Source organism: Coturnix japonica, chromosome 29, assembly GCF_054131305.1.
Source record: "Coturnix japonica strain WE chromosome 29, WE-NBRP24, whole genome shotgun sequence".
Classification (NCBI taxonomy): domain Eukaryota; kingdom Metazoa; phylum Chordata; class Aves; order Galliformes; family Phasianidae; genus Coturnix; species Coturnix japonica.
This window is the reverse complement of record NC_140691.1, coordinates 5672267-5960624: the sequence shown is the minus strand read 5'-3', so window position 1 is coordinate 5960624 and position 288358 is coordinate 5672267. Positions and strand designations below refer to the sequence as shown.

At 40.3% G+C, this 288358-nt stretch overlaps 1 protein-coding gene and 1 long non-coding RNA gene across 6 annotated transcripts; one reads left to right on the top strand and one right to left on the bottom strand.

Moving 5' to 3' along the window:
- The first annotated feature begins 78352 nt into the window (after nucleotides 1-78352).
- On the top strand, nucleotides 78353-231293 carry LOC146755892 (uncharacterized). 5 transcript variants are annotated; one of them, XR_014937809.1, is made up of 5 exons: nucleotides 78353-78548; nucleotides 127131-127178; nucleotides 167720-167883; nucleotides 188559-188700; nucleotides 230424-230467. It is a non-coding gene; the product is annotated as an uncharacterized LOC146755892 (long non-coding RNA). The 5 variants fall into 5 exon arrangements; XR_014937810.1 differs by lacking the exon at nucleotides 78353-78548 and adding an exon at nucleotides 78556-78734; XR_014937812.1 differs by lacking the exon at nucleotides 188559-188700 and having other exon boundaries at nucleotides 230424-230474.
- On the bottom strand, nucleotides 84790-85729 carry LOC146755893 (uncharacterized). Its single transcript, XM_085525128.1, has 2 exons — nucleotides 85668-85729; nucleotides 84790-85510 (listed from the first exon to the last, which is right to left on the bottom strand). Exon 2 carries the CDS (start codon nucleotides 85442-85444, stop codon nucleotides 84830-84832), a length of 615 nt encoding a protein of 204 aa, XP_085381254.1. The 5' UTR covers nucleotides 85445-85510; nucleotides 85668-85729; the 3' UTR covers nucleotides 84790-84829.
- Nucleotides 231294-288358: the final 57065 nt, after the last annotated feature.

The window sequence follows — 288358 nt, the reverse complement described above, 5'->3', positions numbered from 1 at the left end:
AACAACAGGGAAAATAAAAATTATGAGCTTCTGATTACCAACTGGAAATAATGAAAAGCCATCTTATAATGAAGTTTTATCTGTGACTTATCTCTTTGTCAGCAGTACACATTAATTTGTTTCCATAGTTTTGCAGATAAGTTGCTTGTCTTGCTAAATAATCTGCTTTCATGCAGAAACCCATGTCAGTTTTCTGCTGAGTAAGCTGCTTTGCAGCCATTGAAAATTCTCTGAAAGTTTTTTAAAAATTAAGTATTTATTTAAAAACAAAACACAAAACCAAAACTGGATAAGTAAAACTGAAAGGAAAAAAAGGCTGCAATATGGAGAAATCCAAGTGATTATAAGGTGCGGTTTGCATGGCTAGAGTAAATGCATACTTCCCTTGATATGAACCTTAGGAGAAGAAAAAGCTTTTGAAGTAACTTGAGGATCTCTTCACTTTATTTCCTCCATCACCAAAGCAAAGTGTATTTTCTAGTCTGGAAGGCTGAAGAGAAAAAGTTACTAGAAACTCACAGAATCCCCCATTTTTATAGCACAACTGTGCTACTGATGTTTCAATTAGGATATTGGCCCTTTTTAATGCAAAATAATTTTTATAGTGTTTTTTATTAAGTTGAAAAACAGCTAGTATTTCAGTCTTCTAGAATAATCATTCTTAATCATTTGCCTAGCAAAACAATTTATTAAGCAATGAAGGATAACGAACCATAAAGTTTAATTTGCCTTTTTTAATTGAGTTGTTAATTAGTACCCCTCCACAGTTGGTAACTCCCAACTTGCTTTTTGCAGCTTCTCTATCCAGGACGCTTCAAAGAACCTAATCTATCTTCGTTATTTCAAAAAGGCAGTTCCATGAATCAAATCTATAGGTGATTATGTTCTAACTGTTCTGGGGCTTCTACGAGTGCATATTAATTATGTCAGTGGTTAATGATCAGGGATGAAATATGTGAATGCCAGCAATGATTGTTTAACAGAAATGGAATAAATATCCTGTGTTCTCTGAAGTTTTAACTCCTGCCATCTCACCGAGTATAGCAACTTGAGGTCACATAATCCTATCACAGCTTTGGCAAGGGCTTTGGTTGACATTTTTGATGTATGAGCATGGCTGAGGTCTTGTTATCCATAAGAATGAGTATTGAAGCCTCCATTTCATTGTGCTGCAGCCTGTTCATAAATGTCATTTTACTGAGATCTTAAGTTGTAATTGCTAGTTATGAATTTAGGAGCTCTTAAATCCTGTTGTCAAAGAGTTAAACTGCCATGTTACCAGATTGCACGAGCTGTTTTGGCTGAATAGAAATGCCAACACAAGAGTTAAATATACCTGCATTACCTGTAAAGTGTCACGTACAGCGTGGAATTGATTGTACTCTTCTTTTCTGGGATGCAGGAGTAAGCCCTCAGCTCATCCTCTGAGTATCAAATCTGGAATTCCAGTTTCTGTATGCATTCCGTGTTTCTTTATGCACTGTAGATGCATTGCCTTCTGTCCTTTTCCTAGAGAAATGGCTGTTCTAACAGAGGACGGGGGATGCTATGCTAGTTTTCTCATTGAAAACAGTGTGAGTAAATTTCGCGAGGCACTCAACACCAGTTTACAGTGTTCTAAATTCCTTTAGGTGCCTTTTGCTTGTCTAAGAATAAGTGTGCTTAAACAACAACAAAAGGAATGAAGGCCTATCTTTAAGTGAAGGCATGATTTTGAATTAGCCAAATGTAAATGGATATGTAGTGAAATGTGGATATGTAGTGAAATGTGGATTTGTAGTGAAGCATTAGTTGTTGGCTGTTGCCCAGTGAGAAAATGAGAGCCAGAATTGTTACGCACTGATCCTTTTTCTTTCTTTTTAACCCAATGCCAGTTTGTAATGGGGCAGGAATGGGACTGGAAAGGTTGTAGAGGACGATTATTTAGCTTCCTGAGAATCTGAAGGCCTTTCACCCCTATCCAAACTTACACTATAAGCAGCAGCAGATGACTAATTTACAACATCAGGTTATTGTGCCTAAGGGAACATATGCCAAGCTTGAGTTGATGAGACAGTCTGGTGAGTTATGAGAGGCAAGAATGATTTATATGCAGTATTTCAGATCTCTAGATTGAAGTGTGCCTTTCTATCACTTAGATACCCGTCAGTTTAGGTGGGGCTATTGAAGAGAATGCAAGGGTTTAAATTTAAAAAGGACTTAGCTCATAACAACTGAGATTCTTTTTTCACCTATGTATGTGCATGTATGCGGAGAAGGCACTTAGATGCTGGAAATGTTGGCTTGTTCCAAGAAAATGTTAGGAAATAAATTTCCTTTCTCTTTTTCAACAAAACCAGAAAGCCACATGTTGACATGTTCATGTTTACAAGGTGTAATAGCTACAATTGATAAAAAATCTACAGTTGCTATAGCAGTAGATGATAACAGTATGAACTGATTTCTTGAAGCGCTCTGTTGAATGATTGCTTTTCTGCTCAGCAAGCTTTCTCTCTTCATTTCAACATTCTGGTTGCTTGCATTTCCTTCAGGGATTTGTTCTCTCCCGGAGTCCCAGCTTGCTTGTAGCTTCCCAACATGGGAATCTCTGTATAGCATTAAGAAGTGATTTTTTTTCCACTCAGGCTGCTGATGCAATGGAACAGACTGCCCAGGGAGGTTATGGATGCCCCATCCTTGGAGGCCAGGCTGGATGTGGCTCTGGGCAGCCTGGTCTGCTGGTTGGTAACCCTGCACATAGCAGGGGGTTGAGACTAGATGATTCTTTATTTTATTTTATTTTGATTTTTTTTCAACCCAGTCTATTCTATGGTGATTCTGTGATAGAGGTTTTAATGCTGCTGTTCCATAGATAAAACTGATCTGATGGCCTTGGTCACACCTGCACATTGACGATCAGCGTAAGAAGGGGTTGATGGTCTGTGACCTGTGATGAACAGGCTGGTGAGGTGCTGGAGGCTCCTTGCTTGCATCCTGGCAGCAGCTGAGCAAGTCTGGTGGCATCTGCAGTGTATACACTGTATGCATATGTACCACAATGCAGGTTCAGCCTATGTGAAGTGAGCTTTAGTCAGGTACCAAGCACCTGAGTCCCCAGGACACAGCCTGCTTCCCGGTGCCCAGAGAAGCTTTCGGGCTGCTGGTTATTTCCAACTTTGTCAGCCATTTGCTTCAGCAGCTCTAGCAGCAATGCTAGAATTCAGCTGGAAAAATAATGAAATTCAAATCTGCAAAACTCAGTGAAGATGCTGGCATATTCTTTCTGTTATACTTCATGTTTTCTTTTTGTACAGATGCTCATGCTGACACCTTGTCTTAGTTCAGTGGGATAATTTAAGTGACTAACATAAGTAGCTTCACATGGTACTTCCCAAGTCTTTAAAGTTTACATTGCTTTAATCCTTAGGTGATTTTAGTGATATGAGCATTATCTGGAGGCAGTCTACTGAAAGACATTTGGAATCAGTACTAACAAAACATGTAACGGGAGCTACTAGGAAGTTTTCCTGATATTCATAAATTGTGTCTTAAAAATATGGGGAATGTGATTGAAATGCTTACAGCTGTGAATAAAGCATTCACAGTATTGGTGTAGTGTAAACCAAACCTCCTTCCTATTGCTGTTACTGTTGTTTTACTCTAGTGAAATGGGATTTGGTGGAGCTTTTTGTTCTAGAGTGGAGTATCTTGGTTGGTACCCATACCAGGCATGAGTATGAAGGCAGGTTATGTAGTTTTCCTGCCGTAATCTTAATAGCAAATAACCCAGTAAGACTATTAAAAGCATAATGAAAACCTCATTCGGTTTCTGTCAGTTTTCAGAGCTGTAAGTGGCTTCTAATTTGCACAAGATTGGAATAGCATTGAAGAATTACAGTAACTAAGTGAAACACTCATTGGTTTTGCAATTTTCTGATAGCATCCCTTGTAATTTCTTGTAATGCATTTGTAGCTAAGTATAATGACAAATGTCAAGGCTCATTGTACTAGTTTTACGCACATCAGCGCTAGGCTGGGAGGTGTAATGTCAGTGTCTGTCTTGGGAAAAGCTGGTGTAACTGCTGGATGCTTTCATGTTATATTGCAGAAAGAATTATTGTTTTAGGTGGGGGAGGAGAGGAGAAAATCATTGCTTTCCTCATCTTTTTATTACTTTCAGGGTTTCTATTCTGTAGAAATCCCAATAATAACAAGTAAGCCTTAGAGGCCTATTAAAAATTTAGTTTGACCTTAGAAAATGAGTTCTGGGTATCCATCAGATGTGTACCATTACAAATTACAGAAAAGCCAAGTTATTACCTAAAGAAAAGACATTAAGTACTTTAGCTATGTATTATAGTTACTTGTGTGTGTGTGTGTATATTTATATATATATATAATTACGCCTTTAAGTTGACATGGTGTACTTGCTTAAAATGTTTAGTTGAAATATCATGTGTGGTGGTAGACTATGATAATATCCTCATAGTAACATGGTTTAAAAAAGAAATGCTGATCCTCATTTGAGATTAATACAACCAGTAAATGCTTGGAAAACAGATTACATAAAATACGGTTTATCTAAAGAAAATAAAATCCTGTCTTACTGTTGATCACTTACTCTTCAGCAGCACGTTTTGTCTATTCAGTAAAGTTGAGGGGAGGTTAATGTGATTGTGAACAAAGATTTATGAACATAGGTAATTGCTTGGAGCTAATTTCTGTCTGCTATGGCAATTGCAACTTGAATGAAAGCAACCATATTGATTTTAGTGTTATTTTTCTTTTTTTAAGATTTTTTTCTTGTAAACCTGTAATAACGTAAGAGTTATATTATTTAAAGGATGGCATCTGATCCAGCTGTAACTCTCTAACCTGAATGGCAAGCAACTGGAAAAACACCTTTTTTGAACACACACTTGTCAGGGTGTCAGTGGCACTGTCAGCATGTCAGCCCCAAGTTCCCAGTGCTGCGCTTGTCCTGCTGCTGCTTTCTGTTCTGTGCTGGGCCTGCTTTGTGCCAACCACACAGCCAGTTTCCTCTGTATTCTTCCATTACTTACTATGCCATTTCAGAAGCCTTTCTGAGAGCATCCTTCCATTATTGCTTTTCATCAGTTGCATTGCCTGCCAGTTTTATCCCTGCTCATCTCCCTCTCAAGTCCTACGTGAAGATGAGTAGGTTTGGTTTTATAACTGCCAAGAGGAAAATATTAATTTAGGTTTTGGTTTCAATGAATGGCTGAGCCACCTGTGTGCGACCTGGCAGTTTGTTGTGCCCTGCACATAGCTTCCATGTCTTATGTTTACTGGGGGGGCAAGGGGGAGGAAAGATCTCTGCCTGTTAAGCAGAAAAGCAAGTAGCATTTCCACTTTCTCAGCTGTGCTCTGGGCACTAAAGGCTATGGGATATTCTACTGTTTTTATGCTTGCAATCAACTAAGTATTAATCATCAGTATGAACCTGAAAGGAGAAACTTCTACCTGGAAAGAAGGAAGGAATTTTTATGTGACCTTTAGAAACGTGTCAAATATCACTTGCCAGCATTCTTTCTGCTCAGGGAAAAGCCATGTGTTGATTAAAAAATATAAGCCCTCTGCAATGCTGTCTGGTCAGAATTTATTCCTGACCTATCCATCTCACAGTCACACTGGCTGGAGAGAATTTGCAGAGTGCAGTGGGTCAGGATGTCTTGTCTCCGATAGATCTATTTCTACAGCAAAGAAGTTAAACTTTGAGTTTTGTGAAGCAAGGGTTTAATTTTTAGCTAGCCTTATAGATCTTTTAAAATAGAGATTTCATCTCTAAGTTTTTGTGTGTCTTGTATCTATTGGGAAAGTTTTTTTCCCCCTGATATTCTATAACGGCTTTATTTTGGAATAATTCTGCCTGTGAATAGAATGGTTTTGTAGCAATGGTATAACTTTTATGTGCAGGCAAGGCTGCGATGTCTAATTGAGACAGGTTGAATGCAATTGCATTTAATGTAATATCTTTAGTCTTAAAGCTAATTACTTTTTAACATTGTTCTGTGCATTGCGGAATACAGAGTTAGAATAAAAACATTGTGATGCATCAGGATCATTTTTGTACTAAAGCATATTACAGAAAATTAGAAGAAGAACATTTAGAAGTCAGTGTGTGTTTTTTCAAGGTATGCTGAAACAAGTCACAATCTGAGAAATGTTCATTTCAAGCACAGTTATTCTCTTTTAACCTCTGAAACACAATGGTGCAGATCTTCATCAGTCAGGATTCATTTTGCAGAGTTGTGCCTATGTTTTCAATGCAAGGACAAAGCTAAAGGTATGTGCTAGGAAGTTATTAGATGTATTTTAAGAGTTCTCAGGAAAAAGTCACTGATTTTCTAGAGAATATTTAGAACAATGAGTAGCTGTCATCAAGTTGCAGAAAGGAAAACAAACAGAAGCGAAGGCATTAATGATGTCATCACACACAGATCTCACTGACCAGTAAGGCCATTAGTTGTTTCTGCTGTTGCTTGGTGAAACAGGGCTCTGCTAATCCAATTTGGTGTCAACAGGCATATGTGTCTTTTGAAGGAGTCTTGCAATGAGTAGATTTTAAGATCTGAGGAGGTACTATATGAAGGTGCTTCATTTCTCTCACATTCAGCATGGAGTTAAATTTAATTTAAACCACTTGATATTTTTAATTAGCTCATATTCCAAAATATTGAAAAGTGTTGTTGCGGGTTAAGAAGTCATCACTGGACTTCAGTTTGATTGTCATAACAATAATGCATTATTGATGATGCTGGGGCCCTTCTGCAGTGTTGGCTTGTTGAAGATTCAGCACAGCCCTGGGTGGTACTGCTGATGGCTGGGCTCCTGGCCCCAACCTGGCCATGCAGGTGCTGTATGCTTGGCCCTAGAGATGCTCTGCAAGTTTCAGAACAGACTTGGTGCAGGATCCCAATGCTCTCCCTCCCCATACTACTGCCAGCAGTTTCTCTTGTCACTGCCACTGTGCACAGCAGCAGCCTTGCTTCAGCTCTCAGTATGTTTCATTAAAGTTAGAGAAGTCACCAACCATGCACGGTTCTGTTGTCTGTTGTGCTCCTGAGGAGTGCTATGAGCTCTGCTGCTTATGGCTGTGGCCTGAATTGAGGTGATTTTTCATTTCCCGCTGATCTGATTTGCACTCGACTAAGCATGATGCTTGATTTAAATGTGAAGACCAGGAGGACAGCGGGAGAGGCAGTGAGTGGTGCCAGGGCAGGGGCTGGGGGACCTGAAACGAGCAGGGAGGAGGTGATGATAGATGGCTCCCACCTCTGTCCAACAGGGATGGGGGTTGTGCGAGTGGAGGATCAGGGAAACCCGCTGAGTGATGACAAACTGCCTCCTTGGCCAGCTTTCTTAGGTCAAAACTGCAGTGCTTCCAAATAAGAGCCTTCAGCCTTTTGTTTACATAGCAGGCGGAGTGCTTATTTATTAGCATTGAACCTCACTTCTATCCAACCTTGCTGCAAAGAAAAGACCCAGGAATGAAATGGCTTTTTGTTTCTTTAGTGCAGTTGCCTTGAGTTATATGTTCCTTGAGATTCATTTTTCTATGAGTGAAAAAGGAAAGTGCAAGTTACTGCAAAGTGAAACTGATACAGGTTCCTCTGTACCACAATTTAAAAGATATATATTTTTTTAAATCACTTGGTACAGTTTTTGAATTCGTTAATGTAATCAGCTTTTAGCAATTTCTTCCTGCTTAATGATTCACACACCGTGAAATTTTTTCATTAAACCACTCCCAGGCTCACCAAGTAAAGAATATAAAGGACCCCTGATACCTTTCCAACATAATCAGTTCACTTCATATTGGCTGCTGGCCTTAATTTCACTGCGTAGATCATTTAAATGAACTGCTGGATTAAAAAAAGTCATCTCTTGTTTTAGGAAATAAAGCAGGAACGCCATATTTAGTTGATGCATGGGACATAATTCCTTCAGATGTTGCTGCTGTAGTTTCTCCTAGTATTGTTATGAATTTAAAGGAGTATGCAGTAGCAGCAAATCTGAATGAATTAAGCCTTTTAGGCTTCCTTAGCATGCATGTAACAACTTAGCATGCTCGCTAGTGTGGGTAATACCAGTGTGGATGAAACTGTCCCCGGGGCTGAACGTATATCCAGCTCTGACGAGGACAGTGCTGAATTATTTGTTTGCTGCTGTGGATTATGCTGCAAAGCCACGACAGTGCTAGTACAGACATTGAAGTCCATAAGCATATTTGGTATAATTCTTTAGAGTTTAAAAAAGGCTGTAATATGCGTAGGTATGTTTGCAGGTTGTCTGCTTCTCCTTTTTGTTTCTGATCCTGGTGTTTGTAAGCTCAAAGATAATGAGCAAAGTACACAGTTGTACATTTCTTTCCCAGTTTGGAGCTTGCAAGTGAAGTATGGGCTTAATTTTTTTTTGCATTTGGTTTTCAGGAGCTGGGTAGAAATCTGTTTTGTGAAGTGAACAAAAAAAGCTTTAATCCAGTTAACTATCAGCCTACTAATGAACTACTGCTGAGAAATATGTACAGCCATTACTTTGGTGTCTAAATTATCCTCACTCTCAAGTCTTATTTAAATTTTTAATAACTTTTGTTAGATAGAGGAGAAAAGGATTCCACCCTGAAGCCTTCAGCCTCCATTAGATCTGATGGAATACGCTAATAAAATAATGTGCTGAATTAACTATAAATTATAAACTAATATAATATCATTCTAAACTGAGCTAGTAAGTAATTAATAGAGTTTTTGATAATTAATTGCTAGGAGAAAGAATCTGAAAATGGAGTATTCTTTTAAAGAAGTCTATTGGAATTCTATTGGCTATTGGTTTTTCATCAGGACATGCCTAGTGAATGAAGAACCCACTGCTGCTACCAGTGGGGATACTATAGGATAAGCTGGTAAGGTTGTGCTGCCTTCCATCCTTTCTTTTTAAATAAATATGTAAGTGGTGATGTGTCCTTGGGGATGTGACCTATTAATGCTGCTCTCAATTCCTCTAAAACCAAAGGTAGCATTTCAGTTTGTTGCTGAAGCACGCTGTTCTAGAAATTCTTTAGAAATTGCACCTTCTTTAGCTTTATGTGTGGTAAATTCCTTTTCATGGTGGTGATTATCAAGCTATTCGATCAAAAGTAATGGTAAGGTGGGAAAGGTTTTTAATGGCTTATTGCTTTGCAAGTTTGTAGAAGGAAACCCATTAAAACTCATACTGAAGACCTTTTGAAGACAACAAAATCTCTTTTTGGCATCAGGTACCTTTATAAATCTTGTGGTCTCACCTTTCAAATAACACAAATCCTACTGGTAGTCTTTGAAAGTGCATAAAAACAACAATTGTGCCATCTACTGGATCTAGTTTTGTGAAGTTCTTGCTTGTAAAAGAAGAACTGAAGTATCGTGACATATTACAAGAGACTAATTAAGCCTACTGAATTTAATTCACACTTAGGTCCTACAGTCATTTGCAGTACTTGGGTATCTTCTAAACAAAACAGAAAACCACAAAAACACAAGACCTCAACAAAACCACCTATACTGCTTTTCTCATGCCTTTAGTTTGCATGTTTTTGAGAAAAATCACTGTATGATTTTAGACAAAATGTCTAGAGTTTAAGTAGCTTAGACTAAAGCATTTATAGGAAGCATGAAAGCAAACTAGGATCGTTGGGTTCTTTAAATCTGGCAGTACTTGGTTCCAGAGGCAGCTTACAAGGGGACACACATGTGATAAAGCTTGGTTACTGTTGATTACCAGCCCCTAGCACAGGAAATGACAAGGATTTGGGGCTCTGTGGAAGAGATGCCTGATAATGCAGCTGTAAACTAGCATCCTCCCTTACATGTATGCTAATAGTCACGGTGTGTGTCCTTTTATGTGACAACATTTCACTTTTCTTTATATTGTTGTTTTTTTCCTAAAGGCAGCTTATGTTTATAGTCAGTTATGAATCAGGCCTGTCCATCTTCCCAGAGCCCTAGGCTGGGGCATGCAGTATGGGAACCTACAGTAAAACTGAGTGGTCATCTTCAGTTATTTTTTTTTAGGATTGTAACGTGACTTAGGAATCTCAGTTTGTAATGATGGTTTAGTTCTTGCACGCTCTGTGTGCTGCTCTCTTTTATTGCTGAAGGTTCTGATATGAGAAATCCATACCTCTCCTTGTTTTGCTGGGAGAGCTCTTCATCCCCCTCCAGCTGTTGGTACTGCAGACAGAGCCAGGGAGTTGAAAATCCTTTCATTCCTGGATGGCAATAAAAGTTCAACACATCAAATTACCTCCTTATTTATTACTGTCCCACCTCATCTAAAGGCTACTGCAGGAAAAGTTGTGAGTTATGATATATCCTGCAGAAATAACCGATCCAAGACATAGCCCAGAGTCTCTTAAAATAACAAGTGTTGTTTTCGGCTGGATTAGTTCTGCTCTCTGTTTAGTTCTATTGTTCATCTTCCCCCCCTGAAATTGTCCTTTTTCTTTTCTACTGAGCCTTTCTGTCACTCTTTTCCTCCGTTCTCCATTCATCCCTGCCATAGTCCAGAACAGGTATCTAAGGATGATTTGCCAAATTGATCAAACCTGGAAAATTCCCCTAGTTACATACAGTGGAAACAGGGCATGAGCTTAATAGTGAGTGTTCTGACACTGACATAACTGGAGTGATCTTCTGCAGGGTAGTTCAGAAAACAAGTTTCAAGTTTTGCCTGTATCACGCTTAAAACATTTATGTTTACAATGCTTAAATTACTGGAGAAACACACAATACAATCAAGCTCATTCTTGGGTTAAATTTGAAAACCACATTACTCAAAAAACGATTCAATTTTTCTGCACAAAACAAATGAAATATTGATCTCTTAGGGGGAACATGAATGATTTCAGATGTTCTGGGTTACTGAAGTGGTACATAGCGGCTAGCATACAAGGTAATTAAGTGCATATTTCAGTACTAGTTTGGACGTTTTCTGGTAAGATGGGTAAATTAAAATTAAGCCCAGGGCTTGTTTTTAATGCACATAAATGGTTGTGTGCAGACAAATAATAATAGGTTTTTTTTGTTTGTTTGTTTGGGTTTTTTTTTTTTTTGGAGGGCTAGAGTAAGAATTGAAAAGTTCTTTAACTTACGTTGGAAGAGGATTGTGGTAATGAGCATCTCCATGACCTTGTTTCATGTACACTGATGAGGTAATTCTGTAGTGGAGAGAGAAGTGATAGTCATCTTATGCGCTGATGTTTGTTCCGTGTTTCCTGGTGCGTTAGTAAACAAATAAATACAAAACAAAGTCTGTTTAGTGAAAAGGACACATTAAACTTCAGTAGAAAGGAACTGCTTACAAAGTAACAATGACTGATAAATATAGTACAGTATTTCACATTCTGAGCCTTATTTCACATCCAGCTGGCCTATCAATTATAACCTATACTCTGCAGATGGAGCAATATATCAGAATTAAGTCAAGTTAGTTTGTCCCCAATTAACTGTTAATGCTCCCAGTAGAGAGTGTTATCCTGGGTCTGAGTTCAGTTACTCTCCTGTATTATCCATTTATAGTCTTATTTTGTGAGTTTTAGAGACGTGGTGTTTTGTAGAACAGGGCTTTGTCCTGTTTGGTTTTCCAAGTGCTGCCTGCAGTGAATCCCTCATCTTTATTTTAACTTAGATATGGGATTTCAGATCTCGGGGGTGGGATGAAAGAGGTGTCATGAAAAATAATGTGAAGATAAGAAAGGCAGCCATATGATGTATGTTTCTTTATGCTTGAGTGGTGGGTGTGCTTGCCTTTATAAAGTTGTAATGCTCGGTAAGAAGATGGTGCATTGTTGGCAAGAAATGAGTATTGTAATGCCCACCCCCTCATTCTGTGGATTAGAAGCTTAATGAACTTGTTTCCCAAGGCTTACTAGAATTACAGGAATCTCTTTTTTCAATGACTTTCTAGACAGATTACTTGAGCTTGTGTTCTACTTGCTGCATCTATCCTCTTTTACTTGGCGTTACATGCCAAGTCAGTGTTGCTGCTAATAGGTAGATTGATATCCAATTTCATTTCATGCCTTTTGGCTGTTAGGCAAAGTCTGGGACCTAGTTACGGGCTGGTTAATTTTCAGACACCTTTCTTCTTGTGCATTTAAATGTCAGACTGATGGCAGATTTGGTCACTTGATCTAATGGACTTGCTGTCTACCTCTGTTAAGTCTTTAAGGTGGCCCTTCATTGAGACAAAAACCCTTTGACAGAATTTGTTTTCTGAAGTGACTCCAGAGAGTCCAGGCAATTACACAAGCTTCTGAATATCTTTATATAGAGGTTTAAAAGGCATGCTCTTCCAGTGCCACTTAAACTGCCCTTGTGGATTTGTTGCCATGCTATGGGAGATCTCCATTTAGTACACTCACTGAATCACAGTTGCTTCTTGATGTCTTAGTTATGCAGAGATGTATACAAACATGCACGGTTTTACTGTGCCCTTTCATCCCTGACAAACTAATTTATTTTTGTTATTGTTTTGATGGGTCATTTCTGAAACATGTTGTGATCATGAGAAGAGCACTGGTGGTTTTCTTCCCTTTCCTTTCCTTAGATCACAAACCTACTAGTCTTGATCTCAGGTGATATTCAACCTGGGTTTTATTGTTTTAATTCTGTGCATTTTCTACTTGGTGTCAGCAATAGTGTACTTGAACTATAACTGTCGGCCTCTTGAGATTGAGTATCAAGGGCTTCCCCAAAACTGCTGATTCTGAGAACTTCTTGTGCATACAGAACCTTTAGCTTGATTCTTCATTGCTTGCTAATTCAGATTTTCAGTTTTAGTTTGTCCATTAACAAAATTCACAGTAATTTATTATGTAGTTCCTGCATAATTTGTCAAGATGCCTTTAGAGTATGTTGATCTGTCAGTCATACTATCTATCTTTAGTCCTTATTTTCTGGATTCAGCTTCTAGGTTTAAGTTCTTTTGTAGCATTGGATGAAGTTTTAATCTGAGTTTTGAATGATTCCAAGTGTTTCCTTCTCCATATTGAATATTTCATGACCTGATGGCCAAAATGGGAATCTGTAGATAAGATGGTCCTGGATTTTATTTAGTCTCATCTCATTTTCCTGTAAGATTGAGGTAGTCCGGAGGTAAAAAATACACAAATCCAGAAGTCTTTGTTATAAGGCAGCCTTTTCAAAAGCTCAAATAATCTTCAGTTAGTATGGAATTGTTCACAGGATGAAAGGCACAAGAAAGAAGAAAAAAAAATCTGTTTCAGACTTCATTTTCCTTTTTCCCTACTCAGTCTCCACCCTCTGTCCCACTTTACTTTCTCAGTCAGTAATTTGGGTATTACTGATGATTCAGGCATGTGCTTTATTTGCTTTTGTGCTTCTAGTAGGAACTACTAAAATAGTAATTTGCCAGTTATATTCTATTTTCCTAGGTTTCTTTCCGAATTTATTTGCTTCCTGTTAATGGAAGGATACATTCTTTAAATTACTTGTCATTTTGACTGATTTAACTGTTGTCTGACTGCAAAAATGAAAAACGTGGTATATCCCTGCTAAGAGTTATAGGGAGGTGTATTCCATTTTTCTTCTTATGAAAGTGGATTTTCTCTTTTCTTCAGGCAATTGCGAGTAAAGTTGCAGCAAATAAAGTCTGACCAGTAAAAAGACTGTTTAGGAAAACTTCGTAACTTGTTAGTTATTTTCAACATTTCATAAAGCAAAATATGAAAGCTGCAGCTACGTACCTACAAGGATACATGAAAACATAGGCATCTGTATGATTTGCATGGTGTACATACTGCTATTAATTCAGATTCATTGTAATGTTAGAAAGATTGAAGACCTTTAGCTGAGCATGCTATGAAAGTGATAAATCTGGCTTAGATCTACTTTTTGCTCTCTTGGGATTAGACCTTTTGAAGAGATCTATTAATGTGCTTTAAATCTATTGATTCATAGTAGAAACACAAAATTTAAACCCAGAAGTCACCAAGTGAACTTTCCATTAAGTTAGGGAGGCTGTGGTCACAGCTCATTTGGTCTTTATGAAGTAGAAAATGTGATGTAGGCCACACTGGCATTCTATTAGAGGAAATCATGCATTTAACCATGTAGCGAAATACTGTAGACCAATTATGTGAACATACACCTATTTTACACATGGCTAATCTTCAGAGCATAAAATATTAACAGTGTACCTGCTATCATGTTTTTAGGGCTATTTATTGTAAAAGATTTAAAAAGCAATGTGTTAATGCTTAGAATAAAAAATGAAATAAAGCATATCAGTTTTCTACCTGGAGATCAGCCTCCTATAGGAGATGAGTTGAATTCTTTTGGTTGACATCAGCATATTTGTAGACTTCTTGTGTCCTTTTCCCTGGAAGACTGCAGCTTGGCCAATCACTTAGGTGACCCAATGTGATGAACAACAAAAGGCAATTTATTGAAGCTGATATACGCTTATATATTCTATGCTTATCGTGTATGTCCACTAAAGCTACACACATCACGGATCATTAATGTAAATACGCCCACTAGGGCTGCACATGTCATTGGTCCTTATCGCATGGGGAAGGCCTTACGTGTCACAACCTGAAGCCCACGTACGCCTAATACAACACATTGTAATTATGCTAATAGTAATCCTGTCTTATTAAGAATGTCTTGAAAAAGGGAAGGAAAACTTTACATTTCCAAATTCATTTTGTAAAAATTCCCGTATTTAAAAAAAAAAAAACACAATTTAAAGATAGGAAAAAAAAAAAAGTTGATTTATAACTCAACTTTTATGACTCTATTCCTGCTCTTGATAAACTAAATCAGATTGCTGCCTGCCCAGCTCTCCAGTCTTTCCAGGTCTTGTTGAATGGCAGCACAGCCTTCTGTTGTGTCAGCCTCTCCTCTCAGCTTTGTATCATCAGAAAACTTGCTGAGGGTGGAACCTGTTCCTTTATCCAGGTCACTGATGAAGATATTGAACGAAACCGGACCCAGCATTGACCCCTGTCAAACACTGCTAGTTACGGGCCTCCAACCAGGCTATACCTCAATGATGGCTCTCTGAGCTCTGCCAGTTGACCAGTTCCCAATCCACCTTTATACAGTTCAGTCTCTGTACAACTTAGTCATAATAGATGCTTTTGTGCTGTAAGGAAATCAAGGGATGTTGAAAGGTGGTATGGAAGTATAGATACAGGTGTAGAAGTTCTAAAAGTGAATGTGAAGACACTGTGTGTGTGTAACTTGAGGGTAGCTATGGTAGGTAGCTGTGTTTTTTTTAATTCATCTTTCTGTTTCCATTCAGATGTCACCACACCAGCTGTTTAGTCTCTGGGCATCTTGACTGGCAGATTTTTTTTTCCCATATCTCTTGGCCTTCATGGCAAAAATGCTTCTGGGAGGAAAGAAAATCTTTACAATCTAATTCATGATGACATGAACTCTTTTCACCAATACTTTTGACTTATTCCCTTGCCAGAAATAAATTATGAGCTGGGAAGTTGCAACCTCTATCATTATGAGCTTATTGTGTATATTGGCACAGGAAGATTGGAATGGACATACGAAGATTAATGTGTTGTATGCCAACATGTCCTTTCCTATACAAAACATTTAGTGAATATTGAGGTGATTTGTACAAGAATTTTTCAGAGGATGCCAAAGCTAAGTCGAAACAAATTAAATGTCCCCATCTGGCTTTGCTATCTTGCAAATGGACGTAGCTATACAGTCTAATTCAAATAGCTCCATTATAGCTTTTATTTACAGTGCAGTTTTTCTGAAGTGCTGCTGTATGACTCATAGGTCATGATTTTTTTTCAGAGAGATTTCTGGATCTAGAAGATGTTGTCTGAGCTGGGGAATTAAGAAATCTCAACGTGCTAAGTAGTCAATGTATTCTTAAAACCTGACATTGGGTTGTTAACAGTGGCCTGGATTTGAGTGACAGGAAAACAGGTTTTTTTTGCTGCTGAAATAAAAGAAAATAATAAAGAAAAAGGGTAACCTGTAGCTCTGTTCTCTGATACAGGACCAGGGAGCAAAACTGAAATCACTGTGGAGCTTTACTGCCAAATACAGTTAAAGTAGTATTTGTCCTAGGAGATCATGGCTGACCCACCTACCTACCCTGTAGACTGAAATGATGAACAGCAACATGAAGTACCTGGGAAGTGGCAGAGGTTTTGTGTTTAAGTGTAAAGCTTGAATGGCAAACTCTTACCAAATATATGCTGGCATTTGCATATATATGTAGACCCATATGTCATATGTACACCCAGTTATGAAATTCCTTCCCCCTTCCAGCCCCCCCCCACTACTGATCTTAGAACCTTTTTACATTAATTCTGACACCATGAGGAGGGTAGCTAATAAAAGATATTATGATTAAAAGTGTATCTCAGGTGTTAATCATGTAAATGTTTTTGTGCTTATTTAGACAATTTTTGTCAGGAAAACTTATGTTATGCTTGTGACAGAGACCACACTGTTTCCAGATGGTTATCAGTATAATTTAATGCATGGGTACTTGAGAATGTGCAGTGTATGTTTATGTACTGAGTATGTTTTCTAATTTGCTAAGTAGAGGATGAATTTCCGTCACTAAGAAATGTATGAATTTGAAGATGACCTGTACTAAAGTAAAGATGGGCTAAAAGTAACAAGAATGAGATTTTGGTTTCTTATCAGTGATTGCTCACATTTTTCTACTGCCACCTGACCAGCATTACATCTCACGGGAAAGTAATTACAGATAGTTTTAATCCCATATTCCAAAATGTCAAGGATTAGTCCAGCTAGTAGGTTTCACAAAAACTTAACGGTAAATACTCTGCATTGTGTCAGCTGGAATTTCCATTTTAGTTCAGCAGATGGTTCTAAGTTGGGGGTTGATGCCAACAGTTGGGCAGTTTAGTAGGATAGAAATAAATATTGTAGCTGAACAGCTTTTGTTAAATGATGTGATGTTGTGTTACAATATAATTCTACAGCTGAAGAAAATATGAAAAGTCAAAAGTATGGGTTAGCTAGCAAAATGTAAATTCATATCCATTTCATTTCAATAGATAATACTTAACGTGAAGAGATCCTGTATTTGGCATAATCCTGTCTTCTGAGCACTTAACTTGGTGTCAAGGATTATAGATCTCAATCTAATCTCTAAAAGCATCCTTGGTTTCCTCAGGCAAGACTGCTTGATTGCAATTCTCCACTTTGTAAAGCACGGATCTGTGCTGCTTTGCCTCTGTGGTCACCATAGGGCTCTCTTAAATTGCTTTTGTGTTCTGCTGACCTTGAGACTTTGGTCTTGGTTGGAGTGTGATGGTCTTGATTTAAAAAAAAAAAAAAAAGAAATGCTAATAATCTTGATAAAGTTTACTGAAGGCATACAATCAGTATTAAGTGTAACTTCACTGATTAGTTCATAACACCTGAACCAGCGATTTATAGGATAGAGAATGTTGAAGATGTATAAGTAGATATTCATGCTGAGAAAGAATGTTGCAAAGAAAAAAGTAGGGAGTCTGGTATTTAAAGCTTTACAGTAATGTGACATAATAAAAATGATTGTGCCCTGTGGAACTGTGTGTGGATTCTTAGGCTGTTTTTGTGCTATGCCAAGGGCAAAGCAGGAATTGTTTCGTCCTACTGTACTCTATTCACCCCAAAGTAGGTGGAAAAGATGAAATTGTGTTTCAGCATATTTTGTTTTATGGCTTCAATCTTTTTTTCCCCATTGTCAGCTATATGGCGATTTTGTTTTTCCTGCTTCTTTTCTGATTTCTTTCTGTTCTTCTTTCAAATATGAAAAGCGTTTTCTTTAGGTGAGGTTGTGATTTAAGCCTGCAGGAGTAAGCAGTGCACAGTTGTTTTCTGCTTCCCTCTCCCATTCTCAGTGGGGATGGGGGACAGAATAGGGGAAAAAAAGACAGCAAAGTCGAACTTCTGGGTTGAGATAAAAATATTCACTAAGAGAAAAGCAAAGTGGTAATAATTATGACTAGGTGATGAAACTGCCTTTATTGTTTTGAGCACAGTGAACTCATATCTTACTTTTTTCATCTGATGCATTTATATTTTTATAACAAAAAGACTTCAAGGAGGAGAGATTAAAAAAAAGTAAATAAAATGTAAAATGTAATTAAGCTTTGACCCCTTAAATTGCTAACCTTCAAAGCTAATGCTGCAGAAGCATGAGATTATTAACAATAAAAATAATTTACTTTGCCCTTTGAAAATTACCATAAACTGAGTGACTGAGATGGAATGATTTAAATATTTAAGAAGTAGGACACTGGATTCTATTATCTCAGAAGCTCTGTCACCTGGTATGCTCCATAGTCATGTTATCTAATTATTGCCCATGAATTGCATTAGTGTGCCAGCAATTTGTCTACTGTAGGAAAAGTAATTGACATTTGGGTTACTGCTTCGCATTTGGAAGACTCCTAGGTAGTATCAGAGTCTTCTTCTGTTAAAGGAGATTAGTTTAATACTGTCTCTAAGAAAAGAACCTGTATTTTAGCTTATATTGGTTATATGTGCTCTTACAATCAACTGAGAAGAACTGTATCTTTTTTTTCCTCCAAAAAAATAAGTTTCTGTGGAAAACTGGCAAACTACTAAATGACTCTTCTGAGTTTAATTTAACTTCAGGGCATTCTACTCTTCTTTCACTGGCTGTGTAATCAGTCATATACTGATGCAAAGAGCCAAAGTAAACATTGCAATGAAGTGGATAGAGGGAAATATTTGTTTCTTGCCATCTGCCGCACTTGTTTAAATCTACACGTGTTTGGTTAGTAGATGGATTCAGTCGTGGAGTCATGGTCACATACACTTTCAGTGACCTTTTCTGCTCTCAAAAAGTGAGCTGTTGCAGAGAAGCTGAAAGGCTTACCTAGTGGAGGAGCTGAACTGAAATTTGCTTAGTACACACGTGATATTGTGATATTTGTCTCTTTTAGATGGGGTCAAAAAACAGATTAAAGATTTCTTTGTAAGTACTGATGCTGTTTATGCTTTGCTATTTTCCTGTTGGATTGATAATGCTGACTCCTACTTGGCTTCTTCCTTGTCTGTTCCTAAGGCTGGGAACAGACTTGGTTTTCTTTAACTGTTCTTTCTTAAAGGCAACTCATAGATAGAATTTCAATTAAAAAATAATTGTATTTCAATCTTTTTTTCTAGCTAAAATGTGTAGTCTTTCTCCAGATGTCGTAAGGTAGTTTGTTCCTATTTTGCCATCATTTGGAGAGGCACTTGCCAACTCTTTATACGAATTAGTTTAAATTTACAAGGTACTTATTACTACGTATTTCTGAACAAGGGAAGAGCAGGCTGTCTTTCAGCAATTACACTGCACCAGATATGTTCTATGTCTCTGTGAAGGGTTTTGGTTCGTGGCTGTGTCTGGTTAAATGCTTGAAACTTTCCAGACTGATGCAATTTGGGACCTAAAGTTGATTAGAGATGCACAATTACAAAATATATGAAACAATTTGTGACAACTGGAATTAAATACAAAAGCTATGTTGAATTGCAGTGAGGAATGCAGTTGTCTATTGGTGGTGATAACTTCCCTAATAAGATGCATTTAGGAACTTTATCAGTTCATACTTGAAAAGATTTAAGATTTTCTTGTTTTCAGTTTGCTTTTTTAATGCAGCGCTTTTGCATAAGCTAAATTTAATACTCAAACTTACTGGTGATGGCTGTCTAATACAAAGGTATTTGTATTAGAATTTCTGTTGTTGTATTCCTCAGATAAGTTGGAGTGAAGGAGAATGTGTGGAAATTGTGATCGCTGTGTTGATAAACAGTGTTTTGTAGCTGATAATTTGTTCTATCAAATAGTGTTTTTGTGCTCCTTGTATCTGTTGTTGTTACCGAGGAGGTAAATACACAGCAGTATTTTTGGAGCAATCTGTGTGTGTAGGACCCTATGCTAAATACAGAAGCAAAAAGCATTTGTGTTCATGGGGTACACACATCAGCTAAATAGCAAGCTTGTAAGCTTTCACAAAACTGATTGTAATCCAGTTTGATATAACTAACTGATGACAATCTGGGAATCCAGAGGTAAACCGGGCTTCTTGGCTTATCTTTTTTTATCCCTTTTACAGGCAGGTCTGTGAAGCGTAGCAGTACCAGTACATTTCAGGTGTACCGGTGAGCTCCCTCCTGTTGTGTTTCTGAGATCTGATTATTCTGTCGTACTTAAAGTCATTATCTGGAGCTCTCACTCTTTGCCATAACATTTCTGCTCACGTGGGCTGTGTTTGCTGGACTGGAAGTGCTGCTTTGAGTGAGAGCTGCTTGGCACTGTGCCGTGGTGTATGTGGAGCTGCAGCTTTCACAGGGTCAGTGTTAGTACGACTGCAGAATGGGAATGGAAACCATGATTTAGGGTTATTTGCATGTTTTCATTTAACAAGAGCATTACTGAACTCCTGTTCCTTAGGAAAAAAAATCATAGACCGTGCTGTAGAGCTCACCTCATCCAAATGTACATGGACTGTGTTACTGGACTGAAGGATTTGATTAAATGCTCAGTGCAATATAAACAGTTCTGAAATGAATCTGGTATGTTTCTGTGAGGTGATAGCTGGCAGTCCAATTCCCCAGCTTTTATTCATTTTGAAGTTTGTTTTAGTCTCTTTGGTCTTATTTCTCTCTCATTAGCAATTAGAGGGGATCACCTCAGCAGTAATTCTTCCCATCTTAAATTAGCAGTCAGAGATGGTTCTGATGAGCTGCTGCTGTAAATACAGATAAAATATGTATTTTTTTAAATCCTTGAATTTCATTTTAAGTATATCTGTTGGAACTGTGATAAAGAGTATTGAGAGATGCCTGTGTGTATGTTAGATTTGAGGTTGTACCTGGAGAAGGATGTGTGTCTCGGGGTGACCAGGGGTTTATATTAGCATAACTTTGTGCATCTCTAAGTCAAATGCTGGGCATTATTTTTCTTCAAAATTTTAATAGCACCAATAATAAGGCAACTTTACTGTTAAATCAGGGAAAAAAAAAACACACAACCTTTTTGCCTTCAATATTATGTTGAAAAGGTCACAGCTATATGTGGAGGCAGAGAGATGCCTTGCAATCACGTCTGCATGTGTATAATAATGGTAATCCAAAGTTCCTCAAATGCAATCAAAATGAAAGCACTGTGTGAGGAAAGTCTCCAGTGGAAGGAGCAGACACTAGTCAGTGTTTAGGATTCTTGTTTAAAACGCTGTTAGGAAAGTTAGGTAAGGCCAGACGTGGAGCTGATGACCAGAATGTCACATTCACAGCCTACACAGCAGCTGCTAGGTTTTCAAAATAGATCAAATCTTAACAGCTCCTGTTCTGTGAGGCACAGAGCTCCTGCAGAAGCCTGCCTCTCATTTGGATGCCAAAATGAGATCTGAACTCTCCTGGGAGTCAGATCTTTATGACAATCTGTGAGGACACAAAAGTTTTGCTTTTTTCTTTTTTTCCCTGTGTTATTGCTGAACCATTTTCATAAGCTTTTCTGTGGCATTCATTCCCAGGGGACAATGATTTTTTTCAGTGATTTGTGGTATTAAAACCTTAGCACTTCTTAAGCTGCCTCTTCACTTCTGTACTTATTAATGCTAGCAGCCACTATTTGTTATCAATATGTATTTTATCACTGAATGCATACTGGAAAGTATAACGATGTATGTCTGCATATACACATTTATTGCATATACCTGCACACCTACATGCACATAATAGAAATGTCTGTGCATTCGGAGTGTAATTGTTGCTGTATGCCTTTCCCACCTCCTTATTTTGGAGTTAGGTTTGAGATAGGAAAAACGGTTCAGTGAAGAACTGGGGCCTATTCTGGATTATAAAAGAAATTTCTTGTTTCCTCTGAATAATGGCTCTAAATGTGAATGGAATATTTCAGTTTATTGTTCTGATGACACATCTCTTGGGGTATGAGTGCCTTTGTGCTTGGCATTATCTTTGTGAAATATCAAGTAGGAAAAGGAGAGAGAGAATGCCTCTGTGCGCTTCATGCAAGTGTTATTAGATAAGGTCTAGGTTGTCAGTGAGTCTCTGGGAAGTGGGGAAAGCTGCTTTTTACTGTTTTGCTCAGGGAATGAGTAGCGCTCTTAAAGCACATGGCTTGAATTTCCTTCAGCACATAACAATAAAAATGCAAGTTATGCTTTGAGTGGGGGTAAGATTAGCATAAAAAGAAAAAAAAACATGGTATTATACAAGTTTTCTGCAGTACTGAGTATCAGGAGACCTTTTTCAACACTTGTTATTAGTGTGACTAATGTTTCTGTGTTCCCCAGGGGGAACAACAGAGGTGCTGTTTCCTATTAACAAGCAATCTTAATTGTTTTTCTATTTGTAACATTTCCATTTGTACACATCTTCAGGAGCGTATCCCATTTTTAAACACTAAAAATCTCCAAGTTTTCCCTAAAGATGAACCACCTTGGTTTTGCCTGCTTTAGTTTTGTGCTGAGCAATGTTTTGAGCAAAACACGTTTTGTTTCTGAAGTTAGTGCTACAGTTATACTCGTAAGGTGTAGGAATAGAAACGTATGTTAAATCCATCTGGAAATCAATGGCTTTTGCTGTCATCGTTTTGTTTTGCTGGTCTCTTATAGTGATGCTTCCACATCCGTATATTATAGTTACCTTAATACTTCGCTGAATCATTCTTATTTAGAAATATTTAGCTTTAGTATATATTGATAGTATATATATAGTATATATTGATAGTGTATATATATATATATAGTATATATTATATAGTATGTGTGTATATATATATATATAGTATATATTGATAATGCTCAAGCTTCCTCCATTTTTAAAACTCAGTGCCTTTGAAGTACTTATAAGGTTTCTCATTAACTATAGTGATTTGGGATAGAACCCACAGGAAGAGAAGTAGTCACAGTAATGATACATAAAGGTGGATATATAAATGGTCTCTAATGAGCATTCTATGAAAGCTTTTTTCAATAGCCAAATGGTTGTGCTGGGATGAGGAACACTTGATGTGCAGTTTAATGGTTATTGAAAGTAGTACTTCTCCAGATGACCTTCATGCTATTTCAAGCCAGCCATTTACTTGCTGGGGGTAAAATTAGTTTATGGAAGCTGACTTGAAGTGTTGAATTACACTAGTGAAGAAATGTAACAAAATGGTTTTTTTTGTTGTTTTTTTTTGTTCTCAAAAAGTATCAGTGCATTAAGTGGGAATCATCTTGCAGTGTGAAATAGTGTTTAGTAAGAGAAAATCGGACAGTGTTTTTTCAGGTGACGCTTTCTTACTTGAGATTTTTTGTTGTGTGAAGAGCGTTGAGCATATTTTTGCATTACTGGTTTATTGATGTAGTTGCTGGAAGATGGAGTGCTGCATCTACAATTCTAATTTTAAAAGTTTTACTAGTTACAGGGAAGCTGTATTGATTTTTTTTGGTACGTTCTGAGGATGAAGAGAAGTTCTGAAAACTAAGACTCTTACTGAGGGGCCAAAAATACAGACTGAAAGCACTGCTGGGAACATCACTTGGAAAATTTGGGTTAAAGATATTAAATAATATGTGAGAGTACAAACAGTCTGAGTTAGAGACAACTTAGAATGCTCATGCAAGTCTATGGCCTTACTGTCATGAATTGCTTGTGGTTGGAAACAGGTTTGTGACTGATAAACAACTCCAGGCTGCTTTTAATGTAACTGTAAACTGTGCTACAAGCAGAAATGGGGAGAAAATGATTACATCTAATGGGGTAACAACTGTAAGGGTACTGTTGTATTAAGTGACTTAATGAATACCGATCTTAAATCTTTAAATCTTAAATCAACACGCAAACAGTCTACACTAATCAAGTAAGCAGAATTTTTCAGAGACTTAATATGTATTAAAAGAGCACTTCAGCCAAGAAGTGCCTATGTATTTTCTTCTTTGATCTGGTTATTATTTGAGTAACATCACACTAATCTATTTCTCCTTTGCGTTTTCTATTTTCTTTTTGTTGTCTGTTTGCTTTAAGAACTAGTAGAATTGCGAGCAATCGATGTTAAATCCTGTGCCATTGCTGGAGGGAGGGTTTTCTGTAACATCATCAACAGGAGGGTTATTGTGAAAGCTGTGACTGGGGAATGGCAGGGACTGCTTCAAGTAGGCAGCAGTTGCATGTAGGTATGCACAAGTGAATACAGGGGTATACAGGTCTGCTTTTTATGTGTTCATGTGCACGAGCTTTTGTGTGTAGACAAAAGTGCAGAAAAATGGAGAAAAAGGGAGTCATATTTCTGTGTTCTGAGAGTATTATTGATTTCTCAGAGACAAGTATCTGTTTGATGCTGTAAAAAGTTAATAGAGAAATTACAATTTGCATGCTGCAGGTGTAATTCTGGTGTCACTTCTTGCAGGCTTATGAAAGTGCTCTTTCACAGTCCATATGCAGTTGGGTCAGTTTAGGCCCTGAGCTTACAGCCATTCACATGTATATAGACAGGCATAATTTTAGGAACACACAGTGCAGAAACAACAGAAAACCATGTGTCCACACCTTTGCATGGTGCAGATGATAACTTTTTCCATATGTATTTGCACACCTTGGCTTTCTCCTACTTATCTCCTTTCGCACAGCTGTTTAATCTTTTCTTTCCCCCCCCTCTTAAAGATTTATGGTACATCTGATTTACTTACAAATGAGATTGGTAAACCTCCAGATCAGAGGGAGGTGATGTGTGTTGGGGCATTTTTGGGCCACGCCAGCATTTCTGTTTGAGTTGCCTGTGAATCCATCACTGAAGAATCAATACCTACCTTTTACATTTCTCAATTTAAACTTGCTGTTTTTTTAGATGTGGAAAATAATACCAGTGAGACTTCTGATTAAAGTATTCAGAGGTCTTCAGTATTTGACTCTTCCCTTTATTTTGGGAATAGATGGATGCTTTCGCATCATGAATCATTCAGCTCTGCTTCTGCAGTCTCTGTACTTTTTCCTGAGATCAGAAACATGCCGTTGACCTGCTTCTTGATAGTTCTGCAACAGCAAACTTGATTTGTAACAGTAAGAGTGGGGAAAAAAAATACTGAGCTACCTCAGTTTTTCAGGCTGCTTGTCAAAGCTGTGAGTAGCAGGTGAAGGTCTTCATTGTCTGCTAGCAGAATGAGAAGGATGGGAAAGTATTCATCTTGATGGTGACTCAGAGATGGACTGTCTTTGCATTAACGAAGTAAAAGGATGGGATATAGCTGCAAGGAGTAATTATGCCATGTAGCTCAACTGCCTGGCTTTTCAGTTTGCAAGATGTAAGAAACCATCAGGAGGAAATCCAGTACAATAAACGTCTTATGACAAGTGTCTACTTCAGTGGATTGACTGGGCTGGTTTACTGAGAGTCCAGCAGTAAAATTCACAAATCAAATTGGTACAAGCCTCCTATTTGGCCATTGTTATCTCTGACTGTAAGATGCTCAGGGAATGCCTTAGGGTAGGCAAGGATGGAGGTAAAGAATTTTGGCATCAGTTTTCTTTAATTAATTGACATAATGGGGAAAAAACTTCACAACACTGCAGTAAAGCAGCACTGAACTAATTTTTGTGTTAACCCAGCCCTGTTTCTACTAAGAAATAGGCAGGTGCAATAGGCTTATCCTGCATTATTTTGTGAATTTATTTATTTATTTAGTTCTTATTATTGGCATCAGTTAAAGCATTTACATCCAGAATGACTGCTAGGTAACAAATTACAAGCAGAGCTGATCTTCAGTTGTCCAGACTGCAAATCTAGTTAGCTCAAATTGCATGCCAGTTGAATCACGTCCAGTTTTTAAGGTCAAACCTTGTTGGTTGCAGGCTTCAGCACTGTAGAGTCTGACAGTAACTCAGATTTAAACCTGTGTAAATGTTGCACTTTCCTACTTTACAAAGAACAGAAAATGGTTTTGTTTCTTTAAAAATGATGTTGCTGGGGAAAAACGGCCATAAGCAGTTAATAGAGCAAGAATTGTTCATACTGAGACTATCAGTCTTTTGCGCACTGACATTGATGTTAGTGTCAGTTGACAGTGAGCTTTTATAGTCAATCTATTGAAGTACAAAGGGCCATGTTTTGAAAACTGTCATTAAAATGCCTCTGGTTTGTAGAGCAGCACATCCTTTATTCACTTATAATGGAATACGCCATAACAGATGAGACAGGGCGAATGTTGAAAATGTTAGCATAAGAGGGAAAAATGGGATGAAGTGCTTTTGTTCTTGTTAATCCTTTTGTTCTTTCCAAATTAGAAGCTCATCTTAAACAATGGTTCACTCAGTTTGGTTAATTCAGTTATATCATTTTTATGATCAGAAGTTGTACTGCTTTCCAGCATAGCCTTTCAAAAGGGTTTCAAGCAAAGCTATCTGTTAATTTGAGTAATGCAGCCACAAACTAATCACTTTGAAACTGCGTGCTACCACTGCTTTTCCGATTGCTGTACCATATTGATTGGCCACATTAATCACACCAGATAATCTTGAGAAGTAAGCCCTTTTTGTTGTCCCCCACAGTACCAACTAGATTCAACTCTAGCTGAAATTTGACTGCCCAAATTTCTCTCTACAATGGCACCTCTGTAGTTCTTCTATGTTGCCTGACTTCATTTTCAGTCTCTGTACACTTCCCTTTTCTGTTTAAGCTACACGGGCTCTTTAGCCAAGCCAAACCTGTGCCCTACCTGCGTGATGCTTTGGAATCGCCTGCTCCTACTTTCTTAACAAATGGCTCTTAAAAAGTGACCAGTTCCTCCTATTATTTTTGGCATTTTCTTCACAGATGTAGTGGTTAGGATGATAGAAGTTGAGAACAGAACAATGCTATGAATGCTGATCAGCTACAGCTTGCTTAGGTTGAAATTAAATCGCTGATTGAATAGTGGAGGACTTTCCATTACTTTTTTAAAAGATGTTTCTATTCTAGTTCCTCAAGAGAACTGTTGTACTTTATGTGAAGTATCCATACGTTTACTAAGAGCATGTTGAGAGCCTTCCAAAGCACAAAGCGCATGCAAGTCTTAAAGGCTTGTTTTATGTTTTCTTAAAGACACGTCTGTTTTCCAAAAGCAACTTATTGTTTTTGTTCTCTTGACTGACTTTTATCTTCCTACATTTTCTTGTGTTAGAAAAATAGGCTGGCTTTCAAAGTATTATGGTCAATTACTTCACTATGGATTACTGACTTTCACATACAGTGGGCTTTTATACAGTGTTATGGATATATGAATTTGGAGGGGTATGAGGGTCATTCTTTATCTTTTTTTTTCTTTTTTAAAATATATTTGTAAATGATCTTGGTACAGTTGGATGGGGTGAAAATACTTCAGGAAGTGCTAAAAATATCCAATTTGTGCAAGAAAAGGTTACCAAACTTGTCAGTCCCAAGGTTATTGTGTGTACTTGAAGCAGATTTATGGCAGGAGGACAAAAAGAAAAGGTAAGAGGACTGAATTTGGGGAATTTGTATTCTGAAAGTCTCTTAACCTTGATTTTGTGAATGCATGAAGGACCATGTTGAGCTGCTCTGATCGTATTAGTGAACTGCTGAACTCCCCACACCATAGTAATCAGTCTCCCTGTATCACTAACAGTGGACAAGGAGAAGGCTGAGGTATGCCTTAACTATTTTGCCTCAGTCTTTACTGGCAGCTACTCTTCACACACCCCTTCATTATATGTTCATTATATTAATTTTAAGTTCAATCTGAGTTTATTAGTTCATTGCAACAATGTAAATGTAAACCGAACTTCCACACAAACTAGACTAGAACTGTTGGCTTTTTGAACTGTTTTGGAATAACTTTAGTATATATAGAAATAAAGCCTTTCACATGACACACCCTTCAGAAGAAATGCTATTTAATGTCAGTCAGAACTGATTTAGTGTTGATATCTAAGCATGTTTACTTGGATTTATATAGATTAAAAAACACTTCAACACAGCATGAATTAAAGACAGAATGCTTATGCTTCTTGATCTTGGTTGGTTTTATAGCTCACTGAATCAATAGGTTGGCATTCATCATTTGTCTGCAAGGAAAGTGAACGCAGTCTCTCACTCAGCCTGTCCTAGAAGGACTCTGGGAATTGAGTACTTGTTCAGCTCTACAAAAGGGTATTGGTGTGTCGGCTGCTGTATTCATATCCACCATCTACTGAGCCTTTCCTCTGCCTTCCAGTGCTTCTCATTGCCACAGAATGTATTGAAATGGGTTATAGTGCTTGGTTTTTGTCTAAGTAGACCTTACTGCTCTAAGTTGTCATTCAAATTTGAGAAGATGATAGGTTCAGCCTCTAAAGCTTCAGCATTTTTTTCATTATTCTGGCCAAGAACTGGGAAATGAGTTATCATTTTACTCCATTTACGGAGAAATTGCTGCCTGTAGTTCAGAATTCTTGCAAATGATAGTTCATTTTCAGACTCAAAATTATAGTAAAAGCATTGAAATGTAAAATTTGGACAATTTTCAACTCAGTCCTCTTCGTATTTTCTAATTGTTGTAGTTGAGGGCTTGTGAAACTTTCTATGCTTTCGTGGCCTTAGAAATGGCTCCCGTGTGTATCGCATTTGGACTTAAATTCCAAATGTTTTGTTTCGTTGTGCACTAAAATACTGTTTGGTAATTAAAAACAACTAGGAGTTTATTAATATTATCAATTTTGAAGACTTACCAGGGTACAATGTGCTGGCAACTGGTGTATGCTAAAATGTTGATAAAAATCTGCTGTAGTTCACTATAGATCTTTTGAAAATGTTTAGCTTTAGAATTTAGAAATCATTGGCAAGGTATTGATTTGTGAATAAGGATGCATAGTACAATTAATACTGATTTGGTCAGTTTTTATCAGTGACCAGATTTCTAGTGTATTAAATACTCTGTATTCATGTCTGTCAGCTCTGGGCAGTTTTCTGTTTGTGAACCTTTTTATGCTGTCATGTCAAATGTTTTCCGTTTTCTGTATACTGAGACAAAAATCTATAGATCAAGTTCTCTTCCAGGTCCCATAATGCACAGGGGAAAAGGTTTTGCTTGCTGACACTTATCTGGCTGAGAACATAGCAAAAATCATTGTCTGAGTTACAGGGCTGTGAGCAAAATGCATTTCATACTGTTACCAAACTGGCTGCTATTGACATCCCCATCTAAAAATGTAATAGTGTAGGAAATAACACCTTTATTTCTGAGAGAGAGAAGTCTAATCTTGGTTCTCAAATGATACCTATCCATGAAAGAAGTGAAGGGAGTCAGCTGCTTTGTTAGCTTTTATTTTTTAATTTGGGTAGCTTGTCTGGTCTGACCTTTGTCCTTTACCACAGATAAAACTTCACTGATGACAAGTCCCAAAGCTTGAGTAACTTTGGCTGAAGATAGTTGGGGTTCATTTTTGACTTCCCAAGCATGGATTTTTCACATTTAAAATGTTTCTGTGTAACTGTCCTTCAGTTTTTGGACAACTACTTGTATAGTGACTGATAGTCCTTAAGTATTGCTTGGGATTTTTTTCTTATTTGAAGCTGAAAATGTCCTTGAACTTCATTATTCACATTTCAAGGGGATTCTGCACCAAAGAGGGGTTGTGTATATGATGATAGGATAACTTCTTGTTGTAAAAGTGTGACTTTTCTTTCTTTCCCTCAGTGAGGGATCAACCTTGTGAGATACGGAGCTGACAATTGTTATTATAGCAGGTAGTAAAAATGAGTTATTCTTGTTTTGCATTGCCATGTCTATTTCTAAGTTCTGATTTTCACTTGAAGCGACCCAGAAGCTCTGGGTCTGGCCAAGGTGTGCTCAGTGTACAACAACTCACTTGGTGCAATTGCTGGAGCTGCTCTGTAATTCTTAACCATAGCAGCACACTCTGTGACACAAAGCACTCGATTTGATGGAAGGCTTCTGTGTGTCATTTTGGTTTTAAGACTGCTGTTCTCAGTCCTCTGGGGAAATTGCAGGTCAACGCTTGATGGCAAATGGTTGGAGTAACTGTTTCAAAGCACTAACTGCAACTTCTGTCCCATAAGGATCTTCATGGATTTAAAACATCAATTTTCTGAATAAACAAAATATAAAGCAAAATGCAAAGCAACTCCTCAGAACTTGCATCCTGTTTGGAAGGTTGACAGTTGTCATTAATGCCATTAATCATGATGTTGTTACAGCAGCAATCTGTATGAATAATTTGGTATTGCATTACATGGTTTTCCATACAGGACAGAACTATGATGACTGTTTTTTGTCTCTATAGCGAAAGGGGTTATTCTAGCTGATTTTTCCAAATCATCCATTTTTAATGTATTTCATTTATTCTCATTTAATATTGCTTACAGATTTTCAGCTCTGCTGCTGTTGCTGATAAGCAGCTACTTGAGACTGGGGAGTGGTTGCATCGGTGGAAACTGTGAAATTTGTTATATACTCGACTAAAATGAAATAGGAAAGTATGTACTTTTATATTGGTTGCAGGAATTGGAGCATTTACTTGAGCTGTAGCATTATGATTAAAACCACTTTTTTTTTTAATGTTAAGACGAAATGAGTTACACAAAACAGTTGGTTTCTTAAAACAGTTGTGACTTTTTTCTTGACATGTGGATACATTATTGAAAAGTAGGACAAACAAAACTGGGACCTTATTGAGAGGAAAGAACAGAATGATGTGATTATTCTGGAGCTGTTGCTTAAGAACCTTATATTTCCAGGGAAAGAACTTCCAGATTTGAAACAGAAATGTTTCGGCTGATTTCAATATCTGTTTCTTGGTAGTACTGATTCATTTCAGTTCTTCACATTTCAATGGCAGTGCAACTGTGCTTCCCACAACGTTTATTAGTGATAGTGTTTCTAAAATGACAGTGTTGATTTTGAGCTTTTAATATATAGCAGTGCCTTTTGTCTTGGATTCAGTGTGTTGTGGCAACTGGTCTATTGTTTCTGAATGGAATGAGGCTTTTCTCATTTGTCATGGGTTACTCTAGGATGGAGGTGAATTTTGTTTGTAGCTGTTTCAGATCACTTGTATCAAATCCCTTTTCTTGATGGGAAGACTTTCAGCTAATGACTTTTGTTAGTTATCTGCCTGATACAGATCTTGATCATCTGGCCAGAATATCTTATTAAAATAGCACAGAAGTGAAACTAAAGCTTTTCTACCAACAGTTACTTTGGAAGTTTCTTAATGCTATTGAACTACTCAGGCACAAACTAATTGCTTCTGTGCTGAATAACATGATACGCTGAACCAAATTAGTCCCTTCTATAGCTCCCATTAATGGTGAAATTACACTCCATTGAACCTGATTGGGTGCAGCTGAGTTAGAAGTTATGATCTATCTTATTTTTAGGAATGTGTTAAGGGTTTATCTTGGTCTCAGCAAAAAGACTTGAGTTGCTCTACTTTCAGATAAAGCATCAAAATTCTTTTTGTTCTAACCAAGGCGGTTTTAACCCTTCGCAAGTAGCAGAACAACAACAACAAAAAAATCTCAGATCAACTTTTCTTCAGTATCACTCATTTTCATTTCAGAATTGCATCAGCATCTTGTCATCGTAATGTAAAGCTTATAATCACTTGGGTGCAGGCCTTCTGAACTCATCTTCGAAAAATGAGGGCATATTTCAGCTGCTGTTTTCGTATCATTTCATATGCCTTTATTCATCTCTGACACTCGTTCGTGCAGTGCTACTATTTTTCTTATGCTTGAATAATAGCACATCATTTCTGTTTTGCTTCAGTGTGCCACATAAAATGTGAAAAGATGAAGTATGCTGCTGTCACACCATGAAAAGAATATTTTGATTCCAAGGAAACACAAGCAATACATTGCCTTTACAATGGAAATGCATCCTACCTCAGAATAGCTAATTAGTTTTATAGCTTGTTAACAGAATATGTAACTTGAGTAAGGATTCAACAGTAAATCATAGAAAGTAATTACATAAATCGAAGCAATGTCTTGAAGTGGGACAATAAGTTGTCTGAGAGTGTTGTTTATTTAATACCAACTTAATATTACAAGAGCAAACAGTAAGACAGGTAAAGTACATCATAATATTAATTATATGGATTCATCCGAAGGTCTGTAATAAATGTTCACTTACTGCTTCTCTTCAAGGAAATTGCTGAAATAAGTTAAAGCATAACATCTTGCATTATTCAGAACTATCTGAATTATGATGGGCAGATCGAAGTGATACCCAGAAGAGCTTTGATATTCAAACAGCACAGAGCCATCAATTCTCTAAAAGTTTTTTTTTTTTATTTTATTTTAAAGAAAACTTACAGTGCTTGAGATTTTGGTTATTCCTTCACATGTGTGTTTTTAGAACTACAAAATAGTATGCTACGGCTTTTAGAACAAAAAGAAAATAGTCATGCTTGGTGTTTAGTGGCCCATGATTTTCTTTAAGGAAAAAAAAAAACCAAAAAACCCAAAATAAAATAGTAAAATATGGCAAGTAGTAGTTATTCCTAGCTAAGAAGGTCAGTAGGCAATAGATGCTATTCAGACTACTTAAAGCATAGTTACATATATCTTCTTTATGCCAAAGCCTTGAAGGAGAATTTGCAGATGAACAGAAATGAGAAACGTGAAAATAATGGTAATACAAAACATTCCTCCAGCTGCTGTTCCTTCTCCTCAGTTCCTGTAGGAGAGCTTCAGTAGCTGGAGCTAAGACACCTTCCCAGCACCACTGGGTTAATTCTGCTGAGCACCTAATCTGGATTATAAATTAGCTTGGAGAAGATTCTATCTTCTTAAGGTTAATGATACTGAAGAGCACGTTAAAATAGCAATGAGAGTTGTTCAGGTGCTCTTGTTGTGAATCAACATCGAGAGGAATTTTGGCAAGCATATACTTCTAGAATTGTTTTAGTGACTTCATCCTCAATTTGAGTTCATGCTACGGCACTTGTCTGTGTGCCAGCTAAAGAAAAGCACTGATCTGTTGCTTGGCAATAGAGATTTTTTTTTTCTCCCCCTGAGGCTCAATCAAGAAATCTGTGAAGAATAGGATTCTATTTTTCTGGGATTAGGGAAGTTATTGTTTCATTTAAGTAAAATACAGTTTTATTTCTTGTGGTGTTGGCTGACTGTGTGTAAGGAATGGAAGTGAAACAGGTGAGATTAAATGCAAATTTAGGATTGTTTTGGTTAGCAGTTTGGCAGGAAAACTTGCAAATATGCAAAAAAAAAATGATAGTGTTATTGCTGGGTGTGATGGGAGGTTGAATTATAAAGAATCATTGCACAAAGTGAGACTCATTTTCAAAAGTAATGTGAGGAATAGGAGAAGAAATGAGGTAATTTAAATTTGAAAGGCAATGAAATGAAATGAATCAAAGTATGACTAACAAGGTGTTCTAGTGAGATGTAGTTAAGCTGGATGCAGTGTGCTTGTAAAAGAAAGATATTTAGTACTAGAAATGTAGATGTTGAGAACTATGTGCAAAATAAGCAAAGGATTTTAAATGGAGCCAATGTTTGGCAGCAGTATTTTCAGTGTTAAAGCTATTAGGCATTTAATTATAATTCCTTGAATTTTAACTTGCTTCCTATGTACTCTAATGCACTTTAAAATAAGGGAGAGAGCAAGTTGCCAGGCTATCGTAGTGCAAAATAAACATGGTGACATTGAAAAAATGTCACGACATTACACTGTCATTGTAATATAAACAATCCATTTTCTGACTGTGAACTAAACATGTTGAATGAAATAAGAGATGGATGAGATTGAAAGGTGAACAATAAAAAAGGAAGCTCAAATTCCACCTAGAAGCCAGAAGCTTGTTCTATGTGATGGGCAGGAAATAATCTGGAGCTTGACAAAGGATGTTATAAATTGCCACTTGTTGGTGATCTAATATTAGTGACTTAATATCTAGTTTAACCATAGGTGCAGTGTCTGGGTGGCACGTATCAAACCTTTGGGATTCTATCTAACAATCCATCAAGATTTAGAGCCTTTCCCATGACTCTGACTTTCACAAATGGTGCGCTGTACAATTTACAAGCTGTAAATCTGATGTTTGGGCAGTTCCTTCTTTTGTTTCTGGTTTAAAGTAGTGGATTTTTGGCTTTGTGAAATCAACATGTATGCATTACTTGATGCATCCCAATGTCTGATTAGCAGGATAAGGATTTCCTATGGTGTATCTATACTACAATTAGATACAATGATTTTAAGGCATGCTTCTTTAACAGCATCTAAATTCAGACTGTAGTTTTGTTTTCTCATTTTGTTGTTTCTCTAACTGGATGGGAAGTACTGATGCTTCATTTAAAAAAAATAATATTCCTGAACTCTCTTTAGATTAAAATAAAATAGTATTGAAAATGGGCTCTGTGCTGAGAATTTGTATGCTGAGCTTGTCAGACCATGAATCTTTATTATTACTGAGCTTTATCCTTGAGTACATCGCTTGCAATTCAGTTTGAATATTAAGTGTCAGGCTCAAACGCGCTGGTGAGAGATTTGCAGCAACCAGCAGGTTCCTGTTCCAACCTTAGAAGCCTTTGACCTCTCTCTTCTTTGATAAGTGGTCTTATTTCACATGTGTCAGCTTACTGGTGTGAAGCTCCTGATGCCATAAGAGATTGAGAAAAGACCCTTACTTGCAGTTTGTGATTTTCTCAGTACGCTGTGGAAGGTTATAGATAAAGAATAAGGTGGTGTGGAGCTGGTTATTCAGAAATGCGTGTGAAAACCTGTGATGCTTACAAATCCAATGCTTTTTCTCAATGAATGGGTATGGTGCAAGTAGAAAGAACTGTAGATTAGAAAAAGGAATAAAAAATCATTTTTTGTTCCTTACAAATAGCAAATCTGGAACAAGTGGTTCTGCAGAGATGTTTGCTGTGTCCCTATGCTCTAGGTTTCGTAACTTATGTTTGTGTCTGTCCCTTCTTCCTGTGGAAACCAGCTGAAGTCGTTGCTTACTATAGTAAGAGAAATAAACGTTCAGTGTTAATTCCCCTGGTAGTAGTGTCCCATTTGGGCTGCAGATATAACTTCACCTGTACTCTGAAGTATTTTACAAAATAATGATTTTAATAAAGAACTGAGTGTAGCCCAATTCTGTATTCCTATGAGCAGGAATAAATGCTTCTGCTTTTTTTTCCTGTATGTATGCATGACTAAATGCTTCTGCAGTACTAACAGAAAAGGTTTATTAGCTCTTCTTAAATATAAGCCACTTCTAAGGCATACAGACGTGCTTCCCTGATTTAAATTACGGAATTAATGTTCATTCAATTTATAGCATAGTGATTAACTGAATGAAAATGAGCTATCAAAGGTAATTTTGGGGTCAGCGAGATTAGCGTTAAATGCTGTATCAGAATGCGATATCTGAACAAGGTGAGAGTAAGCTGCATTTGGCCTTTGCTGCTGCTTTACTGGTTCTAGTGAGGCACACTGTGACAGCTTCATAACCACCAGGAATTAGTACTTAAGTGTGATGGTATTACCTGGTACCTGTAGCTACCTGATTCAGTCAGAGCAAAGTGCTGTGCCCTTTAACTACAGTATTGCTTTTAGGGCTGCCAGCTGTTCTGCTGTTACATTATCCCAGTCCAGATGCATCCTATAGCTGAGCTCTTTCAGTTATAGTGAGAGTATCCATATCATGTTTGCAAAACTATTGGATAAGCTGCCTTTGTTTCCCTTTCTTAGGAAAACTTTTCTTAGGAAAACTTTTCTACAACTTTCCCTTGTCCTGGTCATTAACTACAGATGATGTTTATTAACACTGAAAATGCAACATCAGAATTGTCATTTATAAAGAAAAGAATAAGTAAGCAAACTATTTTTTCTACATCTAAAGCTTCTGTGCTTTGTACGGCTACGATTCATTTCTTGACCTGTGACAGATGAGAGAACTATTAGTTTCAAAAAGGGAAATGTAAGAAACCCCACTCTCTAAGTATTCCAACTTCTTGGTCTTTGTCAGCATTGCAGTATTCAGCACTAAAAGCTCAACACTGCGACTGATAGGAGAACTCTACAGTTAGTTGATAACAGCTCAGCCTTTTTCATGTTACTTCATTGTATGCCCTCTTCACTTGAATTTATGGTAATCTTCTAATCTAGCTGGTGTGTAAGTGTATTATTATGTGGAATTGTGTGATTAATCTTACTGATGTTCATGGGACTGTTCTTCCTGCTTAAGAGCTTTGGTAGAACAGCCTCTTCATGCAGATGAATGAGTGAGAAAAGCAAAAATTCTGAAGAAAAGCTTAAAAAAGTGATTATTTGTTAAGTAGTAGTTATTATATATATATTAATAGAGAAATTTGGATGCTTTCTGTGTGGAGGGAAATCGTGTAGGAACTGATTTTTCTGGAGTTGTAGTATTCTGCATGTTAGAGAGCCTTCTGAGCATCAGAAGTTTAAAGATGTGTTTTTAAGGACCTTTGAGGGGCTGCTCAAGAACTTAGACAAGTAAAACAACTGTCTGTACTTCTCATGTACTTGGCTGTACTTTTCCCTTCTGATGTTATTTCAAGTGTTTTTTCTTATCCTCAAGTTTCTTCTCTATCTCCTTCAGAGTCCAGTCTGTGCTTAGTGCTTCATTCTTCTCCTGATACTTTTCCTTTTGGGATCCTGAAACAGGGCACACGGTCTGTAGGTCACCCTTCCACCGTAGGTTTCTTAGCAGCAACTCTAAGAGGAAAAGTGAATCAGTGACAATCTTAACATGAATCATCATTAAGCTGGTGTCTGTGATTGCATCAGACTCTTACTGCCAGGTTTAAGCAGTATTCTCTCAAATACAGGAGGTCTGGGGCCAGCTGGCTGTTCCTGAAGGAAAGCTGGAGCTGAGGGCACCCTCTGCTACTGTTGAGGCTCCCCCATGGGCTGTGGGTACATTGGACCTCAATGGGGAGAGCAGAACCAGGCACTAGAAGTGGGGGAGCAATGACAACTTTAGGCAAGGCCAGCAGCAGCAGTAAACTGGGATGGAGGTGAAGTGATGCCAGTTGCCCTTTTTCCCTCTTTTTCCACTTGTTTTTTTTAAATATTATTTTTAACCTGATGTTCGTCGGCACTGAAAGGAAATCCTCAGAACATCTCCTTTTGACAGACAGTGCAAATTAAAAGATACGGCGAGGCAAAGGAAACTGGAACCCAAATATGCCCCCGGGGTTTTCATTTACAGTTAGGAGCTACAGATACAATTACTGCTGACAGAAATTCAGAAGCCAGTGGCAGAGTGCATGTGGCAGTAGACTCATGCCAGGCAGTAATTGGGAAGATTATTTTTAATCAGAGCATATCCTACAGCCCAAACATTAGCAATCTCTTGTAAGGCTGACAGGAAATTAAACTGATACCAAACAAAAAAAAAGCCTCAAAATAGAAGTAATGTGGTTAGAAGTCTAATGATGGCAAAGCTCCATCCTTGTTGCCTTTTGCTGTTATCAAAAGGGAATTGCTTTTAACTTAAAGCAACGGATTACATTGTTTAGTGGTATTTTAGAGCAGAGTTGAAGGTGTCAGATTAGGATAATTTATACATAGGCTTTTTGATGAAGTTGTGTAGGTATAAATCAAACCTGGAAACTGAATGTAGGTATTAATATTTTTCTTATTGTCCTGGGACCTCTATACATATATATATGTGTGTGTGTGTATACATATTTATATATGTATATGTAAAATACTTAAGGGAGCTACTTATAAGGAAAAGCACTGTAATGGCTGAGATGCTCCTGGAATGCCCAGATATGGTAATTTTATAAGCCTGCATGGCCTGTGGCAATGACCCTGCAGGAGAATCTCTGCTGCTCTGGCTGCATGATCTGATTGCCCCAAGGGAGTCAAGGTTTTCTAACCCGAAAGCCCAACACTTGCATTTTTAAGGGGGTATTAACATTTCTCAGCCAGGCTTCTTCATAGATGCTTGGTAAGATTTCTTTTAATTGACTCAAGTCTTCCTTTTATTTGTGTTTTCAGAATAGAAGGACTTTAGCCCTGTAGAATGTTTGTTCTGCTGTTGACAAATATTGTTGTAATGTGTGCTATAAATGGATGCAATGCAAAAAGTTACTTCTTGCTTTTCTGTGCTATGTCACAGTTGTTTGAAAATGGAATTTAGCGCTATAAAACCAGACAAGTTTCCTTATTGTGGTGTGGACCATCTTAATGATATCTCATGTCAGTCCAAAGCATAACATCAACATCTGTGACGTTCCGCTGGGTTATCTTGCGGCTCGTGAACATGACATTGTCAAAACGCAGGTTTTCTCACAAAATTATTAGCATTTTTCTCTCTGTTTACTTATATCGAAAATTTCTTTGCGGAAGCATGTGAATATGACTGAAGAATAATACATGTTGTTTAGTTGTTGTCTGATATGATCAGTAAAGTATGGTTCCTAATATATGGATAACTTGTGCAACTGTTACTACCTGACATGGTATAGAATGTGTGCCTTGGTGGTTGTTCCTATTCCTCCTCAGCTACGTTAGGGATATTCACTATTGAAAGTATATATATGTATGTATATGTGTGTGCGTATATATATATATATATATAAAATAACACATTATGTGAGGAAAAAAATCAACGTGTTTGCAGTTTGGAATTATTAAAGTGAATAAAACATTATCAAATGTATCTGTTTTAGTAATACAGGGACTTTGGTGTGTGTTTTCTCTGTGGACTCAACATGGACAATATTTCTATCTTCTGTTTGTATGAGGGAATGTACACCGCTATGTGTGCATGGAAATGAAAATGCATTTAGGGTGAATTTGTTATGAAAAACATGTTTGAGCTTACTGTAACTGCTAAAATTCAATGAATAATTCAGTAAAATATTAGATGTCAACACCTGCTCATCGATTTAAACAAAAAAAAATAACAGTATGGGATAGAATGTTATCCTATTTTAATTCAATGCTCTGTGTATGTATAATATATTTTGGATGCTCCTTTCTGTTTATATATTTTATGGTAATTGTTCTTTTGCAAAATTGCTTGAAGTTTACAAGTGAAAAACATGCAAGTAAATCGTAGTTGTGTTTTCCTATTGAAACAGAAACCTGTACTGAGGATGATTTTGAATTACAACGTTGTATTGCATTATGTGAGTTCCTAATGCATACACAAGATGTTGGTTTCAAATAAATCGAAAAGTGCCTGGTTAGCTTTCTCTGCCTTTTTAATTAACTATTACTTAATAAGTAATAAAGTATTTATTGCTGTTTATGCATGATTGAATTTTGCTGCTTTTCTTTGTTTTGAAGTAAAAATGCTATTATGTCCTTATAATGGTTGGTACATCACTTCCTTTCCTCAGTGCAATATTTTCCTTTTATTTTTTTTTTTATTATGACATTTTGAATCTTTAAGCTTATTTTGGGCTTTCCATGTTTGGAAGGCCAAAATATTATCTCCTTTGAAACTACCTTGTACAATATGAATTCATTTCTCTTTGCTTAGGAAACTACACAGAAGCCCCATGCAAGTGGTGCCTATTGTTTTCATGACCAGAGCCTTCTTTCTGTAAGTACGCTGATTTTTATTATTGTTTTTTGCTGTTGTTGATTTTATTGTTTTTCCTGGGAATGTGATTGGAATGTCTGCTTTGTATTGCTGTTATAGCATATAAGGTAATACACTGGCCTTCACAACTTGCCTTGCTGATGCTGGATCTCGAGACTCATAGGCCATACTTACAAGGTCAATTGTCTTTTACTCTTCAATGAAAAACAGCTTGTTTGTGGCTTGCAACAGAACATCTTCCCTGTTTCTGTCCGTAGGTTAAAATAAACAGTTCATCCCTCTTTATTTCCCTTTTGCGTGTCGGGGTCGTGTTGCTCTGTTTATTTTACTTCTGACTGATTCTGTCAGAAAGAAATTTTAGTATATTTATTAGTTGGTTCAAACAGTCTTCCCCTTAGAACAGCTACAAATAATTCATTACGCTTTGTTGTTCAAGCTCATAAATTCATAGAACTCGTGATGCAGTAGCTGTGTTAGTTCATTTTTCTCTTTTTTCCTTCCTGAAAGCTATTTTACATTAGATGCAGATGTTTTCTTACCCAGACTTTTTGTTTCTGTTTCATACTAAGAATTTATTTTTTCTTGCAAAGCATTTTAACCCATGCTTGGAAACGGTATTAAGCACTTTTATTAGGATACAATTTCATACTCAGTTGAATAATAGTTGCAAAATAACAGGTAAACTAAACAAAGTGTACGATTTCTTGATGTGTGTGTTTGATACTTGAGAAAAATTTGTTAGCAATCCTCTGCTTAAAATAATGCATTGCTCCATCTTTGTGCTGTGTAATAGCCATGGTTGATCCTGCGATACAGCAATAGGAGTTGCACGTGTGGTTACAGTGAGTTCTGTATGGGGGCTCATGGAATAACAGAAATATACTTTAAATTAGATTTAGTTCTGTGTGTAGTACATGTGCTGACAAACTAGTGGAGCAGGCTCACTTTTCTCATAACAAGTGTTAGTACTTGAATTCTACCCCAACGGTTTAGTGTCCGTGAAAGAATTTGGCTTGTAGTCCTTGTTAGGAGTAAAGAGTCTTACACTTACTGTCCTGTATCGTACACGATCTACATCTTAATGTCTTTGAAACAAAATTTTAATATTTCTAGACAGCTCCCTGGTTTGCAAGGCAAAAATAAGAAAAAGGCTTGTTCATCTTGAAGGCAGATTTAATTCTATAGTGCTCAGCATGCTTGTTGCTTTTCTTTTTCCCTCTCTTGAGTACTGCTTTCTATCACAGAGTAACTTTACAATTCTGAGCAGAATTGGACACAATTGACAGCTTTTGTTAGAAAAATGGTAATAAGGAATGTAAGAATGGGGTTGGGGTTTCCAACCTGTGGGAGACGGTGGTCCCCAAGATAATTACCAGCACATTTTTAGGAAGCCTGCATTAATTTAACTGTGAATATACTATCTAAAAATGTACTTAAAGGAAAAGATATTCATGTTCTTTCAAGAAGATAAATCAGAGATTTGGGGTATATGACAAGAAAGAAGAAGAAAATACTCATTTGGAATTTTGGGAAAGTCTAATGCCTCCAAATCTCCATACGCATAATTGATTTTATTATTTTCCCTAGTGATCGTAACCTAACCGGCATGATGAATATCAATCAACTTCTGGGGCTAAGAGGTCATTTTTTTTCTTACCAGGCTGAGACTGAAGTCCAGCACGTTGCCTGGTAACAGGCGATGCAGATGAGTTGGCTCTTAAGTGCACCATATGGCTGGGCGTTATGCCCTCGTCACCCATGACATGGTGTACACATGTAGTACATTACTGATTATGGAATGGTTTGTCCTGTTCTCTTATTTAGCACATTTGAAAATAGCAATAAGAATCCAACGCAGGTTTGTTATGAAATGGAATGCTGTGCAATGAAACAAATTTCATTAAACAAATTTGGGTTTTCAACTTACACTGATTGTTTAATAGTATCTATGCTACCAAAGAAAAGGGCAATCAAAATTGTACTGCATTTAGCAAACCAGTAAAGCAATCACAGACACTTCTGGAAAACAACTGAAAATAAATGTGAGAGGCGAAAGCGAATTGCTCCAAATTTGCAATGGGGAACCAAGCACAAATTGTGACCGGATAGGAATTTTTAGTAGAAATGAATATAAAGCCTAGATCAGCAGAGTTCTTGTTCATTCCCTTAGCTAGAATGTCTCTCCTGTTCTGCTGTCAAACTTGAAGTCATTCTGAAAGGAATACTGTGGAGAGTGGAATTAAGCAATAACACATGCTATGATCTCTGTGCTCTGGCTGCCCGAGGCCTGGATAAAGTGAGAGATGGGGAATAGGATTATTTTGTATGTATTGCCAAACGTATATCTACACATGTGAAATGGAAGATGATTAACTGGTATCCCAATTCAGAAGGCTGGGCAGTTAAACAGCAGATATTCTGTGTTTTTTTGTATTGTGTGACTTATTTAGAAAGATCAGTTGCTGTCTGTAGCCCTCCCCTATACAGCTACACTTACCTAAAGCTATGTTATATGGCAAGTAAGCTGTCTGTCTTGCGCTTTTCAGCTTAAGTTCTGTGAAACTATGTCAGGGGGAAAAAAAACGTAGAAAGCCACATTATCCACATTGTGAGAGATGATTTTAGCCATGCTTTTTGAGGGAATTTCCGTATACTTGTTGTCTCAATCAGGTGTTTTAGTCATTGCATTGTACACAGTTGCTGTTGGTGAATGTACTGTAGTTGAGTGATCCCGTGTTACTTCTGGCAGTTTTCCTTGGCTGTAAGTTTTTAAGGTAATAGAATGAAAAGCAGATGGTTCTCCATGTTAATCTAATAGGCGTATCCATTGGAAGATCTGCCATAGTGATCCACATTTTAAACCCTGATGGATGTAGATACGCGTGTGCAAGTATTCTGTCCATCCCAAGTCTTATCATTAGTTCAGCATTAGGGACAGTTGTCTTCTTGCAGAAGCCTGTAGTCATTTAATGAAAGGCATTTCAAGTGCTCTTCTGTCATTATAAAGCCGTGTTTCGCTTTGAACTTGTTATCATGTTAAAATAATTAATGGACAAATACTCATAGATATTATTGCAATGAAAATAGATTCTCCCATTTCCCTCCCTCATTAAAACAAGTCTTTTAAAAATGCAAAGCAAGCCACTGTTTCAAATCAGTGTAGCATACCACGGGGATCTGGTGAGTTGAGTATGATTGAAGGATTTCTGCCTGAGAGGCATGAACAAAATGCTAACAAAGTACAGCAAAGAACGAGGTTTTTTTGCTTTGTGGTAGCTACAAATGAAAATATCAACTGTCTACTTTCTGCTGAACAGGTGGATGTGCTGCTCGTTTTGTTTAAATCTTGATGTTCTTACAAAAGGGATGGAAAATAATATCCTTCAGATAATGCTTCATCATACACAGCAGTTACTTAAGGAGACAGATGTCACAAACGAGAGCGTACCCTGTTTCAACTCTCTGAGCATTTATTGCAGAGAACATTGTGTGGTATGCAATATCCTTTGGTCAGTTCAGTTCAGCTCTCCTGGCCTTGTTCCTTGCTGTCCTGCACACCCACAGCCTACCTGCTGGGGAGTCAGCATGTATGGGGGAGCAAAAATAAGCAAACAAAAACAGCAACACAAAACCACTGCTCAGCACTATGCTGACAGCAGCAATAATGCTTTTGTTGTGCCAGCATGGTTTTAGTCACAAATCCCAACCATAGCACCATATGGGCTGCATTGAAAAAAATATTTATATCCTAGCCAGACCATAATATAACACATACCATAAAGCTGCTGCTTTTCTTCTTCATTCTTAATGACGATCCTCCTTGCTTCATCTACACCCCAATGGAAAAAAAAAAGAAATTATGAGCACATCTGGAAGAAAGAAAAAGTCGTGGGATATATATATTTTTTTCCTTATCTTGAAGGATGTTTTGCCCAGCTAAACGACCCAGTAAAATAAAACCCTGTGAAAAGATTGATCTGAAATTCTTCTCAAATTATGCTTTTATCTAGACCAAGTTGTTGTGTGGTATTGATTTTTAGATCTGAACAGTCTACAAGTAATAAAAGTTTCAGAGCCAAAATAATGGAAGGTGGTTTTCTGTCTTTTGTGTAAGCCGGGTTAGGATATTGAAGTATGAATCAATTACTTTGTCACTCAGGGTCCTTGGAACTCAAAAGAAAGTTTTAGCATGACATATTGCTTCCAGATGCTTTGGTTCCTTGAGTCTTATCATCCAGGCAGTCATTGTTTGTTTTTCTTCACAAGGTTGTTAGCAGCCTGGTCACTGTTAGTCCAACATCTAGCTATCAGGAAAAGCAGGAGATAGAATGATAGAATTGATGTTGAGGGGATTATTTAAGGCAGGTGAAACTAAGACTGACTTGGAATGTACTGAAGGAGTAAGTAACAGCATAAAATCCACTTTTGGAATTTCATAATGGATGGTAATTTGTTCTTGAGGAGGGAATAAATGATTGTTATTGCTCAGAATCCTTTCCTGGTAACATCAGATGGTGTTCCCCGAAGCAGTATTTCAATGCTTGACAGCTGTCAGAAAAAGCAAATTGAATATTTGGTAATTTTCTGGAAAGGCCATCAGTGCAGAAAATATAGTACTGTGCCTGCTAGGATTTGCATTGGTCTTAAATGTGCTCACTGTAAGCAGCTCTTGGTTACCCTGTATCCTGAAATGGTGTCATACAGAGAAATGAAAGGAAGGGTTGGAGGTATCGAATAGCTTCCATCCAGGGGAGACATGAGCTCACACTCTTTATCTTGGAAAGGGTGACACCTGAGCAAAAATGCGAGAACAATGATGGACTGAAATTGTTATTGATATGAATATTGATGTGATAATGATATGACTCATAAGACAAGGATCACAGACTCAATGAAATGATCTAGCAGTGATGCGAGAAACTTTTCTTGCTGTATGTTGCTATTTTATGTAGTTTTGCCACTCAGTATTTCAGATACCAGAAATATGAATAACTGTGTGATGGACAGTGAGTGCCTTGCAAAAACACGGTGTTTTCTAAACTTCAAACAAATGTTACAGATTTTAAATTTGGGTTTTCTCCCATATGAAGTAGACTTGAAAGTATCTAATTTGAACCTCAAATTCACTATGAAATGCTTTTCAGTTTTGTTGTTAGTATTGTTTGTAATGATCTACTAAGGTTCAACAAGCCATTAGCTTGGTATTATCATCTTAAACACAGCAAATATTTCTGAGATTTTATTGATCTGAAGACTTTGTGAGTTCTTTATCTATTTTATAGATATACACCAGAAAGGATTTGGAAATGCTAGCCTTTTTTTCTCCTTTCTTTTTGCTATTCCAGCAAACGTGTTTGAAATCAAATTGCTGGACTGAGGTGGTATTTGAATACGTCATTAAGTGATGTTGTTCATGTTATGTTTTCAGCACTGAGATGTTCTCTATCATCTTGTTTTATTCCAAAGGAATATCTGTAAAAGGGCAAGAGAAACAAAATGTAGTGGGGGCATCTCTGAGTAACGTCTTCTGTATTGCTTTTGATCCAGTGTAAAAAGCAGATATAATGCTCCTAGTATCATAAATAGCAGAATAGTAGTAAAACTCAAACTGAGAAATTATCTTCTGTATGTTTTCTCAGTATGTGTGTGATTGGCGTATGAAAATGAAATATTCTGCAATGAAATATTTGTTTTCTCCAGTGGCCCTGAGTCCCTCTTTAGAGAGAGAACAAGATAGAAGGGCTTCTGCTATGGAAAAAAATAGGAATCTCTTCTGTTGAGCTATAGCCTGTCTGCAGCAGAGCACTTGTTTGCATCCAAAGCCGCTGGCTGTTGTGTGAGAGGCGCTCATAAGTGTATTCTGTTAGCACAGGTGCAGTGGTTAGGGTCTGAGTGCAGAAAATACTTCATGCTCTTAGACTGGGAATATGAAATGCTGAAGGACTGCAGGTCTGTGCTCTGAGCCAAGCTGTACAGATGAGGAAGAAGAGCAGAAGGGTGAGCTGTTTGAGCAAGTACAAAGAGGTTCCTTTCTCAGTCAGGTGAATTCCTGAGAATCCAAAACATGTCAAGATCTATTTTCCTATCCTTGCAATGTCAGACTGATCCAGTCAAAATGGCATTTTAGCTAATTATTTGTGTACTTGAGGTATTAGTGATTACCTTTGTATTCACAAAGCTTAAATTATTCCTAGTCTATTTATTAGTAAGAGAGGTTCTTCCAGGTGGTTGTTCAGAGAAAAAAGTCCCTATAAATAATATTCTCTTGGTTTGAAGAATCCCAGTGGGATTGAATAAACTGTACAGTATCACTGTCATACCTACACTTGCAGGCTGTGTCCATGATTTCATTGTGTCTGTGTTTCTTTGTCTGTGGCTGAGCTGTTGAAATCCTTGCAAACCCCAGAGTCATCTCCCTTCACCCTGTGCCCTGGGTTGCCACCCTGCCAGTGCTCTGCTTCATGCAAGCAGTACCACAGCCTGTTTGTATAAAGGTCTACACCACACGAATAACCAGCTGTGAACTGAGTTGTGCACAGCTACCTGTCTATGAGGGTAGTGGCTGTTACAGCTAAATAAGGCAAAAGCAAACTTATAGGATTGTGGTGGAAAACTCATTATCAAGCCATCCTGATGAGGCTCAGGCCTTGCGTACTCAGTGAAGTGCTTGGAGCCAGTTACTTGCAGTGAGACTATGTTCCAAGTCATAGGACTATGCTCTGCACGTCTAAATTCAGCTCTATTCCTTAGATTTTTATTTGGTTTTTCTAGGAGATAGCCTGGCTCCAGTTCAGATCAGAATAGGTCAGATATGTGTTTACACAAAATCAGAGCTGTGGTTGTAAAGCAAACCTCATCTCAGTGTTCAATAGGGAGGGATGCAATTTCACTCAGGTCTGATACTAAACTACCCAATATTTATTTTTTCTTAATTGCCACTAAGAAAATACTGTTACTTTATATCTGTAATTTCTACTTATGTTGGAAGACAACTATTTTACTGGCTAGTCCAGATATGGTAATGTTTTCGAAGGAAGTGATTTTTTTGTTAGCAGTCTGCTTGTTTTGGATAGAAAATCTATTACTGTGGGTTCTTTTACTTCTGGCTTTGCCTTCCTACAAACAGAGTATAGTTTCATGAGCTCTGTTGTATCTCTAAGTTTGGCAAAAGCATTCAAATTTATCTTCCAAAAATGCCTCATTAATTGTGGGTTTTTTGAATGTTCTTGTAATTCTGTTGTTTCCTGATGTTCTCAGAGATCCTCTTGTATTCTCATTTGTGACCACTGCCTCTGGTCCTGGCACTGGGCAATGCTGACAGGAGTTTGGCTTCACCCTCTCTTTGCACCTTCCCTCTGGGTGCTTCTGGACATTAATGAGATCCCCCTGTTCTCCAGCTGAACAGCCCCAGCTCTTTCAGCCTCTCCTCACATAAGGAGTTCCAGACCCCTCAGCATCTTGTCCAGCACATCCACATCCCTCCACCTGCTGGCAACCACTGAGTGTTGTTGTAACATTAACAGTTAGCTGTAAAATGGAGGAGGCTGACACTCTGTGGTGAATATCATAAATATCATAGGATCAATGACAAATATGGATAATTTTTATGAATGTGATAAATGCCACCATACTTTGCTTTTTGGCACCAGTGTAACTAAGTTCAACAAGATACATGAGGAATCATGTTTTATACATGAGGAAGCTTCGTTGGCCTCTTTTTTCCCCAAGTAAATGTGAAATAAATTCTAAAATAGAGAAAAGTGGGAGGAAAAAGAAATGACCATGAAGATTCAGGTGCAAAACACAAGTAAAATCTAGACAACGGCATCGTTATTATTACGTTTGAATGCAGCTTTTAATGAACTTCAATTTTACAGAGAACTTTTTTCCTACATGAGCATGCTTTGCAATGTCAACATTATCTGTGATGTGTTATTGGATCAGCTAATGACAGCAAGTTATATTTAAATCTGTTGAAATATAATGACTGTCCTAAGTGCAAATGATCTGTAGCTAGCAAGTTACTGTCCAAGTACTTGGGATAGACTTGCAAGGGAATGGCTCAGAGGAGTGGAAAAAGTAATATTGAACCCATGTTGGAGGAAAAAATACATGAGATACTGAGGGTACCGTTTATCACCATTACCAATATATTTTAGAGCAAACCTCTTGTCCCTGAGCAGATAATGGTGATTTTGTTTATGTGAAATTTCTTAAAACTCTGCTGCTTTGCCAGAACATCTTTCTGAAGTGAAGTCGGAGCCTTTGATATATCAGGTTTGCCAGTGGTTGTTGCTGCATCTGTGACTGCTAAAATTATCTACAGCTGGAGTTTAGCAGTAGCCAACTCTCAGCAATTTGGCTGGTTTGCTGGCTTTTAGTGGAGCATTTTGGGGCTAGGAATAGATTCCCATAAGGTAAAATAACCTTTTGTGATGGGGGGCTGGGGGAAGGAAATTAAATTAACTTCCTGAAAGGCACTTGTCAATTGTAGATGAATAACAGCTATTTTGAATGTCAATTGATTAATCCCTTAATTAAAATGATTTCCTTTTTGTAGTCAGAATACTCAGATGAATATAGAAAAATGTGATAATGTAGAAGATGTATTTGAAACGTATTTCTGTCAATCTAGGTTGAGATAGATGCTTCTGTAATTGAGTTTGTCAGAGGAAACCAGGGCTGCAGGCATCTTCTCATAGGTGTATGCAGAAAGCTATCTCCATGCATCATTTTACATCCCATTATTCCTAAAAATAAGGGAGATAGTGGTGTTGTGAGTTTTGTTGATGGTATCAATATAAAAATTGCGACCAGAGTTGTTGCCAATGGGAAATCAGGCGTTTAGGTAGAATTAAATTTACTGTCAGTACCTGTGATTTCTCAGTTTACAATAAACTGACTTTGCCATTTCATGATGGATTATATGACTTTTCCATATCAGCAAGATTTTATAAAATTTCACCCTGTTTCTACTGTCAGTAATTGTAAAATGAAAGGTCGTTTAATTAATAGATACCCTTGCGATATACAAGAGATAATAGATACCTTTGGATTAAATAATAGAATCCTTGCATTGAAGGTTTACCAAAGCAAGGAAACAAAACTCCAAAAAGATGGAGCTTCTACCACAGTCATGCTTTCCCTTCAGGAATTATAAGCTTAAAAACTGGAAGAGAAAACTGAGGCAGGAGCTCTGAAATACCTGGCAACCAGTCAGAAATGTATTTGGGTTATAATTTACCTGGGCTATGAGAAACATTTAGCTTTGGTCAGTTAATGGATACGTGCAGATATTCTGCAATAGACTGGAATATTTAAAAGGGACTGTATCTTACTTGTTAAGTGTGCATGATTTGTGCACATGTTTCAGGTGCATCTTTGTGGAGTGGAACCAAATTGCTTCCTTATGGTAATCTTGTGCATTAAGTAGTTTCTTCCTACTAAAGTGAAGGTTTCTTAATGGAATAACTCTTAACTTAAATATCAGCTTGAAATCCTCTGTGTGCTTGCAGCTCGTTGCAGTTCATCCTGTGTTATATTTAGAACATTAGGCTTATACTTCATTTTACTCACGTTTTGGTTGTTCTTATGTATTTTTTTACTTGATATATATTATTTTCTGTAGTGCTTTCTAAAGTTTGTTTAGGAAGTTGATTCAATATTTTCCAGTGAAAATTGCTATGTAAGTATTATGCAGAAGAACACATGTTTGCAAACCAAGCTGGAGAACCACTGAACACAGGTTAACATTTGTTTACTTTTAATGAAGGTAAATAATCCAGCTGTACCCAGCCATCAGCTCCCCTTCTTTCCAGGGCAGCTAGGAGACTTGCAGAGGAGCAGCCATTTGTTGTGTGGCTGGGATTTGAGCAGTCCATTTGGTGATGTGTCTTTGGAACAGGAACTTTTTCTTAAGTAAGCCTGTGTTCCTCTCCACGTAAGCCTGGAGTTGAACCACTGATGTATAAAAAGCTCAGGTGGATTTCTGTTGTAGTGACTACTTAGAATTAAGAGTGCTCGGTAATAGATACTGAAGCTAATGATTGCAGAGCTTTCTTGCATCTAGTGTTAACAGTTTCTCAGTATGATAGATACTGAGGTGCGTGGTGGCTTGTACTTTTCTCATTTTAATACCTTTTAGGTTGCTTATGCTTTCGCTTAAAAGCAAATTAAGCAGTGATTAAGTTTATAGAGCTGTATGTGCCTTGCTCCCAGTTGTGCTGAGTTATATTTCTTAGAGTTTGAATCTCTATACTCACAAATGACAGTCTTACAATTCTGCAAGGATACCAAAGAGAACACATTGCACAGAGTTCTTCCAAGAGCTTTTGAAAGTTGATTAATGTTTCATAGACTTTATTTACAATATGTATAATAAAACTTTGCATAATTCAAAAGCGCGCTGTTTGATCGTGCAGCGTTTATTGAACTAAGAGTTTTTATAAAGTGCATAAACAAATACATCAAACCAATGGTAGATGTACTCCAGGGTAAAATACATCAATTTTTCTGAGAACTCTAAGATACAGCTCCAGATTTTGGGCTGGTGTGATATCAAATACACAATGAGCTTTTTACAAACTATTTTGACCTTTCAGCTGACTCCCCTCTACTCTCTGGTTGAAAAATGTTTCTTGACGTTATGAAGATAGGAACTGGTAGATGCCACGTAAAGATGTGAGTCAGAAGAGCCCAGAAAAGGGTGCTTTCTGGAATGATTGCTGCAGACTGCAATAAAAAGAGTAAATTATCTGGGAGTCCCTTGGCATTCCCTTGGATTGAGGGCCTGGTGGAGGAATGTCATGTAATGCGTTTAGAAAATGACCAAAATTAAAAATAAAAATGCTTAAAGCAAGGTTAGTTTTTAAAGAGGCCCAAGAAAGCTGAGTAGCTGCTTTCTTTGATGCTTCAGGGAGGACATAGCACTGAATGCCCACAGATAACAAAAAAGCTACCGCAAAGGAAAGGGATGAGAAGCTTTAGTTTAAAAGTAGGTTTCAGGTTTATGATTAAAACTTATGAAACCGATCTTTAGCAGGGTGCTGATGGAACAAGGGGGCTTCAAGTTTATAGAGGGTAGGTTTCAGTTTCGTTGCCTTGAAAATGAGTTGAAATGAGAAGAAAATATCCTACGAACAAGACAACAGATACAATGAGTGGGACTGGAAGTCTATTAAAATAGAATAGCCTTATTAAAAATAAACAGCAGAACAGAAATGAAGCATTGAATGCTGTAGTCTACTGTAGCCAACTCTATTATTTTCCTTTGCTTTTCCTACCTGTGCTGCTTGCAAGCAACACTTATCTGAAAAAGAATTCTCACTCTGCTGCTTTCCTTGCTATGCTAATCACCTGTATCTTGAAATACATCTTCAGAATTGTTTTATTGTGACAGGTCAGCAGATAAAAGCTGAATACAGGGGGGTAAATGGCACTGACTAGCAGGCTTTCTTTCTATAGCCTAAGCACTATTCCAGAAAAAAAAAGTTGGTTCATCATTGCTGTTGGGTCTGAAAGCATTACTGGAAAATAGAGTTCTATACTTAGTTGCTGGAGGTGAGATTTTTGTCTTACATTCTAGTTTTTCCTGTCTCTCAGTAAATTTATGTGATAATTGTCACCACAGCTGTCTGACCAAAATCTTTAATGATAAAACTGTAGGAGCTGAGGCACCATGGTGAGGGTTGAGCTATTAGTACTTTTATGTGTAAGAGACACAAAGAGTGCTTTGCCTCATAATTTCTTTTTCATTCTCACGCAGCACAGAGATAAACAACAAAGATACGTGTGCTCAGTGTCTTCTGTGGAGATGCGCTGAGTTGTGTTGGAGTTTCCTGGCTAGTTTCTGGTGTAAAAGCAAAGCAACCAACACCACCAAACTCCCAACTACCAGTGTGCCTCAACAAGCCATTCACTGCAGCTACCAGCGTCTGCTGTAAAATACTTCTCCATAATGTAAAATACATTGGTCAGGTCCGGTGTTCCTATTAAACTTAAAAAAATGACACCTATGTCTCATGGACCACCTTCTGCAGACACAGAAGCAAGTGAGGTGTAATTTGTAATGGGATGGACATTTAGTACCTTAGAAAAGCTTCATGGTAGGGAGTTGTTTCTGATATGTTCTCATTCTCACTGCAAATGGCTGCTCTTAGATTTGAGTAGAAATTGATCTTTGCCTTTGGAGGAAGAATTTTCTACCGTTCTGATTCTGTCAATTGCTGTAGCAGGGGAAAAGCATGAGGGAGGGACTAAGAGTTACAGACCCCCATTCCCCTGCACCACCTAGGGGAGTGAGGTTAAAAAGAAATAAACCAGGATTGAAGATAAGCCTGGAAGAAGCAGCAGGGGTGGAGGGAAGGTGTTTTTAATTTTGATTTTAGTTCTCATTATTCTGCTTTCTTATTAATGGGCGATACATTAAATTAATCTTCTCCAAACCAGGTCTGTTTTGCCTGTGGCAGTAATTGGTGAGCAATCTCCCTTATCTCAGCTCCTGAGTTTTTTCATTGCATTTTCTTTCCTCCTCCTGCTGAGGGGGGAGAGGAGGAGGGAAGGTTGGTGGCAACTGTGGTCAGCTGAAGTCACTGACCACACAGGCATGGATACAGCCTCTTTACTGTGCGGCCATGTAGGTTCTCTGTGCTTTAGTTTTTTCAGTATGTAAGCAGAGCTTCTGTTTTAGAATGGGCTCTTATTATTTAAAAGCAACTGGGATGTGGCCTGGGCTAACACGCCATGCTCTGTTCAGAAGCTCCAACAGTTGCAGGGACATCTGCTTACGGCTCCCAACCAGTGCTGGCTCCTGTCCTTCTGGGCTCGTGCTGGGGCATCTCTACTGCTATTGTGCCTGCCTAGATTAAAGCTGATCAAAACAGCTGGGAGACCTCTTCAATATTTATCATACTGTACATATAATGAAACTCTCAAATCAGTAATTGCTAGGAGATTAAACCTTTTCAAAGATACATTTGGTGAATACTAATGTTCTGCTCTCAAAAGGAGAGGATGTTACAAGAACCGAGAAATGGAGAGGGGGGGAAAAAAGAAGGAGGAAAGAAAATTCTTTGTCTTCATGGACTAAGAACAAACTTCTTGTGTTGAAGGAGCCCAGAAATTGATCATCTTTAGGCCAGAGGCCTACTGGTTCCTTAATTTAAAAATAAGCTATTATTTCATGACAGTTGTGTAACAGTTCAGTCCTGGGCCCTGATCTGTTCTGGAGTGGCCTTGATTCATGCTTTTAGTTGAATATTTTTTCTGGAGTGGAATTCCTGAACTGATGAGTGGCTGAAATTGCTATATGCTTAATATCATTTCATAAAGCTGATCTTAACATCTGTGGCTCTACAGATGCTTTTCTGCTCTGTGGTTCAATTTGTATGTGATCTTTAGTAGAATATGCACAGTAAGTGAGCAATCCAGGAATCCCTTTGCTTACAGCTGTATGCCAACTAAGTGGTTTGGATCATGCCCTGTGATAGACAGGAAGATGAGTAGTGGGTATTTCCTGACCTGTAGTGCTGTGAGCTAGCATGTCTAACATTGCCATCACTCTCTTTGGCTTTGTTTACAAGGCATTTTTCTTTATCCTTGCAATCCTCATAGGGAAATGATAGCTTGTCTCAAACTACTTGCCTATCAGTTACTTCAGTGTTGGTATGATCGGTGCCAGGTGAAGGATGCATTTTGTGGAGTGCTGACCTTGTCTGACAGCTGGTGTCCCCAGCTCCCCATGGCCAGTCTTGTGGGTTGAGATAAAGACAGAGAGATCCTTTCTGAGAGCCATCGCCAGCAAAACAGACTCAGCTTGGGGGAAATTAACTTACTGCTGATTGAAAATAGAGTAGGCTGGTGAGAAACTCAGGTAAAAGCTGAAATATCTTTCTCTCACCTTCTTCCAGGCTGAACTTCAGTCCTTTGCTCCTAACTCCTTTGGTGTGATGGGGAGTGGAGGCTGTGGGCAATCACAGCTGTTCCTCCTCAAGGTGGATGGCATCAGGGCAATGAGATAACAAGATTTTGTTGTTCTACACACAATGTATGAAGTGCAGGTTAAGTGACAGACTTTCTCCAAACCTGTATGTTGCAGTGTAAACTTCAGCACAGCTCAAACTCCATATCTTAAGTACTTTTTGAATAGCTAAGGAAAATATCTGGCATAGACAAGAGCAAGCAGGAGACCACAATTTGCCTGGTGCGAAACCAGTTTCTTAAATAATGAAAGTTAACTTTTATAGTTGTATATCCAGGTGAAGGTATAGCCATACATAAAATCGTTTGCTATTGGAAACGGTATTAAAATGATGAAGAAAAATATTTTAGCTGATCTGGAGGAGAGAGGTGAAATTTTTGTGGGCTTTACTTTTAAGTTAATGTCCAGTAGAAACTCATAGCTGCCTTCTAAATTAACCATGTCCTGTGAGATTTAAAAAATAATAATGAGAAGAAAATAAAAATCCAAGCTTTCTTCTATGTATTAAAATTATTACAGAACCGTGGTGTTATTAAGGAATCTCAATCCATGGAAACAAATAAAAGGGAAAAGAAAATCTTTCAACATATACTTGGACTTTATTTTGAAGGGTTCAAGGAGAGCACTGCTTCATGTGTGCAACAGCTGCCCAGAGAGCAAGCAAACCTATGGAAAATGTGGAATAAAAACAGGATAGGAAGCAGTTCTGAAGATTTATTACATTATGAACTCAATTTAGAAAGTAGTTTTCTAGCATAGGATGCTAACAAACTGTCATTCAGTGGAATCGAATGATAGCAGATGTACAACTGAGAAAAAAAATGTGCTTTGGGACATAATATGAAATTATTCCATAGCACTCAGCACAGCAAGAGGTCACTGTGGGCAACCACGTGTGTAAGATAAAACGGGGTTATGTTTTCTAAGCTGCCTCAGCAGTATAGGGAAATGGAGTGAAAAGAAGATGTGTTGTACAGGAAGGATGTGTAGGGGGTGTGGGCTGCTGGGTGACCTCTTGAGTTGTTCTGTTTCTTACTGCTCAGAGCCTTGCTGAGGTACCTTGAACATCTGTCTTGGTGAGTCTGATGCAGACTGGGGCTTGGCATAGCCTGTGTTTTATGTCTGCCTCCATATCACATTCCTGCTGCCTTTGCTTTAGGACAAAGCCCAACATCCAGCACGATGCGGCAGCCCGTTACCTTACAGCTCCCTGCCTTGGCTGTGCCTGCAGCTAGCCCTGGGTGTTATGTTGTACGAATACCATTGAAGTATTTTGCAGTGCTCTATAAAAAGCTATTCCATGTGTATATAAAAATGTAGATGTGTGTTTTATAAGTCTTTATGAAAACTGGAATATGCTTAATGTAAAAGGGATGTCCTGGTTCTGACAGTACGTCAGCTGACAGGCACTGGGAAGAAATATTGCTACAGGGAATTTAACTCTTCTTCAGGTTTTCTGTGGGCTAACAGCTGCTGATGTACAAGAATGACTGTTAAGATATCACAAGTACTATCAGTGTTTCAGATGTGTTGTACTGTGCTATTTCCATTTCAAACTGCTGGGAACTGGCTGGTGAGCATCTCTGCTATGGAAAGAGGACTGGAAGATTGTGGTGCAAATAGTGTGGCTGTATGGTATTGCAGAATGAGTCAACAAATGAAAGCACATTTTTTTTGTGTGCTGTTCTTTGTATTTCTAAATACTATGAGAAACGTTTCTTGAAGTAATTCAGGGATTATCTAAGCAGGGATATAAGAAAACTTTGCTATGAAGTGCTCAGGAAATCCTGATGTAATTAATCTCTGCCTGTACTTGACCTTTGTGTTCCCATGCAATGACCCCATGTTTTCCCTTGGTTAAAGAACCTCTGGAGGAGACAGCAAAAATACCCCTAAAATGGACATTCAGTCATGTTTTTGTGTTGTGCTTACGCTCATTTTTTTCTAATAGTCAATTTGATTCTGTAACAGATTTATAGACAGTTTTATTATTTGAATAATGAGTAAGTGACTGAAAAAGTCAGGTGACTTTTAAGTCCTAAATCTTGTGATGTTAGAGTGGGAATTAGAAAGTGAGTCTATGAGGAATTGGTCATTCTCTCTTTGTGGAAAGAAGCTGTGTTTGTGAAGGCAGTAAAACATAACAGGCTGTCCAGCTAGACTAGTTACAAGCTTGTCCAACTGACTGTTAGGCGACTGTTTTAGTGTAATGGTAATGTAGTTCACGTTGTATTATCCTTTGGACTGAAATGCCTGTCAGTCAAGAAAGACCAAAACAACACAATGGAAACACAAAATATGACAGCAATGATTTATATGGTTTATGTAAAGAGAATGCGTGCTGCTGATCCCAGAGGAACTGTAAAGGGCACCAGCGACCCATACTGGTACTGAGGAGCTGTGTACCTGACCTCGGCATGATGTGTTGGCAAGGTTTAAGTGTCTTTTTTAAGCATAGAGTTAGAATTCAGCCAAGGTTTGGAATTAAATCTGGACCAGATATGAAAGTTGAAACTATACAATAGGCAGCAAATGAAGGTTAGATAGTGAGAAAAGGGACAGAGGAGAAAGGCTAGACAGTTTCTTTAACATCAGAAATGCTTTGTAGATTAAAAGGAGACACAATAAAATATAGTTAAGTCAGAGGTGGTTTTTGAGGGGGAGAATTACTTAGTCTGTAGTTAGTTTTTTTAAGTTGTATACTGAAAATCTCTTTAAGAAATGGTTGTGCTGTTGATGAAATATTATAACCAAAGCTTAGCCTGTGGTGACCTCTGTGAACAAACATGGATTAACAGCTTGAGAGGAAGAGCGTTATAATATGACCTGGGCTGCAAGGTGCTGAAACTGTAGGCTTGTACTATGGATACAATACTTTATTTATAACAAATAAGACTATTTCCAGTGGAAAGATGAAAAGAGAAGTAGTTCCTACAGCTCAGCATATGAAGATGAAAAGGGAAGTAGGTTCTGCAGCTCTGAGATGAGTCCGGGGCTGCAGGAGACTGCAGGTCAATACTTGACTTTGAATTGGATGGGGGAATGGTATTAAAAACCAGAAATGTTTGCATCATTTCAGAAGAAAATCCCTTCTATGCTCGTGTTCCCTATTTAAATGTCCCTTAAAACAGCATTTCATATTTCTACCTGTGCTGCTGAGTTTTTAATACATCTATTTAAATGCAAATCTTGACTTTTGGTCTGTAATCATGGAAATGTTTGTCACTAAAATTTATATCAGAAATGTAATTTCATATAGAAGCAGCAGTGGCGTGGCAGGTCACAAATAACAGAATTATCCCTCAGTGCAGGGAAGTGCTTAGTATCATCTGAAGAGCATGGTTTTTTTCCCTGAAACTCCAACTTACTTTAATATGTGTGCTACTAATGTACTTTTAAGCTGTGCTTTGAGTGTTTGCTTTTGCACCGACTGCTCCCTTATTACCTTTTTTTTCCCTTTCTATCCTCTGAATTACCAGGATGGCAATCCTGACAAAGTGTCTAACCTGCATGTTCAGGAAATGAATGCTCTCTTCCAACATAATGTTTTTTCCTCCTCTTCACAAGCAGGCTTAATAAAAGAGACTTGACTGGATGGCAGGAAGTTTTGCCAGGGCGATATTGAATCAGCGACAGATTACTCTTTAGATGCTGCTGAGTGTGTCATTTGTATTTCATTTTTTCCCCACTCGCGGAAACTGCTGGCCCTCATTAGTCTGACTGTCTGGGTTTCCATGGCCAGCAGCCCCGTGTCTGCCAGGACCACAGCTGCTGAGCAGGGCCACAGCTGTTCGTGGTGACTGAGCTCCAGCTGCAGCAGGCGAGGTCACAATCGCCAGAATCGTTTTCCTGTCTGTCTCATTTTGATGGATGTGGCAGTGCTTAGTGATGAGCAGATGAGTTGCCACAGCTTCAGACCGCTGGTACCTCTGGCTCGTGGTTTGGCACAGCTCCTCGGCGGCATTGCAGCTTCTGATACCACTAAGCCATGATGTTTGCAAGTCCCCCTTTGCCATGTGAGCAGGAGAAAGAACCTTACCTGCTTGTTCAGAAGGACCAGTCTTTGGGCTGGTCAGCTGTAGGGGGCACAGCAGAATGTGGTGTGGGGAATCAAGAGCACAAGATCCAAGCTTAACTTCCAAGGGATGAAGAGTTCAATGTGTCTCAAGATACCTGTTTCAAAGAAACACTATACAGACACCGAGACCTGGAGACCCTGTGCCTCATTGTAATAGCATGCTTCTATTTACCTAATTCTGCGGAGTGAATACAGGTGGCTGCTTTCATTTTGCTTGTTTAAAATAATTTGATATGATTAAAGGGACGATGAATGTGAAATGCCAGATAGATTACTGCAGCCAAAGAACAGAATACTCCTTAGATCTACCACATTTTGTGCCTTATGATCCTGAGATGTGCTCCTTGTTAAATACTTTAGATTTCAAATGATAAGAGGATCTGAGGGACACATTCCTTCATTTTAATTTCAATCTTCTCTATTTATTTCCTGAATCTGGATGGCTTAAAAAATATTACAGTAAACTTATGCTCTATTGGAGTCATTTCAAAAACAGAGATAGCACACCATGTGTGTTGAGCAGTGAGATTCCTGGCTGTTTGTAATATTCCAGTTGTTTTGGTCATTGTATGTGTGTTAGAGGAAATGGGAGTAAAGAAGATGGGATAACAGCAGTTAAAGTCAATCCAAGGTCACAGCCCAGATGAAATCCAGAAAAAAGAGAAATCCTAAGGGGAAGATGACTATTTTTATAAGCACTTTATCCCCTTGTAGTGACCTAGATACCTGTGCTGATACTGGGGAAAAGGGAAGCATGATATTACCAGTAGTGAGTGAAGTTATTTGTGCTGGTCTTAGGTTGCAGGGGAAGCAAAGGCCAAAATGAAATGCACTTCAAATTGACAACATAAAAAGGGAGCTTGTGTATAAAAGCTTCAAGCTTGCTGTTTTTCAAGTCTTAAGGATATTTCCTATATATTTGATCTCATGCACTTCTTTTTAAGTAATTGTCAGTATTTTATTGCAGAGGAGAGAAAGTATTGGCAAAAAGATGATTAGTGGTAAAACATCTATCACCTGCTGTGTGAAAGGAGATGGCAGATGACAACTGAGAAGGTTTGCATGCAGATTTGTAGTGCTTGGTTCTATGCCAAGATACTGTTCAGTTTCAATTGTGTGAAGGTGTGTGTATGTTTGTACAATTACTTACTGCTTGACACGATCCAGAGGTCAGTTCCTTAATGGAGGTGACACGCTGGCCAGAAGGTTGGGACAGATTTGGTGCATTGCTTTCAGAAATGATGATAACTGTGTGCAACGTGTACTTGGCTTCTGTTTTTTGAGGGTGGCTAAGATCATGGCTTAGGAACTTGAATTTCCTTATGTTAACAATTGCATGAAGGACACATTTGTGAAACCACTGTAGAATAAGCAGTTGTGCCTCCTCTGTCTGAGCTCTTGCTTTTGTCATGAAATTCTGAAGGGCTCATAGTAGCACATCATAGTAATGGAATTCTGAAAAGCAAAGTGATGCCTTTCCATTCTGTATTCAGTAATTGGGTTTGAATACTGTATTAAAAAACAAAGTATAATTTTGAGCATATTAATTTTATGGACGCTTGTATTTGATCACCCCAGTTCATCTGAATATTCATATTTCTTTTGTATCGTTGCATGCCATTTCTTTCCCTTCCTCATAACCATATTGTACATAGAAAGGTTGAGAGAACTTCAAGTTGTGTGTTTACCCTCCAACAAGTGTAATGTAGTTACGAATAGATGTGAGTTGCGTGTCATGAATCAGAAAGCCTCGAGTCAGCAGTGCATCTTTAATCTTTTGGAAGGTAAGCTTGCAAGTTAATTGCTGGATTTCATAGATTGTAGGAGTACATCAATATAATTGATTTTTGACACACTGGGAGAGCAGTAAACATACGCAGTTTTGAATTTTAACAAGTGTCATACCTGATAATTTATCTGCTTTGGAATTAGGAGGTCTGGAGCTGGCTCCTAGGTAATTCACACACATTAGTACACTGTTATCTGCATAATTCTGTGACATCAGTGACTGGGTGATTCGCTCAATTTTAAATTAGATAAATAAGGCATAAATGTGCTATGTTTAATGAAAATTGCAAGTAAAAGCAGAAGACTATCTTTTTTTGATGTCTTCGAAGATGTTCTGTTGATTCTTGATCGTTTTAGCTAAAATTTCTTGTGATGATGATAGTAGTTGTCCCCAGTGATAAGCCAGGTGTGATATTCAACAACTTCTATTAGCAGAGGCAGGAATTTCCAGTCTGAAAACTGTTGCTTCAGGTACTGCCTAGATCTCAGCATTGACTTCTCAGTAACACTCCCTTTTGGTGATGCAGTTCACAGCCCCCAGCACATGCATTTTGCAGATGTGTTCCTCATGTAGTCACACCGTGTGTTTCAGCCTAGTGTTTGTATTTGGAATAGTAGAGACTTTTAAAGTTATTCTGTCCTAGCCAGTATCTGACAAACCAGTCTGAAGTGCTTTTTCAGAAAGTTCTGTCTGCATTTTTCATCCTTCCTAGATTTCGTAAAGTTGCTGCTTTTGTCTCAAGGAAAGAGTATAAAAAAATAGAACAAGTAGCTGTGGCTCTCTGAATAAAGATACAGAACCAGTCCTGCCTGATAAATAGTGCTGATCTTTGTAGGGAGACTGTTTGGAGCAGATCTAGTTGATAGGGTTGCTGGAATCACTATTTCATGTTATTCTCCCATGCACAACTAATGCTGCTAGTGGCAGTACTGCAAGAGGCGTAAACCAAGTCAGGGCCACAGTGTTCTGTCTGCTTATCCAGGAGACAGCTGCTGCATCTCTTGCTGTCATTTGTTCAGGTGTTATCTGATCAAAAGGAAGCACCGACCGTCCTACAGCATCTGCAGATACATCTTCCTATAACCTCTGCTCTCTTCTGGAGCTACACCATGAAAGTAGAGGAAAATTTCTGTAGGGCTGTTGGGCTGTTTTGTCTTTTCTATCCTTAAACTGAAGCACTGCTTTTAAAGGATTCAAATTTCATTGAATCAAAATTTGTTACTTATCTTGGAACTATGAAATACGCTCAGGGAATTGATCTATATTTGAATCAGATAATTATCACAGTAATGGCTTGGTGAACTCCCTGGAAAGGTGGATACTCCGTGGCATTGATATTTGTGAGTTAGATAAAGGAGCAATCTGAAGAGGGAATAATGAATTAGCAGGAAGTCAGAGAAGTTGGAGGAGCATAACTGGTGTCTGTGCCTGTGATTGTTGCAGTTTTCTGACACTTTAAGTGGTTTGCAAGTCTTCTCGTATTAGAGCTAATGTGAGACAATCAGTCACCTAAGCATAGCAATGCTGTGTCTGTTAGAAATGCTGCTGATAATTGATGTGCAGTAGCAGAACTTATAAATGAAATTAGCTCCCCAAAGTTAAAGCGTGGCGGTGATTGAAGCAGTAATGATAGGGTTCATGCAAGTACATTTGCCATCTATCTAAATGTGTCATTACTGACAGAGCTATTTCGTTAACATATTGTTATGCTTATTTGTGTCATTGTTATAATGTCCCCTTAGATATCTGCAAATTATATTTGCTTATTCTATGTTCTGATCCTTCCTGACCGCCTGTGCCCACTTCCTTGCAATTCACTTGTGCAACACTTGATTTCTAACTTGAAGAGCATCTTTAGTGGAAAGTGCTGTGCACACAGATGGGGGATAGCTTTGATTTTCTCATAGACAAAGAGTGTTCTGTGTTTCATCTGAAAAGCACAGCGTTGCTTTTTTCTTTCAAAATTAAAGAAGTTGTCTTTTACCTCCAAATGAAAACGAATAGAATTTGTAGCAATAAGGTGTTGTGTGATACTTGGAGTTCAAAATGAAGAGCCCCACCTTATGACCTATTTGGTGACTTTTAAAACTCTTTGGGGCAAGTAATGAAGGTGTAATGCTTAAAGATTATGTGATAATCCAAAAACACACTGATAAAACAAGTTGAGGCAAATTGGTTCTAGGAAAGACAAGAAAATCGAACAGCTGTTCTCTAAATCTTCTGAAATACCACTTGATTTTCTCATTTTGTGATTTTTGGTGTTGTTTGCATCTTAGTACTGGATATAGAAATGTTAAAGGGCTGTAGGACAGAAGGTTTTCAATGGAAAGTTTGCAATATTAATGATTTTATAAGAAAGAAGGAAAGCAATCTCTGAGACCTTGTTTTAAGAAGGTACGTGTCTCTGTGCTTTTATACCAGAGAAGAACAAGCATGCTTTTCACTAAAGCACTGTTAGAACTGTTGGAATTATCTGATTTGCTTTAAATGTAGATAAGTATATGCATTTATTCTTTTTTCTTGCTTCCTTTTCTTCTTTTTAAGACCAATTGCTTTATACTGGGGATCTATATTGAGATCTGAAAACGAAAACCCTATACTCATGTTTCCTATTAACAGAAGCATTTTTTCCCCCCAAAATTTCATTAAAAAGGAGGAAAAAAAAATAACAGTGAATCAAATGAGTCAATGTGTATAAATTCCAAAGCATGCTTGTTTTTAGCAACTCATCCGACTCTGAACGCTGACTTAATTTCAGACCTCAGAACTGAAACAGATTTAAAATTAGCTTATAATTCAGTTCCTTTCCAACTACAAATTAAAATAGCAAAAATATTTCAAAATATTACCATAATGTTTGCATCTGTTTTACGTGTCCCACGAAGCTTCCAATGGCATCTCAGCTTACAGCACATTCTTGTGAATGAGTTCTGAAGGCAGCCTGCATTGCAGGCAGCAGTTATAACGAGGGCTCATGGAGATGATGTGAAACTGAAATGCATGTTAAGTGTTACACCCTACTATACAGGAGAAACAAATGGGGGATTCTTTATTACATGTGATTTGAAGTCTGTTTTGTGATCTACACTGCTGTTGTGCATAGATAGATGTATCCATATGTACACACATAAATCTATACAGACAAACCTGTATCTTTGCCTGTATACCTGTATGTGAGAAGTTGATGGCTGGGAGACCGTTTCAGAAGAGGCAGAATGTGTTTGGGTAAAGCAATGCTGGGAGCTGCAGTCCCTCCTGGCCATTTTGCTGGGTTCTGCTGGCTTTTGCTGCCTTCTTCCATAAGACAGAGGTGTGCCAAGGCTCAGCCATATTGCCAGAAGTCTTCTTAACATTATATACTGTTATATTTGTGAGAGTGTTGTCCGAGTATGGGTAGATCACAGTTAATTACTTGCAAGTCTTGTTACTGCTGTGGTTAGCAGAGCTCTCACAGTATTTGGCTGTTTGCCTTCTCTGTGGCCCAGCCAGGAATCTTTCCTGTGGAAAACTGTCCCTCTGCTGACTTGTTGGGTCACTGAGGAAGATGGAAGGGGCGCACACTCACATATATGGTTTTGGTATTATGACAACAATTGAAAATTAGGACCTGAAGTAACTAAAAGAATTGTAGCTTGGATTCAGTTACTAAAGTCTTTGCGTGGTTAGTATTTTAGCATTCACAAAATCTTAGAATGGCCTGGGTTGAAAAGGACCTCAGAGATCATCTAGTTTTCAACCCCCCCTGCTGTGGGCAGGGTCGCCAACCAGCAGACATGGAGGTTTTTAGTCTGGTATGATTTCCTGTGCACCTTTATTTTGAAGTGGCCTCTTCAGTAATGTGACATGAGGTTTTAGTTGCTTCGTCGCATGCAATTTATTCTTTTAGTGCTTTATGTTTAATAATTAGTAATGCCATTTAATACCTAGCTTTTTTAAAAGCCATTTCTCATTTCCATTTCTACCTTTCTGTCTCTAGAGATGCACTCTATGCAAATTAAGAGGAATAGGATTTTTGGAAGCTGCCTTACTGTTCTAATAGCAGAGATCCAAAGTCAGGCTGGGGTTCTGGAAGGGTGCAGTCTGTGCTCCCTCGTAATGGTGTTGAGGTCTTTTTACTGATGTAACCAGGATCTGCAGTCTCAGATTCCTTCCTGTGAACTTTTCAGAATACCAAAGTGTTTCACTTCACATTTATTTCCATGGGATCTTTGACCTCTCGTGTTAAATACATAGAAGCCCAAGTGTTGTGCTGAAGCTCAACGTTTAAGGTGATGCTCAGGGAAGTGCCTCCATCCATGCAGAATGTTGAAACAAAGAGGTGCTTTTTAATTTGGCTTCCTTGTTTTGTTTGCTTGCTTTAAGGACTCTGTAAACAATCTCTTTAATGCAGTTTTGGATCTAGTTAAAAAAAATCCAACAGCACTGGCTTCTCTTGTTGCATTCAGGACAGCTTTTTCAGAGGAGTTAATCTGCCTAAGCAAACAATATCTGATCTGTAGGTTCCATCCTCTGCTGCTTTTTAATAGTATTGCTCTTTTAATATCGCTTCTTTTCTAACAAGATCATACCCCGCTCCCTCAGGCCATGTTAAAAAGGTCAGCTGCTGAATGGTATTTTAATTTAAATAAAGAGTGAAAGACAGACTGTTTTTGCTGGACTACTAAAAGATCACCTGTTTAAATCTTCCTTTTAATGTCTGTTTAACTTTTTTTTTTTTTAGGCTTTTTCTATGACCTTCACATCATTTAAACACATTTTTTTTTATTCATTATTCACTCCATTAAATAATGATACAGGTTTCTTTCTGCAGTTTATTTCTCCATTATGTATTGCGTATTTTTTTTTTTAGTTTGGTTCAGTGATGGTTTCTGTGTACTGACATAGAACAATACAGAAGCGTGCCAACTTTGAGAAATGAAAGGGAGAAATCTATGCATGTATTGGAATTACAAGTGAAGTGGGAAAGGAAAGAGCTCAAAACTCAGGGCTTCTTCCCATGGTGTGCAGTCCCTGGGCATGGCACTGGTCCCACAGTGTGTGGGCACTCGATGAGTCATGGAGCTGTCCTTCAGTTCTGAGGCTCTTCAGCTGTGCCACAACCTGCTGTTCCACTGACACGCTTACCTTGGCTTTGTATTGTTGTTTTGGCTTTTCATTTCTTCTTTTTCCTCACTTAGTAATTGAGTTTCATGACTTAATGCAAAAGATGGGACCAACTCCAGATAGTTGCATTATAACAGAATAGCCACAGTGATGCTGTGCTTTGTAGGGACTTGATATACTGCAGAAAAGTGCTGAAAACTGATAACACAGGATAAAAGGAATAAATTAAGCCCTTTAAAATGATGTATTTTCATGGCCATGGTCCAGCTTTTCAACCTCTCCTGAAACTAATGAGCTGGTATCTCACTTGTTGTTCTTATATAAAGATCACACCCTTTGAAGCAGTGTCAAGGTACAGAGATGCTCATTACTGCAAAACACTTGCGCCGTTATTTTGTGTTGTCTGTCAACATTCAATTACTTTGTTAATATAAATTGCTTAGGCCACTGAATCAACTGGAGAAAGGTGTCTTAAATACAGCACATTCATGAGTGGTTTTATTAAGTAAATGAGAAAACTCAATATTTTCTTACCTGCTCTTTCCACAGTTGTTGTCTGATGATCATTTGAATTACAAATTAATTAATTGTAAAGACACTGCATTGTAATCATGGAATGGCTTGGGTTGGAAGGGCCCTTTAAGATCATCAAGTTCCAACCCTCCCTTCTGTGGGCAGGGATACTTCTTTGTAGCCCAGGTTGCTCACAGCCCCATCCAGCCTGACCTGGAATGCTTCCAGGGTGGGTACATCCACAACCTCACTGAGTAAATATTAATTTTTTTATTAATTGAAAAAGTTGCAAAGGAAGGTTGAAAGTTGAAGCATCAGTGAGGTTATCTTCCTGTCCTAAGGCACACTTTAAGTAACTTTTTGTACACCAGAAACCAGCCCAATAAACAGTATCACCAATTTCATTAACTTTCCATAGTAACCCCAAGAAATGGATTCTCTCCAAAGAGCTGTTCAGTCCACATCCCATTTCCCTAAGAAACACCAGCACTGCTGCCAAGCAGCTGTTTACCTGTACAAATTAATGGACTCCATGGCTGTATATTCCATCAGTGGAATCCGTGTGTTACACCTGGTTATATGAAATTATTTCTCCTCGTGTTGCTCTTGGGGAAGAGTTATTGTACCAAAGCTCAACTGCAATAAGATGATTTTTTTTCCCCTGAAGTTAAGTCCATTTCTCTCTTTCTTTTTTTCTCCCCTCCCTTTCTTTCCCACAGTCTCATTTTACAGCTTTGAAGGAGGGTTCCAATTTCTGTCAAAGTTAGATTGTCATACTGTGTTTTGAAACACTGCACCTCGTTAGGCAGTAATCTTAACAACAGTAATAAAGCAACGATTTTATAGTGTGTCATTATCAGTTCTGTTTGGCAAACTGCTGTCTTGCTGTTACATCAGATAGGCCGTGTGTCTTGGGCTGCATGGTTGTTTGTATGGACTGGCTGGGTTATCATATTGCATTGATGCTTTTTTGTTGTTCTTTACTTTGAGGATTGTGGGGTATTATATTGAGGTACAGACAGTTCCATCCTTCTTATATTCTTGATTATGAACATTTAACTGTGAGGTATGGATCTAGGCTAGACTAAATGTTATGTCAAGTTTTGTGTGAAATACTGTTGATAGGTAAAAAATAACAAAGAAGCCATGTTGCTGTATATGACATATTTAGAGTTTATTTTTGCTTTGGCAGTGTAAAAGCAATCAGGCTAGTTTAGCTGAATGATACCATACAGATTTTCCCAGTTTAAACACAAATGGTATTTATGGAAAGCTGAAGATCAAAAAATATCTATATTCTTCAGAGAATTGAGACTTTTTTTTTTTCTCCTCCAAATCTGGGGCTTGTAAAAGGGTTCATTTAAGTTCACTCTTCACAGAATTTTTGTGAATTGATGAGCTGAGCTTCCCTACCAGACAAAGTAGATAAATAAATAAGAAAAGGATTATGTGAAGATAACTTCTTTATTTTTCCATGACTTGAAGCTTTTTGTTTGCTAAATTACAGGACTTGAGATTTGTAGCACAGAATTTCAGATCTGGAGTCGTTTTGCATCTCATTGATGGTGCACTGATTTGCTTTATTGTGTTTGACAAGCAGAGCTCTCTCCCTGGCAGAGAGGCCATGTGGCATGGATCCACAGACCTGATGTAGAACTCTAATTTGTCAACTGTTTGGATTTTGCCTCAGAAATGGCACTGCACTCTGCTACTGATCTTTGGTGTGTATGTTGTTATTAAATAAGGCTGTCGTTCTTTTTCAAATATTCTGCTCTGAAGTTTAAAATGTTTAAAGTCACTGCTGTGCTCTGCAGCAGCACTGAATCCCAATGTCATGAAGCTTTGTGCAGTGAGACAGGCTTGTAAGTCCCAGCTAACTCAGTTTGGGCAGATCTAAATGTGTGTGGCCAGCCATTTAGCAGAGCTAACTTTGCATGTACCAGCGTCACCTGGCAGGACATACAAAGATGAAGTTTAAGTGAATGATTTTTATAGCTTGTGTTGTTTTAGTGCATGCATATGGACTCAAAATATGACTTTTCCATGGTATTAGAAATGTATATTCAATAAAGCCTATTCTGTGTGAGTGTTGAATATATGGAACTTTTATTACCAGCAGTGGGGGCATTGGAATTCACCTTGTTTAACGAGTGATCAAACGTACAATTTGTAGTATTCTTTTTGGCCCTAGATGCTTTATTTAAAGGATATGTTTCATGTGATCCTTTTCACCTACAGAGGATTATTCTCCCTGAACAAATTCAGCCAAACAGCACATGGGTATACAACATAGTATTTTCCTAGCAGGATGTTAAAGTTTGCTCGTCTCCTCTTACAGACCCAAAACACTTAAGAAAACCAAGCAGGTGAACAAGTTGCAGCTCTAGTGACTGGGAGTCAGCACTGTGTCTCCAGCTGGGAAATTCTTCCCCCATTTCAAAGACAATTTGCTCTGGAGACCAGGGCATTTCATGCTGCCAGTAACTGCTGTGTCTACTGAGCAGAAGTCAGAAGCTCCATTTTGTTTTTTTTTCCAAATAGACACAGGTTCTGCCCGTGTTGCAAACCTGTTCTCAAAGTAGGGCCTGGCCATTTATTTAATTTTCAGACCCATTCTGACAGGGATTATTAAGTCATTTCAGACACCACCCGCCATTCTTCCCTCTGTGACTTCATTGGCATAGTCCTCATAGGCAGAAAGAGGAAGTCCGAGTCTATCAATATTAAAAGGCGTTTCTTAGTGTAGAAGAGGATTTGTTAAATTGGCTAACCTACTTGTATCATAAGTTATTCATGAGGGTAGATTATGCTGATAAAACCTCCTATTTCCTGCTTCTGTTGTTGTGTTTTGGTTTTTTTTTTTGTTCAACTGAATAAACAAATATATCAAATGAAAAATTCATTAGGGTTGATTTGAAATTTAGAAGACTTCAGAAAATGAGAGCTGTACTGCAGAATATATAGGTTTATGAATAAATTAGCACAGGGTGATCACGTTTAATGGAATAGCATCCCTTTGAAAGACCATTCTATCTACGTACCAATTTCCACCATAAGGTTTGACTCAGCTGGTACTTGAGTGTGATTCTGATATTACCTGAGTATTGCCACCAATAAAGCCCTAAAATTAGTAATTATAGGATGCACTGAAAAAACACAAAGAAATGGCATTAGGTAGTAATACTGTGTTTATCATTTCATAATCTCTTTATACAGTATTTAATTACCTGTTAATTGCAGATGTGGAAATCCGTATTAACTTTTATACATGTAATACAAGCTTGTCCTGATATGGATTTCTTCCTTTTTGCTGAACTTGGATTTTTTCCACCCTGTTGTTCATTCCTCTTTGTTTGCAGTTATGAATGTAAAGTGATTTGCCTTCTTCACAGCTGACAATGCTGCTTACAGTTCTCCTGGATAGTAAATGTTTTACTTGCTCTTTCTACTCTGTAGTAGCTATCAGCTTTCCAGTTCCATTTATTTTCATCATAATGCTAAGAAAAATGGCAGATGTCTGTCAAGTTCCTCTCCTCTATTTTATAAAACAGTAATGAGGATAATGGTGAGTTCAAGACTTCTCTTTCATAAGGCTTATTTCAGACTTGAAGAATTCCTGTGTTGCTTTTGTTCACCTGCAGCTAGCCACTTCTGAGCTGGGCACAGCAGGCTTTGACTAGATAAGCCAACTTCTGTTCCTCACTGATAGTACAAGATGAACTATATTACTAGTCTTACTGCTGCAATTAACTTCAATAGTTTAATGGGTAAAGAAGAAGAAACACATTTAGCCAGATCTAAAATAGAGTTAATCAGTTTACTTGAGGCACTGAGATGTAACGTTCAGATCTGTGAATACCACGGGTATCTTTGTTGGTGTATTAATGTAGCAGTGGTAATCAAGTACTTTAGTGGGGGATTTTTGAGTATTTTATGTTTATTATACTCCTTCTGTTCTGAGCAAACGAAAAATAAAGCAGGAGACTGATTTTATTTATATCGTAGAGTGAGAGATGAATTTACCAGAATACCCATTACAACATGAAATGATAAATGATAAAACACATTTTTTAATGAGAAATAAAAATGTCATGACATCACCAAAATATATTGCAGAACAGGCAGAGAAACAGTTCTTGCCCAGCATACTGATAAGCAGCGCTGCTTTGCTTTTTCTCCTTCAGGAATGAAGAACGTATTTTTATTCTTTTTGTCACATTTATATATCTTATTCTCTCTCTCTGTCTCTATATATAATAGAAAATAAGTTTTCTCATCAGGAATCATTGGAAACTATATACAAAACTGTAAACCATTGACAGTTGTTCATTAGAACTTCATGGTCTGATGACCTTTTATCCATTAAAAAACCAAACAACACTATTTTTTTTATCTGCTTTGCATGACAGGTTGCTTGGTGTGTTTCTTGTAAGGAAGGGTGGCTCTGCATGCCACAAAAGCATTGTTTAGCACTTGCAGATGTAAGCAGGATGTGTTTGAAAATGTTGCTATGCTCTCTAGTGGATAATTTGGTTATAAGTGTCTAAGAAAGTAGTGTCATCAACAGTTGTAAGTTTAGTTTTGTTTAACTGAAAGCCCTCAAGTAAGAGAATTAAGAATTACTAGAAGCTGAAGCATAGTAATGTATTGGTATGGAACAACACTCATACTTTAGTACACGTGTTCAATTTTTGCTGTACTTAGGGAGTGCCCACATTCTTCAGCTGCTTTATTATAGACTTTGATATTAACTGGTACAGGCAGTGAGGGTATTGTCCTCAACTTATCTCAGCAGATGAGTGATGTCTGCAATGCCCACTCCCTCATCCCCCTCTTTCAAGGGAGCCTCTTTTTTCTGTAAGCTGTTATAAAACCAGATTACTCCATCTTGGCTGACACAACCCCCAAAATGCTTTATTTGTTTGTTTTCCAGTGAAGTCCTGTGATGAGTTTAGTTGAGGTGCTTTGGAATTACTGGATTTGCTTCTGCAGTCCAAAGGAAGTCATGTTAAGTGCAATACAAGATACTCAAGTGCTGAGTGAAATCTAAGGTTAGATGCCTTGCATCTTTTAATATTCACAATTTAATCAGCTTCTTCTCCAAAATCATTTTGTTGTGATAGTATTTCTACTTCTATCGTTCATTTAATGGGATTCTTTTATTGAAATCAGTGACCTTGGCTCTGATCTCTACTTTTCATTATTCTGTAGTGTGAACAGTTTTGATGAGATGCAGAGACTGGCACAATAATCACTTTGTTGGCATTTCTGTCCTTACTCTCAGTGAAACCTGAGCCATGATAGTTGTTCTTTTTTCACTCCAGTGAATCACAGGGGCACACTGTTTGCTAGGGAGTCTGACCACTGTGGCTGTGTCTTTTTGTACTCTTATTCTGTTTGGGATTCAAAGTAAACCTGTGTTGGGCTCTTGTCACTTCATTCGTATTTCCTTCAGTCTGTTCACATTTCTGTTCCCTGGTCTACTCTTTCCAGTCTCTAAGCCATTCTTTTCCAGCCTTTTCATTGTGAACATGACTACTTTAATAGTGGTATCATGCAGGTTTCTCAGATAGTTCAGTGGCAATTTACAATGTGATTTGCAATTTAATTCCTTTTCTTGGCCTGACAGTCATTCTGGATTGAAGGCATGTCGTTTTTGCTCATTTGAGTCAATTCCAGAGGCATTAAATAAGCATTTTATTATTTTAAGATTTAAATGCTGCAATTGGCACAAAGGAAAATGGCTTTTCCCAAGAAAACTGCATTGCCAGTGCTCTGGTATTGCTATCTTGTAGACTGGCTCTGTAAGAACTGTGTACAGAGGTGCCCAGAATGGTGAGGTTATTTTATAATGACCAGGTAATTGAAGCAGCAGACTTTGGCAAAGCAGTTCCTGATTCCATTTTACAAGACTTGCTTGCTTTCTTTACTGTGTCTCATACCGCACTTCGTGTTGTCAAGATCCCTACTGAAGGCTGCCGTAACTTTTTGTCTTATTTCAATGGATGTTTTCATGGAGTACCAAAATTCTGCTCTGTTGGTGCTGCTTTTGCTCACAGCTGGAGGCATAGTAGTTCAATTGCTTTTGGGTTGTGCCCATGCAAATGATACATTATTGCCTCAGATATGGTACAGACTACCCAGTTCTGTCTAATGGTGTTAGTCCGGACCTGTATATGCTATATGAATTCAACAGAAGAATTAATTATTGCTGTATTCTCATAGCTTTCAGATTCTAGATCTGGAATAGCTTTAGTTTCTGTTCACATACATGCCTGCCACTCCAGGTGGTTCAGTTATGACTGTCCAGGTATCTTTCTTCTCTCTGTTCTGCAAAAACATGCGCAAAAGGGAACAGAGTAAGAAATAGGAAAGATGATCTAATTTTGAAATTTATGGCGTTCTTCTTTTCCTCGCTTTTGGCAGTTAACTTTTGGCATCTAACCAAATTGGCACTTGGCTTTTGGCAATAGGTAAGATTTAATTTAGTTTCAGTTTTATGCCAGATTTCAAGGTAATGATGAGTTGTAATTACATCCGTGTTGCTCTGTGCTTTCACAACAACAGCATTATTTATGTGATTTCTGTAAGTGCTCATAACTTCATGGGCTAGACAACAAAGTTTGAACAGTTTATTTGCTTGGGTTGATGTGTAGCTTAAGCAAATGCAGACACAGTAACAAGATTATTTTCTCTGGAATATTGACAAGTCTTTGAAGGATGCACAAGGTATGACCATCTAAAATGATATCTCAATACGGATATGTTTAGAAATCCACGTAGTTGGTGCACTTGTGCAACGAAGGCATTTGTGTCGTGAAGAAATGTCTGGTAGAACTGCAGAAACAAAGTACCAGAGCAGGGTTGATGTGGTGGTCAACTGTCTTCTCCAGGTGCTTGCATTAGGAAAAGTAGATGAATCTTTAAGTGGGGTGCTGTTCTCAAAATCATTCCACTCCAACCACATGCTTAATTAGGGCAGTAATTCAAAGCCACAGTTCTTAGCACAGTACCAAAAAAAAAAAAAGAAAAAAAAAAAGACTTAATGATGTGTGATGACTCGCAAGCATAAGGAAAATAGTCTTATTTTTTTGTAAATTAAGCCTTACTCTTCCTATCCTATTAAAAGATGATGTAACCTTATTCTCAAAGCATTGGTAGTCAGCCTTCAAACCTATTTCTAAATAGCAGATCAATACAAATTCTATAAAACATATTACTGGCAGTTGTTTTTGGCATTGCAATTCAAATAAGTTTCTGTCACTTTCTTTTGTTTTCCAAATAATCATAATCAACATGTGCTGTACTCGCTTCCCTATTAAGGATATTAAATATGTTTGTATAGAAATATATGTGTAACGTTTATGCAGTGCAGCAGATGTTCAGGAGAGAGAGAAGTAATTTGTGCTGCATAATATGTTACACGGAACGGTAACCGTTTTCCTTCATCTCTCTTTCCAGTTTGTTCCTGTGGCAACATTAACTCAAGCCTAGCAGTAGACTTGTGAGAAATGTGTTCTTTTTCGCTTAGTTCTCCCAACACCAGTTTGCATCCCATTCTTCTTCCTCAGTGCTCTGTCTTTTATGTTTTGCGTGTGCTGTGTGCAGTGAAGGCTGTCTGAAGTCACTGCTTGTCCATTAAGAAATTCATGCCTTGAAATGTTAGGAGTTACCTGTGCCCGCTACAATTTTTTTCTATCCAAAAGAATCCTGTTTACTGAAGTGCTGTGGTACTGTCTTCTCTCTCTAGGAGAATAGTATGGCAGGGAATGAGACTTTTAATTACAGTGAACGTTGGGTTTCTGCTGCATATTCTACATCTGTTAGACATAGCAAATAGTGGACAGTGGATCCACATCTTAATGTTGGAATTTGTGGCAAGAGTAAGTGAATGTTGCTATTCCCATATTCGTGATCTGACATGGAATTGTTAGCAGTAACAGAAACCAGCATCTTCAACCCTGTAATTTTATGTGCATTTTAGTTATTTGGTACATTTAATTGTGCTTTGTTGTGAACTGTTTACAGTGATTATCACTCGAGGAGAGAGGGAGGGCAAACAGAACTGAATCTGGAGTAAAACCAAGGGAAATTAAAGATTCACCAATGAATCTTTGCAGACTTTATGCTAATCCAGTGGGTATTTTGTGGAAGTGTTAATGAATGTCACATCCTGATTGCTGCAGACTTTCCCTTACATTTCCAGCCATACCAAATCCAATTGAAAGAGCTAAAATTAACGACACAAGTCCACAACAGTTTGTCAGAAAAATGTGTGAATTTTGTTTTTAGCACGTCTTACCCTAATTATCCTTGGAAACCCATTTTGCCATGGCGTATGCTTGTCCTCTTGTGTTGTGTGAGCTGTGGCCTGTGTTGTATAAAGCAACTCTGGACACACTGATTTGTTTGCTCTCAAAAATTATGAAGAAGGCAAAGTACAAAAAAACACCCCACCACCAAGGACACTTAATTAGTATGCTTCTCTTTACGTGGGAATTCTTTCCAGGGATTTGGATGCTTCAGCTGCCAAACTTGCCCATGTCCCTGATGTCATCGTCTGGGCAGCCTCTCCTCTGAATCTGCATCCCGACTCTGGCAGGTTCTCAGTTTCTGAGATCATTTCAAGTTCCCTTTGCTTTCTTTTCACTTGGTCTTGCATACCCGTTCCATCCTTAAACAGGGCTATGGAAGCCATTGCAACGTGTGCATGTATTGTCAATGTATAAACATTGATGGGGAGGAATGTTTTCATAATGCCGGCTTTGGGATAGCATGATACGAAGGCATCTAAATATGATAGCTGGCCGTTAGTTCAGTATCTTTTGTTTAGCTTGTCTTTATCTGCCAGCTTACTGTTAATATACTGTTAATAGAATTCTGAATGCCTGCATATATGACAAGTCATAACCATAATGAGCCTGTTTATTTCAAGATATGAAGTGGCATCATTCATTTGCACATTAAAGGAAACTTTGCTGGAAGAAGACAAATTTGAGGCTACAAAAGCTTTGTGATGATTGTAATGCTAATCTGTATTCAGTCCTGTATGTAAAGTGTCACATCTTGAATACTTTAAAAAATTAATTAGTCAACTGTGTTGTGCCACAGATGAGCAGAAGCAAGCGGTTGCTTGCATCCACAAGCTGTGACAACCTCTGTGCCATCATGACTTTAGAGGCCCTTGGCTTCTGAGCTGGAGGAGGTCCCACCTCAAACCTTATTGAGTATGAGGTGAGATAGTGTTTGTGTGGCTGTGCCACAGGACTAGCATTCCCTCAGCAGTCCTCCATGTCCTATGGTTATAAAGATATTTAACCCTTCACAATATCTGGGTCAGAAACTTCCTAGAGATCTCTAAATAACTTTCCTACCACTGATTTATTTATTTCCTATCTGCACGGAATTATCTGTAGTGGTAAGCAATTGCACCTCCAAGGTTTTTAGATGCTTTCCATTGTGTTTTAACACTTGCGCTCTCACGAAGAGCACAATCACGTTTACGTATCTTGTGGGTTTTTAGGTAAATTAACCTTTATTAGTGTTTTGCAGCTGAGGGAGCGACTTGTGGTGCTTCATGAATAAAAATAAGCTCGTAAAATAAAAAATTGGAAGACATTTAGAGTTTGCAATAAAGCAAAATGCTGAGTTTTCCGAATTTTACTAAACAAGGAATTGTGATTTGCTTGTGAACAGCAAAGGTGATTCTGATTGACTTTGAAGGGAATGGATACTGAAGTTTGAAAATTCTAAGCTGCAGACTTCACTAATAATCTTTGTTCATGGTTTGCCTCAGTAATGTAATTTTTTGGGGATAGTTCAGCATTTCGACAAAGTTGTGAATATGTATAAGCACATAAGGAATTGTTTTGCCTCAAGACTTCTCCAAGACCTCTTCCTTCTTGGTATTTGTAGATGCATTATCATACTTTTCACATTAAAGGTAATGTGAACTAAAAGTAGTGGGAGCCTAAAGAATGCACGGTGCTGCAATCTGGGTTTCTGTACTTTCATACTTCTTTTAGACCTGAAAAAAAGAGAGACCATTTCCTTCTTCATCTGTTGCATCTGCAGATTTTTTTTCCTTCATTTTGGGACTTAGGGAAGTAATTATTTATTGCACGTAACCTGCTATAAGCATCATTGGCTGTGCAATGATCGTTATCCCATGGTTTTGTGCTCATTTTGTGCTTCATGGGGCTGAGGAGGATGGAGGGATGAGTTCTTACTTCTGTGATAACTTCCATAGTGTTCATACAAGAAACATTCTGCAGTGAGGTTTGAAGTACTGCATCTTTTAGGTCATCACTCTTTTAGTTGCATCATAATTGCATATAAACAGTGTTCCACTGTTAAGGTTTTTCTCTATGTACTGATGATGCTTGTTTCTAGGCACAGATAGATGGGATTTATTTGGTATAAGGATGGCAAATGAAATTTTTTCACTTAGTACTTTGCAACGTTTTGCAATTAAAATCACAGTGAAAGTGGCCACTTGAAAGCGGTGAACACCAATAAGTCACCTCATTTGTGAGCTACTGTTAATTTACAGCCAAAACAATACTGGAATATTCAAGTAAAATTAGCAGCACCAATTTCAATATACAAGATGTAACCAATTAATAAAACAAACCGCAGCGTTTCAGATCACATTTACAAATTCTTTTTAGATACTCCTTGTAAGCACGGGGCTGCAGGAAAAAATACCATGATTTGTGTATATAGAGAACTCTCTATATTGTTTGTGAACTCTGCTAATGCTGTATCTCCCCGGTTCTTTTGAACATCTGTTCTGTAGGTATGGCACTAATTTTTGTGTCCTCTTACAATTAGTGCTATTGTAAAGCAAGCAACTGTGTGAATGTCTGTGGGATCAGACCTCTGCAGATTGCTTTTAATTCTGCTTAGTAGAGAAGAGACTTGTGGTTTCTGCTTGTATTTTTAGACACCTCCATTTTGAAGATCTTTATTAGTTTTAAAAATCATTGTGTATTGTCCCCAAAGGATTGTATTTGGCATAAGCCTAATATTATGAACTCTTTAATTTAGGTTTCCTTGAGCTACACTAGGATTGTTTGGGTTGTGATGTGATAGATGTTGTCTTCCTTGTCAGTCGTCTCCCTTCCAGACTCGCACGCTGTAAGCATTTAAGAACAAAACTGCAGCACGTTTATCACCAATTGCACAATGCTTCACCATCTGAATATGCTTCATTAGGCTCCCATTCTGCAGTGTGAGTGGATCATTAGATAGCACGTGGAAAGAAATCATTTCAACAGTAATCTGTCAGGTGTGGAGAGCCCCCATGTGTTTGATGTATAAAAGCATTATATTTCACTGTCCTGTATAACAGCACTTGCAGATGGTACAGGTGCAGGGTTACCTTGCTCTTGAGGAGTTACTTTTAGATTCCAAACCATGGAGAGAACCTGTTCTTCCCTTTGCCCCCAGAGCTCATCACAGTGAATTTCTCCTGGTCTTGGTCTCGCTCCATAGATGTGGTCGCTCCAGTTTTGCTCCACACAAAGCTCTAACGTGCCCGTGCTGATGGACAGCACACTGACATGTCAGAGAAGGTTTTGCAGATGGAGTCACTGTAGTAATGGTTTGGGGACAGTGAGTGGAACTATTTGATGCTGTGAGCACTGAAAGTACTTCATCTCTTATGCATGTACGAAGGGGGAGAAACTGATGACCGAAATCATCTGCTATTTAGGAGAAGCAGTACAAATGAATGTGTGTAAACATACACAGAATTTATCAAATTAATTCTATAGATTAAAATGGACCTTTACTATAATCATTTCATTTAGCTGTAGAAATTTTGAGTATTTGCTGGATGATCTGATCATCTTCACAACCTTTTACAAAGATGCAGCTTGCTCTGCAGCCGCATGTTCTCTGCCAGTGCTCCCCCACCCTCCCCCAATATTTATTGCTAATGAGATAATTAATTAGTTTAAACTGTTTTTCATTACTTGAATAAAGACTTGTGGTCTCTGAAGAACAGCACTGAGAACGTGTAACATCTGCCAGAAGTGCTGGTCTTCTGATGAACTGACCATATGTGCTGCAAAGGCTGGAACCAAGGGGCTGCAGTTAATGGGGGGTTCCTGTCAGCGCTGGCTCCAGGTGACCTTGCCCTGGCAGCAGAAGCAATTGCTCCTGGTGCTGTTTTTAATTCAGTTCTGAGCTTAATGATAAGAATGAGCACAGAGAAAAATGAGATGTGTAAATAACAGGACAACAAGACAACCCATCATATATTGTTGGTTGCTAATGCTAGGAAATGGTGTTTTTATAACCCATGTGTTTTAAGATATCCATGTTCAGATGCTTGAGGTGGCTTCCATTGGATTTTCCAGTACTTTTTTTTTATTTTAACACTCATGAATTCTGGCCTTGTGGTTGATGTTTGCTCTTCTCAGATACTGTGGGTTCATAATCCTCAGAGCCCTCCGGAACAGCAAGAGCGATGCACCACAACTATTATGAATCTAATTGTACAAGTGGGAAAACTGAGGAGATGAATAATGTGGTCAAGGCCACAATGAGCCAATGTGAGCTCTGAGGTTTGTTTTGGCCAGTAGCCCAGTGCTCTGGCCAGCCCTTACAGCATTCTGCTTTTTAAACGATGCACAGCTGTACTGTGTTTTAAATTAAAGGGATGTCCTGTTTGTCTCATAAACCACCTAGATAGATAGATAGATAGATAGATAGATAGATAGATAGATAGATAGATAGATAGATAGATAGGGGAAAAGAACACTAAGGTAGCAAGGTGAATGTGTCTCCACCAAATCTACCCAACAGGAGAAGTCTTCTAAAATCAGAATCTGAAGTTTTCCCATATTTCCCATCAAATTGAACTTTGGACATCACTTTGTTAGTCTTTTCCATCGCAAAGCAGTGGTAAATATTGATAGGTATGGAGACCTTTTCTTAGTTTTCAGAAATAGGGTGCATGTAATAAACCCACCTTAGAGAATTAGAAGAGTCCTCAGAGCAGTTGTTTGGTCTAACTGGTGATGTGCTTTCCGTGTTGGTTAGGTGTGCTGTCCCTGTTAGGTTAGGTGTGCTGTCCCTGTTAGGTTAGGTGTGCTGTCCCTGTTAGGTTAGGTGTGCTGTCCCTGTTAGGTTAGGTGTGCTGTCCCTGTTAGGTTAGGTGTGCTGTCCCTGTTAGGTTAGGTGTGCTGTCCCTGTTGGTTAGGTGTGCTTTCCCTGTTGGTTAGGTGTGCTGTACAGGCAGTTCTGCCGCCCAGCAGCAGGGTTATCCCGCTGACCCCGTGCCCCCCTGCGCTGCCCGTGGGCTGTGCTCTGAGCCGAGCGCGTGGCACCGCTCTTCCCGCACGCAGGAGCACAATGACTTCACCGGCTGTGGATGCTGCAATCCCCGTCAGGGATACGGAGGGGAAAACAACATCCAGGGGAGCTTTAACGGCTAGTGGTGTCGGTGTGTGTTGAGCGGCGTACTGAAAGTCGTAAATACTGTCCCGGAGACGTTATAAATCATGTAGGCACAGTGTAAGTACGGGCAGCGTTTCGCACGCGGAGCCGCTCCGGGCGCTCGGCGGGGCTCGGGGCCGCCTGACCTTGAGCCGCTGCTCCGGTCTAGGAGCGTCCGATCCCTCCTAGAGCGGCAGCGGGGGCACCTCGCAGAGCAGCACGATGCCCTGGAGGCTCGTCGCGGGCGGGGGGGTCGCCCTTCAGGTAAGGCAGCAGGCGCTGGGGAATGAAGGATGGAGAGGGAAGCGAGGCAGAGCGGAGACCTGAAGGGATGGCGGGCGGGGACCGCGCTGCTGCTGCGCGGAACGAGCTGCATCCGTGCAGCGATGTAGTGATGCTCGTGGAAAATGAGGCTGGGGGTGGTGATGGGGGAACATGGGGGGGGTGATTGTCCTTCCTCTGACTGCCTGAAGTTTGTGTGAAGTCGCCTTCAAAGAGCTCTTTAACTTCTTTTGATGGGAGCTCCATTAGCATTTATATAAAGTATGGCAGGAATCTCATTAAAGGCGGTTTTTGTGAGCTGAGCTATTGACTTTTAGCAGACAGCTTACAGGATTCCTGACCAAAATGGTTGCTCGTTAACTTTAAGGCACATGTGTACCGTGTGAGCGTAGCACCGTGGTGCCAGAATGCACATTGATGTGAGGATTGCGGAGCTTTACTACCGAACTTGTTAAAGAGTGTGGCATTAAACGACGGCAGTGTTTTCTTCACAAATACAGTTTAAACAGAGCGATAGAAATGAGCAGCGATATATGCCCGTATCCATCTGTACGGTTAAAAAAGCAGAAATAGATTACAGGATGGGGATTTCAAAACGCCTGTCCATTGTCAGCGAGGTGTACTTGCTGAATAACTGCAATATCTTGAGTGATAAAAAGACAAAAGCGTGCGTAAGTGTTGAGGGGAGCAGGGCAAATGGAGATGGCCTGCTTCTGCAAACAGCAGATAACCCCTCAGCCCGGAGCAGCGCCGTGCTGGACCACTCTGCACAAGCAGGAGCTCACGCTGCAGTTTGGTGATGGCCTGGAGGGACGCCCAGGGATGTGATACAGACCGGGACAGCTGTGCTGGGTTAAGGAATTTGGTCGTGATAGGTGGATGTCATTAGGATCTGCGTGAGGTATTTTTGCTTTGGAAATAATGAATTTTGGCTTGCGTACTTGCGTTAGTTCACCCTCAGCAAGTTAGTGCACCCTCAGCAAGTTTGCTGATGACACCAAGCTGAGTGGTGCAGTCGATACGGTGGAGGGAACAGATGCCATTCAGAGGGACCTTGACAGGCTGGAAAGCTGGGCTCGGGTGAACCTAATGAGGTTCAACACGGCAAAGTGCAAGGTTTTGCACTTGGGCCGAAAGAACCCCAGGCACCTGTACAGGCTGGGAGGAGTTGTCCTTGAGAGCAGCTCGGCTGAAAAAGACCTAGGGGTCCTGATAGATGAGAAACTTAACATGAGCCAGCAGTGCGCTCTGGCAGCCCGGAAAGCAAACGGGATCCTGGGCTCCATCAGGAGAGGGGTGGTCAGCAGGGATAGGGAGGTGATCATCCCTCTCTACTCTGCTCTTGTGAGGCCCCATCTGGAGTACTGTGTCCAGGTGTGGAGTCCTCAGTACAAAAAAGATATGGAGATTTTGGAAAGGGTCCAGAGGAGGGCCACAAAGATGATCAGGGGGCTGGAGCACCTCCCCTATGAGGACAGGCTGAGGGAGTTGGGTTTGTTCAGCCTGGAGAAGAGAAGGTTGCGAGGTGACCTCATTGCAGCCTTTCAATACCTGAAGGGAACTTACTCCCAGGAGGGGAGTAAACTCTTCGAAAGGGCTGATAATAGCAGGACTAGGGGAAATGGTTTTAAGTTGAAGGAGGGAAGATTTAGGTTGGATGTTAGGGGAAAGTTCTTTACTAGAAGGGTGGTTAGGTCCTGGAACAGGCTGCCCAGTGAGGTTGTGGATGCCCCGTCCTTGGAGGTGTTCAAGACCAGGTTGGACAGGGCCCTGGGCAACCTGATCTAGTAAATGTGTATGTTTGGTGGCCCTGCTAGGCAGGGGGGTTGGAACTACATGATCCTTGAGGTCCCTTCCAACCCGGGTAATTCTGTGATTCTGTGATTCTGTTAGTTCTATATCTGCTTCTAAAACGAAGAAAGAGATGCATATAGAGTTTGAACGCCTTGTTATTCTGTTTGTAAACTGCAGATGTTTTCGTAGTTGTTTGATATTCAGGTTGTTTATCTGCGTGATAGAAATTAAGCTTCTGAAAAACGAGCAGTTACTGTTACTTAGTAAGCAGCATTCCCTTCTCCAGGGAGGAACTCGGGGGTAAAGTCTCAGCTTTCACATCTGAATCATTTCGAAGAAGCGAAGCAGACTTTTGGGTGTGACCCTTTAAAGGTGCTGCTCTGTGAGTGTGTGTGCAGCGTTGATGTCCATCTCCAGTTTCACTTCCTTTAAACCTCAGTTATCTGTTTGGGGTTTGACTGTTTCAGTTTCTCTCCCTAAAGCAGCACCACGTTTCTTGCTACTGTAAATTTTTCAAACAATATCTCACGTTCCTATTACTTTTCCTTCAATACGTGGAAGAGAATTGACATTTACTTACTGCCTTCTCAGCATCTGAGTTGGGATGGTTGAGATCCACCTGATAGCTCAGGAAATGTCAGTAAAATGATTGATACCTCATTCCAAGCACAGAGTTACAAAGTTTGAGTTGAAAGTGTTTCAGCATTATTAAATACCAGCAATTAGAGAATGACTTAAGAATGGTTGGATAAAAGCATTTTGCATGGCTGTTTAGCAAGGTTCTGTAGTTGATAAATCTGAACCAGTAACTTCTCTAGTTCTTTTATCTGGGAATCAATATTTGTTGATAACGTTTTCATGCAAGTCTTCAGTTTTGGCAAGCTTTTAGTCTGCTGTAGTGATAAGGCTCTTGGAGCTTTGCTTAGAACAATTACCTGACGTTCTTGGGCATCACAAACGTTTCCATGAGTCTTTGTTATTTTTGATAATATTTAAGTAAGTTGTTTTGGACACGGGACATGTCATAGTTGCACAGTTGGTGCCTTCAATGACATGGCTCAGTTGCTGCTTTTATTTTACTTGATCTTCACTTAGGACAGTGCGAGAATGTGTTTGCTCTGGGGGACCAGAATGTAAGCATTCTTGCTTTATGTTTGCCTTGATAATGCTTGTTCCTCATTGCATTTAAGTTAGCCATGTTAAATTGCATAGGCTGAGATTTCTCATCATTGTCACTGAAATTAGAGCCCAGCGTGGCATCTTCCATCAGGTTGCGATATGAGACTTATATTTGCTCTTTAGTTAATTACAGATGTCATGCACAACAGCGAGGCTTCTGGAGAGTGAATATTTTCTGATGGTCAGGAATATCAAACAAAGTATTTGGTATCATAGAGGCTTCTTCGGTGTCTTACATGAACACATGGACACAACAACATTTTTTAAAGTACTAAAATGCAGAAACTGCTTGAGTCAGCAGCCACGTCCACATTCTGCAGCACAAGGTTATGAGTTGAAGCAATTAAGCATGACAGGAAGCCTGTTTTACTGCCTTGATGTAATAGGCTTCCAATATTTTTTAGATGCATATGGACTTTAAATTGTTCTCTTCTTTTGGGTGCTGACAAAATAGAACACCTCCAAATCTCGAGAGCTCTTGAAACTCTCCTGCTCTGCATTTGCACCTGCAGTTTTTACTTAAATATTTTATTCTCAGTAGGATCAAATGCAAACGCTTTCTTGAGTTCACCATTTGTTTATGTACTTACATTTTAGTAGAGATAATTAAAAACATAGCTGAATATTTTGGAATTAACTCATTTTCAACTATTTTTATGATGGGAACTTTAACATTTTTCTGAAGGGGGCTAGAGATGCTGCAGGCCCAAGTCATCTTTGTGGACTTCTGCTGTACCCCCTCTACAAGTTCCCTATCTTTCTTGAATCAAGGAGCCCAAAACTGGACACAGTGCTCCAGATATGGCCTCACTGGGGTGGAGTAGAGAGGGAGGACCACCTCCCTTGACCTGCTGGCCACATTCTTTTTAATGCAATTTGGATTATCATTGGCCTTCTTGACTACAAGGGCACACGCTGCTTGCTCATGGCCAACCTATTGTCCATGGCAGTGTCAGAAGCCTTAATGAAGCCAAGGTAGGCAACATCCACTGCTCTCTTCTCATGACATAGACCTGCTCTCAGACATGACATCATAGAAGGCTACCAGAGTCATCAAGCATTATTTCCCTTTGGTGAATTGATGTTGATTAGCCAAGTGTTTCTATTCCTTATAGATCTATTTGACCAGTTTAAAACATCTACGTCTAGAAAAGATCTGAAGGTCTGTTCCTGGATATCCTCCTTCCAACCCAAATTACTTTATGATCCTGTATTAGCAACTGAGTGGACCTGACAAGCACAAGGTTATTTCAGTAATTCTGAACTGAAAGTAAAGTACAATAGTGATGAAATGGAAAATGCTTCTATAGTTTGGGGAGATAGGGGAAAAAAGCTATGGGAAAGTGATCCAAATCTATACCAGAAACTTCTATCTAATTCTGTTTAGGTAATGAATAATGGCTGTTCTTATTTTCTACAAGTTTATAGCACTACAGAGGAGCCAAGGGCATTGTGTCCATTAAGATAACGGAAGACAAAGATAGATGAGGGATCTGAGATTCTTATGGGGAATTATCTTTAAAAAGCCATGCAGGATATATATGTTTAATTCTCCAAGTATTTCTGTCTGTGAAGCATAAAGACAGAGAAATCTTGGGAGGCTGAGGGTTCTTTTTAATTATTTTAGAAATTTAACAAATTTTATCAATATTTTAATAAAGCTGGTAACATGGATGGAAAGAAAGTAATAGCGTTACAACTTTGGTGTTTCATTTTGGCATTTTAAAAGGAATCATTCCTTTTTTCCCTACTCAGAAATTTCCCTTTTAGTTTCCTGCATGAAGGAGAACTACAAGAATAAATTTGACTCGAGTTAGTATCAGATGTTTTATTTGATCTCTCAACATTACAGGCAGTAGACTATTTTTCTTTAAAGAGATTTTAAAGTTCTATTTTTTTTGGAGGTAACAGCATTGATGTTTTCTTCTCCGTGTCTGCAGTGAGGAAGACATGAATCTATGGACTTTAATTGCAACAAGAGAAAAAATAGTTATTAGGAAGACTTGCTGTTAGTAAAACTACTTAATATTTAATTAGTTGGACTAGGAAGATTATGGGATTTCTGTCACTGGAAGCTTTTAGGAAAGTTTCAGATGTTTTCTTTACATGTTTTACATGTAAAGACATAATATAGAATTAATTTATCTTATCCCTGTATGTTCCTTCTACTTTAGTAGAAAGTCTCAAAAACTGAAGTTACTTCCCACTCAGCAAACCTATTTCTAGTATGTATTTTTCATGAAGTTAACCAAAGCTCTGATTCAGTTGTTTGATTATTATGCATAAGTGAGGGAGGGCAATGATTCAGTATTTCAAACATTTTCCCACCAAAAAATAGAATTCTCAATTGGCCTACTACAAATTTCTGGTATGATTTTGGATCTTCTCTTGGGCCTAATTTTAATTTGAGATAGAGTGCAATTGGAGGCATGCACACGACAACCTTTCCCACTGTGTGGACCAAGGGAAGGCTAAGGATGTGGGGTATTTGGGAGGTTTAAACAAAGCTTTTGATATACAGACTGTCCAGCAGACAGCTTATGCAAGCATGTGAACAACTGGCTGATGGGTTGAAATCAAAGACCCATCATATACATGGGGTTACCATCAAGCTGGTGGCCGGTCAACAGTGTGGTTCCCTGTGATTGAAATACACTAAAATTCAATGGCTGTGGGTTTCAGTGTGGGTGTTGAACCTTTTGGCTTTCCTGGGCTACACTGAGTGAAGAGAGAGGCCTTGAAGGGGTTGAAGGCTGGATGGGGAGCCTGGGCAGCCTGATCTGGTGGCTGGCTAACAGCCCGTGGCAGGGGGTAGGAAATAGGTGCTTTTTAAGATCCTTTACAGCCCAAGCTGTTCTATCATTCTGTGAACTTTGTGAGTCCCTCACAAATCAGGATATTCTGTGTTTCTCTATTTATGCCACCGGCCACAGCAGTTCTCTGCTTTGGAACTTGAGACACTGAACAACCCTCGTGCCCCGAGTCCAGGAACAGCAGCCGCCATTTCGGGCAGCGCCCACGTGCTGCACGTTTTACTCCGAGTAGAACCGAGGCAGAACAGCCGTGTAGTTCTCAATGTTATTTATTAACAACGATGGATGCTGCTAATGGTGCCGCGGGGGCGGCTTCTTTCGGGGTTGCGAAGTGCTCCAGGAGCTGCGGGCCCTCCTCTTCCTGGGGCGGCCGGACCTGCGGGCCAAGCCGTCCCTGCCCCGCTGGGCAGCGGTGGGGCTGCTGCTGCTGCAGGCCTGGGCTGAAGGTGCCGCTGCTGCCTCCCGTTGGGGGCTGCTGCTGCAGGCCTGGGCTGAAGGTGCCGCTGCTGCCTCCCGTTGGGGCTCGTGCTCCTCCCCGGGGACGGGTGTAAGGCTGGGACCGGCGTCTGCATCCCTTGGAGCCGTGTGGGACGTGCCGGGGAGCTCCTCTTCTCCGTGCCCGGTGGGGCTGCCCGATGGAGCTGGGTGCGGGGCGGCCACGTCCCACAGGGAGGCTGTATCGTGGCTCTCTGCCTCGTACTCGGATGGCAGCGTGATGACACAGGGCAGAGAGCCATCTGCCCGCACTGCGAAGTGGATGGTGCTCATGAGCCTCCTGCAGAGCGGGCAGGTGAATTTCCTCAAGGTCCACTGCAGGATGCAGCGGAGACAGAAGTGGTGCTCGCAGGGCACCACGTAGGTGTCAGGTCTTGCGTCTCGGCAGATGGCACAGAACTGCTCCTCCATGGCCACGTTCTGGGCTGGGCAGCAGGAGATGGAAATGTGCTCCCCTTCTGGAGTGAGTCCCAAATGCTGCAAGGAGATGCCATAGTCAGTTTGTGTCCTGGGGTAGGCAGCAGTTGTGGCCTGGTCCATCAGCCACCCCATTCCCTGCTGGCTGTAGATGCAGCCTTAGCAGCTCCCTGAACCCCGTGGCCACCCCAGGGATGTGACCCCCCCCATCTCTCACCTCCTCTGCCTCGACTGCGCTTTTTGGGACCCGGCTGCCTGATCCAGGCAGTGCCAGGGAAATACAGGCAATGTGGTGGGGCTGGGCACTGAGAACAGCTCCCAAAACCCCGCAGCACAAACCAAGAAAGCCTCCCTGGGTCTCTAGACCTCGCCAACGTGCTCAGCCAGACACCAGGAACAAGCTCGGCTGGGCCAGGCTCTGCTGCGCCCCAGTATGAGCAGTGGAGGGCTGTGAGGTCACAGTCCATTGCCCGGTGATGTCACACTCCATGACTTTACGGTGTCAAGACTCTTGCTTGATCTTGTTCTGGGGAAGCCTGTTCAGCCTGAAAAGGCTAGAGACGAGTACTTTATCATGAGCAAAGTGATAGGACAAAGAGAATTGTTTTAGGTTGGATATCTGGAAGAACTTCTGAGCCTGGATACAGGCTGTCCAAGGCAGTTGTGGGTGCCCCATCTCTGGCAGTGCTCAAGGCTGGGCTGGGCGGAGCATGGAGTAGCCTGGCCCAATGGGAGGTGTCCCTGCCCATGCTGCCTTGCAACCTTAGATGAGCTGTAGGGTTCTTTCTGGACTGCTTTGTTAATATATGTTTAAGGAGTATTCACGTTTGTCCTGGTTTGCAAATTGAAAGTGAATTTTCTTGGTTTAGTATAGGTGTCATGAGAGTGATAAGCACTGTGCACATCCTCTTTGCTTTCTCTTTAAGCTTGCAGAGCTAGTGGACAGTATGCCATAGGATAGAAGATGATATGAGAGAAATCTGGAATCAAGTCTGCGAGGACATTGTTCTACCAACAGCTGTTGAAAATAAATATGACATCTGTCTTAATGTCAGAGAGGAGACAGAAACAAACCAAGTCCTGTAGTGCTCCAGATTCCTTCATGCGCTGACACAATTACCTGATGTGACTAAATTTAATCTTTCTAATGTGATTTTATCGCTCATTGGTAATCAGACAGACAATAACTAAAATGCTCTTTTCTGCTTAGAAATGACATCATTTTGAATCAAGCCGTGCTACTACTAAATAAGCTGAGTGAGAACTGAGTTTAGAGTGGGCAATGTCAAATCTGAAGTCAGTATGGGAACACTGCATAGTACACTGTAATACCTGTATTAAAGAAGTAGTTGCCAAGATAGTGATTACTTGCAGACATTTCATACTTCAACAGGTTTATGGAGAATTTAATATTTTCATATGCTTCAGTGTAAAGCCATCTGTCGCGGTGACAGAACAAAGTGCTGAGAACAAGAACAAACGTATGTTTGTGGAAGTGCTCTATGAAATGCTAACAAGAGAGACACGAGATACGCTGCAGTATCTTATAACAAATGAGAGAGGGAATGAGAAAACGTAGCAGTCATATTCAATATTTACAATTACGATTCCTTTTCTAATTTCTCATTGTGATGAAGTGTTAAAAATGTCAATACAGATGGTGAGACAGGAAGCCTGAATAAAACACCTCTACCTATTGTAGTATTTTTCATTTCTGCTTTCTTTTCTGATAGTTTAAAGCTTGAATGTGGTGAGGGAAATGTATTTGTTATTCCTTATGTGGTTATTCATAGATCTGCTTCTGGACTTTTTAGAACAAATTAAACAGCCTCCAACACTCACAGGAGCTGAACTTTACAAGAACCTACTTCCCATCCCCCTGTTTGGGACAACTTTTTAGTGACGGCAGTATAAAAGAATGAATCACATTATAGTGTGTGAAGTTGGAAGGTGATATGGTGTGACTTTTAACATACCCCAAATATGGGGCACAGTGGGCTAGTAAGGAATACAAAGGGATTATAGAGTAAAAATGGTCCTGATATATCAAAAAGAAGGCAAGTGTTCAAGAAAAGTTGCTTTGAATCTTTTGTCCGTGGTATGGCAACAAGCAAAATCCAGTTCTAAAGAATCTATATGGTTGGATTTTTAGTTATAAGGTATAAAGGACATATTTTACAGGAATTCTGTTATCTCAGGTCTCCATTCTCTGTACAGCTCGAGTGACTGGGAGACAAGATTGAATGAGGTTCAGCCCTTGCATCAGTCTGAATTTTCTAGGAAGTGCTTTTTATGTTTTAAAATGATAGACCACAAAAAGACGTGTGCTGAAGGGTCATGGAGCAGGTTATGGTAGGATTCCCTCCCCCATTTGGGTATGATGCCTCAGCAGCCTTATGGGCCTGTCATGCAGTTTATTTTGTTCAAATTCCACATTGCCATGTGGGCAGACTTTTATCCTTTTTAGAAATATAATGTGCTATAATAATGCATTGATGTTCTTAATGAGGCTTATAAACTTGGAGGAGGTAAGAATACAAAACTAGTCCAGCAATACCTCTTGAGTCAGTAAATAGCAGAAGTATTTTAATATTGACAGTATTATGAAGTTTTTGCATTAACTGGTTGTGTTCAGATCATATTGTTTGGAGTCAGACAATTTGAAAGATGTCAGATCATCCAGCTAAATTAATCTCTGCTGTGATATCCTTGAAGGAACAAACAAAATGTGAAATTAACAGTACCTCACCATTCTATTTTTTTCAGTTCAGATAAATATGCCATTTTTCAAATTTGAATTTAGCAACAGTGACATCTTGTGGTTAACTAAAGAACCCTGTATCTTTTTCAGTACTGCAAAGGAAATGATGGAAACCACACAAATTTATCCAAGAGCTTAAGTCACGTGATGTGAATTATCAGCTGTTTCTGAAAGCTTTGCCAGAAAAAGACAGAGAACCCCATGTGGAGAAATACAACACCTTAATCAGATTTGAGCTTATTTCTATACCTCTGTTGGTTTTTGCAGGATGGGGCATTGCGTGCCAGGTAATTCAGATGAAGATCTGTGCAGCTCTCCCAGAAGCACATCTAGAACACCCCATAAGTTTTGTCTTGACTCCATGTTGAGGAGATGAGTTTAATTCCTAAGGGAACAAGTTTTTGATGTGAAAATATCACCATTTAATTCCATTTCGAACAGTCTTTAAATGTCTATGGATACTCAACTTCAATAACATACTCTGACAGTGATTTCTACCATTATATATATATTACCTGTTGTGTTTGGAAAAATACTAACAGGTTGCAGAGGGAGCAGTGATGTCCCTCTGCTTTTCTGTTAATTTTCATTGCACGTTCTTTCACAGTAAAGAGAGTTGAACTTTCTGGTGCTCTCAACCATCTGTTGGTATTTATTTTGACTCTCCTTTTCCTTTAAAAAATAAGAAGCCTCAGTGTTATTTCTTTCTCAATAGACTATCCCGTCTTCTTTTTTCCCTTCAGTTTTGATGAAAATGGTAAAAGGAGACCTGATATGCTGCCTAGTGTTAAATGATTGTGAAAGTTATTACATTCTTCCAGACAATTAAGTTAGATCAACATTAGCAAAATACACTTAAGGTATTGTTGCAGTTCCCAACTGTTACCAATATTGTTAGGGGAGCAAAAGATGGGAAGTTTTGTTCCAGGGAAAGATTGCTTTTATAGTAGCTTGTCATGTACTGCAGTTCCTGTGTTGTCTGTTGGTAATGAGAATTGCCAGTAGACTCTCCAGTTATTCCACAGGAAGTGCTACTGTTGAAGTATTTTAGTGTTTTTTCCCATTGTAATAATGATTAGTGCTGATGTTGTTATGATGCTCAATGCAGCTGATGTGTACAATTCGCTATTGGAGAAACAATTTGAGATTTCCACCTCCCTCCCTCCCAAAGAGAAAAATGCCAAGCGCAGAGCTTAAAAACATGTCTTCAAGGAGTCTAAGAGGAGCTTAGCTCTTTAGGATAGATTTAACTAACTTCTAATTCCTCTCCCTATTAAGTGCATTGAGAGGTGAAGGTTTCTTCTGTTTGCCATGGGCTATTAAATTCCTCATAGAGTTATTCTTTCACTTCCTTATGTTACTAGCCCATTCCTTCTGTTTTTTAAGCTGCCAGAAAGGTACACTTTATTAAGAACACTGTAGTAATGTTTAAAATTTTTTGCTGGCAAGAATAAAGCAAAGCTTCAAATACTGTTTACTACAGACGCACTTTTGATATTTACATGGAATATTCAAGGTTGGAAATGCTTCAGTGTTTATTATTAAGATTGTTGTTTTTTTGGTATTGTAGAATAATTTGCTATTAAATGAAACACAAAAGCTATTTGACATGAAAAAGCATTTATCGTGCACTGGTTTATCTATTTCACAGTTTCTGTGGGGTGTCTTAAAGTGTGGCTTTACATCTGCGTCTTTTACATACATAATTAATAGAGATATACAAGGAAATAGAAAGGAAAGGATGCTTTAAGTGAGATGGCTAAGCAGTTAAATGCTCATTGAATTGCAAACGGAGACCTTCTGGGGAGAAGGAAGGGTATTCATTTATAATAGGCGCAGGTAAAGAACTATTTTGGTGCAATTGTTTGTATTTTTCATCAGCTTCTCCCATGTGGGTCATGATTCCAGTACACAGTCTTGTAATCTCCTGCAGTGGCAATGATTCAACTTAAAAATCAATAGGGCATGAGGTGTTTCAAGTTCTCATTATTGTAATGTGTCAACATCACTTCAGTGACCCCAGAGCCCTATGTTGGCTGATTTGTTCTCTGATTTATTGTGCAATCTTGTAGGGCAGGCTATAATTTCACTTGGAACCAGAAACTCTACATTTATGGTTGGTGTCCCGGTTTCCAGTCGTTAGGATGTTCGGAGATAATCAATATCTGTGTTTGCTACTAAGGGTGAATGAAGTTGTCAAGCAGTTAAATTACAGGGATTACAAACAAAAGAATATTGTTACAGCTTAGCAGACCAGGAAATGTTTTTTATTTAAATTTTCATTCTCTATCAACACAACAGATGTTTTTTATAGCTTAGCACTGTCATAACTTATACACCCCTCTATGCCTATGATTTTCATATCTTAAATTTTATACTTTGAAGTAATTACCATACCACTTTGGTTTCATATTATCTGTGTTCTTTTATGAATCTTTTCATTTCCTGTGTACCTTCCCAAACCTAATAACTTGATCAACAGGAAAACATTTGAATTGCTGAAACTGAATAAAGTGATTGTGGCTTCAATGCATAACACTTAAAGCAGTGTTGCCGATTTGTTGGTTTTCTTCTTCCTCCCCTCCATCAAAATTTCAATGTTTTTTTACAGCGATCGACGTGTTGCAAGTGTTAATGTTGTATTCTCTATGGATCTATTCTGGGCAATATCATACCTATCAATATGTTTAGTACGTGCCTCAAAACTGAGGTAGCTGAGCACAACTGCAAGCTCCTAAGATTTTCAGTTCATTGACTTTTATGCTTCATGTGTTAATCGGAGCATAATGCAATGCTCTTGAAGTGTAATATATAACATTTCAAGAAGTGATGACCAATTATCTTCAGTTCTTCACTTTTGATTACGTGGAGCTTTATCTCCTGAAGTTTCTTGAGATGTTTTGGTGGACTCTTATTGCAGTATTTAATAATAGAACTACAAGAAAACCTTCAAACAGTACGTGTTGTAGAACTAGTAATAATTACAGAACAAGAATGTAGAATTCCAGAAAATGAGCTTCATGTTTTTTCTTTCAAGCACATATTTGTGGTCCTTTGACCATTAGGAAGTTCTATGCCAAAGTGCATTTGGCAACAGCTTCCCATGTTTAACGTAGGGAACGTAAAAAGCCTGTAAGACACATGGATGCACTTGAGCTCAAGCTGAAGTCCAGCTTTTGTGAAGGTAACTTCACATTATATTTTGAAGCAGAGCTTGAGATGATCATTTTTGTGACTCTTTCAAGGGTGCCTCTTCTGTGTTTAGTGCCTGAGCTTCCCTTTTCTGTGGGACTCATTCATTGCATGGTTCTTCTCTTCCTGTATCCCAGGACAGGAAGACTTTTGACTCCTACTGGAGAAAGGAAAAGAAGGACATCCGATCTAAACTTGTGTGTTAATTCTTGTATTTTTGGGAGTGGGTCTTATTTCATGAATCTCACCGACATTTAGTTTCCATAGAACCGTAGTGCTTCAAGGCCTGCAGCAGAAACGCTTGTGTTCTTCCATCTGGCCATTGCTCTTCAGATTCAGGAGGAATGCTAAAGCAGGTTAGCAGATTGTCAATTAAGTGAAAAATACCTGGCATCTGGAAATACACAAAGTAGGTAGAAGCACACCATCTGTATATTTTATGCCTTTTGGAAAAGTGATGACTGGGAACTCTTTCTCCAGTATGCATATACTCACATTTAATATTTTCTTCTTTCTGTAATACTTACTTCAATAGAGCTTTCTGCTTAGCAGTTCAGAACTTACAGCTTACCTAATAAGAATCCATCAGGCAGTGTATAAATGTATGTGAGTCTTAAATTGAATCAATGTGAAATTAGGCAGTTTCTAAAAGTTATTTGAAACGTTATGAGCCATAACTCAAGTCCAATATCAGCAATTTTCATTGTTTTGTAGCAGCAATTTTGCAGCTAGATAAATAAATGTTATCTTATTGTGTGTGTGTTTTTGTGTTAGAAAGTTAATAATTCTCAAGAGTCTTTGGGTTTTGTCCTCCATTCTCTTACCCAAACCATCACTTTTAATTGTAGTGTCTGGAGCTTGTTTCTTTCTAACTCATGCCAGGTAATCTGAAGGCACGCTACAGAAATCCTTAGTGCTTAAAAATCTCACTCGCAAAATTATGAACGTGTAGGTATTATTATTACTCAATAAGTTGTTACTCAGTCTCATTAAGGAGAGGTTGACTTATCAGTGAACATCAATGCATGCACAAATTCACCCTTACTTCTCAAATAATGATAAATAGGTATGTTTGGTTACTGTAGAAAATTGGGTATGCCAGATGCTTCCTGAAAATCAGCAGTCCTATATCACTGCAGAAAGTGGGATTTTTTTATATCAAAGTATCTCATGCCATTTACAAAGAGAATCTATTTAAAGACTTTTCTGTGAAATTAAATTAATTGTCATGGGGTTGGTGAAGCTTTAAAAACTTAACATCTGTGGCCTTATACATCACAGAAAGATATGGGTCTTTTCTGCATGAAAATTTGACCTATATACAAGAATAAACTGGAATAATGCGGGGAAGGGAGACGAGGGAGAAGGTTGGCTGTAGCAAACCTTTCAAGCGTTTCACAAGCCATGAAAATCTGTGGAGCTGCTGCAAGGTAGATAACCTGTGCAAATTAATTTGTCTGCTGTGACTCCTATGATGTATAATTTGTTTAACATTGCAAGTGTCCCACATTCTGGAGGCAAGGACTTTTTTTTTTTGAAGTATCTCAGCTGAGGGTCTCTTCTATACCTTGAAATGCTTATTTACAAATTAAATATCATAAATACATGGAAAACTTGCTGGGAAGTTCTCTTCATTATGATTATTCTTTGAAAAACGTCATCCTCAGAATAATTTGTAATGTTTAAAGAAAAAAGCCTTTGTAGTTCATTGCCTAACATTCTTTTCCTTCTGCTGGGTATTTGTTCCACCCTCACCCAATGACTTCCAGGATCTGCACAATATCAGAGATTTGGTTATTTTTGCTCCTGAATACTCTCGAAAAGACAAATGTTACATTGCTGCAGAGATCCCTGTCTGCTATTTTTCCACCTGCATGCCCCAGAGTGCACACCTGGTATGGCTTGCACTGAGTGGATTCTGTGAGGGATAACCACACTGACTGCTGGAAGTCATGTGTGGAAAGGGCTTTGGCACTACTGAGTGCTGACAGCTGTTGCAGGACTGGTTGAGTACTGGTGCTTTTCGACTAATAATGGAACTGAGAGAATGAATAAGCATGCAGCATCCTTGTAATTGCGTGGCATAAGGAAATGGTTTTTGCAAGAGAATGAATTAGAAACTTTGGAATTATGCAATTACTGTGGTATGTATTCTTAGATAAAAGTGAAAAGCCACTTTATTTCTCCGTGCTTCCATTTTGCTTTGTGAATTGGGGATAATAATTGCTCTTTTTTTTTTAACTGTAAAGGCTACTCTCAGTACTTACTGCTCTGTCACATTCTTTCTGTAGGCTTAGTATGAAGTAAAGCTGCAGAGATAATAAAAAACACTTAAAATATGTTTTATGGCACACACGTAGCAGAGCAATCCTGTTTATCTTCAGGTTGTTTGTACAGTAGTTCAGATGGGTGGCTAAGAGTCTCTGTTTCCATGGTAGGCGCAGTAGTTCTTTAATGATTTATGTGTGCCTTCTTGTGTTCTCTCTGAGGTACCTGTGTGCATTGCCTCAAGGCTTATCGTATTGAGCTCAATAACTGATAATTCAGAAGTTAAAGAGGTCTGGTGCCTAATGTTGTAGAATCAACGGGGAGGTTTTTGTTTGTTTTTGTTGTCTGGTTGGCTTTTTTTACCTTTTTCAAAACTCGTGTTTTGGATTGACATAAATGAGGAAGATGTCATTAAAATAAGAGTTAAATACGTGCTTAGCTTCCACCTGCTTAGAGCTTGAGTCACTATTGCAACTGACCAGCAGCTTGATAACACCCACACAAATCTCTTAGAATAATGATGCACTTTCTTGCATTGCATTTTCATCTTATGGAGTTCAGTTTGCTAAATAACCTAAGGAGCATTTTGCCCATATGGAAAGAGAATGGGGAATGATCACAGACTGAAGGAAACGTGGCATGTGAAGCTCCATCGTGTGAATTCGTTTCCATTCCAGGGCTGAAGGGAGCACCAGTGCAGGGGCAAAGGGACGGGATCCAGATTGCCAGCTGACCACATTCTGCTTTCTCTCCTTCAGCATATTTTGTGCGATTATTCCTTTAATTAATTGCAGAATCTCAAGATGGAAGAGCTTTTTTCCTTTTAAATGAGACTCATACAGTTGGAAACATTTCTTCATCCTGGTTTCTGATATGCAGACAGCTCACAGAAAGTCAGGAGGGAACACAGCATCTACAGCATAGCTCATCCTCCTCCTCCTAAGGTGTAGGGACCTCACTGTTTGTAGGTCTGATTGAAGCAAGTAAAGCATAGCCTTTATTCAGACACTCTACTTGCCTTTAAATTTGCTGGATAGAAAGCTGAATCTGCAGATAACTAATGGCAATGGAAACAGGAAACCAATTGCGTGAGGTAATTGGGTTACTTCTGTTTCTTCTGATGTCTGACACAGTAGAGCACAGTGGATTGATAGATTGCCAAGTGCACTGGTAACGTAAATGTAAGTGAGATGGCTGAAGACAGGCTTAGGCAGCCCATGCTCCAATTTTAGTTTGCTTTTTGTCTGGATAATGTACTTCTGAATTAGAAACGCTACACAGCGGAAAACACAGTGAGAGGAGATGTCTTTTAATCACTACTTATTCAGTCATTTCAGTTCTATGCGCAGTGCCATACAAGTGGCATCATGTTAATTGTTTTTGCTATAAAATAAAGAAGTTTATTTCATGTTTGATTGCAAAGCAGACCATCTGAATCCAAGTATGTTTGACTAAAAGGTACAGTGCAGTTCTCTGAAATTCTGGACAACTTCATTAGTTTAATGGTGATAGTTTTTTATTTGTGAATTGCACCGAGGTGGGGTGAGACTTTGAATTGAAGGTGTTTCCACTACATTTATGGAAGGCATCTAAATGAAACTGGATCCTGCTGGGATTCTGTCATCCCTTGCTGTAATTCGTTGGGGAAAACAGGGAGCTGTGTATGGGATCTGTGAGTACTGATGCTGTTGCTTCTCAGTTGTCCAAGTAAAAGGAGTTCTATATCAGAAAAAAAAAGTCTGTTAAACATCGAGTGGCACAGTACTGTCAGCTGGGTGTGTTGTTTTCCTTGTGCACTGTTAAATGCCTGATGAGTCCAGCCCCCATCCGGACTTGCAGCTACGCCTGCATCGTCCTTAAGCACCTTTTGGTGGGGGTTGTGAAACTCACCATCTTCAAAGCCCTTTGAAAAGTGTTCTCTTAAAAGGATATTATGTGTGTGTAAAATACTGCTGTTCCCGCTGAAGCCTGGACAAACTGTAAACCTCTGTGGTTGCAGAAAATTACTGAGTGCTGCATAAGCTCTTCAAGTGCTGCTTTACCAAATCAAAGACACTGTGCTCAAGCACTATAAAAAAAAGAGAACTCCCATGGTGAGAGGCAGCTTGCTACAATGGCATTCAATTCAAGGTCATACATAAACGTCAGTCACGGGAGGAAAAAAGCCAAATTAAGTGTTTTTTAGCAGAGAAAATCTATTGAGATATAACATTAAGAATGTGAAGATATGGGTAAGGGAAACAGTAAAATCCATGTATCGGAATAGTTGTGTAAGCAGCATTATAGAAATGGGTATCGACACACTTTCATTTACATTTTGTCTATCACTAAATGCAAACAGCTTCTTTGCAAGATCTTGCTTTTGCATGGCTTTCCAGCACTCACCTTTGTTATTGCAACTCTTAACCAGGCACTGCCCAGAAAGGGGTGGGTGGGTTGGGGGGTGGAAGTATAAATTAGATTCATGTATTTTCCATAAATTAGGTATAAATTGTGCAATGGACAGGAAGATTGTTGTCACTCTCAGTACTGATTTGGTGATGGGGAGGTGTTTGGTTTTTTCTTTTCTGGGCATCCAGCATTCAGAATTAGTGACAGTTTGTATGTATGAGGTGTCCTCAGACTCACCAGCCTTTCTACTGTAGTACTCTGTGTGCATACCGATCCCATTCCTCTTGTTTTTGTTTTATTTCAGGACAGTCGATATGTTTTGAAATTGTAAATTTCCTTTTCCAGAATTGAGGTAATTTTGTCATTCCCATTGGATACCAAAGCCTGAGGAAAAGCTTTAAAATTTAATGTCTTTATATGATATTAAATAATAAATATCATTTTGAGATATTTTCAGCGTGGAGTAATGTTGACCAAGGAATATGCATAGCAAAATTGCTTCTTTTGTGATGTAAGATCTTGGTAAATTAATAAGGCATGTGCCAGTAAATAAATGCATGCCACTCTGAGCTCCTGTAGTTAAACAGGCATTAGAAAGTTGTGTGATCGGGATGTACAGTCAGTCAGCATAGGATGATTTTGTAGTTTCGAGTGTGTTTTCATGTTGATCTTGGCTTCTTTCTGAACAGCCGCTCTTTGTCAGCTCTGTAGCCTGGAGTCAGCCAAGTCACCATGCTGAGCAAGGAGGTGGGAGCTGCGCTCTCTGAGGAGCTGAGCTCATGATTCAAGACCTTGACACGAGCTGACACTTAGGAGAAAATATACTATGTGACTCCTGTCCAGGTTCATCTCCTTTCCCTATAAATATGTAACCTGGTGCTGTTCTGAGCCATTTTACTTTGCTGGTTTGTTTTGAAGAGGTTGCAGTTGAACCATGCTATCTTCTAGAGAAGCAGGTGGAGATGCATGGATCCAGTGCTACAGGCTCACACAGGTACGGGTAATGGGTAACCAGAAAGATACATGGGAGAGGATTGATCTCCCAGGTCCTTGGGTACTGCTTGCTGCTTGGAGATTATTCTTCTGCCCTCCCCTGAACACTTAAGTTCCTCTGGTTCATAAACATATGAATCCAATGAGGCAAAATTTAGACGGTTCTGGTTATTCTCCTCTTTTGCTGGGGAGTTATCATAAATTATTAAATAATTGTTTGTGAAGATGCTTTCTTTAGTACATGAATCATGCACTATAAAAGTGGAATCTGGACGCATTACAAAGCCTAGCAGGGGGACATATGTCTCAGAGTGGGAATAGAAAATTTCCTTTTTGACAGGTTTTCTTGAAAACTAGCTTCACACTGGCATACAGATTTTTCCCAGCGAAGGGAATGCCAGAACTCTGTAGTCAGGGCTCCTGCTCATTTTGAGTGCTCCATAAATTGGCAGAGAAGGAGAGGTGTGTAGCCTGGGGGTGTGCAGCTCCCGCTGGGCAGTGTGCTGCGTGGCAGTGCTGCAGGGTCAGGCTGAGAGTGAAGCTCATGGGCTTCACATCACTGCAATCCCACATTTGCAGTGTAAGCACAAATCTAAACTGGACGTTCACCTTGGTAATGTTACTGTGGTTTTGCTGTAATATACTCTGTTCTGATCTATCTTACTTGTTGGCCAGGTACCTAAAGCAAATGTCCCTGAGATAAGAACAGAGAATTCCATTTCTTGTTTTTTCCTAACTCCTGGCTATGTTTTGTTAGTCAGTTTTAAGCTTTTTAGTTATGTTGTATGTCTTCCATTGAATGATCTCATAATTAACTTTTGCTGCTCCTGCACATCTTAATTCTCATAACAATAAGCACCTCTTCCTTTCTCTTCCACGCACTGTTCCTATCACCTCCAAGAGATAATAGAATTAAATTTTAATGTTAGCATTCAGTTTGCAATTGTGGAGCCTTGAAACATCACCTGCTCTGTGTGTAGAGAGGTTTGGTGCATCGTTTCACCTCTGTGCCAGGAAACATCATGGAGCAGATCCTTGTGGAAGCTATGCTAAGGCATATGGAAGACAAGGATGTCACACAGGAGAGCCACCAAGGCTTCACCAAGGGCAAGTCCTGCTCTATCAACCTGTGAGTGATGTCCCCCAAGGGTCATTGCTGGGGCTGATTGCCTTTAATATCTTTGTCAGTGACAATGACAGTGGGGTTGGGTGCACCCTCAGCAAGTATATAGACCTATACAGGCTTGAGCAGTTGGCCCTGATGAACATCCTGCAGTTCAAAAAATCCAAATGCATGGTCTTGCACCTGAATCAAGGCAGCATCCACCATTAATACAAGCTTGAGGATGGAAGTGCAGCCTTGCTGAAAAAGATGCACGTTTTTCATACATGCATGTTACCAACCAGGTCCTGTCTGAACAGTTACATCTCCCTTTCCAAGACCTCTTCTTAAAAAAACCCCGCACTTAGTTCTTTCAGCCTCTAGAAATGGGAATACATTGCTAATGTGCTCATCTACTGTTCTCCCCTGTTGCTTTTAACTTCCTATTTAATAAGACACAGGTTATCCCTCATAAATTCTGTATCATCAGTGTAATGTTGCTTTGATGATATATTACATGTTAAGTCAGCACGGGCGTGAAAATACAGTGCAAAGCTCAGGAGAAATTTTATTTTCCATTTTTACTTCAAGTGTTCTAAGTTTAATTATATTTAGCAATTGAGAAAGGCAGCTGATAATCTACAAACTTGCCATTCATTCAGGATCTCCAGGGTGCTTGAAAAATTCTTTTTATGTTCATAAATTGACAAGATTATTTGTTAACTCAGACTGATACTGCTCAGAATCATCTGCAAAATCAATAAATTACACTAGAAGTAGGGGCTTATATTGTCTAGTTGTAAATGTTTTTGATGTGGAAGATTAAAGATATAATTCAAATGATTTAATTTAATTGGGTCTCAAAATAATTTAACTGGTTGCCCCGATTTTCCACTCATGTCCAGACAGGATCTCACCGCTGCCTTTATATGCTTGTTAAGAGTGTGGAACAATAAGGCTGACTTCCCACCCAGCCTGTAGCTGCTTTCTGATACCTTCCCTGTCTGTTTAAGGCATGGTTTAGCTGGACCAGTGATGCTCCACATCTGCACAGGGAGCCATTAACAGTTCCCTTGGTTGAGATGTTCTGGTTTTTGCCTCATTTCCCTCTCTGCCACTTTTTCAGAGAGTAGAAACTTCCTCTCTGCTGTTGTTTGTCATCATGTTTGTATAACTCTGAATCAGATGTAACGAGTAACTTACACTTTGTGATTTGGGTGACTCATATGCATACTAGACACAGTGAGAATGGATCTTCTCATGTGAATTTCAACGGAAACAGAGTATTTGATCGAAAGACCATTAGTGTTCCAAAGGAGACAAACATCAGTTCTTCTGTTGTAGCCATCCTTGAACCATAAGCCAGGTTGGAACAAGAGCTGACCTGGGTGCCGTATGACCCAGCTCTGCACCTCTTGGTAAAATCTCTGTAGAGACCCTCATCTGATGACCATGAAATGTGCTTCCCTTTGGCCATAGGGGTCCTGCAGCATGTGATTTCTCCTGCTCCCAAAGGTTAAGCTCTTGGTGCCCTCCTTGCAGTTAAGAGCCAGTTACTTTGGCAACACCCCTCCTCTATCCTCAGATTTGCTTCTCTGGGAAGGGCCAGGAATGAATCTCTGAGGGAAACAGAAGATTCACTTCTGTGAGACTGTGTGTAGTGATGAGGAGTTGTAATGCTATTGGTGTGATGCTGAAACACTAAAACTTAACCATATAGACTGGAAGGTCCTAGTAGGTATAATGACTTTGAAGCTCATTTCAAACCTGTGAAAATATTTAAGTAAATTTCATTTTCCTGAACGTTTTTCTGTATACGCTATCATTCTGGTGGCTGTCTACCTGCAGAGCAATCTAAATTGATGCTGTTATTGCTTTCCCTTACATGGAATAATGAGGGTTTCAATAGCAATAATAGCCCTGGGAGCAAAATGCTATGTGGCCACCTCCGGCCTCCTTTTTGAGACCGAATACCATAACTTCATATAGAATGTAGAATCAGAGAATGTCTTGGGCTTGCAGGGACCCTAAAGCCTGTCCAGTCAAACCAGACCAGGCTGCCTGGTGCCCCATCCAGTGTGGCCCTGGGCAGGTAGAAAGCAGCTCATGTCTCAGCACCCTCATAGTGTAGAATTTCTTCCCTATATCTAATCTAAATCTCTACTCTTCTAGTTCAAAGCCCATGCAAGAAGTCCCTCTCCAGCTTATTATTATATATAATCTATTATCCTTTCTAGACATCTATTATCTTCTGCTTTATATATACTTAAATATGTATTTTTATATATGTATCTTCCTAAAGCTTTCTCACCTTTCTATTGTTCATTTCTATAGTAACTCTTGCTGTCTCTTGCCTATCTTGATATTTCTACACTTTTTATCTCTTTTCTTGGTAGTCTGTATTTATTTCCATACTCCTTCCACACAAGTGAATTCCATCTCTTTCTTCCTTTCTTGTATTTTAGTTCTTTCTTCAGGTTGCTGTCTTTTTTGCAGTGTAGTACAGAAGAATCAAACCACCAGACTTTGTACTTTTTGAAGCAGAGGAGTTTGAACATGTAAAAACCCACAAAAGAAAGGCAGATCAGTAGTTCTGGTATTCTTCAAAATTGCTCTTTCATTTGACAGGAATAGAGAAACTCTGGGTGGGCAAACTGAATGCTGTAGTGTCTATGTAAGAATAATGAGGCCGTGAATGGAGGCAAGAAGTGTATCTCTAATGAATAGATGTGGCTAAGGCAGATATGTCCACTTAAAGGAATAAATGTGCTGTAAGTGAAGTCTGATGTCTGATAGTCACGCTGAAATTCTCATGCATCCAGGGGATCCTCAAAAGCCTGAGGTCTGGGCACCTGCTTTCTAGATGTGAAGTTCTAGTAGGAACTGGGTGAGCTGTGCTGAACCTGAGTATGCCAGCTGAAGTTTGGAACGTAGGCTTTTGTCTTAGAACCCATTTACTGCTCCTGTTCGGTTCTCCTGACCAGACTTTTAAGTGCTCCTATTGTTTTCACTAGAGGTGAGCAGATAAGTGGCAGTATCTGGATGACATCCCTGAAAGAGTTGTCAGGAGGTGGTAAACTGATGTGCATGCATGGAGTGCTGGCTCTACAGAGCAGTAAAATGGGCTTTACTGAAGGCTCACAAAAGATGTATTTGGCTAATATTAATCAATTAGGTATTGCAAATTTTGCTTAAATCTTGTTTTTTCCTCCAGGCATTACACTGTCTGTGTATTTCAGAGTCTTATGAAAACTCCCATGTACCTACTAGTGTAAATGTAATGGGTTTCATTCTTCACACTAATTGGTGAAGTTAGGGCAGGTAATTGTTTCTAACACAATGCATTACCAAGGCAGCAAGCCAGATGTGCATGGCTGTGGTGCCCTTCTTCAGGAATCTTAGCATTACACGGCTTCTACAGGTAGAAAAAATGAGTAAGAATGGCATAGTTTGGCTCACTGTTCTGCATTCATTCTACCAATCCAGTGTTGTAAATATTGAAGTATTTAATTAGCAATAATGTAAGCTTCTGAGTTTTCTATTTTGTAAGAAATGTTAAACTGTTTGTGATCATTATTTAAGCGGAATGTCTGGAATTAATTTATTTAAACAGCTGAGCAACTCACATTAAAAAATAACAACAGATACAAAACAAATGTGTTTATTGCAAAATCTCATCGTTCATAATGAGATGACATGTTGGTTAGAATTGAAATGCCTTGTTAAGGAGATGATCTCCCAGATCTCTTATTTCACTGAATTCAGAGCACATTGTTGTATATAACACAGGACTACCAATATGTGGTACCTTCCTTGAATCATTTAGGACAGTTACTTGCTTTATCTGCAGTACTGCACTGTTTTGTATCATCATCTCTTCAGATAGTTATTGCAGCTCCTGCATGCACGCACATAAAAAGATCTTTCTCCTTCCAAGCAAAAATTGTTAAATAAGGACTTTTTGTTGTTAAAGTGTATCTTTTCAGAGCAAGCAGATGTTGTTTGAATTACTTGGTCTGCCTGGGTCTGTGCTGGTGATGGTAAAGAGGTGAAAAGTGTTGAATGGAAATAACATAGTTCTCAATCTAAGCGAATGTGTGAAAATGAAAACACACTGTACCAGACATGTTATTTGTTAATAAAAAGTAAAAAAAAAAAAAAAAAAAGTTGAAAGCAGTTGTGCTGTAAGAGGGAAATATATCGGCCTTCATTGCAGGTTGTATTTTCAGGCTGACTCATCCTTTATCATATCTTCTTTTAGATTTTAGTTGACAGAGTGCACTTAAATGCTTCTATTGTGTGGTAGAAATTATTATATGAATACTGCAGTTTGCTCTTTCATTGACAAAAGATAAACATGAGAGGATCTTTTTTTTTCTCTCTCTTTTTTTTTTTTTTTTACAGATGATAATTATAAACTGTGCTTAATTTCTGATTCTCATGGACTGCTTTGTCGTTAATATGCTATGCAACTTTCAGTCGGATGGTAGAGATGTGCCGATGGTTGCAGATTGTTGTCAGTCAGTGCTGGAGATTGCACCCTGGCAGCCTTTATTGCTGTGCATTGCCAGATATGGCAGCTCTGACATCTGGCTCACTGGAAATTTTTTTTATTGTAATGTCTGGTCATAATTTTCAGCCTGTGTTCAGTTCTGAGTGTTGATAAAGCATTGATTCATCATCACTTAATGCATCTGCAAAGGCAGAAGGCACTTTGAAAGCTCCACGTGCATTCATAACCATCCTTTAATCTTTTGCTGTGTTGCAACCCGTGATGTGGACTCAATGTAGTTATGTGTGCCTTGCAGTCTGGTCACAAAACCCCATGGCTGGTGCAAGACACGGCCATATCCAGCTGAGCTCTTATTCTGTGGCAGCTTCCCTTCCTTTTCAGAACAGTTCTGATCACTGGTGATCACTGTGAGCACTAATTCTGAACTGGCCAGGGTGTCATCAAAAATGAGACACATCAGAACAGTGACTTTTTTTTTCTTTTTTTTTTTTTTTTTTAAACCAAGCAACAAAACACTACCTTTAATTTTTTGTGAACTATAATAGATTTCAGTGTTGGTGGCTCTGTTACATTCCATACATGCTGTGTTTAAATATGATAGCTGGAAGATGGGGGGATGAAAATTTCCTGTGATGGTGATGAGATAAACAAAAGTCTGCGCTTGAATTAATGTTTCAATAAGATGCCTAAGCAATATATGTCTCAACCTGGCTACAGTCCTAAAGTGAGAGTAAAAGACTTTAATTACATGATTGATGGGTACTTCAGGAGAGAGCTGGAATCCACAAGGACTGCAAGGTCGTGTGGGCTGCCTGGCAGAGGGGGAGGAAGCCAGGGTAGCAGAGAAATAAGTTCTGATCTTATACATGAAACTGTATGATAAACGTTGCGGTCTTTTTGTGGCTGTCGCTACATAAGCGTGGTAATGCACTCCTGAGAGCCCTTCCTTGATATTGCTCTCACATTCAGTTCTTTTCCTGCATTAGTCTTCACTGAGCCATGCTAAGAAGAAGATACAACACTTTCCAAAGTATTTTTTGTTTGCATCTTGTGGCAGGTTATCAAATATTTGCTGTTAGGAAAAGAATTACACATCTGAGGTGAAATTCCAGAAACTGGGTTAACTAATGACTACTTGTCCCAGTTCAAATTGTGTCCCAGATTTGAACGTTGCATTATGTAGTCAAACCAGATAAATTAATGAGCAGACTGCTTCATAGCTGGCTTTTAGTCTCCCGTGAGATGATACCTTATGGAATGAATTTGATCTTCTGCAGTTTCATGTACTTCTTTGCTCTTAGAATTATTTTCTGTTTGCATTGGAGAAGGGCAGGACCAGGTAGGAATGTTTTTTTCCTTAGGGAATGTATTGTTTTTCCAAATAAATTTGGGCAATTCCAAATGTTTTTTTTATACTCATTGCAGTGTAATTTAGCTCAGTAAGTAGGACTGGGACTGTTGATTTCTGGGTCACCGTTTCAAAAATGCCTACATGCAAAAGTGACTTGTATTTTCTGCACATTGTCATTGCTGTCATTCTCAAATAAAGGCCAGGATAAAAATGGGCCAAGGAGCCAAGCTGCCCTCTCCCCCTTCAGCCTAATTCACCAAACTCAGGTGTGGGAGGCACTGTCAGTGTAGTGTTTATCTATTTTTCAATATCAGTCTCCATGGCATTTTACTTAAACAGTGTGTTACTGATCTCAGGTAACAACTGCATAGCCCTGTGTCTGCAGAAGAGGTGCAGCAATCAATTCAATATAAACTAATATACTTGGGATACTGTAAATGGAATAGGAAAAAGGAATTTGAGTGCAGTGAACAGAAGGGTGGCTTTTTCAACAGCTTTATGCTGCTCTTCGTGTTTGCTGTAGTTAAGAAAAAAAACGGTGTAGGAAATCACAACAGTAGTTTTGGGGAAAATGCTTAATTTGAAGATGAAATTTTATGCCAAGTATAACTGACATACAAACGTGATATCACGATGACTCACAGAAAAACCTCACTATGTTTGCTGAGGTTTATTGCTTGTAAAACATGGCTTTCTGTTATCTCATTTACCACCGAAAGTGCTATTTGAGGTTCATTTTACTGCTGACAGACTAGTATGAGTTAATCTGCACTGCGAGCAGTGCGAATCATTCCACTGTGTAGTAATTAAATAAAAGACAAGATGGTAGAATCAAAGGAAGGCACTGAGGCGACAGTGACCTACTTTACTGAATCAGAGGAACAGACAGAGAAAAACTGCTCTAAGATCCAGGAACTAACCTTTTAAGTGCTGAAAATAGCAGATCTTGTGTAGGACCCTGAATCTCAAGCTTGTGACATTAGTACAGTAGACATGAAAGGCAGCGGATCACTATTAAAACAAGCTTAGAAATGATTTGATTTTGATGTATCTAAAAATGAGATGTCTTCAGAAATTTGCATCCGGAAAGAAATGGTGCTGTGTGTTGTGTTGGGGAAATTTTGTTGTATGACTTCAGGCAAATTAAATACATGCTTGTACTTAGATATAGAAAGATTTATTGAGCAATGCATTGGACAGAGTGCTGCTGCCAGAAGCAGTTTTACAAGGTCTTACTGGCTCTTGCTCTCAGCAGCTCTGGCATCTGGCATGCCTTGCCTGTCAGTGTTAGAGCAGTTGTAGTCCTCTCTCTGTTTTCTTAAGCTCTTGAGTTTCATCCGTGAGCTCCTATTTATTATATATTTGAAAGTGAAATTCATTACATCACCATTATCATTTGTATCGGCAAGCTGTACGGTGCAGTTTACAACATGCTCCATGGAGATATTCTCCAGAATCATAATGCCAGATGCCCAGTTCTGGAGGCTGTGCTTCTCAGAAACAAAAACTGACACAGTTTCTTTTGAAATACTCTTCCAGGGATGCTTCAAGGGAAGATCCAGCAGTTAACTCAGATATTCTCAGGTCGCCAGGTGCCTGCTGATGCTCCGGGGATTTATTGAGGGCTGTTAACAGTTGCTCCAGCATGGCACACTGTAGTCTAAATGTTTATACCATTTTGATTTTCTCTTTATCAATAGCTGATATTGATGAGCTGATAAAGAGAACTGTTTTTCTTAAGAGGAAAGTAGGTATGATCTACATTGTGCTGGAGAGAAGTTGGTATCCCGAAGAGGTTTTCATTGCTTCTGGTGTTTTGGTATTTGAAAATAATGCCCAGTACACAGCACTAGGAAATGAACAGTGCTGAGAAATTCAAGAAGAAATGAAGTTTAGATACTGACTTGAAATGTTTGTTTTCCTCATTGCATTATTTACATTTGGTGGATTAATTCGAGGCAGTGTGATTTCCCGTTATTTTAGACCCATAGGTGTCACAAGCAGCAAAAGATGTTATGTCTCTGATTTACTTCTGCCCACGTGGGTGTTTACCTTGCTTTGAGCAGCAGCGTGGACCGGAGACCTCAGTTGGTCTCTTCCCACTTCAGTTAATCTGTGGTTCGAGCATTTCTTTCTTGGGGCAGTTGCACAGCTGAAGGTGTTGCAGCATCCATTGTGTCCAGCTGTACAGACCGTAACACACCTTGCAACAAACACTGTCCTTCCTGTTAATTCAATCCAGAGGAGCGAGTCTTTTTTTTAAGGAAACTTGCTTACCACGTTTTCTTCACCCTCTCAGCTGCTCCAATCTATTTAAGGAAAATTAAATCTCTTCAATCAATTTTAATTCCATAATGTATTTAGAATAAGTACTAGAAAATTCAATTGTCTTCAATAACAATATTTATTTTGTTAGATCTTCAAGTAATTTGGCTTTTTTTTTTTAAGGCAGCTTTAAGAAACATTTGTTTCATGTTATTCAGAGGACGACCTTCAGTACCAATAGCATTTTGTTCCAGCGCACTTCTCTTTTTTTGTGCCCTGATTAAATAATGAGTTGTAAATCAACAGAGTTAAATGGGATATGACTGCAAAAATTTCTGTTTAAATTGGAAATCTTTGCCGTGTGTTCTACAAGGACAACCTTTACTGATTGTGGATATTTTCTTGTTCCAAAAAGCCTTTTCAAAGATATTCCAAATATCTTTCTTGCCAGAGCAATAATCTATGCAAACAAACAGGCCTTGTGCAAACAAAGCTAAAAGTACATTTTATGATTTAACTGCTAAAGCGCTTCTTCCAAAAGACTTAGGGGAGTAAAATGAATAGAGGATTCCAGGCAGCACAACATATGTTTTGCTTCATTGTGTTTGTAGCATAATAGGTTTTATAAAATTTAGAATTAATACTAAATAGCACTTTGGATATTCGATAGGACTGCAAGTACTATTTTTCTTCAGATGTATTGGAACATTTTTTCTTACTATTTAGATTTGCTAAAATTATCATATGCAGATGATTATGCAATGCCTGCCAATGTCCTACCCTAAGACAGTCATAGCAGATGGTCACATGTGGCATTTGTGTAAATGTAACTATATCTGGTTTTTCCTGTAATTATTAACACTGTTTCATGTCTGAAGACTCAATTTGCATGTAATTAACTACTTGTAGACTCTTTCTGCACAGTTTCTGTATTGAAGAGGCAGTATTTCAACCTTCTGTTTTATTTGCAAGACAAATACCTTGCTAGTACAGTCTGAGTTATATGTCAGCACACTGCAAATTTACTCTGAAATGACAGATAACTTACCTTGTGCTAAATATAATGCTGTGTGAAGAAAATGGGTTCTATTTACTTAGTTGTGTGACTCTCTTCAAGTGTCACATTAGAAGCAAAAGGAGAGTATAGATACTAATCTGACTTTGTGCATTGAATCGGTAGTATGAGATGCATATGAAAAATGCAAAGGAAGTCAATTAGTTCATTAAATACTTGGATACATAGGTGGATAGATGGGTGCAGCCAGACTGAAATACAAATGACTTTAGTCTTTGGGGTAGTTTTGGAAGTTTTAGTAATTATTCTGTACACATGTACAGTGGAGGATTATGTTATCCTCCCTAATCCTTTGCTCTTTAAATTCTTGTTCTGTGTTGTTTCCGTAGCATACTTCATTTAGAAGATTCTTGGATTCAAGCTGTTTTAACTTCTGCTGCTCTTCCATAAATATAGTGGTAAATTAGTAGGTGATGTATACTGTATTCAAACCGATTTGCAGCATTAGTGAACTCAACACAAAGATTAAATTTATTGTCATAGATAGTAAAGTCAGCAATGGGGTGTCTTTGTCTTTTTTGGTTTATTCTGTCTTCTGTCTTTGTTGGTTTATTGCTGAGATCTGTGCTGCAGTTTTGTCTGGTTATCGTAGTTGGTGATTTCTTATATTTTATTAGGCATAAAAATAAAAGTATGGCAGTGTTATTAGCTACAGAATAAAGCACTGTTATCACTCACTATTTTAAATTCAAGTACTGCATTGATTTTGCAGTGGGAAGGCACATAGGTGCAAAACAGAGGACACAATGAACAATCAACAGCAAAACACTGGATCAAGATTCTGTTGTTAAAGAGTTCCAGTAAGAAAAAGGAAATCAGAGTAGATGGTAAAACCAGAAAGCAAGAATTAATTAAAATAATATTGAGGTACATTCAGGTAGCGCACTCACCATTTGCTATGGGGCATTGCCCTATTCATCTCAGTACTTGTTTTACTTTTTATAAATTTAAGCCTAAAGCATTCACAGTAACATTGCAGTCCTTGACTCTTTGGCTGCCCTGAGCTCTAATTAAATTTATTCAGAAACTTGCACAAGTTTTATACTGATGTGGATTTTTATAATTCCATGTGTTTGCAGCATCTACTATCTGTGCATCCAGAAACACCAAGGGAGCTCTGCTCAAAGTAAATACCTAGTAGGAACCGGCAGTTCTCTGATGAATCTGCATGGTACTATTCTTCTGTCCTTCCAGATGAGAGAGAAAGTGTGGCACTGCATTCTGCTTCCCCACCTTGTCCTTCCTGTGTGCTTAAGGGTAAGGCTCAACTCAGAGTCGGGCTTTGCTGATAGACTGTGGTCCACGAAGATGCTGTTACTTGTAATGCTGCTGATTTGAATTCTTGTTCTTTTGGGTGCTCTCACTGCTTTAGGGCTTATTACTGACTGAAGTTCTTTCCTCATGGTTTTCTTTTTTTCCCCTTTTTTCTTCTTAGCTTCCATTAAATTAACATGGTGTTGCAGATGCCTTTTATCCTCATGTCAGAGTGTTTCAACCAGCAACAAAGATCACGTGCATCAAAATGATTTGATACACAAAAATCTCAGCCAAAATCTCTAAAGTTCTTATGAAGGGCTCAGATGTGTGTTCCTTCACAGAGGAGAGGCAGAAGTGCGAAAGCAATGGGAGGTGGTGCAAGAGTCTCTGTTAATTTTCATCCAGCTTAAAACTGATCTTTTTCATAGAATCATAGAATGGCTTGGGCTGGAAGGGTTGCCAGGGATCATCAAGTTCCAACCCCCCAGCCACAGGCAGGGCCACCAACCTCCAGATCTGGTAATAGAGCAGGCTGCCCAGGGCCCCATCCAACCTGGCCTTGAATACTTCCAGGGCAAAACTTAACTTCCAGTGGATTTGTTTGAAGTAAAAGTAATGTATTCCCTCTATTGAACAAGTAACCAAGCAGTCATGCTAGCATCTCTAGGTTCACTTCCCTCTTCTGTCCTGCACTTAAACTTCTGATTAAGGTCATGTAGGGCACGTTGCCATCATGGGACCCTACACAGTGTGACCTGTGTGTGATGCTGAAAAATTTGCTAAGTTGTCTTTAAGAATAACCTTCTGAGCAAAACAGATCTAAACAGATATCAGGTAAAATAACTTCACCTGCGAAAAAGAACTGTAAATCTTTTCATGACCCTGTTCGCTAAGGGAATTTGTTTATGGCATTACATTAAAAAAGGAACAGCAGAGAAAGCTATATAGATATTCAATAGTAATTGAAGAGGGAGAATTGCATGGCTTGTGGGACTACAGAAAACAGATATTTGTTCTTCCTCGTCATTCCTTTGAATTCAAATGCATTCATGGTTACCAGATGACCGCTCTTCAGTTGCAGGTATAAAATGAGTTGAGGTTTTCTCTCCAGCTGGTAATAGGCAGATGGCTACTAAGGGGAAAAAAAAAAAAGAGTATCATGGCTGACAATACTGGGTACTTTCATTGACATTCTTAATGGAGTGGTCAGCAGTTAAATAGGTAATTGCTGTCCCCTTTTTGACCTTAGTTCAGTTATTTCTAAATAATTCAATGGTATGCTTTGTGCAGATAATAAAAAAATACGAGAAAATATATTTTTTTCCCTTATTATTATTGAACATTACTTCAATGAGTGTAAAAATTAAGGGTATTTTTAAAATGATTGCTAAGTAGCAGAAATAACTTAATAGAAATTATATGTTGCTCCTTATTTTGTATGGCACCAAACAGCCCATCAGCAAGGGAAGCATTGGTAAGAAAGTATATTTAGTAAGTATTTTGGCAGAGGCTAGCATTAATTTTTCTCAGTTTTTCTCACGGGCTTTCTCTTGTTGACACTATTGAATAAGAAAGCTAATTTATTCTGAATGTGTAGGTGTTACTGAACATAACTGCTTTTGAAGAGAAGATGCAATGCATTTAAGATGTCTGGTTTTAAAGACTGTCATTCTTTGCTGTTTGTAGAAGTAAAAATGCTATGGCAAGTCTCTGTGAATAGTGCGTGACTCGTTAAGTGGGAAGTTCTTCACTCGTGAAACTAAATCATCTCTCTTGTGCTTTCTCAGAGGTTTGTTTTGCTCATGTTCTGAGGGAAATTTATGGGAAGCTCTTGCTGTCGCATAATAAATGCAAAGGGAAAAGCAAACTGCATGATGATTCCTGAGACAGGGAGGCTGCCATTAAAATCTGAATAAATATGTATTCAGGTAGCTAGTGCTACTGAAGTAACACAGCTATCGTGAAATAGAAAGACGGATTCTACAGTAGATATATATATATAAACGTGCACACACACATACATTTTCACTCCTAATTCCCAAAGTAAAGGATGTAGAAGTAGTTTATAATGGTGATGGGGGTGGGGGGGAGGCTCTGCATTGCTATAGGTTCCACGCTGATCTGCAAAACAGCATTATGTCCTGCAACTGTCAAGTTTACTCTTGACCTTCTTGAAGGTGGACACCAATCATTTTCAGGTAGATCACCATCAGGCAAAGAGAGAGCAGATATGTATTTTGAGCCAAATAGTTTGGCTGTTGGAAAGGATTCAGATTACTGTTTATAAAATACTTTGACTAATTGTACTGCAAATAGTGGTTGCCTTTGGCTGGAGGCATTATCAGCATAGTTAGATGGATACTGTAAGTTATGGAGCAGGGAAGAAAAAAGTCTGTTGTTGAAATAGCTACAATTATTTAAGGATTAAGAAGAGAAATGAGATTTCTTTTTTATTTTTGCTATTGTGATTTTGCTCTGAAATTCAAATTCATTATGCTTTTTTTTTGCCTCTGACCTTAAACACCCTTCAGAGAAGCCACTCTGTGCATCTGTCACTCATTGTATAACCTCTATCAGTATTTCTGAATTATATGCAGCATTGGTAACAAATGTATTCATTTGTACATAATTATGAAAATCAATTTATAAACTCAACATAGAATATTAATTACCCTTAAGGTTAGCTACAAATTTCAGCACTAGGTGTTTTTGTTATTTTTATTTGGAATTTTTTATGAGAGACTTCAAATAAAAATGCTGATCGATATAATTATTGTTATTATTCCATCATAGTAACTAATGGAACCTAATAAAATAAATCTTGGCATGAAATAGCAATCTTAATGCTGATGAACGTGGCAAGCTTGCCCTCTCTCCACCTGGGCACAGCTAACACATGGCAGAACTGATTCTACCATGTGCTATATGTCTTATTAATTGCCATGCCTATTAATATGAACTGTAAAGCGTGCTTCTTTGTTCTGCTATTCTGGACAATAGTTAGTCTTGTGTATATAATGTATCAGGATTCAATATTTATTTCATTTATTTCTCTCCCCTTTTTTCACCCCACATCTTCCACTCAGCTCCTTTCTAGAAAGAAATCTCCTCTATTTGTGGAGTAGTGCTTCTCCCTTACTAAACTAAAATTTTAAATCCACTCTTGTGTGTAGGTCTTATTCTTGTGGAAAAAAATCATATCTATTTCAGAGGGTGATTTAGCATCCAAACAGACAATAATTGAAATGATATTCTAAGAACAAGTATAGTGCTGTAGCAAAAATGCTGAGTCTTGGCTTGAAACAGTTATTGAGCACCTGGTGGGAAGGCAGGGCCAACCTAAGGGAGCTCAGGTGCATGCAGTGCATCTGATTGACTAGAAGGGCTGGAGCCAGGAGCCACCCCTTCCCAGACCTCATTTAAGTGTTGGCAGTGGAAGTGAGGGGATTTTGCTGGAGATCCCTGCCTGCCTGAGGTCTTCTAAAGGTAAGCAGCTTCTTTCCTTATTTATGCGCCTAGGGCTGTTGTGTTTGTGCAAATCCTTACTTTTTGTAGCCTAGGACCTTGCTGCTTTGCTGCTGTTGTGTTTTTGTTTGTGTTACAAGTGCATGTTTCTGAAATTTCCATCAGATCTTGGAAGAATTAGGTTTGAAATTCATGTTCCAAACTCATTCTGGTTTGAAGTGGTGTGTTCTGTCTCGCTTCTGTGTTTGAATAAAAACAAACGCACAAATCCGAACTTTTTAAGCAACACAGCATGGTTTGTTGTGTCCAGTGGTGGCCTAAAGGCATGTTTTGTATCTCCAACAAAGAGCGTAATCTGATTTAAAGAAAATTATTTGAGAAATGTAGTAGTGCTACATTGATTTCTTCCTTGATTTATTTATGGTTTTAGCAATTCATGTTTAATAGCAGAAGAATGTATTTGCATGCATGCCTTTGTACATCTTGAGTTGAAGCACCTCTGTAAATTGGAATGCCAGTATATTCCATGTTAGCCTGACGGAACAGAGTGTAAAGGATGTCTGAAAAAAACATACTCTTGGAGAGAGAGCTTTCTAGACCACTATTTCATTTAGAACGGACCTTGATATTACTATGGTAACACATTTTTGTCATCTTACGTTGAAGAAATGATGGCAAAAAGTGACCTAGGGTGTTGCTCTCGTAAGCCTATTCTTTTATGAGCACGCTGTGATAAATATTGAGCTTAGTTGTAGCCTGTAGATACGGTTAATTATTAAAATGTCTTAATGGTAGCTTGTTTAGATGTGTAAGCATCGCATTTATTGGTATGTGCACAAGTACACCACTCCTGCTTCTTCACATAACTCCTGAGATGCCATCTTTTTCTTCATAGGGTGTGCTCTGCTGTCAGCTTTGTTACAAGATTGGTAGTACTAAAATAAATTGTAGTAAGGACGTGTTCAGTAAAAGTTGAGAATGAACTCCATCTCTGCAGCCTAGCTGAGATTTCAATAGATAAACTGCCCTGGGTAGTGCATAGAACAAAACAACTCCAACCCCTCAATTGTTTCTCTTAGCAGGGAGTGCCCCATGTTGGGCACAGCTGACTCTGAGCTGTAGAGCGGGCCGTGCTGGAGCGCGTTGTGATCATGTTCTGCCCATGGCAGACCCTGTGCTGGAGCACTTCACGAGGTGCTGCTGCTGGTGGGAAGGACCCAGGCTGGAGCAGGTAGCTCTGCTGTCTGCATGTAACTGCGACCTTGCCTTAATCTGCATTGATTTTTGAAATGTTCTTTTCCGTAGTTTAGACATTATTCACACCAGCGGGTTTGCATGGTTTCAAAATGCAGACAAAGAAAGTCTATCAGTAATTCATGAGGTGTAAGTCTTAATTACTGCAGTGAGCACTTAACTGACCTTTTCAGCTGTCCTTGTCTTTCTGCTTATCCATTGAGCTGTACGTTAGACTCCCTGACTTGAAAGTAAAACAGTCCTGTGACTTTTAAAAGAGCAGAGATCCTGAAGCAGGTCATGGCAGTGGCTGTTCTGGCACGTTCCTGAAAGCGATACTGAGGATGTGCTCGCAGTGTACGAAACCCAAACGTGAAGAAAATCACCTCACAAGAGAGCATCCGATGTAGAATTTCCTTCAGGGTGCTTTTTGAGTTTATCCTTTCAGTTCCCAAATAATTCTTCACGTTGTTTCAAATGACTGTAGGATCATCCGTATGTATTTCATCTTAGATTGTTCTTCTTCCTAGCATGGAATGGCTAGGTTGGAAAATAATATGAATATAAGTCATGATGGTCCGATTGGAACTAAAACAGAGCCACAGCATTACAATATTGTTCATAATTATTTCTGTGTAGTGAGAATGGTCAGCATGGAAATATGGGAAGTTTTCAAAGGACTTTTTTGTACGAGTTAGTCCAATCATTGCTTTAGTCACGAATGATTTCCCCTTCCTTTTTGGAAGAATTTCCAAATAAGAACATAAGGGAGGACATATATTTATTATGCAAAATATCAGATGCTATTTAAATTAAATTTGGTATGAGAGAGATTGATGTACTAAAAGAATGTGAGCAGGGGACCAACAAGATGCTTTGAAACTTGGAGCACAGTATTCTTTATGGGTATTAGAAAAACGTGTGCACAAAGAGCTTGCACAAACACTGGGCCCAGAGAGGCTGTGGAACCACTGTTCTTGGATATATTGGAGGGCTTGCATTGTTTTAAAGATAAGCAGATGGATGTTTGTCTCGACAGTAGGTTGTTTGTAACTTATTTGGAGGAAGAACTCCTTTATGGGAAACAGGTTATTTATTTCCATCTTTTTTTTGAAGCTGATATGACTACAGAGAGATGCAGGATGCTGAGCTGAGTGGCTCAGTATTTTAAAGAACACATTTTGCTCAGACAGCTAATGAGCTGAACACAAGTCTGTGTTTTATGCTGAGTATTTTGTTTTAGTGCTGAATGTTAGGCTTCCTGTTTGTCATACAACTTTCTGAATTTTCATCTTGAGTAATATTAGAAATCTATCTATATATTAGTGGATTCACTATCTAATGCTGTAAAGGGTCCCCACTCTTTCTCTCTTCTTCCTCTTGTGTTTTTTTTTCTTTCCTGGTACTGTTATGTAAATAAAGATTTATAAAGTGTAAGCTTAATAGCACTAAACACTTGTTATTTAATTGGTAGAGATTTGGGAGAAAGCCCAGACTAATTAACACCAATTCCTACTCTGCTGCCAGTTTTTAATGGATCTTATGACCAAATCTTTTGGAACTGAAGTTATATTGAAGGCATGTTGAAAATAGAAAGTAAAGTTGGATGTGGCTGCCTTGAGAAACCATCTGTTCCCAGTATAATGCTTGGTTTTTGTAAGTAACAAGAGATATATACAGTATAAACAGTTATTTCCTTTTTGAAGCATTAATAATAACTACAGAAACTCACCTGGAACTCTCTTTGCTCGTATCGATACACCTTTCATTTCAGCCTCCTTCCCTTTAAGTATGATTTTGATTGATAGACAAATGTAAACTTTTTACCACAAGCTTTTTTGTGTTTTTATTTACCTGAAGTCTTGAAAAAGGGAGGGGAACAACCAATCAGTGCATGAAACACAGTTGGGCCATCCAGATACGGGGTGGGGAAAAGAAAATGTAGAATGTATTGTTTGTCATCAAGGTGCACGATGTGTGACTGGCCTTCTAATGGCTTTCAGGAATGTGCTTCACATAATTTGAGGCAAGCTTTCTTATCAGTATGTGTTGCAATTAATTTAATCTTGTTTCTGTTATTTCCACAGTATTTTTCAATTCAGTGAACCTCATTACATTTGCAAGTGCATTAAATTAGAGTCTGGATAGAAGAAGAGAGATGATTATCAGTTAATTTAATTATGTTTCTACACTTGCCTATTTAATGATATGTCTGCCATTGTTGTTGCAAGCCCTTACTGCAGTGGCACTATGCAGAACTTCCAATTCCACATGAAGTTTGTTAGCTGATAACTCCTGGTGAAGGCACGTGTTCAATAGTTTGGAAGCATCAGGAAGCGTTTTAAGTTGAATGGCTACAGCATCAAATGGATTTACTATATTTGCTACAGCATTACAGTGTTTTCTGACCATGTATGTGTGGTAGTGTTTTTACAGTTTTACGTCATTAATTTAATTACAAAATAGAACTTTTCATTCTTACTGTGACTGAAGAAACAAGCATGCCGTTGCGTGTCTGCGTACACTTAAATGGTTTAGCCAAGCAGTGGTCTGTCAAAGGAAGATGGAAGAAGAGAGAAGCGAAACCTTGCCACTTACTGTTTCTTTGTGTAAACTCTTCTGTTATGAATAAAATTGTAAGGTCATTTAGGGAGGCAAAAAACTGAATTCTGATCCTTTGCTTATGCTTGTCAGTGCTATTGCTTTAGGCTGAAACAACGTTTTCTTGAGGTATTTTTTGAGTCTACGCTTTCTTTCCTGAAGTTTTAATTCATATGTTTGATATTCCCAGTTGTGTGGGATTTAGTCTGGCGTCTGGGAATCCTAAGGATAGCTACTGAGAGACCCCAGGCAATTCTGTGTCACATGTGGAGATATGTAACCAGACCAGCATCACAGATATGTATCAGTTGTATAGCTTGCTATGGGCAGGCCTTTGGTTGAGAATGCAGCATAAAAATACAAAATTTACTAAACTTATAGAACTGCTACTCCCCTGATTATTGGTATGTTGTAAGTGATATGGCTGGAAAACAGCCTAACCTCCATCTGCATACACATGCAGATTTATGATAGACCTGCAAATAATTGCTGTATTTCTGATATGGTAAGAATTGGCCATGTTGTTTATAAGTTATTATTGTACTACTTCTCATAACACGTAAAATTGTGTTGCCATTTAAGAAAAGTATGGCGCATTTAGGGTATATTTGAAACTGACAGCTGTGTGTGTGCTCGGAGTGGGAGAATAAAACTGTGTAAACTCAAGGAAAGCAGTTTACTTAATAAGCCCAGCCTGATGTTTCTAAAAATGTGAGTTTAAGTGATTGTTTTATTGGGTGCCCCAGGGGATTATTGCCATTACTTACTGTTGTTGTAGAACTTACCATCTGAATATTAATTTGAATATTGCTCACAGTAGCAAGAGTTGAATGTTACTTCACTTGGTTTTAGTAACTTTTTAATGGCCTCTAACTGGAGTGAGTTTAGCTGTCTAGCTCCATTTGTGAGGAAGTGTTTTGAGTATCTGCCATTGCCTGGGAGCCCCCTGAGCAGAGTCATTGCAATGATTCCCTTAGGCTAAACCATAATGGTAGGTGCCCTTATTCTGGCAAAATCATCAGTTAGAGACTGCAGGCAGGGATAAATCAAACCTTTTGTCCAAACACACGCACAAAGCAGGGGTTAATTAGATAGTTTTGACTGTAATAAATGGCATCAGTTGCGGAGTCTAGTAATCAGGTGCTAAGGAGGAAGAACATATTCTCTGTAGCTATGAACAGCAACTCGGGGAATTAAATGGATGTAATAGATTGGTGAAAGTTTTGATTCTCTATGGGATGTACTGGAGAATAAAATCTCTTATTAAATGAGGATAGACCTATTTGGTTTATCTGCATACTCCATTACAGTTATTCTGCATTTTCTGCATTTCCATAAGTTCTTCCATTTCATTTTTCTTTGTGTTGTTTTGAACTAATCAAGACTTAGTAATTGGCTATTACTTGTTTAGTATGCTTGGTGTACAGTGAGTGATTTCTACTCTCCTGCTTCTTTTCAATTGACTTCTCTGATTGTTGCTCCAAAATGATATTTTTGGAGGGAATGAAATTGAAAGATTAAATCCCTTAATATTCTGTGCTTGAAAAACACTGTGTTTGTCTTTTTGTCAGGTAGAACGCTTTCAAATCCCTCCTTGGTTGAAGCTGATGTGCTTGACATCTCATTATTTGACTCAGCTGTTTCAGTTTCACCTTCACCCAGCTAATTAAGTAACTCATTGAATGTATTATTCAGTATTTGATTCCCCTATCTGAGTCGGTGAGAGATGGAACCTAAAAAAAAAAAATATCCCCTTGATAGGATTAGAGGGAGGATTGTTGCTCTGACATGGTGGACTAAAATGAGAATGAGCTGATGAAGTTGGCAATATATGAATCGCTTTCTGTCATTTTAGCAAGTGTTTGGCTGCTGGTGTAAGTATGGGGATTAGAGGTGCTTTAAACCGATCATTCCATAACTAACCAAGTAGTGACTGGTTAATTGTTTCAGGACATCTGCAGCGTGAAATAGGTTCTTCAGCTTTATTTATGATTTTGTTTCCTTCTTCAGCTGATGTCCTGTAGGGTGTTATATCTTCATGTGTCACATCTAGATATGGGCTTTAGCTATTTAGGGAACTTGGCTTTGTTCATCATTTTGGCTCTGTTAGCAATGTACATTTCTTTCCAGTGCTTTTGGCAAATTGTGAATAATTTCTTTCTTTTTTCCTTGGATTCTAAACTTTAACAGAAGTGATTTGCAAATGAGCAAAAGCCAGTGTTGAGCTATAGGTTGTCTAATTGCATTCCTATTTACTAAGTTTGATTGCATTTATGGCTATTCCTTAAGATTAAAAGGGGCGTGTTATTAAATTAATCTGTGTTACAGTTGAGAATTTTCTTTTGCATTGTAGTATTATGCTAATATTTGAGTGTTTACGGTAAACCTGAATTAAACTGAACACTAAAGTCCTATCCACTTAAAATCTACATATTCCCCTTCATCAGTGTGATAAAAATACTTATTTACATTCATCATGTCACTAGGGAAGTCAAACCTAAGAACATGATCCGTTCTATTGCTTTTGAATAATGTTCTCCAGTGTATGGTTTGAGTAGGGAAAGGATCTGAGTCTTTCTGTAACTTTCAATAGAAGTGGTAAAATTAATTTACTGGCAATTATTCAAGTGTCTCACTCTTCTCCTCCCAGCACTGGGTTATCTTTTCAGCTTTGGTCAGAAATTCTTTATATCTCTGAGAAGCCAATCCCAGCAATAATTCAATCTCAAATAATTCACAACCTAAATGATGTTTTGAGTGAAAACTGTTCTTCTCCACCAAAAACTCAATGGAAGAGACTGGCTTAATTGTTGTATAGAACATGCAATACTGTGTTTCAGAAAATCCCAGTTAAAAAACAATCACTAGAAAATTGTTTTCTGAATGGTGAATGTTCTTCCTGTTGAAAAAATAAGTGATAGAATTTTGTTGCGAGTGTACAGTACGTTCTCAGCAGTTTCGTGACTAAAGAAAATGTAAACTTGCTAATGAATGTTGTTTGTGTATTTCATTTTAAATTAAGGGATAGGTCTGAAAGCTAAATTCTGAATGTTACTGAGTGTGCACATGCTTTAAACCAGGGGTAGAAAACACTGGAGCTCAATGTCTTTGTTAAATGCATATTTGATTATTTTTTTAATATAAAATTCCGAAGCAAGTGTACGTTTTATCTGTTTACCTTCATCTGTTTTCTCTTGTAAGAGTTACACTCTCCTGGATCTTGGTATGCCAAGGGAAAATAGTTGACCTTTAGTAAGAAGTGATAGCCTTGGAACAGATTTGACCTGCTTGCCTTGCTTTTGCAGTTAGAGTTTTGTTAGTCTTGGAGGTTATCGCTATCTGCAAAGAAAAATAATTGGAATGGGACGTCTTTAGATTGCAGTTCTGACAGGGTCCCTCTTTTATTACACTTCTTCTTGCTAATGAGAAGGTGTGTAAATATTTTATTAAGCAACTAAAAGATTGGGAATGTTGTCCTTAATGAGATATGAAGTAGAGTAACTTTGACTGTCAGTTTTTCAGTTATTTGAAACAGAGGAAAAATTTAACTGTCTCATACTGACAAGAATTAATAATATTTATAATAGTGTCAGCAAGCTGAGCTTCTGTTCAGCTATTTACTTGTACGAGAGGTCTTTTAAAGCTCTGCTTTTTACTTTCCAGGAAATAGGCTCAATCTTACTGGTAGTAAAGCTTTTTTTTCTATTTTATTTGCATGAGAAAAATAATAGCTATAAGAGTTTAACCAAGTTCTGCTAAATTACATGCAAAAAGCTTAGCTAGGCTTCTGATGACTAACTTAGTATTGGATTTAATCAGATTTTTTTTTAATCAAAATAGTTTGTTTTAGTGCTAATGATTTATTTATTTATTAATATTTCCACAGTATATGAAGAATTGCTGAACTGTGCTCTGTTTGTATGCAGAGATATTGTTGCTTTTAATTTGGATCAAATTACATTAAGGAAATCATGCTTTTATTTCACTTTGTCCTAATTTAAATAAGATCAATATAAAAAAGCATAGACAATATATAATAAAAATGTCATCTAACAGTATTGTAAGACAGAAGGTACTGATTGCACTAAATGGGCAGATAAATCACCTTAAGCTTATCAAATTGTTTTTTAGCTTTGTTCTGAACTGTGACCATTGACCTGAACGTTCTGCCAAAACTGTGCTTTGTGGAAATCCTTATTTTAACTTATTTTCAGTAACTTAACTGCTAGTTTTAGAACCTCAACATAATTTTCACCTAGCACTAAGTATGAGGTGATTATTTATATTAAATACTCCTGAATATGAGTTATATTTTGAGAGCTTAGCGTCCTGCAGGTAGTAAGAGCGGTGCGAGTCACACCAGTCTGTTTGCTAACACCAACTAACTTTCTTTTGTGACTTCTGTGCTGCTTTTTATATCCAAGTAACTTCCAAGAAGTGTTTGTTTTGTTTGTGTTCCGCACAACTGTGTTGAAAGCCGGAAATTATGCCCAAGGTGAATGTACTAATCTGAGTCTTCAAGGCCTCATCCTCTTTTCCAGTCTCATAGACAACTGGTAGGATGTGCTCACGCCTGGACCACATCACATTGTTAGCGGCTCTGAACGTACAGAAACCCCTTGTATGCAGCCTTGACGTGCTGATTGCTTTGGCTAGTGAGTTTCACATCAACAAATCACTTCTCTCCAAGGGGTAGTTATAAAAATATCACAGCACTTATCCAAGGCCTCACCACATTCTCCTGATTGCTGACATTTCCATGGAGGATGTGAACGTGGCGTTTTCTGAAGTAGATACAAAAAATGCACCTTGAAACACTGAAATGTAAGTCGGTCAGAACTTCAATGTTCTAAATATGTATAGTCAGTAATAAGTGCACAACTTAAACTGCGTGATTGCTATAGGAAAGAAATGTGGCTTGGGACTTCTGGTTATTGGGATTTCTTGTTTTTTATTATTATTTTTAAGTTTCGGTACAAGGACTTGTTATTCAGTCTTTAAGGAAAAGTTAACAGCTCTTTTTGAGGCATAATGTAAAACTGAAGATTTTTAGAAGAAGAAATAGTGCTTCACAGAATGCTGTAGTTGAGAGTGTGGGAAAACTGACAGCTGGAATATCACATTGAGAATGGGTACGGAAATTCTCAATGAATGTCTCTGGGAAAGGAGTTTTGGAGGTGAATAAGATCTTATTTGAAACATTGGTTTTAGATATTATTTATGTTAGGGTAACTTTGATATGGTTACTGGGTTGTGCTTAAGAAACCCAGGATACTTTCCTAGTCAGATTTAGAGTAAAAAGTTTATTTTTTCTGTTTATATGGTCTTCCATACAAAGAAACTAAGCTGCTGGTCGGGAGCTCTCCCGGTACTGTTCCAGAGGAGTTCCCTTGGCATTCCAGATTGTTTTAAAAGCAGCAGTCAGTTGCTGATAAAGTAGTAGCTGTGAGTGACAACTGAGAACAGCTATTTTTGTGTTTGAGGATGCCAGATGGGAGTTATGTAGAGCGTGGTTAGTTGCAGCCTTCAGAGGAACAGGCACGTTTTGAAGCTGTGCCCCCAGGATTGCAGGTGTGAGGGCAGGATGGGATGATGGGTGCTTTGCCTGTTTGCTTGTGGTCTTCTGGAGTCTTTGTTAATTTTGACACTGGCTAAATTGCTCCTTTGAAGCTTTGTTTATAAATGACATTCTAAACGTTAGTGTTTTGATGTGACCATTACAGGCAGTATTTCATTCAGTAGCTGTGTTACTGAATCTCAGTGCACGTACTGCATGCTGGTTCTGCTTTTCTGAAGGTTATTTCAAGCTCCTGAGTATCAACCAGATGTTGGCTTTACTCTGTATCATTACACCATGACTAGAAGTGGATTTTTCCTGCCTGGTGTGGTTAACAAACTGCTAAAAATCAAACTATATGGAATAATTTAATAAATGATTTCATTTGATGATCATTATGTAGCCTTGCAGATTGTATCTTTTTCCTTGGATTATTAATAATCGTTGAGATCAGTAAGAGCACTGTAAATGGTGATCATTATCTCCTGCATTTTATTGCAAAATTGGCCACTGTTTTAGATTTGTTGCTTGATTGTATTAAAAACAATGGTGAAATCACACATTTAATTAGCTTCAGCAGTCAAAAATTCTCACGAGGTGAAATAGAGGTTCGTATTTAGGAATGGAAAGCCACAGAACCACAGCAGAAAGCTGATAGCAAAGCTTAGATTATTTCACTTTGAAGTTCTTCATTATCAATTCCTTTAATTAAATGTCTCTCCACTCATGACAGTAAAGCACTGTGAATTCCAAAGGGAAGCAACAGGATTTATTCCTGCTATTAACGTTGGTCATCCTGACAACCTTCTGCTCTGTTGTAGTAGAAATATTATTTTTACTGGGGGGTCTGATATACTTCTTTAATGAGTCAATAGGTTGTTCAAGAGGGATTTTCGAAGTGAAGCAGTGTTTTTAAAGGTAACCTTTCTATCTGTGAACTGTCACAAATCTTAAGAGAAAAGGCTACAGGAAACAACAACCCAAAAACGTGTCTCCCTGTCTAATGTTATACTTGTGCACTATTCTTAAAGACCACCAGCTATGCTTCAGTAGAATGTACTGCCATACTTGGGTGACGTCCTGTCATTGCTGATCATGGCAGCGTTTTTCCTTGTGTTTCAGAAGCGTTTATATAAGCATTTTAATCCAAAGGATGGTTAGGTGTTCTAATAGTCTTCCTCTGTTTGAAAACACCAAGCATGCCTACAGATGAAACCTCAGGAGCTTACTGCTGATCTTAGTGAATGTGTTTTTAAGATACCACTCTGTGTTGGGTAACGATGGGTTAAAACATGGCTATTTTAGAAAATGCCGCTCTTCATATCTGACAAAGGAACTTAACCATTTGATTTTTATTCTGCCAAAGAATCTGGGATGTTTTCTGTGCACGTTAATGCTGTGTGCTTTGTGTTGAAGTGTTGTAGTACTTTGCATTGATCACTGTAACAAAGTTAAAACTGCTCAGCAGTATCATAGGATCTCTCCTTTCTCGCTTGAATATAGTGGTGATATGATTTGATTTGGAACTATTATTAAAATTACAATTAACGATGCAGCACTGAAATTTTCCAATAGCTTTCAAAGCAAGGAGAGCTGCAAGCTTAATTAGTGTGTGGCTTTTATGAGAGATTGTTTGGAATTGATACCTTTGTATAAGTAAAAGCAGGAGCTGGTTAATTGGCCGGGAACCAACTAAGGAAACGCTAAGGAAACTCTCTGATTCTGACTGTATATCAGTCTTTGTTCGTTTATTTAGGCAGCATGATTTGTTGAGAGAAAAGCTTTTGCCTATTTACCTTAAAACAGTGATGTTTTTATAATGATTTCATAATTAGCTGCAAAATACAACAATCGTCAATGACAGCTACCCCCAGTAAGATTCTTGTTTTGATAAAAAAAAACAATATCTCATGGGTGTTTAGATTGCCGATCTGATGTACCATATAAAGTACTGTTAGTTTAGGCACAGACTTTTTAAATTGATTTTACTTTTCCCACTTTGTAAAGAGCATTAGATTTCACAATTCAGTGAGTACCTGATCTCCACTGTTCATGTGTTTTATTGTAGTTATCGCTAATGGGTATCTGAACAGCAAAATAGGAAGCATGTATCACTTGTCTGTCTGTTTTATACTCCCATTTTGGTTTAAAGAAGAGCAGGACAGAGAGGAGTAGTTGCTAAAATTAAAGCTCTGTGGGGATGGTGTGGATTTATTTTTCCTCTGTGCTTCAGAATTCACTTTTGTTTTTTAAAGGAAAAATACAACCTCTCAGAATATTAGGATCATAAATTTTAAATAGATTTTGTGAGAAGTAATTCAAAAACGTTAACAGATCAAATAAAAGTGTATTAAGCTAGTATATAAAGAAAGGGGGAGAAATGCATTTTTCTCCTATAATATGATTTTTCCCAGCTCTTTACTGTAAGGGAAGTGCCTGCAGTTACACTTACTTTGGGTTGAAAGTAATTCATCAAGGATGCTTTCTGAATTCAGGAACTATGCCATATGTGCTCCATCAGAATTGGTTTTGATGCATACAATTTGTTAGCACTTGAAGCTGCTGCACTGGCTCTGTTTGACTTTGTTTTAGATGGTGCAGCTTGGATGCTATTCAGTATTTATGCACAGGAATCTTGATTAAACTGGATAAAAAAAAGTATTTTCTTTAATGTTTGGGTTACCTGTGTATATATGCTTGTGTTGTTTGAAGGAACCACTTCTACTGTGTAAAACGTCACCTCTGTTATAACTAATTTCCATCTCTACAGCATTTTAGTGAATTGGAAAATAGTGTTAGGAAGCAAAGCCTGGATTTAATTTAGCTCTTGTTGGAAAGTGAAAGGTGTGTATAAATAAAAGCTGACCAATAAAGTAATAGCTGAGCAACCTGTTCAGTGCGGTAGATGTATTTTTCATGGAGTTGAGCACCATTTTAAGAGGTTATTTGCTTCCACCTACTGACCGTTTGTGATATTACATACAGAAAACAGCGTAGTGCTTCGAATTCCCCCGTTCTTCATCTTTCATTCTGATGCAGGCCAGTGGAGCAGTGTGTGTATGCAGGAATTGCTTGCTGTCTGCATTCTATTCGTTTCAAATGGACAAGCAGTACACTAGCAATTGAAGTAACTCTTGAAGTTTCTTAGCTTGTGTGACTTGTTTCTGTTTTGTTTTGGTTATCGTGTGTTATACTGCTAAGAAAGTAGTGGTAAGAGGTAAGGATAGCAGGGAGACACCAAACTAAAAGAAAGAAGTATAATACAAATGACAACTATTCACAGCTATTGTGGCTGTATGGCTGGTGGTTGCTTGAGGGCATCCAGCTTTTTGCTGTTCAGAAAGTAAAACTATACATTTTACACGTGTAAAATAATTGTGTGATTGCCAGAGTAATACCATCAGCAATGATAGTCTGTGCTATCTAGAGCTTTTCTTTCACTTCTCTTCAGTAACACCTGTATTATGTGAACACAGGTTGAAGGTGCTGGATGTGATTTCCTAGGGCCTAACATATTAAAGTTCAGCATCTGTGGAACATTAAAAATATATCAGGGTGAAGGAAGGGAGCCTTCTCAGGAATGAAATAGATGTCACATCTGATGTATTTTGTACTGTGGCCTTCCAGTAGATTTTGCTGTTGACTTACATAAATCATTAGTTTATCTGCAAACTAGCACTGAAAGAAAAAACTCCTTCTCTGGGAAGCTGTAATACTCAGTACAAGCATATGTTTTATGTCTGTTAATTAGGAAGTATTCTAAAACTGATAAATGTTGGAAAGAACATTTTAAGGTTACCTTTCAGAGCTCCATACCAACAAAAAAGGCTGAGTGTAACTGCAGTTCTGCTGTTAATCATACGTGGCCCTTACGGTACTTTGACTCTTATGAGTCGTATTTCCCCTTAATAACTCTTGATATGCTGCATAAAGCCTTGGTTTGCTTCCTTCCTGCTACTCAAAGTAACAGACAAGATAACTAATTACCTTTTGTTGTGCTGAATCAGTGCTCAATACCCAAGCTCTCAGAGTATTTATAATATTATAATTTAACTGGCAGTTATGCAGTGACACCAAGTAAAAAGTGAAGACTTTTGAGTACTACTTTCCACAAGTGCTACCTGAATCTTGGCTTATATTTTGAATGTAAAGAGTATTTGAGATACTTGTTTGTAAGCGAGGTGTAAAACTAACTAAAATAAGAGATTGCTTCTCTGGAGATAGTCTGGAGAAGTGACAGAGAATTGGATATGCCTCACGAAAATGTCTTTAATGTATCTTGCTGAGAATGAAAACAATTTTTCATGGAATCTTGATTCATTTTATTTCATTAAATGATTCCTTTTTAAATATTTTATGAATAAATGGCTAAGGTAAGAAGTCTTTGATATTGAAATAGCATCAGTATATTTAAGATGAATAGACGTGGTGCTGAGGAAACACAGCTTCTTTATTTAATTTGCTTGCATTTTTAATGGGAGCTGCTATTGGCTGTCAGCCTTAAATCTGTAGTTTGAGATTTATGTAACAGGTGACTTCAAAATTTGATGAGAATGGTTCTAGGTTCACTTTAAGGCTGGGGAAGGACTTTCTTTGAACAAAAGTAACAAAAAGAGCCTCATCAACAGAAGTCTCTGAATTTGTAATATGTGAGAAAAATGAGCTTCAGGGTGTGCCACCATGGAAAAAGCAAAGTTAAATACAGTGAAAAAATATAATAGGTCACTAACCTTGTGTACAGTCTAATGATGTGGAATATATTCAGTTTATTCTGTTTTCAGGAGTGACTTGTACAAAGGGAAAAGATGAAGACATAAGTGCCTTTCAGGCAATCAACTGTGATAACAATTGTCTCTGTATATTTCCACAGATAAAAAGGACGTATTCTCTAGCAGGTTATATGTTCTCTACTGTTCAAAGCTCTGACAGTTCAGTGAGAGTCAAAATTCCAAAGGAATAAGAGTAAAATGTTTTGGATGTCATTAGATTTGATACTGCTTGATTCCTGAAGTAAACATAAGTACAAAATGTGTGCACATACATAAATATAAACATGTAGATGTACATATAAAACAGGTGCTTGAGTATTCTTGCATACTGCAGTGAGATTCACACACAAGTGTTTTCAACACATCCAGTAGTCCATGGTTATAAATGTGGACTCGTAACACATTGTAGACTTCAGAATCCTCACCAGCACTTCTGACAACAGATAGAAGATCTCACATTTCCTCTTAAGCTGATAGTTACCTTACCTTTTAACTTATTTTCTTTTTAATAGTGATGGTAAAGGAGAGAATAAATGACTGTTTTATCAAGATGCATGTAGAAAAAGCTTGTAGTACAAAGATGATTTAATTTTATCTTGTGCACTGGCTATGGCATATAGAAATCAGTTTGTTTTTTTCTAGTGCATCAGTCCTACCTTTACGTTTACAACACAAATGTTTGCAATGAAGTTCATTAAATTTTCAAAATGCCATAGTACTGAATATATTATCCTTTAGGGTACTGGTTATTAATAGTTAATATACAGTAAAATATAATAGACTGAGCTACCTGCTCATTGAACATGGATGCCTCTTCTTGAATCCTGAGTTCTTCCCATCATTGTGAATGTGTGTTGTAACAGTGTCTTCTCTCTTTGTCTTTTCAGGATACTAGAGCGGAGTGCAATTCCTCTGTAGAAACTGAGGACAGAAAAGTAAGTGGCTTGTTTTAATGTCATTTATGTTTGGCAGCTCCAGTAAGTTACTGTCTCATTGTATTTTATTTATTTATTTATTTATTTTTAATTTAGCCATGTTAAGTTATTTTATGGTGTTTTATGTATGTGTGTTAAAGTTCCCTAATAGCATTGCTGATGTAGTTGTATTATTACTTCAGTAGGCACAAAACTGCTTTGCCAGATTGAATGAATTTGTTAGAAGATTTCTCTTCCTGGTTCAGAGAGAATTAAAAGCACTCAGAAACAGGAGGTGCAGAAGGCTGCTTTCTAGCTCTCAAGCTGCATTTTAAAACAGTGGGTTTTTATGATTATTCTAGCATTAGTTTAACTGTGCCACAATGTGTAATATTCAAGTTCTGTGGTTCAACTTTCCGAAGTTCTTCTCTTTCAATGGACTTCTTCTGGCTACTGCACCTTTCTAAGAATATTCAGCATCTCCTCTTAATTACAACCCAATTATTCTTGCAGGAAATGAAAGAGACTTGATAAACCAATGTAATCTCATATGCACTTGAGTTGTCCATGGAAATTCAGATTGTATTAAATACTGTTGTACAATCTCATATAGTATGCTGTTGAAGTTATTGCAGGAGAGCACAAACTGTTTTTGTTATGTGATGAAGGTTCTGCAGAATTTCAATGATTTACAGCATTTTCAGGAACAAAGAGGAAATTATTGAGTTAGACAAAAACATCCTAAGAATTCAATTAAGATACTGAAATGTGAGTGTAATTAGCTTGCAAACGCAAGAACTTGCATAAAGAGTTGTCTGGTTGTCCTCCTCACTTCCTTAATTTGTTGGAGCGTATTGAAAGAACATAAATGTTGTAATTTAATATCCTTGCGTGGCGTGTCTCAGGTTTGGTCTCAAAACTGAAGCCTCTGTTGAGTTGAAATGGCAGCTTTTCGGTCCAGGGATATGGGTTACTAACGGCCTGTTCTGAGATAATCAAAGAAAAACATATCAGTTTTATTAAATAATAATGTGTTTTTATTGCTTACTGTATTGCACGTGTCTGTTGGTACTGTAAATAAGGGGCTTAGTGTAATTTGTAGAACCTGGGACATTGTAAATAATTATTTTTATCTATGTTGAAATCAAGACAAACTACTGCAATTAAGACATGCGTAATTAGCATCTCATAATTTGCACTTCCATAATGAAATATATTCCTAATGAACTGTATCATTAGTAATTAATGAAAAATTTTCCAAGCTAACAACAAAATGCCTGCAAGGTGCCTTCCTCTTCTTACCAACTTTCTTCATGATGCTCCTTAATCTCTACCTTCTGGAGTAGAAATGTATGAAGCCTTTGATAAAGTTTCGACTGAAGGCAGACTTAAATTTTGTACAAGTAATTATTATTTTGAATTCTGTTGTTCTACAAATGTCAAAATGTCATCTCATGTCCTTAATGATGTTAAGTCTGTGATGTGTATATCTCTTAATTGTTACTTTTCCTGAATATTTTATGTTAGATTCTACCTTTTTTTTTTTTTTTTTCTGTGAGGTTAGAAGTCTTCAAGTTTTAAAATGGCAGCTGACAAATAACCAGTGGTCTGTGGTAATCAACTGGTATTATTCCTTTGTGATCTTTTCATCCTTTGGATACAGATGAACTCCAGTCTCAGCATCACTTTAAGACTGCTAGTATGTAAAACAGTAGTTTTTCAGTTGTTCTTATAACAGTTTTATCATTTTTCAATAGCTGAAAAACGCCCCCCTCCCCCCCAAATATTTTCCCAGTCTTTTGTTTATTCTGACTTCATATCTTTGGTCTTAAACATGTGGAAAAGATTTGCTATATGGGACTTGAATTGAACAGGAGTCTTCAAAAGTATGGAGGGGAGGGAGGGGAGGGGAACCAAGAGGAAAAAAGCAGTATTTCTCCCTGTCCTACCCTGCCTTTAAGGTCTGAACAGAACACGAGGGAATACTTTGTTTTGCTCTGCAATTGTTGCCTTGTCATCAAAGAAATTCACTCCAGTGCTGTGAAACCAGCATTCTCCTATGGGGTTATTTTCCTCGTACTATCCTACCCTCCCTTTTCATTTTATTCTGAGATGGAGAACTGTTTGAGACACTGAAATCTGACTGGAAAGTTAACTTGCAATGGCTGTTCTGTGCCGGGTAATTTCGTTGCATCTGGATTTCACTGTGCTTGGGATGTTTTGTTCTTCATATTCGGTTTCTTCATTTTTGCTTGATTTCAGTGTACTCTTTTTAGTAATAGACTCATATTTGCTGTAATGTGCAATGACAGTGTCTTCAGTATTCCTTTCAGGAAAGTAAATGCTGACCATTAACTAGCAGCTATGTTATTAGCTTGGGTAACTGAAGGTCACCCAGGATATCTTGCTTCATTTTCTGTTCTTGAAGTAGCTTATGGAGAGAACGTTTTTGAGATGCATCTTGACTTAAAAATTTACCGGGTTTGAGCTCAGAGTGCAGAGGCTTTATGAGAGCAATATACTTAATGGGTGTGCATTAGGTCAATAACATGATAGGTCAGTAAGTTAGAAAATTTCCCTGTAGCGACATAACGTTTCATCACTCTCTTGTTACTTTCTGTGGGATATGGTAGAGGCAGCACTGCCTTTCCTTATGTATTTTGAAGGAAAAAAAATTGTAATTATTTTGTTTTTAGTACCATCTGTCAGAGGATTTTCAGGCACTTCACAAATTAAAAACACTTTTAAGGAAAGTACTTACATTTATATGGCTCAAGTTAAATATATGGAGATAGAATGATGAAGGGAAGACAGAGGGATGGCTGCAAAGTTGGTCTTACTAGTTGGAAAAGAACTACTTTAACATTGTTCTTTAAGTTAATGTGAGTGGAAATTAATAATGGTATCAAATAGAGCTTATGAGTCAGTCTGTCCATGATGCTTAACTGCATACATTTAAGATATCACTATAATGCTGTTTCCTTTTGTTGTGAACCCTTCTTCTGTTTAGGACTTGTGGATCTACTTATTTTTTTTACCTTTTGAGGACATTATGCAATCTGTATCATTTTGGAATGTTTGGGGTATATTTTTTCCCACCTTAAATGGAATTTTTTGGTGAGTATGGCTTGCAGACTCAAATGTATTGTATCAAGGTGTTCTATACAAGTGCCTTTATTATGTTAGGTGACTGTTCTATGAATTGTGCTTGGGTATAGATTCAGTCGAATCTTATGCAATGCTAATGGACCTCCTGGTGTGTGCTGGAGTGAACAAATAATTCCTATTTCTTCTGCCTCTTTAGCTGTGGGACAAATAAGAGTATTATTGAAGCATCATATGACAGGATAGAATGTAGAGGAAACAAGTGGGAATGATGCACGAGATAGAATAACGAGCTGTTCGGATAATGTCTACCTGTCACTGTATGCCAAAAGTTCCCACTGAGATCTCAGCTCTTAAGTTGGATTTGAATGACATTCCTGGAGTTGTTTTCATCACAGAGGTGGAATTTTTCAGAAAGGTGAAATAATCTCAGGCTTATTTTCTTTTGCAGAAAAGCTGCTCGAAATCTGTGGCTCCCTTGGTAATATTTTTAATTCTAGATTTTGTGCTCTCCATATAACTACAAAATCAGACAGTGAGTTGAATCAGACCTGTATTCTGAATTCCATAGGTAAAATTTTATGTTATTTTTATGTAAGAATGTATAATTCTTTATGTAACTCTTAATATATTTTTAGTGGTATCTTTAAAATCTAAGGATCCTCCATTTCCTTGTCTTAGTTTATGTTCTTTGCAAATAGAAACATTAGTTATAGAAATATGGACAGCCGAAGCTTGCCTTAGAACCTAATGTGCAGTGTTGGTTGGCTTAATAAGTATAGGAAACACTGAAGAAAGGAAATAGTCAGAAATCCAGTCAATTTCCTGGCATGTAGATTGTCACAGTGCAAAGCCTTGTTGGAAGGTTCCACAGCATTTGAATGATCATAATGGCAGTCCTATTACTGCTCTCTTGTTCTTTCTGTCACTGACATGCAATTATGGAATTTCACAACTGAAGTGATGACAATTGCTTGTGTGTGTCTGTCTTTCCTTTTCATCCAACTGTATCGAGCAATCCGTAATTTGATAAAGTGGAATTGAAATGACAGACTTGATACAAGTGCCAAAACAATAATTTGACCTCCCACTGAAGTGTTAATGTGTTCAGCTTTATGACTTTTACTCATGCTGAATACACATAAGGAATGTGTATGGTATGTTTATTATGTTAGAATACCAGCTAAGGCAGATTGCTACTCAGCTGGCTGAAGCTGAGCCAACGGATGTTTCTATTTGAGAGGATATCTAAGAAAGGGCAAAAACTGTTGTATGGCAGCTGAGAGAGAGAGTGAGAGAATATGAGAGAAACAGCCCTGCACAGAGGTCAGTGAAAGAGCATCTTTCACTGGGGTGGAGGGAGGGAAGAGATACTTAAGCAGCTGTAGCAGTGATTTTGCAGTTGTGGTGAAAGCAGGCTGTCTTGCAGCAGTGCACAGGGTGGTGTGTAATCCAGAGAGCTGTGGTCCTCCAGCCTGCCAGAACCATTCCGTGGCAGCTGGTCACACCACATAGGGTGCCCTGCACCCCTAGCAAACCTGCTGTGTGCTCCCCAGGTTGGAGGGATGTGCTGTGTACTGTGTTGTACTTTGAAACAAGTATGGCTGGTTCATTAAGCGAGGTGGAATCTAGTCGTGATGACAGGAATGGAACAGGTCACCATTTGATGGGTTACGGAACCAAAATAGGTTGCAGAGCAACTCCTAAGAGGACTTCAGATAATGAGGCCGCTGTGGGAAGCCACTTAGAGTGTTAGTGTTCACAGAGAATCAGTGAATCGATCCAATAGGGTATTTATTCTTGCATAACATCCCCAGATGGTAACGTTTTGAAAATATAGATAATACTTTTCTTCTGTTACGCATCAGGCTTGTTGATGTGCTTTTTTTATTAGACAAGTAATCTCGCAGATGTTGTTTCATTAAACTGAGGTACAGAGATACATTCCATTAATTTTCTATTCCCAAGTTCTAGGCAATGCGTTTTAATTTTCTTTCCTTAAAAATTGCAGGACAGCATTTCATGTATGAAGTGATACACAGATTGCACATTAACTGATTAAACTTAGCAGAACACCGCTAATGGAACACTTGCTAACTTGTCTTTTCAAGTTCCTTAAAAGATAAAATTAATAAATACGCAGCTTTTATTGTTAATTCAAAATATTAGGAAATGGTGCTTCTTAGAGAAAACAGAGGAGCCATAAAATAAGTTATTTTTCCTTATATCTGTATGCCTACATAGTCAGCCTGGGGTTTGTATTCTGAAATACGTGGGACTCAGAAATGTTAGTTTTCCATATTCAAACCTCAGTTTTTGGAAGTAAATGCACTTTAAAAGAAAGTATATTTTTGAAAGTATTAAACTTTTCCTTTTTTCCTGGCTGAAAACATATGGCTGGCCATCTGTGCTTAGCCATATAAGTGTTTCTACACTGCACTTTAATTTTCCTTGCGGTGAGAAGTAAGCCTCTGTTGACTACAGAAGTGTTAGGAAGGCATTACATTTTCATGACGTTTCCTCAAAGAGGCTTATGGGTGAGGTGGGAGTCTGGAGGTTAGATTTTTCTGCAGGTAAAATTTGGGGAACGGAGTTCTTTCGTAATTTAAGCCCTTGTAACAGAGCTCCTGTTGTAATAAGCACACAAACAGTGCTATTCAGGAGATTACAGTTGCTTTCTAATAATTTAATGGTGTACCTGATATGCTGTCAAACTGCTTCATTTCTAGTGGAAAACAAGAAATGTAGGGGAACTGGAATGAGTGAGACTAGTGAGAAAGCTATGCTTCCAAATGTGTACCTGCCAGTAATCTTTTGTTTGTGTGTACAGACAGAAAGAAATGCTGCATGTCTTGTGGAAAGGAGTCCATGACTCCTTCAACTTCTAATGTTTCAGCACTTTCTTGAGAAGCAGAGGGTGATTTTATAGAATATAAACGAAGAGGGAAAGCTCAATTTCATTTGTTGAGTTTGGTCTTTTCCCGCTGTTTAGGCGTAAATTGTTTAGATGGCTTTCCAGGTGTACATGTGTGGCTAGATTATCAGTGGCAGATTGCTTTCATCATATTTGAGGGGGGCAGAATGGGTCAGACTATTGTTTTCTAAATTAATATCTGGGAAGTAATCCAACCTGATTAATGGGATTGCTATGATTGAATGATAAAAAGAGAGATGGATGTGGAAGTCTTTTTTTATACCTGCTGTCTCTATTACCTTCCCAGTACCTGGAACGCATGCAATAATACACTTCTATTCAGTAATCCAATTCATTTCCCATTTATTCTAGTTAGTCATGTTTGTTGTTTTGTTTTTTTTTAATATTGGATCTCATCCCAGGTAAATTATTTTGCTGTAGCAGTACATTGCTTTCTACAGCTGCCTAGACTTCTGGTGTTGGTTGGTTTATAGTTCAGTTACCTTAGAACTGACTTGTTCAATAATCGCAGCACAGTCTACTTTCCTCTGAACTCTGCGATTATGAGGCTTAGGTTTAAATGTACATCTCTGTTTGGAAATTAGGATCTATGCACTTCTATCATCTCTAAAATCCCATTGATGAATTTCATTTAAGGGGAAAAGTAAACTTAATCTTTTTTTTCCCTCATTTTTCTTAAACAGGTATGTTTTAGTGTCTGTGTGTGATATATGATGGATAGACTTTATGGTTTATATCTAAACCATACCCTGTCCAGAAATGACTTATGTAATCATAGCAGTTTTGCACAATTCAGCTGAAAATTTCTTACTGTTGATTGAGGTCAGAAAAATCCTGGGGTTCTGCAATTTATCCTGGGTGCTCGAATACTGAAATAGGACACCCAAGGCAGTACTGAAATAGCTGCTGTGGGAGAGGTGGTGATGGAATGCATGCCATATAACAGCTTCTGAAAGCATTCAGGGGTTATGTCTTAAAATACAGTCTAAGTATTGAAAGAAGAATTCTGATTTCAAAGTATGAAAGCTCTGTTTTCTGCTAGCAGACTAACATACAGAAGTGCTTGTTTATATTTTTCTGGATAATGATGATATGAATCCTATTCAAGTTGCAACTCTCAAATTTAGATAAGTTGCTCAAAAGTATCAAGAACTGATAGAACATGGCAATTTATTACTATTATTAATATATATTTTGATGGATTGCCCGAAATCTAGTAAGGAACACTTGCATTTTCATGAAAATCTATTTCATCAAAGATTGTTTTGCCTGACTTCTGGGTGTCTGCAGGGATGGGGTACGCCCCCACCTCTGGGCAGCCTGTGCCAGTGCTTCCTTATCCTCCTCATTAATGAATAAATAAAAACACTGTGATTTGAGATCAGTCTTGCCATGGAGTCTGAGAATTTGTTTCTGATATTCCACGTGATTTATTGTAAGTAAATAAAATCATGCCCTTAACAAGTCAGTTTTAAGGCTTACTTCTGATTACGCAGATAGTCTAGAGAACTGTAATTTCTTATATGATAGAGGTATCAGTCTGGGAAAAACTGGATTGATTTACTCTGTATAACTCACAAGGATACTGGAAATACCAAGGATTTTCATGTGCCTTCACATACGTGCAGTACTTGCTATGCCCATTGAAATAATTAAGATCAATTGAGTAAGGCTTCTCTATTTAAATTACTGCCTTGGGAATAGCTATGAGTCCTGTGGGACTTCATCTTATAGCATGGAATGAAAAGCATTCAATTTCATCTTAGGAAAGCAAGGCAGACAGAGGCCTGTGTTGGTTTATAGCCTCAGCTGAACCCAATGCAAATATTGGTTATTGCTACTATGTCTGAAGGTTATTGGGTCCAAAACTTTTAATATAGTTAATATAGGTAAAAATTGTATTTGAAATAAAGTGCCTTTTAGAAGATCTGCTTCTTCATAAGAATGTAAATACAAAGGCTCTCAAGGGATGTCAGCTTTTATTTTGGGGCTCTCCCTCTTGAAATGTGGCTTGCTTACTTTCTTTCATTGGAAGCAAAGAGCAGTATATGAGGTGTGTTACAGTCTAGCGCAGATAATAATATCCAGTCTGATCAGAACTAGGGGCAAGTTATTCTGTATGCTAATAGACTTAGTAACACCTATCAAAATACTCCCCTCTTTCACATCCAATTCTTGCCTTTTCAAAACTGGTTTGAAAAGCCCAGTGACACAATATTTGCTTTAAAAGGAGGTGTTCTTGTAAATATTAGTGTTCTTAACCTACCTTTTATTTTCATCTGTGTTTAAAACCTACTCAAATTTGATTATGTTTCAGAAGATCTCACTCATTAAGTTTGATCTTTTCTTTAAAAGAGTAGTTCTTGTATAAGGACTACAAATCTCTTCATATAATCTATTAAGAGTTGTGCATACTGCTAAGACTTGGTCAGTTTTAGCCTTAAAGGTGACCAGTAGAATTTTGGCAGGTTCTGGATGAAATAGCTTACATAACCAGAAGGTGGCAGTGTAAGCTTAAAAAATAAGAATTAAGGCATTTACTTAGTAAATCAATTTTTAAAGGAGGGTTTTGTTTTGGTTTCTTGTTTTCCTCCACAGCAACCCAATTTCATAACAACTTCTAAATCATTATAAGCCTTGTTCATCCTTGACATAAGCCTGTATTTTTATTTTGTCCTGTTTTAGATCTGATGGAACTCCCCAGTAACTTTTGCTCCTGATTCCATGTATCGTATCCTGATTTGGTGCACTGTCACTTAATTTTTTTTGTTAGCACTTTGCATAACAAAATTGCTAGCATTTTTTAAGTTACTTATCTCAAGCCAGTCTTTCACTTCATTTTAATGTGTCATATGTATAGTATCCGTATCATGCTGTCAACTGATGTTACTGTAATGTATTTACACTTGCAAAGGTGTTAGCCCTGCAGATGCTGAAAAGAAATGCCAGGACTGATGTAAGAAGGGATGAGTGTTTTCCTTTTCTGAGTGTGTTTATATAACATGAAACATAGAGAAAGTTGCTTCCTAATGGTTTCCTAAATAAACCAAAAAATCCTAAAAATTGCTATTGATTATAATACTGTACTAAATAAAAAATTACCAAAATTATAAACGTTAATGAAACCAGCTCAGTCGCTTTAAATGATGGTTTGGCAAATGAAAGATCCTTTATTCTTTCCCCTCTTGTTTTTCCTTGAGGTAATGGAAAATGAAAAATGTTCTGTAAATGTCAAAAACACGATAAAGAATGAATCCTTTGGGTGAGTTAATGAAACCTTTCTGCCTGGTGGCAAGTGGCAGGCCCTCATCTCTACAATGACTGGCGCTAGGATTCTCTGAGCAGTAATATCTGAAGAGCTGTGCAGCAATTCCATCACTAATTTCTAGTTTACTTAAAGTCTCCTTGGCACCTCTCTTAAACAGAAAGGAAAAACAGTGGAATTGCTATAGCATCTTCCCTGCAACTACTGCTATAGTTTTTTGTTGCTTCTTTCATGGAGATCTGCCATCTACTGTACACGTATCAAAAACAATAACATTGCATGGGTTGTGGGATCCATGTGTTCTCCATCACAATTTAATTACTAACTAAACTGTATGAACAACATACAATACTATGTATTTAATATTAGGTATTATAATACATAATTGTAAGATAATATTATATGTTGTTTATGCAATTGAGATACTAATTAAATTAGATATCTGAGATGCATAAAAAGGATTTTTTGTATGCCTCTATGATTTCAGACTCTCAATCTGTGTTGATGCAGTTGCAGCTGTATGTAGCATATGCTAATGGTATAAATAACAAGAAATTGAATTGAAAAGTGAAAATGAAGTATGGAATATCCCTCGAAAGGAAAGTTAATAGATCATGCACATTACTCTTTTTCATTGTAAAACTGAAAATACTTACATTGAGAAGTATGTCTGCAGTGATGAAATGATTTTATTTTTTCCCTGAAATACTGAAGTACTTCAACAATATGTATGTGCATTCTACCGTTTTACATAGCAGATAATGGATTCAGGCCTTCTAACCAATGAAGAATGCTGAAGAAACAGCTGTTCCTTACAGTATTCTTTTGGTTATAAATACATTTGTCTTAGAGGCTTTCTGCAAAGTTGGCACAAAACAATGCTACTTAATATGAGTAGAGATTATATGTTAATAGTGTGTGGTAAATGGTTCCAATGTAAGACCTATTCAAATCTGTTGAGATTTTGCAAACAGAAGTGGAATTAATCATACGTGTTTACAACAATTATCTGAATATCCTTACTTTCACTACAGCTTCCTGTGAATAGAATTCTTTATCTCAAAAAGCACCTCTAAGGTTAGTATTTGTTTATTTTAAGTCTTGGCAGAGCACGTAGCTGGTTTTCTTGATAATTTACTTATATCTCTTTTAAGTAAAGTTTGGTTTGGACCTGGTTGTTTTTAAATTTGTTTCCTTCACGGCCTTATCATGAGATAGATGGCTTGGAGCTCATGAATGGTCTTTTTAGTTATATATTTAGTGTGGTTGAAAGGGTGATGTTTGTTGAAGTGGCAAAATGTGAAACTGTCAGGAGAACAAAAAAATGATAAATGGGAAGTTCAAAGAACACATTTTTAAATAAGTCAATTTGGTAATTAGAAGTTGGAATACCAGTAGGTTTTCACAGTAGGGAGGACAGCAGGGAAGGCAAAGAGTGCTAATTTTATTTTAATTAAGCTGTTCAGTTAATCAGAATCAGAGGATTCTGCTACTAAGTGGGAAAGGAGGAGCAGTATGATGTTATAGACTTGCTCTGTGTTTGACTCTGTCAAGTGGCATCCATTTTATTGTGGTTGCAGTATGAAGTGTTTTCAAGTATTATTGAAGGAGATACTCAAATTGAGAGCATGTGTACAAGTAATAAAGTAGCTCACTTGATCTCTCTCCGGGCCTGTGGCTTTTGTCAGTCTCAGGGAGCTCTTAGGGCTAAGCTCTTTCTCATCTTAATGAGAAAGAGCAGTAGGTAGAACAACGGTCCTGCTTGTTGAGAGTAAATGTACGAAACATAGTTTTTAATTTTTATCATTACAACTCTGTGCTTAAACTAGAAACATGTGGCTTACATTATGACATGGTTCATATGGGACAACAGTCATCATGATTTGCTATCAGGATCTTCAAAGAGCAGCAGTTAGGTCCTCTTAAGTCACGGCTGTGAATAGTAATTACAGAGAGCTATTTGCTTTCTATGAATAAAGTGTTTCACCCATATAGAGATTACTTCAAAACCAAAATCTAGCTTAGTGTAGAAAGTAGCTTGTTTATGTAACTGTGGTTTAGCTATCACGCGTAACGTGCTTTAACTCAAGCAGAAATGTTCAAGCAGGATAGTGTCCCCAGTGATATGTCCTTTCAGAACTTCTACCAGTATCCCGTACATAAAAAACCCTCTATCTTCCAGCACAGTACAAAATTACTGGCCCTGATTTTACCTTGGGTTTGCAGCGTGCCTCTGGTCTCCTGATCTGTGCCCTGTCAAGCTTGCTTAAACTGCTCAGTTTAATAGTAAAGTCTATGTGTAGGTTTTTTTTATTGAACTTCTTAAGAAATATTATGTTCCCAACTGGGGGCTTACTGTTCTCTTCTAAAATTTTCTTAACGGCCTTGCCGAATAATGGGAATGATAAGAATAGTAAACCTATTGTCTGATAATTACCAACTGTAGTCTGACTACTCATTTGCATGTTCTGATTCCAGAGTTGCATTATATAATGTTAGCCTTTTCATAACGTCTCTGTTATAAAGAGATTTTACTTGATTCCATTAGCTACGTTATCAAGAAGCTACTGCATGACAGATTTTGGATCCAGATGGTAATGATAGGTCGGGATGTGCCAGGACACAACTAGGTTTCACATACCAAGCTGAGCTTGCAATTCTAGCATTCAAAGTTGTTTTAAATTGGGGTTGACTTCTTCATCGTGCGTTCACTGATCACAAATGTCAGAACCCTGTTTTTGTGGATTCTGAACCATTCATTGAGAAATGAACAAGACAATAGTAAACATTCTTTACTAAGTTACTCTAAAATAACACTCATTCGAAGCATAAAATCTTGAGCTTGTGTTTGTTAACAGTTGATGATCCGTTTCTGTGGGAGCCTTTTCCTGATGTTTCTGGACTTAGAGCTTTTTCCCCTGTATTATTTCTCACAGTCACAAGGACCACTTATTCCTTTGCTTTCCTTAGCAATATGAGGTAGATGGGACATTAATATGTTTATGATTTCACTCCTTGTGAGAATGGTTTGTTCAGTTTTTTTGTTTATGTGCAAGTGTACCTTTGCATCAGATAATTCTACACAGGTAATTCATTTCTATGATTTAAGATGTTGTTAATTGCCTTTCTGAAGGGAGTTTGAGCACTTTTTAACCAAACATCTGAACAATTAGCTATGACAATTCTGCCACTGTGCATTCACTTAATTTCCAATTAATCAAACATTCAATAAATCATTAGTATAATTACACCTGCTCAAATATTCCTACCCCAGCACATTAGCTACGCTCGGGCAGACTTCTTTGCCAGCTGTGCGAATGGGTTCATTTGTCTGACCCAGTTGGTTGCACGCCCTTGCTCCTTGTGAGCCTTGAGAAATGATAGGGCAGAAATTTTAATTATTTATAATACCACAAATTCTTTTGATTCTCTGTTCGTACTTCTCACTCGGGTGCTCCTATAACAACTCTAAACCAAGCATCAGTGGAGTGGTAAGACTGGTTAATTTCTGAAGATTTTTATTCATTTTTATGTCCCTTCTGTGTCACTTTTCTAATTGTTGTCTCCCCAGGTAAGCAATAATTCCCTCATCACCATATATCTCAAGCACAAATTATTAAAATAGTATCATTTATGTCATATAAATGCATCTGAAACTATCCTAAAGGTACTTTATTGGTAGCTAGTAAAGTGATTCAGGAGACTAACATTTTAGGACTTTGTTTTGAAAGGCTGCACAAGTACTAAGCTACTGGTGTAGCTTCACAATATCAGTGCATTTATTTTTAGCATCTGAGTAAGACGTTCAAAATCCAACTCTGAGTATTAACTTAAATTTGAAACGTGTGTGAAACGTGTTTGTTATCTACTCCTTCCATATAAATGAGGCACCTGAAAAGTGATGAATTGCCTCAGGATCTATCCCGAAAGTGGGTCTACTCAGTATTTATATCTTCCTGGTCTCTTCTTGTAAGCTTTATATTGTTCTTAATGTACAACTGAGTTGTTAGACTCAAAGGAAGCAGACTGGGCCGTGTAATCTTAGTCTCTGTAGTAACTTACATATACTAATTAGGCATTATTTTAATGCCTTAAACCTGTCAACTTTTATCATCTTTAGTAGTTGCTGGTAGACTGTATTAGCTCATGGGTTATCAAACCCTCTCAATCTCTTAGAGTAGTGAGTAGATTTGTGGATTAGTACTTCTTCATTCTGCATGGTGTGAGGTCTTAATACTGTTGCATGATATTATAAGTGCTGTTTACGTTTTCAGCTGTTGGTGAGTGTGTTACGTTCTACACCATATAATGTACTATCAGAACAGGAATTTTCTATGCAGTGCTTAGAAGACCTCTTTATTTTGCATTAACAGTTGATTAAACTTAATAATACAGTGAGTATCACAATGAAGCAGGATAATTGCAAAGTACTTTGTCTTTTGAAGCCTGAAGCAGTTTCTGTGGTGATAACTTTGGAGGCTTATGAATGTTTTTATGTATTTTTCTCAGATTAATAAAATGTTTATTATTTTCCTGCCACATTTGAATAGTCTACGATTACATGACTTTTATGAGCAATCTAAATTAAAGACCCTAGTCATCAATACAGAGTGAATTACTTGACCAGGGTTTCATTTGTGCATTGTTTTTGTATGTCCAGATGGGCGTTTTGGTTTACCATATTCATCAGCAAGGAATCTCAGAGCATTGTAACATCTGTGTGAAGCTTGAGCACACATGCTCAATTATTTCCAAACTGATATGAGCAGCTTAGTTTTATCTCTCTGAAATATATGATTATCTTTTTGTACTTTATTTGTAGAGGAAGAGGCAGTTTCACTTAGCACAAAATCTGTTGATTGCATGGCAGAATGTGGGAGGCGATGTTTACGCTGATGGTCTGGTTCTTATGACTTAAAATCATCTGTCATTTCAGCTGGATTTAAAAAAGCAGGAATGTTACAGGGCCGGCACTTCTAGAACTTCTACAACAGTTGCACTAGTCATCGAGAACGTTATGACCAGAATGTAATACGTTCTTAAGCAAGGGCATGAGCTGCATCACTTTGTGGTGCTCAAGGAAGAGAACATAAAGAAACTCAAGAAGAAAGCAGGATGTACTTTGCACTGGCAATAAATCAGTGGTGTTGAATATCACACAGAGTGGGGAAAGCAGGCTGATGCCATGTTGATATGTTAAGTAATCTAGAAAATTAATGGAAGCAGATCGGGTTGTAAGATTCAGCCCTGCTGTTGGACTGGCTTAGGTTTAGGTTTAACAGCTCCTGCTACTAGATGATTCTTTGTTGCATTTGGTTTCCCAATACCCTGATTTCTCAGCTTGCCCATTTATACATTCCTATACAGTGTTTTGCTGAATTGTTTTTATTATTATGATTTCAGTCCTTAGTCTGCTCTTTGCCAGCAAATATGGATTCTTATGCTACCTTTGTCTAACAGAAGATTGTAAATATAATCCCTATTTAAAGTGAGAAGCCTTGTATTGGTATTCTACAAAGCTCTTGTAACCTGTTTCCTTCCAATGTAAGCTTTGATGTTTTTTTTTCCCCAAGTTAAATTTAGCATGGAATCATTTTATTTTATTTTTTAATGAAATCATATGTAGCTTCTGTAAGGAGCTATTGGCTTTTTTATTTGTAAGTTTGCGACTGTTCTGTGTCTTATAGTAGGTAAAGTATAGTTCTAGTAAGGAATCGAATTAATTTTGAGTTTGTGCTCTCAAATTGTATGCTTTCATTCCTTAGTTTATTAGTCACTACTCAGAACTCATCTAGGAGTTCTGTAAAGCTCTGGCTACAGTGTTTGGTAGTACCTATGCAGTTGAAATGTTCTATTTAGTACTATCATAATGTGTGATTTGTGTCTTTATTGAGAATGTGCCTATTTGTTTTACGTGCCTCGGGAACACAAAACAGCCCTACATCTGGCATAGAAACTGTCCCACAGAAGTAATTGCTGTTTAGTAGGTGGATGAGTTGTGAAATGCTTCCCAAAAGAACTTTTTTTCTTTAAAGCCATACAATTTTGTCATTTAAAATGTGTGCAGTTGCTGGTTCGTGATCCATGATGCACCACAAACAGTAATGGCTTATCTCTACTCAAGTACAAATTGCTGTTGGAAAATGCCTAACATGCTGTTTATATTTCAGTGCTGTAATTTATTGTTTTGCCTCCTCCTACTGATGTTAGTATGCTCTATAATGATTATTTTGTGGAAAAAGAAGTCACGGTTATATCTTCTTAATGCTATTGTTTGAGTTAGAGTGTGTTGATGGGGAAAATGTATTTCATATGGGCAGGTCTCTGAAATGAATTTTAGCCTAGGAATTTGGAATAGTAGGCTGTAAGATTGCGGGAGAAACTTAGCTATGTGGTATGGATTTTAAATAGGTAACGACTATATTGAGTAATACAATAGTTATGTGAAGTGCTAAATTGCTCAAGCCAAAGTTATTGAACTCAGGTACCTAAAGGTGTGTATTTGATTTTAATTTATTTGATATCCAGAGTTTGAGGTGACCATAATTGATAATGGGAATCAGTGATGACAGTTTATATGTAACAGCTGTTAAAAGTTAAGGTGCTTATGGATATTTTAGCATTTGCAAATAAATTAGAGCAGTCTGGTCTGGTGTGTGATGGGTTGAATTTAATTGCATTCACTGATGAAAAGTCAGAGTTTGATTCATAGTGTGACCGTTCAGTGATACTCATCCCCTTGCCTCCTCTTCCCCCTCCTTCCATTTTCTCTATTTCCTGTCTTCTGAAGGTTATTTATTTAGGTTTTTCTCAGTAGAACACAATTCCACGTTCCCACCTGTTGAAGTGTGTAGGTTGTCTCTTCCAAGGATATGCCGGTAAGCACATCTGAAAATGCATCTGGTGAACCTTTCAAAAATCCATGCCTGATGTTGCAATCATTCTTGTCCACTGTTTTGGATGGTATATGAATTAGATTAAATATCTTGATTATTCAAAGAAGTTTACCTTAATGACCTGCAATTACTTTAATGGCCTTGAAATTCAAAAGGTAGGAAGGCACTATGTTTCTTTAAATGAACATTAAATATAAAATGTCTCTGACTGTTGTGAAAAGCCAATTTTATTGCTGTTTAAATTATTCAAAATCAATATTTTACTATTAGCTATAGTTAAGAAGTTTATGAAGACAGAAGCATCTAAAAGCTACCTTTTAAAACATTGAGTAATTGCATGTTGTTGTTAAAATAACAGGTTATTTACCATGTATCACTGCTTCAGAAAGTAACCTCTTTATTTCTTGTAGAGTTGGTGTTGCAGCACACTGTATCTGTGTCTATTTCTCTCTAAATATACTGTACAAGTCACTGTCTTTGTAACCAGAGGATGTCTTGGATCAGCCTACACCTTTGCAGCACTGTTTCATAATTGGGGGTTATTCCAAAATGGAAATTACCTCTAATACTCAAGTACACACTGCTTTAAATAAGTCCAAATTTTCATAACAATGGAGTATAATATAATTAAAAGGGAGGGTGTAAAACAGCAGTATTATTTTTATCCTTCTTCACAGGAATTGCACTGTACTTTAAAGTATAAAATCTCCACAGAAATGAAAGAAAAATACCAACACTTTTTCATACCAATGTAAAAAACAGGTGAATGTTTTAAGCTCTGTGTTAATCAGGCTTGTATGTGTTCCCTGAAGTTCAAGGCAATCATGCTTGCTGGCAGATTTTCAGTGAAGATGATATTTATTAGTTTTGACCATTCAGAAACCAAACCAAAGACATCAATTTTCCCTTCTGCTCTGTAACAAATGAAATAATTTTAAGTTTTTGTAAGTTTACAATAAAAAAATGCAAGTCTTGAGCTTCAGTTCACACTGGGAAGTTCTTGAGTTTTGAGGCATGAGATTTTCTGTGGATTTATGTTTTTTTTTTTGTTTTTTTTTTCCTTTGGCTGATTCAAGATAAATATACCTGATTTTATTTACCCTCTGATTAGGTGAATGTGTAAGGTAACTTCAGTGAAATCAATAGGAGTTAGTTTTCATCTTATGCAAGAATAACACCACTGATTTTAATGGACTTGACTATTTTTAGGTCATGTTAAATGAGAACTGAATTGCCTTTATGAAGTTGGGAAATGAATGCAAGTTCATAAGAACTCCTCATTTTGAAGTACATTTAGTTTTTAATAAGTATCTGCAACTACTGTTCTCAACAGTGTTTTGAAGTAGCTGCAATAACTTTAGAATATGAGGTAACCCACTTGCAATTTGTTACTGATTTTGTATTCATAATAAAATATGAACATAAATAACAATTGAAATATTATAATGTACGCTTACTGCTTCAGATATGTCTGAAATATGCGTTGCATTTCAGTATCTCATTTAATTCTGCTCAACTGTCTTCACCATTCAGTAAGACAGAGTATTTTCTTCCTATTTTATTTCATTTTCAATGTTGGTATTCAGTGTTAAATATCAAGCTAACTAAAGAAAGAAGCTCAAACTTTCTTCTTCTACAAAGATATTGATTCAGAGAAACTCCTGAGTTTTGTTGAGCCCACCTCTCTTCAGGACAGTGTGCTAGGGCTTTAATTAAGCTAGTTACGTGTAGGAAGGCTGAGGGAAAAAAATATATATATATATATGTGTGTGTGTGTATATGTGTGTGTATATATATATGTGTGTATATATATATATATACATATATATGTGTGTGTGTGTATGTATATATATATATATTTCCCCTGTTTAATTGTTAAAGATTTATTTTTTTAATTACTTTGTTAACTTGTTCAGCTAGTGGTGCATTTGTTGTGTTCTAGAAACAGTGTTGATGCTTAAATGGTGTTGGTATTTAAGCATATACATTCTATTTGAGCCTCTTGAATTCTTTGGAGTTTATTCTACATGTTTTGTCTCGCTCAGAGCTAATGAACTTCGTTTCAACTGGAGTTGAGTTGCTGACCAGTTACTTCTTGTTTTAACTTCAAAATGACATTAATTTTTCAAACTCCTTGTGAATTTTCAATGCTTACCATGACCTATTGCTTCAAGTTTCATGAAAATAAAGCATTTCACTGTGTTCAAAATGTAACCTTTTTTATCTGCATATTTCTTGTAGGCTATGCTGGCTTATTTCCACTGCAATACATTAGAATGGGAAAGTATTAAAAAAATATTGATTTCTCATTTATAATTCTGAAGTGACATATTGAAATGAAATTTGGATGCCATCCAGCCCTCAGATAACATTGGCTTTATTGGATGAAGCGAGATGATCTCATTCTAATGAATATGCTAGTTCTACATGAAAAGTGCAGAGAAAATAAACGGGAGATTTGGTAGCTCAATACTGTTGACTGTTAAGGTTTCTAATTGTTTAAATATGCCACTTTATATATTTTACATTCCATGTACAGGAAAATAATCACTTTGATTTCTCTCCCCTCTGTTTCCTTCTTTAAAAAGAAAAAAATAATCAATTAAATATCCTGGCATGAATTTATTTGCAATTACTGTGTTTTAAATGTGTTAAACATGAATACACTCATTATACGCACAGAGTTCTGATTTACGTCCCGCATCACTCTTGGTTAAAACAAAGCTTATTTAATCAGATGAAGTTGGAAACAAGGGATTTCAAACCCTTCATCCTAACCTCAAACTGTTACCCCAAATCTGTGAGCCCCACCTACATCATTTCAGTACTGCACATTCTATCTTTAGCACTTTCTGTAGCAGGGAATGATCTGAAAATAAAGCTATTTTGATTACTAAGTGTGTCCTGTACATGGAGTGATGGCTATGTTCATTGATTTTAGTCTTTATTAATCTATTTGGCTTTCTTTCCTTTCTACCAATCAATCTAATGGTCATTGAACTAGCAGACATGGTTTCCACATTGGCTTTTTTAAATATGCTGTGCATCTTCTTGTCCATTAGGCTTCTAAAACTACTGTGCTCTTTGTTTTGTTTGGTTTGTTGTTGTTGTTGTTGTTGTTTTGTACGTGGAAGTTAATGGAGGAAAACTGCCTGTCATCAGATTTATGCAGAGTTGAGAGTGAGTGAATGCTGCCATCACCTAAGTTGCCGTTTATTTCACAGTGATTGAGCTTCCTGAGCTTGAGGGATTTTTGCAGGGCTGGATTTTTGTGGTTGATAGGTTTTTGGTGATTTGTCATAAAATCATTCCAACTGAGCTGTTTACTGGTCTGAGTACTTAATTACTACAGTAGCAGAGAATGGCATAAGCTGTAATTTTGACTGAAGATCATGTAAAAATGTGAAGTAGTTGATACTTTTTGTTGAGCAGTGTCTGTGGCTTTCTTCTGCTTTTACCCCATCATGTAAAATGAGATAAAGGAGCATACAAATGCATGTTTCATAGATTAAATTGAACATTTGAGATGTTGGGAGAGGATAAAGATGAAAGCCCACAACTATGCTCCTCTTACTCAACCGGCTTTTGGAAATATGTGAACCTCTCAGCTGGACACCTTAAGTTACAGTGAGGAACTTTGCTTCCTATTGCAACAGTGCTAACAACTTTTCAATTAGAAGTCTTTGCCACAGGGTTTTCCACAATGTTGAACATAATTCTTGTGCTTGTCTAATATTCCGAATCAGGTCATTTACTATTTTGGCACCGAGCATTTAGCACTTCATGTATGTATTGCATGGGAAGTGAGATGTAGTAGATATTCGATGGCTGTGTTCATTATCTCATCGTAATTGACAGAAGTTTTGTCAATGTTTGCCATTAACTAAATCTGTTGATCTCTGAAACGCTGGAACTTATTCAGATCTGGAATTCATGTAAGAATAACTTGGGTATTCTGTTTATTAACTCTGATTTGGCTGTACTAGGCTTGTTCCTGACTTTGTAAGCTTTGGAGCTGGGTGAATATGACAAATCCTGCCCCGTATCACAAACATTTGTAAATAGAATTCATCAAATACATTTTGATGCAGAAAAAACTCAGAGAGTCCCCTTCATAAAACAGATGGTGATAGCAACACCTTTAGATCTGGTGGTTCTGTGTGCAAAACACTGTCGAGATTTAGGATGATCTCCATGATAGATATGCAGAAAATAGCAAGCACTGAGATAGAAACCAAGGAGATTCGTATCTTGGATGCTCAGGCAGAGGCAGTGCACAACGGTTCTGAAGTCTTTGCTAGTTGTCTGGATGTTTTATATCAAGCAATTCATTTCAGTGGAAGGTGTGGAAAGCAGTGCCCCTATCAGGCATTGTGCTAAGTATCCCTAACTGACCAGCAGCTTTAGACAAATGCCTTCATTTCATTTTGTCACTCAGTTGCATGGTAAGCACCTTCTCAGTAGTAGCCAATATAATAAACAGCCATTCACCCACAAAGTTTGTGCCCTGTGTTCATGCATATGTATACAAAATGGCATTTGGTCTTGTAGTCTTCCTACCAACATCCTTTCCTCTGCTCTGTTTTTGTTCCAGTGAAATTCTGAAGTGTTATAAATGAGGCAAGTTACAGAGAAATATTTCATGTGCAGCTCACCACATTTTAAAACAATCAAGGCATTTAAAGAGAGACAAATTCTAAGAGGTCTAGAGAATAACAAATCATAACATAACTTTGAAGTTGTAATGAGAATAAGTTGTACAGGAAGGTCTCTTTACAATTATTGTCATGAGGATGAAGTAACACAGTGCTAATGTTTCATGTACCCTGTGAAAGATGATAATAAACTGTACTCCTTTGACCTTATTAATGGTCTGTAATTTGACTTGTTTGCTATTTGCATTTTTTTCTTTGCTTACAGAATTTGTAACCTATGAAGATTAGGTGGAAGTGACAGTGAAACTAAACATAACTGTATGCTAGAAAGGTCAATTACCGAGAATGATAATTCTGATACATCCTTCTCGTGACAAAGACTGTAGCCCGATGGCACTACATAAATCTCTTGCAGTAACAGAGGCTTTTCCAAAAATGAAAATGATAGTGTTGCTGTTTTAAGAACTGCAAATGAAAGTGCGCTTTTTTTCCTTGCAGTTCCTTGAATACTCAAATCGTGTTTACTTTTTGCTCCTTTAGAAGCAAATACATAGCATGCTCTTTTTATGTTCTTATTTTACCTTAGAAACAACAACTTTCAATATGGAAGGACTCCCTGCTAAGTGTTCAAAGTTGAAGGAGGCTGTATTTTACGCAGCGTAGAACATTTTCCAGTCTTACCTGCCAAGCATTTCCCGTGTAAGACTCTGGCTAAGTAATTAAATACATTTTCAAGAATACCAAGGAACCAGCATTAAGGATCACAACGTATTGGTGTACTGCCTGATTCAGTGCTAAGTCTGATGAACGTCTTAACTGTGTTCTTTGATTTCTACCTACTTGACAGAGCACAGAATCAGGCAGTGCACCAGTACTCTGTGATTCTGAGTACCTTGTGATTATTCATCAGTTTATTCCTGCAAAGTGAATAAAGTTGCCAGTTGCTCATGTTTCTGGTGCTTTATCACCCCTCATTTTGAGGCTTGACAGGATGGGAGGTGTCCTTGTTGCTGCTATTTCACTAGCTCAATGTAGGTGTTGCCACTGGGGACATAGAGCCCAAGAATGACTGGAGATACTTTCGGAAGTCGTGTACTGTTGGAGTGCAGAGTGGTTAATGGACTCTTAAAATATTTTTACTGAACAGGCCAGCAATTCACTTTTGCTGAGTTATATGCTTCTCTGGTTACTATGGCATTGTAATTTGCTCTGTATTCCTTATAAATTCTTAATTTGGAATAGTGCAATGAGTTTTCAGTTATCTAAATATGAATTACAGTAATTTTCTAGGATGTCTTGCTTGGCAGCTATTATTATTTTCTACAGCATTCATATGACAAATTATATTGCCACATAAATTATACCATTAGTTTGCTATTAGTTTGTAATTAAAAATGGCTTAATCTGTACATACATTGAAGATCTTACAGATGGAAAAGAAAATAGATTCAGTAAGAGCCTGCTCTCCTCACATATAAATGGCTTTTGAATAAAGCAGAAGAGTAACAGGGTTGATAAATGAATTTAATACAAATGTTTATGGTTGTGATTACTTATTATTTGTAAATGGCCAAGCAACAGATGCAGCTCATAGTGCAGAAACACACTATTTCCAGTGTTCTACAAAGTTATGTTGGAATAGTGTGTGATTTTTATCTTGTATTCTTCAGAGAACACATCTGTGAATCAAAAGGAGCGTTAGGTCTACGTCAGATATTAAACAGTGCTGATTCCAGAAGGAGTTCACATCCCAATTTTAAGGCATTGTCTTTTGCTGCATTTCAGTATTAGATTGGGCAACTGATAGTTCATCTAACACATTTATTGTTAAGTCTTCCTTATGTGAGAGCCATACAGGTCCTAAGAAAATATCAAGGTAATGACGAATAGGAAGGAAACTGGAGGGAATGCAGTAGATACCCAAAGCCCACTGACATCCCTAAAACCAGTCCAGAAGGGACATTAACTGCTCGAGTAGAGATGTAAGGAAATTGTCTGTGAAGTTCAAATGTGGGTTTCAATCCAGTGCTTCTTGTTCTCTAAAGTCTGAACAGTAACTTCTAAGAACAAGGGTAAAATCCAAGAATATTCTTTGTTTTGCATAATTAATATGTTTACCCATTTAATGAGTCCAGGAAATACACTGTCTCTGATTTTCTTTCGGAGAAAGTAGGCGAGCTTCATGCTGAAGTACATCTTAGGAAATGTTCCATTTACTTGACAAAGGGTCTGAGTGGAACCTTAAGGGAAATAGAGTATCTCTAGGGAGACGTGATCTTACAGCAAATCAGAGCCAGAGAAGTTTTCCTTTTGAGCTTTTTCGGTAGCTGATCAGACTTTCAAAGGATACAGTTTAAAATTTTGTTCACCAGATTTATTTGATTATGCACACATTATGGGAACATTTCCAGAGATAAAACGTTAGATGTCTTACTGACTGAATGTCAGAAATGCACGTTGTTTAATAGCTCTTTCTTAGACGGAGCTTTCTGTGAATAATCCATACTCACATACAGGCATGTTTTCCTTGAGCTCAACCATCCTGATCAGCAGAAGCCTTTCGAGTGACCACTCTAGAAATTCCCACTTCTGTAGATGTGCTTTTACCTGTCTGAAACATAAATGTCACCTTTTCCAGAGCAGACTCTCTGTGCTTCAAATTACTCCACTCTAGCAATAAACAAAATGAAGTGCAAATACTGCGTAACATATGTGATGGGAGAGGGACCTTTGTGGAGTGCTGTTCTGCAGTAATCTCTGCCTGCCAATGGGAGTCAGCCTGATGCTCCATCATAAGTCTTTGCCACGTCATGCTGTGCATTGTTCAGAGTGCAGGATTCCCATAGCACATGCTGTAGTTAGCGGGATGTTCTTTAGAATGTAAGACCAAAAATAAGGTCTGGAAAGATCTCTTCAGACTGTGGTTGAGTTTTTAGTGTTTTTCTGCTTAAACTCGAGCTCTCTTGTAAGTAATGCAATGAAAATGGCAAAATCCACAGTCATTTGTTCATTCTATTTGAAAACCCTTAAATACTTTTTGGAGGCTTTAATTGTACAATGAGAGATAAAGTTATCACCACCAGAATTTCTGTGGGCATATGTTCGCCATATGTAACTCTGTTATTATAGCACAGAATCTCAGAAGGTTACAGCCTTATGGAAATTTTTGTCAGCTATGTGTTCAGAATTTTTTTGCTGCTCACATACAAATATTATGTTGACATCTGGCAGACGGTTTAGTAGTTATTTAAAATCAGTATACTTAAAGATTTTTTTCATAGATACACAAAATCTGTGTTTTTAAACAGTATTTGATAGATAGGCAATGTTGTAGAAGTGGTGTCTGTGGATGTTGGATGTGATGGCAATTGGCCATTTAAGGTTTGGGAATGTCTTCTAAGCTACATTACTTTCTTTAGCACTGATTTGGATCATTATTATTTTCAAAAAGTGATTGGAAGCAAGTTTGGGTTGTACTGTGCAACCTGGTCCAGAGCTCCTTTCAGTAACACCGAACATTTGTAACTCTCTGATATCTATGTATATTCAAAAGAAGCTAAGCTTATGTCATGGTTGAAGCTGATACTAAAACTAGATGTATTGTGGTACTATATGTCAATGGGTGCCATATTTTCTGCATAAGGGAATTAGTTGATGCATGTTTGTTTCATCTGTACTTCTATGTCAGATACCATTTTTGTCAGTGTCCCTCTGGTGCTGTTTGCTGCATGGCAACAAAACGTAACAGGATATTGGTGGGAAGGTTCAACCTCTGCTGCCATCCCACCAACATCCATCTTTGATATTGTGGGCCAACATCATGTGATAGAGGAGGCATTAATTTCAGAGCAGTCTTTGTGATATAGATACTTAGTAGATGTACATTATGTGTTGCTTGTGTTTCTTTCATACTCTGTTTATAAGTAAATCCTTTTATATTAGAAATTCATCTAACATGTAAATAGTAGGCTGCAGCTGTCTCTGGACGTCACTGAGGACACTGTTTTTCTTGTAATGAGGCTAACATTGGGGTATATGAATTAAAAATGTATTTCAGCTTGAGTCTCATGGAATAAGCCTGCAATCTGGGAAAGAAAACTAAGCAGCTACAGGATTCTGAAAGCCTGTACAGTTAGTGTAGGGAATAAATAAAAGGAGCAGTACAGATGTTTTCATTGTGTTAGCCTTTGTTTGCTCTTTTGTAATCTGCTTTCTTGTATGGGACTGTAGACCTTGAATCTCTTTTTTGTATTCCTCTCATCTAGAAAGTAGAGTAGCATAATGGAAAATTCACAAGTTGTTCAGGAAAGAGAAATCCAGTTTCTTAAAGCTGTGAGTCTTGATGTTTTAATCTCATGCATTTTGATAGTGTTTGATATTCATAACCGATAGATTTGATACGTTTTTAGCAAGGAAGTTGAAGATGATGAGAAAACACAAGGGGAGCTTCACATTTCTCACCTTGTACTCAAACATTCCGGTTTAATTTTCACTTTTTGCAACAACACTGTTCCTTGCATTAAGGCTGACTGGGTCTTACATTGCCCTTTAGCTTTAATCCATTTCATGTATATACAAAGATTACCACAAAACAACTACAACATCTGAACTGCCAAGTTAGCTTTCTAAAACTCTAATTTTAGCATTGATAGCAATAGAAGCGCTTGAGATTCAGGAGAGATCCACTTAAAACCAGTGTAAGTAAGTTTGTACTCATAACGTATGGGATAAATCTTGTCATCTCTACGTAAGTAAAATAACAGATTTGTCAAGATAGAAACAGAACTGCAAAATATGCATGTCCTAGTTGCATTGTGGAAGGAAAACCTCATAAGACAGCTTAAAAGAGAAGGCCAATAAAAAATTAAACTGAGACGGCAACTTGGAAACGCAATTCAAATTATTTTAATTTGTAGCATTATAAATATTTTATTTACAGTTCAGAGAACTATATTAATGTGAGATTGGAGTTCACAAGCTGTTTTTCAAGTGAAACTATTAGCTATCTGTGCTATCGTAACAGTTTTCTTTCTATTGCATGAACCACTTTTGATTAATATATATATTAACTGCCATACAAGTATCATAGTTAAAATTGTGCTACATATCACTGTATTTACTCAGGTGTGAATGTGGGTTCTGACTCTTTATGAAGTATAAATTAGATCTGGAGATCATAGAATGGTGACATAAGTTAATGGTTTGGGAGGCAGTAGCTCAGATTAGATTTCTTGCATTAATGAGAGGAACAGAGAAATACACAGAATAGCCATCTCTTGTTTAATAACATCTTGCTTGCAGTGTGCATGTGTACAATGTGTATGTGGAGTTCTTAATGCAATGGGTGGTGGTGTTGAATTCAATTCCCTTCTAATAATCAATTGCTTTTATACCTTATATACCTTTCCATATCTCATGTATAAAGGGGTGGCTGGCCTGCTGAATTATACTGCTTCCAGGTTACCTGATAGTTAGGAGTATCACTGATACAGTGAATGTTAGTGAAAACTTTTCCATGGTTTCTAAGGCAACTTTAAATGCTACCATGCAAATCTTAGCATCTTGATTCCCTTTGAAAGACCTTTGCTGAGGAACTCATGATGTTCTGATGTGCTAACGTGTTGAATGTCTTTATAAATACTTGTGGAGACACCTGGTGTGTGGAAATATTATGGTTTAAAAGAGTAAATGCATGCATTTCTAGTTATGTGTGAGCTGCTCAGTATGTTGTAGAAAGGATTTCACCACTTTTTAAGCTGTGGTTTCTGTTATTTAGGGGGTCCTGCTGTTTGCAATCTGTGTGTTTGTACATCTTATTGTTTAAAATGTAGCGCTGTTTAATAAGATGTAATTGGAAAGTGGGACATAAAGAAAATAGATGGCCTTCTTTTAAAATTAATTCCTGTTGTATAAAATCTTGTTCATTAAAATTCCATTCCTACATATCAAATTAAGAGGCCAACTAAGGATTAAAAATGTTTCTAAAAAGAAAATGCAAGCTGATTTTTTTTTTGGTGTGTTCTGTTTTATTTGCTGCTGTTGTCTGCTAGTTCATATTTTGTCAGTTTAGTAATTTCAGGATATTTTGTGATGCTGAAGTTGTAGTGAAGATTTTGCATTTTAAAGCACAGCTTTCAGGATTGGCTCAGTGACAGACTGAATTGGGCTTTTTGTCCATGGGGTACGAATAAGCACAGGAACACTGCTGAGGTGAGGAGCTGGCCCCAAACCTTGTGCTCCAGGGCAGTGCAGAGACAGGTAGCTTCTGAAAGAAGGTGGCTGGTGTATTCAGGCTGTCAGAAGAAGAAGATGTAGATACTTGTTAATTAAAAAAAAAATAAATTAAAAAGTCAAGTTTTAGTACCCTTCTATTGACAGTACTAATCAAGTGGCAGCCTGTGTTCTGTTTTGTTCAGTATGGCAATATGAATCTTGTGTTGATGGCAAGCTGCTATTGGCTTCATCAGAAGGAAATCTAAATTTCTGGTTTAAAAACTATGATTCTGAAACAAGACGCTGTGCTGCTTGCTAGATCTGATACATTGCTGAGCAGTTTATTTGCTGATGGGAAATGCTATATGTGGTAACATTGAATAGAGCAGGAAATAATGCTACTCAGAACAAAACCATACCAAAAAAGTGACCTGAAAATAATTAAGTATAGGAAAGTAGAATAATTGTTTCATGAGTAATAATGTTCATTTACAAACTATTACATTAAGCAAAATTTAAATTAGATTCTGTGGCTCATTATTAGAATTTGTGGATGGGAGAGGATGGTGTGTAAAAGTGCTGGTATTGGTAATGCTGCAGGGGATAATTTTAAAAGTAGGATACGAAGCATTTTCCTCTCTCCTGAGAAATAGGGTGGTGAAAAAAAAAATCACACAGTGAAATAAGAATGGGAAAAGGAGATTGCTAAGAATGTCCTCTGATTTAATAACGTTCTTGAATTGCTTTGTTGACTAGCTAATGAAGCATGGTGCCAAATTTCAGTGCTGACATAAGTCAGTGTATAGCCAACTAACAGTTGCAATAACAGGGTTACAAGTCCAGGAAAGGAGGCCTGTTATGTAGTAAATATATTTCAAAAAAAGAAAGGGATAGATTGAGTTTTACATTACTGCTGCATGCATTACATTGCTTTTACTGTCTAGGGAGGTCCGATACATTGTTTATTACATATACATGAACACGGGTTTCATCAAAATTAGATTATCAAAAATAACCTTTCTATTGCTGTGACAATACTTTTCTTCACAAACTAATACTCTGCAAAAATGTTTAAAATTGAATTATTCCCATTTTCTTACGTCAAATATTTCTAGTTGAAATTGCAATTTCATTCCTTAGCTTTACTCTCTTATACCTGGATTTCTTTGTGAGGACATCAGCATATCAATTCGATATATTTATCTTAATGGCCACATATGCTCATTGTTATAGTTGCTAATTATTTCAGAAACAACAGGTAAACATGTCACTAGAATTTGGAAAAAAGATATACTTTAGATATCAGATATATATATATACACACACATGCATGAGATGCTCCAAAATTAGTGCCTCCTGTTTATTTCCACATAGTTTGAAACGTATAAGGAAAACAATCACACTACTTGATAAAGCGGATTCTCAGCAGAAAGTGGCTGTAAGTCATGAACAGAAACAAACTGAAGTTTGGCATATGATCTTGTGTATCGTAGCCTAACTTTTGAATGGTTTGCTTTTCTCTGTCTGTTTTAGTGTAGAGTTTGTTTTTGTTTTTTAACATTATGTGGATTCTTGATTTTCTTAAAAGAGATGAAAATATTAACAGTGGTTCAGTCTGGCAGCTAACATTGGTCAATATGAAAGCTGGAGGTAACCTCACAAATGGCTCTTGTCTTCCTTGGCGTACTGTCTCCTTTTGTTTGTAGCACCGTGGTTGTTGCAAGGGGTTTCTGATCTGTCTGCTAATGGACACATAAAGGTCAAACGTTTTTTGTTTTTAAAAAAGAGGAACTCTTTCTTGTGATCTGAACAGTTGAGCATTGGAACAGTTTGCCAAAGAGATTCTGTAGTCTCCAGCATTGAAGATGTTCAAGAATTATCTGTATAAAACAATACGAGTAACCTGCTCTGATGTTGGGGCTTGACCCTGCTTTATAGAGGTTAGAGATCATCAGAGGTCTCTTCTAACCTGATTTGTCCTGTGGTCTGCATTTTCTCCAGGCAGATCTTTTCAGCATATTGTATTTCTGTCTGTACCAAATCCCATTTTATCCTTTATCCATTCTTCTCACATAGCCCATTTCCTCCTTATCAGTCCATTCCTGCTGCCTGGAAAGGTTGTGCTCCCTGATCCATACACAGTCATCCTAGCCTAACCTGATCTCCACTACTGTCAACCTAAATACCTATTCTTACCATCTGTCTGAAGACTACTTCCAGTCTAATTCTTTCAATCTGCTTATCTCTTTCCTTGCATTACCGCACAGATCCCTTTGCACTCATTTTTTTCCATTCTGACATGAGTTAGGGATCTCTCTGCATTTCAGTTTTCTGAAAGCCTTGTGCTCCTTCATCAAATATTCTGAAAGGAGCACAATTTGGAACGTCAAATGGAACTCCTGTCACAAGATTATCTTTTGTCAAACTTTTAACTTTCTAATCCAGTTTTATAGAGCAGGACACTTCAGTTAATCCCATGAAGTAGGTTAGTAAGAGAAACTTATTTTTATCAAACTTATGTTTTAAATCTTGGAGTTTAGCTTGTTTTCTGAACTTGAAACAAAGTATTGATTACCTGTATAATCAAAGAATGATTTTATCAGTTCCCATGCCTACTTTCACATTCAACTTTGCAAGTTAACAAAGCAAGTATTAGAAAGTAAAATGACTTTCCATGCTAGAATAAGAGTTATATTGATTGATGCTTATCAGAGTTGTCTGGACTTTGTGTGGGATACAAGCCTTTCCCATGCACTTTGTGCTGCAGAGTAGCTATATGTGAGTAATGACTGTAGAAAGACTGGTGAGGTATTAGCACAGTCTTCTCAGGGAAGTGATGGAGTGACCATCACTAGAGGTGTCCAGGAAACATGGAGATGTGTCACTGAGGAATGTAGTTTATTGGGCATGGTGGGGATGGGTTGATGGTTGTATTGGATGATCTCTGTGGTCTTTTCAAAGCTTAATGATTCTGTGATTCTATGGTTTTCAAATATTTACCATTTACAGATTTTTAAGTCAGCTACTACTCTAGAATGATTTGGTTTGTATTCATTTTCAAGTGTTTAACACAGTCTTAGATGTATTCTTCCCCAACACCTTCTCCACCCAAGGTGTATGTTCTGGATAGACAGAGTGGGGAACAGAAGCCTTGCTACCAGGCTCAGCAAGAGCTAAAACAGGTGTGTTGTCAACACTGTTCTGGTCACAAATCTAAACCATCAATGCATTGGATGCTGTGAAAAAAATTAACTTCAGCCAGACCCACTCACTGAACATGTCTGTGTTGAGGATGTAAGAACTCATGCAGTTCCCTGTTTTCATGATGCTACTTCAAGTGGGAATATGGTTACTCAATGATGTGGCAGTGTTTGTTGGTCTTTGCTTAGGTTGGTAATATGGGAGCAATCACAAAAGCAGATCACTTCCTTAATCAACAAACTCATTTCAGAACTTGCTTTAGGGTTGACAGTCACAAGCAAAACTTGTCTGTGGTTTATTCAGTAATTACTGAGGTTATGATGTCAAGCATTAATGTTGCATTGCCAGCTGTGTTATTTTTCATTGTCTTTACTGAAATTTGTATTTGCGTGAAGGGTCACTTTGTGTTGTGGAAAGAATATAATTGAGCTTCTTCTAATATCAGACTTCCAATCATTATAGCAGCACTATGATTTTTATAGGGTAGAACTCTGCTTTTGTGTCATTGTCTGTGTGACTTAGCTAATGCAGTCAAACCTTTTCATTCATTAACTATTGGTTGTTTTGTAAGGGAATTTCTGTTCTGTGATATATTTCACTTGAAGGAAATAATGTTTAAGCAGCAAGACGTTTACCTGAATCCACACTATCGGTTATTGCCCCTTTTGTGACAGTACAAAATTGCTTTATGCTTTATGACTTCTCAGCTTCTTGAATAATGCTATTTCTGTTTAATGCATGAACGTCAATCAAAAATGTGGACCATAAAGTACACTTAGGGTTAAACAGAGATTCCTGAGAGAATAGTAAAACATGCACATTTTTACATTTATGGACACTGAATCCAATCCATTATTTAATGATATGGATTTTTTTTCTTTATTGAAGGATGGAACTGGCCATATATATTCTTGTCGTTAATCAATAATCTCTATTGTTTTTAATTTTATGTTATGAAAGTCTAGAAAGCACAGCTGACCTAGAGAGTACTGACTTGACTCAGGTAGATGGCAGCCAGGGGATGCTGATTTATTATGAAACCTGGGAAAGATCCAAGTGAATCTTCCTGCTCATTTTTATTTTCCCTATTGAGTGGCATCAGATTTTCAAGTAACAAATTCAATGTTTGTGTGTGAAAAGTGCTTGATCAGTTCTTTCCACAACAAAAAACATGAAACATGAATGGATTATTGTGAAGTTTTGATTCCAATGCAGATTTTATTTGATTCGGCCATTTAAGGCTTTAGGAAATACTAATTGAGTGATGTAATGATTGACAAGATTTAGGAACTTCTTCTGTAGAGAGCAGAATTCTTTTAAGATTTTGTCTAACAAGATTTCTTGGATTGTGTTCCTGATTTTAAAGTTTACTGTTACTACACATTCCAATCTATGTGTCATCTGGGAAGGGAATTGCTGTAGCCTGTAGCTGTGGTTGTTCATTCCAACCACTGCTTAGAAAATGTTTGAAAACCTATTATCAGGAAATAGTAGTGGTTGCAGTACTAACAAAGTTGCAAAAGTTACTATAACTTCTCTGCTTGCAGTATAGCCTCTCTCCTGCTAAATCTGCATTCATGCAATTTGGCTGAGATTTCTGAAGGCCATTAATTTGCTTGCAAATGTTCGGCATTTTTAAATTAACCGGTGAGTTGAGCTGCCCATTAATCATAAGATGAAGAGCCACCACTCAGAGTGACAATAAGGCTATGTGTCTTAGTCAAAAATTTTACACCAGTTGTAGCAGCTACAGTAAAATAATTTCAGAAGATAAAACACAGAGGGCTCTAACCTTATTAAAACATGTCAGTAAATAATAGTTGTTTCTTACTGGCTTAATTTCAGAAGTTTCTAAGATGTTTAGTTCCAACACCTGAGTGGACTATTGTAAATTATATATAACTGTTGTTACTTTGGTTAATAAAAATGTTAATAACTGTGCAAAACTGAGCTCATTTCAATGCCATGATGTCATTTTATCATGGAAAACAGCATAATCGAGCAAGACAAAAAATCTAAGTGTGTTTAATATCAGGTTAAACTGCCTTTGGAATGAGAAGTATTGATCGGGTGCTGCTGCTGTTGTTGGAAATTTATCAATTTACCTTAAAAGGTATTATATCTGTATCTATAAATTATCTATAAATTTAGTTTGGGTCTTTTTGTTTGTTTCTTTTTTCCTACAGCAGAATCTGTGACATAATGTTGACACTAAAAATGAGCATTCAGTTCATTGTATGAATGAAACTGATTGTTTTATTATCCTTTTGGGTCTTGTGGCCAAGCATGTTTTCACATGTAAATGTTAAGAAAAAGCTTTTTGTCTCTCTTCCCATCATTTGCATGAGAATACTTACTTCAGTTTAGCTATGGCAAAAGTTATGTCCTATTCTTTCTTTAAGTTGCACCCTGTGGTCAGCAAATTATGGTCCTGTAAACTGCATGTCTTTATCTGATGTCCTTTTAATTAACTTCACGGTATCACAGTTATGGACGTGTATCAGACGCTTGGACAAACTGAAGAGTACTTGTTATGTTAACAGTTTTAACTCCTTATGAACTCATCCCACAAGCTCTGTATGTTGAAAAACCAAGCATTAACCCAATCTGTAAGAGGTGTGCGTTTTTGCCAGCAATGAACAAGAGCCTGCATGCCATGCTCATCAAAATCTTCACCAGCGGAGGTATCCCACTGTTGCCCCTGTTCAAACCACCACCACCGCCTTACTGTGCTCTCAGCCACTGTTTGGTCTCCATATACTTATTCACAAGTGTCAGTGAATGTCAGTGGATACCATTTGATCTACATGGAGAAATTCAGTAGGAAGTCAGCATGTCTGTAAGGCTGTGAAGGCTTCTTGACAAGCCACTTGCTAAGTAGTCTTTTCATGTAGATTTTATGTGATGGGTAATTTAAAATTTTCACAGAAATTATAAAACTTCCAACAGATTCGTGTGCATTTCCCCTCAACCACGCACAACAGAGCAGATTCTGCAAAGACAGAGACCATGCCATGCAGACTGTGAGTTATTTTCCTGATGACAACGTTTAATAATGTTGTCTATTGGAAATTTACTATGCTACAAGAATAGCTTTATGTGAAATCTTATGAATTTGGAATATTAATGTAAGATAAATGACTTTTAAATTGATTTCCAGAATGCAATTGATTGTGTTTGCCTGGGATGAATAAGAAGTTATCCACACTTATCTAAAACTTAGATATGCTGCTTCTGAGCAAGTCAGAGAATTATGTAGGAGTATTTCTGATAAGGTGCAATGTATTACACAGTGCCTTAGATTATTTGACAAAAAGGAAAGCTGTGTTTTGGTAAAGCATGTCTTTAAACCATCCTGTATAGGTGAGGAAAAAGTTGGATTTTCAATTTATTAAAAGCAGAAGTATAACAAACTTTGTGCTTACATCTCTGGAACTGTTTTCTCCTTGTGTCTAAAGAAGAAACTCGAGTACCACGAATAGAACTTTCTGAAAGAAGCGACATGGTTGGATCTGATTTGAAAAGAGCAATAGTAGGCATATGTCGTGTATCATTATAGGGGAGAACTGGTGACAGTATTATTCATTATGTGGTTTCAGAGTGTCCTAAATTGGTGTATAAAATTATTGGAAGTGGATGATTTCCCTAGATTACTGCTTAATAGTGACTAAAGGGCCCGCATTACTCATATTTGCAATGAAAACAGTGCCAAAAACAGCAGTAGTTGACTGGAATGAAATGTGGAGCCCTCAGGGTTTTAGCTTGAGATGCAGCTTAATTGTGTGTCTCTTGCTTAATACAAATGTCCCTGAGTCTCTGAGGCTGGTGTATTTTCAACACTTGCAAATTGATCCAGCATTTTCCCAAGTATTTACTGTGTTTTTATTTGATTGCTTTCTAAACAAATTATTAGAATTACTTTGCAGAATAAAAATAGGTTTCCCTGTTTCTGACTGTTTATCATTACTGAATTCGATGTTCTTTCAGCTTCCTATCAGCTTCTGTTTGCTTTCTTTATCTGCTTAATCTCCTAAAATGATGTGGTTAGAAGACAGTCTGAATTTTCATGAATGGAATATTCCTTTTGCCCTTCTTGAGAAGGTGTACAAATAATGTGTTTCTTATACTTGTAAATGAAATAAAAATGTTGGGAATTACTTTTCAATGAATGTTTTAATGAAATTTTACTGAAGAATTTTAAGGAAGAGTTTAAACTATGGCATTTCTTAGACTTTAGAAGAAAATGTTACTTTTCCTTGAATAGTAACATTATTTTACATTTTACATATTTAACATTACCCTGTTAGTCCTAGGGTATGCACAGAGCATGCCTATAGAAGAACTAAACTAAACCATATATTAAATGTGATTCAAATGGGACATGTTTCTTATTGAGTGATTAGATGCCATTGATCAGTACAGTTGCACATCAGTGTCTCATCCCTGTAACTTTTTTTCTACTGCTTTACATAGTCGAAAGATGTAATGCTTTACCCACTCTGCTTTCCATAGGCTTCATGCTGTCAATATCCCTATCTGTTAAACCCTTTGTCCCAAACTGTAAAGAATGCACGAGGATATTAATTGAAATTACTGTATTTATTTCTCTCTGAGGCAAAGTATCTGTGTAATATAGTACTATGTCTGATGGCTGCAGATCTTGGAATTCACATTCACGATAGCAGATACTTTGTGCTAAAGATAATAGGAGGCTGCTTTGCTAGAAGCATCATCTTTTATGTCTGTTTAGTTGTATGAAGGCAAAGCTTAAGGCATTTATATGACGCATATCAATATTCATAGTGACAAAACTTCTAAAATATTCAGGGAGTGAATGTTCACCTCTTCTGTGTTCATCTGGAAAGAAATGATGACATCTCCAATAAATGTGGGATATAAAACCAGATGGAGCGGCATCTCTGCTTTTCTGTGGAAAAGATCTTGGAAACTGGAAACAATCAGACAGTCAAGCCAGCAGTGCAGTGTGTGCAGGGAGGTGCTCAAAATAAAAGTCCATTTCTTATTCCTCTTCCCATATTATCTGTAACTCCAAAAGTAGCCGTAAAACTCCATTTTCTGTATTTCTAGAAAGAATACGTACTTTTCTTCTACTTTTCACTAAAACTATAGTTAGTCATTTCTTCAGGTTTGCAGTCTGTTTTGCCTGTGTCATTAATTGATAAGTGTAATCTCTCTGTCCTTACGCTAAATCACAGGATTCTTTTCTAAAGTGAGAGTGGAGTGGTGATGCGTAGCTGCCCACCTGTGTTAAGCCCCCACACTCTTAAGGTATCAAAACTATTTTTGCAGTGAACATTTGTGTTGCTTTGCCCCTAAACCTGTAGCAGAATCACAGTAGCCACTGTGTTTATATTCAGCGCTGTCAAAACAACCAGTACAATGAACGGGCTTATTTATAGCAGAAATATTCAGGAGAGAATTACTGCAAGTGAGGCAGTTCCGGCAGTTCTTATATGTAGAGAAATGTGTTGTTTTTTTTGTTTTTTTGTTTTTTTTTTTGAAAGGAATAGTCAGTGGCATGTATGTTTCTAACTGTATTTTTGCCTGACTGTTCTCCAGTATCAAATACTTAAAATTCCGCGGCACTCTAAATCGATAGCTCTATATTAATTAGTCCTACTTCCAAAGCTGTACTGATACCATCAGCAATGCCTGCAAGTGAAATAAAGTGAATGAAGCAAAAAGATGCTCTGGCATCAAGCAAATTTTACTGGAGTTGATAATGTTGACTTAGTAGGAAAAAAATACTCTTGAGTTCTTGAATTACTAGAGAAATTGCGTGGTCTGTAGTACAAGGAAGGTTTACAATAGTATCTCTTACTCTTTGAAGTTCTCATTGAGTTATTTTGTCTTAGCAGGTAGGTCGAGTATAAAGTAGTACAGTGTTCCTTCCTCTTCTCATTCAGTTTAGAATGATAGCTGCCATTTAGAGCAACATATCAATGTGGCATGAGCAAACAAACCTATATATCGTTGTGTAGTCTTAATATGCTTGAATTCCTTCCAAGTTGTACAGAGTGATCAATTGATTTATTTTAAAAATCATTCAAATTTTGGAGCTGTGAGCAAACCTGGTTAAAACACATTTAAATATTCAGATCTAATGAGAATTGGGTATTTTGCTATAGCATAGCAAATGGAACAAGAGGTGCAATCATTACAGCAAATAGAACAAAAGCTGCAATCATTACAGCTCTGAAATATTTTGTGCAAATCTATTGAGCCTTACTTTTTAATTCACTAATTCGATATTAGCATTCTATTTGATGTCATTCCTTGAGCACCTCCTATTTAAATTAACAGTACTGACATTGTAACCTAATAGGCTCATCTTTCACCCACACTTTAATTTCTCAGAAACGATTAAAAAATGAAACATTTATTATTTATCACTACATTATTTTGCATTTTCTCTGATCAGTAAGCAAAACTCTATGGCAGTAATAAAATTTGGAAGATGACACTTGAGATTTTCATCGTCAGCACTTCCCAAGACTTAATATTTGCATAAATCTTTGTTTAAACCGAGAAAACTTTTAAATTTAATTTTAACTTTATTATTTTGCTTATCATAAGTATTAAATGGCTTCATTTACTTTCTGAACAAGCTATTAGAGGCTGCTGTGTATGAAACATAGGCAGAGTAGCCTAAAAATAGGGAATAAACTGTTGGAATTCCTTCATTGCCATATGCAGTGTCTTATGTGACCTGTTTCATATTCACTTGAATGGGACTGGGGTTTGGCCACATCATGCCATAGGAATACATACAGAGTAGGTCTGCAGTATAGTGTGGGAGCGAGAGACAGACATCATGAATTTGTGCTAACACTTTTCCTGATATTTTCATTTGCTTAGAGAATTAGGAGATACTGATGCAGTGAGATATCAGTTTCAGAAATAAGCTTATTTTAAAGAATATATACTTAAAACTGTATATATAAACTGTATATTTGTCTCTTCAGCCTTTACTTAAACCAACATATAATTAATGTCATTATTTTAGAATATATTATAAAACAAGAATTGTAATAATTATGGCTGCCATGATGACTGTAGGCTATACTCTTCAGCCCACAGATGTACTCAGTGCAAGGAATAATTATTTTCCAGTGGCTTTTTTTTAAGGGAGAGAAACTTTTGAAATGCCAAGCTCCTGTAGGTACCAGAACTTGTCTTGCCCCAAAGCACTTCTGACTACAGTCTCTTTAGAAGAGGAAGATGAAATTCTCTGTTGCCAGATCCACACTCTGTGTTGTGACATCAAGTGCTCCATTATTTCTTAAGCCCCGTCAGTGATTTCATAGTGTCCCTGTGCAAGCCTTTTTAATTTCCAGTGTAGAAGAATTTGCTGATTACTGGCAGTTCTTTGATCACTTCTTCAAACAACTGATTGTAATAATTATAATGTTCTTATTTAATGAGGCAGCACCCCTCTAAGGGCTAAGCAAATATTATTTATGGCTCAAGTAATTCAGGTAGAGAAAAGTTTAAATCATCGTGAAGGACTGAAGGAAGAGCTCCAGTATTTCTGTCTCAGATTTCTTAGAAAGAAATATGAGTGTTTACATCCTATAAGATTTGCTCAGCAGATCTGATGCTACACAAAAACATGGAACTTTTTGTACATAAATATGAGGACAGTGCATAGATCTTTGCTGTCATAATTTCAATTCTTATTTGAAAATGAACCTCCAAGAGTTACTGCATAGTATTTGTTCATATATTTTCAGTTTGTCACTTTTTATACTTTTCTGCCAAAACTTCCCTCCTTTCTGTACTCTCAAAAAAAGCTTATGCAAAGTTTCTGCTTAGAAACAAATGATTTTTCAAGGTCTTGCTTGCATCCAGTAACTTGCATTGGATAGGAGTAGGACCTAAGGAAACCAACAACCCTTGCTACAATACAGCCTCTTTAACTGAAATACCTGTGCTGGCATGTAGCCCTAATAGTGACATAGTCATACGGGTAAGGATTGTTTGGCAAAGAACAGGTGACTGTTAAAAAGTAGGATAAGGTACATCAGAAAATGGTGTTTGTTGACATAACTTGTAACTCTGGGAAGACTGTTTGACCAGCAAAGTGCACAGTACTCTTCCTTTGGCAGCTTTCACACACGCCTGAATTAATTTATTGTGTAGTTTTGCAGAATTGCTCTTGCAAGCCTTAGTTCCCATATGTGATTGCCTTTGCAAATGTGGAGTTAAATTCAAGCTAACACTTAAGAGTAGGTTGGAGTATGGAAGAGTGGGCAAAGAAATACCGTAGGCACAATTAACGTTTAGAATGCTGAATAGAAATAAAACCTTCTTAAGATTAGCCAAATGAATATATTTGTTGGCTTTACATTTTATTCACCCCCAAAACTCTTTGAGGTTTCATAATGAGGAGCCTCTGAAACAATGCTGGGAAACTGTCACAAATAGTATCATAATGTTTGATATAAGTATACTCTTGAGGCACTGTATGCCAAGCAGCAAAAAATGAACAAACAAACAAAAAGATAAAGTTTGCAAGCATCTCTTCCAAAAACAAACAGGCTAATTATGTTAGCAAACTACATAGGGAGGTTGCCTTTTCTTTCCTTGGTCTCTGAAAACATTAGCATCCATGAAATTTTATTTTTTAGTTGTCAGTCCTCAGAGTCTCAGTGGATTCTTTCACAGATGATTCATGAGGGCAAAGGTCTTCAATAATTTCCACATCATACTGAGCGAGTCTCTGACTTATAGTCTGCCACATCTTCCTTGCATATTACACCATGCAGATTTCCTTTGCACCAGGCAGTTCTCCCATATTACTGTTCTTCATTTCCCTTATATATTATCCTTATTTTCTCTTTCCATATTTTATCAAAACTTGGTACCTGGAGCGGGACGGTGCATTTCTTTCTTACGTCTGTCTGCCTTTAAATCAGAGGAGGATAACCAAATATGATTAGAATTTATACCAGGGACAGATTTTGTTCATTTCAAATCGGAGTGACCTGTGGGTAAGAGGATTTATTGAAAGGTAATGACATTAACTGCTAGTTCAAAACCGAACAGAGATAAAGGGTCAGTCAGTTCAGTGAGAGGGCAAACAATATTAAATGGATGGAGTAGGTTAAGAACATCACACTTGGATACCTGCTTTCCTCTTGAAATAAGGAAAAATACAGTAGCAACACTGGCCATATGTGTAATATATTCAAAACAGTTTGCTTTAAGTTAAAACAAATGGATGTGGGAAATCTTTCAAAAATATTATGGAGTGCTTTATAGCAAACAACTACATATACAATTTGTTTTTTTATGTGCAACAGAACAATACTGGAGATAATCAGTAAGAGAAGAAACCTGCAGATCTTTTAAGAAACTGTCTTTGAATACGTGCACCATTTTAAAACTAAAACTACAGTTGGCCAGGGGTAGCTGCTGCTTGGGGATTAGCTGGGCATCAGTTGGTGAGTGGTGAGACCTCACGTGGCTGGTGGGGTGTCAGATGTTAAGTGGGGATCAGTTGGTGGGTGGCAAGTAATTGTGTTGTGGAGGTAGTTAGTTACCATTATATGTTAATATATATATATTAACCAATAGTTACCATTGCATGTTTGTTTCCAGTCAAACAAACAAACAAAAAAGTAAACCTTTAAGAAAAGCTTCCTTTTTTTTTTTTTTTCCCCCAAAATAGGCGATATTTTTTGTTTCACCAAAATTAAACTCTACCGAATAAATCACAATCTTGAAAGCGAACATACAGCCAGTGTTACAATTAGTGAAGCTATGTAAGATAACCCAGTTTTGTAGTGTCTTGTAACTTTCTTGGTGAAAGTGAAAATGGTTGTGCTCTTATTAAATCGGTACCGATGATACTCTTAATAATTTACTACTGTGAGGTGATGATAAGGCTGCATTTTTGAAAAAAAAAAAAAATAATTTTAGCTATACTTAAAATTGCTTGAAATATTTAGAATGCATTTCGTGAATCAGTAATTTGAAGAATCATAAAAATAATTACAATTGGGGAAGTGGTTAAAATTGATGTATTTTGCCTAGTTGTGTTAAGGAAACAGCAGTAATTCCCATTCTAATTATAAAAATATTAAATTTAGGTTGTGGCATACAGAATAGTAATTTAGGTAATCATGTAATGGAGCTGAATTTCTTCTTGGTTACCGAAAGGCCTTTCTCTATTCTGTTGCAATTGGTAGTAATACAGACCTAATTTCAATGCTAAAATATGTATTCTGGCTGGACAGTGGTCTCTTTTTCCACTTTTCTTTATTCAGATACCAGTAACGTGAGGTGGTTTTGGACTTCAGAATGGAACCTTGCTTATATGAGTTATCATCAGTGGGACTCTATTTAGCAGTGGCATTGGCAAAGACTTGGAGGAACTGGTAGAGGCCATTGCTCATATCACCTCTACAAAGCTGACCAGAAACAAGGGAAGGTGAGCATTACATTATAAACACAACCTTACTTTCCATTTGATACATCAAGTTGATAATGGCTGGTAGGGGTTGACGGAGTTCAGAAGGGAAGTCATTCTGAGTATAGGGTTTCCAGTAGGATCAGCACATAAAAATCACCCATTTGATTTGCTTGGAACAGTTGTGAGGTGTTTGTCTTTACAAGCTTTGTTTGCATTATTGTCGTTGTCTATAGAATAGAAGAAATTTTTAAAAGCTGTTTTAAAAAAAGTCTTGGTTTCTCTTTGACTGATGAGTTGTCCAAAGATAATAAGCTGGAGAAAGTAACCATATAGTTTATTGTGGTCTCTTTGTTTCAATAAAAAGGAAGGAAAGAAAAAAGGAAGAAAATGCATTTCCAGAAAGAGTTAAGCCATTTTTCTATTTACACGGTTTATTTCACAAGTGTCTGACTCATTGGGCATAACCAGCACAGTTAAATTACAAAATTACTATTTGGTTCTTTATTATTGACTACAATTCAAAGCTGCTTCAAGCCTTCCAAATTTAATCCCCCCAGTTCTTTGCCAAGAACATTACCTTTTATTTTCAGCATTAAACTGTGTAAGATACCCCTTAGGCTACATGTGAGCTCACCCTCCATGATAGGAGCTAACAGAGTGTATCAATTGTTCATGATTTCCTATTCTCCTGTAAATTGGGAGAGGCGGGAGGAGCAGTGGGATGCGAATTCTGTATTGTCAGCAGTTCTGCAGGCTCTGGCTCAGGCAGTGCATGTCGAGGTAATTAATTCTGGAATGTTTTCAGCTCTTCATTCTGAGTTACCGTTTAGCAACCTGTCAAAACTGAACTAATAAGGCCATTGCGTGTATTTTGATATGGTTACTTTAACTGTAGGAATCCTACTTCTCTTTCCCCTTTTGGTTCAAATGATGTTAAGAAACTGCAACGAGACAGTTAACATAGAAGAAAAGGCTTTTTCACCAAGATGCGATACAACCTTTAGTGAAGTTTTTGCTCTAGCCAATTAATTTGGTTTAAATACTCCGAGATTTATGAGTATATTTTGTGAGCTTAATCATCCTTGTGCTCCTCCTCCTATTCCAAAATGGAGAGTTTTCTCATGATTTTATTGCATTGCAAATGTAGAATGGTTATTTATATTTATAACTGCTTAATTGTAGTGTCTTTTATTTGTCGAAATTAGCTCTGAACTTAGGTATAAATTTAAACAAATGAAATCTCACATACATTTTGAAGCTCAAATGTATTTTGATAGATTTGGATTATAAATGATAGAGAATTAGCTTTCATAATGCTGAAAAATCTGTTTAATCAGAAGAAAATATTCAGAAGAAAATATTTTGAAATGTATTTATTTGTTTTTATTCCTAAACAAACTACAGTCAAGTTCTACCCATAATATTTAGGAAGTAATGCCCGAAGCTGTCTAGAAGACAAGTATGGACTGCTTTTCAGATGTTCTCAGATACTGGCTTTAAGGGGAAGATCAGCATGAGGATACAATTACAGGCACAGCTGCACGTATATCAGTCTTTTCTGCCTTAGACAATGTATATAGTCTGTAGATAGAGTCTGTGTGAGCAGTATCTCACATACACAATACCGCATCTGAAAATTTCCTGGTTGCTCACTGAATGTTGAGGTGATGAAATCTGACCAATTTGCTTATACTTGCGTATAGAGAGGCCTCTGTTGTATGTGTGACATGTCAATCTGGCTTATAAATGTAGTATAGTACGTAACAGGCATGCACTGAGATAACCTATTCCAGCCTACAATTCTGCTAATACTTATATGATATGTACATGGATACATATGTGTATATCACTGGTACAGTTTAACATGTGACTTCCTGTGTGCTGCGACTGACCACAGATGAAATAGCCTTATAAAAATGTAGATATAGATATAAAGGAAATGTTGATATTGAATACATTGTAAACACAACCCAAAACTTATGTAAAAGATCTTTTGGGGAATGTACTGCAAACATAAACCGTGTTGATCCAAATTTAGAGTATAGCAGAACCCTTTTCTTAGGGATTTTTTGTTCTCCCTTTTATGAAACAGTCTTTTTCATGAGAAACAGAATGAAGCCATTTCTTTGTTCTCTAAATGACTTTCTGTCCTAATGCTTAAGCCAGGAAACTTTCTTACACATTTATTTATTTTTTTCTGTAGGCCTTAATCCTGTTTGGTTTATCTAAGCCTTGCAGTGTTCCTCCCTCATCTTTTCTCTTCAGCTTTTCTACTGTTTCTCTTCAGTCTATTAAACAAGCCTAAAACTGACTCCATCCCCAGATTCTAAGGCTGTGCTTTCAGGGTAGTTTATCAGCTTTACGATATATTAATTTAATGTGCAGCTATTGTTCGAAGTTGAAATAGCTGAAATAATCTGGCTTCTTTTTGCTGGTCTTATATGTTCCCGAAATCTATACTTATAGAACAGATATTGCAGAAGGGCATTATAATTCTGTTTGGAAAGAGCTAAACTTTTCTAATCTAAAGATTATCTAATCCATCATTTTTCTTTAAAGCTTAGTTCAATCCTTAATTATTCATACTGGTATATTTTTATCTGGTTTACACATTCTTTCTGTGATTTAGTTAATTGCGTGAGAGAAAGGCTATTAAAGGAAATAAACTTTTGAATAGTTATTCGGAGAGTTTAGCTGGAGGAACGAGGTTACACCAGGGATCGAATCCAGCTTAGAAAAAAAATCTTTATTACAATCAGTGATGGAGAGAAATAGGAGAAGAATCCAATTTGACTTTCAAATCCCAGGTTGCGATTGAGCTGGAATTTGGAGCGAGCAACTTTTAAGTCGTAAACAAAGAGTGTTTGATAAGGAAATATTTGAGGGAAAATAAATGATACCCCAGGATACCATTTTTACAGAACCATTTCTTAGAGTTGAACCAAGTTGTGATAAAATCTGGTGTGAAATAATTTTATGGGATATGAATAATTTTAAATGCACATTTAGTAAGAGGATTCTTTTACTTCCATCAGTTTTCTGTAATATTTGGAGGTGGCCAGCAGGATTTTGCAATTTTAGATAAGCTTCCCTACTTTAAACGTCTTCTAAGCTAAGCAGAGTAAGCAGCTTGTAGTTCAGAATTTAGAATTATATTTAAGCATTGTTATTCAGAAAATCATACAGCTTTAACTCTGTATTTATATCCCAGTGAGATAAATAAAACTTAAGACTGTGTCAGGTTTTTACTAACAAAAGTACTCTACTCAGTTGGCTTCTTTACCTGGCTGAAGCCCTTCAGGCCTTCAAGTGCTCATTAGCTGCCTATTGATTCTGTTAAGAGACTGCAGTCTTCTGAGCTTATCCAAACAATGACAAAATCACACTGGACAGTTCCCTGCTCTGTCTTATCAGAGCTGGCTGCCTGAGCTATTGACAGAGCTGTTATTTGAAGAGAAATAAAGTAAATGCTAGGCTTGCATTTCTGGGCTGTGGTAGGGTTAAAAGTCACCTTTGTCGCAAGAACAGCTTCATTCAGCTTCATTCATCTAATTGCATTGTGGCTAGGGATCAGAGGTGTCAGAGGTTCTCCTACAAACCTTTTGTATGTTGGTGTGTTTGTTGTTTTGAACTGTATCTTGATAATGTTTGAGTAAGATTAATACTTTAAGGACAGTATGCCGATGAGCCTGTGTCTTCTTTCTTTTCTCAGCTCTTCTAATTCTTAAGAGAAGATTAGTTATATTATTTGAAGTGTTTCTGAAATGCAGGTTTTGGAATATAGTTTTCCATTACAGGGACCAATCATCACTTGAGCATTCTTAGATGTTGAGGGCACTTTTAGGTGGTGACAAAAAAAAAAAAAATCTAACTTAAATGTTGTTTAAATTCATTCTTTATCTTACTGGAGTTGGAGTGTGTGTGTGTGGGGGGGGGGGGGGGGGTGGAAGAGGGAGGGGAACAAATTAAGTTAAGACAGGAATGTGTGAAGATGTCAGTGAACTCTGATCTGCTATTCCATCCCATTCTTGAGTTCTTGGATTAAGATCCTATGTGGCATTAACAATATGCAGGTATGAAATCAGGTTCACCTCAAATGCTTACACTCTGTTGAGTAAAACGCTGTTACACTTTATTCATTTATTTATTTATGCACCATAAGGCATCATTAAAGCATTTCTGGTAAATTAGCAAACAAAATAACGAAAACATTTTTACTTCCCTGACTAGAATCACACTTTGCTTCATCTACTTGAGAACTGTTTTTCTGACCCATGGAAATAATTTATTTATTGTAGTAATTCCATATTTGCTTATTATAGTCATTCTGTATATAAATATCGACTTCTGGCACAGAGGCTTTGAAAACAGTCAAATAATATTCCTGGTAATTCACATTTAGAAATGGTGTTTCAAGCTGTGAGCACAACACTAACCTCTGTTTTATCAACATGAGAAAACCTCTTATCACATCAAATCAGAGCTTATCTCGTGCTAACAGATGGGGAAATCCTTGCCACACTTCTATGACAGGAATTTACTACTGTATTATTATGTACTCAAAAAGTTATCTTCAAATATTAGTGGGGAGGATTATTTTTGTTCCTGATTTCACAGGGTGAGAGTTAGTGTTTTGTGTTAGGATAGCTGCTTTCATTATGCTTTTACAGTGAACAAGTGGGTTTGAGCACACAATCTCAGAGGTTGTCGTCGTGCTTTTTTTCCCAGGAGTGTTAGAGCAAATTTATCATGTTTAATTCTTCCAGTGCTATCTTGTTGTTTGTTTCTTTGAGTAAAAAGAAAGTGCTTTGGGGATAAGAAGATCAGTTCATATGCTTGTTGAAGATACTGAACTTGGTGTTTTATTCTACATAACAATTTGCGTAGTGCTTCGAGTTAGGATGTACGTGTTTCTTCTCCTGTTGTTAGCTTTATGACTCTTCTATTGCATGGAAAGTCCATATTGGCACATCAGACAATTGAGTAGGTCTAACAGCATATAATTTTAAGATGCACGTATTGGGTTCTTAACTTGCGGACTGTGGGGGAGCGACCATGGGTGGAGGCCATTCCCTACCCAGCTGCTCTCTCATTCCTCTCCTCAGCAGGACAGGAAGAGAAAACAAGAGTAAAAAGAATATTTCATCTTGTTGTCTTGATTGCTCATGCTAGGAGTCTCAAATATAGAATGTTAAGGTGAATGTGTGAAAAGAAGTTACGAGAGCACGTATACTGATCTGGCTTAGAAGGGCTACTGCTTATTCATCACTGCACCTCCTAGGATTTATGATCGATGAGCTTCCTTTCAGTAAATTTCTAAATGCTTGTTGGAGAAAGTTAATAGAGTCTGTGGAAAATGGAGGCCTTGATCAAAAATGTGAAATGCTGAAATTAAACTCATGAAGTTTTATGAATATACACGTAGCTGACACCAACCCCTATTTTTTCCTGATTGTTACCAAGTTCAGAGAGGGGTGAGAACAGGTCCAACTACCTCCTCTCAACTTTACAGCTTAGGTTAATTGCATTGTACTTCTAGAGGGGCTGTAATTGCTAGCTTGGGAAAGCTGCACAAGTTCTTTAAAATGCATATTTGTTAAATGACCTTTTTTTTCTTTTTTTTTTTTATTAATAGTAATTGCATAATCTAATATCTTGTATAATCAAAGAATGTTCATTATAGCCCTCTGCTATTATTGTTGTTCAGTTTTTATTCAGAGTAGTTATCTTATGGAATTTCACTGTGTTTTGGGGCAGGAGAGGGGCAAAATTGTAATATTATGAGGAATTGGTGTGAAATTACTCAAGCAGTACGTGGATTAGAAGTGGACACGCTTGTGATGGTTCAGTAGATGAAAGATATAAAAATAAAAAGCTTGTATAGGGTTTTGTATGCAATTTATGTTTTTAAGCAGTGAACTTAATGGAGCTTTTTCATAGAGTAAGAATCTTTTGCATCATTCTATCTTAGAAGATATTGAAGAGGACAGGCCCCTACTACTATCTTAGAGGCTTATAAGCATTTATATACCTCAACATTATTTTGGGGGGTTTTCCATTTAGATATTTAATTTTCTTGGAAAGTAATCTGTGCATTGTTCAAATCCAACATTTTCCCATAGCGTGGCAACAAGTAGGGAACTACAATGTAAATGAAACCAATGCTCATGTTAAGAAATTGCTGCTATTTTCAGTTGTGAGTTTCCTGCATGTGTTTTTCAGCATGGAACTCCTTCATAGGCAAATCATATTCCTTTTTTTTTGAGAGAGAAAGAGGGAGATAGCATCTTCAAAAGGAGCTAAACCTATTCCAGTCTCATCATTATAGAAACTCAAAGTAAAATAACTGAAAACTGTTCTGGTACCCAAGGCCCTGTGTTTATCATTTTCCTTATCATCCTTGATTACAGCACTTGTTCAAAATTTAATTTGAAACCAAACACCTGATGTTTTATGACATATCCCCTTGTCTGGTTATATGTTTAGAATCTCTGAGATGTATGGCTATGGGTGGATTGTGTGGTGAGAAGGAATTGTTCTTGAGTCATGAGCTACACATTTATATAAATTAAAACAATGAGCTTTGTCAGTTCTGACAGTCATATTTTTACCTCCATGTAACAATAACAAGCTCAATAATTTTAAAAAGAAAGAAAAAGAAATGGTGTATTGTTATAGGAGTATTTTAACTGCAAATTTTAATTATTTGGTTCAGTAATGTTCAATAATTATTTCATTATAGAAAGCCCTCACAATTCTGTCCATTCAAAAACTAAATGGTTTAATTACCAGTGACTAATTTACAAGGCAACTTCAACATCTCATGACTCCTTGTCTGTCTGAGATTTACAGTCTCTAATAAAAAGCCCTGGCTAGGAGTTATGAATTAACAGCTCATTAAAATGAGAGCATATATTTAGTATTTTCACTTTCTGTCCTCTGCCTCAGTCCTGGCTCTCAGCCCTGTCTCCTCTCACCTGTTAAGGGAGACAGCGTGGTGATTTCAGAACACTTTTGTCATCTCAAATGAAAATGGTGTGTTGTACAAGCGTGTCAGGGTTTGGATTTGTTTTCTTCTGTAATGTTCTGGAATAGTTCATATTCTAAAACACGTTCCATGCTGATAAAATGCACCTCAGCTTGATGCGCCTTGGAGGCTGAGGATGCTCCTTTTCCTGCTTGAATATAAGCCACTTCAGCATTTTTGATCCTAGGAAGATGACTATTTTTTTTTCCCAGAGATCAGTTTTAATGTGTTTTCTTTCTTAAAATCATATGATTTTTGGAGATGTACAATCTGCTTCTAGCTTCATTTGTAGCTATTTATGGAAGTATAAAATAATTTAGAAAGGGTTTAAAGTCAAATTTCTGACTGCTTTAAGATAGATCTTTATTTATTTATTACTTAAATGATAATAGCAGGTCTGGTATTTGTGCTCTGTTCTGCTTTTAGTCTGATTTCTGTGTATTGATCACTGTCTGAGTGTGCAGGCTCAGGGATGGCAGTGAATGGCAGTAAGTGCAATGGCAGTAAGTAACAATGAAGGGGAGAGAGCTTATTGAAACAAAGTTTGGAAAATATCTGTGACTACTAAGGCTTTCTGTTCTGATTTGCCTATTTCACCAACACTTGAAAGATGTTCACATAAACCCTCTCCAGAATGTGTACATCTATGAACACACACACACACACATTTGTGTGCACATCAGTTTCTGTTTTAAATCAAATGGGATGAAAGCTGCTTATTGATTTAAGTAAACATAATTAACTGACAGTCAGTGACCTATACATTCAAGATCAATATTAATAACACAGCAGATAAACTAGTCACTTACAGAACATTAATAAACACCTACGAGTTTCTAAACACCCTTCTGTAATCAATATCAGAAAATTCTGGCCTCTGCCCATTACAGCGCGTGTTCCTTGTTGCACACAGCAGCAGCTGACCCATGTGTGCTTCTTACATAGAGAAGTTTGAGAAGTTCACATTGACTCCCTTATTTCTCTACAGTCTTGTTATTCCTTTGCTTGCTGTTCATATGGTTGATGATAACTTTCTTGGCAAAGAGTCTTAGATGCTTCTGTCTGAATTAATCCCATACAATGAGAACACATTCCCACCCAGTCCATGGGCTGTGCCGCAGCCACATAACATGCTCACACGGGCAGCTTGTCTGTACCTTAACTTATAATTATGGCTGAGTAAAGAGCAGCAGCATTAACTAGACCCACCATCTCTTACAGTTAATTTAAGGACGCTTGCACAGTTACACAAATCAACTGAAGAAATACTCGGAGACGTTTTTGTTGTTGTTGCTGTTATTTCTCAAATAGCTCTTTGCTTTTGGCATTACCATGGGCAAGTGAGATCAGCGACAGTGCAGTGTTCAGTTTTCTTTGCTTTCAAAAGGAGGATTTGTGAGCCTGCTACCAGTCAGTAAATTGCCATATTTATGTGAACATATCTGAAGTATCTGGAGCAACAATAACAAAAATGTATTAGCTCTCTGTTCATGCTAATGGAAGATGACTTCTAACTTGCTTGTGTGCACTAAGAAAACATCAAATATCTTCATTCCTTCAAACTGACCAAAAGATGGATTTCAAACCCACAATGGCACTACAGTGCATCAAAAATGAAAATGAGATAAGGATTCATCATAGGTTGGAAAATGAGAAGGCTTTTAAACTATCAAGAACACAGTATGTGCTATTCTAATTTTTTTTTCCCACTTCAAGTTTCTGAAATATTTATTAAGGAATAATCTGTAGAATAATGAATATTGCTTTCCTATAGAAGTACAGAATGCATACTTTATTTCTGCTATAACATCTTATTAAATATGGATGTTGTGAATTTCTAGTACCGTTGGGGCCTACTAATGACTGCTCTGTCTTTTACCAAGTAGTTCAGTTAAGGTAAGGAACAAAACAAAACAAAACAAGGCCATTAGTTTAGTGATGGCTTCTGAAAACTGGGGGGAAAAGAAAAGCAAAACAAAAGCAGCTGCAGCTTTGCTGTGTGTTGTTAGTTTAAGAATGTTAGAATGCCTCATCTCTAGTAGGATAGTGAAGCATTTCTCTTCACATTCCACATTGTTTGTTGCTGGATAATACTGCAGTTCCAGTGCTCCGTTAGTTGAAAAGAGAATACCAGACCACTTGGTTTTATCTGCAGCCTTGAACTGTTGAGCAAGCGTTGTGGTCACTCAGTAACAGAACGTAGCATAAATCTTTGTGCTGTTTGTCCTTGTATAATCTGGAGGCAGAGCCTGGCTGGAGAAGATTTGACAGTACAGTAAATGAGAAGTATAAAAAGTAAGCTTATTTGCTTGGCTTTTGTATATGAGAGATCAAACTGGATTATTTAATGGTGTTTTCTGACCTAAGCGATTGTGAACAAGTCCTTAAAATGTTATTATAAGTGGATTCTACTCTGTAGTGCAGGGACGTTATGCTATGAAGGCATGACCTGGAAATGAACTCAGACTTAATCCTTGAGGTTAATTTTGCTTTGTAACTGACATCAAATACACTGCTGCCCCCAGCTGTACCCCAACACACATACAAGTAGTTGAGTTTATCTTAAACTACAAACCAGGTTACAAGAAACTGTGAATTAGGGAGATTTTAAAATATTTGGTATATCTTCATTTAAAATGCTTAAATATGTGAGAGCTGCTCTGAATGTAATGCCTTCTGTGTTCTGATGTTGGCCCATGGCATCAGAGACAGATGTATGGGAGTAAGTTTGGAACCTTTCTGACCATGCAGATTTATACAAGCAGGGCATGCAGGTTCTTTTTCACTGCCAGTGACAGTGCATAAGTAATAGTGGTGACTGTGCTGAAAATTAGTGGTCTGTGGCTGAGAATTTGCTCTATCAGTAGTTATTGTGGTCTATGGATCTGCTGTAGTTTCCATGTAAATAAAGAGGAGGCGTTCCTTGGGAAGTGACCTGCAGGGAGGAGAGAGAAAAATAGTCTTTTCTATATTTAAGTTTACTGTGCTTATGGCTGCTGAATGGTTTGTCAGTTGAAGTGTCTCTCACTATTAGATGTTTGATCTTGCGCTGAAATGTGCTTGTACGTCACTCTGATCCTTTACATTATTTCTTGTATTCATCTGTGAGAACTCATTGGTGTGAAATGAGGGTTTGCTGCAGCTATTTAAGCTACCCAGACATGATTCTGTTTTTGTTTGTTTGTTTCAAGCACTGACAGGATAAAAGCTAGTTTTTAATTTGGCTTTAAGTTGCCATAAAGCCTTAAAATAAAAATTAATGTCACATACATTCCTCTATATGACTCTATATGGCATATTGAACTCCCTGGATCCATCTTGAATCTTATACTGCTCCTTCTGTGTTTGTCTATAGGACAATTCTAAGTGGTTTTTCAAATTGTACCAGCCTGCCTTTTTAATATCCCCTATGAAAGGGACATAAATTAAAACCACAACGTACTCAGCTGTTTAGTGCTGCCAAGTTTTCAGTTATTTGACTAAACAGCATTGAGTTGTTGGTTTCCTCAGTACTGAATTTTATAAGGAATAATTTTTCAAATAGAGGAGAGTTTTTGAAGCAGGTTCCTAAGTTGCTGATAATTTCATTATCGAGAAAGTCACGTTTTACTGAATACAGTTGCTGTAATTTTGAGAAGTATGTTTCATTTTCATTATAATGTTGTCAGCTACATTGCAGCACTGCTGTGTGAGGCTTTATGGGAAAGCAGTAACTTGACCAGGGCACTATTGGAGAAGCAAAATGTAGAGCCTGTTTATATTATCTGTTTGTCAGAGATAGTTGCTTCTCTGACAGTTCAGGTCCTGCGTTCTGCAGGTTCTTAGTGTAAAATTAGTACTAGGGATGCCATCAGATAGCACAGTGTAATGGCAGCCAGGCTCCAGCAGCCATTTTGAATGGATGGTCTTTTGTTCTGGCTTGGCTCAGATAACCACCTCAGGCTTTGTGGATAAGTTAGTGTGTGCAGATATACCCTAACTGTAGAGAAGTTTTCAGCATTATTTAATTGAGGTAGGCAGAATAGTTCTGGCATGCATTAAACTGGGTAGATATTGTGCTAACTGCGGCTCTGAGGCTGACTGGTTTTCTTGGGTAATCTTGTGTCATGTAATTTAATTAAAAAGGAAGTAAAACATTTTCTTAAGTTTCTTATTCAGATAAATACCACAATGCAGATTTATTTTCCATTGTTTTGAACAGGAATCCTAAGATGAAGTATAGTTGATGACTATTAATGATCTTGTGATCCTGCACTGTTTTATTTTGCCTGCAAACTGCCACACTTATAGCTTTCTTTATAGAAAACACAGGCTGGTAAATTCATTAAATTTGCTTAACAGATGGAATATCTTTAAAAAGTTAAACAAACCTTAAGCCAGACAGCTCGTATCTTTCCATTAGTCAAAATGCACCCTTTAAGTACTGCTGTGAAACGTGGAGTTGAATTCTAAGAGTAGTTACTCTGATTCCATGTTGAATTTGAACACAAACTAATGAGAGTTGTTAATTTTGTGAGGAGTTTCATCTAGATTAGTCTTTAACTTGAACTCCCACTTCCATATTCCCTAAGACAACAGAACGATAATTTGCTGTATAAACAATAACAGTAGGGACTGAGTCTCTCTGGATACCCCCATCTGGCAGAGGAAATCTGGCTGTTAGCATATCAAAAGACTTGGCAAATTTCTTCAGTTTATATATAGACTTGACTTAGTAGATCTTTCTAAAACTTTCCATTATTAATAAAATTAAGAACTTTATGACTTTTATTGTAGGCAGTATTTTTATATTTATTTTTATCATTGAGAAGAATGTATCTAGCCTCTGTTTCTTTATGAACGGAGTATTCAGTTTCTTAAGAAAACTTCCATTTCTCCAAATATGAAGTCACTGCTTTCTCTGTGAAGGCAAATGCCCTTCTTAGACTGGATATTGGGGTCTCTTATGGAGTTTTTTGGTGGTGGTGTTGTTTGCTTTTTCACATTGTTGTGTGTTGTGCGAGTATGTTATGAGGAGTAAAAAAACCAAAACAAAACAGAGAAAACATTATAGGGGAAGCCCTGGTCCATAGCATTTTGTTTTAGAGTAATTATTGAGATGGATGATAGAGGCTTTTCCAACCCAGATGATTCTGTGATTCCATGAAAAGTCTCCAGTAGCCTTAAGTGCAAATTTCAGAGGTGTTCTGCAGATAATGATCTCAAAAACTGTGATGACTTTGGCTTGTCCTTCATGAGTTGACCAAAGTTCTCTAAACTCTTAGAAGTGCAGCAAGTGCTGTCATCTTCTTTAGCTGGGATGAGGTAGTACAAATCTCAGTACTTCCTTTTCTTCTCAGTGCCAGTCATTAGTGCTTTCTTGCTGGGACTCTGTAACACAGGTATATTTCTCATGCTGCCTTGCTGGTTAAACAAGAACACGCTGTGGTCCTGAGTTTCCTGGGACCCATTTGGGACACTGTATCATGGTTACGACAGTGACTCACGTAATTTGTACCAGCCTATATTTAGATGTGAAAAATCTCATTGGCTTCAGCACATAACTTGCTTAGCACCTTTGTCAGAGCCTGCCTCTAGTCTGAGCCACAAAGGAGCTGCCTCTTTTGTTCAAGCATTTTTCCTTGTAGGTTTTGAATTTCTCTTCGACTCATTCACTGCAGGCATATCTTTGTTGGAAATTCATCCCTTTATTTCTTTTGGGACTGTTCTGTTTAACTTTGTAAGCCAAGGAGTTCCAGCTGTGTCATGATAGTTTTGTAAACAGCTATTGCTTGGTATTAACGTGGTTTTCAGGTGGAAGAATGCTATTAACCCCTGCATTTTTCTCCTCGTGCCAAATTTCCTCCGTCTCCCTTTTATTTTTTAATTTCTGAGAAGGTGATGTGCACCTCTCTGTGTGAAATAGGCACCATTAGTAATCAGAACTCGATAGAACACAGCATTTGTCAGAAATCCCATTGCTTCCAAACTGGTGGTGTAAATGGATGCATTTTACATGAATACGATGATTTTAAAAGCTGTATCAGAGAAACTGGAATTATTTCCTCCCAGTAAATTGATCCTTAAATCCTTAAGAACTTCACAATTATTTCACTAATTGTCGTGTTTCTGTTATTAAATTGAAAAATGCCATTAGATTGCCAGGTATGTGTTGCATTGCTGTAACTGGAATACATCAGACTGTTTTGAATCAAAAGCATTTTTGGGAAATAAATCAAAGTATTTTCCTACTTCTGTTAGTTAGCATCATAAAGGAGGGTGAGAAAATGGGAGAATATCTGCACTGCTTATCCTCAGTGCTCCCAAAAGCCAGTATTGATTAAAAAATAATAGTAATAGTTAAAAGATAACAGTGTTTAAAAAGAGATTATAAGCCTTGTCAAAGAAATAAATCCAAGTCAAGCAGACTAAGTTGCATGACCAGCATGCATAACATAAACTATTAGAAAATGAATTTACTGTGGGAACTTTATTTTTCTTCCTTAGCAGATCACAAAAAAATCGATGCTTAATTTGACAATTGTTGTCCTTTTTGTAGGACCTGATATTGTTCAACTTTACATTAGTATATGTTGGAAGTTCTGTATCAGGGCTTGTGGTGGGGAATTGGTTAGTTGCTTTTTTATTCCTTGCTTTCCTGTCGCTGTTTCTCACACTGAACCCAGTAAAACAGAGAGGTGCTGCTTTGTTTTCCTAATGGTACTGTTTGGAGACACAATTGTCATTTGTGTGGATTACAGAATTTGCAGATTAAGATGTGTTCAAACTATAGTCAGAGGTGCTCAGTGCGTTTTATAGGCTTGTTGATGAACTGAGAGGGAGAAGTATTTATAAATTAAGCTCGTCTGAAATGGCTTGGCATATTCTTTTATATTTACACATTTAATTTATGTTTATGCACTTTCAGTTCCTGATTTATATGTACAGCTTTGGATTTATCCCTCAGGCCACTCTGTTCTGGTTTGGTTTATAAATCTTGGGATATGCTGTATGTTAAACTAAGAGGTACCCAGATACTCAATACCCAAATCAGTGATTAGAACTTGGTGCTGATTGCTCCTAAACCAAGTCAGGACTGTTTTGTCTGCAACGTGCATCTCTCCACGATGCCTGAGAAATAAATTGCTCCAAATTCTTCAATACTGGGTATTCTTTCCATAGAAGCAACTTAGTTCACACCAGACCAGTGTTTGAATGAGTGTTTCAGGAAAGAAACTATGTTAAAGGAATTTAATATGACATCTGCAAAGCTTTATTTAGTTGGTTTAACATGTTTAGAAAGTCTCTTATATTTGTATTTTATTATTTTGCACATAATGGAATGTTCTTCCTGACGTGGACTTAAAAGCAGGAAGCATTTCAGCCACCTTTAAGAAGCAGCCATCTCAATTCTATAATACGTAGAAATGCTACAAAGCACTTGAGATAAGAGGTGCTGTTTACAGTTCGTTTTCAAGCAACCTAGTGTTAGAATATTATAGTGACTCAGAAGCACGCTGTGTGTCACCATACAGATGGATGCTTTACCTTTTGTGACTTTACACCTTCCTCTCATTACTTATTGTTATGTGGAAACTCCAGGGTCTCACTTTGCCCTGGGGAGAAGCTATAGGAGAGGAGGTGTGTATTCTTCAGTTACACAGGATGTATAAGCATCAGTGTAGCATTGGTCTTTTACTCAGCACAGCCATCTTCTGGTTTTTTTTACAGATATTGCTGTAGAAACTTCAATAGCTTTGTATGTACAGATGACCGTGAGGGGCTTGGAAACTAATTTATGTGTGTGTGGGAGGGAGATGAGTCTATAGATGACTCTATAACAAACAAGACCTTCCTTTTTACCCAGTGTCTTTCACCAAATGACCAGATTCAGCTGCCATTACAGCATGCAAATAAACCTGTATGTGAACCTGTTGCATGGAGAAAGGAAGCTGTCTAGCAGATGAATTCCATCTAGTTCTGTAAAAGAGACAGAAATGGATGCTTAGTCCATGACCCTTTTTTTTGTTTTTTCTTTTTCCCATTTTGCTTTTTCCTTTTTTTATTTGAGACTATTTTTCTCAGTAAGTAAACGAATGTTTGAAGCACTCTAACAGATGTTTTCTTATTTTACTCAGGTGGGTTATTTATGATGCATTAGTCTTTTATGTCATTTAATTTTGGCAGCTACATTCTGGACTAATTAGTACACTAGAGGGATCTCTAAATAGGAAGTGTGCGGGCAAGCAGTGGTTAAGTATCTGATGCCATATTGCAGAGTCCATCATGACTGAAGTGTCGGGCTGTGGCACACTTACTGTCACTGCATGTGGCATAATTGTGTTTTTGAAGCACTGCACTGTTACTGCTCTGCAATTTTTCATTGTTTGACTTTATAAAGGAAGCACAAAAGACCTCTTAAGCTGTGGTGAATTACAATTTGGAATAATTTACCCTATCTTGACTGAGTTACTTGCATAATCTATTGTGCCTATGTTTTGCCTGAAATGACTGGAGGCGTGTAAGCAAATGTATGTTCATACACATGTGTGCATGCATTTAATGCACAACTGAGATTCTGACTTCTTCTCTAACAGCTGAAATTACATTTTCCATGATGTAAAAAGTAAGAAGTATAGAAGTAAGGATTGTGCAAAGAAATGTCAAATTCATGCTATTGGGAATGCAGTGAACTTGGGTGACCACCAGCCCATGGTGGGAGGTTGGAAGGAGATGATCTTTAAGGTCCTTTTCCAGCCTGAGCCATTTTGTGACCTGCAGTGTGTGGTCAACATGTGTTAACTGGCTGAGTGCTCACACAGGAGATAACTGGGTATTGTTCACGACAGAACTGGGTGCTGCTGCATGAATGAATAGCATGTTTTTCTGTTACTGTGTGACCGTGCATGAACTAGTTTGGCATCCATGCAGAAATCTGTTGGACACTCATGTGTGAATTGGGCTGCGATTGAACACTCATGCATGAACTAATGGGGTCTTCATGTAGGAACTTTTGGGAAACTCAAACATAAACTGCATGGGCATTTGAATATCAGTTAATTAGATTCTCATGCATGATTGGTCTCCTTCATTATTTCTCCCTTTGTTTTATACACCTGCTAAATCATTTCCCACTTTCACAATTAATACTTAATTATCTGACTACTAAAGAGGACACTGTAAGCTACACTAAGTGTGGAAAAAGTCTTCTAACTAGTTCTGCAAATGGCAGGAATAAAGGCAGCTTGTGTGGCTGTTGCCTTGATGGGAAGACTTAAAGCAATTTATTCCTATATAAACATGCTATGCCACCTATGTGTTTCATTTATGGTGAGTTTTCTTTCATTCATCTTCGAATATATATACATATGCAGAAAGCAAAAGCTATTCCTCAGTTACTTGTAACTATGAAAACTGAAATAAATATTGTGCAAGTCTTTTCTAATGGCAGTATTGTAAGAATGAATAAATAAATCCAATTGCATTCGGAGAGCAATGATAATTTTTCCAGTTACTTTAGCAACTAGAAATGTAGATTTTACCTTATGAAACTGCATACACTTCCCTAAACCTTACTAATGCTTTAGTAAGATTATTTCACAGCTGAGAATCTGTTTTCCCAATGTAAGTGATGTGAGAGGTGCAGCAAATAATGGTTGTAAATAAGAGTGAGTTCCTCAAGGAACTCTGGGATGTCTGTTTGGGGGTTTGTCTCTATGTTTTTTGGGGTTTTTTTTTTGAGCACCTGTGTATACATAATAATGGTAGGAGCTGATTTTTACTTTACATGTGGCTGAATCTTAGTGAGAGAGAGAAAATAGGATTGTGAGTGTGCTTCAGCAGGTGGAGGCTTCCTGCTGCTGGGAGCATGGGGCTCTATGGCCGCTGCCAAGGACTGAGCTGACAGCTTCACTGCAGCCCATTGTGGCCTTGTCTCCCCAGGCACCTGAAGTTTCCATGAAGAATAGAAAGAAGTGCACATTTTCAGGCAAATTATTTCTCATACTTGGGGATTTAGTGTGGGTGAGACTGTTTCTCTTTTCCAGTCCTTTTCTGACAATTAACTCACTCATAATTATTTATAGAAGCATATCAAATTACCTTGACAGAGTATGAATAAGTGATACGGGTAAAAATCCGTAACAAAAAATAGTGCTACTTTTGAGAATATAAATTCTTATGTGACATTAAACAAATAATATTTCTCTATTTTGTAAACCAAGTTTCACTTAATTGCAAATGAGGTTTTTTTTCTAGAAGGCTTAAAAATGCAGCTGGGAGGGAGAAATGACTGCAAGGTGTCAGAATAGTTGAGTTTTGCCTTAAAAACCACAGTGCAGTCCACTTAACTCTTGTCACTTTCAGAGAATCTTTTAGCCTAGTTGCATAAGGAGTGCATGAAAAAATGTGGTACCAGTTCTTTTGGAGTATTCATTATTTATGAAATGCGGAGAAAATGGTTAGAAATTATTGTTTCAGGGGATTTCCTGTAGCTATTCTGTTTTGTTGAAAGGGTTTTTTTTTGTACTTGCTTAATTCAAAGATAAAAAGCAGAAGTTCTTTTTATTCTGACCTACATTTTAAAATAAGTTACTGCAATCCTTTTTATATATAAATGTGTGTATACATACACACACACACACACATCTGTATAAGAAAAGTTTATTGGTTGAAAATATCTCATGTTTGTTTAATGTTAGCTTAAGATACGTGCTTCAAACTTTTTCTTTGCTTTGGCAATGTTTTCTTATTTCAGCTTTATTGTTGCAGCCATGCACATGAAGTGTGTTGCAGCTGTTAATTCTGTAAATGGGCTGTTTGAGATACAATCCGTATGGTGTTGTAGTTTGGGTTACATTTATAGTTGTCTTTTTTGATCGCTGAAGTGATCGCTGTGACTGTGCCAAACATTTAAGAAGGTATAAATAGAGTCCAGGTTGAAAACAGAAGGCAAGCTTATAAAAAAAGTTATTTTATACTCATTTATAGATTCAGTGAAGTATAGAGCAAAGCCTTGCTGGGATCCCTTTCTTTTTTTAAATGGTCTGAGCTATAAATCATAAACTGCAGTATTACAAAATCATTAGATAATTATTTTAAATGGGGAGAGGAGGAGAGGTGGGAGGTGGTCTTTGTGTTTGTTATGACTCATTTTACTTTCTAAGATTATTTCTGGACTCTTTCCCCTCCTCGTCCCGAACTCCAAGAATTTATATTGAATTTATATTCCTGGCATGGATGACTTGTTGTTTTTTAAGAGTAGATGCTTTTCTTTTTTTGTTCTCCCCCACCCCATTTGAAGATTAAGGTTATTAATATTTCTATGACTGGGAAAAATCAATCTTGAACTTCAGAGATGACAGATGCTTTATGCTGGTGTTTGAACTATTGGAAATGTGTATAATGGTGACAGAGGTGTTCATATCCAGAAGGATGAGAAGAAAAGAGTAATGCTTTTCCTAAGGGAAGAGTTTCGCGTTGGAGGCCCTGCTGCAGTACTTTGCCCTGCGCTGCATTAACAGTGAACCTTTGCTCTTGCTCTGCGTTTTCCATCCAACTAATTTAAGAAGGAAAAAGAAAAGTTTCCTCATCTGTACTAAATGGGATCCTTTCCTTTCTTATTTTAACTAAGAATGAAATAGGTAGTGGATAATCTCCAGAAGGTAAATGCAGTTTTTCCTTCATGTTTCTGAAACCAAAGTTGTGATTTGCAGATAACCATTTTGCTTGGTTTTGTTGGGAACAGCAAAGAAAGTTCCTCACTGTGTTTCCTTCACCAGGATATTAAGAATATTTAGTATTTGAATATTCAGTCTATACAGCAGATTGAAAACGATCCTGCTTGCCTGTGAAATAATCTGTTCCTATACTGTGTGTCCTCAGTGTTGCAATAAATGGTGACAGGATGATTGGTTTTCTCATTCTACATTATTCTTTTTATTATTTTTTTTTTTTTTGGCTGTGAATAATATGATCTCAAATGAGATCCTGAGTCAGCTGGATCTTTTAAGTGGATTTAAATAGACCTTCTCCTTAGAGAACTCCCTAAAGAAAGTTAAAAGCCTTTTATGTTTTTCAAATGACAGGTTCTATTAGAACTAAAATTAGAATGCTTTATTTTTTGAACCAAAGACTCGGAGTAAAATAAGTCATAAATAAAAGTATTTTCTTCTGCTGTCCTTAGTGGCAGGTCCTTGCTTTCAGACTTGGTTTCAGTTGGTGGCTTTCTAACACATAGCAAACTGTGTCTTGCTCCCTGTAAAGTTCTGTTTCTCTCCTCCTCACCACATTTTTCTCTGTCTGAATGGCACCCTGCTGTCCCCTTGTGCCTCCTCATCCTGAGCTTGGGGAACCTTTTCCATACTGTGTGAAGTACCCAAAGGAGGGAGCGCTATTTCCACTATTGTAAGGGGTTTCCCCCTAACCTTGTGGCTTTTTCAAATAGCATAAATTGTCGTACCAATCTAACATACAGTGAAATTAAAATATTTATGACATGTTAAATAAGTTATCCTTGTTTTATTAGCTCACAGGAGGTTCTGTTGTGTTCTAGATGATGAAGTTGTAATTGGCAAGGTTTCCTGTTTTGATGTGGATAGAACTCACTAAATCTTCCCAGCTCTGGTTCACTGCAGTAAAGGATTTTTTCTTTTTGAAGTAACGATTACCTTGGATACATCATTTTCCTCTTCATTTCTATCATCTGCTCAACTTCAACTTTTGTTTAAGAATGCTTTCCTTACTCTGCTTTAAGAATGTGGGATCATTTTTAACTCTTAAACCTTTTCTACAAAATACTCCTGTATTTTCTGTGGCAGATTTATGTATTTTGCCAATGCTGGACTTCTCCATTGGGATGAAAATAGATCCCAAGTTCCCAAGTACAGGAAAAAAGAATTTGCTGTTGGTTTATATATCTGTTGGAGTTATGATGTATTCTCAGGATTATTCCCTGTGAATTTTTGCTGCAGTCATTCAGCAGAACTCACTGAGATACTGGTACAGTAGGTTGTAAACTTTGAAGGCTTAATCTTGTCTTCTGGAAATGTTTATGATGCAATATAGGAATATTCAGATAAAAGTCTTGTCGTTGGTGCATCCCGGTAAGTTGACAGAAGAATCCTTTCTGTTGCAAATGGTAACGGCTTAGTGCTGGATCTGATCTGTGACCATAAAAGTCATGCTCTTAGATCACTGATAGGAAAAACAGATGTTAGACCCTCCCGATCAGTTTGCCATCTGTTGCTGCACAGCAGCGGGGGATGAGGGAGAGAAATGTGAGCATCAGCCCTGAGCAGGCAGGGTGCAGCAGGAGCACAGGAGGTGCTGCAGTGCTGAGGTTGTGTGCAGCTGCTGGGGAGGCCATGGGGAGCAGGTAGAAACATCCTGAAGGAAATGGGGCTATGGAGAGCCTGTGCTGGAGCAGAGTTTCTATCTGATGAACTGCAGCACGTGGGCAGGACCCGTGCTGGAACTGGAGGATGGTGGAAAGAGCAGCGGAGGAGCTGTTGTGGAGTGACCACAGCTCATGTTCTCCATCCCTTCTGCATGGCTTGGTCAGAGGAGTCAGAAGTGAAGGAGTGAATCTGAACCTAGAAAAAGATGAGAGGGAGGTGGAGGTGTTTTAAATCAATTTGCATTTCTTACTTTCTAAGTCTGTTTTAATTTCTCCCCTGGTCTTATTAAGGAGGGAAGTGAGTGACTGGGAAGTGCCGGGCTGCTGGCCAGAGTTAACCCACCACTGTGTGCTATTGAAGTAGTGAAGCCATGAACAGGAGAAGATACAGAAAACTGTAATCAGACTCTGTTGCTCATATATATCTGTCAAGGTATGTCCTTTTCTTTCAGAAGAAAAGAAGTTTTGCTAACCAGTACTTTTGTTTTCTTTTAAGACTTCTCTTTTTAAGTGGTGCAGGTGCTGAATTACTTGGTAAATCTCTAAAGATGTGTACGTTTATAGACACACACACATGCACACATATAGATACGTATGTGTATATACTTGTTTTAGTCCTATCCAATATAAATAAATCAGAAGTTGATCCCAAGTTATCTGTAGACTCTGAATGATCTTTGTTTTCTTCCAGCGGTTCTTTTTTGCTCATTGAGATATTAGTTAACATCACTGCAGGCAACAGGGTATACTTCACCATGGAGGCTTCACAGACAATCATTTGTTTCAGGTAGTTCAGATTCAAAGTGGAGCACAAATGATCAATGTTTCAAGCTCTTCTTTATCATTAAAGTCATTTATACTTTAGAAGGAAAGTTTTCGCTCAGTAATTACTAATTTATTGCAAGGAGTCAATGTACTGGACTATTGATAACACATCTACTGCCTCTTGTAGCTCTGGAATTAGCAGAAAAATCTCAATATAAGCTTTTCACAGAAAGCTTGGTATTCTTCTCTCCTTCCCCTCTTCACTCAGTCTTACTTATTGTAGAGTTCATACACAAAGAACCCACAGAACTATGTGTGTGTCAGTCTTTCCAGTTAGATCAGTTGGACAGATGGCTACCTGGATTTTCTACCTGCAGTGAAGACTCTCTTTGTCTGAAGCTTTGTTTAGCAAATAGAAAAATAAAACAAAAGTAGTAGTACAGTAAAGCAGCAGTTATATGTTCCCAGAAATTGTGTTATGCAACATATAAGCATTCCAGGATTTCTTTATGGAAGGGCATGAGATTGGTTGTAAGACATAATTATTAAGATGAGAAATAATTTTCTGTCTATTGATGAGTACTATTTTCTAAATACAGTATTTAATCAAAAGTCTTGCTGAAATGAGGCAGTAAAAATTAGATTTGTTGTGATGAAAGTTTACAGAATGTACAGCTTACATAGATTTATGATATAAATGTATAGGCATATAATTATGCCTTATCTTCTAACTCTAGTGATTCTGATTAGAATGTTTTTAATTACAGTTCTTACTAATTATTTATTACCTGACACAAATTATGGGCTCATGTGACTGAGTTATTGTGGGGGGAATTGCACACTGTTGTAGTTAATGCATATTATTATTTGTGTTAATTGTGAAATTTATTTGCAATTATTTTATCCTAAACAGAGATACACTGAAATGGGAAATACTCTGCTTTTATGTTCTAATAGACCACGTTTAGGGCCCAGCTGAGCTAATGTGTTTCAAACTTACATTCTGTAGAGCGAGTGAGATAGCAGGGTAAGTATGAAAAATAGCTTTCCAAGAAAGATGTAGAAAATGAGGAATATATTGATACATTGAGCGTATTAGGTCCTAGTAATTTTACTTGATAAATATGCAGTTTAACAATGAAGTTCTATTTACATATATATGTTTGTCTACCTAGTAATGAAAACTTAATCTCAGTGATTCATTCCATGTGCAAAGTTCTTAAAAATGATCTTTATTTTTGTACCTTTCATCAAAAATTTTTCTATAGAGGAAGATATTTTTCTGTGTTCTCTATACTATATTTTTCCCTTTCAACCCTGTTGTTAACTCCACTGTTTTAGTGAGTGTTCAAATACTTAAGGTAGTAATTTGCTGTGCAAATGTATCATCTGACTCACATTGAGTTGGTTCCTGGTGTTTGTTCCCTTTGCTTCATGTACGCTTGCAAGTCAGATACAATTCAGCCAGACTGCCCCTCTGCTGCTGCCTGTCGCACGGCAACAAAATATGATGGGATATTGGTGGGAAGGTTCAGCCTCTATTGTCATCCCACCAACATCTGCCTCTGATATTGTAGGCCAGCATCATAAAACAGGAGGCTGTTTGGAGCAGCCTTCATATTTTCTGAACTGTAATGAACTAAATCATGCTAAACAAAATAGAGAAATTAAGTGATGTTGAAACTGAACCAGTTTCAAATTGCTGGAGAGCACTGGAAAAGGAGAAGGAATAATAGTATGTATTTTCTGCACAGCTTCAGCATCAGCAGCTACTCTAGTTTGTGAATTAACTTTGTATTCAATATTTTGTCATGTACATTAGGTGTTACAGTGCATGAAATGAATACATAGTCACATACCAGTAGTTGCAGCTCCAAGTAATGATCGACAATAGTGCCTCTAGCTAGCTAACACTTTTTCCTATGAAATATTTTCTGCATGACCACATCACATGGCAGCAGGCAGCAATGGAATTTATGAACTAGCTGGAGCTATCAGGGCTAGTGAGAAAGCAATACGGAAAGATGCATGCTAAAATCTACAAAGAGAAGGGAAAGAGAAAAGGGAGGAAGTAAGCGAAGGAAAAATAGCTATCCTGGAAAAGCTGTCACTATTTCACTTAGTTATTTTTAAACCCAGCAGCCTTACATCAGTATAAATTGATGTCATTACCAGTTTAAATGTTCTGTTTTTCCTAAATATAACCTCCAGTTGAGGTTATATTCTTATTTCTTCTTATTTAGCTAAAAAAAAAACCACACTTAAAAACCAAGCAAACAAAGCCCTCTTAGAAAAACAATATTCTGGCTTTATGTCAGTTCAGAAGCGAGGTTTGTTTGCAATGCTGGCAGGTAGGAACGTTCAGATACTTTTATCAGGTCAAGTGCTTTGCTGAAGTCAAGTCAAAAAAGATTGACTGAAGAGAATTCAACTTTTTCCTCACGTTTTAGTGACTTGAAATAAGTCTCTGCACAATGTTCTTTTTACCTCAACTGGAATACTGTGTATAGTGTTGTACTCAGCAGAAGAATGATGAAATTGACAGCTGGACCAAGATCAACAAAGGGCTCTCAGGTTGGTCAGGGAAGGGCATACGCTGTGGGAAAGCCTTGAGACCCATAAGCAACAATCATAGAATCAATTACCCAGGTTGGAAAAGACCTCAAACATCATCAAGTCCAACCTCTGCCTAACCATAGTACCCTAATGTCAGAGAATTCCTACACAATGTAGGGTATTATAACCTAAACTGATCTAAATCCTTTTTATTGGACCCTGTTCACTCCAGAGAAGTATTTACTGGAGTTAAACTTCAGCTCTAATATATCAGGTGAGTTTCTTACTCATCTGTGTATGGCTTGAATGCTTTCTGCCTCAAAAACTATTGATTTTTGCATAGAAAGTGAAAGGCTTTTAACATGGGATTAAACTGATGGTCAGAGCGTGGCTGAGGAGGAAGGAACAGACAATCTACATTGTTTGCATTTTGTTTGCATTTTGTTTGCTTTTTTTATTTGAGCTCTACTGCAAATAATGTACTGGAATATTCAAAGAAAGATGCATAAGAAATAGTGCTAGATCAACATGCGGATGCTGACAATGTTATTTGCCAAAGACAGTCTTATTTGCAAATAATAGCCCTTCTGTAAATGACAGTTTCCCACGCTTGGCCTTTCTCCATTGTTTCCAAAAATTAGTAAAAGAAGCAGAGTTCAATGAAAACACAGATTTGAATAACTGAATCTAAATGCACTCAGAATAGCTAGAGAAGTATTAAAAATAAATCTTGATATATATTCAGGCCCATTATATTAATATGTGTGCCTTAGCCTTGGCTAAGTCAGCCACGTGTTATAAAAGAAATTTCAAGTGGGTCACAACGTTGCTAGGTTATGTGAATCTGAGCTAACTTTGGCTCGTCTCTTTTTAATATACTTGATCCAAACAGAGATAATTAAAAGAAAAAAAAAGTGAAGCTCCCTAATACCATTTGATATCACATCTATACTTGTCATATAAATACAATGCCTGTCTCATTTTTATTCAAATAGCAATCAATCAAAATTGGCGTTTGACAGGATTTTGACTATTTCTTATAATAACTAATAGTTCTTTTTTAACGTTTCCCAGTGGAGGAAAAAAAAGTAAGTGTGGGGGAGGGGGACGGGGAGAAATAGAAATGCTGAAAATAATTTCCATTTTTACCCTTGAAATGACTAAGGAATTTTAAATATCTGTTAATTTTCATATAAAACCACAACCTGTCAAGGCCCGCTGTGGAGTCATGCACATAGGCTCCATAGGAGCTACACATACAATGAAATCTCAGAATTTCAATGTTAAAAAACACAACCAAATCTGTTAATGGAGGATGCTGGGCATAGCAATCTGTTATCACAGTGTATAGCGTTGGTTGGGCACTCCTCAAGGCTGCTCTGGTGACTTGCAGTAAGGAAATGTAATTTTACATTGACCAACAAATTAGTATTGGTGGTAATGCTTTAACAGTAGTCGTAACTTGAAAAGCTTCTGTAATGAAACAGTGCATATTTTTTGTCTCACTAATAACGCCTGTATGCTTGAACAAAACAAAGTATGACACAGTTTTATAGTTAAGAAAGGGGTATTTAGAGTAACAAGAATTATTTTTTTCCTAAAAAGTGTTTGAAATAAAGCATGTATCATAATGCAGTTTAGAATTTAAACAGTTTTAAAATGTTAAAATTAATGCCTTCAGTGCTCACTACTGATTTTCTTATTGAGTTACTTGGTGAAGTTTCAATTGGATAATTCTAAGGCAAGATGTAGCTCTTCTGTTTTGTCATCTGTGACCTTTAAATGCTTGCACTCCATTAAATATTGAAGAGGTTAAAAGGTTTTTTAGAAGAGATAAATTCATTTTTGGTCAAAGTTAAGTAAGTCAGATATCATTGGCCCCATGGAACCCATAGCTTTGTTGGAGCCAGTGCTGCACCCTCTCATAAGGTGAAGAATGCTGTCATATTTCTTGCATAACCAAAACCTCTCCCCATAATAACAGCACATTGGCATTGACTTAGGCACTTTATTCAAATACATGGTGTATAAGTGCTTCTGCACCTTGTAGGAGCAGAGATGGGGTATGCTGGAGTTCGTGGGACGTGTCTGTCCTCTTCTGCTCATATGTAGAAAGAAGCAAAATATTCTTTCCCAGTTCACTTAAGAATCAAAGGCATCAATTCATTTAATAAGCTTACAGGAATATGTGACAATGGTAGCAAAAAAAAAGTTCATCAAACATATGAGCATGGATCGTAAACACGTCTCCTTTGCTGCTACCAAAAGCAGATATTTCACTAGAAGGAGTCTGTGGCATGGAAATGGTTAGAATGTATTTCAGGTTTCTGTAACTATTTTATTACTGGAAAAATCTTCCTTTTGACAAATGAATCACATGATTATCCCTTTTGTAAGTATAGAGATTTTTCTGAAACTTTGTGATGCTGTTTGAGTCTATCAGCATAAACTCTTTATACAGCAATCGTTTAGGTTTTAAGCCAGAATTATTTCTGGTTAATGCGTAAAAGGAGGGGAAAAAGCATTTTTTAATGTAACATTTCTAAAATAGCCAAAGGTAGTAAGATAAAACAGTGTGCTATTAATGGTAATCGTGGAAATGTTTTTCACAGTACACTCTGCCAAATGTTTTTTGTTTCATTCAATAATGATGAATCTTTCTCGTATTATGGTATGGACTCTTTCTTTCTTTTGTTATAGATCTGCAAGAAACAAGATAATAAATCTAGTGTTAGCTCAGAAAGGAATACTGCCAGAAGTGGAAGAGCCTCATAATGAAATTGTGTTTGCAAATGATATTTCTCTGTGGTACTCAAAACCTTCTGCTGACTTCTCCTGTTTTGCTCTTATTCTGATCATGTTTATGTAAAGAGGCACCTTTAAAAATAAGAGCAATCATTAATTGCTACTTGTAATAAATCTTTTAGGAATAGACAAAGTTATTGATATACATTGCACTCAAAGGGCTTTTAATATTTTTGTGCACAAGTGATAATGGGTTGGAAAAACCAAGTTGAAAAGACTTATCACTAAACTGGTGATTAATCAAATGGCTCTGGTAATATGTCTTATATACGCTGTCTGTAATGTTCAGTTTATGACATCTTAAGATCTCAGTATCTGATTTATTCTTCCAGTAATCAGTGTTCTGGTCCTTTCATTTCTCTAATGTAGAGAAATGTCATTGTTTTTCCTGAATTACTGGTATTTTAAAATCATGCTTCTGTCAATCAAGGTAATATCAAGGATTTTTATTTTAGATAGTGATATAACTACAGAATTACCAGCGTGCATTGATGTTTGTATGTTACTGAAACAGAATGTATTCAGTATGTTACTGAAGCAGAATGTATTTTGTATGAATTGGTGGTACTTAGGTATTTATAGTAGAAATGACATCAGAAATCATCATACGAGATTGCATCTGAACATTAATGATTTTGAAGCCCAGAGAAGTTTTAGCGCTGGACTTCGTAGGACTGTGTTTTCATCTGTCATTTGTCAAATTAAAATTAGTGCTAAATCACTGGATTGAGAAACATGAAAATATCCACCAGACAACAACCAAAAGCCCAATCCAAAGCACTTGTGCACATTTTCAGAGAAAAGGTGTACAAATGTGTGGATTATGGCTTTCAAATTTTGTTTGATTGTTTTAATCAATCAATAGAGGATCACTTAGTTTTAATTAGCCATTTGTGGAGTAGTAAATCCTGACACTGAGAAGTAGAGCGTGGGCATCCTGTGTGATATTTACAATCCTTTTCACATGTGAGTGACTGTTGGCCTCTATGAAAGCAAAGGTGTGAACTCTGGAAAGCTTGACTGATGGCCCTCAGTGCTCTGTGTGCAGTTGGGAAGTGGATGAAGTGGATGTGTGTGAAGCTGTGGTGTGCACTGAATGCGATCTGACTCTCATGAATTAACTGTAGTGTGTAAAACCAATTTGTTCTCATGCCACAGCTATACAGAAAGACTGCAGGAAGATTTTGAGCTGAAATCATGGCAGTTGTGTTCTTGGAACTTCATTGATAACAATATTGGTGTTGGATAAAGACAATATTTATGTTAGGAATATTTCTTAGCAAAGAAATTTGTAACATTTTTGTAATCATTACAAATGTGGGGATAAAGACAACTTAAATCTCTAAAATGATATAAATTTCAACAGGTAATTATTTGATTCTAACTTTTACTTGTCTCCATGCTTTTATTTTTTGCTGCACTCTGATATGCTTTTGCCACCGTCTCCCTCTGCTGTCCATACACCCTGGTTAATACACACAGCCCAGTGAAGCAGCATGCAAACTGTGTGTGGTTTGATAAAGGTAGAGATATCTGCGTGCATATCTACATTCTTCTCAGTGTCTCTTACTTCCATGTGAGGGAGGTACTTGAAGAAATAGGTAAAGACTTAAAGCGAAACTTAAATGCTCTGTTGTTTTGAGGCATGCAGAAAGCATTGATAGGTAGGGTTTTTCTCTGACAATAAGATTGTTAATGAGACGTTTTTGAGCTACAAATCACTTCATACTCTAAAATGTAATCAATGCATTGGTTTCATTTCAGTTACTGAGTGGATATTAGACTGCATTGAGAATAGCAAAAAATAGGTGAAATTAGTGTCTTGGTTTACACGAGTGAAATGTGACTGTGATTTCTTAATGTTTCTTGCAGTTTTCTGGTTTGCCTTTTTATGTGTTTGTTTTTGTTTTAATAATTTGGTTTTATTGTAGTCAGAGGGAGGCAGTAGAGGTTTAGTTGGGGATAATCTTTGGTATTAGTTTACCAAAAAAAATTATGTGGAAAAAAAGGAAAAGTTAACTTAAATGTGAAGCTACAAAAGTAGTGCCACAGCATTTTTTCCAGAAAGCTTGGCACTCTTTGCTGAGTTTTGCACTATGCAGCCATTAGCAGGCTGGTCAATGCATTGCTTTATGAGGCAATTATTTCAGCATACTCTATTCAAAATACACATTAGAACTTAACCTTCTGAATCCTGAAGTAGCATTTTTATCACCCAACATTAGGAAAGAGTTGGAGTCAGCAATTTCCCCTTTCTTTTTATGATCTGATATCATTAATAAAGCATTGGGCTGGTAGCTTCTTGCAGCTTTCTGGGATAATTTGTGACACAAAAGGTGCCACTCTGACACTGTTGTCTGTTGACTTACTCAGTACCAAGGAAAACATAGGGATTGTTTAATAATAAAAATGAGTAAGGCCTCTTACAACAAATATAGGACTCATATGCAGTATATTAGGCCCTCTGCTTTTGGATATGCACAAGTAAAAATGGGAAGTTAATATGGAATTTCTAATTAGGGTCAGATGCTAATGAACTCCCTCTTCATGTTAGTTTTATGCCGCTTCAGAAATTTTTTATCATATGCTTAAAAATTTATGGCTAGAAACATTAATGAAAATGAGGCGTGAATTGGAAATTGTGCTATTATGGAGATGAGTGTGGTAGTGGCTAGTCTGATTTCTAAGGAGGGATCCTTTTATTGCCTTTTTTTTTTTTGAGGGATGAGGAATGATACAAGTAAAATTAATGGCTAGACATATTCTTTGCCCTGACTTGGCTGGCATTATTATATTTAAAGTTATAAAAGCTGGATTTAATAAAATTTTGAATTAATTATAAGAGGAATTTTAATCATAATTGGAAGAGTTCTTTAAGAATAAAACCTGTAAATCAGCAGAAGAGCTGTATTAGTATTGCAAAGGGCATATGTTCCTATACACGTATACACATACATATATATACATATATATATATATAAAATTCACAGCTCTGAATTTCAATATTGACACACACACATGCACACACATATAGCGACACTGTTGTTTTATACAGACTTTATTACTGAAGGCTGTCTCCTTTTCTTGTTATTTGACAGCACAATTGCTCTTAAATTCTGTGGATTAATGTTTAAATATAAATTTTCCAGAACTGGCATTTTTGTTTCAGGTATCTTGTAAAAATCAATTGGGCTTGCCGTTTAAAATGTCAAAACTCAACACGCTATCTGTTGTATCATTTCTTTCGGTCCCACTAAAATTATCATGCAATCTTCTATAAAATATATTGAAAACATCTGGTAGTCTGTCTAGTTGGAATTGCCTTTGGAAATAGTCTAGTAACTTTTGACAGCTTAACTTTACAAGGATATTGATTTCACAGTGGTTTTATCATGGAAAACTGATGAATGGTCAAAAGCTGAATGTGATGTAAAACTAGGTTTATAGTTTTTATATGAAAAGCGTGTAATAAAGTAGGTTTATAAAACATAGTAAGGTATGCCCTTGTGAAAACATTGGAGTTAAAATAGAATTTTGCAGCAGTTCTGTGTTGTGGATTACTTGGCCTGGAGACACTGAAAACATTTTAAGGCTTAGCAGTGATGGCCAAAGAAATGAAGGTACTTATTAAAAGCAATAGCATAGACTGCTTATAATTCTGTGATATTTGTGAAAAGATGAGCTTGAACAGTGCACTGCTATGTAACTTTTTCCCTTTTGAAATAAGCTAATAATACTATACAGAAGCTAACATGGGGAAAAAACAACAAAACACCTTATTCCAATAATGAGGAAAAATAGACAGCAGAAACACAAATAACCGAAGAGGCACATAACATGGGAAACAGGAACTGCAATTTGGATGGAGAAATATGTTTTCTATAGAACTGAAGAACTGGGTAGGAGGAATTACAAACAACATTGGCTGTCTGTATTGCACTGACTGCGATAAAAGAAAGTAAGGAAAATATAGGAAATAAAATTGATTTCTTTCTGGAGAACGTAATTACTTTACTGGTCAATTAAATATAAACACAATGGGATTGTGTTGAAGTAGAATCACTTGAGCAATGCATGGTCTTGTGTGTAAAATCCCCTGGAGGTTTTTGAAGTATGTGTTAGTCTGGAGTCTGGTTAGGTCCTGTTCTATGGGGATAGGATGTAGGTAGGGTTCTTTTTGAATCTTAGTAAGAAAAGCCTGAAAACAAATAGCTTAATTAAATAGCTTTAATAAGATGGAGTAAAAACATATAGATAACTGGATTAATCTTACATCCCCTTCAGATGCTGGGAACCCCGTGTTCATGCAGCGAAATATCTATTGTGGTCAAGATTTCTTGACGTGAAGGTAGGACTATCATGTAGAGCATCCAGACTTGAATGTAATGATTAGGAATGATGTGGACATACTGGAGTCAAAGATCTACAGTGAAGCAGTCCTTGTCTTTTACTTCCTCTGTGCCACTATATGATACAATACTACTCCTCTCTCACCTCACTTCCAGGCTGTCTTAAATTTCTCTTTGCTATTCCTTTTATAAGAGGTGCTCTGTACTGTAGTTAGTCTTGCTTCTGTTTTGCATTCTTATTAGATGAGTTAGAGCAAATTGAGTGACTTGTTGAAGACTGTGCAGGAGCTCAAGTCTCCAGAGTTTCTGACTAGTGCTGTAATCATTCTTCTCTAAGAAGGTAACAGAAACCTTAAAATGGTTAAAATATATATTTTTAAAACAATAAAAAGAAAAGAAAGGCAGTTAAATTTTTAACAGATATAATTGTAAATGGAAAAGGAACAGAACATGCATTATCTTGTAATCTATTGTCTTCAGTTGCCATTTTTGTTTCATTGGATCACTGAGTTTCATTGGATCACTGGATGAGACTGGCAGGGATTTCTTAGTCCAACTCCTGCCCCAGCAGAGCCACCCAGAGCAGGGCTCAGCCCCATGGGCAGCTCCAAAGGGGAGACCCCTCAGCATGTGGGCAGCCTGTGCAAGTGCTTGGGCACAGCACAGCAATGTTGCCTGACAGGCAGAAGAAACTGCTGTGATACAGGATGTGCCCGGTGCTGGGACCAGAGGAGCTGCTGAAAGGAAGCTGACTGTGTCCTTTTCATACCCTCCCTTCGGGTATTTATGGATGTTGGTGGAATTTCAGAAAGCCTTCTCTAGGATGAATAGCCTCAGCTCTCAGCCTCTACTCAGAGTAATGGCGCTGCAATCTGTTAATGATCTCTGGCCATACATTAGACTGCTTATAGTATATCTTTGTCTCTCTTGTACTGGGGAGCCTAGAAGCAGACAGAGTACTCCAGTGGTGGGCTCGGTTGAGAAGAGGGGAAAGATCACCTCTCACACTCTGCCTGATGGCGGTCAGGGTACCACTACTGTTCATTCCATGAAGGGCATGTTGCTGTATTGTGTTCAAGTTGGGGTGCACCACGGCCCCTCAGTCCTCTTCTGTCATACAGTTTTTTGGGTGTACAGGGTAAGGATAATGCCAGTTCATTTTTCCAGTCTGTTGTGGTTGTTCTTTATAGCAACCTGACCTACTGATATATCAGCCTTCATGTAAGTTGGCCAGACTCCTCCCATTAATGGTCTGTGCTGTCTTCAAGCTTGCTGAGGATACACTCTGCCTCCATTTTCAAGACAAATACTTATTTTCAGCATTTTGGACTTATTTGAAACCTTGAATCATGTGATAACTGTAGTGAACGTGATGAAGTACGCTGAGCTGGGGCTTGTAATTGCAGGCAAGAAGCATTCTGTTAACCCTTCTCTGCACTGAGGAACCGTAGAAGAGCTGATCACCATTAAGAAATTTTAATTCACATTAAGTCTTTTGAGTTTCAGGATTCTTATATTCTACTCTAAGAGACAAACTGTAAACTTATTCCACTGCATTATATTTGGAACTCCAGCTTATCTTTTAATTGCCAAAATCTGGGTAGCATTCATATATTTTTTTTCAGACTCTTTTTGTAAGTGAACTTGATTTTTTACATTGTTTCTGCCTTTATATTCTCCAGTAGGAAATCACTGCACACCATTTTGACAAAATACTTTTAAACTTTCAGAATCTGTGACACTTATGAATGCTGTAACATAAAAGCTAAAATAAGTTGGTATGAAAGCATTGCAACACATCGCTTGATGAGGTAACTTAATAGGTTTGCTACTAGCAAACTTACTCTTAATGCCTCTCACAAGCTATGGTTTATTGTATCAAACTGCTGCTATAAAGAATAAGGAATTAAAAAGAATACATAAGATATTTTTAAAAAGAGAGAAAACTCAGAATACTTAAAAGCCTGTCTGAGGTTTATTTTGTGTGTTTTATTTTAGGTAGTAGCGTAAATAATTGCAAAGTTTTAAATTGTGTGTAAGTTTCTAACATAAAACTATAATAAAAAATTAGAGTATAACTTTAAAACATATTCATCAGCTGTAAATGCAGTCATTAGGCAACTCATCTCCTTGTGTAACTGGTTCTATTTGACATTTTGCAGACTGCAGGATTATACTGAAGCAGGTTTCTGGATTTGTTGTTGTCTGCAGCCAAAAAATCAAGTAGGACAGTAGCCAATCCAGATCAGGTTATGTTTTGTGAGGATCAGCAGGAAAGCAAAGTGTGGGTTTGGTGACTGTTCAAAACCACTGCTCTCACTGTTACTTCTAGCTAAGATGAATGGGCTTTGCTCCTCGTTTTATTGCATTTTCCAGAGATACAGGCATATTGCAGTTTTGATTCTGCAGCATGAGTCAACAGTGACTGATAAAAGTAGAAAACAAACCTCAAAACAGGCTAGTATTTTCTTTTAGTGTAAGTTAATTCTTCCTCATTTATTGTCCTAGCACGTGCTAGATCTATAAGACATGGAAATTACCTTCTGCAAAGCACATGCTAACCAGGTTGCATCAGCAAGGAGAATGAAGCATTAGTAGTTTCAAGCTAGCATGTATACCATGTGGTACAGCCATGGTCATTGGGTCCATTGTCACTATAGCATAGTTTTGTCCCCAAGTCTTCCAGCTATAAAGTGAAAATTGTGGTGGTTTGTGGTATCTGTTTTGCTTGTGTGTGTGTGTGTGTGTGTGTGTGGTGGTGGTGACTGTGTGTTTCTTGTTGTTACTGTCATTAAGTAGTTATATGTTTTACTTCATAGCTTTAAGATTGGATATCTGGAAAGTTTTGAAATAACTGAGTTTGAGCTGAATGTATGTGAAATAGAAACCATCTCTGGCCTAAAATTTGCATTTATATGTTCTCTTCTTGCTGCCAGCACACACATACATGTGTACGTAGATCTGAACAGATATAGTACTTATATAAAAATGCAGAGGAAGAAATAGTGAAATAGAACCACTTGTTGGCCAAACACATTATGCTTGACTGAAGCACACAAAGGATATTTTAAGTATATGCTGGGCTAGCCTCGCTACGAGCTTAAGGATTCCATAGACTGTATTGCCAGTTCTTTCCTAATTCAAAATCAAACTACTGTGCTGCACCAATAGATTTTTTTAGGCTCATGTTAAATAATGAATTTTCACAGTACATACCATAAAATGAATTGGCAGATTTTGTGAGTAATTGGACTGTAAATCTGAAATGAGGCGCTCCCTTCGTCACAGTTTCAGTTCTTCCCACCAACTGTTCAAATGCCTCAGGTGCCAGAATGGATTAGAAAACCCTGTGAGAAAGGATGGCAGTTCTGCTGATGATAGTGAAAATGCAACACTATTTTTTCTGCTTTTAACTGAACACTGTGAGCACAGTATGAAGCTTTACATTTTACAGTCCTAGTCTGGGTCATAGGAAGATTCTATTACAATGCATCAGTTACCTTTATGTTTATAATCAGACCTAATGCAATAAAGCTATATCCTGCAGGTTTTAACTCTGTTTTCAAGCATTTCTTTTTGTTATACCTTAAGATATAAAACATAACCGAGTGCTACACAGTGACAGAAAAAGAATTAAAGTGATAGTATGCCTTTAAAATTATATTTTCATGACGAAATGATACTAGCACAATTTTACAATAATGGAGTCATGTTTTAAAAAATCCTCCCTTTGTTAGTCATAAAATGAGTTTATGTTCCCAAAGACATTGTAGGAAACAGCTGTCGTTAAATCCTAAGCGTGCAGCAGGAGACAATTGACAGTGGCTCTATTAATCATGTAATCCTAGGAATTAATGCTGTTAATATGCTTCAGTTAATAACAGAAGCTACCAATAGCATTGTTAGAGTTCTGACTTGCCCCCGAAGTTTAAGTGTACTGTGTTCTAACACACTTAAGGGTTTTGTTCTGAAGCAGCTCTGAGCAAACCAACTTTTGTCATAAACTTAATGCTAACACCAGGGAGAGGTTCCCCATGCTGGTTTTAATTTTCTAAGGCAGTGAAGAACACCTTTATTGGGAATCAGTGGATTATTCATAGAATAAGGCTGGAAGGGACCTGAACAATCTAGTTTCACTCCCTCCTCCTTGCCATAGGCAAAGACACCTCCTACCAGCCGAGGCAGCTCAGGGACTCATGCAGCCTAATCTTAGGCTCCTCCAGGGATGAGGCACCCACTGCTCTCTGGGCAGCCTGTTTCTGTCCCTCACCGCCTGCACAGCAGATTATTTCTTCCTTATGTTCAGTCTTTCCTCTTTCAGTTTAAAATCTGGTGTCTTTCAGGTGAAGTCTCTGATTGGCAGGATTATTTTTTTTTTCCATAGATCAGGCAGAAATGATTTTTTTTTGTGGCTGAATTCTGGAATAGACATGTCAGCCAAGAAAAATTGCAGTGGCACAATTCACCTGAATTTTCCCAGAGCTGGTCACTGTTCCGTTTGGTTAGAGAACCCTTTTCCTCAGTAATAAATCTGGTGTGCATTCTGTTTATTCCTCGAGTTTCACGGCTTCTATTCTTTTAAGTGAGGGCAACAGGTAATGTTCGTGTGTGAGGAGATGACTTTGATTTATTGTTAGCACTCTAAGTTAGGAAATACTTAGCAGCTCACATAGGAAGCACAGTAACAATAAAAGTGATGTTAAGATATTTCTCTTAAGAGAGTGAAACTAGATGGCATTATGCATTATATGTATTTTTTGCACATACTTTGTATATAGATAGAGATGTATATTTGATTATCCACCTGCAGTTGAAAATAACACTTGATACAAACTGTTAGAGGAGAATTGTCATGCCAGTGTCATTGGCCCTTTAGGAAGCACATTACTTTTTGAGATGGCCTTCGGTGTCTTTGCTCTCAGCTTCTGCATGTATGTATAGGCAATCTGTTAATTCTCTGTCCCTCTTAAAAAATATGTTAAATGATGGCATTTTAACAGGTAATACCATACCGTGTGTCTCACTCAGTTGTGGAACACTGAAAAATGACTTTATTTTATTTACTGAAATATGTGCCTTTTATAAGCAGATACCACACATTGTTACATTTGTTCTCATTTGTTCTGAAAAATAAGATCTCATTATAAGCCCTCGCATGTGAGCACACCAGGATTTAAGTATAATTTGAATACTAGTGATCTCTTTGCTTTAGACCATCCTAAAAGAGATGGTTTTACCTTATTTTGTGGGAAGCATTAAAGTTATCCAGTAATGCTACCAGCCTTTTTACCTAATTTCCAAGGCAAAGCAGTGATCAGACTTAAATTCAAACAAATAGATTTTATGTTGTCTAAGGTATATGGATGAAAAGTTAAACCGAATGTCTTTCAAGCAGAGAACTAACAATGATTAAGAGCTATGTTTTGTTGTTGTGTTGGTTTTTCTTTTTTGTTTTGTTTTGTTTTTTTTTCCCTCTTGTAGCTTTCAATTGATTGTGGGGCTTACGTGGTGCGATTGATTAAAATCAATAATTTAGAAACTTGATTTTTGGTTTAGAAACCAATGAAACAATACGTTACAAAAACGATAAGAGTTAGTATGATAACAAAATGATACAAACAACATTTAAAGCTTTTAGAATATGATATCTTTCTACTTTTTTTCCCCATCTTCTCAAAAATTTCTACATTGCAAGCAAATTAATCATCTTTGTGTTGTCATCTGTGGGGAGAACAGCTTAAATCATCTCAGGAGTTTAAGAGGAAAGAGGTAAAGTCGGTCTGATGATGTAGAGAGGCAAGATTTAAAAAGATATCTGAAATTACCTCTGGTATTTTAACAATATTATCTCTGCAGCAGCAGTCTAAAGGGCTGTTAGTAGAGGAGAGGAAGGAAGGTGGGAGAAGATTTTGCTTGTATAAAGGGTGTGGTGAAGAATGGGGTGGAAATTTAAGGTTTTGAATATGTAATAAAATCTTAAAATATTATACAAAAAAAAATGTTGATGTTTTCATAAGCATTCAAAGTGATAAATTTATGAGGACCTGGAAGCTGACGGGCAATAGGAAAAAAAACTTGAACTTATTTCTACTTTGTACTTGAAACAACTGTTAGATATCCATGCAGAGATTTGAGGAAGACAAGTTAAGATTTCATTCAAATTTCTATAGAGATGACCTTATGAGTCATGACAGATGATAAATGACCAAAGATAAGATGTGTAGGAAAAAGAGTGGGAAAGCAAGGACGGGCACCTCTTAGAGAACCTGGAAAAAAAGCTGATGGTAGACAAGAAGGAGACATAGATAATGTGAAAGGGTAATTACATGAGGAATTATGATCAGCTGTCTGGCTGATGTTATAGAAAGTGGTTTACTGATTAGATGAGTATGTGCATGAAGTATTAGCTTTTAGCCTTGGCTTGGAAAACATTCATTAGAAGGCATTGCCAACCACATTTTCTTAAACAGATGGATTGCATAGGAGAATAGAACTGGAACAGAAGAGGGGAACTCCAAGATGTGATTGTAAACACTGTACTCAGCAAATTAAAAAAGATTCAGAATATAGAAACACAGCAAGTAGAAAATTCTTGTCTTAGATCCTAGTCTTAAAATGGAAGAAATGTAGAGTGAGTGATTATAGGTATATATAAAGAGAGTTAATTTGTGTCAAAAGGTGGAAGGAGGGAATAAACTTACAGGATACAGCAGAGGCTTTAAGTCTCTAGCACAGGGAATATGTTTTATTGGAATAAAAAATAAATAGAGAAACATGGATCATTTTAAGTGATCATTGTCCTAGTTGTCCTAAGCACCAAACCATTATTTTAAAGCCCTGGTGAGTACCTCTGTGAATTGCATTGTACTGCAAAGGCAACCAAGACTATGTAGACCTAGCCTGTGTATTTTGTTTGAGTTGCTACATGGACAGGTGCTGCATTAAACAAGGGTAAGAATTTATAGTTTATCTGTGTGTGGAAGGCCTTACATAAATATATGAAATATATGTGCAGTTTCAGGATGTTAGATAATGAATCTTTCATTAGGTTAAGACTGATCACAGGCTTTCCCAAACGTGAAGTTGATATATTATCTAGATTATATGGTTATTGGGGAAATAATACCACATACGATTGTTTGAGATGATCTCCTAGGTAAGAGAAAAAAGCGGCTTACTCTTTATTATTAGCCAAGATTTCTTATTAGTGTCTAGGAAAAAAAGAAAAAAAGCTCCTTAATAGTCTTTATAGAAATGGAAATTGTACATTCTCATTTTCATAATACTATTAAACAGAATAAATACATATAGTAGCAGAAAATGTGTTGCCTTTAGTAGTTTGAGATGCATCATTCTCAGCTTCATACATAGTCGTTTTTAAGAGCAAAATTATTAATTTTCCTTGTGAAGCATTCTAGAGCAGTGTTGCTTTATATAATGCTAATCTTATTCCCATAGCTCCTTCATTTGCTTCTAATAATACTTACACAGTAATTTATTCTGCAGGTGTAACCAAATCTGAGCCTTTAGGCTATCCTGATCACAGCTAGTATGTAATTATTATAAAGAGACAACTTTATTGTTATTCCTGATTATAGTTCGAAGAGGAGATAGTTGACTTAAAAGAAAGTGAGTTCACAGAAAACTTATTTCTCAACTTTTGCTGATTTGATCACATTTATGTTCATTCTTTTAAAATAATTTATCATTTCTCTCTAAATGAATGTTAAATTTGCAGGCTACTTCTGTGATTTTCAGACAACATTGAATTTTTTCCTTGTATACTAATATAGTGTAGCACAGCGCACATCAATGATTAAAAGATAATAATTAGTGAAATTGCTCTCCATGTTATGACTGTTTTTTCCTTTTCTTTATACATAGAATTTTAGGGTATATATGGTTGGGGTTTCTTTTGCTTTTGTTTGTTTGCTTATAATGAACAATTTTCATGCTAGTAGCATATTAAAATAAAAAGGTGTTGATATCATTAGTTGACCTGGATTTCAAAGACCACTCGATGAATGTTGTCATGAAATACTACTGAAGAAACTATTCAGCTTTAGGTTAAAGTAGAAAGTCCTTGCACAGTCAAAATAATGCTTGAATAGGAAGGCTTGAGAATTTAATGGGAGAGAAATCTATCGCAGAATATTAAATGTGAAAATATGCATAGAAGTTTTAAGATCACAAACTACATTCAGGAAATAGCTATTCCTCCTTCCCCTAAAGGAAAATCAGAAAATCTAAAACTAGGAACAATTCAAAGGGATAATATGCTAAAGCTGCATTTGTCTTTAAGTGGAAGGTTTCTCTACTCGATTAATTATGAAATTACTACATGGAGAGAGGAGGAGAAAAAAAAAAAATAGGCAGATGGAATGAAGCTGTTGTCCTAATATTAAAAAAACCCAGACTAATTATTTTTGATCTGAAGCTATCTGCCTTAGTCATTTACCTAACCAGCCTGCAGTAACAGCCAAATGAATTAGTAGTAGCCTAATTATAGTCATTAAGCAGGTGTATCCAGTGGGGATTTTTTGTTGATTTTTTCTTTCTTCTCCTACTTGTGAAGCTTTATGGCATCCAGAAGTAAAATGCAAAAAAAAAAAAAAAAAAAAAAGTAGGCAACAATTAGGTATATTGAGATAAGTACTACAAAAATGCATTTGGTCTAATTATCTGTTTCTACTGCCAACTCAGCAGTTACTGCAAACTTTTAAATAAACAGAAAAGCTTACTTCAACTTCAGGAAAATATGTAAGCAATTCCAAATTGTACTCTCACTCTAGGGAGAGTTTGAAAATATTCTGAGTAGTATTTGCTGGAGGATAACACTTTTATATTAATTTTCTAATTTCTGCGATGCTTAATTGTAGATCTTAGGGGCATGAGGTTAATGCAGCATGTTTCCATGGTGAAGATATGCGCTGTATTCCCTTTCTTTTGTGTTTTTGTTCTTGGTTTGGGGTTAGTGTTGTTTTATTCGTGGTTGTTTGTTGTGTGGGATTTTTGTAGGTGAGAATTTTTTTTCCCCTTTCCTCCACATTCCTGGGTTGTTTATATATTAATGTAGTGTGTGCAAGTTGTATTCATGTCAGCTACAAAGGTTATTCTTTGAGAAAGTTCAGGTACAAGGCAAGTCAAGAAGGTGGTGTACCGTGCAACTTCATGAAGTTGTACAGTTTGTAGATAAATATCGTATGGTTATCAGTTCCCATAGAGGAAATGGTAATGAAGTCCACAATGCATTTCCTGGAAATAGCTTTAAATTAGTGAAATAGTCACCGCTGTAAATAGCAATGCTTCAGGCTTCCTTCTCCAATTAGAAAGATGAGAGTCCATTTGAGTTAACCTTGTGAACTTGAAGGATTATTGGTTACAAAATGAATTGGATTTGTTTTCTCCAGTTTTTGTGCTGAAACTGTAATTGATGTTCTCAATTTAAAGTAGAAAGGAGCTTTAGTCAGAGTGAAGCACTGTTTTAAAGGAATGCGAATCACTTAAAATAATTGAAATTTGTTTTTTAGGAGTTCACTTGGCGTCATTGCATCAAAAAATTATGAGCTGCTGCTACTTTTATTTTACTTCTTTATTTTTTCCAGTTTGAAAACATAGTGTGGTGTGCTATAAAAATTACCTGCCATAGTGTTTCTTCGCTTATCTGTAGTGCTGTCTGCTGAACGTCAGGTACACAAGCGAAAGCTGCCCTGGTGCTCATAGTGGGTGTTGACACAAGGTTGGGAACTTGCCCATTACATAGAAGATAAAGAATTTGCATAAAAGATCTCAAAATTCTGTGCTGTAACTTTAAAAGGCAGCTTGTAATTATTTTACATATGTTATAGTTGATCCTGCTACCCTAGAATAACATGCATTTATGTAATAAATTAACTTAATGAGATAATTTCGTGGAGTTCTCCACAAAGTTATGTTTCCACAATGTATCATATTGACGAAGTTGAGGAAAAATCTCTCAAATCCAACAAGGGTGGTTGGCCCTTTGAGCTGCCAGGGCAACCACATTGTGGCTTACATAAGGAGGTGCCAAATTCTACTATTGTACCCACCACAGTAGGAAAAGCAAGAAGTGCTTTTAGTGCTGTGGAAACAATGGAAAATGAGAAACAGTTGGAAAGTATGTAACCCCATGAATGATATTCAGATCGATAAGGCCTCACAGAGTGTCCAGGTGCCAAACTCTGCATTTATCCTATCTCTTTTAGCGTTTATTTCTGAAAGCAGTTACATACTCTGATGTATTTTGAAACAGGTGATTGTAGGATCAGTAGGAATTGCAGGTGTGTATCTGAATGATTAGCTTTGTCTCAGTAAAAGTATGAGTGTTTGTTTTATTTAAAAAATATTCCTTTTTTTGATACTTTGTATATACAAAGACTTATTTTTGGACCGTTTCCATTGAGAAAGTGTGATGCATTCCTCTTTGAGTATGTTAGTAATAAACAAATGGGCAAACAGAAGGAGTAGGAACCGCACCATGAAGTTTTGGTCATGCTTCCAAAAGAAATGAGCTTAAATAGATGGTAAAGCATAATCTGAATTAAAACTTGTCACTGAGAAAAATGCTTGTTTTAAAAGTGAAGCAAAAGGCTTCCTGATTAGGTTTCTTATTTAAAAATTAAAAGCATATAAATGCGTACAGAATTTTCTTTGATTGATAGATTGTGATTTTGCAGTTCCAGCAAAATAACCTAATTAAGTGTTGGATGTTGTATTTTTTCTTATTTTCCTAGTCGACCTCATTAGTAATCTATTTTATGTGTGTATGTGCAGATTTTGGTTGTCATTACTGTTACAAATATAATTTTGATTAGTGACATATTGTGTGGTGTACATATTAATTGTTTCCCAATGCATTGCATCCTATGGATTAAAGAAACATTTAATACTCTTTTATTGGTGTTAATGTTTTTTTCCAGTCCTAATTTCACTGTACATAGCAGGGCACAGAGGGTGTTGGAGCGTGTGGAATGCTTGAGCTTTTGTTTGACTTTCTCTTTGCCTATTCTGACTCTTTGCAGTGATTTCCACTATTTAGCATTTGTGTGCATTAGGTAATATATTTAGCGTTTCCCAACTCAATCCAATTTATGTATGTTTGGCTGCAGACCAGACCTGTGGGCACACAGTATGGAGTTGTCATAAATCTGCCTATGCTGACTATAAGTGCTATACCGCTGCAGTTGATAGCATGCTTGCATGAACATTTCAGAATGCTTGCGGAGCAATACCGCCTATTCCCAGCAAATCTCCTAGGGACTAAATTAATGTATCTCATATTGTATTGATTGTAGCCAATAAGTGCCTAAATGATTTGATGCAAGGCAGAGAGATTATGAAGAGAAGAGGGAAGAGGCAGCTTGAAAGAAATATGCGGTTTAATTACAGGATGAATTTCACCAATCTACCTCCCCCTAGGAATTTAACAAATAGGCCTAAGTGCACTTAGCTGTTCTTGACATCTGTTGAAATGATATCTGCCCATGATGAGGGAATCATGGGAGTTGGTCTGAGGGTATTGTCAGGATCAGTGAGCCACAAGGAACTGCATTTCTCTCTGCAAAATTAGAAGAAAAGCCTACATTAGCAGTTTTAGGTTAAGCTGTAATGATTATGGCTTCTGTAGCAGGCTTCCATTTTCTGATTTAATGACACTGGCACTGTGTTTTAGAAAGATGTTAAGTAAATATTAAAAATTATGTTAAAAAATAAGCAATGAAGTATAAGTTCAGGCTGTAATAATAAAAAAAAGAGATCATGGTGCTACCATTGGTGGAAACAACTGCTTTTGAGAGAAACACCCAGATTTATATGTTGTTTTATTACATTTTATACTATCTTTGGGAGAGACACCCAGGTTTATACCTTTGGTTTTTTTATGGCATTTTATTCTATGTTATGAAACTCAGAAACTCTCAGGTAAACAGTGGAGACTGCATATAAGATGGAACCAAAACTGAAGATTCACCTTAAATTCCATGGGAAAGCAAGGATAGTGAAGATTGATGTTGTGTGTTTGCTTGTCTTGATTACATCTATAATTCAGAAGGAAGTATAGATTACTTAGTGCTTTCTACTGCACTTTATAGTATTTATACTATACCTCTGCAAAGGAGAACTTGGCAATTCCTTTAAAGTCCTAAGAGACATAAGTTCCTCTGTATTATTTGAAAGCTGCATTTTCCAGTGCTTGGAGCCTTTATGTGTATCACCTCATAAATAACATGAGTTGTATCCTTTGAAAAGGTGATAAGCGTATTTTGGGGGTAGGAACAGAAGGTGAAATATGTATCACATTAGCTGAAGCTGCATGTACGCACGTTCTGATAATGCAAAGACATAGGGGAAAAAAAAGCCCAGATTAGGCCTTGGGGGTTATTTCTTTTTATATGTAATGTACATTCTCTTGCCTATGGTGTTCCTTTGGTAATTAGAAAGCAAATCTACTGTTCATTTGTTCTACTCTGAAGGACAAAGTAGAAATGATGTCTCTAGGAAGTTTTTGTTTAGCTGTTCTGTGCAAGTATATGTGAAGAGATCCATACAGCACCAATGTATGTACATAGCATATTATTTCTTTAAAGTAAAATTAGTTAAGAAGGCTAGGAGGAGCTCTAGCAACTCTAGCCTATGTACAATGTACCATTGGGTGTTCAGGTAGCAACATCAGCTGCATCACAGCTCAGTGTGTGGCTTTGCTCAGAGTCAACTATGTCATTTGGTGAATATATAGAATAAAGCCATTATTTCACTCCTAAGGGCATGAAGGAAAGAAAGGGTGAGAAAATTGGAGATAGTGCAGTGATGGTAAATGGTACCCATTCTTTTAATAGCGGAGATATTTTCCCCCAGGATTGAACTTTGAATTTACATTACAAATTTCATTTTCAATCTTGCAGTTGTAAAACTGGGGATTGGCTCCCATTTCTTGTGAATCATGTCATGTAAATGAAAACAAAGGAATCTAAGATGAAACATTCTTCTTTCCAAACACGCCAAAGTCATTGCTTGGCTTTATTTCTCTTTATTATCTTATTATTATCTTACATTTCTCTTTATTGTCTTATTTCCCAGTTTCCTGAAACTGAAAGGTAACATCGATTCCTATGCTTAGTGTAAATCTTTTGGCAATAGGATTAATTAGAATGTCAGTTTGTTTCCCCTTACAGTTATCCGTGCTTCATTCTCTTTAAAACTGTAATAAAAATAAGATTGAAATGTATGATTAATTATGTATTTTTTCACTTCTACCCATATATAAGCTATCTACTGCAACTTAGCATGTCTTAAAGCAACCTCGAAAAAACTGTGGTGCAGTATATGCTCATCTAGGCAAAAAATTTGAATTCATTCAAGTCTTGCACTTGTAATTAGGCATCTAAATATAATGGCCTGATTTTTTCAAAGATGTGAGAACATTCAAACACGGTGTCTTACTAAGTTTTGCTTTCCTCTGCATTTTTGAAAACCAGGCCATATACGTAGGTAGCCTAAATAGAGATTCATGAACTAATTTGAAACTTAAATAGACTAAATTACTGAGCCTGTTTCTCAATTCACATTACTCTTAAAGGAGAAAAACTGTGACTACTAGCAGGGAACTCTGTGTTATTGGTACTGATGTCGAAACACTAACATTTCTGTCTGTTTTAAAAGTATTTTTGGTAGTTGTATAATGGTCCAGTGTTATATTACCCGAGCTTAAAGGACAAGCTCTGTCCTTTACATTCTGAATTATAGAAGAAACATTGTTCAGGTAGAACACTTTCAGTGAAACTGGATGATGTTTTGGGTTATCTCAAATGGTTGCTCTCCTTTAAAGCCAGAGTGTTTAAGGAAACACTGCGTGTTGTGAATTAAATACATTGTATATTTAACAGACCATTTACACCTGTCAAGTCAAGCAGTGTGTTTCTTTCTCTTTTTAACAGGTGTATTTTAGTGGCTTAGCAGAAACTTGATTCAGGGGTTGTTCTGCTTTCCTAACTGGAAGAAATGTAACTGGTTTGGTTATCAGTTCTTTGTATCTCTATATTTAGATTTCTCAAGGGAAAAAAAAAAAAGTAAAGAATCTGGTATGACTGTGAGAAAATGAGTGTAATTGTTATTACCAGTACCTTGCAGTTGTCACTCTGCTGGCATTGGCAACTGGATGAGACTGAGTGATGAGAAAAAGCAATTATTCTTGGTTTAATGAGGGCATTCTGTGTGTAATGTGCAAATTAGTCCAAGAAGTCCAAACTCTAGTTTGAATGTATAGATAAGAATTCTTTTCCCTTTGACCAAATTTAGTTCATTTACTTTCTTATTTAAATTTGGTATAGTGATGCTGCTCATAATGTGTATTAGGCTAGGTTGCAGATGCTGATGCTACTGTACTGTTGGGTACATCTTCATGCAAAACCTTTCAATTTCTTGTTCTTTTTTTTTTTTTTGATTTTATTTTTCAATATCAAATGGACTATTTTTTGGTAGGCATTAAAAAAATACAGAAGCGTTGATACAGGTATATCTGTTAGCATCCAGAGAAAATATATGCATATATATATATCTATATATTTTTTTTTTTAATAAAGAAAAAATCAGAGGCTGTATAACATTGCATTTTGGCCTGTAGACTCTTTCATTAGAAAATATGGTAACTCAGTATTATTTCTTGTAGGGTTGTGTGTTAGCGAGTATGGTGTGGATTGTTGGTTGGACTAGGTGATCTTGCAGGTCTTTTCCAACCTGAGTGATTCTCTGATTCTCTAGAGGAAATTTTCAAGTGAGGATGGTTGTAGTTTTGACATAGGGTAACAGCAGGGAGGCATCAGGCAAATATTGCAAATCAGTATTTTTCCCAGCATCCCAACATTTAATTCTCCCTCCCATTTTGGGGAGAGACTTTCCTGCAAATTCTTCTACACTTTGGATGAAGAGTAACTTTTTGAAAATAATGAGTATTGCTGTGTTGGCAAACTCTTAAAAATAAACTTATTAACATGTTTCAATGTCTCGTGAACGTGCTGGCATGCCTGCACAAGAAATAGCTGTGGTCTTGTGAAATCACTACGTTTCTTTGGAAGCAAAGTGCTTTCAAGTGCAGCATTCAGCTGCCAGAGCAGTCAGTGCTGAGGCCATCAACAGTGTCATTTCAAAAAGAATTTGTTCCAATGATGAATTTAGCAACTCTTTTGCTCTCTCATTCTTTCTTGTTAGATGAGTAATTCATAAACACTTTGTGACTTAGGCAGCAGGGTGCGAGGAGAAGTATCTGAGAAACCAGAAAATCTCTAGCCAGAAAGACAAATCCTTAGGCACAGCTATAAAACATACAGATCAGTAGCACAGAGCCATAAGAATGTATTGACTGTGGCCCAAACTCATCAGAAGATTGATCAATCCAGCTGGCTTGCATTAATTGTGAAATAGAAGGAACGATGCAATCAATGATAGGCATGAAAGTGCAGCGGTAATGATGCCACATCTAGCTAATCCAATAATGGAGAACCTGATGTATAGCGTATTGGAATTCCACTGTTCAGGCCCTGTCACAATAAAGTATATCCTGCAATTATGGGGAAAAGTTAAGCAGGCAGAAGTTGAGCCAACCCAATCAGCCAGTGCCACGGTAGTTTTTCTGATTAAACTCTAAGGTTAGTGGCACTCGAATGCTGCAGCTTGTGTTCATTAATAAAATATCAACCTTTAATTAATGTGAAATTTTGTATTTGAATCAAAGGAAACTACGAAAACCTAGCAAATTAGGTATCATGCACATATATTAAATTTGAACATTAAAAAAAATAATAAATGAATTAAACTGATCTCTCAGTTACAAGGAGGAAAGACCCTATGCTGACCTGAAAGCTTCTGGTTTCCCATTCTGGAAATCAATAAGACTTGATGCAGGCTCAAAGACATGGTGGGAAAAATAATATACTTAACAGACCATTAGAGAGCTGAAATTTAGTCACCTTCTGTAGCTGCCTATGGGTACTAATTCTAGTGTGCTCAGTGTATTGTGTTGGCTGGAGGAAGAGTTATGTTTGTAGAAAATAGCAATCATGACTTGCAGCTGAAATTAGGAGTCATTGGTCATCTACCTAAATAAAAACTACCAATCAAACAATATTCTCTCCAAAATATTGCATTTTTCACATTAAGGAGCTTAAAGTTTTTCAGTTATTGTTAAAAGTATTGATTTTTCATAGCATTACTTTAGTAATGAAACCTGAATAATTAATAACTTACCCATTGTCATTTTGATTTAATGTTGGCATTGGCTTTACCTTTTGATCGGTGCGGAAGATGCTGCAAGATGGTGCTGAGCAGACAGGAGCACCTGGGAGGTGCATGCTTGGAACACAGGCTGTGCAGTGCTGTTCTCCCATGAGACAGAACCAGATGCTGAATTGCTACATGGGGTTGCTTTCTCCTGTACATAAAAGGGAAAATTCAGAGGAACAGTGGAGACAGGATTGTGTTCTTTCTTTCTTTAGCTCATCCCTTTTCAATAGCATTTCTTGACTTATTTCTTGTTGAAAGGAAATAACGGCTCTCAGAGCAGCTCAACGTTAGAGTACAAAGCACTGCTTATGTGTGGTTTTGAGTGGTTCCAGAAAGGGAATTGATTGGCTTCTTAACCACGGTGAAAGCACCTACACATACCTATAGAATCCTCTAATTCCAGTACATATATATATATATATATATATATAATACTTATTTGTTGTAAGTATATGAAATTACTGCTTTTCTGATGCAAAAAATCCACGTATAAATTGAAGTTTTGATATTAATTAGTTCTTGGGGCCTTTTAATATTCACCATTTCTAAGTGGAAAAGTAAAAATGTGGAAATTTATTTTCATAAACAGAATAACTTTCCTGTGCTTGCTTTGTTTTTTGTGTGTTTTTTTTTTTTTTAATTATTTTTTTTTTTTATTTTTTTTTTGTTTTGTTTTTTTTTTTTACTTGAAAGGAGTTGCTGTCAGAAAGGAGTTTGGGAACCATTGTCTAAGCAAATAACAAATAGACAAAAGGATTTGCATTCATGTATGTTAAATTAAATTGGTTACAATACCTACGACAGATTAGAAGCCCTACATGTCTTGGTTTAGCTTCCTTGATTCAGGAGCAGTCAGGTCCAGAAGAAGAATGGGCAAGAATGATCAGTACTTTCATGCCCTAGTGCAGAAAATCCAGCACTCTAAGTCTTCAGCTTGCATCATCTATTTCAGACAGCAAGTATTTGTGCAAGGCTTTTATTTTCCTCTCTAAAGTTTACATCTATGGGAATTAAATGACAAAAGAAACCGAATCATTCCTGTGGTTACAGTGGGAAAGTAGAGAGAAAACTGAAAAGATGGTTTCTTGTAAGACTTCTAAATATTTCAAGATTTTTCAATATAATGTGATTAAGAATGATATTAGAAAGTAAATATTAAGTACACTTACATGAGTATTCAGCCTTCTTAAGTGAGCTGAAAGGAAAGGCTGTTAGAGTCTGTGGTCAGCCAAGCCGCGTGCTGCCTGTCACAGCAGGAAATTTAGCCATAAACTGACCTTGAAGACCTTGTCAGTTCTGTGTTTTTGTAAAGAATTTCCATGGAGTACTTTAGAATTTGAATGAAGTAATCAGTATACCATCCAGAGAAAGTCTGTCTGCTTGTGAAAACAGAAGAGTCGTAGTAGAAAAGGACCCCAGTGTTTCCCTGCACTGGAAAGTAGCAAGATTCAAGAATGCTTCTTATAAAACCTTTTGTTGAAAAGACTAAATAGCCCCCAAAAACCCGCAGTCCTGAAGCTCTGTATTGTACTTTTGTATATTTTTGTTTCTCTTTAGGAAGAAAATAGAATCAATGTTCTTCATGTTTTTTTTACTTAAAAATACTGCAATGTAACAATAACAACAAGAAAAAGTTGTAATACTTCCATAACTGGATCTTAACAGCAACTGCCTCTGTGAGAAATTAATGGTGCGAGGTATAATTTCTAAACATATTTCTAATTGCATGAACTTGTAACACTTAGCTTTACATCTCCCCATTGCAAAAATGATAACTGAAGGAGTCCAGACTCTGTGGTGGTACATAATTGCTTTGGAACACTCTTGTTTTTCTTGAGTCTTTGGTTTGTTTTTGTTTTTTTTTAGTTTTTTTACCACTAAGGAATTATTTCCATACCGGGAAATTGTATTCAAGTTATATTACAGCAGTAAATGAGATCTACTAAACCTTGTTTCTTTCTGGGATAATTAATTTCAAGCCAGCCTATTTTAAAGAAAGTACTGAGCAGTGTGTTTTATAATTGCTGGAAATCTGAACTAGCAATATTAGAATAGAAATATTGGATTTCTTTTCAAGTTTTGAGTAATCCCAGTAGACTTGCAAGCTGCTATGAATAACTCAGTGATGTCTAAGTAGAAGAGTTGAGGTGTTTTTCCCCCTCTCTTACAGATTAGAGCTGTTATTTGAGGCAAAAAGTCAACATTAAGGCAAATGAAGATACTTTGTTAGGACTGAAGTAGTAACTGATAGCCTGAAGACATCGACCAATAAGCTGACTGCAGCAATACTTTTGTATGTATTTCTTCACTCAAAGAAGTAAGTAGCTAGATGCCACCAATCATTTGTGATATTAATATCCAAGTATATTCATAACGGAAGAACTTATGCAAATACTTTGCTTTCCTCCTAGCAGTTTAATGTAATTAAGTGGCTGTATTTGTAGATCATTCCGTAGTCTTACTTGCAGTTTAAAGTATAGCTAAAATCTTGTGCATTGCTAATATGATTGGGGTGGATAGAAAGCATGCTCAGAAATGGCTTCTTCCATGAGAACATGGCTGTCCATTTGCCTGCTTTATCTAGAAAATACTGTTTCAGCTTTCAGTGTCGGTGTCATTAACTTTTATGATTTCTACTGAATGCTCTTGAAGCATAAGACAGCAGGTAACCCTAAAAGATCTTACAGACTTCGAAGTACTTGAAGAATCCTAAGGTGCTAATGTTTTCCCCGAGAGATAGGGAGGGGTATTGATTAATCTATAATTAGCAGGGGCAAGATCATCCAAATACAGAAATCAGTGAGCTAATCGAAATGTCACAATGAGGGACTCTACTGAGATTGATTAACGTGGTCTAGATTATTAAAGGGAAATCTTTTCCCCTCCCATGATTTACCATGCTTGTCTTAAATTCAGACTCCTGAAAACAAGAAGATAAAGTACTCTTAACATTTTGAGAGCAGTAAAACTTATCAGAATGCAATGTTTCTTTTATAGTCTAGGCAAAGTAGTATATTTATCTGACATAATAAATGGTTGTTGAGTGGTCATTCAGCATTTTTGCTGTTGAACAGCAGAATCACTCTGCTTTTGAAATTTAGGCTTTGTTTCTTAATCTCGCTCTATTATCTTCCATATTTATGGCTTTTCTGTGTAACTTATTTCTATTATGAGTTGTCTTTAAAATTCAACGTAGGTGATTTGTGTATCTTTATCCACTGGTATAGTGTGTCTCCATACCATATTACAACATGTGCGTGATTACATTTGTCTGGTGATCACAGTGGACAGACTTGGGTCTTTGTGAAATTTGTGTGGTAAACACCAGGAAGTCATCTCAAGATCATCAAAGACTTAAAACTTCCCAAGTTTTTTTAATTCATTTTTAACTGAAGGCCTGCAGGTGGCACTGCTTAGATGACCCAGATTTGGTCTTCTGAAGCACATAAATGAATCAGCCTATGAGTTCAGTTCACCAGCACGCATCAGCAGTGATGAGTACTCTAAATTTACAGAGAATGGACGAGTCTGCTTTTAATGTGCAAGCTGAGAGTGCTCATTAAGGGAGAACAGAGGAAACTTCAAGCACCTAGTGCTAGGCTTAAAATCATTCCAGCGCCATTAGCATGCAGTATTTTATATCCCACATCAAATCAGTTCAGTTTCTGTAAGAAGAGGCGGGATGCCAGCAGTTCTTTCAGGAAACCACACACCAGTTTTAGGAAGGTTTCAACTATTTCATGCAGATCAGAGCTAAAGATTCCTAGCTTGATCACAGCTGACTACCAAGTTGAAGTAAGAATGGGAATTTCTCGCATGTCTGTGTTCCTCCCCTCCCACAAGCAACAGGCTACACCTGTAACTTTTACAACCTGGTTATTAAGCACTGTGAGGAGTAAAATGCATCCAGACATTAGAGAGAGACTCTATATTATAACCTTTATAAGAAGTCTGTCTTTTCTGCTGTCTGGGCCTTGGGCTTTGCATGATGATCTTTTCCAAAGATGGAATTATAACATATACAGCAAATATATTTATCTTAAATAATCAGAACTATCAATTAAAAGAGACTCACTGTTTTCCCCAGTCTCTGCAGAAATGTCAGTTTTTTTCCTCATGGAAATGGATATTTAGGAAATGATGGCAAAGCTAGTGAAAATACTGAACTCAATTCTTGCCTTATTTCAAGTTCTACTCAATCCCTTTTCCACTATATTGGCTATGAGTTTTTGATGGGCTTTGAGCTAAATGGGATTTCTGTGTTGTGTGTGTGTATGTGTAGCATTGCTTTATTTTTCGGTTGGTTTAGGTTCTTTTGGTGTTTTAGTTTTCCTTAAGACAGATGGTGGCAATGCTTTTCCCATACATTAAAACAAAAACCCCCCAAAACCAGCTAGTAAGTTGATAGGAGAGACCAGACCAGCATTGCATGCCTATTTGCAGTGTTGCAAAATCTCCCTTGTTTTTTAGGAGGAGTTGGCAAATAAACTAACCATGCAGTTCTATCCCCACAAACTGTAATAGTAAAATAAATAAATAAATAGCAAATAATTCAGATTTATGGCACACTGTAGATTCAGTACCTTTCTGTCCTGGCTTGCATACGTAAATCCAGACATGGCTTAAGAAAAAAAATACTGCGGTCTAAGAACTATAAAATACTAAGAGGAAATAAAATCAATGCTGGCCCAAGTCTTAGAATGCAAAACATAGAGACAAGCACGTGTGCACACACACTCTATAAAATCTTACAGAATTCTGCTTACTCAGAAGATTCAGCTCCAGGAGTCAAATAACTGAAAATGAGTGGAAGAAAAAAACAAGCAGTTTAATGGATGCCTGTGTTTTGTTGTTTTCCTAAAATCAAGGCATTTTTATCCTTGCAGTAGAAGGCAGCCTCGGTACTACTGGATGCCCAGTGTGGGCAGATGAAAGGTATTTTTATTTCCTCTTTCCAGAGTTCTAAGCCACAAATCTCCTGCCTGCTGAATGCAAACACTTGAATTATGGTGTTTGGGAAATCAAGTGAAAGGCTTTGGGAAAAAAATAATAATACATTTCCATAATGTACTTTTAGTTTGGTTTTATTTACCAAAGAATACTGCATATTAATTTCAACAAATTATTGCAGCTTCCTGGAGTGCAGAGTATATACTGGGGAGAATGTATGCGTCGTCAGTCTGTGTCCCTAACCTGTCCAATTTATGTACAGTTGGGAAGTTTAGATTCTAGGTTTCCTGTTTCTTAGTAGAACAGAAATCTTCACGTATCAGACAGACACTGTGAGTCCAAAGACTGAGGAAATAAAGAAAATGGCAATGGCGTTTCATGGAAGATTCTGATATTTCAGAATAGGTTTTGTCTTTATTTAGAGCAAAAGTAATGTTTAGAACACTGTAAAAATGGGCAGAGCTTTAGTATATGCCTGCTGTAATGCCACAGGATCTCACTGACTTGAGGTCTGCTCTAACACAGCTTGTTGGGATTGTTGCCTGGCGGCTCCGCGTGCTGGGAGCTTTAGCCAGGGGCCTGCATTGTAGGCACAGAAGGCTTAGCTCCTTGAAAAGCAGTGTGGAAATGTCTCGGTGACTGAAGGAAGGGAGAATTAGATAACAAAAAGCTCGTGGGATTTGTTGGGGTTACCATGTTGAGCTCTCTGCAGAATTGTCCTGTGCTGTTTACTTTGCAATTCTAATGGCCAGACATCTTTTTCAGCACGCTCATAGACAGCTCAAGGTATGTAGCAATGACTGTTTGGTTGCTTACTTGGTGACTTCGCAGCTTTGCTGTCTCCGTGCCTTTGTTGATTTTGACCAAAGTCATCACTGTATGGGAGACTCTCATGCTATGCTTGCAGACACAAGGCAAAGGCTGTATTTTAACTAGCGGTGCTTAGTTCCTGCAAGACTCACTTCTTTGTCACAATGGACATTAAGTACTAGAAGTACTATTATTCAGATTCATTTGTCCACAACTGAAATTACAGTATATCTAAGCCCAGGTTGAAAGAAAATTTTTAAGTATCTTAACCTAATGGAAAATAATTAATGATTGTAATGACAGGTGCTTTTTGAGACACATTAGGAATTTTTGTGTAAGTAATAGGAGGCGACTTTGTCTCAGAATATACCTAACAGGGATACAAAGGGCCTGAATTCAAGACTCTGTGCAAAATTAGAAATCAAGCAATTGATATGATATACTGGCAAACGAGACAAGTAACCTAATGCAGAGAAGCATTAGCTACCCTTTTAATTGCTGCTTATCCTCTCTCCGTAAGTGAGGTAATTGATGTTTTACTCTCAGAATTGATCTCAGTGTTTCAGGTAGTTAGCAGAACAGAATAGCTTTTACATCATATAACACTAAAAATCGATGAATCACATAAACTAATCCCAGGCTTGAAAATCTGCTAAACTTGAAGACTAGCTGATTGAAAAATAATGAGGTTGTTTGGACCTTGATTTCACTAGACTAGATGGCATTTAATCTGACGTAACAATGTAGAACAAAGACATTGTTCCTTTCTTTTATATTTCCAGTGCTTATATGTTCACATTATTGTTCCCTCCTGATTTTGTTTGTTTGTTTGTTTGTTTGACTTTTTTTACCCTTTTGCATTTCTTTCATTTCTTTTTCTTGCCCAGCCTTAGCTTTCACTTATAGTGATGCAGGATTGCAAGGTGTAAAAGAATTGTTTCTAATGTCTTACCATGCTATGCTGAGTGCAAAGACTATACCATCGCACTGTGAGCGTTACATGCATGCAAATTGAAATGAAATGGACATTTTGCATTGCACTCTTCAGTTACTATTTTATGATAATGATGTTGAATTTATTTATAGATACAGTAATTTGCTTTATCCTGTGCTGCAACTTAAACACCAAATATATGTAGCAAAATGTTTTCCTCCCTTTGTATAGGGTTATAGATAGATATAAGCAAACTCGTAGGTAGAATTCCTTCTCCTTTCAATTTGGGTTAAGATATGGCAGGACAGTGAAGAAATGTATTGCTATATGAAGAAGAAAATAGGTTATTTTTTATTGTAAAAAGATACAGTATTGAGATCTTTCATGTATATATAGCAAAAGATGTCTCTATCTCATAAACTCTGACCTGAAACTCTGTCAGCATAGTTCACCTTTGGGCAGCTCATCACAAAGTCTCAAAGAAATGTTGGCAGCAGCTCTTCCATGCATAACATTTGTATGCAGTGTATCATTAAAATTACCTCAGAATGTATAGATACAATAGAATCTTGAGCTGCAGTTTCAAGCTTGTTATCACGGAGGACATTGAAGAACATGACATATAGTTTGCAAAATGAGCATAGGTGTGCGTGCATGCACATGCCTATACATAAGTTTAAAAATACATATTTCCTTCTACTTCTCTATTTTTAGGGCAGTATGACTGTTACCTTAGTTTCATTAAAGGGTGAAAAATGTTTAACTTCTCCAGCTGCACCCAATTTTTGCCAATGACTGTTCATTTTCTTAAGAGAAAAGCAAAGAATATTTTAAATGAGACTTACTTGTCCAAGGTAACCTGAGTGAGAAGAATACACTTCCCTAATGGACGCCCTGATATGATAATCTCTAGATGTCCTTCATTACGAAGCGTCAAGGTTTTTTTTGTAGTTTTTTTATTTTTTTTTTAGGAAGGCTTTAAAAATTCTTGGGAAAAAAGGTTTTGTTGCAGCAAGTTGTAACGCTGCCACTAAAAATATATTGCTGATTAAATTTTATTGACAGCCCTTGTAATGCATTCTTAGAAGCAGTAAATGCACTGAGTGAGTAATTATTGAATGCTAGACACTGCATCTTCTATACTTAGTTAAGCTGTTTAGGGAAGGAGATTAAGGCAGAATGCCCTTGCCTTCCCTGTGTAACTATTAGGTGTGGACATTGTGCAGAATAAAACACCTTTCTTTAGGATGCCAATACTACAAAGGTTGAAAGAAACTTTGGTTTTGTCCCTCGCTTTTTCACTTGAAAACTGAGGACAAACTGGGAGAAAAGATCAATATTTGTAAGGCCACAAGATAGATTTCCACATGGAGGAAAATAATCTTGGTTCTTTTAAAAGAAGCCCTCCCAAGGACTGTTCCTATGTTGAGTATTCAGAGTTGCCTTGTATGTGAAAATAAATGCAAAATTTCTAAATCAAACCTTTAGGATGCTCAAAGTTTTGGGACACTTCTTATTGCTAATGATGAGCCATATTCAGCTGTGGCCCAACATTGCTAATCTGGAGTAGTAACACCCATGTTTCTAACTCGTGAAGCTGTACAGTTTGTGGTGCTGGGAGGAAAACTGGAACATTGCTTTCCTCACCCCACAATGGGATTCCTGTTCTTGTGCATGATGGCTCCTGGGGTGTAAGTCAGTAAGAGTAATGAATTGCAAAATAACACTTGGAGGTTGGACTTGAATCCTAGAGAAGTTCATGATTTGCAATAGCCGACATTGTTATGACATTTAATAGAAACATGAGAAATTTTAATTTGAGTATCCTTCTTGGTAATGGTATATGAGCTTAAATATAGCCAGTATTGTTATTAGATAGCTCCTGCTCTCTTAGTTCTCACTTACTGGCCTATTTTGTTCTCAGTACTACTACGTTTGGTGCAGCAATTTGTCATGGCTTTGTTTTCTTTGACATGAATGTTTCAGGGTAATCTACTATTAATTGCTGATAATTAAAGACATTACTTATTGTACTTACATTACTGTTTCTTACTAACATAGTGACAACTCAAATGTTGTTGGAAGTGATTCTGTAATAATCTTTAGGTCCAAGCAGGGGAAGTATTTACACAGTCTTGCCACATCTCTTTTGTACTCTGATCTGAAGTGTATCATCTGGATATCTGTGATCATTAAGTGCCAGGGACTGGAGTTACCTTCAGCTACAAGACTTGCTTTGCATTCTAAAGACATTCTTTACATTTCTAACTCTAAAATAACTCATCTCAGTATTGTTTCTTTGCAATTCTGCTGCTGTAAGTGAAAGAAAGATATTGCCTTTGGTGTGTAAGATTTATAGTACAGAGCAGAAAAAAAGCATTTTTACATTACTAGCATCAGCAGCTTTGAGAAGGGATGGGTTTGTGGCACCAGACATTTTACCTGTTTGTACAGCCTATCATTCTACTGAGCATGTAAGCAGGAAAAAAATATATCATAAAATGTGTTCCTTGTGACGTTTGTTTTACAGCTCTTTAAAATCTGCCTGCAATAGAAATGCTTCCAGGAACTGTTAGTCCTATTGCAGAGCAGAGGTCAAGCACGTGCCAGGAAAGTGAGACCATTTTGAGTTTGGACACACAGGTCTTTCCTTTGTGGGACTCATTCAAAAGATACAAAAGCAAAGCAAAACAGAGAACTTTTGTTCTTGGATATATTTATAAAGCATCAGTGATGCTAGTGTGTGAAGTTCTTTCTCTAAACTTCGTGAAGGCGTAATTCCTCCATGCCTTTGGTACACTTTAGGAAAAGAACATCACCTAAGGGGTCCGCTGTTTGATGAATGAGTGCAGTAAAGGCAGCCTCTGCTTCACAAAAAAGATTTATTACAGAACAAGCTGATAAATGTGACAAAGGGTACAATACTGGTGTTTTGATTTGTGTGGTTTTTGAGTGATCACGGAACCTACCATTGCATTTAATGTAGAAAATAGGAAGGATAATTTAAAATACATTGATGACATTTAGAGGCCTACTTCCTTCTGAAAATCAGTGTGGATTCTAGTGATTAATTTGCATCTTTCATTGGTATCCTTGCAATTCTCTCCCAAGATGTAAAGACAAGTTGTGCAGATATGTTTCATAAATAATGAAGCCATCCGCCAAAAATTCAGGTGGAGTGATGCATGAAAGCTGACTGTCCTAGTGAATTCACTTCACGCTGTTCACATTTTTATTTCTTTTTATTATTCTTTCAATCAGAATTTATTGACAAGAATGTCAATATAAAGTAACTGTAAATATATAAGCATGGACTATACTTATTAAATCTCAGTTAAAGGAATTGTTGAATGCCAACTGTAGTTAATGTTGAAAATTCGTAGGATTTCCTATTTTATTTGCAGATGAATAAAATAAGTTTTCCTAATAAATCTGTTGAAGACTAATATATTAGGTTAATAGTCCAGAATAGCAATATGTTTTGATAAAAGCTGTGTTTTGGTGGTTTTTTTTTGTTATTTGTCAAGCATAAACAACGGAATGATGGTGGCTTGTTTTTATCAGCGCACAGGCGCAGCAGGTAACCTTCCAGATGTTTACTGATGACACACAGGTGATACCTGCAGTGGCAGTTTGTAGCATAACTGGCTGAACATCCATGACCACGTGCACCGATATCCTTATTTTCAGCCTTCTCTTCCTTTGAAGAATTTTTCCAGGATGTTATATGTATTCCGTATACATAATTGGCACCTGAACAGGCTGGTATTCATTTTTTTCTGATTTAAATATAGAAATTTATTGTATGGAAAAACAGATTTACTTCATTTCATTATGTGTTCTCAGTCATTGTCTCTGTTACTTTTTAAAAAGAATATAAGAAATAGCATATCATAGCATTCATTTCAAAAGCAGTTAGCAATACCTGATACTTAGACATTAATTAACGTGTCTGACTTCATTTTGTATTTACACTACCTTCAGAGTTTATCGCTTAATAGGTATTCATGCTACAAACTGCATTAATTTTTCCACGCAGAGACTTAACATCCATTTCCCCAAAGTTACAAGATTTTACAAGAATAAATTCTGGTATTAACTGTATGCTCTTGATGCAAGAAAATGATTTATGCAGCAGTAAACAGTGTAATACATGTAATGAGCAGGTCTTGGTCTGGTAGTGTTTGCATTCGAAGATAACATACTTTATGCTGATTATTTCTTTAGCATCACAGTATTTTCAATTATGTTCTTTGCAGTGTCCATTTATTCTTTTAATACAGTGTCTTTGCCTTCTGATTATTCCTTATAACACAGACTGTGCTATGCAGGGAAATTAAAGTATACTGTAGCTGCTTTTTGTGTACCAAAGAAGTATTTATTTGAATACTAAATATAGATGAAGTTTCTCATGGGGTTGTTCTTTAACATACATGTGCAGAATTTAATTTTGAGGATTTTTACCACACAAGCTTTTTTTCTAGAATTATACTTGCAAAAATATTTTTAGAGACTTTTTTTTTTTGCCATTTTTTAATGAAACTGTACTGCAGGGAAGTTTCCAATTGAAGGGCAGCAGTGTGTTAGCATTCAAGGGATAGTCACATAGTCATGTTATGTAGAAGCGAAGTAGACGTAAACCACTTTTTCTCCTAGTGGTCCATTTCACAAAAGGCACAACAGAGACTCATGGTTCCCACTCTTCTTAGAAACATCAGGGAAATGGTTTTGCAGTGGGATACAGTGGGGGAACGGCTGCCATGCTGGCTGATGTTGTGCCATGTTGCAGGTTTTGTGCTTACAGGGGTCTCAGAAAATGAAGAGCTTCCCAGCTTTGTTGCAGTACTGCAAGTTTTTGTGTATGGAATCGGGAAGCGAAAGGCAAATTCAGTGACCCAGGTCTCTGTGTGACCTGCAGCACCTTTTGGGAGTACAACTGTTAAAAACAGCAAAGCAAACAAACAGAAGCCAAGGTAGATTTCCAGGTATGTGTTGGTCAATTGCTATAGATGATCTTAAAACAACAAACAAACAAAAAAATGTGTCTTAGCCCAAGGCCAAGAAAAGATGAAAACTGGATTTGGGGTAACCTCAACTGTTTAAAAGAGTAAATATGATACAGGGAAATAATTACCTACACACTGATTGAATGCAGCAACAATTTTTAGAGTGTTTCTGATTTATTTTTGGAGATTTTATATTTTTATTTTATTTTCCCTTCAGTACAGTTCTCCTGTTTTGGAATCTTTTGCTAGCTGAGGATAAGAAGAAATAGAAAGGAAGAAGCAAATAAAACCGTAGATTATTTTTTATGGAAGACGAGATTGTTCCCATTTGCATTTACAGCTTTACAAGGATTGTAGCATGATGCTTCTCTTTTTTTTTCTTTTTTTTTTTTCCTTCTTTTCTTTTTTCTTTTCTTTCTTTTTTTTTGATGGAAATGCTTAATCTGAGTTCAATGGGCCATAATAATTGCCTGTTTCTTCCAGTAGGAAAGAAAACCCTTTTGTATACGATGCTTGAAGCCTTAACTGTGCTTAGTATTACACACAGAACTGTAGACATTTCTTCACCCAGATATATTTATAACAGCAGCATTACTCGATATACAATACGAAACCAAGGGCATTTGAGAATAAATCAGTCCCTCTAGCTACTGCTACAGCACAATAACTGATGGTTGTAATAAAATCCCTTGAAATTAAAATTCCATGCATGCAAAGGCACATACCTTGCCAAGAGAAACCCAAAGATCCGTGTTCTGGAAAAATTTGCATATGCACAGACGTACACACTTTTTACCCATTTGTTATAGAAATTCAGTGTGTACAAAAAATCTTCAGGCTCTCAGCACTGCAGCAACTTATTAGCCTCTTCAACAGGGAATATATGGGGGTCTTCAGGAGTGATACACAGGAAAAATGTAAGCTGCTGATGGAAGAGGAAGCTTCCTTGAGTAAGCAAATGGTGATTTTATGTCTGAGATACTGTTAATGTTGTTGTCAGTCACTAAAAAAAGCTCTCCAAACCCCTATTCCACTTTATGTTGTCCTGCATTTATGCATTTTCTGATATTTTTAATAAGTTATTTGCTTAGGCATTACTTCATGGAACTCTGAGGTCTTCAGATAGATGTTTCTTCATTTGTATTTTGGGTTTTCATATGAATGAGCAAGAAGTCATTTTATATAAATACACAGTATTTTTATGTGTTAATGTACAGGTATGTACCCTTTCTGGTCAGAGAGTGGTTCTCCTGCAACTCTGTTTCTTTTGAATTCTTTAGGGAAATAAGATGATGAAGAGAAAATTATTAACAGAAAGAGTGATAAGTCATTGGAACTAGTTCTATAGTGTCTGGATTTGCATATCCTTGTGAGGAGTAGATGACTTAAAAAAAAACACTTGTAAAAGATCTCAGTTCTCCCATCTGCTCCTGTTACTTGAAGAGAACAAAACATACTTCTCCATCCTATTCATGTTCACAAATTCACAAGAGAATCACACCAGCAGGTTGCAGACAATTTCCGAAAGGTCTATTTTGTTGAAAATGGAAGTACCTCATAGCATGAGTTTTATAAGACAGTGGTCTTATAAAATGGTGTTGAACTATTGTTCAAGTTCTTTAAAAGTTTTTCTTTGATAAAATCCTTTGAAGAGAATCAATATTTTGGGCATTCTTTCTCTAAACTGTGGTACGTGAGAGCTTGACATAATGACATTCAACGTATTGACCAGGCTCTTCACGCAGTTTTGAACTAAATGAAATAAATAGTTCATTGCATATGGTTCAATTCAGAGATTTAATGAATTAAATTTAGGGCTGACAAGCTATCTGTTTAAAATTGCAGGATGTACTCAAGATTTATTTCAAAGGTATCTTGATCATTAATTAAATATGTTATGGCTTTCCGTTCCTTTGGTTTTTCTGTTCAGGTTTACATACTATAAATGCATTATTTATGTTTCCCCTTAAGTGCTCAGTACTGCCAGGATGCTACTTTTAAACTGGCACACATAGAGTAAATAAATAAATAAATTTTAAAAAAGATGGTTTTTCGTGCATGTTATCTTATTATTCAATTTCTTTTAGAAAGCTTGGATGTAGTGATAGACTATGAGGCCAAGTATATTTTAAAATACAACCCTCTCACTTGTATAAAGTCTCTGTTTTAAAATAAGTGGTTGCTTTTGTTCTCTTTATTTTCTTGCAGTTGCATGTAAGACATGGTCTCTTTCTCCTGACTTGCTCATATTTAATCTCGTTGTCTTTTCTGCCCCATATTGTATACTCACACCTTTCATAAATAATTCATTTCAGTCCTGTATAATACTGTTCTATTCTCTGTGGCTTTGGATATTTGTCAATTTTATGTTTAAAGGTTCCATCATTCAAAACAACAGCAGTAATGACTAATGAGAACAGTTAATTACTGCTTAAATATTCAATAACTATAACCCTTGTGCCGTTCTACAAATGTTTGATCTATCTATTTGTTGTAATGCTTCTGGTTTGTATGGAGAAGATTTCCCTTATCATTTGTTTGTTAGAACTTATCCTTCTGTGCTGAAAGGACTGAGAGTTTTATTCTAAGTTACCTGACTTTGGCTGAGAAATTCAGCTTCTTGTCATCACCATGGAGTAAAAATGTCTCGTTCAAATGGGTATTGTTCCATTTTCTAAGTGAAAAGCAGTGGAAAGCATACTCTGAACACCCAAAAATATCCTTAGAAAAATATAGCATCTCATTTCTTTTTCATGTTTTGTGAATTATGTTTGTCATGTGCCTTAATTACAAAAATGATGATTACACTTTCAAAGTTAATGACACTCAGTAACAACAATTACTGTATTCTGAAATGATTTAATGAAACAAATCAAAACAACCAACCAACCAACCCAAACCTCTCACTAGAGACCGGCGGTTCAATAACATCACACCTTTCTGAGCACAACTTCTGGGGCTTGAGGTGTGCCCATGGCAGGGTTTCTTTAGAAGTTGTAATGATAGAAAGAAAGTTGGAAATGAGCACTGTAGTGCTACTGCTCAGTTTCTTTGAACTCTTTTTCTAGACAAGTTGCTGCTTTCTTTTTGGCAAGGTAATCACCTCACAAATTGTGCTGCCACTGACTTGTATCTAATGGTAACTGGTAGCGAGGTGGTTAATTGTTAATTAGTAGTTGTTCAGCAACTAAATCACATGCTGAAATGTTTCCTGTAGATGTAGCAGTTCCTAAAAGACAGCAGTATGGAGGTAAAAATGCATTGGAATCCAGTCTTCTTTAAGGTTATTCTTGTACCAGGTCAGAGCTGGGAGTTGTCATTTCATTTGTTCTTGAAGTTGTTATATCTTTGTATCTTAAAACTGTGAATATGCCATAGTATCTTAGTAGTGGGATACTCCAAAATATAGCAAAGATCTCTTATAGAAAAAGAAGAAAAGGAAAGCTTTTCTCCAAACTGGACTCTCGCTGAGATCTTTAAATAGTATTCATATAATTGAATTTCAAAAGCACATTTATAATTCAGTGTGGTAGGCTGTGGTGTTATTTATTTTGACCCTCGTAAAATAAAATAATAATTGAAAAAAAAAAAGTGTTTTCCTGAAGGAGTGATTCTGTACAGACCTAGCAGCTTTGTTGTTGCAAGAATGCCATGCTTTCAAAGCTTTTCTCTTTTTTTCCTTCTGCAGAGTTCAAATCAACAGATGAGTTGTGAAAGAGAACAACTAAGGGTAAGTGCAACAACATGCACAATTTCTTTAAAACAGTAAGCAGAATCTAGTTTCTACTATTTTATTAGCATAATGATGGACTGCTTTTTATTTCTATAATTTAAGAATTTAACATATTTAGCTCAGTTTATTTCTTGCTTGTTGTTAAATGTTGTAAATATCTTGGTGTTAAGCAGCTACTGTAGATACAGGGTTATTTCCATAACTTACCTAGAATTGGTAGTAAATACCTCTTTATGGGAACTTGCTTCACACTCAGCATGAAGATTTAGTAGTGATAAAGGTCACCCCATTCCTCAGACTGTCTCAAAAAAGCAAACGCTATCCATTTGGTTGTTTATGATATCTGTGCTTTCAGATACAAATTAATGCTATGAATACGCGGGAACTAGAAAAAAAGGTTTGAGTTTTTTGTGTGTGTATTGGTTGCATAAACAGGGTAGATTTCCTTAATCCAGGTTGTGAGTCTTTATTTTTCTCTTCCCCACCCTTCCCTTTTAAAAGTGATGGTTTAAACAAGCCTCGTTCCCTGTTCCCATTAAGTTCTACAAATGCTACGTATTTCTGCAGATGTTTTTTTCATCACATGTATTTACTTATGCAGTAATAGTGTTTGTTTGTAAAGACATGAGTTTGTTTTTTTTAACAGAGGCTTTGGAGTGGGAAGCTTTTGTGTCATCTAAAGAGTTATTTAGCGGAGCTACATTTACTAAGACCATTTGATTAGCATTTTGAAATCCTGTGTTCAAGTTGAGAAGAAGTGGTGGGACTGAAGGATGTGTGCACTCAGTTTTTATAATTGAAAAACCAGTTTTGGAAATAGAAAAAGTAACGTCTCTTGTTTGTAATTTACTTAGCATTGGCAGTGCCTGCACGATCTGCTAGCATAAGGAGTGTACTGTAGTTATAAAGTAAGTTGTACAGTGTTCTTAAACATTTATCCATTCACTACGTTCATCAACACACCTAATTTCTTGAACTGATCTTCCCCATGTTCACAGTATGATTGCTGTGAAAACACACTTTGAAATAGAAGGGAAGAAAGTATTCAACTGTTTGTTTGACTTAATGTGTGACTTTGTAATTTATGAATGAAATGTGTTGTGGTAAGAGGTTAATGTGTCTTTCTATCCCACTGTTACCCATTACATCTACTTGCAGTCAGCTTGTGGCTCATGGTGCCTTTGTGTCGCGTGAAGATGTGCCTCTTCCTGACACATGAGGAACTTAGTAGGTTAGAAATGTGCTTTGTAATTTTCCATAAGATTATGTGTGGACCTTTTCCCCAGTGCTGCTGGATGTCCCTGTTACATGGCAGACATCACTTAGACACAGCTCTTCCCAAGGCTGGGAGCCATGTGAGCAGCGAACTGCCTCATGGTGTCAGAGCCTGCAGCCACTCTACTAGAATAAAGCATTTACTGAAATGAAAATGTTATTCATATTAGAGCCTTTAGATATTAACAATGAATGGCAATTCTGATTATAAAGTATGTGTACTTTAACTTTTTTCAGCTTTGAAGCTAGTCTTTATGCGTTGTACTTGTATATTTTCAGTGGTACTCATCTAACCTGTACACAGGCTGCAATGAGAAGCTATGGGATTTGTCTCTTTAAAACAGCTGGGGTGGTTTAAAGGGGAACCGAACCATTAGTATCACTCTCTCCAACTCTATCTGCATGCTGCTCTTTGCATTTTCTTTAAAGAAAGTAACAATACCGCTTAGTCCCCCCCTGGTTCTGTTTTCTGCTCTCTGATCCTTGTTATAAATCCCTTTCTATACAGTTACACCCTATCCTCCTCTCTGACTCTTTCCTTTTTTCTTATTGTAAGTTGCTGTATGGAGCTTAATGTAATTGTCATTCTGGAGCACTGTATATGACCTCTATAAACTCGGACCTCACAGTATGCTCAGAATACTTTTAAAATACTTTTATTCTAATCATCTGGGCTAAAAACAGTCTTTAAAACATGAACAAGACAGTCTTAGAGACTTATTCAAGTCTATGCAGGAAAACTAGAATGCTCGACTTAGGTGGAAATAAGCTGCAGTTCACAATGGTGAAAAAAGCATGGTGACAGCCTCAGAAATCTGAACCTTGTTGATTTGACTTCAGATTATTATTTTTATTATGACAGAATGGCATTATTTGAACTTGTAAAGTAGCTTAAACTTTGCTGAGTGTTACCCAACCGTCCTTTAAGCATTCATTATTTTGCATGCTCAACTCAACATAATTGTTTAAATTGAACTGTGTCTGTATTTGCATGCATGTTTTTTTATATATAAAAATGGATGTGTTTGGTCCTTATGCAGCAATATTTGAAGAACATTTCTAAGGTGGGCATAGAACAATTTTAAATTCTAATACTAGAAGGCTTTTTAAATGTTCCTGTGAAAATCAATGAAGTCTGATGTAAAATGGTGTTATTAACTCCCATGATCTGAAATTTTAAATGACCCAGTTGTTGCTCTGATTAACAGCTTCTTTCACAGATGCTTATTATCAGGATGCATTATGTGTTGTCGGTGTTCCTTCTCTGGCCTGGGGTGTGTGAAGCTCAGGATCCTACTAACACCTCATAGTTAATATCAGCTTATATTTGAAGTAGTATGCTGATTTTCAGGGAGGTAAACAGAATTTTTGCATTCAATACTGTTTTCTTTGCCTTGCCTTTTGTACCGTACATACAATAAGCTCCAAACCAAAACAGTATGGAAGTCTTGCCTAGGTAGAGAGAAAATGAAAGCAAATCTGCTTATGTCCAGTTTCATTTTTAAGCAACCTCAATCCTTCAGTATTTAGCTTTCTTTTTGTTCAATATATTAATGCATCAGTCCATATTTATGTTGCTGTGATGAGCCTAGCTGTGTAGATTGATTTTGACAGAAACTTTACAGAGAAACTTTTTAAAGCTCACTGTTGTGGTATTAGTATTCTCTGATGATTTTATGTACTATGTTCCTCTGCTGCACTAAGAAAGTAAGCTGTGAGCCAGCTGACAGATGCTCATTTTTTTAATGAGTCTTAGCTGGGGGAAGAAGGAAATAAAAAACAACTGGAGAAGGGAATCAGGTGGAGAGTGGTTTGTGAAGGAGTTATTTATGAGCACTTGTTGAAGTAATTTCCTATGCTGATAACAAAGCAAAAGTGATGCTGATGATAGCCAAAGAACCCATGTTTTTAGATAGGACAGTGCTGGATTTTGTATGCTGCTAGGTTATACTACCTGCTGGATATCTATCCTTTTGTACTCATATATTGAGTAACTAACTGAGTGAATAGATTGTTGGGGGAACAAGACAAGCATTGAAAATACTATATTAAATGAGGAAAGAATAATTTACATCAACAATCCAAATGATACAGTGTTATGAAGACATATATTCATTGGGCCATATTGACTTCTTGAACCAATATTGTTTAAAGTAGAGAGAATGAAAGAATATTGATTGTAATATGGCTATTGTGTATTGATGGTAATATTCTTTTTATGTTCTGTGAAGTCCTTCCACATCTTACCTGCTTAAACTAGTCACATTTACTTCTCTGACCAAATTAATAATGTTTTTTTTAAGCATTTGCCAAATGCAAATGCAAAACTGCATGATTAAGTTAATCCCACAGAAAGAAATGGACATGCATTCAAAATTAGTAAGTGTGCATATACCTACAGATGTGAACATCTATGTTATGTCTGGAATATAGATTAAGAATGCAATCATACAGACAATGACACGATCACAAGACAGAGTGAATGCATCTCAGTGCCTATACAAAGTGTAGATTCTCAACCACTGATACACCAGCATTTTAAAAGGACTGTATACTTGTTCTTGGCTCCTTGAAATTTTTTTTTGAGTTAAGAAAACCTGGACAGTAATTGTGTTCAGTTGTTCTGTTCTGCAGCAAAATCCCAAGTTGCACTGAAAGCCAATTCTTTCTGTGTGTTCAACAGAAATGATTTTCTTAGAACTGAATCCCAAGCATCATTACATCATCTCCAGGAAGCAGGATAGAGAAATAAAAATAAGCTACTCCAAAAGAAAAGGCAAAACAAGCAAGAAATCAATTGTTTTAGCAAGCTGACTCGAGCAGAGCACCATTACTCTTTTTAGAATGCAAGTAAAGAATTTCCAGAATACCTTTATTTCAGATTTACTTGAAGCACAAATATATTCTACAGAAAAGTGGGTGATTAATTGTTCTCTTTTTAATGTGGGACTTTTTTTCCACTTTATGTGTTCTTTCCATTTAAATGAGATTAAAATAATTTTTTTCCTGAAAGTAAACAGGCATATGCATGCTGAAAACATATTACTGAGTTTTTAGTTTACTTTCATATTCATATTTTTTTTCTTTTATCATTTAAGTAAAATTGACCAAAAAACAAACCAACAAACAAAAAAACCCAAACAAACAAAAAACAGAAACAAAAACATTTTCTAATGTAAATAACAATGAAAATACAGGACAGTATTAAGTTCATATTCTATTATCACAAATAATTCTATTATTTTTAGAGGTGTCTGTGACTTACAAGATACAATTATATAAAGATATGAAAAACATTGTCTTTTGTGTTCACAGAAGTTTGCATATAGTTCTTTTTTAATACTGGGAAATTACTCTGTAGACCAGAAATGATTTATGTAGATGAAACCAGAGGTGACATGAAAGGTCTGTAGTGTTCACGAATCAGTGAGCAGCAGTCAGTTCAAACATGTGATAAAAATCATTATAAATAAATTGTACTAAAATGCTCTAGTAATAAATTCCTCATTGCAGTAGTTAGATCTTCTGCTTCTCCCCTTCTACTTTGTGTTCTTGAAGGCACTGAACAGTCTCCTCCAGCAGTTCCACGCTTGAAGGAATGGGGAGGGAAAAATGGAATGATGTGGAAATTTTGGGGAGAAGTGTGAAATGAAAAGAACTTCTTTACACATTTTATACCACCTCCATCAGGAGTAATTCTGGGGAGTAAGGAAACAGCTATGATAAGAAGCTCCTTCACCATATCTAAAGGCCTGTGATAGAATCAGTCAAAAGAATTAGCTTTAGTCCTTTTCCAGCAAAACCTCAACAAACCCCTCTTTAATCATATGTTTAAAGGGATGAAATTGTAGAAGGAAAAATGTTTCTTATTAACACTTCTCTAATTACTTACTCCATTTGAACAACCTGATCAACCTGACAGGTATCTTCTGGAGTTAGATGGGCTTTAAAGGTCATTTCCAACCAAAAGCATTCTCTGAACTGTATGTTTGAATTCGCAGCTTCCGTAATCATGGAAAAGCTAAATTCAAAACACTGAGTAAATGTGGAGATGCTGTCCAGGCTGGGTCTGAGTTTAATCCTCAGATTGAAACAACACAGAATATCACCACAGGGTGCATGTATGGGCTTTTGTGCAGTCTGACAGAGCAGCAGCTTGAGTCTCTCTGTCTTTAAAGGGCTTCGCTAATAAACTCTTCTCCTTTAGAATTCCCTTGCTTGACATGCAGGTCATAATGGGAAACAAGCCTTGCTTTCTACTGTTCTTTGCTCTGTACGTAACATATAATTTGGCACACCCCTGTGAGTTTTCTTTTCAGTTTTTCCTTATTGGCGTGTTAACTTTTGTGTGTCAAAAATCAAAGTACTTTTTGAAATGCTGCAATGCTTATTTGTAACGATGAGTCTGCAGAGTTGCTGTGGGTTAGCAAAGTCCTGCTTTGTGAAAAGCAATTAGCGACTCCGATGCCTTGATCAGCATTTTGCAATTTACTTTGTGTGTAAATCCCCACTCTGTGTGTGGATTCCGACTGAGACTAATGTAGTTCTAGAGAAAATAGTGGCACTGTTACCTAAGGCTGTGGTCATGGAGATGCTGCTCTTTTTATTTATGTGCATGGTTTTGTTTGAAGACAAAAAGCAGCAGATGTTTGCTCTGCCACTTGCTGGTGCTCTCCTTCAGTCCAAGTCAAAGAAAGTTTCAACAACCTTTTGTCATGGGAAGTGCTTCAGAACTGTGGAACGATCTCAAGCTGCACCAAAATGTTTCCACTGTGTTAGTGGCTTGTCGGAGATAATGAGAGGTAGTACTGGAAAGTGAAGGGCAATCACTCCTTGCAATACTGCTTGAGAATTTCCCTCCTGAGGAAAGAAGCTCATCTCAATTTTCACACATACTCAAAAGCAAGTATTTCCAATCTAAACTACCAATTTATTAAAAGAGGAATCTATATCTTGAATTGAGAGTAAGGTTATATTTCCAGAATTTCATTGTCTTTGGAGTAAATTGTAATGTGTTTCATTTCGTTTTGTTCCAGTGCTGATATGTGTGTATTTGCTGCTGGAAGTTGTTACCTTTAGGTTTTGTTGCTGGGAAGAAGTATCCAATTGATGTGAACAGTGTGAACCCCTTAGGAAATTAGAAAGTACATCAATTCAGAGCACTTCAGAACACAAATTAAATATTTAGTGTACAGGCTGGATCCCTCCTAATGGAGAGGGTCTGATGTAAGCATGGCATCTATGATGTATAGCCAGTTTAGCAACTGAATCGTAGAATCCTATGTAAATAGACAACAGGGTGAATATTTTGATTTGAGACAAAAGAATAGGACGGTATGATAAGTGGACTTTACAACAGTGAGAGTGTGTCCTCAGGGAATGCAATTTCAAATAGCTGAATGGTATTTCTGATGGGATCTGAAGGCTCTAGGTGGGCTCAGGGCTGCATAGAGTGGGTGCTTGTGGCACCCCTTAGTGGGTGAGTGCCAGGCTGCTGGGGAAGAATTACTGGGAGCGTGTCCCACTGGGTAGATCTGTTCCACCGCAAGGACCAGGCTCCCCCTGGGCTTGTTATGGACGCTGAGGATTCCCAGTCATCTAGAGCAGCAGGAGACCATGGCAGATATTTTCACATTTACATTGTGGAAATATATTATTGTGGAATGGTTTGGGTGGGAAGGGACATTAAAGACCCAGAGACTCTGTCAAAGGATAAAGAAAATCGCTCCAGTGTTGTTTTTACTGCTTTGTGCAAATCAAAAGATTGCATTTTGTCTTTTAATGGCCAAAAAAGCCATTTCTTCAGGGACATTGTATTTGTTGTCACAGACTCTAACAAAAATGCAAACTGAGCTTTATCTGTAGCATCAATACTTTAGTATTTCGTATCTTGTATTTGACAGTTCCCTCCCAGCCAGTTGCCCGTGCCTTTCTCTCAGCCCATGAGAGCACCACTTACTGCCTCTGGGAACTTGGAAACTGGCAGCATGATGGCCAGCACACACACAAGGTGCTCGTGACGCAGCTCCAGGCGGCTCTCCTGAGGCCCAGCTTCATTTCACGGCCACTCACGCTCTGCTGCTGGACATTCTGCAACGGAAAAGCCACTGGATGCAAATCCCATCCCTCACAGATGGTATCAGACCCCTGCTCTCATAAAAGTCACCACCGCCCGGCATTGGGCAGCGCTTCCACTGCCCTTGCTCCTGCCACAAGACACCAACGTCTGCTTCTAGTTCGGCTCCACCATGGGATCCTGTTTGCAACAGAAAAACACACGGAGGCTGCCAGCCACTGCAACACGCGCTGTGAAACCCCTGGCACTGCTGAGTCCCATGAGCAGAGGAGAGAAGCGTCTGCCTGCCATGGACGGGCTGCGGCGGGATTGAATCCTGCCTTCCAATCGGGACACCCCCAGGGAGAGCCTCCCTGGGGACACAAAGACTTACGGCAGCGCCAACACAGCAGGCAGAAACGCGGCGTGCTCCTGACTGCCCGCACTGTTCAAAGCTCCCTGACTTGCGGAATCAAACTCTATAATCCAGAGATGGGTTATAAAGCAGGTATGTTTTATTCCAGCGCTGGGTGCAAGGGGGATAGCTCCTCCAAACTTGCACACCAACTTGTAAAACCGTGATACAGATATAGGTACACCTCATGCATAGTCAATGATTTCCCGTAATTCTAACATGCATCCCTTAATTCTAATACACATTCTTTATCATGCAGACCCCCTCTTGTTATCGCCCATCTTGTCAGGGAGATGCAAATATCAAAAGAGGAGTTGCAACACCTAATCCCCTTCTCACCAGGTGTCTCAGGGAGTTCTCACTCCTTAATCTTCATCCTTCCTGCTCTTCCAGACCCACTGTCTCCATTCCTTGTTATTCTAACTAAATCATTTTCTGTAAACTACCTTTAACTATCCCCCTTTTAGCCCCCCTTTATTCTGAATTCCAGCAGAGCATCTGTTTTCTGCTTCCCTGTTCATCCCTCCCTCTCCCTCTCCCTCCCTCCGCCCTATGACGGCAGCCCTTCAAAGCAACCAACACAACCACGCCAAACCGCAGCCCGGACTCGTCCCGCTCACTGCAATCCAGACCCACTCCATCCGTACAAACCTTCATCCACGCCGTTTCTTAACCGGGCCTCGGCGCCACCCGGATCTTACAGCCAGCGAGCGGCCGGCAAACGAACGGCCGTCTTCCTCTTGGTGCCGCACAGCCCAGCACGGCCGGAGCCGCACCACACGATCCGGGCCGGGGCCGGCTCAGGCTCTGCCTCCAGGCTTTTAGGGCCGGCCGGGTGACTCCGCAGCACAGCGAGACCGTGGAGCCGCCCGGGAGCCGCCTCTGGGTGCCGGCAGCGCCGCGAGCTCCTCCCCCGACAGCCCCTCTGTGCCCCCGCACCGAGGCCCGACCCCGTTCGCAGCACAGAGCCCGCTCCTCCCGGCCCCGCTCATGGCCGCCATGGCCCGGAAGTGCTCTCCGCCGCCTGCAGGAAGCACTTCCTGTCACTGTCACGTGGCTCAGGCCGGGCTGGGGCCTGTTGGGGGGGGGGGCAGCTGCCAGATCTTCTGCCAGTAAACACTTCTGAGCACCCTCTTCTGGAGGTGAACAGCTCTGGAGGAAGGTGCTTTCAAATGTCCACAAAGTGATGTTGATTGTCACACAGTAGCACCCATCACTTGCCTCCTCCATCAATCAGCTACAGTCTTGTTGGTGAACCTGAAGACAAAAGGTCAGCGCGCTGGGACAAACAGCCACACACCAGTATCACAGAGTCACAGAATGACCCAGGTTGGAAGGGACCTCATGGATCATGAAGAACAAACCCCCCTGCCTGGCAGGGCCACCAAACATACACCTTTACTAGATCAGGTTGCCCAGGGCCCTGTCCAACCTGGCCCTGAACACCCCCAAGGACGGGGCATCCACAACCTCCCTGGCAGCCCGTTCCAGGGCCTAACCACTCTCCTAGTAAACAACTTTCCCCCTAACATCCAACCTAAATCTTACCTCTTTCAACTTAAATCAGTTTCCCCTTGTCCTGCTATTACCAGCCCCCTCCTCATCCTATGTGGAACACCAGTGCCAGCAGTGTGGCTGCCATTTTAGAACCCTCTCCACGTCACCTTGGTCACTGCTGCCGCGCGCAACGCACTCGCCTCTGACAGCTGTGGCAGTTAGCAGCCATGTCGGCAGCTAAGAGGGCTAGGGTAGAAGTTTTCCCTGTTTCAGGCGGGAGGATGGAGCTGGGGGCCCTAGGAGTGAGAAGGAGGAGGGGGCCCGCCATGACCACCAGGCAGAGGAGGGGTAAGAGAGCCATATTCCATCATGCCTGGACCAGCCCCGTGACCACCACCCATGTGGAGCCTATGGAGGTGGATCCACCTCCAGATGAGCGAATGGAGGTGGATCCACCTGCAGAGGAGCCCATGGAGGTGGATCCACCCGCAGAGGAGCCCATGGAGGCGGATCCGCCCGTGGCATAGCTGGCCTGACACCACACCACCGTGCCAGGCCCCGCGCTGGCATGGTCACAGCTCCACCGTGGCTGGTCCAGGCGCTGAGCTCCTTACCCGCTGCACGGCCCCCGCCCCCTGCATTAGCTGGGTGGCTTTTTTGTAACATCTGTTCCTCCTTTGGGCCTATTCTGCAGCCACATTCTGTGGGCCCCCAGTCCTATCTTTACCCTGTTTGTTCCAGTCCCTGTTTCTATAGTTGGTTTTTGGGTTTAGTTTAGTTTTAGAGTTAGGTGTAGGTTGTTGTTAGTGTTTTTGAGTTAGGCATAGGTTATTGTTTGTGTTTTCGAGTTAGGCATTGCTTATTGTTCATTTTTTAGTGTTAGGAGTAGGTTAGGAGTAGGTTTAGTGTTAGTAGTTGGTGTTTTCCTGTTAGGAGTTTGTTCCTCTTCATTCTTTAGTGTTAGGAGTAGATTGTTGTTCCCATAGTAGAGTTAGGCATAGGTTACTGTTGGTACTGTAGGGTTGGGCGTGGGTTCCTACCAGCAGCTGGCAGCAAACAGCGCTCGCTCGGTAAGCACACGTCTGCTTTCTCCCCCGGAGCCGTGAGTGCGACTGCCATGAGAGCAGAGGTCTGATGCCATCTGCGAGGGATGGGATTTGCATCCGGTGGCTTTTCCGTTGCAGAATGTCCAGCAGCAGAGCGTGAGTGGCCGTGAAATGAAGCTGGGCCTCAGGAGAGCCGTCTAGAGCTGCGTCACGAGCTTCCTGCATGGCCAGCGCAAGGTAGGTGTGCCTTACTTTAAGCGTGCACTGAAGCGGTGTTGGTTAAGCACGGCTCACTCCTCTGTCTGCAACAGATGGGCTTTCTGCACGCTTTATTGCTGTGGCCGGCATTGAACAGCACAGCAGCAGCGAGGCCTCGAACATGTCCACAACCAGGTACGTGAATGTGAGTAAATTTAGCTGTGTGAATGATGTTATTGTTCATATTAGTAAGGCAGTATTCACATGTGTGTGATGGAGCTCAGGGATAGCTGAGCTGAGATTTATTCTTGCCTGGTAAATTTTCCCTTCTTTGACACCCACCCGTCCTCTTGCTTCTCTTCCCCTCACCTGTAAGTGCAGCAATACTGAAGGCTGAGGGCTCTTCTCCGAGGCAGGCGCTAAAGGGCAATTGAAATGCAAGTTTGTTGTCCCTCTTTGTTCTTGGGTCGGTAGCCCAAAGTGACCAAGCTTCAGAGCACTTCTCTAAGTCAGCCTGGAAATGTTTCTAGCAGGAAGTAACTCCATCACAGTGCCTGAGAGTAATAATAGTAATAGTAATAGTAATAGTCTCGTGCGGGTTGGAAGGGACCTTAGAGATCATCGAGTCCAACCCCCGGGATTCCAGCCTCTGTGCTACAGGGTGGCACTTCTACCACTTGCACCACAGGGGGATTCGAACACCCGGGCCCCGGTGTTGCAATGCAGCATTCCTACACCTGCACCACGGGGGCACACAAAAAGATGCCTCTTTTTTCCCCCTCACAGCAGGAAGCCTCCGTGAGAGCAGTAGAGCAGCAGGCTGTCTGTGCTATGGCTGCTGAACTGCATTTCTGGCCACCTGAGATCCCTGAGCCCATGCTAATGAAGAACATGCTGCGCCACAGACTCTTCTACGGAGCCGTTTTGCAGCTTCTCTGTGCTGGCCATCATGCTGCAAGTTTCCAAGTTCCCAAAGGCAGTAAGTGGTGCTCTCATGGGATAGGAGAAAGGCACGGGCAACTGGGTGGGAGGAAACCATCTGTAACTGTTGCCAGCAGCCTGGAGGTGCCAGCTCAGTCTTATCCTGTAGCTACTGCTGCTCCCTATGAGCTGCCAGGCAGAGGGTCCTCCCGCCCGTGCAGGGACCGCCTTGCAGGAAAGGGCTTTAGGCTCTGGTTTGTGTGGGATTTGGGGAACGAGACAGGGGTGGAGTTTCTTGTGTGCCCGACTGTCAGGAAGGCGGTTCCCAGTTCTGGCAGCCCAACGTGCCCAGCAGGGTGACTTGAGCTCCCAAAGCGAGCCGCCAACCAGTTGTTTGCTGAGAAGGTTCCCTGAGCGTTTCCGAATTGATTCTTGTAGGACTCGGAGAGTTTGGGGACTGAGACTTGGGAGAGAGTGAAGAAAGCTGAGGCAAGGCAAGCGCTGCTCAGCTGAGGAAGAAAGCCGAGAAGGAAAGCAGAAAGCAACGATGATGGCCTGAGCAAGAAGCTACAAAGGACAGCAGAACCACCTGCAGCGCTTTCTCGGAGGTGGCACCAAAAGCTGCTGACTGAACAGTCCAGTTTACCGGCACAGCCGTGCTTTCCCTGTCATGGACGGTGGAGATGATGGAAGTGAACTGGACAGGAAGGACTTGTGCTGCGTTAGAAGCAAAGAGGGCTTCACCTGTGCAGGACTTGGTGTACGGCAAGAGCTGGAGACGCTGCGTTCCTTCAGGGTGTGTCTCTTGAGGTCCAGGCCTAGTGTAGGGTTAGGTTGAAATAGGGCTGGCTGGGACTGGAGAGGGAGGAGGTGACGTAGCCCTGGGGTTTGGCTTCTCCTTGGGTCTGACTGGAGGCTGAGTGACTGATTGCTAAGCGGAAATCCTGGGCACTGGGGCTTCATTTTGGGGTGTGGGCGGGGTAATAAATACAAGCCAAATCTTCTTGTACGCAATAAAATTGAAGCGAACTTTCTAAACCTGGTGCTGCCTCTTTCAGTAGCTGGTCAGAACGTCCCTCGCTCGGGCTGGCAATCACAGGGCGATGAAGCGGTCGGCTTCACGTCTCTCCCTTGACATGGTGCAGGTTTTCCCCCGTTTCCTTGTTGGTCTTCCCAACCTGTGGCCTTTCAGCCAACCCGTAAGTGCTGGTGACAGGCTGTGAGCATCTCCTTGCTCTCTGAGGACTGACAGAAAGAAACCAGAGGAGGGGAAGCAGCCCGGCAGGAAGAAGGGTGTCCCGTGCTCAGCCCCTTGAGTTGGCCTCTCTTCCCTGAGGGTTCTTTCAGCTTCTGATGCACCATGTGCTGCTGTTTGCCCTGGGAAGCCCAGCTGCACGCTGGCAGCCGTGGCCTGTGCATCATCCTCCCCTTGAGGCCCAAGGAGTTGTTTGTTTTTATGTACTCAGTATTGGTGTGGCATTTTGTTGTTTTGTTCAGCTTTGAGATCAAGGGGTAATTTAACACCGTTGGAAGTAATTGGGGTTCAGGAGTAGCACATGCAGAATTTTGATCACGCAGCAAGTTGTGATTTCTACTGTGTTGAAGAACTGGCACACACATATACGCCTGCAGCCGGAGCTTGATTGACTCTCGTCAATACGGCCTTCCAAAGCCCGGCCCTGGGGAGCTGTCCAAAAATTTTCCAACATTTTGTATTACCTAAGTTTATTTTAAACAGCCAAGGAGGAGTAATCTCTTAAAGGCTTTTTTAAAGGCATTGGACTAGGTTTTGATTATCACGTCTCAGGAAGCTTCTGCATTCCACCTAGTGCTAATGGGATAAATCAAGAGCAGATTACACAAGAGATTCAGGCCTTGCTGCCAGTCTTTTATGAATCAGAACTTTGTTTCATGTTGCCAGATATTCTGGTTTCCTTTTCAGGAGATTCCTTTGCTGTATATTAAGAAGGCCAAGGGCATTCTGGCCTGCATCAGAAACAGTGTTGCCAGCAGGAGCAGAGAGGTGATTGTCCCCCTGTTGTCAGCACTGATGAGGCCGCAGCTCGAGTGCTGTGTTCAGTTTTTGGCCCCTCAGTGCAAGGAAGACACGGAGGCCCCGGAACGCGTTCAGAGGAGGGCAACAAAGCTGGTGAGGGGTCTGGAGCACAGGCCGTATGAGTTGAGGCTGAGGGAGCTGGGATTGTTCAGCCTGGAGAAGAGGAGGCTCAGGGGAGACCTCATTGCTCTCTCTAACTTCCTGAAGGGAGGCTGTAGTGAGATCCGGATGTAGTGTGTAGGTCAGATCTATGAGGCAGGAGCTGCTGTGGGGCAGATGTGGGTCAGATCTATGGGGCAGGAGCTGTTGTGGGGATGATGTGGGTCAGATCTATGGGACTGGAGCTGCTGTGGGTCTGATGGGGGCTAGATCTATGGGGCAGGAGCTGCTGTGGGGAAGACGTGGGTCAGATCTATGGGGCAGGAGCTGCTGTGGGGGTGATGTGTGTCAGATCTATGGGTCAGGAGATGCTATGGCGCTGATGTTGGTTAGATATATGGGGCAGGAGCTGCTGTGGGGTAGATGTGGGTCTGATCTATGGGGCAAGAGCTGTGGTGGGTCCGATGTGGGTCAGATCTATGGGGCGGGAGCTGCTGTGTGGCTGATGTGGCTCAGATCTATGAGGCAGGAGCTTCTTTGGGGCAGATGTGGGTGAGACATATTGAACAGGAGCTGCTGTGGGGCTTAGGTGGATCAGATCTATAGGGCAGGAGCTGCTGTGGGGCAGATGTGGGTCAGATCTATGAAGCAGCAGCTTCTGTGGGGCACATGCATGTCAGATCTATGGGGCAGTAGCTGCTGTGGAGATGATTTGGGTGAGATCTCTGGGGCAGGAGCTGCAGAGGGGCTTATGTGGGTCAGATCTATGGGGCAGGAGCTGCTGTGAGGCTGATGAGGGTCACATCTATGGGCCAGGAATTGCTGTGGGGTAGATATGGCTCATATCAATGGAGCAGGAGCTGCTGTGGGACAGATCTAAGGGGCAGAAGCTGCTGTGGGGCACATGTGGGTCAGATCTATAAGGCAGGAGCTGCTGTGGGGCACATGTGGGTCAGATCTATGAGGCAGGAGTTGCTGTGGGGCAGATGTGGGTCTGATCTATGGGGCAGGAGCTGCTGAGGGTCAGATCTATGGGGCAGGAGTTGCTGTGGGGCACATATGGGTCAGATCTATGGGTCATAAGCTGCTGTGGGGCTGCTGTGGGACAGATCTAAGGGGCAGGAGCTGCTGTGGGGCACATGTGGCTCAGATCTATGAGGCAGGAGCTGCTATGGGGCAGATGTGGGTGAGACATATTGAACAGGAGCTGCTGTGTGGCTTATGTGGATCAGATCTATAGGGCAGGAGCTGCTGTGGGGCAGATGTGGGTCAGATCTATGAAGCAGCAGCTGCTGTGGGGCACATGCATGTCAGATCTATGGGGCAGGAGCTGCTGTGGAGATTATTTGGGTGAGATCTCTGGGGCAGGAGCTGCAGAGGGGCTTATGTGGGTCAGATCTATGGGGCAGGAGCTGCTGTGAGGCTGATGAGGGTCACATCTATGGGCCAGGAATTGCTGTGGGGTAGATATGGCTCATATCAATGGAGCAGGAGATGCTGTGGGGCAGATCTATGGGGCAGAAGCTGCTGTCGGGTATATTTGAGTCAGATGTATGGGGCAGGAGCTGCTATGGGGAGATATGAATCTGATCTATGGGGCAGGAGCTGCTGTGGGACAGATCTATGGGACAGGAGCTGATGTGGGGCTGATATGGGTCAGATCTATGGGGAAGGAGCTGCTGTGGGGCAGATGTGGGTCAGATCTACGGGGCAGGAGCGGCTGTGCATCAGATCTATAGGACAGGAGCTGCTGTGGGGCTGATGTGCATCAGATCTATAGGACAGGAGCTGCTGTGGGGCTGATGTGCGTCAGATCTATAGGACAGGAGCTGCTGTGGGGCTGCTGCGGGTCAGATCTATGGGGCAGGAGCGGCTGTGGGGCAGATCTATGGGACTGGAGCTGCTGTGGGGCACAAGTGAGTCATATCAATGGGGCAGGAGCAGCTGTGGGGCACACGTCGATCAGATCTATGGGGCAGGAGCTGCTCTGGGGCTCATGTGGGACAGATCTATGGGGCAGGAGCTGCTGTGGTGCTGATGTGGTTAAGATCTATGAGACAGGAGCTGCTGTGGGGCAGATGTGGGTCAGATCTATTGGGCAGGAGCTGTTGTGGGGCACATGGGTATCAGATCTTTAGGGCAGGAGCTGTTGTGGGGCACATGTCGGTAGATCTATGTGGCAGGAGCTGCTGTGGGGCAGATGTGGGTCAGATCTATGGGGTAGGTGCTGCTATGGAGCTGCTGTGGGTCAGATCTATGTGGCAGGAGCTGCTGTGGGGCAGATGTGGGTCAGATCTATAGGGTAGGTGCTGCTATGGAGCTGCTGTGGGTCAGATCTAGGGGGCAGGATCTGCTGTGGGTCATATGTGGGTCAGATCTATGAGTTAGGAGCTGCAGATCTATGGGGCAGGAGCTGCTAAGGGGCACATGTGGGTAAGATCTCTGAGGCAGGGGCTGAGGTGGGTCATATCTATGGGGCAGGAGCTGCTGTGGGGCTTATGTGGGTCAGATCTATAGGGAAGGAGCTGCTGTGGGGCAGGTGTGTGTCATTTCTATGGGGCAGGAGCTGCTGTGGGGCTGGTGTGGGTCAGATCAATGGGGCAGGAGTAGCTGTGGGGCTGATGTGAGTCAGATGTATGGGGCAGGAGCTGCTGTAGTGCAGATGTGGGTCAGATCTATGGGGCAGGAGCTGCTGTGGGGTAGTTGTGGGTCAGATCTATCGGGCAGTATCTGCTCTGGGGCACATGTGAGTGAGATCTATGGGGCAGGAGCTGCTGTAGTGCAGATGTGGGTCAGATCTATGGGGCAGGAGCTGCTGTGTGTCAGATCTATGGGGCAGGAGATGCTATGGCGCTGATGTTGGTAAGATCTATGGGGCAGGAGCTGCTGTGGGGTAGATGTTGGTCAGATCTATTGTGCAGGACCAGCTCTGGGGTATATGTGTGTCAGATCTATGGGGCAGGAGCTGCTGTGGGGCACATGTGGGTCAGATCTATGGGGCCAGAGTTGCTGTGGGGTAGATGTGGGTCAGATCTATGGGGCAGGAAATGCTGTGGGGCTGATTGCGGTAAGATCTATAGGGCAGGAGCTGCTGTGGGGTAGATGTTGGTCAGATCTATTGGGAAGGATCTGCTGTGGGGTAGAGGTCGGACTGATCTATTGGGCAGGAGCTGCTGTGGGGCTGATGAGGGTCAGATCTATGGAGCAGGAGCAGCTGTGGGGCACATGTGGGTCAGGTCTATGGGACAGGTTCTGCTGTGGGGCTAATTGGGGTATGATCTATTGAGGCAGGAGCTGCTGTGGGTCAGATCTACGGGGCAGGAGCTGCTGTGGGGTTGCTGTGGGTCAGATCTATGGGGCAGGAGCTGCTATGGGGCACATGTGTATCAGATCTATGGGGCAGGAGCTGTTGTGGGGCACATGTGGGTCAGATCGATGGGGCAGGAGCTGCTGTGGTGCACATGTGGGTCAGATCTATGGGGCAAGAGTTGCTGTGGGGCACATGTGGGTCAGATCTATGGGGCATAACCTGCTGAGGGGTATATGTGGGTCATATCTATTGGGCTGGAGCAGCTGTGGGTCTGATGAGGGTCATATCAATGGGGAAGGAGATGCTGTGGGTTAGATCTATGGGGCAGAAGCTGCTGTCGGGCATATGTGAGTCAGATCTATGGGGCAGGAGCTGCTGTTGGTCAGATGTGGTTCAGATCTATGGGGCAGGAGCTGCTGTGGGGTTGATGTTGGTCAGATCTATGGGGAAGGAGCTGCTGTGAGGCTGATGAGGGTCACATCTATGGGCCAGGTATTGCTATACATCTGACTCACATATGCCCGAAAGGAGCTTCTGCCCCATAGATCTAACCCACAGCAACAGCTACCCCATTGATATGACCCACATCTGCCCCACAGCAGCTCCTTCCCAATAGATATGAACCACATGTGCCCCACAGCAGCTCCTGCCCCATAGATCTGACCCACAGCTTCTCCTGCCCCATATATCTGACACACAGCAGCTCCTGCCCCATAGATCAGACCCACATATGCCCCACAGCAGCTCCTGCCCCATAGATCTGACCCACATCAGCCCGACAGCAGCTCCTGCCACATAGATCTTACCCACGTCTACCCCACAGCAGCTCCTGCCCTACAGATCTGACCCACATCAGCCCCACAGCAGCTCCTGCCACATAGATCTGACCCTCATCTGCAACACAACAGCTTCTGCCCCATAGATCTGACCCACATCAGCTCCTGACACATAGATCTGACCCAGATCAGCTCCAGCCTTAGAGATCTGACCCTCATCAGTCCCACAAGAGCTCCTGCCCCATAGATCTGACCTACATCTGCCCCACAGCAGCTCCTGCCCCATAGATCTGACCCACAACTACCCCACAGCAGCTGCTGCCCCATAGATCTTACCCAGATGTGCCCCAGAGCAGAGCCTGTCCCATAGATCTGCCCCACAGCAGATCCTGCCCCATAGATCTGACCCAAATCAGCCCCACACCAGCTCCTGCCCCATAGATCTGACCCACATCAGCCCCACACCAGCTCCTGCCCCATTGATCTGAACCATATCAGCCACACAGCAGCTCCTGCCCCATAGATCTGACCCACATGAGCCCCACAGCTACACCTACCCATAAATCTGAACCACATGTGTCCCACAGCAGCTCCTGCCCCATAGATCTGACCCACAGCAGCTCGTGCCCCATAGATCTGACCCACAGCAGCTCCTGCCCCATAGATCTGACCCACATCAGCCCCACACCAGCTCCTGCCCCATTGATCTGAACCATATCAGCCACACAGCAGCTCCTGCCCCATAGATCTGACCCACATGAGCCCCACAGCTACACCTACCCATAAATCTGAACCACATGTGTCCCACAGCAGCTCCTGCCCCATAGATCTGACCCACAGCAGCTCGTGCCCCATAGATCTGACCCACAGCAGCTCCTGCCCCATAGATCTGACCCACATCAGCCCCACACCAGCTCCTGCCCCATTGATCTGAACCATATCAGCCACACAGCAGCTCCTGCCCCATAGATCTGACCCACATGAGCCCCACAGCTACACCTACCCATAAATCTGAACCACATGTGTCACACAGCAGCTCCTGCCCCATAGATCTGACCCACAGCAGCTCGTGCCCCATAGATCTGACCCACAGCAGCTCCTGCCCCATAGATCTGACCCACATCAGCCCCACACCAGCTCCTGCCCCATTGATCTGAACCATATCAGCCACACAGCAGCTCCTGCCCCATAGATCTGACCCACATGAGCCCCACAGCTACACCTACCCATAAATCTGAACCACATGTGTCACACAGCAGCTCCTGCCCCATAGATCTGACCCACAGCAGCTCGTGCCCCATAGATCTGACCCACCTCTGCCTCACAGCAGCTCCTGCCCCATAGTTCTGACCGACAGCAGCTCCTGCTCAATTGATCTAAACCCCATCAGTCCCACAGCAGCTCCTGCCCCATAGATCTTACACCAATGAGACCAACAGCACCACCTGCCCCATAGATCTGACCCACATCAGCCCCAAAGCAGCACCTTTCCCAAAAAACTTACCCAAATCAGCCCCAGAGCAGCTTCTGCCCCATAGATCTGAACCACAACATCTCCTGCCCCATATATCAGAGCCACATCTGCCCCACAGCAGCTCCTGCCCCATATATCTGACCCACATCTACCCCACAGCAGCTCCTGCCCCATACATCTGAACCACATCTACCCCACAGCAGATCCTTCTCAATAGATCTGACCCACTACTGCCCCACTGCATCTCCTGCCCCATATATCTGACCCACAGCAGCTCCTTCCCCATAGATCTGACACACAGCAGCACCTGCCCCATAGATCTGACCCACATCAGCCACACAGCAGCTCCTGTCCCATAGATCTGCCCCACAGCAGCTCCTGTCCCATAGATCTGACTCATATTTGCCTGACAGCAGCATCTGCCCCATAGATCTTACCCACATAATCTCCACAGTAGCTCCTGCCCCATTGTTCGGACCCACATCTGCCCCACATCAGCTACTGCCCCATATATCTGACCCACGTCAGCCCCACAGCAGCTCCTGCCCCATAGATCTGACCCACATCAGCCCCACAGCAGCTCCTGCCACATAGATCTGAATCACATCTGCCCCACAGCAGCTCCTGCCCCATAGATCTTACCCACATCAGCCCCACAGCAGCTTCTGCCCCATAGATCTGAACCACAGCATCTCCTGTCCCAAATATCTGACCCACATCATCTCCACAGCATCTCCTGCCCCATAGATTTGAACCACAGCATCTCCTGCCCCAAATATCTGACCCACATCTGCCCCACAGCAGCTCCTGCCCCATAGATCTGACCTAAATCAGCCCCCAGCACCTCCTGGCCCATAGATCTTACCCACATCATCTCCACAACATCTCGTGCCCCATAGTTCTGACCCACATCTGACCCACAGCAGCTCCTGCCCCATAGATCTGACCCACATCTGCCCCACAGCAGCTCCTGCCCCATAGAACTGACCCACATCAGTTCCACAGCAGCTCCTGCCCTATAGATCTGACCCACATGTGCCCCAGAGCAGCTCCTGACCAATAGATCTGACCCACATATGCCCCACAGAAGTTCCTGCCCCATAGATCTGTCCCTCATCAGCCCCACAGGAACTCCTGCCCCACAGATCTGACCCAAATCAGCCCCACAGCAGCTCCTGCCCCATAGATCTGACCCACATATGCCCCAGAGCAGCTCCTGCCACATAGATCTGACCCATATCAGCCCCACAGCAGCTCCTGCCCCATAGATCAGACCCACATCTGCCCCATAGCAGCTCCTGCCCCATAGATCTTACCCAAATCATCCCCACAGCAGCTCCTGCCCCATATATCTGACCCACATGTGATCCAGAGCAGCTCCTGCGCCATAGATCAGACCCACATCTGCCCCACAGCAGCTACTGCCCCATAGATCTGACGCACATGTGACCCACAGCATCTCCTGCCCCACAGAAATGTCCCACATCTGCCCCATAGAAGCTCCTGCCCCATTGATCTGACCCACATCAGCCCCACAGAAGCTCCTGCCCCATAGGTCTGATCCACATGTGCCCCACAGCAGCTCCTGCCCCATAGATCTGACCCACATCAGCCCCACAGCAGCTCCTGCCCAATAGATCAGATCCACATCTCCCCCACAGCAGTTCCTGCCCCATAGATCTGACCCATATCTACCCGATAGCAGATCCTGCCCCATAGATCTGGCCCACATCAGCCCTATAGAAGCTCCTGCCCCATAGATCTGATCCACATGTGCCCCACAGCAGCTCCTGCCTCATATATCTGAACCCCAGCAGGCAAACATCAGCTCCTGCCCCATAGATCTAGCCCACATTGTCCCACCGCATCTCCTACCATATAGTTCTGATCCACATCATCTCCACAGTAGCTCCTGCCCCATAGATCTGCCCCACAGCAGCTCCTGCCACATAGATCTGACCCACATATGCCCCAGAGCAGCTCCTGCCCCATAGATCTAACCCACATGTGCCCCACACAGCTCCTGCCACATAGATCTGACCCACATATGCCCCAGAGCAGCTCCTGCCCCATAGATCTAACCCACATGTGCCCCACACAGCTCCTGCCACATAGATCTCACGCACATGTGACCCACAGCATCTCCTGCCCCATACATCTGAACCACATCTTCATCAGAGCATCTCCTGCCCCATAGATCTGACCCCCTTGTGCCCCACAACAGCTCCTACCCCATATATCTGATACACATGTGCCCCATAGCAGCTCCTGCCTCATATATCTGAACCTCAGCAGGCAAACATCAGCTCCTGCCCCATATACCTGAGCCAAATCTGCCCCACAGCAGCTCCTGCCCCATAGATCTGACCCATATCAGTCCCACAGCAGCTATTGCCACATAGATCTGACCCACAGCAACTCCTGTCCCAAAGATATGACCCACATCTACCAAACAGAAGCTCCTGCCCCATAGATCTGACCCACATATGCCCCAGACCAGCTCCTGCCCAATAGAAGTTACCCCCATCAGCCCCACAGCATCTTCTGCCCCATAGATCTGACCACCATCTTCACCACAGCAGCCTTCTGCCCCATAGATCCGACCTACATGTGCCCCACAGCAGCTCCTGCCCCATTGACCTGACACACATGTGCCCCATAGCAGCACCTGCACCATAGATCTGACCCACCTCTATCCCACAGCAGCTCCTGCCCCATGGATCTGACCCACAGCAGATCCTGTCCCAGAGATCTGCCCCACAGAATTTCTTGCCCCTAAGATCTGACCCACATCTGCCCCACAGAATTTCCTGCCCCTAAGATTTGACCCACAAGTGCCCCACAGCAGTTCCACCCCCATTGATCTGACACACATACGCCCCACAACAGCTCCTTCCCAACAGATCAGAAGCACATCAGCCCCACAGCACCTCCTGCCCCATAGATCTGACCTAAATCAGCCCCCAGCACCTCCTGGCCCATAGATCTTACCCACATCATCTCCACAGCATCTCGTGCCCCATAGTTCTGACCCACATCTGACCCACAGCAGCTCCTGCCCCATAGATCTGACCCTCATCAGTCACACAGCAGCTCCTGCCCCATAGATCTGACCCACATCATCCCCACAGCAGATCCTTCCCCATTGATCAGACCCACATCTTCCCCACAGCAGCACCTCCCCCATAGACCCGACCCACATGTGCCTCACAGCAGCTCCTGCTCCATAGATGTGACCCACATCAGCCCCACAGCAGCACCTTCCCTATAGATCAGACCCACATTAGCCCCACAGCAGCTCCTGCCCAATAGATCAGTCCCACCTCTGCCCCACCTCAGCTCCTGCCCCAAAGATGTGACCCACATCTGACCCACAGCAGCTCCTGCCCGATACATCTGGCTCACATATGCCCGACAGCAGCTTCTGCCCCATAGACCTACACCCACAGCATCTCCTGCCCCATTGATAAGACCAACATCAGCCCCACAGCAGCTCCTGCCCCATAGATCTGACACACATATGCCCCACAACAGCTCCTGCCCCATAGATCCGACCCCCCTCAGCCCCACAGCAGCTCCTTCCCCATAATTCTGACCCTCATCTGCCCCACAGCTACTCCTGCCCCATAGATCAGACCCACATCTTTCCCAAAGCAGCTCCTGCCTCATAGATCTGACCCACATCAGCCCCACAGCAGCTCGTCCCCCATAGATCTGACCCACATGTGCCCCACAGCAGCTCCAACCCCATAGATCTGAACAACATGAGACCCACTGCAGTTCCTGCCCCATAGATCTGAACAACATGAGACCCACTGCAGCTCCTGCCCAATAGATCTGCCCCATGGCAGCTCCTGCCCCATAGATCTGACCCATATCAGACACACAGCAGCGCCTGCCCCATAGATCTGATCCACATCTACCCCACTGCATATCCTGCCCCATAGATCTGACCCACAGCAGCTCCTGCCCTAAAGATACGACCCACATCAGCCCCACAGCAGCTCCTGCCGCATAGATGAGACCCCCATCAGCCCGAAACCATCTTCTCCCACATAGATGTGATGAAAATCTGCCCCACAGCAGATCCTGCCCCATTGTTCTGACCCACATCTGCCCCACAGCAGCTCCTGCCCCATAGATCTGACCCACATATGCCCCACAGCAGCTCCTGCCCCATAGATCTGACCCACATCTGCCCCACAGCAGCTCCTGCCCCATAGAACTGACCCACATCAGTTCCACAGCAGCTTATGACCCATAGATCTGACCCACATGTGCCCCAGAGCAGCTCCTGACCAATAGATCTGACCCACATATGCCCCACAGAAGTTCCTGCCCCATAGATCTGTCCCTCATCAGCCCCACAGGAACTCCTGCCCCACAGATCTGACCCAAATCAGCCCCACAGCAGCTCCTGCCCCATAGATCTGACCCACATATGCCCCAGAGCAGCTCCTGCCACATAGATCTGACCCACATCTACCCCACAGCAACTCCTGCCCCGTGTATCTGACCCACATGTGCCCCACAGCAGCTCCTGCCCCATAGATCTGACACACATATGCCCCAGAGCACCTCCTGCCCAATAGATCTGACCACCATCAGCCCTACAGCAGCTGCTGCCCCATAGATCGGACCCGCATCAGCTCCACAGCAGCTTCTGCCACATAGATCTGACCCACATTGTCTCACTTCATCTCCTACCACATAGTTCTGACCCACATCATCTCCACAGTTGCTCCTGCCCCATAGATCTGACCCACAGCAGCTACTGCCCCATAGATCTGACTCTCATCTGCACCAAAGCTGCTCCTGCTTCGTAGATCTGACCCATATCAGCCCCACATGAGCTTCTGCCCCATAGATCTGAACCACATCAGCCACACAGCAGCTCCTGCCCCATAGATCTGATGCACATCTGCCCCACTGCATCTTCTGCCCCATAGATCTGACCTACATCTGTCCCACTGCAGCTCCTGCCCCATAGATCTGACCTACATCTGTCCCACTGCAGCTCCTGCCCCATAGATCTGACCCACATGTGCACCACAACAGCTCCTGCCCCATAAATCTGATACACATGTGCCCCACAGCAGCTCCTGCCCCATAGATCTGACCAACATCAGCCCCAAAGCAGCTCCTCCTCCGTAGATCTGACCCACAAGAGCTCCTGCCCCATAGATCTTACCCCAATTAGCCCCACAGATGCAACTGCCCCATAGACCTGACCCACATTGTCCCACATCATCTCCTACCACATAGTTCTGACCCTCATCATCTCCACAGCTGCTCCTGCTCCATAGATCTGACCCATATCATCCCCACAGCATCTCCTGCCCCATAGATCTGATGCACATCTGCCCCACAGTAGCTCCTGCCCCATAGATCTGACAGGTCTCCCTGGCCATTACACACATGCAAAACACGTATGGCGTGTAGTATTCAATAAAAGTTCATGTTTGTCTCTGATAGATGGACGTGATGATCTTAGTGGCGATTTAACACGTCATGGACTTTGAGTGTCCTCTGTTTTCACGCACGTCAAGTTCTTTTGTGATTAGTAATTTCTGTCTTTTGTCGCATCCATTTCATTTGTCAAAAGAGTTATTAATCCCATCGGTTCTTCCAGTGGTTATCTTTGATGTCTATGGCGCTCCTTGTGTCATTAGCCCCGTTCTCTCATGAAATTCTTTCATTCCTACGAGCCAACTTCTAATGTTTTGCATGCCATCTGACACTCCAGTTCTTCAGGCATTGTTGCCTGTAGGTAATATGAGAAGTAGTGGTTGATGGTTGTTGAATTGTTTCATTTTTGAATGAATTCTGATGGCAAACAAGCAGCGTTCCCTTTGATGAGACTGTACACCAGGCTGTGACAGCTTGTGTTGTGATGTGAGGTGGAATTAGATGGAAGAACATTAGCAGGGGGAAGATTGAGTGAGGGACTGAGTGAGTGTTGGAGCTCAGTATGCTTCATAGGGAGCATGGGAATGACGGTGGAGTTCTTTATTCCGTAGTGAGGCTGGAGAACTTTCTGTTCACCAGATGTGCAGTAAACCAAGGGTACGTACTACCGTGTTTAAGAACCAGCTGTGTTGTCTTAGGAACGTGGTGTGGATAGGCACGGAAAGATTTTTGTCTGGTTTTGTCTTCTGTAGAGACATTTCAAATGCCTGCAAAGAAGGAAGTGTATAGGTCCCTACTTAAGAGCGGTTGTACAGGGATGGGCTGCGGATCTGGAGTGGTAGAAGCGAATGGTCCACTCGTAATGGGAAGAAGTGTGTTGTTATCCCCTGTGCTGGGTAGCCCAGCTGTGGTCCCAGCGCTCCAGCTGTGACCTCCTCAGGGCTGAGCAGAGGGCGGGATAACCGCCCTTCACCCACGGGTGGCACCTGGCCTCACGCAGCCCAGGACAGCGTTCGGCAAGGCAGCCTGGGTGGGTTCCTTGCAGGTTCAGCCTGGTGTCCAGCAGGACTGGTGGTTCTGCTCCAGCTGGCTGACCCCAGCTGTAGCACGGCCTGTGGATGTTGGTCCCCAGGAGCAGAGATTTGCCATTGCCCTCTCTGAAGCCCGTGGGGTTCGTGTCTGGAATGCAACAGTGGCAGCAGTTGCACGGCAGTAGGAAAAAGGGGAGAGAGCGTCAAGGATGGGGAAGCGTCAACAGCTGTGCTGTTATCAATACCAACACTCAATACCAACACTTTGTTTTTCAGTTTTTTTCAATGTTAATTTATTGTTTGCAGTCTTTCTGTTTTCTATTTGAGGTTGAATTGGACGGTGATGACAAGGGTCCGTTGGGGCCAGTGTGTGTCCCGGGTGCTGCCTGGCCCCAGCCTCCTCAGCTGCCCCATGGGCTCTTCTATTGCTGCCGGCGGGGTGGCCTCTTCTTTGATGGTGCTGAGGCCTGTGAGTCGCCGGCCTTCCTCTTCGGGGCTCGCCGGGTCCCCTCAGGTGGGCTGGTGCCGGAGGGCCCTGCCACAGGCTCTCCTGGCTCCTCCTGAGGCGCTGCCTGCTCTGTGGTGACAGTTGCAGGGTTGCCGTGTGGGCGGCTGGGATGCCCACGAACCTCTTGTGTTGCCCTGCCCAGCATTTCGTCCCTGTTGGAGCTAGCAGGGCTGCTGGAGGGTGCTGAGCCAGGGACAGGTGGCTCCTCTGGTGTGGCAGCTCTGGGCTCTGCTGCTGTGGCCTCCTGTGCCCCAGGAGCAGGGGGGATGTTGAGGCCCAGGAAGCGGCCTGCCACCCGGCTGCACCTCCGCACCGCAAAGGCGATGAAGTGCCTCACAAAGGTCACCGTGTGGCCGTGCAGGTCAGGATCCAGCATTTCTATCAGGATCCCCTCTGCCAAGCCTACGAGGAGCAGGGCCCAGATGACACTGTCAACCAGGATATTTGCCTGTGGCCCCTCGGTGCCCAGGATGCGGTGCAGGTTCTGGCGCAGCCAGGACCGCAGGGGCCGCAGCAGGGCCGACTGCTCCCTGAAGAGGGAAGCCCAGGTGGCAGGGGAGAGGCCGCCCAGAGGATGAGGATGCGTGGGCACTGCAGGCCATGGCCGGGCTGCGTGGTGGAGTGCGGGTCTCCGTGTAGCAACGGATGCCTGTGCAGCTGGTCTGACCTCCACCTCCTTGTAGTTGTCGTCCGCTTGCACGGAGTGAATGATGGTCTTCACATCCCGTTTGCACAGCGGACACTGGGGCCTGGTGCTTGTCCACCGCTGGATGCAGCGGAAGCAGAACTGGTGGCAGCAAGGCATGGCGTATGCTGCGCTGTCCCAGTTCTCCAGGCACACGGGGCAGCGGGTCTCAAACTCTGCCTCCATCCTTCCACCAGTTGCGGTGGGCCAGTGGGAGCGGGAGATGGTAACGTGCTCCCCAGCACTAACGCTGCAGCAGCAGCAGCAGGTGACACGCTGGAAGAGGACAAGAGACATTAGTCAGACTCCGGCCTGGGAAGGGTCCCTCAAGTTGTGCCCCCCCGCTGCCAGTCTCTGTGCCGCCTACCTGTGCTGCTGCACACGCTATTTTCTCTAGGATGTCCCGTCTGCCTGCTCCCGGCAGGCTCGGGGAAAGAACAAATGGCTCCGAGAAGGCCGCTGGGAGCTGTGCTAACAGCACCCAGAGCACTTTCCAGCACCAAAGCTCGCCCTGTCCACACTCCAGTCCTCACACACACGTTCGGTCGGAGGCCAGGCACGAACTGCTGGGCTGAGCTGCTGCGCCCGTGTCAAAGCCGGCGCGGCCTATCGGGTCACAATCCGTTGCCTGGTGATGTCTCCAACCATGGCTTGGCCAAACTGCTGGGCGTCACCTTCGCTTGACCTTCGCTTGGGTACATCACTGCCCGTCTCACAGCGATGCCGCAGTCCACTGTTGGCTCATCACAGTGAGCCGTCCTCACATGCAGCACGTGCTTCAGCCCCAGCTCAAGTTTCTGGGCTTTTCCCAGTGCCGCTGCCCTCTCCCTTCCCCACATCTCATGTGCTTGGCATGGGTGTTTCCTACCAGAGTGGGGCCTCAGCCATGTGATCCCATGATCCCCCTCAGGTCTCCCTGGCCATTACACACATGCAAAACACGTATGGCGTGTAGTATTCAATAAAAGTTCATGTTTGTCTCTGATAGATGGACGTGATGATCTTAGTGGTGATTTAACACGTCATGGACTTTGAGTGTCCTGTTTTCACGCACGTAATGTTCTTTTGTGATCAGTACTTTCTGTCTTTTGTCGCATCCATTTCATTTGTCAAAAGAATTATTAATCCCTCTGAGCAATCTAAGTGTTGCATGGATATGCTATTTGAATTTTTTGGGTACAATCATTATATTCCTTGTAGAAGGACCATGTATTGAAAAATTTAACTTGAAAGCCGTTTTTGCAATTACTGTTAATATACACTGTACCAAGTTCTGATTAGATTTAAATGGAACCAATAGTATATGTGGATATTATTTATGAATACTTTAGATATCACATCAATTGACGCTGTGAAGTAGAGCTCATGTATTTGTTGCCCAAGGCATGCATTTGCTGGGTAGTGTTAATATCCATCTTGTACTCCTGAAGAGCTCACTGTTTACAAATGGCACCTGTTCTACTGCTCTTCTGATGGTCTAGAAATGGAATTCAGCTAACTGTAAAGACTGCAAGTACTGCAGTGTTGCAAGGATCGAGTTGCAATGCTTTAATGTAGTAGGTGCCTTCTCTCTGACAGCCTTAAAGTATTTTCTTGTATGTATGTGTCATCTTCTTTCCTGAGAGTTTAAGCTCTAGGGTACAATGTTTTGGAGGTCTTGATGCTCTTTGATACAGATTTGAGAGGGTTTTTGACATTTATTGTTTCTGAAATGGTTTGATCTTGTCTTAGAGAGTCGAATGCCACAAATAGTTAAATACTATCTCCTATTTATAGATAACTATTATCCTGTTGCTAATTACATACTGTGAATTTAAAGTGGAAAATATTCTTTCTTGTCTCACTTAGAATACAAAGAGGTGCCTAATGTTGTGCTGTTTCCCAGCTTCATTAATTGACTTTTTTTTTTTTTTTTTTTTCCCCAGGCGTCAGTATAGGGGTAGGTCCTGTTCAATATCTTTATTGATGATCTGGATGGGGGGATTGAGTGTATCCTCAGTGAGTTTGCAGATGACTCCTCACTGGAAGGAAGTGTTGATTTGCCTGAGAGTAGGAAGGCCTTACAGAGGGATCTGAATTGGCTGGATCAATGAGCTGAAGGCAATTGTATAAGCTTCAACAAAGTCAAGTGCCAGCTACTGCACTTTGATCACAATATCATGCCACTCCATTTCGCAGGCTTGTGGCTAGAATCTAGATTCTGGTGGTGTTCGTTGACAGCCAGATGAATGTGAGCCAGCAGTGTGCCTGGTAGCCTAGAAGGCCTGGCTTGTATCAGAAATAGTGTTGCCAGCAGGACCAGGGAGGTGATAATCTCTCAGTACTTGGCACTGGTGAAGCTGTGACTTGAGCACTGTGTTCATTTTTGGGCCCCCTCACTACAAGAAAGACCCTGGCACATGTTCATAGAATGGTAATGAGGCTGGTGTGGGGTCTGGAGCATAAGTCTTGTGAGGAGCAGCTGAGGAAGCTGGGGGTATTTAGTCCGGCGAAGAGGAGGCTTGGGGGGAGACCTCATTGCTCTCTACAACTTCCTGAAGGGGGGTTGTGGTGAGGTGAGGTTCAACCTCTTTTTGTGTGTAACTAGTGACAGGACAAGAGGGAGTGGCTTAGAGTTGTGCCAGGAGAGGTTCTACTGGATGTTCGGAGAAACAACTTCTCAAAAATAGTCATTAGGTATTGGAAAGGTTTGCCCAGGGTGATGGTGGAATCACCATCCCTGCAGACGTCCAAGAAACGTGTAGATGTGGCTCTGAGGGACATAGTGGGCATGCTGGGAGTGGGTTGATGGTTGAACTAGATGACCTTCAGTGGTCTTTTCCAACCTTAAGTCACAGAATCATAGAACCATAGAGTCATTCGTTCTTCTAAGAACCAGCTACACTCTGAAATGCTATACAGGTTGGTTGGTCCTTCTGATCCTTCTCATTTATGGCTCTGTATTATCTTATCCTCAGTGATCCTGCCGTCCTTCAAGAAAGGTGCTTTAGATATACTTCTGTTATACTTCAGCTTGATTGCTTTAAGTGTATCTCTCAATACCACAGTCCAAGGAAATGTGTGTGTACATTCTTCCGGCTAGATAAATAAATAAAAACACAAAGCATCTCTGAAGCTCGGACTCACTGTGTTTATTAAATGTTTTATTAACTTCATAATGACTCACAAAGAAACATTTTAATTTTGATTGTGTGTTTCTGTCTATGCTCTGATTTCTGTTAAAATCAGCTTTTGGATATGTAGAGGGAGAATTTTTTCGGTGAATAAGTGTGTGTTTAGGGCAGGAATGGATGATCCTTGATTTCACATGGTAGATGTTCTTTACCTGCTCTGTACTCATTTTACAAATCATTTCATGCTGTAACAGTAAACAAATGGTGAATTCTTCATCAGATACGTCTGCTACTGTAAGGTCTTTGTCTGATTTCAAAGTTAAAGTCAGGAGTCAAACTAAAAGAAGAAAAAACTAGTTTGATAAGGACGTATAGAAATTCTGCCTTTCTGTAACACAGCTTTGTTGGAAGTAACCGCGGGAGACAAGTCTCATGCTATCATGGTCAACAAGTCTCGTTTATTAGGTGTTACAGCATCTCATTTATACAATCAGTAATAAGTTCATGCATATTGCAAAAGTTAAGCTCAGGATTGGTGGGTTACACATTACTTCATCTGACCTTTGTGGTTAGTCTTATGGATACTTTTTCTTTGCAGCTCTGTCTACACCTTGCTACACATCTTGCTTTTCCCTCAGGTCGTCCTTGCCTCTAGATACATATTTCGTCTTTAGCTACATACCCTGTCTTTTCACATCCTGATTTCTCCATAGCTGCTTAGCCCGTGATCGGCCCTAGGATAGACCGTCTTTGTCTTTAATCACGTTCATTCTTTTACAATTTAACTAGTGGAATCTCTTCATGTCCTTTCTCATGAAGCCATTCTGCATAAACATTCTCCACATAGATCTGACCCACATCAGACGCACAGCAGCTCCGGCCCCAAAGATCTGACCCACATCTGCCCCACAGAGCCTTCTGTCCCGTAGATCTGACCCACATCTACCCCACAACAGCTCCTGACTCATAGATCTTAACCACATCAGCACCACAGCAGCTCCTGCCCAATAGATCTGACCCACAGCAGCTCCAGTCCCATAGATCTGACCCACATCAGCCCCACAGCATCTCCTGCCCCATAGATCTACCCCACATCTGCACCTTCAGAGCTCCAACACCATAGATCTGACCGACAGCTGCTCCTGCCCCATAGATCAGACCCACATCTGCCCCAGAACAGCTCCTGCCCCAAAGATCTGACCCACATCAGCCCCAAAGAAGCTCCTGCCCCATAGATCAGACCCACATCACCCCCACAGCAGCTCCTGCCCCATAGATCTGACCCACGTCTTCCCCACAGCAGCTCCTGCCCCATAGATCTCAACCACATGAGCCACACAGCAGCTCCTGTCCAACAGATCTGACCCACATCTGCCCCACAGCAGCTCCTGCCCCATAGATGTAACCAACATCAGCTCCACAGCAGCTCCTTCCCTATAGATCTGACCCACATAAGACCCACAGCAGCACCTGTTCCATAGATCTGACACACATCATCCCCACAACTGCTCCAGCCCCAAAGATCTGATATACATGTGCCACACAGGAGCTCCTGCCCCATAGATCTGACCCACATCAGCCCCACAGCAGCTCCAGCCAAGTAGATCTGACCCACAGCAGCTCCTGCCCCATAGATCTGACCCACATCTGCCCCACAGCAGCTCCTGCCCAATAAATCTGACCCACATGTGCCCCACAGCAGCTCTTGCCTTATAGATCAGACCCTCATCAGCCTCACAACAGCTCCTGCCCCATAGATCTACCCCACAGCAGCTCCTGCTACATAGCTGTGACCCTCATCATCCCCACAGCATCTTCTGCCCCATAGATCTGACCCTCAGCAGCAACACAGCAGCACCTGCCCAACAGATATGACCCACATATACCCCACAGCAGCTCCTGCCCCATAGATCTTACCAACGTCAGCTCCACAGCAGCACCTACCCCATAGATCTGACCCACATCTGCCCCAAAGCAGCTCCTGCCCCATAGATCTGACCCTCATCATCCCCACAGAAGCTCCTGCCCCATTGATCTGACTCACATCTGCCCCACTGCAGCTCCTGCCCCATTGATCTGACTCACATCTGCCCCACTGCAGCTCCTGCCCCATAGATCTGACCCACATCTGCCCCATAGCAGCTCCTGCCCCGTATATCTGACCCATATCAGAACCACAGCAACGCCTGCCCCATAGATCTCAACCGCATGAGCCCCACAGCAGTTCCTGTCCCACAGATCTGACCAACACCAGCCACACAGCAGCTCCTGCCCCATAGATCTGACCCTCATCATCCCCACAGCAGCTCCTGCCCCATATATGTGACCCATATCAGCCACACAGGAGCTCCTGACCCATAGATCTGACCCACATCGGACCCACAACAGCTCCTGCCCCATAGATCAGACCCACATCTACCCCACTGCAGCTCCTGCCCCATAGATCAGACCCACATCTACCCCACTGCAGCTCCAGTCCCATAGATCTTACCAACATCAGCGCCATAGCATCTCCTGCCCCATAGATCTGACACACATCACCCCCACAGCAGCTCCTGCCCCATAGATCTCAACCACATGAGCCACACAGTAGCTCCTGTCCCACAGATCTGACCAACATCAGCTCCACAGCAGCTCCTTCCCTATAGATCTGACCCACAAAAACCCACAGCAGCACCTGTTCCGTAGATCTGACACACATCATCCCCACAACTGCTCCTGCCCCAATGATCTGATATACATGTGCCCCACAGGAGCTCCTGCCCCATAGATCTGACCCACATCTGCCCCACAGCAGCTCCTGCCCAGTAGATCTGACCCACAGCAGCTCCTGCCCCATAGATCTGACCAACATGTGCCCCAGAGCAGCTCCTGCCCCATAGACATTACCCACATCAGCCGCACAGCAGCTCCTGGTCTATAGATCTGACCCACATGTGCACCACAGCACCTCCTGTCCCATAGATCTGCCCCACAGCAGCTCCTGCCCCACAGATCTGACCCACATCTGCACTACAGCAGCTCCTGCCCCATAGATCTCACTCACATGTGCCCCAGAGCAGATACTGCCCGACAGATCTGACCCACAACTACCCCACAGCAGCTCCTGCCCCATAGATCTGATCCACATCTGCACTACAGCAGCTCCTGCCCCATAGATCTGACTCACATATGCCCCACAGCTACTCCTGCCCCATAGATCTGACCAACATCTACCCCACAGCAGCTCCTGCCCCATAGATCTGACCCACATCTGCCCCACACCAGCACCAGCCCCATTGATCTGACCCACACCAGCCCTACAGCAGCTCCTGCCCCATAGATATGACACACACCTGCCCCACAGCAGCTCCTTCCCTATCGATCTGACCCACATAAGCCCCACAGCAGCACCTTTTCCGTAGATCTGACCCACATCAACCCCACAGCAGCTCCTGCCCCATAGATATGACCCACCTCAGCCCCTGCCTCAGAGATCTGACCCACATGTGCCCCTTAGCAGCTCCTGCCCCATGGATCTGACCCACAGCAGCTCCTAACTCACAGATCTGACCCACATATGACCCACAGCAGATCCTGCCCCATAGATCTGACCCACAGCAGCTCCTGCCCCATAGATCTGTCCAACATCAGCCCCACAGCAGCTCCTGCCACATAGATCTACCGACATGTGCCCCACAACAGCTCCTGCCCCAAAGATCTGATACCGATGTGCCCCACAACAGCTCCTGCCCCATAGATCTGACCCACGTCTTCCCCACAGCAGCTCCTGCCCCATAGATCTCAACCACATGAGCCACACAGCAGCTCCTGTCCCACAGATCTGACCCACATCTGCCCCACAGCAGCTCCTGCCCCATAGATGTAACCAACATCAGCTCCACAGCAGCTCCTTCCCTATAGATCTGACCCACATAAGACCCACAGCAGCACCTGTTCCATAGATCTGACACACATCATCCCCACAACTGCTCCAGCCCCAAAGATCTGATATACATGTGCCACACAGGAGCTCCTGCCCCATAGATCTGACCCACATCAGCCCCACAGCAGCTCCAGCCAAGTAGATCTGACCCACAGCAGCTCCTGCCCCATAGATCTGACCCACATCTGCCCCACAGCAGCTCCTGCCCAATAAATCTGACCCACATGTGCCCCACAGCAGCTCTTGCCTTATAGATCTGACCCTCATCAGCCTCACAACAGCTCCTGCCCCATAGATCTACCCCACAGCAGCTCCTGCTACATAGCTGTGACCCTCATCATCCCCACAGCATCTTCTGCCCCATAGATCTGACCCTCAGCAGCAACACAGCAGCACCTGCCCAACAGATATGACCCACATATACCCCACAGCAGCTCCTGCCCCATAGATCTTACCAACGTCAGCTCCACAGCAGCACCTACCCCATAGATCTGACCCACATCTGCCCCAAAGCAGCTCCTGCCCCATAGATCTGACCCTCATCATCCCCACAGAAGCTCCTGCCCCATTGATCTGACTCACATCTGCCCCACTGCAGCTCCTGCCCCATTGATCTGACTCACATCTGCCCCACTGCAGCTCCTGCCCCATAGATCTGACCCACATCTGCCCCATAGCAGCTCCTGCCCCGTATATCTGACCCATATCAGAACCACAGCAACGCCTGCCCCATAGATCTCAACCGCATGAGCCCCACAGCAGTTCCTGTCCCACAGATCTGACCAACACCAGCCACACAGCAGCTCCTGCCCCATAGATCTGACCCTCATCATCCCCACAGCAGCTCCTGCCCCATATATGTGACCCATATCAGCCACACAGGAGCTCCTGACCCATAGATCTGACCCACATCGGACCCACAACAGCTCCTGCCCCATAGATCAGACCCACATCTACCCCACTGCAGCTCCTGCCCCATAGATCAGACCCACATCTACCCCACTGCAGCTCCAGTCCCATATATCTTACCAACATCAGCGCCATAGCATCTCCTGCCCCATAGATCTGACACACATCACCCCCACAGCAGCTCCTGCCCCATAGATCTCAACCACATGAGCCACACAGTAGCTCCTGTCCCACAGATCTGACCAACATCAGCTCCACAGCAGCTCCTTCCCTATAGATCTGACCCACAAAAACCCACAGCAGCACCTGTTCCGTAGATCTGACACACATCATCCCCACAACTGCTCCTGCCCCAATGATCTGATATACATGTGCCCCACAGGAGCTCCTGCCCCATAGATCTGACCCACATCTGCCCCACAGCAGCTCCTGCCCAGTAGATCTGACCCACAGCAGCTCCTGCCCCATAGATCTGACCAACATGTGCCCCAGAGCAGCTCCTGCCCCATAGACATTACCCACATCAGCCGCACAGCAGCTCCTGGTCTATAGATCTGACCCACATGTGCACCACAGCACCTCCTGTCCCATAGATCTGCCCCACAGCAGCTCCTGCCCCACAGATCTGACCCACATCTGCACTACAGCAGCTCCTGCCCCATAGATCTCACTCACATGTGCCCCAGAGCAGATACTGCCCGATAGATCTGACCCACAACTACCCCACAGCAGCTCCTGCCCCATAGATCTGATCCACATCTGCACTACAGCAGCTCCTGCCCCATAGATCTGACTCACATATGCCCCACAGCTACTCCTGCCCCATAGATCTGACCAACATCTACCCCACAGCAGCTCCTGCCCCATAGATCTGACCCACATCTGCCCCACACCAGCACCAGCCCCATTGATCTGACCCACACCAGCCCCACAGCAGCTCCTGCCCCATAGATCTCAACCACATGAGCCACACAGCAGCTCCTGTCCCACAGATCTGACCCACATCTGCCCCACAGCAGCTCCTGCCCCATAGATGTAACCAACATCAGCTCCACAGCAGCTCCTTCCCTATAGATCTGACCCACATAAGACCCACAGCAGCACCTGTTCCATAGATCTGACACACATCATCCCCACAACTGCTCCAGCCCCAAAGATCTGATATACATGTGCCACACAGGAGCTCCTGCCCCATAGATCTGACCCACATCAGCCCCACAGCAGCTCCAGCCAAGTAGATCTGACCCACAGCAGCTCCTGCCCCATAGATCTGACCCACATCTGCCCCACAGCAGCTCCTGCCCAATAAATCTGACCCACATGTGCCCCACAGCAGCTCTTGCCTTATAGATCTGACCCTCATCAGCCTCACAACAGCTCCTGCCCCATAGATCTACCCCACAGCAGCTCCTGCTACATAGCTGTGACCCTCATCATCCCCACAGCATCTTCTGCCCCATAGATCTGACCCTCAGCAGCAACACAGCAGCACCTGCCCAACAGATATGACCCACATATACCCCACAGCAGCTCCTGCCCCATAGATCTTACCAACGTCAGCTCCACAGCAGCACCTACCCCATAGATCTGACCCACATCTGCCCCAAAGCAGCTCCTGCCCCATAGATCTGACCCTCATCATCCCCACAGAAGCTCCTGCCCCATTGATCTGACTCACATCTGCCCCACTGCAGCTCCTGCCCCATTGATCTGACTCACATCTGCCCCACTGCAGCTCCTGCCCCATAGATCTGACCCACATCTGCCCCATAGCAGCTCCTGCCCCGTATATCTGACCCATATCAGAACCACAGCAACGCCTGCCCCATAGATCTCAACCGCATGAGCCCCACAGCAGTTCCTGTCCCACAGATCTGACCAACACCAGCCACACAGCAGCTCCTGCCCCATAGATCTGACCCTCATCATCCCCACAGCAGCTCCTGCCCCATATATGTGACCCATATCAGCCACACAGGAGCTCCTGACCCATAGATCTGACCCACATCGGACCCACAACAGCTCCTGCCCCATAGATCAGACCCACATCTACCCCACTGCAGCTCCTGCCCCATAGATCAGACCCACATCTACCCCACTGCAGCTCCAGTCCCATATATCTTACCAACATCAGCGCCATAGCATCTCTTGCCCCATAGATCTGACACACATCACCCCCACAGCAGCTCCTGCCCCATAGATCTCAACCACATGAGCCACACAGTAGCTCCTGTCCCACAGATCTAACCAACATCAGCTCCACAGCAGCTCCTTCCCTATAGATCTGACCCACAAAAACCCACAGCAGCACCTGTTCCGTAGATCTGACACACATCATCCCCACAACTGCTCCTGCCCCAATGATCTGATATACATGTGCCCCACAGGAGCTCCTGCCCCATAGATCTGACCCACATCTGCCCCACAGCAGCTCCTGCCCAGTAGATCTGACCCACAGCAGCTCCTGCCCCATAGATCTGACCAACATGTGCCCCAGAGCAGCTCCTGCCCCATAGACATTACCCACATCAGCCGCACAGCAGCTCCTGGTCTATAGATCTGACCCACATGTGCACCACAGCACCTCCTGTCCCATAGATCTGCCCCACAGCAGCTCCTGCCCCACAGATCTGACCCACATCTGCACTACAGCAGCTCCTGCCCCATAGATCTCACTCACATGTGCCCCAGAGCAGATACTGCCCGACAGATCTGACCCACAACTACCCCACAGCAGCTCCTGCCCCATAGATCTGATCCACATCTGCACTACAGCAGCTCCTGCCCCATAGATCTGACTCACATATGCCCCACAGCTACTCCTGCCCCATAGATCTGACCAACATCTACCCCACAGCAGCTCCTGCCCCATAGATCTGACCCACATCTGCCCCACACCAGCACCAGCCCCATTGATCTGACCCACACCAGCCCTACAGCAGCTCCTGCCCCATAGATATGACACACACCTGCCCCACAGCAGCTCCTTCCCTATCGATCTGACCCACATAAGCCCCACAGCAGCACCTTTTCCGTAGATCTGACCCACATCAACCCCACAGCAGCTCCTGCCCCATAGATATGACCCACCTCAGCCCCTGCCTCAGAGATCTGACCCACATGTGCCCCTTAGAAGCTCCTGCCCCATGGATCTGACCCACAGCAGCTCCTAACTCACAGATCTGACCCACATATGACCCACAGCAGATCCTGCCCCATAGATCTGACCCACAGCAGCTCCTGCCCCATAGATCTGTCCAACATCAGCCCCACAGCAGCTCCTGCCACATAGATCTACCGACATGTGCCCCACAACAGCTCCTGCCCCAAAGATCTGATACCGATGTGCCCCACAACAGCTCCTGCCCAATAGATCTGACCCACATCTGCCCCACAGCAGCTCCTGTCTCATAGATCTTAACCACATCAGCACCACAGCAGCTCCTGCCCCATAGATCTGACCCTCATCAGACCCACAGTAGCTCCTTTCCATAGATCTGACCCACATCTGCCCCACATGAGCTCCTGCCCTATAGATCTGACCCACTGAAGCCCCACAGCAGCTCCTGTTCAAAATCTCTCACCCACATCTGTCACATAGCAGTTCCTGACCCATAGTTCTGAACCAAATCATCTCCACAGCAGCTCCTGCCCCATAGATCTGAACCACATCTGCCCCACAGCAGCTTCTGACCCATAGATCTGACTTTAATCAGACCCACAGCAGCTCCTGCCCCATAGATCTGACCCACATCAGCCACACAGCAGCTCCTGCCCCATAGATCAGACCCACATCTACCCCACAGTAGCTTCTGCCCCATAGATCGGACCCACTTCAGCCCCACAGCAGCTCCTGCCCCATAGATCTGTCCCACATGAGCCCCACAGCAGCTCCTGCCCCAAAGATCTGATCGACGTGTGCCCCACAGCAGCTCCTGCCCCATTGATCTGACTCACTTGTGCCCCACAGCAGCTCCAGTCCCATAGATCTGCCCCACAGCAGCTCCTGCCCCATAGATCTGACCCTCATCAGCCCCACAGCAGCTCCTGTCCCATAGATCTGACCCACATAAGCCCCTCTGCAGCTCCTGCCCCAGAGATCTCACCCAAATCATCTCCACAGCAGCTCCTGCCCCATAGATCTGACATACATGTGCCCCACAGCAGCTGCTGCTTCATAGATCTGACCCACATCTGCCCCACAGGAGATCCTGCCCTATAGATCTGATCCACATAAGCCCCACAGCAGCTCCTGTTCAATATGTTTCACCCACATCTGCCCCATAGCAGCTCCTGCCTCATAGATCTGAGCCACATCATCCCCACAGCAGCTCCTGCCCCATAGATATGACCCACAGCAGCCCCACAGCAGCTTATGTCCCATAGATCTGACCCATATGTGCCCCACAGCAACTCCTGCCCCATAGATCTGACCCTCAGCAGTTCCTGCCCCATAGATCAGACCCACATCTGCCCCACAGCAACTCCTGCCTCATAGATCTGACCCACATGTGCCCCACAGCAGCTCCTGCCTTATAGATCTGACCCACATGTGCCCCACAGCAGCTCCTGCCCCTTAGATCTGTCCCACAGCAGCTTCTGACACATAGATCTGACCCTCATCATCCCCACAACAGCTCCTGCCCCGTAGATCTGACCCACATCTGCCCCACAGCAGCTCCTGCCTCATAGATCTGACCTACACACTACATCCGGATCTCACTACAGCCTCCCTTCAGGAAGTTAGAGAGAGCAATGAGGTCTCCCCTGAGCCTCCTCTTCTCCAGGCTGAACAATCCCAGCTCCCTCAGCCTCAACTCATACGGCCTGTGCTCCAGACCCCTCACCAGCTTTGTTGCCCTCCTCTGAACGCGTTCCGGGGCCTCCGTGTCTTCCTTGCACTGAGGGGCCCAAAACTGAACACAGCACTCGAGCTGCGGCCTCATCAGTGCTGAGAACAGGGGGACAATCACCTCTCTGCTCCTGCTGGCAACACTGTTTCTGATGCAGGCCAGGATGCCCTTGGCCTTCTTAATATACAGCAAAGGAATCTCCTGAAAAGGAAACCAGAATATCTGGCAACATGAAGCAAAGTTCTGATTCATAAAAGACTGGCAGCAAGGCCTGAATCTCTTGTGTAATCTGCTCTTGATTTATCCCATTAGCACTAGGTGGAATGCAGAAGCTTCCTGAGACGTGATAATCAAAACCTAGTCCAATGCCTTTAAAAAAGCCTTTAAGAGATTACTCCTCCTTTGCTGTTTAAAATAAACTTAGGTAATACAAAATGTTGGAAAATTTTTGGACAGCTCCCCAGGGCCGGGCTTTGGAAGGCCGTATTGACGAGAGTCAATCAAGCTCCGGCTGCAGGCGTATATGTGTGTGCCAGTTCTTTAACACAGTAGAAATCACAACTTGCTGCGTGATCAAAATTCTGCATGTGCTACTCCTGAACCCCAATTACTTCCAACGGTGTTAAATTACCCCTTGATCTCAAAGCTGAACAAAACAACAAAATGCCACACCAATACTGAATACATAAAAACAAACAACTCCTTGGGCCTCAAGGGGAGGATGATGCACAGGCCACGGCTGCCAGCGTGCAGCTGGGCTTCCCAGGGCAAACAGCAGCACACGGTGCATCAGAAGCTGAAAGAACCCTCAGGGAAGAGAGGCCAACTCAAGGGGCTGAGCACGGGACACCCTTCTTCCTGCCGGGCTGCTTCCCCTCCTCTGGTTTCTTTCTGTCAGTCCTCAGAGAGCAAGGAGATGCTCACAGCCTGTCACCAGCACTTACGGGTTGGCTGAAAGGCCACAGGTTGGGAAGACCAACAAGGAAACGGGGGAAAACCTGCACCATGTCAAGGGAGAGACGTGAAGCCGACCGCTTCATCGCCCTGTGATTGCCAGCCCGAGCGAGGGACGTTCTGACCAGCTACTGAAAGAGGCAGCACCAGGTTTAGAAAGTTCGCTTCAATTTTATTGAGTACAAAAGGACTCGGCTTCTATTTATTACCCCGCCCACACCCCAAAATGAAGCCCCAGTGCCCAGGATTTCCGCTTAGCAATCAGTCACTCAGCCTCCAGTCAGACCCAAGGAGAAGCCAAACCCCAGGGCTACGTCACCTCCTCCCTCTCCAGTCCCAGCCAGCCCTATTTCAACCTAACCCTACACCAGGCCTGGACCTCAAGAGACACACCCTGAAGGAACGCAGCGTCTCCAGCTCTTGCCATACACCAAGTCCTGCACAGGTGAAGACCTCTTTGCTTCTAACGCAGCACAAGTCCTTCCTGTTCAGTTCACTTCCATCATCTCCACCGTCCATGACAGGGAAAGCACGGCTGTGCCGGTAAACTGGACTGTTCAGTCAGCAGGTTTTGGTGCCACCTCCGAGGAAGCGCTGCAGGTGGTTCTGCTGTCCTTTGTAGCTTCTTGCTCAGGCCATCATCGTTGCTTTCTGCTTTCCTTCTCGGCTTTCTTCCTCAGCTGAGCAGCGCTTGCCTTGCCTCAGCTTTCTTCACTCTCTCCCAAGTCTCAGTCCCCAGACTCTCCGAGTCCTACAAGAATCAATTCGGAAACGCTCAGGGAACCTTCTCAGCTAACAACTGGTTGGCGGCTCGCTTTGGGAGCTCAAGTCACCCTGCTGGGCACGTTGGGCTGCCAGAACTGGGAACCGCCTTCCTGACAGTCGGGCACACAAGAAACTCCACCCCTGTCTCGTTCCCCAAATCCCACACAAACCAGAGCCTAAAGCCCTTTCCTGCAAGGCGGTCCCTGCACGCGCGGGAGGACCCTGTGCCTGGCAGCTCATAGGGAGCAGCAGTAGCCACAGGATAAGACTGAGCTGGCACCTCCAGGCTGCTGGCAACAGTTACAGATGGTTCCCTCCCACCCAGTTGCCCGTGCCTTTCTCCTATCCCATGAGAGCACCACTTACTGCCTTTGGGAACTTGGAAACTGGCAGCATGATGGCCAGCACAGAGAAGCTGCAAAACGGCTCCGTAGAAGAGTCTGTGGCGCAGCATGTTCTTCATTAGCATGGGCTCAGGGATCTCAGGTGGCCAGAAATGCAGTTCAGCAGCCATAGCACAGACAGCCTGCTGCTCTACTGCTCTCTTATGGAGGCTGCCTGCTGTGAGGGGGGAAAAAGAGGCATCATTACTCTCAGGCACTGTGATGGAGTTACTTCCTGCTAGAAACATTTCCAGGCTGACTTAGAGAAGTGCTCTGAAGCTTGGTCACCTTGGGCTACCGACCCAAGAACAAAGAGGGACAACAAACTTGCATTTCAATTGCCCTTTAGCACCTGCCTCGGAGAAGAGCCCTCAGCCTTCAGTATTGCTGCACTTACAGGTGAGGGGAAGAGAAGCAAGAGGACGGGTGGGTGTCAAAGAAGGGAAAATTTACCAGGCAAGAATAAACCTATCCCTGAGCTCCATCACACACATGTGAATACTGCCTTACTAATATGAACAATAACATCATTCACACAGCTAAATTTACTCACATTCACGTACCTGGTTGTGGACATGTTCGAGGCCTCGCTGCTGCTTTGCTGTTCAACGCCGGCCACAGCAATAAAGCGCGCAGAAAGCCCATCTGTTGCAGACAGAGGAGTGAGCCGTGCTTAACCAACACTGCTTCAGCGCACGCTTACAGTAAGGCACACCTACCTTGCGCTGGCCATGCAGGAAGCTCGTGACGCAGCTCCAGACGGCTCTCCTGAGGCCCAGCTTCATTTCACGGCCACTCACGCTCTGCTGCTGGACATTCTGCAACGGAAAAGCCACCGGATGCAAATCCCATCCCTCGCAGATGGTATCAGACCTCCGCTCTCATGGCAGTCGCACTCACGACTCCCGGGGAGAAAGCAGACGTGTGCTTACCGAGCGAGCGCTGTTTGCTGCCAGCTGCTGGTAGGAACCCACGCCTAACCCTACAGTACCAACAGTAACCTATGCCTAACTCTACTATGGGAACAACAATCTACTCCTAACACTAAAGAATGAAGAGGAACAAACTCCTAACAGGAAAACACCAACTACTAACACTAAACCTACTCCTAACCTACTCCTAACACTAAAAAATGAACAATAAGCAATGCCTAACTCAAAAACACAAACAATAACCTATGCCTAACTCAAAAACACTAACAACAACCTACACCTAACTCTAAAACTAAACTAAACCCAAAAACCAACTATAGAAACAGGGACTGGAACAAACAGGGTAAAGATGGGACTGGGGGCCCACAGAATGTGGCTGCAGAATAGGCCCAAAGGAGGAACAGATGTTACAAAAATGCCACCCAGCTAATGCAGGGGGCGGGGGCCGTGCAGCGGGTAAGGAGCTCAGCGCCTGGACCAGCCACGGTGGAGCTGTGACCATGCCAGCGCGGGGCCTGGCACGGTGGTGTGGTGCCAGGCCAGCTATGCCGCGGGCGGATCCACCTCCATGGGCTCCTCTGCAGGTGGATCCACCTCCATTCGCTCATCTGGAGGTGGATCCACCTCCATAGGCTCCACATGGGTGGTGGTCACGGGGCTGGTCCAGGCATGATGGAATATGGCTCTCTTACCCATCCTCTGCCTGGTGGTCATGGCGGGCCCCCTCCTCCTTCTCACTCCTAGGGCCCCCAGCTCCATCCTCCCGCCTGAAACAGGGAAAACTTCTACCCTAGCCCTCTTAGCTGCCAACATGGCTGCTAACTGCCACAGCTGTCAGAGGCGAGTGCGTTGCGCGCGGCAGCGGTGACCAAGGTGACGTGGAGAGGGTTCTAAAATGGCGGCCGCACTGCTGGCACTGGTGTTCCACATAGGATGAGGAGGGGGCTGGTAATAGCAGGACAAGGGGAAACTGATTTAAGTTGAAAGAGGGAAGATTTAGGTTGGATGTTAGGGGGAAAGTTGTTTACTAGGAGAGTGGTTAGGCCCTGGAACGGGCTGCCCAGGGAGGTTGTGGATGCCCCGTCCTTGGGGGTGTTCAGGGCCAGGTTGGACAGGGCCCTGGGCAACCTGATCTAGTAAAGGTGTATGTTTGGTGGCCCTGCCAGGCAGGGGGGTTTGTTCTTCATGATCCATGAGGTCCCTTCCAACCTGGGTCATTCTGTGACTCTGTGATACTGGTGTGTGGCTGCTTGTCCCAGCGCGCTGACCTTTTGTCTTCAGGTTCACCAACAAGACTGTAACTGATTTATGGAGGAGGCAAGCGATGGGTGCTACTGTGTGACAATCAACATCACTTTGTGGACATTTGAAAGCACCTTCCTCCAGAGCTGTTCACCTCCAGAAGAGGGTGCTCAGAAGTGTTTACTGGCAGAAGATCTGGCAGCTGCCCCCCCCCCCAACAGGCCCCAGCCCGGCCTGAGCCACGTGACAGTGACAAGAAGTGCTTCCTGCAGGCGGCGGAGAGCACTTCCGGGCCATGGCGGCCATGAGCGGGGCTGGGAGGAGCGGGCTCTGTGCTGCGAACGGGGTCGGGCCTCGGTGCGGGGGCACGGAGGGGCTGTTGGTGGAGGAGCTCGTGGCGCTGCCGGCACCCAGAGGCGGCTCCCGGGCGGCTCCACGGTCTCGCTGTGCTGCGGAGTCACCCGGCCGGCCCCAAAAGCCTGGAGGCAGAGCCTGAGCCGGCCCCGGCCCGGATCGTGTGGTGCGGCTCCGGCCGTGCTGGGCTGTGCGGCACCAAGAGGAAGACGGCCGTTCGTTTGCCGGCCGCTCGCTGGCTGTAAGATCCGGGTGGCGCCGAGGCCCGGTTAAGAAACGGCGTGGATGAAGGTTTGTACGGATGGAGTGGGTCTGGATTGCAGTGAGCGGGACGAGTCCGGGCTGCGGTTTGGCGTGGTTGTGTTGGTTGCTTTGAAGGGCTGCCGTCATAGGGCGGAGGGAGGGAGAGGGAGAGGGAGGGATGAACAGGGAAGCAGAAAACAGATGCTCTGCTGGAATTCAGAATAAAGGGGGGCTAAAAGGGGGATAGTTAAAGGTAGTTTACAGAAAATGATTTATTTAGAATAACAAGGAATGGAGACAGTGGGTCTGGAAGAGCAGGAAGGATGAAGATTAAGGAGTGAGAACTCCCTGAGACACCTGGTGAGAAGGGGATTAGGTGTTGCAACTCCTCTTTTGATATTTGCATCTCCCTGACAAGATGGGCGATAACAAGAGGGGGTCTGCATGATAAAGAATGTGTATTAGAATTAAGGGATGCATGTTAGAATTACGGGAAATCATTGACTATGCATGAGGTGTACCTATATCTGTATCACGGTTTTACAAGTTGGTGTGCAAGTTTGGAGGAGCTATCCCCCTTGCACCCAGCGCTGGAATAAAACATACCTGCTTTATAACCCATCTCTGGATTATAGAGTTTGATTCCGCAAGTCAGGGAGCTTTGAACAGTGCGGGCAGTCAGGAGCACGTCGCGTTTCTGCCTGCTGTGTTGGCGCTGCCGTAAGTCTTTGGGTCCCCAGGGAGGCTCTCCCTGGGGGTGTCCTGATTGGAAGGCAGGATTCAATCCCGCCGCAGCCCGTCCATGGCAGGCAGACGCTTCTCTCCTCTGCTCATGGGACTCAGCAGTGCCAGGGGTTTCACAGCGCGTGTTGCAGTGGCTGGCAGCCTCCGTGTGTTTTTCTGTTGCAAACAGGATCCCATGGTGGAGCCGAACTAGAAGCAGACGTTGGTGTCTTGTGGCAGGAGCAAGGGCAGTGGAAGCGCTGTCCAATGCCGGGCGGTGGTGACTGCCATGAGAGCAGGGGTCTGATACCATCTGTGAGGGATGGGATTTGCATCCGGTGGCTTTTCCGTTGCAGAATGTCCAGCAGCAGAGCGTGAGTGGCCGTGAAATGAAGCTGGGCCTCAGGAGAGCCGTCTGGAGCTGCGTCACGAGCACCTTGTGTGTGTGCTGGCCATCATGCTGCCAGTTTCCAAGTTCCCAGAGGCAGTAAGTGGTGCTCTCATGGGCTGAGAGAAAGGCACGGGCAACTGGCTGGGAGGGAACTGTCAAATACAAGATACGAAATACTAAAGTATTGATGCTACAGATAAAGCTCAGTTTGCATTTTTGTTAGAGTCTGTGACAACAAATACAGTGTCCCTGAAGAAATGGCTTTTTTGGCCATTAAAAGACAAAATGCAATCTTTTGATTTGCACAAAGCAGTAAAAACAACACTGGAGCGATTTTCTTTATCCTTTGACAGAGTCTCTGGGTCTTTAATGTCCCTTCCCACCCAAACCATTCCACAATAATATATTTCCACAGTGTAAATGTGAAAATATCTGCCATGGTCTCCTGCTGCTCTAGATGACTGGGAATCCTCAGCGTCCATAACAAGCCCAGGGGGAGCCTGGTCCTTGCGGTGGAACAGATCTACCCAGTGGGACACGCTCCCAGTAATTCTTCCCCAGCAGCCTGGCACTCACCCACTAAGGGGTGCCACAAGCACCCACTCTATGCAGCCCGTGGGGAGGCCCAGCCAGCAGCCTGGGGATGTGAGGTCACTATGCCCTGCCACATTGCTGCCTTGTGCCACAAGATCACAATGCCCAGCTGCGTGCTCTAGGTGTTCTGTGCCCCAATAGCAGAACTCGTTGTGGCTGTAGCAGTGGTGGTAGCAGCATGGCACGAGTACTGGGGGCCACGGCCCCCACCTGCCTTGCCGTCCTCCTACTGATAGCCATGTGTTGTCAGGAGACTTGTGCTGCTCCAGGGCGAGCAGCAGGAGCAGGTGGGTGGGCAGAGATGGGGTAAAAAATAAGCGGAAATGAGAGTGAGAAGCCCAGGTTCTGGTTCCAGTGGCTCTGTGCCTTATAGCCCTAAGGCTGCCTTCGATGGGGGCGGGGAGGTATTGGAAAAGGGGGACAGGCAGCACCACAGGAGCTGGGCAAGGGCATGAGGAAGCCCTGTGCTCCCACGGCTCTGCCGCTGGCTGGGTGGAGCATGCTCTTCATCCTGGGGGTGTCCCAGGGGAGAACGTGGAAGGTGTGTGCTGGGAAAAGCATGAGCATTTCTGCTCCAGCTGCCTGATGCTCCCCATAGAAAAATCCTGGTTCCCAACAGAGACCCCCAGCTGTAGCCCAGTGTGTTTCAGGCACCTTTTCTTTGTATGCTCTTCCACGCGGTCCCGGAGGGGTGCTGCATGTGGCCAGGAGGGAGCATTTGTAAAGCTGCCGAGTGCTAGGCTCCTGGTCACCCTGGCCCCTCTATAGCTTTGGCAATCAAGGCCTGAGTCTCCCATCCTCTTACCTGTCCCCTTCCCTGGCCCCTTCCCTGTCACTAAGGGAGAGGAAGATCACAGCATGCAATGGGAACATCCCTCTTCTGTTCTTTCTTCTAGATGATGACATTGGTACTCCTTCCTCAGATGACTGGAAGGAGACTGCTTTTGTGCCTCAGGGGAAACTCCGAGGTAAGTTGTGAGTGTCTGTTTCCTTGGAAGTCGAAAAATTAGTGCTATAATAGCTTATTTGGGTACGTAAGGCTCTCCAAAGGTCTTTCAAGTCTCTTTGTGCTTTGAAGGTCGTACACAGATCAGTCATTAGTATTTCTTTACTTGGAGAATTGTCACATTTCAGTGGGAAGGCGGCCCTTGCCAGTCTTTGCTCCTATTCCTTTGCTGTTTGGGCCATGTCATTCCCTGACCTGCAGCCAGTCCTCACAGGTCACTGCAGGAAAAAAAACAAGGCAGACCCCAGTGCACAGCGGAAGCTCTCCTCACCTGTGTCTGATCACTCTTGTGCCTGCAGGCCCCTTTGGTGCATTTCGAAAGCAAAGTCGCGTCCCTGAGCCTGGGGTGGATGCCAGACGTAAGTCACCAGTCTTCATCTCATGATCTTTGCTCATATTTGGTTGTGGAAGTTCAGGAGGGGTTCATCTTTTCACTGCCTGGTGATTTCTTCTCCATGAGAAGCTTGGGTAGTCACTGTTTCTTGGGTGCTGCATGCTCCCAGCATCCCGTTGACTTTGTCTCCATACATCAGAGATCTCCCCACTAAAAAAACCTTGAGGGGCCAAATGTTCTTCTATGCCTTCTCTGAAGATTGTTTTACATGGCCTGGAGAGAGTATCTGGAAAGCTGCTGAGTGCCAGCCAACTGCCCACCTGGCTTCTCTGCAGCTTTGCAACTTTTGACCCAGGTCTGAGTGCCATGTCATCACCTGAGCCCCTTCCAGTCACTGCAGGTCCCTAAGGAAGAGAGAAATTACAGCATACCATGTCATGAGATTTTACTTCCTTTGAGAGATGCCAGCTCACAGTCCTAATGTCAGCCAGGCGCATCTGCAGGTGTGAGTGAGAATGCACACCTGTGTGTGTGTGCCCTGCCCTCGCACAATGCCCTTGTCCCATTCAGTGATGCCGTTATGCGTTTAGGTAAGCTGCAGTGTGTGGTGAAAAGTTCTCATTCTTTGGTTGCAGAAGTGCCTCCAGGGAAGGCCGTGCTAAATCCTTAGTTGTGCTGGAACCCCACAGGCATCCCAGGGGTGGCTGTTGTCGTTACTGACTTCACTGAAAAGACCGTTCAGTTTAATATCTTGTTTGTCTGAAAGTTATCTTAATGCTTTCTGTTTAGGTCCTGAGAAACAGAAAGAGGCCCTGGAAACAGGAAAATATCTGCAGACACTGCCCCCTCTGCTAATGAAAATCATGAAGGACAAAGCACGTGGTAGGTGTATTTCCGTCTGTTCCCTGAAAGGCTTGTGAAACTGAATTTCTAGAAATACATGTGGAGAAACTGCACCATCTTCCTGATGAGAAGCAGTTACTTACAGTCCCACTCCCTTACCTCCTTTCTAAAGAGACAGGTGGAGCACCTATGCGCTGGCTTGCATTTTGGAACGGCAGAGTTCGCACACTGACTGTCCCCCTGAGAGTAATAGAGGCCATGCACACAACAACTGTCACTCCAGGTAAGGGCCGCTCATAGAGCTCCGTGGCCGTGGTTAGAGGTTGCTCCCCTCCCACTGCAGCCAGTTCCCAGGGACTTAGGAACTTTGTCCTTTTGGGAACTAGGCCACCAGAACCACATTCAGCAGATAAGGAGAGGAAACAGGACCCTCCATAGTACCTCCTGTGCACAGACCCTGCATTCCAGAGCTTGCTGTGCTTCCCCTGAGCCACCAGGCACAACAGCAGCCCGGAGCGGGATCCTTCCTGTGGTTGTTCTTGTCCACATCACTCAAAGCAGCAGCTGGTGAAACAGATCCACATTGTTTTTCCAGGTGCGGATGGTGAGGAACACGCAAATGCCGCAGACAATAATTTTATCAAGAAGTACTGCCTGGGATTTGGTGTGGCTATCTTCGTTACCATGCTGATGGCAATGTTTTCGTGCTATCGTCTTGTCCGACAACGGAGGCAGATAAACCAGTGAGTTCTTGTTCACCCCCAACCCCATCCTGCCCCCTCTCTTTACTATAGGGATCCTGTGAGCAAGGAGGCATTTCTAGTTAAAGCAGCATAGAGAAGCCAGTTAGTTGTTGCCTAACACTGTCTGAGATTGACACTGTCAGACATTTAACTGGCCTCGCCATTCCTGCTGCATGTTCTTACTGCTGGGCCTGAGACAGGCCCGGAGCTGAGAGTGACTCTATCATGCACTGTGAGGAAGGAGAGCAGGGGGTTCTCCTGTGCCCTCAGCACGTTTCTCTCCCTGCAGGCGCCTTGCTGAAGATGCTGCAGTCCAGCATATTGCCCGCAGCAACACCTCACGCTTGGACAAACAGCTTGCTCGCCTCAGTGCGCCGGACAGAAAAGACGTGGCACAAACAACCGGTGCCTGTGCAGTGACAATCTGCCCACCAGCCGCAGAGCACCACCAGAGCGGCCCCTGCCAGGCCTGACGGCTGTCGGGCTCAGCTGCCCCCAGTGCAGCCCCCGTAGCCCACCAGCCCAGGCTCCGTGGCCCCTGGGAAGTACATCATGCCCAGTGGCCCCTATCCACCTTGGGCATCAACACCTCTTTCAGGGGACAGGAGGGACCCACCTGGTTTGGAAGCTTGCAGTCATCGGCTGGCACCCAAACAGCAGCACCCTGGCATCAACACCACCCTCCTGTCCCCCACCACCATTCTTCAGGGGTTGGCAGTGGCTCCCTCAAAGTGTCACCCGCAGGCAGCCACTGCCTCAGGGAAGCCTGAGAGGCCTGTCAGCCTCCAGCACCATCTCTGCCCTCACCCTCCCCTTCACCATCCATCAGGGGATGGAAGCGACCCCAGCAGAGTATAGACCTGGGGACATCATCCAACAGACGGACGACCATTGCCTGGGGGAAGCCAACTGGCCCAGCAGCCCCCTGTCCCCCCCAGGAACTGTCACCAACTTTCCTTCACCATCCTTCAGGAGGTTGGAGCAGCCCCCACAGGGTGGCAGTTTGAGGGCATCATCCGACACCCAGAAAACTACAGCCAGGGGAAAGCATACCAGGCCCCACAGCTCCCAGCCCCCCACAGCACCAACTCTGCCCTCCCGCTCCTCTCCTCCATCCTTCAGGATGTGGGAGTGCCCCCCCCCACAGGGTCGGCATGGGGGCAACACCTGTAAAACCTCTGCCTGGAAAAAGTATGACAGGCCCAGCAGCCCCAAGATCCCCCCAGCACCACCTCTCTCTTCATGCTCCTCTCCACCATTGGTCAGGGGGTGGGAGCATCATCACTGGTCAACACAACAGGGGGTTCTTTCTTTAACATCCTTATTACACCTTCCGAACTGAGTATACCTTTTCTACAAAAATTCTCAGCACCACAGATGATCATATTCAAAACATCTATAACTATATGGAATATAGATATTGTAAATTAATTCAATAAAATTCAACAACAAAACAAAATAACCAAGAAGCTGCTTCCTTCAAAAGGCAGAGTATTCTGACGAGGAGAAAACAGCAATACTAACATCACGTCACAGCGTTGCCATCAGGGCTCAAGCTAAGGCAGCCAGCTGACCAGGGCAGAACTTGTGTTAGATGCTGCTCAGTGACAACACCCAGAATGAAGTAGCAAGGATGTGAAGTGTAGGAGACTACTTGCGCTTATCACATTCTGTCTGCTGTAACAGCACTACTCAAAGATTTCTAATCGGGCCAAGATCTTTGTGAAGCAGCAGTTTGTTCATTACTGCCATCATGGCCGCACACCCCTACTGACTGTTGGGCAGGGCTGCAGTGGAGAACGCCCTCCACACGCAGTCCTGGGCAGGCAAGGGCTGTCGGTGCACAGTGCCACACGCTCCTTGCCATCTGCACACACGTGGGCTGGCTTTGCACTGCCAGGCACATCGTCTCGCGTGGGCACTGCAGGTCCTCGCTTGGTGGTATGCAGAGACAGCGGGGCCAACAGATGAAGTTATCTGTGTTGTGTGCAATACTTGCATGACTTGGGAGCTGACAATCCTTGTGGTTCTCTGTCCTGCTCCAATTTATAGGAAGGAGAGGAGGTCCATACGTGTATGCCTGAGCATGGTTCAAATGTTGGAGGACGGACGCTATTACGATTTAGGGTGATTAGGAAGGGAAGGCGGGCAATAGAAAAGACAGGAAAAAGAATCAAGGAGTCTTTATAGGAAGCAAGAGGGAGAGAGAGTCACCACCATGGATCTGACGTGTTTAGTAGTTCAGTCATTGATCTTCAGTAGTGGTGGGTCTTCAGGAGTTGTTGTTCCGCTGACGATGACTGTGACCACGGCAACAGTTTCCAATGATAGTATAAACTTACAAATAAGTCCAACGTGGTTCAGTCAGCTCTCCTTGGTGTGACAGCTCAAATCCAAAATGGTTGAGTAAGCTCTCCTTGGAATGGCAGATTCTGGCTCTGGGATCTCATCTGGACCTTGCCAGCAGACAAGAGGGAGCAGGGACGCCCACCTGCTTCTTGTTCTTCACCGGACACGATGGTATCATTCCCCAGTTTTTCCATACCAAGCTGGAGCCAGATCTTCTGCCAGTAAACACTTCTGAGCACCCTCTTCTGGAGGTGAACAGCTCTGGAGGAAGGTGCTTTCAAATGTCCACAAAGTGATGTTGATTGTCACACAGTAGCACCCATCACTTGCCTCCTCCATAAATCAGTTACAGTCTTGTTGGTGAACCTGAAGACAAAAGGTCAGCGCGCTGGGACAAGCAGCCACACACCAGTATCACAGAGTCACAGAATGACCCAGGTTGGAAGGGACCTCATGGATCATGAAGAACAAACCCCCCTGCCTGGCAGGGCCACCAAACATACACCTTTACTAGATCAGGTTGCCCAGGGCCCTGTCCAACCTGGCCCTGAACACCCCCAAGGACGGGGCATCCACAACCTCCCTGGGCAGCCCGTTCCAGGGCCTAACCACTCTGCTAGTAAACAACTTTCCCCCTAACATCCAACCTAAATCTTCCCTCTTTCAACTTAAATCAGTTTCCCCTTGTCCTGCTATTACCAGCCCCCTCCTCATCCTATGTGGAACACCAGTGCCAGCAGTGCGGCCACCATTTTAGAACCCTCTCCACGTCACCTTGGTCACCGCTGCCGCGCGCAACGCACTCGCCTCTGACAGCTGTGGCAGTTAGCAGCCATGTCGGCAGCTAAGAGGGCTAGGGTAGAAGTTTTCCCTGTTTCAGGCGGGAGGATGGAGCTGGGGGCCCTAGGAGTGAGAAGGAGGAGGGGGCCCGCCATGACCAACAGGCAGAGGAGCCCCCCTGCAAAGGGGCACATGTGGGTCAGATCTATGAGGCAGGGGCTGAGGTGGGTCAAATCTATGGGGCAGGAGCTGCTGTGGGGCTGATGTGTGTCACATCTACGGAACAGGTGCTGCTGTGGGGCTTATGTGGGTCAGATCTATAGGGAAGGAGCTGCTGTGGGGCAGGTGTGTGTCATATCTATGGGGCAGGAGCTGCTGTGGGGCTGGTGTGGGTCAGATCTATGGGGCAGGAGATGCTGTGGGGTAGTTGTGGGTCATCTATGGGGCAGGATCTGCTCTGGGGCACATGTGAGTGAGATCTATGGGGCAGGAGCTGCTGTAGTGCAGATGTGGGTCAGATCTATGGGGCAGGAGCTGCTGTGGGGCAGATCTATGGGACAGGAGGTGCTGTGGTGCACATGTGGGTCAGATCTATAGACCAGGAGCTGCTGTGCGGCTGATGTGGATAAGGTCTATGGGGCAGGACCTGCTCTGGGGCACATGTTGGTCAGATCTATGGGGCAGGAGCTGCTGTGGGTCAGATGTGCTGGGCAGGAGCTGCTGTGGGGCTGATGTGGGTCAGATCTATGGGGCAGGAGCACCTGTGGAGCACATGTATATCAGATCGTTGGGGCAGGAGCAGTTGTGGGGATGATGTGTGTCAGATCTACGGAACAGGTGCTGCTGTGGGTTTTTGTGGGTCAGATCTATAGGGAAGGAGCTGCTGTGGAGCTGATGTTGGTTACATCTATGGGGCAGGAGCTGCTGTGGGGCCTATGTGGGTCAGATCTGTGGGACAGGAGCTGCTGTGTGGCTCAAGTGGTTGAGATCTATGGGGCAGGAGCTTCTGTGGGGAAGACGTGGGTCAGATCTATGGAGCAGGAGCTGCTGTGGGGGTGCTGTGTGTCAGATCTATGGGGCAGGAGCTTCTGTGGGGTAGATGTGGGTCAGATCTATGGGACTGGAGCTGCTGTGGGTCTGATGGGGGCTAGATCTATGGGGCAGGAGCTGCTGTGGGGGTGATGTGTGTCAGATCTATGGGGCAGGAGCAGTTGTGGGGCTGATTTGGGTCACATCTCTGGGGCAGGAGCTGCTGTGGGGTAGTTGTGGGTCAGATCTATGGGGCAGGATCTGGTCTGGGGCACATGTGAGTGAGATCTATGGGGCAGGAGCTGCTGTGGGGTAGATGTTGGTCAGATCTATGGGGCAGGAGTAGCTGTGGGGCATATGTGAGTCAGATGTATGGGGCAGGAGCTGCTGTGGGGCACATGTGGGTCAGATGTATGGGGCAGGAGCTGTTGTGGGGCTGATATGGGTCAGATATATGTGGCAGGAGCTGATATGGGGAAGATGTGGGTCAGATCTTTGGGGCAGGAGCTGCAGTGGGGCAGATGTGAGTCAGATCAATGGGGCAGGAGCTGCTGTGGGTCGGATGTATGGGGCAGGAGCTGCTGTGGGGCTGGTGTTGGTCAGATCTGTGGGGCGGGAGCTGCTGTGTTGCTGCTGAGGGTCAGATCTATGGGGCAGGAGCTGCTGTGGGGCCTATGTGGGTCAGATCTGTGGGACAGGAGCTGCTGTGGGGCTCATGTGGTTGAGATCTATCGGGCAGGCGTTGCTGTGGTGCTGATATGGGTCATATATATGGGGCAGGAGCTGCTATGGGGCAGATGTGGGTCAGATCTATGGGGCAGGAGCTGCAGTGGGGCAGATGTGAGTCAGATCTATGGGGTAGGTGCTGCTGTGGAGCTGATGTTGGTAAGATCTATGGGGCAGGAGCTGCTGTGGGGTATATGTGGGTCAGATGTATGGGGCAGGAGCTGCTGTGGGGATAATGTGGGTCAGATCGACTGGGCAGGATCTGGTATGGGGCAGATGTGGGTCAGATCTATGGGGCAGGAGCAGCTGTGGGGTAGTTTTGTGTCAGATCTATGGGGCAGGATCTGCTCTGGGGCACATGTGGGTCAGATCTATGGGGCAGGAGCTGCAGTGGGGCAGATGTGAGTCAGATCTATGGGGTAGGTGCTGCTGTGGAGCTGATGTTGGTAAGATCTATGGGGCAGGAGCTGCTGTGGGGTATATGTGGGTCAGATGTATGGGGCAGGAGCTGCTGTGGGGATAATGTGGGTCAGATCGACTGGGCAGGATCTGGTATGGGGCAGATGTGGGTCAGATCTATGGGGCAGGAGCTGCTGTGGGGCAGAATGGGTTCAGATCTATGGGTCAGGAGCTGCTGTGTGGCTGATGTGGGTCTGATCTATGGGGCAGGAGATTCTTTGGGGCTGATTGGGATCAGATCTATGGGTCAGGAGCTGCTGTGTGGCTGATGTGGGTCGGATCTATGGGGCAGGAGAAGCTGCTGGGCTGATGTGGGTCAGATCTATCTGGCAGGAGCTGTTATGTGGCTGATGAGGGTCAGATCTATTGGGCAGGAGCTGCTGTGGTGCTGATGTGTTTAAGATCTATGAGACATGAGCTGCTGTGGGGCAGATGTGGGTCAGATCTATTGGGCAGGAGCTGTTGTGGGGCACATGGGTATCAGATCTTTGGGGCAGGAGCTGTTGTGGGGCACATGTCGGTAGATCTATGTGGCAGGAGCTGCTGTGGGGCTGATGTGGGTCAGATCTATGGGGTAGGTGCTGCTGTGGAGCTGATGTTGGTCAGATCTATGGGGCAGGAGCGGCTGTGGGGCTGGTGTTGGTCAGATCTATGGGGCAGGAGCTGCTGTGGGGGCTATGTGGGTCAGATCTGTGGGACAGGAGCTGCTGTGGGGCTCATGTGGTTGAGATCTATGGGGCAGGCGTTGCTGTGGTGCTGATGTGGGCCAGATATATGGGGCAGGAACTGCTGTGGGGCTGTCTGGGGTCAGATCTATGGGGCAGGAGCTGCTGTGGGGCAGATATGGGTCTGATCTATGGGGCAGGAGCTGCAGTGGGGCAGATGTGAGTCAGATCAATGGGGCAGGAGCTGCTGTGGGGATGATGAGGGTCAGATCTATGGGGCAGGAGCTGCTGTGGGGTAGATCTATGGGGCAGGATCTGTTGTGAGGCTGATGATGGTCTGATCTATAAGGCAGGAGCTGCTGCGGGGCGCATGTGGGTCAGATGTATGGGTCAGGAGCTGCTGTGTGGCTGATGCGGGTCAGATCTATGGGGCAGGAGCTGCTGTGGGGCTGGTGTGGGTCAGATCTATGGGGCAGGAGCTGCTCTGGGGCACATGTTTGTCAGATCTATGGGGCAGGAGCTGCTGTGGGCCAGATCTATGGGGCAGGAGCTGCTGTGGGGCAGATGTGGGTCAGATCTATGGGGCAGGAGCAGCTGTGGGGTAGTTTTGTGTCAGATCTATGGGGCAGGATCTGCTCTGGGGCACATGTGAGTGAGATCTATGGGGCAGGAGCTGCTGTGGGGTAGATGTTGGTCAGATCTATGGGGCAGGAGTAGCTGTGGGGCATATGTGAGTCAGATGTATGGGGTAGGAGCTGCCGAAGTGCAGATGTGGGTCAGATCTATGGGTCAAGAGCTCCTGTGGGTCAGATGTACTGGGCAGGAGCTGCTGTGGGGCAGATGTGGGTCAGATCTATGGGGCAGGAGCTCCTGTGGGGCACATGTATATCAAATCTTTGGGGCAGGAGCAGTTGTGGGGATGATGTGTGTCAGATCTACGGAACAGTTGCTGCTGTGGGTTTATGTGGGTCAGATCAATGGGGCAGGAGCTGCTGTGGGTCATATGAGGGTCAGATCTATGAGTTAGGAGCTGCTGTGGGTCAGATCTATGGGGCAGGAGCTGCTGTGGGTCATATGAGGGTCAGATCTATGAGTTAGGAGCTGCTGTGGGTCAGATCTATGGGGCAGGAGCTGCTAAGGGGCACATGTGGGTCAGATCTATGAGGCAGGGGCTGAGGTGGGTCATATCTATGGGGCAGGAGCTGCTGTGGGGCTAATGTGTGTCAGATCTACAGAACAGGTGCTGCTGTGGGGCTTATGTGGGGCAGATCGATAGGGAAGGAGCTGCTGTGGGGCAGGTGTGTGCCATATCTATGGGGCAGGAGTTGCTGTGGGGCAGGTGTGTGTCAGATCTATGGGGCAGGAGCTGCTGTGGGGCTGGTGTGGGTCAGATCAATGGGCCAGGAACTGGTGTGGGGCTGATGTGGGTCAGATCTATGGGGCAGGAGCTGGTGTGGGGCTGATTTGGATCAGATCTATGGGGCAGGAGCTGCTGTGGGGTAGTTGTGTGTCAGATCTATGGGGCAGGATCTGCTCTGGGGCACATGTGAGTGAGATCTATGGGGCAGGAGCTGCTGTGGGGTAGATGTTGGTCAGATCTATGGGGCAGGAGTAGCTGTGGGGCATATGTGAGTCAGATGTATGCGGCAGGAGCTGCTGTGGGGCTGGTGTGGGTCAGATCTATGGGGCAGGAGCTGCTGTGGGGTAGTTGTGGGTCAGATCTATCAAGCAGTATCTACTCTGGGGCACATGTTGGACAGATCTATGGGGCAGGAGCTGCTGTTGGTCAGATCTACTGGGCAGGAGCTGCTGTGGGGCAGATGTGGGTCAGATCTATGGGGCAGGAGCTCCTGTGGGGCACATGTATATCAGATCTTTGGGGCAGGAGCAGTTGTGGGGATGATGTTTGTCAGATCTACGGAACAGTTGCTGCTGTGGGTTTATGTGGGTCAGATCTATAGGGAAGGAGCTGCTGTGGAGCTGATGTTGGTTAGATCTGTGGGGCAGAAGCTGCTGTGGGGCCTATGTAGGTCAGATCTATGGGTCAGGAGCTGCTGTGGATGTGCTGTGTGTCAGATCTATGGAGCAGGAGCTGCTTTGGGGTAGATGTGGGTCAGACCTATGGGGCAGGAGCTGCTGTGGGGCAGATGTGAGTCAGATCTATGGGGCAGGACCTGCTGTGGGGGAGATGTGGGTCAGATCTATGGGGCAGGAGATTTTATGGCGCTGATGTTGGTAAGATATGTGGGGAAGGAGCTGCAGTGGGGTAGATGTGGGTCTGATCTATGGGGCAGGAGCTGTTGTGGGTCCGATGTGGGTCAGATCTATGGGGCAGGAGCTGTTGTGGGTCCGATGTGGGTCAGATCTATGGGTCAGGAGCTGCTGTGTGGCTGATATGGGTCAGATATATGGGGCAGGAGCTGATATGGGGCAGATGTAGGTCAGATCTTTGGGGCAGGAGCTGCAGTGGGGCAGATGTGAGTCAGATCAATGGGGCAGGAGCTGCTGTGGGTCAGATGTATGGGGCAGGAGCTGCTGTGGGGCTGGTGTTGGTCAGATCTGTGGGGCGGGAGCTGCTGTGTTGCTGCTGAGGGTCAGATCTATGGGGCAGGAGCTGCTGTGGGGCCTATGTGGGTCAGATCTGTGGGACAGGAGCTGCTGTGGGGCTCATGTGGTTGAGATCTATCGGGCAGGCGTTGCTGTGGTGCTGATATGGGTCAGATATATGGGGCAGGAGCTGCTATGGGGCAGATGTGGGTCAGATCAATGGGGCAGGAGCTGCTGTGGGGATAATGTGGGTCAGATCGATTAGGCAGGATC

Coding starts and splice junctions, on each gene's coding strand:
- LOC146755893 (XM_085525128.1), bottom strand. CDS start 85,444: ATGGAGGAGCAGTTCTGTGCCATCTGCCGAGACGCAAGACCTGACACC.